The sequence below is a fragment of the Mesoplodon mirus genome, assembly GCF_964341445.2.
Source record: "Mesoplodon mirus genome assembly, chromosome: 4".
Lineage (NCBI taxonomy): Eukaryota > Metazoa > Chordata > Mammalia > Artiodactyla > Ziphiidae > Mesoplodon > Mesoplodon mirus.
The window spans coordinates 63,016,317-63,304,674 of NC_138979.1; the positions used below are offsets into that span (position 1 = coordinate 63,016,317).

The 288,358-nt window shown below is 43.1% G+C and overlaps 6 protein-coding genes and 1 pseudogene across 10 annotated transcripts; 2 read left to right on the plus strand and 5 right to left on the minus strand.

Moving 5' to 3' along the window:
* Nucleotides 1-5,848: 5,848 nt before the first annotated feature.
* On the plus strand, nt 5,849-118,564 carry REC114 (REC114 meiotic recombination protein; the record flags this gene model as incomplete). The annotated part of the gene is made up of 6 exons (XM_082619136.1): nt 5,849-6,007; nt 35,788-35,877; nt 95,904-95,987; nt 103,217-103,429; nt 115,832-115,918; nt 118,387-118,564. The coding sequence occupies 6 exons, from the start codon at nt 5,849-5,851 to the stop codon at nt 118,549-118,551; spliced, it is 798 nt and encodes a 265-aa protein (XP_082475262.1). The 3' UTR covers nt 118,552-118,564.
* LOC309803554 (small ubiquitin-related modifier 1-like) lies at nt 30,438-31,331 on the minus strand. The gene has a single exon (XM_082619943.1). It carries the CDS (start codon nt 31,323-31,325, stop codon nt 31,020-31,022), a length of 306 nt encoding a protein of 101 aa, XP_082476069.1. The 5' UTR covers nt 31,326-31,331; the 3' UTR covers nt 30,438-31,019.
* Nucleotides 40,887-49,546, minus strand: LOC309803199 (eukaryotic translation initiation factor 5-like; annotated as a pseudogene). The gene is made up of 2 exons: nt 49,100-49,546; nt 40,887-42,342 (listed from the first exon to the last, which is right to left on the minus strand). The product of its transcript is annotated as a eukaryotic translation initiation factor 5-like (transcript).
* Nucleotides 118,565-118,641: 77 nt separating the features above from the next.
* Nucleotides 118,642-174,037, minus strand: NPTN (neuroplastin). Its single transcript, XM_082619135.1, has 8 exons — nt 173,768-174,037; nt 144,822-144,993; nt 141,253-141,347; nt 130,536-130,669; nt 128,141-128,414; nt 121,129-121,150; nt 120,213-120,287; nt 118,642-119,658 (listed from the first exon to the last, which is right to left on the minus strand). The coding sequence occupies exons 1-7, from the start codon at nt 173,856-173,858 to the stop codon at nt 120,227-120,229; spliced, it is 849 nt and encodes a 282-aa protein (XP_082475261.1). The 5' UTR covers nt 173,859-174,037; the 3' UTR covers nt 118,642-119,658; nt 120,213-120,226.
* On the minus strand, nt 150,078-150,978 carry LOC309802249 (neuroplastin-like; the record flags this gene model as incomplete). Its single annotated transcript, XM_082617681.1, has 1 exon — nt 150,078-150,978. Exon 1 carries the CDS (start codon nt 150,426-150,428, stop codon nt 150,078-150,080), a length of 351 nt encoding a protein of 116 aa, XP_082473807.1. The 5' UTR covers nt 150,429-150,978.
* A 37,909-nt stretch (nt 174,038-211,946) lies between the features above and the next one.
* On the plus strand, nt 211,947-242,637 carry CD276 (CD276 molecule). Of its 4 annotated transcripts, none has more exons than XM_082619843.1 (11): nt 211,947-212,060; nt 227,529-227,639; nt 228,275-228,401; nt 230,615-230,962; nt 231,167-231,481; nt 232,088-232,426; nt 232,621-232,917; nt 236,571-236,705; nt 237,759-237,800; nt 239,214-239,249; nt 241,235-242,637. In XM_082619843.1, exons 3-11 carry the CDS (start codon nt 228,329-228,331, stop codon nt 241,255-241,257), a joined length of 1,608 nt encoding a protein of 535 aa, XP_082475969.1. In that variant the 5' UTR covers nt 211,947-212,060; nt 227,529-227,639; nt 228,275-228,328; the 3' UTR covers nt 241,258-242,637. The 4 variants fall into 4 exon arrangements, with proteins under 4 accessions (XP_082475969.1, XP_082475968.1, XP_082475966.1 ...); XM_082619842.1 differs by lacking the exon at nt 227,529-227,639 and adding an exon at nt 227,127-227,227 and having other exon boundaries at nt 211,959-212,060; XM_082619841.1 differs by having other exon boundaries at nt 211,963-212,060; nt 227,529-227,598.
* A 22,788-nt stretch (nt 242,638-265,425) lies between these two features.
* INSYN1 (inhibitory synaptic factor 1) lies at nt 265,426-277,476 on the minus strand. The gene is made up of 3 exons (XM_082616697.1): nt 276,394-277,476; nt 275,263-275,970; nt 265,426-266,182 (listed from the first exon to the last, which is right to left on the minus strand). The coding sequence occupies exons 2-3, from the start codon at nt 275,416-275,418 to the stop codon at nt 265,475-265,477; spliced, it is 864 nt and encodes a 287-aa protein (XP_082472823.1). The 5' UTR covers nt 275,419-275,970; nt 276,394-277,476; the 3' UTR covers nt 265,426-265,474.
* Between the last annotated feature and the right edge of the window lie 10,882 nt (nt 277,477-288,358).

Sequence of the window (288,358 nt, forward strand, 5' to 3'; positions counted from 1 at the left end):
TCACTCTTTCTCCTGGTCTCTCAATTTATTGTTAGAATGATCCCCTGGGGAAAGGATTTTCATTTGGAAACATATTGTGATGCACTCAGGGCTGCAGTCTTTGGCATGAGAAAACAGTGCAAGCAGCCCTGACCATTCCCTGGGGTCCCCCTAAAATTTTGACCTCCCAGCTTCTGCCAGTCCTAACCTACCATCTGCTGGAGGTACAGTTGCAATGGCTGCAGGCTCATATATTCAAAATATTCTCAACAACTAAGCTCAAAAATGCTTCTGCTGAGTCACCCTCAGGCACAAAGCGTTTTCTTTACGATGCTCTCATCTGTCCTCTGAGGGGTAAATTGTAAATATCGCAGCCTCACTCTACAGAGGTGGGTTAAATGACTTCTCCTGGGTCAGGCAACAAATGATGGAATAAGTGATGCATCAAATTGGAAGAGACTTCAAGGGGGTCTTCCTGTCTATGCTCTGGTATTTGACTATATATTTGTAGGCTTCAGGGTTGTAAATTTCCTGAATATACAGCTCTGAGATTAAGATTTTGAGATACAAAAATTTCTTCCTCAGCTTTAGCTTCAGTTCTTTATGATATGGCTGAAGATGTTTCTTCTTGTTCTAACTTGTGTGGAGATAAAGATAAGAAAGGGTTATTAACCACCTCCCCGTGTCAGCCATTTATACCCTCAAAATGATTTTTAAGTTATCCATTTCACTCTTCCATATTAAAATTTGCAATCTTTTTTTTAAAAATAATTGAGGACCTACCATGTGCCAGGAACTCTGGATTCCAACATAAGTAAAATATAACCCCTCCCTTGAAGGTATGAGTTCATGGTCTTTCTTTAGCGTTTGCTTAAAGTTCCTATTTCTGACTCTAATCCACCTTGGTAAAATGTGCCCCCAAATCTACCAGAAGGCAAACATTTTACTAGCTGATTAGTATTCTCTGTGTGTTTAACAAGTGGAAAAAGTCTGTATTAATCTCTCTTCATGTTGTGCCAGTGACCAGCAGCCTGTGGACAGGTTGGAATTGTCTGTGCTCAGTCACATGGAAATCCCTTCAATTACCTGAAATGGAGCAGTTAGTTTTTGCCTGCGAAAGAAACAGAGCAGAAACTTGAAAATAATTGCTTTCTAGAAGTGAGTGTAGAGTTCCATGGAAACATCCCTTTCTTACACAGCATCCCCAGGTCTGACATCATGGAGACACCTCACCTGGCTTGACTTATGCAAACAGGGCTTTTCTGGGAAACCCCACAGCCGCCAGCAGTGCCCTGCAGTTTCCAATCACTGTGTGGTCCCCAGAGCTGTTGCTGAGGGACATGGCAGGCGAAGTAAGGGTGCATATTTCTCTATCATCTAGGAGACCCAAGGAGACTGAAGCGATCATTTCCTTTGCTAACTCAACATCCTACGGAGAGGGGTTGGATGGGGTCCCTGGCCTGCTTTGAAAGAGACGTGTGAGGATTCCAAAACCAGCCCTGCAACCTGCCTCCAACAATTATGCTGACTACTCATGAAACCAGCATCTCTCTGTCATTTGTGCCACCTGCAAAATAGAGTTACACAGTAAAAGGATTTGGGATCAAAAAATGTTCAGTGAAATAAATGACCATTTTTTTATACTTTGGGGCTAGGTTTTAAAAAGCTGGTAACAGTCTCCTAAGAGGGGGATGGAGTAGCTCATAGTCACCTGTTATTCATTAGTCCTGATCACAAATGCTGTTGTCCTACTGCTGCTGGTCAGCAAGGCATTGGAGGGTCTGCTTTGGATGTGAGAGTGACTTTTCCCTCCTCTTACTGCCTTTTGTACCATCTTCTTGCATGTGACTATATTATAGCTAAATATATGAAGGCAGGGAACTGTCTGCCTTGTTTGTCCCTGTCTTAGTTTGGGTTCCCCCAGAAGCAGACCCTGAGACAAAAATTCAAGTGCACGTAATTTATTTGAGAAGTGATCTCAGGCAACACTGGTAGGGGAGGGAGAGAGGGAAGAGAAGTTAGCCAAAAAAGAATCATCACCAAGCAAGTTACATCATGGGTAACTAGAGCCTGATCCCACGGGTGAACTCTGGGGAATGGGGTATTACACAAATCTCAGAGTTGTCCACTTGAGGAGTGAGGAAATTGGGGTATGTATATGCCAATTTCCATCAGCCATTGGTTGAGGGCTGTTCCTGTGTAATATTAATTTTATATCCATATAAGAAAATGAACCTTAATTCGTACTTCACTTTATACAAACAATTTAATGCAAGGAGGATCATATGTAAAAGATAGAACTATAAAGTTTCTAGAAGAAAGCATAGTAGAATATGTGTACAACCTTAGAGTATGCAGGGATTTCTTAGGTAGGACAAAAAAAAGCGCTAAAAGAAACCCTGAAAAATTAATAAATTGGACTTCATTCAGAATTAAATACTTCTGCTCTTTGGAAAACATTATTAAAGAAATGAAAAGGCAATAGAATGGGAAGAATATTTTCAATACATATATCTGACAAAAAACTTGTATTTAGAATATGTAAAGAACTCCTACAAATCAGTAATGGCAAAAGTTTTGAACAGAAGCTTCATGAAATAAAATACACAAATGGCCAGTAAGCCATTTGAAATGGGGCTCAACATTATTCATTATCAGGGAAATGCAAATTAAAACCACAATGAGATACCACTATATATCCACTAGAGTTGCTAAAACTGAAAGGACTGGACAATACAAATGTCAGCAAGGACAGCTGGAACTCTCATATTTTGCTGGTACAAAATGGTACAACCACTATGGAGAACTCTCTGGCAGTTTTTATAGTGTTAAACATATCTAGCTCTAGAAACTAGCAATTTCACTCAATATTTATTGAAGATAAATGACAGTACATCTCTACAAAAAAGACTGGTACAGAAAAATGTTCATAACAGCTTAAAAAGCCAAACAAACAGAAAACAACTCAAATGCCCATCAACAGGTGAGGAACAAATCGTGATATAATCACACAATAGAATGCTTATTCATCACTAAAAAGGAATGAACTACTGGTACATACAACAACATGGATGAAGCTAAAAGACAAAATAACACTGAACAAAAAGAAGCAGATATAAAAGAGCATATTCTGTATGGTTTTATATATATATATATTAAGTCCAGAAAAAGGAAAGCTAATCTACCTTGGTTAAAATCAGACAAATGGTTGCCCTTGGGAGTTGGAGACTGACTGGAAGGAGGCAATCCTAAGGGAACTTGGGGCTTTTGGAAATGTTCTGTATCTTGTTTGGATGGTGGTTACATGAATGTATACAGGGTCAAAACTTGTCTAATCGAACATATAAGATCCGTGCTTTTTATTGTATAAAACTACACCTTAATATTACAGATTTCTCTTTAACAAAGAAAACACAATGGCCATTAAAAACATGGAGTAATTTGCTCAATGTTCTGTCTACCTCCCCATCTCGCCCCCAGACACTAGATCATATGCTTCAGGAGGGCAGTAGCCACATCTGTTTTGTCATCTACTATATCCCCGGCACCTCGTACAGTGTCTGGGACCTCTTGAACGCTCAAGTCACATTTGTTAATATCATAGGTTTTTAAGAGCCTCTGTGCACTGAGCTGTGGCTTTAATCTCCCTTTGCAGACATGATCTGTTCTTGGCAGACGTTGGTGGCCCCAGAAGCTTGAGCACTGTCTAGGAAGGGAGCTTGCAGGTGGGAGCCCAGCAGGACCCTGGGTGTCCTTGGGCACTGACAGGGTCCCAACTGTGAGCACCATCTGCTCCTGTGAAGGGTTCTGACAGCATCCGCAGCCCTGGACCTGGAAGGTGAGCGCCTCTGAGACCGAATGTCAGGCTCCCATTCCCATCCTCCTGCCGATAGGGAGCCCACGGAAAGTCACTTTAACCCTGCAAATAGAAAGTACCCACAGTGTACCGCTTTGTAATTTACCAAGAATTTTCCCACATATGATCTTATTTTATCCTCCCTAGGACCCTGTAAGGTGGGTATTTGCTAACCCTGTTTCACAGAGAAGTTAAGTGACATCCCAAGGTCACACAGCTGGCAAGTGCTGGAATTGGGATTCAAACCAAGTTTCTAACCATTTACTACTATATTAAATACAGTACTACTGTGTCATTTAAGGACCTTCAGAAGTCATTTCTAAAATCTGACCCCTTCAAGCTCTACTGGACTAATGGAAAGATAACTAAAATATATCCCTTGTCTCGAATGCAATTTATTCTACATGTCCCTCAAAGATTAGTCTGCCTGGACCACCATTATGATAGTGTCACTCCCCTATGCCAATTTTCCATGCTCCCCACCATCTACCAAGTAAAATTCACTCTCCTTAGCTGCTGTTCAGTGCTCTTCTGCCTAACTCACCTTTGTAGCCTCATCTTCCTTAAAATCCCTTGCATTCTGGCTGGTTATGTCACTATCCTCATCTCTGCAACTCTCCTCCTCAACTTGCCCTCCATTTGGAATACCAATTTCTTCCATCTTCCCTTTGGATGCTTTTTCTCACCTTTCATGTTAGGACTGAAATGTCACTGCCATTCCTGTTTGTGGACTTTTACCCTATCTGGATCCTTAGAGCACCTTTCCCTTGGCATTAACTGTCGGGTATCATAGGTACCTCTCTTTATCTTTTTTATTAGATCCTGAGGTCCTAGAAGGATAGATGCTGCCTTACCCATTTCCATAACCCCTGTGGTGACTAACATAGTTATATACTGTAGATATTTAATGGTGCTTTGTTGAGTGAAAAATTACCACTTCTCCAACCATCGTCTATACATTTAGTACCCTTTGAAATGCATGGTTTTAAAAATTGTTTACATTTTAACTCTATTAGTTTGGTTAACATAGCTTCCATACACAATGCTTCTGATCTGACACAAACTGGACAGATACCCAAATTCTTTGCAAGTGGGGTGGACACATGGAGAGATTGCAGAGTCCACAGTTCTACTCTGGCTGTGTAACCTTATACAAATTGCTTCTACTCTCAGGACATTATTTTGCCTCCATCTATTCAACGGGGGTAATAATCTCTGTTTTGCTTCTTTAATTTACCACAAGGTTATTGAGAGGACAAATGAAATAACAGATGTAGAAGTGCTTTGTTGATTATAAATCACTCAGGCCTGTCACTGAGTTGCACCTGCTTTTGATTGAGGCACACCTTTCACTGTCGGCAACATCCCACCCATTCTCTACCTTCTTTAAGAGAACTTGCCCATCTGGAGGGAATATGTCTAGTGGGCTGCAGGATGATGAGGAAAAACCCTAATTCCTGAATGGTGGGTGGAACTGGGGTTGTGCTGCGGTGGGGTTCAGGTGAGCAGCGCCACTGTCACCTGAAAGTCTTCTGTGAGGAAGGAAAACACACTTGTGTTTTCGACAGCCTCGAAGAGCCAGCCTAGTCCCAGCACGGAGAAGTCACAGGGAGTCGGCCAGTTTTCTCAAAGGTCTCAGAGCGGCCGGACAATGACCCGGGCTGCCTGAGGGAAGGGGAGGGCCCGAACGAAGCAAAGGCAAGACCAACTACCATTTATAAGCGTCACAGCCCCACTTCAAGATGGAAGTTACCATCCTCACTTTGTCCACCACGAGAAAACGCCCTAGGTCCACAGCTACGCCTTTAACGCGAAAAGCACCGCCCCCAACCCCTACTCCCCTCCAACTCCCCCACCCCGCTCCTCCTCACCCCGCTTCCCGTTCTAGTCTCTGGGGCTTGTCCATTGGCTTGTACTCTTGGGGAGGGTGGGCCTTGGGTCACCTCGCTTCCTGATTGGTTAGTTGGGCCGATTGGCAGGCACCAGCGAGCTGCGCTAGCCAGGAAGTCGAACATGGCGGAGGCGGGAAAAGAGCACGCGGGCTTCGGGCTCCCGGGAGAAGGTGCGGCACAGTGGCCTCTGCAGCGGTATGGCCGCTTCATGCCCGTGGGCACTGGAGAGCTGCCTGGGCTTGTCCAGGAAGCTGGCACAGCCTCTTCCACAACATGGAAGGTGAGGCCTGAGGGCGGGAAGGGCCGGGAGGCTCTCACCCCCCGCGGGGAGGGAGGGGAGGCTGTGGCCTGGTACCGGAGTTCCGGCCGAGAGCCACGCCGACAGAAGGAGAGGACTGATAGGGGCGGTTAGCCGACAGCTAACGTAGGAAATACGTATAATGATTGGAACCCAGTGCATTCTCAAAGTAGTTATGCAAGGGAGTGGTAAACATTCATACATTCGACAGATATTTACTGAGCGTCAGTTATGTGTTAGATTTTATTCAGGGTGCTCGGGGATGTATATCAGTGAACAAGGTATAAATGATCCCTACCCTCGTTTGTTTTTAGTCTAGTGGAGGACATAGTATTTATGCAGATGCTGTATAATTATGTAAACTAGTTTCACATCCCTTATGTGGACGGGAGGGTTGAATAGTCTTTAATCAAGTTGTTTTTCTTCAGGCAGCCAAGAGTCACACAGAAGAAGGACTAAATTTGAATCCTAGCTTTGCCACTGAATTTCTGTGACCTTGGTTAAGTTACTTATTCTCTCTGTACCTTATTTACCTTATCTTAAAATAGGGATAATAATAGTATCTACTTGGTAAGATTGTTGTGAGCACTGATTAAGTTAATATATATAAATCACCTGAAACAGTGCCTCATATAAAGTTATGTAAGGGTTTACTGATATTATCCTCTTTTTTTGTCCTGGTGGTATGTTTTATTGCCATGGGTCGCTGATCATTCAGTTCCTTTTGGTCTGGCTTGACTATTGGATGTGGACCCTGGGGTTTTGGATTGTGCATGTGTGTATATGTTGGTGTGGTTTGGGCAGCAGCGGGTAGGAGAAAAGTAAAAGAAAGAGAACAATTATTCCAGGTAGAGGATGCAACGTGTGCAGAGGCCCTGCACCTGGAAAACCTCAGCATGTGTAATGTGCAGACAGAAAGAGTAAGGCTGGTGCTTAGAGAACAAGGAGACTGATAACATGGAATGAGGTTGTCTAGAGAGGTAGGCAGATGCCTTGTGAACAGTGTCCTAAAACCAATAGGAAGCCACTGAAGGATTTTAAGTTGGAGCATTTTCATCTTTGAAAGTTCACTCTGGTTGAAGTGTGGAGATAGAATTGGAGAGGAATATGAGTAGAGTCAGGAAGATCACATAGAACGCTTTTTTAGTGTGGCAGGCAAGAGATGGTAATACTTAGACGGGAGGGCAGCGGTGGGAGGATGGGGAGGGAGGATGGCAGTAGAGATGGGGAGACCGGGCATGTTAAAGCTATATTTTGGAGGCCAAAATGACAGGACTTGGAGATTGATTAGGTATAAGTGGTGATAGTAAAGAACTTTTGTGTTTCTGGCAGGATCAACTGGGTTGGGAAACGTTGGAGGAGGAACAGTGAAGGAAAGATCCAAGACTTCAGTTTCAGATGTATTGGGTTTCAGTGTGTTTATGCAGCATCCAAGTGGGGATATTGAATGGGTAGTTGGGTATGCTGGTCTAGACTCAGAAGAAACATCTGGGCTGGAGATGTAAATGTGTCATCAACACGAAGGTGACATTTATAGTTATGAGATGATATGAGATTCCAGGACCAAGCCCCAAGGTAGATCAGGAGGGGACCGACTTCCTAAAGAAGATTGGCAAGGGACAGAGAATTGGGAGGTACCCAGGAGAAAGCAGGTCCATCAAAGCTACAAAAAGTTACTTCAAGAGGGAGAGAACAATTAACTTTGTTGAATAATGCCTCAGAGTGAAGGATAATGACGACTAAGGGGTGTCCATTGGATTTAGCAACATGAAGGTCCTTAATGGTCTTTACCAAGAGAAGTTTCAGTGGAGTGAAGGGGGTGGAAGTCAGATAGGGGTGGGCTGAAGAGTGACTAGTAGGTGAGGAAGTGTGGCCAATGTGCGTGGACACCTCTTCTGAGAGACTTGGCTGTGAATGTGAGTAGAGATGGGGCATAATGAATTGTTCACCAAATCTAGACTATTAGAGCTAAGACCATTAAAAAAGGCATTAAATACTTAGTTGTACTCTTGTGGAACACGGTATCCTGAGAAATTATATAGGCTGCAGATGCAAAATGGGGTGAATAAAGAGTTAAATCGAAGAATGACTAATCTATAATAGGATCTTGTAAAAAAAAAACTGGGAACGTTTGAGGACATAATTAATTTTTGAAACTGCCCAACAGGTTCCTTGATACCTTCTCTTAACACCCTTTAAACCCTTTCACCTCAGGCATCTTTGTTGGATGCATGGCCTCAGATGCAACTGGGTAACTATTAGATTCCTGTATTGCAACCCAGAGGCCAGGGACATTGACCATCCTAAGGAACTGTTATTACTTTTTTTCCCTTTTCTTTGCAAAGCTCTTCATAATTGCTTATAAGGAGCGGCACTTTTCAACAGTTTTCTGATGTTTGGCATAAAGCCACAGCTACAGTGACAAGGGATGAGGTTTGGCTTTTGCAGTGCTTTTGAAAACTGAACATTTGTACCTTCCTTTGAATCTGTGCCGAACCATCCTACCTGCTGTGATCAGTTTCAGCCCAGGTCTGTCATTTTGGGAGGGAAAAACGAAAGAGAAAACAAGATTTGTTCTATTTTATGAGTTCTGTGACTATTGTGCAATAGTAATGATAAAAGATGAGCCATCTAAAGAGCTTCACTAAGTCCCATGTGAATTTCTCATTTTAAAAATATGTGGTACCTGCAGTAAAAAAAATATGTGTTAGGTAAAGCATAAAAATATATTATTGTGGAGAATAGAGTCATTCTGGCTTTTTTTTTCCTCTAGGGGCCTTTTAAGTTCAACCTTGAAATCTATTTTGAGTTTTTTCATTTTTTCCTGAAATTGTGGGGAGAATCTGATTTCCTGGTACTGTTCTATATAGTTGTTTAATTACAGAGAAGACTTTCATCACAGTGGCTACATGCTAAGGCAAAAATGTTGACTTAAGAGAAAAAATGAATGGTACAACAAGTCTAGTACTTCTAAGACTTGAAGTCCTAGTTGAGAGGTAAGGTCAAGTCTAAGACATCTTGTATATAGACTATGGAATGTATATATTGATTTATTTGTCTGAATTGAATTATTATGAAAAGTTACTATTTGTAGATAAGTTAACCACAATTTGGAAGCAAATACACTTTTTGTAATACTGTAAGAAAAAAAAAGTGTGAAAAAAAATCAACAGTTTAGAACTGTGCTACTCAGATGTCAATGTGCATGGAAATCACTTGGGGATATTTTTGAAAAATGCAAATTCTGACTTAGTAGATCTGGTACCGGCAGTGAAATTCTGTAGCTCTAACCAGCTTCCAGGTGATGCTGATGCTGTTGGTCCAAGGACCAGACTTTGCGAGGCGTAAGTGTAGAAGACCTTGAATGAAATGGGCAGCCCTATAGTAAAATTAATAAAATGAATTTGTGGAGTCATGAGGTAAGGCAATCAGATTCATAATGAATATTCAAACATTTTATTAATAGGGTTAATATTTAAACCATCTGTCATTTAAGTGGAATGAGCAAATGAAATACATCTTGAACTTGATTTTAATTCCTTACATCTGTTAGCCCAGCCTTTCTGAAAGGATTATCATAATAACAGATTGGTCCATTTTATGTATTTTATGGCTGCATGTAATTTAGTTTACTAATTTGAGAATAATTTTGAAAGGTGATGTTAATTTCAGGTTGTTTTTATTTTATTTATTTATTTTTTAAACATCTTTATGAGAGTATAATAGCTTTACAATAGTGTGTTAGTTTCTGCTGTATAACAAAGTGAATCAGCTATATATACATACATCCCCATAATCTCCTCCCTCTTGCATCTCCCTCCCACCCTCCCTATCCCACCCCTCTAGGTGGACACAGAACACCGAGCTGATCTCCCTGTGCCATATGGCTGCTTCCCACTAGCTATCTACTTTACATTTGGTAGTGTATATATGTCCATGCCACTCTCTCACTTCATCCCAGCTTAACCTTCCCCCTCCCCGTGTCATCAAGTCCATTCTCAACGTCTGCGTTTTTATTCCGGTCCTGCCCCTACATTCTTCAGAACTTTTTTTTTTTTTAGATTCCATATATATGTGTTAGCATACGGTATTTGTTTTTCTCTTTCTGACTTACTTCACTCTATATGACAGACTCTAGGTCCATCCACCTCACTACAAATAACTCAGTTTTGTTTCTTTTTATGGCTGAGTAATATTCCATTGTATATATGTGCCACATCTTCTTTATCCATTCATCTGTCAGTGGACACTTAGGTTGCTCCCATGTCCTGGATATTGTAAATAGAGCTGCAGGGGCTTCCCTGGTGGCGCGGTGGTTGAGAGTCTGCCTGCCGATGCAGGGGGCACGGGTTCACGCCCCGGTCCAGGAAGATCCCACATGCTGCGGAGCGGCTAGGCCTGTGAGCCATGGCCGCTGAGCCTGCGCGTCTGGAGCCTGTGCTCAGCAACGGGAGAGGCCACAACAGTGAGAGGTCCGCACAGCAGGAGAGGCCACAACAGTGAGAGGCCCGCGCAGCAGGAGAGGCCACAACAGTGAGAGGCCCGCGTACTGCAAAAAAAAAAAAAAAAAAATAGAGCTGCAATGAACATTGTGGTACATGCCTCTTTCTGAATTATGGTTTTCTCAGGGTATATGCCCAGTAGTGGGATTGCTGGGTTGTATGGTAGTTCTATTTGTAGTTTTTTAAGGAACCTCCATACTGTTCTCCATAGTGGCTGTATCAGTTTACATTCCCACCAACAGTGCAGGAGGGTTCCCTTTTCTTCACACCCTCTTCAGCATTTATTGTTTGTAGATTTTTTGATGATGGCCATTCTGACTGGTGTGAGGTGATACCTCATTGTAGTTTTGATTTGCATTTCTCTATTGATTAGTGATGTTGAGCATCCTTTCATGTGTTTGTTAGCAGTCTGTATATTTTCTTTGGAGAAATATTTATTTAGGTCTTTGGCCCATTTTTGGATTGGGCTCTTTGTTTTTTTGATATTGAGCTGCATGAGCTGCTTGTATATTTTGGAGATTAATCCTTTGTCAGTTGCTTAATTTGCAAATATTTTCCCCCATTCTGAGGGTTGTCTTTTCGTCTTGTTTATGGTTTCCTTTGCTGTGCAAAAGCTTTTAAGTTTCATTAGGTCCCACTTGTTTATTTTTGTTTTTATTTCCATTTCTCTAGGAGGTGGGTCAAAAAGGATCTTGCTGTGATTTATGCCATAGAGTGTTCTGCCTGTGTTTTCCTCTAAGAGTTTGATAGTGTCTGGCCTTACATTTAGGTCTTTAATCCATTTTGAGTTTATTTTTGTGTATGGTGTTAGCAGGTGTTCTAATTTCATTCTTTTACATGTAGCTGTCCAGTTTTCCCAGCACGACTTATTGAAGAGACTGTCTTTTCTCCATTGTGTATTCTTGCCTGCTTTATCAAAGATAAGGTGAACCTTTTTTTGTGCATGGGTTTATCTCTGGGCCTTCTATCCTGTTCCACTGATCTATATTTCTGTTTTTGTGCCAGTACCATATTGTCTTGATTACTGTAGCTTTGTAGTATAGTCTGAAGTCCGGGAGCCTGATTCCTCCAGCTCTGTTTTTCTTCCTCAGAATTGCTTTGACTATTCGGGGTCTTTTGTGTGTCTATACAAATTGTGAAATTTTTTGTTCTAGTTTTGTGAAAAATGCCATTGGTGGTTTGATAGGGATTGCATTGAATCTGTAGATTGCTTTGGGTAGTATAGTCATTTTCACAATGTTGATTCTTCCAATCCAAGAACATGGTATATCTCTCCATCTGTTTGTATCATCTTTAATTTATTTTCATCAGTGTCTTATAGTTTTCTGCACACAGGTCTTCTGTCTCCTTAGGTAGGTTTATTCCTAGGTATTTTATTCTTTTTGTTGCAGTGGTAAATGGGAGTGTTTCCTTAATTTCTCTTTCAGATTTTTCATCATTAGGAAAAATAATGTATAAGAATGCAAGAGATTTCTGTGCATTAATTTTGTATCCTGCTACTTTACCAAATTCATTGATTAGCTATAGTAGCTTTCTGGTAGCATCTTTAGGATTCACTATGTATAGTATCATGTCGTCTGCAAACAGTGACAACTTTACTTCTTCTTTTCCGATTTGGATTCCTTCTATTTCTTTTTATTCTCTGATTGCTGTGGCTAAAAGTTCCAAAACTATGTTGAATAAGTGGTGAGAGTGGACAACCTTGTCTTCTTCCTGACCTTAGAGGTAATGGTTTCAGTTTTTCACCATTGAAAACGATGTTGGCTGTGGGTTTATCATATATGGCCTTTATTATATTGAGGTAAGTTCCCTCTATGCCTACTTTCTGGAGCGTTTTTATCATAAAAGGTTTTTATCATTGTTGAATTTTGTCGAAAGCTTTTTCTGCATCTATTGAGATGATCATGGATTTTCTCCTTCAATTTGTTAATATGGTTTAGCACATTGATTGATTTGCATATATTGAAAAATCCTTGCATTCCTGGGATAAACCCCACTGGGGTAATTGATAATTGATCATGGAGTATGATCCTTGATCATGGTGTATGATCCTTTTAATGTGCTGTTGGATTCTGTTTGCTAGTATTTTGTTGAGGATTTTTGCATCTATGCTCATCAGTGATATTGGCCTGTAGTTTTCTTTCTTTTTGACATCTTTGTCTGGTTTTGGTATCAGGGTGATGGTGGCCTCATAGAATGAGTTTGGGAGTATTCCTCCCTCCGCTATATTTTGGAAGAGTTTGAGAAAGATAGGTGTTAGCCCCTCTCTAAATGTTTGATAGAATTTGCCTGTGAAGCCATCTGGTCCTGGGCTTTTGTTTGTTGGAAGATTTTTACTCACAGTCTTAATTTCAGTGCTTGTGATTGGTCTGTTTATATTTTCTGTTTCTTCCTGGATCAGTCTCAGAAAGTTGTGCTTTTCTAAGAATTTGTCCATTTCTTCCAGGTTGTCCATTTTATTGGCATATAGTTGCTTGTAGTAATCTCTCATGATCCTTTGTGTTTCTGCAGTGTCAGTTGTTACTTCTTCTTTTTCACTTCTAATTCTACTGATTTGAGTCTTCTCCCTTTTTTTCTTGATGAGTCTGGCTAATGGTTTATCAGTTTTGTTTCTCTTCTGAAAGAACCAGCTTTTAGTTTTATTGATCTTTGCTGTTGTTTTCTTTCATTTCTTTTTCATTGATTTCTGATCTGATCTTTATGATTTCTTTCCTTCTGCTAACTTTGGGGTCTTTTTGTTCTTCTTTCTCTAATTGCTTTAGGTGTAAGGTTAGGTTGTTTATTTGAGATGTTTGTTTCTTGAGGTAGGATTGTATTGCTATAAACTTCCCTCTTAGAACTGCTTTTGCTGCATTCCATAGGTTTTGTGTCATTGTGTTTTCATTGTCATTTATTTCTAAGTATTTTTTGATTTCCTCTTTGAGTTCTTCAGTGATCTCTTGGTTATTTAGTTGTGTATTGTTTAGCCTCCGTGTGTTTGTATTTTTTACAGATTTTTTCATGTAATTGATATCTAGTCTCATAGCATTGTGGTCAGAAAAGATACTTGATACGGTTTCAGTTTTCTTAAATTTACCAAGACTTGATTTGTGACCCAAGATATGATCTGTCCTGGAGAATGTTCCATGAGCACTTGAAAAGAAAGTATAATCTCCTGTTTTTGGATGGAATGTCCTATAAATATCAATTAAGTCCGTTTTGTTTAATGTATCATTTAAAGCTTGTGTTTCCTTACTTATTTTCATTTTGGATGATCTGTCCATAGGTGAAAGTGGGGTGTTAAAGTCCCCAACTATTACTGTGTTACTGTCAGTTCCCCCTTTTATGGCATTTGCCTTATGTATTGAGGTGCTCCTTTGTTGGGTACATAAATATTTACAGTTGTTATATCTTTTTCTTGGATTGATCCCTTGATCATTATATAGTGTCCTTCTTTGTCTCCTGTAGCAGTGTTTAATTTAAAGTCTATTTTGTCTGATATGAGAATTGCTAGTCCAGCTTTCTTTTGATTTCCATTTGCCTGGAATATCTTTTTCCATCCCTTCACTTTCAGTCTGTATGTATCCCTAAGTCTGAAGTGGGTCTCTTGTAGACAACGTATGTACACGTCTTGTTTTTGTATCCATTCAGCCAGTCTATGTCTTTTGGTTGGAGCATTTAATCCAGTTACATTTAAGGTAGTTATCGATACGTATGTTCCTATTACCATTTTCTTAATTGTTTTGGGTTTGTTATTGTAAGTCTTTTCCTTCTCTTGTGTTTCCTGCCTAGAGAAGTTCCTTTAGCATTTGTTGTAGAGCTGGTTTGGTGGTGCTGAATTCTCTTAGCTTTTGCTTGTCTGTAAAGGTTTTAATTTCTCTGTTGAATCTGAATGAGATCCTTGCTTGGTAGAGTAATATTGGTTGTAGCTTTTTCCCTTTCATCACTTTAAATATGTCATGCCACTCCCTTCTGGCTTGCAGAGTTTCTGCTGAAAGATCAGCTGTTAACCTTATGGGAATTCCCTTGTATGTTAATTGTTGCTTTTCCCTTATTGCTTTTAATATTTTTCCTTTGTATTTAATTTTTGATAGTTTGATTAATATGTGTCTTGACGTGTTTCTCCTTGGATTTATCCTGTATGGGACTCTGTGTGCTTCCTGGACGTGACTATTTCCTTACCCATTTTAGGGAAGTTTTCAACTATAATCTCTTAATATTTTCTCAGTCCCTTTCTTTTCTTCTTCTGGGACCCCTATAATTCGAATGTTGGTGTGTTTAATGTTGTCCCAGAGGTCTCTGAGATTGTCCTCAGTTCTTTTCATTCTTTTTTCTTTATTCTGCTCTATGGTAGTTATTTCCACTATTTTATCTTCCAGGTCACTTATCCGTTCTTCTGCCTCAGTTATTCTGCTACTGATTCCTTCTAGAGAATTTTTAATTTCATTTATTGTGTTGTTCATCATTGTTTGTTTGCTCTTTGGTTCTTCTAGGTCCTTGTTAAATGTTTCTTGTATTTTCTCCATTCTATTTCAAGATTTTGGATCATCTTTACTATCATTACTCTGAATTCTTTTTCAGGTAGACTGCCTATTTACTCTTCATTTGTTTGGTCTTGTGGGTTTTTACCTTGCTCCTTCATCTGCTGTGTGTTTCTGTGTCTTCTCATTTTGCTTAACTTACTGTGTTTGGGGTCTCCTTTTTGCAGGCTCCAGGTTCGTAGTTCCTGTTGTTTTTGGTGTCTGCTCCCCAGTGGCTAAGGTTGGTTCAGTGGGTTGTGTAGGCTTCCTGGTGGAGGGGACTGGTGCCTGTGTTCTGGTGGATGAGGCTGGATCTTGTCTTTCTGGTGGACAGGACGACGTCTGGTGGTGTGTTTTGGGGTGTCTGTGAACTTATTATGATTTTAGGCAGTTTCTCTGCTAATGGGTGGGTTTGTGTTCCTGTCTTGCTAGTTGTTTGGCATAGGGTGTCCAGCACTGTAGCTTGCTGGTCATTGAGTGGAGCTGGGTCTTAGCATTGAGATGGAGATCTCTGGGAGAGCTTTCGCCGTTTGATATTGTGTGGGGCCGGGAGGTCTGTGGTGGACCAGTGTCCTGAACTCGGTTCTTCCACCTCAGAGGCTGAGGCCTGATACCCAGGCAGAGCACCAAGACCCTGTCAGCCACGTGGCTCAGAAGAAAATGGAGAAAAAGAGAGAAACAGAGAGAGAGAGAGAGAGAGAGGGAGAGAGAGAAGGAGAGAGAGAGAGGGAGGGAGGGAGGGAATAAAATAAAGTTATTAAAATAGAAAAACTTATTAAAAATAGAAAAGTAATAAATAAAAAGAAAGAGAAAGAAGAGAGCAACCAAACCAAAAAACAAATCCACGAATGATAAAAGCGCTAAAAACTATACTAAACAAAAAACAAAAACAAAAGCAAAAAAACAGACAGTAAGAACCCTAGGTTAAATGGCAAAAGCAAAGCTATACAGACAAAATCACACAAAGAAGCATACACATACACACTCACAAAAAGAGAAAAAAGAAAAAAAAATATATATGTAAAAACAATTAAAAAAGGAAGAGAGCAACCAAATCAATAAACAAATCTACCAATGATAATAAGCTCTAGATACTAAACTAAGATAAACATAAAACCAGAAACAAGTTAGATACAGAAAGCAAACCCCAAGTCTACAGTTGCTCCCAAAGTCCACCGCCTCAATTTTGGGATGATTAGTTGTCTGTTGAGGTATTTCAGAGATGCAGGGTACATCAAGTTGATTGTGGAGAATTAATGCGCTGCTCCTGAGGCTGCTGGGAGAAATTTCCCTTTCTCTTCTTGTTCACACAGTTCCTGGGGTTTAGCTTTGGATTTAGCCCCACCTCTGCGTGTAGATCGCCTGAGGGCATCTTTTGGGAAGTCTGAGGTCTTCTGCCAGCGTTCAGTAGTTGTTCTGTAGGAGTTGTTCCACATGTAGATGTAGTTTGTTTTTTTTTTTTTTTTTGCGGTAGGCGGGCCTCTCACTGTTGTGGCCTCTCCCATTGCGGAGCACAGGCTCCGGACGCGCAGGCCCAGCGGCCATGGCTCATGGGCCCAGCCGCTCCGCGGCATGTGGGATTTTCCCAGACCGGGGCACGAACCCGTATCCCCTGCATCGGCAGGTGGACTCTCAACCACTGCGCCACCAGGGAAGCCCTGTAGATGTAGTTTTGATGTATTTGTGGGGAGGAAGGTGATCTCCACGTCTTACTCCTCCGCCATCTTGAAGGTACCCCTGCAGATTGCTTTTCAATTAAAGTTTTACCACGTTTTTCAGATTCCAAGGATTTCTCAGACATGCCCTAATTGGTTGAACCTGACAACTTCTTACTTTTTTCCTTTCAAAGGGAAAAAAGTCCTTTAATTTTTGTAGAAGGAACTTAAAATAATTGCCCTACTTAGAAATTAAGAAATACAAAATGAAGTTTGTACTTGAACTGTTAAATGCAGATTCAACATAAGATATACTTTGGGTCCCCTTAACAGTGTCCTTTTTTTTCCTTATATTCCTTGTGCCTACATATTATCTAGCATATGATAGGTGCTCAGTAAATGTCTGAGTGTGTGGTAACTTTTCTGAACTTTTCTTATGATAGTGTGCTAATTATGATGTGATAGCTACTATTTATTGTTTACTTCAGGATATTTCTTATAGCAGCCCTATGAAGTAAATATTATTATCCCCTTTTATAGATAAGGGAACTAAAACTCAGAGAGGTTCAGTGGCTTGCCCAGGAACACAGATAAGTTAAGAGAGAATTCAGACCCTGTTTTTCATGCCTCTAAAGCTTATTCCTTTAACCACTATGCTGTTTGTCTTAGAAGTGTTAATATTTCATTTGGGGAATAGCAGTTCAGTTATGTAGATGAGGACTTTTGCGATTAACACACAGGGTGAAAATGATAAAAATGATTGTAGGGTTTTTTTTAAGGAAAATTTAAGATTCAGTAAAAGCCCAAGAAAATTATTTTTGAGAATAGTGAAGTAGTAGTTCTTTTTTGCATACCTGGTAATTTTTGATTGGATGCCTGATGTGAATTTTACCCTGTTGGGTGCAGGATATTTTTGGATTCCTATAAATATTCTTGAGCTTTTTGCTGGGATAAGTTATTTGGAAACAGTTTAATCCTTTCAAGTCTTGCTTGAGCTTTGTCAGGTGGGACCAGAGCAGCATTTGATCTAGGGATCATTTTTTCCCACTCCTGAGGCAAAATTCTTCAACATACTTACTCTATCCAGTGTCCTTAAATTATGAGGTTTCTCACTCTTGCTGATAAGAACAGACCCTATTCCCTGCCCTGTGTAAGCGCTCAGGATTGTTCCTTTAAGTCCTTTCAGGTGTTTTTTTGCCCAGCCTCTGGTCATTTGCTCGCACATGTGTGTATGCTGAAGATTTGAGGAGGGGTCTCCCTTGGTACAGCTCTCTCTTCTCCAGTATTCTGGCTTGCAAACTCTAGCCACTCTGACGTACCTGGACTTGGCAGCTCTCTCCCCTCTACTCAGGGACAGCTCACCAGGTTCTATGCTCCTTCTCCTTGTACTTTGGCCTGGAAACGTTCCCCAAGAAGTAACTAGGGCAACGGTAAAGCTCACCTCCATTGTTTCTTGTTATTTCTCAGGAATCATGTCCTTTATTACTTGATATCCAGTGTCTTGAAAACTGTTGTTTCCTCTAATTTGTCAAGTTTTTAGCTGTTTCAGGCAGGAAGGCAAGTTTGGTCCCTGTTACATTATGTTGGCCAGAAGTGGAAATCTATAGTGGGTCATTTAATTCAGTCCCATTTTGTCATTTTCCACTTCAGTTCATCAATTCAACAAAAATTATTAAATTATCTATTCGGTACTTGGCATTTAGTTAGGCACTGGAGAAGCTATGGAACTGTCCTTGTGTTTCATCACAGTCTTAAAATATTGGGACACTTGAGCACAGGATTACAAAAATATGTAGGGTCTGATAACTAGAGTGGTGTTTCTCAAAGTGTAGTAGGCAGGCTACTTTCAACAGTCCCTTGGGGGTGCTTGTTGAAGATGCAGATTCATGGTTCTTGTGCTAGACCTAATGAATCGGGATCTCTGAGGGTGACTGCCTAGGTGATTCTTATGTACTGCAATCTGTCTTCATGCCCCAATTCTGAAGGAAAGGTGGGGAGAGGGAACAATTGACAAAGTAATACTGATACTATTTAATGATTTATAATTTATGAAGTATTTTCATAAACCTTTTCACACTAATTCTCACATTTAATAGCTCTATTTAGATCTAATTACCATTTTATATACAAGAAGCTTATGCCTGGATAGGTTAAATAGCTTGCCAAAGGTTTACATAGGAGTGGAAGAACTGATTCTAAAAGTGTTGTCTTTCTCAAGCCATTCTGCTGTACACTGCTGCTCCCAACAGTGGTATCTTCTCTTATGAAGATGTACAGGTATCCAGAGTTACTATTCTTTCATGCAGCTTGCTTTTTTAAAGAGTTAACAGGTTATGTTGCTCTATTTATTAGGATTAAGATTGACTCTGAATAATAGAAAATGCAAAATAACAGTGGATTAAATAAGACGCAAGTTTATTATTCACATAACAGTACAGGGCTGGTATGACACTCCACAGTGTCAGGAAATGAGGAGCCTTCTGTTTTGTTCCTCTGCCATGCGCGGCCATGGTCTCATAGTCCAAGATAGAACTGATATTCTAGACAGCCTGGTGGAGGAAAGGATGAAGAAGTAGACAAAAGATTCACACCTGCTGTCCCCTAAGGAAGTTTCTGGTAAGTTGCCCCATGATACCTCCTCCTGTAGTCAGAACTTAGAGCTGTGGTCATCTTAACTGTATGGACAGCTGGCATATGTAGTCTGAATTCCACGAGATCATGTGTCCAGCTAAAAATCAGGGGTTCTATTACCATATAAGAAAGAAAATGGTTATTGGAGAACAAGAGAACAAGTCTCTTCTGAATCTGGAGACTGCTAAGAAATGAAGGCTTATTCCTGGGGGCCCTGGTTGGAACTCAAAAGGCATTTCTAATAACAATAGCAACAAACAAAAAAACTTATTTAGTACATAATTACTGTATGTCAGTACCTAGAATGGTGATTGGCAGATATCCCCCAAATATTTATTGAATGAATGAATCAAGGTCAGGTATTCTGGTAAGTATCTGATTTTGCATTATGTCATTTAATCTTTCTGATGACCCTATAAGGTAGTTATTACTATTTTTTATTTTTAAGTATACTTCCAAGTTGCAAAACAAGGATTTGATCCTAAATCCATCTGATTCCAGATAATGTCTTTTTTAAAGTAGTAGTCATTGGTGTTCACCAGATATACTAAGATTGCATATCCCTGGCCTCTTTGAAGTTGTGTGTCATGTGACTGGTTTTGGCCAGTGAAATGTGAGCAGAAATGACCTATGTGATGGACAGGAGCTTTAGGAGCCAGTGTATGATTCATTGTCATCTTTCTCTTTGCTACAGTGTTGCAGGTATCTGCTGCTCTGTCAGCTTAGGTCCTATTGTGAGAAAGATGGGCAGTGTGAGGTAGAGTGGGAAGACAGGTAGAAGGAGGATGCATAGGTAGTGTGAGTGAGAAATAAAACCTTTGCTTTGGGGGGTTGTTAATTTCTACAGCATACTCTAGCCTACACCTGACTGATATAGAAATAATTTTTATAATTGTGGTTATGTTTAATTGAATTATATGTCACATACAGTGACATATTGTAGATTGCTTAGGCTTTTGAGGAAGAACCTTCTAACAGATGTTCTAACATTTTTTTTCCTATGACAAAATTTTTTTTCCAAAGCACCAGATTATAAATACACATTTCCAACTCTTTTCTCCTTCAGTAAACAAAAGGTTCATTTTATTGTGTAACAGACATAGTTTTCATAGAGGCTATGCGTTGTTTGCATAACATGATTTAAGGTAGAATTTCTCTAGACAAATATAGTGAAGTTTTTGTTTTCAGTTTAGTTGTTGAAGGAGTCTAAGAAGTTATATTTTAAAATGAGGCCTTAGAAAATTAAAATTCATTCATGTTTAAGATTTGTTCCCTGCCTACCGTGTGCTGGACACTATTCAGGGCTCTGTTTAGAGATGATTAAGGCATCACCATTGGAAGATCTAGCCAATTAAGCTCAAGTACCTGCTCATTTGGAATCTAGGGTGCTTTTCACCTAAAAAATGACTACATGGCATCCGAGAAATAAATTAGAGTGTTTCTTGAACTCAGATTTAGAAATACAGTTTGGATATTGGAACTGTTAGGGGCGTAAGTGAACCTTGTTTGTGAATAAATAGAAGAGAGTGACTATGAAGATAGCAAGGCAGGTGGCAGGTATGAGAGTTGCAGTGACCTAGAGTAGGTGTGCCGATGGGAGGTACCACTTTCTGGTATACTTGGTGATTTTCATAGGATTTATTAGTTTGGGAGATTTTTAAACGTATTGGAGAAATGTCCTAGGACTGTGTTTTATAGAAAGAACAATAACCAGAGGGGCCTTGATTGGTAATCAGGGCATAAAGAACTTATTCCTCTGTTGCATGGGAGGTATTTTGAGTAAATATATTTTGCTTATGGCTACTAATCAAGGTGATAAGTTAACTCCAATAGCTAGGTTTAAAAGGATTAGATAATTTCACGATTATTAATCTTATTTGGGTATATGTGGTAAAAGAAGGAGAATCACATCTCATGCTCTGATGCATGAGATGATATTTTTAGATTCTAAAGAAAGAACAGATTCCCCAGGTATATATAATTACTTTTTTTTTCTGCTTTGGGTGTTATGCTCTTATAATTGTGTTTATTATTATTGTTACTGTTAACACTTTGCATTTCTGTGAAACATCAAAAGCAAAATACTGAATTTTACAGTTTGGTAGTGGGTATGTAGCAGGGCCACTTTCATTAGCATAATATGTCCTACAAGTTTGTTGAAATAATTTGTGAGGCTCTTTAGCTACCAGGAGTAAGTGAGGAGGCAGCTAATAGCCTACTTAACAATTTTGCACATTTTTCATATTTTATGATGCATAAATCAGCAATTTGGGCCAATATATAGAGTGCTGACACTTTCTGAGGTGTCTTAAAAGCAGGAAAAAAACTCAAGTTTTGACATAATTTGTCATATCTGACAAGTAACACTATTTTAGCCTTTCATGTAGGTATAAGTTACTTTAAGGTAAGTACATTTGAAATACTTTTCTATATTTTCATATATTTCTTTTAACCTTTTTCCTAATTAATTTTAGATTAGTCCTATAGTACATACAGTCTTGCACAAATACATGAATATAAAATAGAAGGCTCTCTGATCATTTAACCAGTGTATAAGCTGTGCCTGAAAAGCTGTGCTTGTATAAGCTTGTGATAGGCAGGCTCTGTATCTCAGTGTGTGCTACTGTGTTGATGGCAAAATACTACAATAGCCAGAGCTCAGGTTGATGTAAATCTTTCCCCAGTTTTATTGAGGTATAATTGATGTTTGACATTATATAAGTTTAAAACGTACAACATAATGATTTGATAAATGTATATATTGCAAAATGATTACCACAATTAGTTAACCATCCGTCACCTCACATAGTTACAAATTTTTTTTCCCTTGTGATAACTTTTTTTTTTTTTTTTTTTTTTTTGCTGTACGCGGGCCTCTCACTGCTGTGGCCTCTCCCGTTGCGGAGCACAGGCTCTGGACACACAGGCTCCGCGGCCATGGCTCGCGGGCCCAGCCGCTCCGCGGCATGTGGGATCTTCCGGGATCGGGGCACGAACCCGTGTCCCCTGCATCGGCAGGCGGACTCTCAACCACTGCGCCACCAGGGAAGCCCTCCCTTGTGATAACTTTTAAAATCTACTGTCAGCAACTTTCAAATATACAATACAATATTGTTAGCTATAGTCATGATGTTGTACATTACATCTCCAGAACTTATTTATCATATAACTGGAAGTTTGTACCTTTTGACCACCTCTACCCATTTTGCCCACCCCTGCCTCTGTTTTCCACCAATCTGTCCTGTTGCTATGAATTTGTTTTTTCTTAATTCCACATATGAGTGAGATCATCCAGTATTTGTTTTTCTCTGACTTATTTCGCTTAGCATAATGCTCTCAGGGTTCATTCATGTTGTCACAAATGGCAAGATTTCCTTGTTTTTTTTTAGTGGCCCAATAATATTCCATTGTGTGTTTGTGTGTGTGTGTGTGTATACATACCATATTTTCTTTATTCATTCATCTGTTGATGGACACTTAGATTATTTCCCTGTCTTGGCTATTGTAAATAATGCTGCGGTGAACATGGGGGTACAGGTATCTCTTTGAAATAGTGATTTTATTTCCTTCTGATGTATACCCAGAAGTGGAATTGCTGGGCCATATGGTAGTTCTACTTTTAAGTCTTTTTTAGGAAACTCAATACTGTTTTCCATAGTGGCTGTACCAGTTTACATTCCACCAGCAGTGCACAAGGGTTCCCTTTTCTCTACATCCTTACTGGCACTTGCTACCTCTTGTCTTTTTGTTAGTAGCCATTCTGACAAACGTGAGATATCTCATTGTGGTTTAGATTTGTATTTCTCTGATGATTAGTGATGTTGAGCACCATTTCATGTACCTGTTGGCCATTTGAACATGTTCTTTAGAAATATGTCTTCTTAGGTCCTTTGCCCATTTTTAAATTGGATTATTTGATTTTTGCTGTTGATTTGTATGAGTTCCTTATATTTTTTGAATATTAACCCCATATAAGATAGGTAGTTTGCAAATACTTTTATCCATTCCATAGCTTGGCTTTTCATTTTGTTGATCATTTCCTTTGATGTGCAGAAGCTTGCTGGTTTGATGTAGTCTGCTTGTTTATTTTTGCTTTTGTTGCTTGTGCTTTAGGTGTTATATCCAAAAAAAAATCATTGCTGAGACCATTGTCAGGGAGCTCTTTCCCTTTGTTTTCTTCTAGAAGTTTTATGGTATCAAGTCTTACATTTAAGTCTTTCATTCATTTTGAGTTAAATTTGTGAGTGATGTAAGATAGGGATCTAGTTTCATTCTTTTGCATGTGAATATCCAATTTTCCCAGTACCATTTATTGAAGAGACTGTCTCTTCTCCATTGAATATTCTTGGCTCCCTTGTCAAATATTAGTTGATTTGTATATACATGGGTTTATTTCTGGGTTCTCTATTCTGTTCCATTGGTTTATGTGTCTATTCTTTTGCCAGTACCATAGTACTGTTTTGATGACTTAAATCTTAAGCAACATTTAGGTTAGCAACTAGAAAGAAGATATGAACGTGGTATATGTTATGACACCTTAAAATAATCTTTTTCTTTGAAGACTTTGTCGTTAAAAATAACTTTTTTTGAGTTTTTTATATTGTGCTAATGTGAACACTCCAGTAAAATGCTAAATTATCACCCATTACATATATTTCCCGGGCTTCCCTGGTGGCACAGTGGTTGAGAGTCCGCCTGCCAATGCAGGGGACGCGGGTTCGTGCCCCGGTCTGGGAAGATCCCGCATGCCATGGAGCGGCTGGGCCCCTGAGCCATGGCCACTGAGCCTGAGCGTCCGGAGCCTGTGCTCCGCGGCGGGAGAGGCCACATTGGTGAGAGGCCCGCGTACGGCAAAAAAAAAAAAAAAATTAAAAAAAAAGAAAAAATATATATATATATTTCCCAAGAGCCAGAAATAAGTAATTTTTTTCTCAGCTTCTTGGATTATATTAGGCATTATGATGTTTGGAATTTCTCAGAAGAGTTAGGATATTTCATGTAGCATCCTTTGTAGTAAGCTGAATGCTTTTTTTACCCTTGCTTCTACTTAGTCAACAAAAAAGCCTCATGTAAAACTTTTTGATTATGCTTGAATTTCTATATAATAAAGGTAGACGGAACATACGGTAAACCCACATGTACATATCAGCAGCTTCAACAATTACCAACTCATGGCCAATCTGGCTTTGTTGCTACCCTATCCATGTCCATCATGTTATTTTGAAGCAAATCACAGCCATCATACCATTTCATCAGCTGTTTCAGTTGGTATCTCTAAAAGATAAGAACTTAAAAAAACAATCGTAATATCATTTTCACCCTAAAATATTCCTTAATATCATCAAATAGTCAGTGCTCAAATTTCTAATAGTCTCATAAGTTTCATAATTCTTCGAAACAGGACCACACGTGGATGATTGATTAGTATTTCTTTTATTCTTTAAGGTTTCTTCTATGTGATCCACCTCTCTTCCTTCCTTGCAGTTTATTCGCTGAAGAAACCGAGTTCTGAAGAATTTCTGACAGTATGATTTTGCTGACTGCATCTCTGTGGTGCAGTTAATGTGATCCTTTGTCCTCTGTATTTCTTGTGAACTGATAACTGAATCTAGAGACTTGATCAAGTTCAGGCTGAGTTTTTTGTTTTTGTTTTTGGGGATTTTTGGCCAGACTACTTAGTAGGTGGTTTAGTCTTCTTCCCATTGGAAGTGTGTAATGCCTATTTATCTTTCCGGGGAGTTGCCGCTATTGAAGCACAATGCCTAGAGCCATTAATTAATTAGGAGTTGCAAAAATGTTGATATTCTAATTTTATCATTTTTCTTAATTTATTATCTGGAATATAAAATATTTTATATTCTTCACAAAAGTAAAGAAAGATTTCCTCATATCCACTAGAGTTTACCTGGAGGTCAGTTTGTATAGGAGAGGTAAGATGAATGCTTGATTCTTTGCCTTCATTTACTAAAAAAAAAAAATGAGTTTGTTCTCCAGAATCTTCTGGTGTTGGAGAGTGACTTTTTTTTAAGACTGGAAGCTTTTAATATCTTTATTCTTTAAATTTAGAAATTTTATTAGGGTGTGTCTAGTTGTTGATTCCCTCCTCCCCCCCATCAAAGCCTGGAACTCGAATCTTTCCATCTTCTGTCTCATCTCTGCAGTTGTGGAATAGTTGTTCTGCTATCTGTTTAATCATTGCCTTTGCTCTGTTTCTCCCCTTCCACTTTAGCTCCTGTTAACATTTGTTCTCCTGGGGCTGAGTCTTTGCTTCACATTATCTTGTACACATGATTTCTTCTTTGTAGTTATGCTCTGTGTTTCTGAATATTTCTCCTACGTGATCTTTCAGACCATTAATATGGTCTCCAGTTCTTCAGTTAAGCTATTGAATTTTTATATGTTTTTAGCTCCAAGTCTCCTTAAATGTTCTAATAATAATTATTATTGGGACTTCCTTGGTGGTCCAGTGGTAAAGAGTCTGCCTTCCAATGCAGGGGACGCGGGTTCCATCCCTGGTTGGGGAACTAAGATCCCACATGCCGCGAGGCAACTAAGCCCACGTGCCACAACTACTTAGCTCGCGTGCCTCGAACGAGAGAGCCCACGTGCCACAAACTACAGAGCCCACGTGTCCTGGAGCCTGTGCGCCACAACTAGAGAGAGAAAACTCGCATGCCACAACTGGAGAGAAGCTGGTGCCCCGCAACTAGAGAGAAACCCCAACAGACCACACCGTAACGAGAAAGATCCCGCGTGCCTCAACAAAGATCCCGTATGCCGCAACTAAGACCCAACGCAGCCAAAAAAAAAAAGGAACATAAATAAATAAATATTTAAAAAAGAACTAAAATAATAACAATAATTATTATTATTGTTATTATTTTTTGGCTCAAGCTGATGTTGATCTCATCTGGCAGTTTTGTTCAGCTAGGAGCCACCTGTTCTGGGTTTTCTGTTTGTTCTTTATCACTTTAGCCTATTTGGTATGTTGTCATTTTCCTTTATCTAACTTAGGCCTCTTCTTTTGGGGTTCAAGTCCAACATACCTTAAGTGTTAAGTGTTGGGAGGTGCATGAGTCTCAGGCTTCTACGTCTTCTGTAGAGGAATAGAAAGGACTTAGCTAAGTAAGTTTCCCAGCTCCACTATGACTCCTTAGAGGCTGGGAGTCCAGTAGGAATTTCAGAATACACAGGCTGGTCTTCTTGGGGGTTGGGGGGGATGACCAGTTTCTACAGGTTAGGCTCTCTCCCAAGAACTGGGGCATTCCTGCCTTTGCCCTAGGGCTACTTGCTTAGGCCAGGGCCTCCATTCTCATCCAAGGGGAAAACTCAGCTCTTTTCATCTGGATCCTGAGACTTCAACCCACCCTTCTGGCCCACTTGGACGCTGATTTTAATAACTGCTCAAGGAAAGGTAATTGGTATTTGGATTGGATTTAGGAAGGGAAGACTGCAGGGATGCAATCAAATTACATTTTTTCTTGAACCTCTTGGAAGTCTTAAATTAGACATTTTCAAACTGAGCATACCATAAAGATCTTTTAGATGAAATATTGCAACAAATATATGAAAAATAGTAACTGTGGAATTCCCAGGTACCTGGTATCCTTCCCATGAGATACCTAGTAACCTTCCCATGCCATCAAGTCTTTGCTCAAGCCTCACCTCAGTGATGCCCATGCTGACCACCCTATTTATATTTTAACATTCATGTCCTGTCTTTACACTCCCATTCCCCTTACCCTGCTTTGTTTTTTCTCTAGCTCCTAGCACTTTCTTATATACTAGATAATTTACTTATTTATTATGTTCAGTGATGTGCCTAGAACATATGAAACCCAAAATGGATAATTTTTAACACTTTACTCCCCTAAATGATGGAATATTTTCATAAAAATTTCATAAATGAAATTAGTTATTATGCAGACAGTGAAATTTATTGAGATTCATTATTATAAGCATGGCAGTAAGATAAATAAGAAAAAGGAAATGCACACTATAGTATAAGGCAGGAAAAAAAGCACAAATGTTTAGCCAGTTTTTTATATCTAGGTAAATGTCTGAACTTTGCTTCTTTGGTTAGAGGCTGATATTTTATGGAATTGATTTCTCTTTAACTAATAAGTGATTTTAAAAAATAATACTGAAAATCTCCAAACATACAATCTAGGCAACTAATGATAAAATTGCTGATATGTTTTATTCTCTTTTTTGCTATTTAGTTTGGAAACATTTAACAGTTTAAAAGAATAATATTTTAATATTAAAGGTATTATTCAAATTCAGTAACATATTTTGAGTGTGAACTAAAATTTGCATTTGCCAAACAAAAATGTTCCATCCCGTTGCTTGCACTTTCGTTGTTTTAAAATTTTCAGCACAAATATAAATGCCAAAAAGAAGGTCCCATAAAATGACAGCATTGTAATAACTCATGTCCTGTTTCTTGGTCTTTACAGTCCCTGTGCTATCATTGTTTATTTTGAATCTATGGTTTAAATGCAGAAGAGTGTCGTACCACAGGGTTGAAGTGAAGTGCATCCTAAGAAAGGGTTTGAGACAAGAACTTTGCATTAGGCAAGCTTGAAGTATGTCAAAGCCTTATAAGCTTCTCTTGAAACAGATGTATGTGGCTAAGTCTGCATGTATGTGGGCCAGCTTTATAACTGGGAGTTTTCCAAATGAATGTCTATGTAGAAAACAACATTTATTAAAGAATAAATAATAAAAATCTGATAATTTGAAACTTACATGTGTATTATTTAAACTCAGCAGCAACTGTAGCAATTGTTTAAAACTTAGATCAACAAAAGATTTTTTTCAGGGAGGGGTATTTCATCAGTGACATTGATTAGAGTTGCTAGCTCATGGTAGTAATAAAAAGCAGCGCTTTTTAGTCAGTTTGACTATTGTTTATAAATTCTCAACAAAGCATTCCCTTATTGCCTGTACTAGGGTTGACTGCTCCCACCATTTCACCCTTAGTGTGCCACTAATTATATTTATTTTTTACTGTTTTCTGTACCCTTGCCCTGCATCGCATCCCACATTAGCTCCGTGAAGGCAGCTAATGTTTTGTTCAGTGATGTGTCCCATCTAAGAAAATGCTTGGCATCTGTTAGGTGCTCAATAAATATTTGTTGAATGAACAAATGAATCAATGAAGCTCATGGTCAGGGACATTCCCTTCTATGTTTTTTTTTTTTCTTTCCCTAACATTTATAAGAGAGATCAGTACATAGTGAGTAGTTTGTTAATGTTAAATGACTTAAATGCTCAGGATATGGTCTCTTTTCATGAATTTCACATGAATTTTAGAATCAGCTTGTTAATTTCTACAAAAGAATTTAGAATTTTTGATTATTACTGCTGTAACAAATTGCCACAAACTTAGTGGCCTACAAAAACCCAAACTTAGTTTGTTTATGCTTTGCACACAGTTCTGGAGGTCAGAAGTCTAAAATAGGTCTTATGAGGCTAAAATGAAGGTGTCAGCAGGGCTGCATTCCTTCTGGAGGCTTTAGGGGAGAATCCGTTTCTTGCCTGTTCCAGTTTCTAGAGGCTGCCTGAATTCCTTGCCTTGTACCACCCTTCCATCTTCAAAGCCAGCAGTCACATTTCCTTCTCTGACTCTGACTCTTCTGCCTCCTTCTTTCCCTTGTAGGGACCCTTCGGATTCCATTGGGACCATCTAGATAATCCAGCTCTCCTAGTCTCAAGATCCTTAACTTAATCACATCTGCAAAGTCCCCTTTGCCATGTAAGATAAGATATTTGTACATTCCAGGGATAAGGACAGGAACCTTTGGGTGGGGATTATTATTCTGCCTACCTCAGCATCTTAACAATATTAAATCTTCCTATCCATGAACAAAGTATAACTCTCCATATATTTATTATGTATTAAATTTCTGTCAGTTTTCAGTGTGCAGATCTTTCACTTCGTCATATTTATCTCTAAATATTTCATATTTTTCATGCTATTATAAATTTTGATGTTTCTAAAATTCCAAATTCCAGTTGTTCTTTACTAGTTTGTATAAATTTAGTTTTCATTTATTGATCTTGTATCCTGCAATCTTTCTAAAATTCATTTATTAGTTCTAGGGAAATAAATTGGATTTTCTATATAAATGATTGTGTTGTCTGAATTAAGACAGTTTTTCTTCTACCTTTCCAGTCTGGAAAGGAAAGGCTTTTTACTTCTTTTTCTTGCCTAATTACAGTGTTTAGAACCTCCAGTACAGTGTCGAATAGAAGTGGTGATATTCTTGTCTTGTTCCTTATCTTAGAGAGAAAGCCTTCAGTCTTTCACTATTAAATATGATGTTAACTATAGTTTTTTCATAGATGCCCTTCATCAGCTTGAAGTTCCTTCAATTCCTGGTTTGCTGATTTTTTTTTTTTTTTACTCAGGAATGGATGTTGAATTTTGTCAAATGCCTTTTGTATATTCTTTCATCTAGTGAGGTGATCCTGTGATTTTTCTCTTTTATTTTGTTGACATGGTGAATTATATTCAGTTCAAAATACTTCCTGATTTATCTCTTAATTTCTTATTTACCCATGGGTTATTTAGAAGTACATGATTTAGTTTTAAAATGTTTGGGGACTTTTTCAGAGATATTTCTGTTATTGATTTCTAATTTAATCTGTGCTCAGAGAACATACTTTAAAATTTACTAACACTTGTTTTATGGCCCAGAATTTGGTCTCTCTCAGTAAGTGCTCTGTGTACACTTGAGAAGAATATATATTTTGCTGATATTGAGTGGAGTGTTGTATAAATGTCAATCAGGTCATGTTGGTTGATAGTGTTGTTCACATCTACTATATGCTTGCTGATTTTCTGTTTATCAATTATTGAGAGAGGGGTGTTGAAATCTGACTATAATTGTGGATTTGCCTATTTTTCCTTACAGTGCTATCAATTATTGCTTCATGTATTTTTTATGGTTTTTACAAATATTTTGTTTATTTTAATGAAGCTGGTACTGACGATGTCCATTTAAAACCTATATCCCAGGCCAAAAAGTACAAATAAAGTCAAAAAGAGCAGTGTTCTGTTGTATACACTTCTGCATGAATAACTTTAACTGCTAAGGAAAATTAGAACTTTTCTGGGATCTTCTGACAAGGTTTGTCCTTCATCTTACAATGCTTTCTCTTCAGTGAAGCCATCTTTGGAGCTAGTCATTTATTCTCACCACCTTTGTCATCTTGACTCCAACCTGATATTCCTCTTCTTTTGGTCCAGACCCTCAGATTTTAAAAGTAGCTTCAAGTTAAGGAAAGGTCATTTTTCCACAGTTCAGTTCTCTGAAAAACTTCCATCTCCCACTGAAAGTCATAGTCCAAGAGTGAAGCAGTCACATGCTAAAACTTCAGGGCCAGCTGCAAAGTCATTATGATTACTTGCATTAGTCGATATTATCACAAGCCTGAAAGTGGACAGTCCTGGAAGGCGGCCTCACTGTGCACATATGTAATTTTTAAAAAGGAGACGGCAATATGAAGGGGGCTGAGGCTTGATCACCAAAAATCAGCGCAGTGAAAACAAACAATAATGAATAATAGACACTAGAATGCAAATTACCAGATGTTTTAAAGGGATGCCAGTTTTCAATTCTGTTTTGAACATCACATTACAAAAGAACTATTTTTAAAAATAAAGGATTAGGGAAAATAAAAAAAATAAAAAGAATATCTAAACTGTTGAATGACCCCCTGTTTGTTCCTGATAAACTTCAATCACATCTTCTCCCTCTATTCCCAGTTCTTTTGGAGTATGATTATCAGCAATTCTCTGACCTTCAAAGAGAAACCTGGGTGAATTCATGGGAACTTCCTGTCTTTGACAGTATGATTCTTTGAGTTTCTTGAGATGTGTTGTCATTTTCACTTTGAAGTAAATCTCACTGCTCTCCTGTCCTGTGACTTTGAGTTTAATATATTCTCCTTCCTTCTTATCCCCCAAATCCTCAGTTGAAGGTTTTGCCTCCCGGTCAGACATGGTGACGGTGGCTTCCCCCGGGGTCTCTGCACAGCAGCGGCCTTGGGTAGGCAGAACCTTGCCTGCTTCATGTATTTTTCAGCTCTTATTGGGGGCGTGAATGTTTAGGATAATTATGTCTCTTGATTAACGCCTTGTCATTATGAAGTGACCTTTATACCTTTTGGTAGTCTTGCCTAAAATTAATAGCTATTCCAGCTTTCTTTTGACTAGTATTAGCATGGTATATGTTTTTCTCACCCTTTTGTTTTCACCTCTTCATATTTTTATATTTATGTATAGTTGTGCCTTGTCTCCTCATCCTGTTGTCAGATTGCCTTTCATTGGGATGTTTAAGCCATTTACATTTTAAAAAAATAAAATAAATAAATTTATTTAAATAAATAAATTTTTAAATAAAATAAATAAATTTATTTTAAAAAATCTCTTTAGAGGGCGAAAAAAAGCGCGGGAAGTGTGTAAAGAATAAATAAGGAAAGAGAAAAGGATTCTTAGTAATTTTTCATGTATTCTTACTGAAAAATAATGAAGAGAAAATGGGTAGCTGAGAAGCAAAATTAATCCTGATTAAGGCCATTTACATTTAATGTGATCATTGAAAGGGTTAGGTGTAAGTGTGTAATCTTGCTATTTGTCTTGTGTTTGTCCCACCTTTTCTTCCCTTTATATTCTTATTCTTGCTTCATTTGGATTCATTGAGTGTTGTTTTTAACCCCTTACATCAATCTTCTTTTAAAGAAGATATGTAGACAGATAAATAAGTAAATATAAAGAAACAAAATTGGAAAAGGGAATGGGAACTATCTGGTTTGGGTAATGGGGCAGGGAGCTGGTGGCCGTTTTCACTAGGATGGTCAGGAAGGGTGACATTTAAGCATATGACATTTAAGCAAAGACCTGAAAAAGATCAAGGAGTGAGTCATTGTAGATCTAAGAGAAGACAATTTCAGATAGAGAAGCCCTGAGTTTTATAATCATGAATGTGCCTTGTAGGTTCAAGGAGCAGCAGAGGCCAGTGCGGCTGGAGCAGAGTGGCCAAAAGGGGCGATGAGAGCAGAGAGGTAATGGATTGTGGAACACCTTGCATGAGTCTGAATGAGATGGAAAGCTGCTCTAGGGCTTTGAACGGGAAATGACATGACGTGACTTAGGTTTTAAAAGGATCACTCTGGTTACTGTATTGAGAATAAAATGTGTTGGAAAAGGGGAGCAAGAACAGAAACTAGAAAGCCAGTTAGGAGGTTATTATAATAATCCCACTAGAGATGATGCCAACTCAGACCAGACCTGTGAGAAGTGGTTAGATCCTGCATATTTTGAAGGATTTGCTGATGGGTATGTGTATGCAAAAAGTAGAGGATTCAAGAATGATTCCACAGTTTGGCCTAACGAAATGGAAAGATAGAATTATATTCTGAGATGGGAAAACTGTGGAAGTCAAAAGCCTACAACAGCCTGGTTCATGGTAGGTGCTTTGTGTTGTGAAAGACAGTCTTGGGCATGCAGTCTTGCAAACCCCTCTCTCGGCTGTAAGAATGGGCCTTGGGCCTGGAACACTTACTTAGCAAGAAATAGAGTCCTCACAGCCTGTGCTCCTGTGTTCTGCTTAAGCATCATATGGCACCTGACCAGCCTCATTGTTGTATCTGTCCCCTGGCGGGAGAAGGAGGAGTCATTGTGCTGTAGCCATGAGGGGTGAGTGCAGGCCAGCTGCCCTGCATGGCTACCTAGGTTCCCCCTGCTGGCCATGGGGGAACCAACCCCCAGTACTGATAATGATCTTGCTCTATTTCTTCTGTGTGAGTCAAGTGCTGTTCCCTCCACTGCTTGACTGTGTTGTTTTCCATGGTGACTCCAGTACCAAGATGTGAGCAGAAGTTCTTGGACTTCTACACCTGGTGACAGGCAACAGATGCCACTTGCTCGACACTTCGTAAATATTCAATGAATGAATGAATGGGAAGGTTTGGACTTCAAGTTAGGGGCTGTTAATTTTGAGATGACTATTAGACCTTTAAGTAGAGATGTTGAGTGGTCAATTAGATGTAAAAGTTTGGGGACTTCCCTGGTGGTCCATTGGCTAAGACTCTGCACTTCCACCTGCTCAAGGAGCTAAGATTCCACATGCCACGTGCACAGTGCGGCCAAAAAAAAAAAAAAAAAAGATGTAAAAGTTTGGAGGACAGGGGAGAAAAAACAATAAAATTATTTGGAAAGAATTGGCATCTTCGTAATGAGTGTCTCTACCCAACAAGAGACATATATAAGAATGTTCATAACAGCATTATTTGCAGTAGATTTAAACTGGAAAACAATATTCATCAACAAAAGAATGAAAAAATAAATTGTGGTATAATCATAGAATGGTATTCTACCGTAATGATACCGAATGAACTGAGGTATATGCAACAACATTGATGAAGCCAGACATAAAAGAATTCTGTATGATTCCATTCATATAAATAAAACTAAACTATGGTGTTAGGGGCTTCCCTGGTGGTACAGTGGTTGAGAGTCCGCCTGCCGATGCAGGGGACACGGGTTCGTGCCCCGGTTTGGGAAGATCCCACATGCCACAGAGCGGCTGGGCCCGTGAGCCATGGCCGCTGAGCCTGTGCGTTCGGAGCCTGTGCTCCGCAACGGGAGAGGCCACAACAGTGAGAGGCCCGCGTACCGCAAAAAAAAAAAAAAAAAAAAACAAAAAACAAAAAACTATGGTGTTAGAAGTCAGGATGGATATTAGAGGGAGGAGGGAGCAGATAGTGATTGGGAGATAGCACTAGGGTACCTTCTGGAAGGCTACTGTTTTTTTATCTGAATGGTGATTGTGTGTTTACTTTGTCATCACTCATTGAACTGTTCATTTGAGTGTTGGACACTTTTGGGGATATATGTTATATTTCTAAAAAAAAAATAGTTAAACTGTTATGTTAGAATATTGCCTCCCAAAGAATTTGCTTAACAGACTCCAGTTTCTATAGTTTCTATGCTTCATTCCTAGCTATTCTTGAGGTTTTAAATGGTCATGAAACATACAAGATAATCTGTTTAAACTATAATGGGAAGAGTGTTGTACAAATAACTGAATTCCTAATATTGGGAAAGAGGATGAATAATAACCACTGAAAGAAATAATGCAGGGTTTAGCATACCCACCTTGACATCTAAAATGTTATTCGATTTTTAAGTTTGGAATTTAAAGTGAATTAGAGAAAACTCAGTAGGAAATCTTGAGTTTAAATATAGCAATGAAGCTTCAAACCCCACATATGGAGCTATAAGATAGAACATTATTTCTCAATAGAATGCAGTAACCTTATAACGGTATACTTGAGTAATTATTTTGAGCTTTGAGCATTAAGGTGAATCTACAATTTCATCCTAGTTATACAAGGATGTTTACCTTAACAGTGTTTATCAATGATATTAAAGATACCTATACAGTGTAGTCACTTAAGACCCAAATCCCACTCTTAAATATCTATGAGTCATGACCTCCTTGACATTTTGCTTTAATTGCCTCAACTCCCCACCACAACTGTAGACCAAATCTAACAAGATAAAATATAATGGGGGTAAGTGCAAGGTCTTATGTTTAGGTTCAGATGCAGAAAGTAAAAGTATGATTTACCAACATAGGTGATGAATTATCCGGGGGTTTTATTGATGTAAGATCACTCTTCAATGGGACTACCCCCTCAAAAGATAAATGTAGTTGTAGGCTTCATTACTGCAAGTAATGGAGATAATTAGATCACACCAAGAATATTATGGTCAGTTTGGGGCACCCTATTTTTTTTTTTTTTTGCGGTACGTGGGCCTCTCCCTGCTGTGGCCTCTCCCGTTGCGGAGCACAGGCTCCGGACGCTCAGGCTCAGCGGCCATGGCTCATGGGCCCAGCCGCTCCGCGGCATGTGGGATCTTCCTGGACCGGGGCACGAACCCGTGTCCCCTGCATCGGCAGGCGGACTCTCAACCACTGCGCCACCAGGGAAGCCCGGGGCACCCTATTTTTAAGAGTGACATTACAAATTAAAGCTCATCCAAAGGAAACACCAAGTTTTGAGGGGTTTTGAAAAATGGATTATGTGGCAAAGAAACTGACTCTGTAGTCTGATGACAACCTGTAAAGCATTATCCCCATTTTACAGAAAGGAAACTGAGGCTCACAGATAATTCATGATTTATTAAAATGTAATTCAAAAGTGGTTGGCTCAGGCCCCATGTCTCTTGATTCTTCATTTACTATTGTTGTTTCAAAATATTGGTTTTAGTTATATTTTATAAAAGCCTGGCTGTTAACCCTTATATGAGGAAAACTTGAAACTATAGGGGACTGATTACCGATTAAATGAGGGAAAGGGAACATTCAGAGTGGGAAGATCAGTGTGAGAAGATAGTTTGGTTATAAGTTTATTAGTATTACAGAAATGTCTTATACACATTTCTCTCTTTTTTCAAGGTTTTTGACTCCAGTGAAGAATCTGGGCATCTTGTTCTCACCATAGTTATATCGGGTCATTTCTTCATTTCCCAAGGACAGACACTGTTGGTAGGTTTTATGCGTATAGTTTAATATGTAGATATATTTATCTTTGTAGCTTTACATTAATTTTGTATCGTCAAGGTTCTTCAGTCTCATTGAAATTCATCAGGTTCAACTAATTAAGCATTTATTGAATGTTCTATAACAGTGGGAAATAAAAAAACATAATGAATATTTCCTGCCCTAAAGGGGTTTAGGGTTTTATTGGGAGTCAAAGTGGATCAAAGGATTGAGATTAATCGGTGTTATAAAGGATTCTTCATTGGGGAGATTGGGTTGAAGACAGGTTAGATTTATAAAGAGATGGGTGTGGGTTTTCCGGATAGAATAAAGAGCATGTGCAGAGGGATAGATTTGAGAAAATAGCTAAAAGAAAACTTGAAGCATGCTATTATCAATTGATAGAGTCCTCTATAAAACTCTTAATTTTATTTTTTATTAAAGTGAAGTTGATTTACAAGGTTGTGTTAGTTTCTGGTGTACAGCAGAGTGATTCAGTTGCACATATATATACATATTCTTTTTCATATTCTTTTCCATTATAGGTTATTATAAGATATTGAATATAATTCCCTGTGCTGTACAGTAAATCCTTATTGTTTATTTTATATACAGTAGTTTGTATCTACTAATCCCAAACTCCTTATTTATCCCCTCACATTTCCTCTTTGGTAACCATGAGTTTGTTTTCTATGTCTGTGAGTCTGTTTCTGTTTTGTAAATAAGTTCATTTGTATCATATTTTAGATTCCACATATAAGTGATCATATGATATTTGTCTGATTTACTTCACTTAGTATGGTAATCTCTAGGTTCATCCATGTTGCTGCAAATGGCAAAATTTCATTCTTTTTTATGGCTGAGTAGTATTCCGTTTTTGTGTGTGTGTGTGTGTGTGTGTGTGTGTACATCTTCTTTATCCATTCAACTGTCGATGGACATTTAGGTTGTTTCCATGTCTTGGCTGTTGTGAATAGTGCTGCTATGAACATAGGGGTACATGCATCCTTTTCAATTAGAGTTTTGTCCAGGTGTATGCCCAGGAGTGGGATTGCTAGATCATACGGTAGTTCTAGTTTTAGTTTTCTGAGGAACCTCCACACTGTTTTCCATAGTGGCTGCACCAACTTACATTCCCACCAGCAGTGTAGGAGGGTTCCCTTTTGTCCACACCCTCTCCAGCATTTTTCATTTGTAAACTTTTTAATGATGGCCATTCTGACTGGTGTGAGGTACCTTACTGTAGTTTTGACTTGCATTTCTCTAATAATTAGTGATGTTGAGCATCTTTTCATGTGTCTACTGGCCATCTGTATATCTTCTTTGGAGAAATGTCTATTAACGTGTTCTGCCCATTTTTCAACTGGGTTTGTTTTTTTTTGTCGTTGAGTTGTATTAGCTGTTTGTATATTTTGGAGATTAAGCCCTTGTCAATTGCATCATTTGCAAATATTTTCTCCCATTCCATAGGTTGTCTTTTTGGGTTTTTTTATCATTTCCTTTGCTGTGCAAAAGCTTATAAGTTTGATTAGGTCCCATTTGTTTATTTTTGTTTTTATTTCTATTGCCTTGGGAGACTAACCTAATAAAGTATTGCTACAATTTATGTCAGAGAATGTTTTGCCTATGCTCTCTTCTAGGAGTTTTATGGTGTCATGTCTTATGTTTAAGTCTTTAAACAAACGGCCTTTGTTTTAAAGTCTGTTTTGTCTGATATGAGTATTGCTAACCTTGCTTTCTTGTCATTTCCATTTGCATGAAATATCTTTCTCCATCCCCTCACTTTCAATCTGTGTGTTTCCTTCGCCCTAAAGTGGGTCTCTTGTAGGCAGCATATTGTAGGCTCTTGTTTTATTATCCAACCTGCCACTCTATGTCTTTTGATTGGAACACATAGTCCATTGACATTTAAGATAATTATTGATAGATATGCATTTATTATATTAACATTTTAAACCTTGTTTTCCAAAAGCTCTAATTTTATAAAAATGCATACATTCTTTATTCTGAATACACATAAACACACACATATTGTAGGAAACTTTTGGAATGAAGAAATATATAAAGGAGAAATAAGAATCTCCTTGCTTGAAAGTTCATTTTTTTAATTGAAGTATAGTTGATTTACAGTATTGTGTTAATTTCAGGTGTACGGCAAAGTGATTCAGTTTTATATATATATAAATAAATATATATAATAAATATATATATACACATACATATTTTCAGATTATTTTCCATTATAGGTTATTACAAGATATTGAATATAATTCCCTGTGCTATACAGTAAATCCTTATTGCTTATCTGTTTTAAATATGGTAGTGTGTTTATGTTAATCTCATACTCCTAATTTATCCTCCCCTCCCCCTTCACCTTTGGTAACCTTAAGTTTGTTTTCTCTGTCCGTTAGTCTGTTTCTGTTTTGTGAATAAATTCATTTGTATTATTTTTTAGATTCCATGTATAAGTGATATCATATAATATTTGTTTTTCTCTGTCTGACTTCACTTAGTATGATATTCTCTAGTTCTATTCATGTTGCTGCAAGTGGCAAAATTTCATTCTTTTTATGGCCGAGTAATAAAATATTCCATTGTACATACCACCTCTTCTTTATCCATTCATCTGTCGATGGACATTTAGATTGCTTCCATGTCTTGGTTATTGTGAATAGTGCTGCTGTGAACATTGGGGTGCATGTATCTTTTCAAATTAGAATTTTTGTCTTTTCTGGATATATGCCCAGGAGTGGGATTGCTGGATAATAATGGTAACTCTATTTTTAGTTTTTTAAGGAAGCTCCATACTGTTTTCCGTAGTGGCTGCACCAGTTTATATTCTCACCAACAGTGTAGGAGGGTTCCCTTTTCTCCACATCCTCTATAGCATTTATATTTGTAGATTGAAAGTTTATGTTTAAATTGGTATTTAGAAACAAAATGAATAAAGAAACAAGACAATTACTAACTTCCAGTCAGAGAAATTGTCCAAGAAAGGAAATGTGAGAGAAGGTTATTACATCATTTACATTGACATAATGAATGTGTACAAATACTTACTGAATATCTACGTAGGCATAATTTATTCACTTAACAATCGCTGTATGCTTAGCATTGTACCAGGTGCTAGGGATATAGCAGTGAACAGCAAAGACAAAACTCCCTGTCATCATGGAGTGTCACCCTTCTAGTGGGGAGAAACAGTAGTAAACAAGTGGGTCAAATATATTTACAAGACATGAATGTTTGGTGAATCCCCTACACTTTCTGTGATAATATGGCAGCACCCCACAGGTGTGTACTGTGATGATTCACCTTTCCACTCTAGTGGAAGATAGCCTCATCTTTGAATGTGAGATGACCTGCACAGTCGTCTTTGCACCTACTTGTGCAGTTGTGCCTCACCTGCCGCCGTTAGGGCTTGTGTCAGCTGCCGGGGGTAAGACTTGTTGTCCCACTTTGAACGTAGAATCCCAGATGGTGGACTGGCGGATGCCTAGCGCACAGTTAATTCTCCTTGTCAGTATCATGGGTCTTTGCCGAATGGTGACATTAATGCAGTTTGGCTTCCTCAGACATCGGGGCCCACCCTGTTCCTTATCTCTGCTCCATTCTTCTGCACCAATGGTAGATGTTGTTACAAACTTGGTATCATACATGGAATGAGTGTTTGCACTGCACTAACAAAACCAAGTTTATTCAACTCTAAGGCGTCACTATTGAGAAATATTGTAGCTCTACAATTTGGTGCGTGTTGTATATACATACATAACCGGAGTAATATTTTTTTAAATCTTCTTTAAACTCTTTTTATTTATTTTTTATTATACCAAATGTTTATATAATTTCAATGTGAAAAAAACTCACATACATTTGTTAAGGTTTCATTGTAATCTGTGAGATGGATCACAAAGAAAGAGGTGAATGATATAAGCCATGCTCCCCCCAAAATTCACTCCATGCATTTTGATTCCCACAGTGTACTTTTTGTGTAAATTTGTATCTTCAAGATGATTTCTCAGATGTAGTCATAAGCCCGTCTGTCAAGGGAGTTTACATCAGCAGATTGGGCAAGCACATCACAAGGAAGTTATTTCCAAATCTAAAGCCCAGGATGGGCTGGGTCAGGCCCTAGGCACCTGCTTTCCATTGCCATCATCACAGACTTCCTGGGTATCTCACAAGATTCAGTGTCAAAATAAAAAACACCCCAAGTCTTACACCAAAATATAGGCTCTTAGAAGTATGCTTTTAGCTTTTTTAAAAAATAAGACATTTTGGGGGGTGTGGGGGGGAATTTGAGACATAGTTAACACTTGTTTTGGCAAGATAGCAATGAAAACCTGAAAAGCATAAGCTATGTGTCCAAATGCAAAAGTCATCAAAGAACCATAGTTTATCAGGGGAAAAATCCACACTGAACAAAAGATACAGTATGTCTAAATATTTTGAAATTGTAATTTGAATCAAGAGTAAATGCTGAAAAATTATGCTCAGTGTTTGCTAGAGATTAAGTGTGCCTTTTCCTGCTTCCCCCAAATAAAATCGTAGAGCTTACTATTTAATCACTCCCCAGAGTTTCAGTTTTCTCTCAGTATAAAGCAAGAGCTACATACACATAATAAAATGCTTATATGTTAATGTAATAATTCCCCTGGCTCATCCAACGTGCAAGTGCACATGACTTCAAAGACTACAATTTGGGGCAAGTATAGAAGAGATGAAAAAAACACAATTCAAGTTTCAAAACCTGTTCTTAAAATTTTATTTATAGGACCCTCAGGTCATTTTAACTTCTCAGTAAGGTAAAGGTATTGCACTGTCATTTGATTATCAGTCCACCTTGGCATGGGAAGAATGTACATTACCACATGCCAATCTGAGGAACTAGAAATAAGACTTAAAAGTACTACATTTCTTAATGACTACGTAAGGTATTTATAAGTAAATTTATGTTCACATTCTGCTGAGACCTCTTTATAGTCTCAGCACCTGACAATATCTAACGGGCTCCAATAATCCTATCAGGTTAAATGATGATGCAGCATTTTTTAAAGGGGCCAATTATTTCAGCTTACTTAAGTCATTCAGAGCCAAAAATCTGAAGAACAAGCAAAATCAAATCTTTATTTTTATAACTATATAAATGTGATCCAAATGTGTCCACCACTAATTTTTCAAAAAGAAACATGCTGTAAATAAGCACACTGCATCTGCTCACTGATATGTGTATGGACTCCCTAGATGTCTTGTTGGGTTTAAATACAGACCACTCACAGAAATACATTTTTAGTAGAAAGTGTAGCATGATGTTAAGCCATTTTAGCTTTTGCACATACATGTTGCACTTCTGGCTGATGATGCAGAAAGATTCTCAGCATTAAGCTGTTAAGCTGGGCTGCATCCACCCCTTTAAATGGCATCAATATCAATGTCATCGTCCTTGTTGTCAGACTTTACAGCTTCAACTTTCAGTACACTGGCGGTCTTTGAATACATCACCTCAATATTCTCATCTTCATCATCTTCTTCACCAGCACAAGATTCTTCCTCTGCTTCCTTCAACCATTTTATAAAAGGTTCCGCTTTGACACGAATCTCTTTGGCAAGTTCTTTTGAGACATATTTCTTAGAGGCCTTTTCTGACCAGCTAATGATGACTTCTTCCTCCAAAAGGTCTGCATAGTACATCTCCTTCCAGATATGTGGAATCTTGGAGCAGAGCTGAGCTTGGTGCATTGCTACCACACACTCCAAACAATGAAGAAGGTTCCGTTGAGCTTTTTTGTTGTTGTGACAAAATCGTAAGAAATGGTGCCTGTATTTCTTAATTTGTTCTCTAATCTTCTTATTAAAAAGAACTTCAGTCAAAATAAGAGGGCCCATGGCTTTTACATTCAGTCTTTCTGCTTCAGCTATAATCTGTCAGATGAGTCAATACTACCCTCTTCTTTCTTTTTCTTAACAAAATCAAACAGGATATTGACACGCTCTTCAACAGTCCTTTCCAAATCATCACTGAGAGTTAAAACTTTTGCGTGGTCACTGATTTCATCCATTCTTCACCTTTGAGCTTCCTCTGTTGTATCCTCCCCCCAGTCATCATCTTCCTCTTCTTCCACAGCATGTGGAGGAGGACAGATTTCATTGGGTGGTGGTGGTGGTGGTGTCTCACTGCTGGACACGGAGCCATTTTCCTTGCCTTTGCCCTTTCTAGTTTTCTTTTCCTTTTCTTTCTTTCCCGAACCATTGTCACTATTCTCAGGTGGGATTTTGAGAATGAACGTGCAGAGTTTATGAGGTGTGTCAAGCATGCCTCGGTAGCCCAAGGCTTTACAAGAATTACCTATTGTTTGCTTCTTTGGATTGACATGCACATCCATTTCGGGATTCTCACACTCAAGACAGAGAACAAATTTTTTAAGGAATCCATCCAACATGCCTTGCAGCTTATTCGCCTCATGAGGTCCACTGACAATGTAACGGTCATTCTTTTTTTTTTACATCTTTATTGGAGTATAATTGCTTAACAATGGTGTGTTAGTTTCTGCTTTATAACAAAATGAATCAGTTATACATATACATACGTTCCCATATCCCCTCCCTCTTACGTCTCCCTCCCACCCTCCCTATCCCACCCCTCCAGGCGGTCACAAAGCACTGAGCTGATCTCCCTGTGCTATGCGGCTGCTTCCCACTAGCTATCTACCTTACGTTTGGTAGTGTATATATGTCCATGCCTCTCTTTCGCTTTGTCACAGTTTACCCTTCCCCCTCCCCATATCCTCAAGTCCATTCTCTAGTAGGGCTGTGTCTTTATTCCTGTCTTACCCCTAGGTTCTTCATGACATTTTTTTTCTTCTTAAATTCCATATATATGTGTTAGCATACGGTATTTGTCTTTCTCTTTCTGACTTACTTCACTCTGTATGACAGACTCTAGGTCTATCCACCTCATTACAAATAGCTCAATTTCGTTTCTTTTTATGGCTGAGTAATATTCCATTGTATATATGTGCCACATCTTCTTTATCCATTCATCTGATGATGGACACTTAGGTTGTTTCCATCTCCGGGCTATTGTAAATAGGGCTGCTATGAACATTTTGGTACATGACTCTTTTTGAATTATGGTTTTCTCAGGATATATGCCCAGTAGTGGGATTGCTGGGTCATATGGTGGTTCTATTTGTAGTTTTTTAAGGAACCTCCATACTGTTCTCCATAGTGGCTGTACCAATTCACATTCCCACCAGCAGTGCAAGAGTGTTCCCTTTTCTCCACACCCTCTCCAGCATTTATTGTTTCTAGATTTTTTGATGATGGCCATTCTGACTGGTGTGAGATGATATCTCATTGTAGTTTTGATTTGCATTTCTCTAATGATTAAAGATGTTGAGCATTCTTTCATGTGTTTGTTGGCAGTCTGTATATCTTCTGTGGAAAAGTGTCTGTTTAGGTCTTCTGCCCATTTTTGGATTGGGTTGTTTGTTTTTTTGTTATTGAGCTGCATGAGCTGCTTATAAATTTTGGAGATTAATCCTTTGTCAGTTGCTTCATTTGCAAATATTTTCTCCCATTCTGAGGGTTGTCTTTTGGTCTTGTTTATGGTTTCCTTTGCTGTGCAAAAGCTTTTAAGTTTCGTTAGGTCCCATGTATTTATTTTTGTCTTTATTTCCATTTCTCTAGGAGATGGGTCAAAAAGGATCTTGCTGTGATTTATGCCATAGAGTGTTCTGCCTATGTTTTCCTCTAAGAGTTTGATAGTTTCTGGCCTTACATTTAGGTCTTTAATCCATTTTGAGCTTATTTTTGTGTATGGTGTTAGGGAGTGATCTAATCTCATACTTTTACGTGTCCCTGTCCAGTTTTCCCAGCACCATTTATTGAAGAGGCTGTCCTTTCTCCACTGTACATTCCTGCCTCCTTTATCAAAGATAAGGTGACCATATGTGTGTGGGTTTATCTCTGGGCTTTCTATCCTGTTCCATTGATCTATCTTTCTGTTTTTGTGCCAGTACCACACTGTCCTGATTACTGTAGCTTTGTAGTATAGTCTGAAGTCAGGGAGCCTGATTCCTCCAGCTCCATTTTTCGTTCTCAAGATTGCTTTGGCTATTCGGGGTCTTTTGTGTTCCATACAAATTGTGAAATTTTTTGTTCTAGTTCTATGAAAAATGCCAGTGGTAGTTTGATAGGGATTGCATTGAATCTGTAGATTGCTTTGGGTAGTAGAGTCATTTTCACAATGTTGATTCTTCCAATCCAAGAACATGGTATATATCTCTCCATTTATTTGTATCATCTTTAATTTCTTTCATCAGCGTCTTACAATTTTCTGCATACAGGTCTTTTGTCTCCTTAGGTAGGTTTATTCCTAGATATTTTATCCTTTTTGTTGCAATGGTAAATGGGAGTGTTTTCTTGATTTCACTTTCAGATTTTTCATCATTAGTGTATAGGAATGCCAGAGATTTCTGTGCATTAATTTTGTATCCTGCAACTTTACGAAATTCATTGATTAGCTCTAGTAGTTTTCTGGTAGCATCTTTCGGATTCTCTATGTAGAGTATCATGTCATCTGCAAACAATGACAGCTTTACTTCTTCTTTTCTGATTTGGATTCCTTTTATTTCCTTTTCTTCTCTGATTGCTGTGGCTAAAACTTCCAAAGCTATGTTGAATAAGAATGGTGAGAGTGGGCAACCTTGTCTTGTTCCTGATCTTAGTGGAAATGGTTTCAGTTATTCACCATTGAGGACGATGTTGGCTGTCGGTTTGTCATATATGGCCTTTATTATGTTGAGGAAAGTTCCCTCTATGCCTACTTTCTGCAGGGTTTTTATCATAAATGGGTGTTGAATTTTGTTGAAAGCTTTCTTTGCATCTATTGAGATGATCATATGGTTTTTATCCTTCAGTTTGTTAATATGGTGTATCACGTTGATTGATTTGTGTATATTGAAGAATCCTTGCATTCCTGGAATAAACCCCACTTGATCATGGTGTATGATCCTTTTAATGTGCTGTTGGATTCTGTTTGCTAGTATTTTGTTGAGGATTTTTGCATCTATGTTCATCAGTGATATTGGCCTGTAGTTTTCTTTCTTTGTGACATCCTTGCCTGGTTTTGGTATCAAGGTGATGGTGGCCTCGTAGAATGAGTTTGGGAGTGTTCCTCCCTCTGCTATATTTTGGAAGAGTTTGAGAAGGATAGGTGTTAGCTCTTCTCTAAATGTTTGATAGAATTTGCCTGTGAAGCCATCTGGTCCTGGGCTTTTGTTTGTTGGAAGATTTTTTATCACAGTTTCAATTTCAGTGTTTGTGATTGGTCTGTTCATATTTTCCATTTCTTCCTGATCCAGTCTTGGCAGATTGTGCATTTCTAAGAATTTGTCCATTTCTTCCAGGTTGTCCATTTTATGGGCATAGAGTTGCTTGTAGTAATCTCTCATGATCCTTTGTATTTCTGCAGTGTCAGTTGTTACTTCTCCTTTTTTATTTCTAATTCTATTGATTTGAGTCTTCTCCCTTTTTTTTTCGATGAGTCTGGCTAATGGTTTATCAATTTTGTTTATCTTCTCAAAGAGCCAGCTTTTAGTTTTATTGATCTTTGCTATCGTTTCCTTCATTGCTTTTTCATTTATTTCTGATCTGATTTTTATGATTTCTTTCCTTCTGCTAATTTTGGGGTGTTTTTGTTCTTCTTTCTCTAATTGCTTTAGGTGCAAGGTTAGGTTGTTTATTCGAGATGTTTCCTGTTTCTTAAGTTGGGATTGTATTGCTATAAACTTCCCTCTTAGAACTACTTTTGCTGCATCCCATAGGTTTTGGGTCGTTGTGTCTCCATTGTCATTTGTTTCTAGGTATTTTTTTATTTCCTCTTTGATTTCTTCAGTGATCACTTCGTTATTAAGTAGTGTATTGTTTAGCCTCCATGTGTTTGTATTTTTTACAGATCTTTTCCTGTAATTGATGTCTAGTCTAATAGCATTGTGGTTGGAAAAGATACTTGATACAATTTCAGTTTTCTTAAATTTACCAGGCTTGATTTGTGACCCAAGATATGATCTATCCTGGAGAATGTTCCATGAGCACTTGAGAAAAATGTGTATTCTGTTGTTTTTGGATGGAACGTCCTATAAATATCAATTAAGTCCATCATGTTTAATGTATCATTTAAAGCTTGTGTTTCCTTATTTATTTTCATTTTGGATGATCTGTCCATTGGTGAAAGTGGGGTGTTAAAGTTCCCTACTATGAATGTGTTACTGTTGATTTCCCCTTTTATGGCTGTTAGCATTTGCCTTATGTATTGAGGTGCTCCTATGTTGGGTGCATAAACATTTACAATTGTTATATCTTCTTCTTGGATTGATCCCTTGATCATTATGTAGTGTCTTTCTTTGTCTCTTCTAGTAGTCTTTATTGTAACGTCTATTTTGTCTGATATGAGAATTGCTACTCCAGCTTTCTTTTGGTTTCCATTTGCATGGAATATCTTTTTCCATCCCCTTACTTTCAGTCTGTATGTGTCTCTAGGTCTGAAGTGGGTCTCTTGTAGACAGCATATATATGGGTCTTGTTTTTGTATCCATTCAGCCAATCTGTGTCTTTTGGTGGGAGCATTTAGTCCATTTACATTTAAGGTAATTATCGATATGTATGTTCCTATTCCCAGTTCCTTAATTGTTTTGGGTTCGTTATTGTAGGTCTTTTCCTTCGTTGTGTTTCTTGCCTAGAGAAGTTCCTTTAGCATTTGTTGTAAAGCTGGTTTTGTGATGCTGAACTCTCTCAGCTTTTGCTTGTCTGTAAACGTTTTAATTTCTCCATCAAATCTGAATGAGATCCTTGCTGGGTAGAGTAATCTTGGTTGCAGGTTTTTCTCCTTCATCACTTTAAATATGTCCTGCCACTCCCTTCTGGCTTGCAGAGTTTCTGCTGAAAGATCAGCTGTTAACCTTATGGGGATTCCCTTGTGTGTTATTTGTTGTTTTTCCCTTGCTGCTTTTAATATGTTTTCTTTGTATTTAATTTTTGACAGTTTGATTAATATGTGTCTTGGCATATTTCTCCTTGGATTTATCCTGTATGGGACTCTCTGTGCCTCCTGGACTTGACTGACTATTTCCTTTCCCATATTAGGGAAGTTTTCAACTATAATCTCTTCAAATATTTTCTCAGTCCCTTTCTTTTTCTCTTCTTCTTCTTCTAGAGCCCCTATAATTCGAATGTTGGTGTGTTTAATGTTGTCCCAGAGGTCTCAGAGACTGTCCTCAGTTCTTTTCATTCTTTTTTCTTTCTTCTGCTCTGCAGTAGTTATTTCCACTATTTTATCTTCCACGTCACTTATCCATTCTTCTGCCTCAGTTATTCTGCTATTGATCCCGTCTAGAGTATTTTTTATTTCATTTATTGTGTTTCTAATCATTGCTTGATTCATCTTTAGTTCTTCTAGGTCCTTGTTAACTGTTTCTTGCATTTTGTCTACTCTATTTCCAAGATTTTGTATCATCTTTACTATCATTATTCTGAATTCTTTTTCAGGTAGACTGCCTATTTCCTCTTGAAGCATTTGTTAGTTCTGGTGGGTTTTTATCTTGCTCCTTCTCCTGCTGTGTGTTTTTCTGTCTTATCATATTGCTTATCTTACTGTGTTTGGGGTCTCCTTTTTGCAGGCTGCAGGTTCGTAGTTTCCGTTGTTTTTGGTGTCTGTCCCCAGTGGCTAAGGTTGGTTCAGTGGGTTATGTAGTCTTCCTGGTGGAGGGGACTAGTGCCTGTGTTCTGGTGGGTGAGGCTCGATCTTGTCTTTCTGGTGGGCAGGTCCACGTCTGGTGGTGTGTTTTCGGGTGTCTGTGGACTTTTTATGATTTTAGGCAGCCTCTCTGCTAATGGGTGGCGTTGTGTTCCTGTCTTGCTAGTTGTTTGGCATAGGGTGTCCAGCACTGTAGCTTGCTGGTCATTGAGTGAAGCTGGGTGCTGGTGTTGAGATGGAGATCTCTGGAAGATTTTTGCCATTTGATATTATGTGGAGCTGGGAGGTCTCTTGTGGACCAGTGTCCTGAAGTTGGCTCTCCCCCCTCAGAGGCACAGCACTGACTCCTGGCTGCAGCACCAAGAACCTACTCAATTTGGGATGATTCGTTGTCTATTCATGTATTCCACAGATGCAGGGTACATCAAGTTGATTGTGGAGCTTTAATCCGCTGCTTCTGAGGCTGCTGGGAGAGATTTCCCTTTCTCTTCTTTGTTCTCACAGCTCCCGGGTCTCAGCTTTGGATTTGGCCCCGCCTCTGCGTGTCAGTCGCTGGAGGGCGTCTGTTCTTCGCTCAGACAGGACAGGGTTAAAGGAGCAGCCGCTTCGGGGACTCTGGCTCACTCAGGCCGGGGGGGGAGGGAGGGGCACGGAGTGCGGGGCGAGCCTGAGGTGGCAGAGGCTAGCAGTGACGGGCTGCACAGGCTCCCCGGAAGGGGGGCGTGGACAGTGACCTGCGCTGGCACACAGGCCTCTTGGCGGCGGCAGCAGCAGCCCCAGCGTCCCACGCCGGTCTCTGGCGTCCGCGTTTTCAGCTGCGGCTCGCGCCCATCTCTGGAGCTCCTTTAAGCAGCACTCTTAATCCCCTCTCCTCGCGCACCAGGAAACAAAGAGGGAAGAAAAAGTCTCTTGCCTCTTCGGCAGGTCCAGACTTTTTCCCGGACTCCCTCCCGGCTAGCTGTGGCGCATTAGCCCCTTCAGGCTGTGTTCACGCCGCCAGCCCCAGTCCTCTCCCTGCGCTCTGACCGAAGCCCGAGCATCAGCTCCCAGCCCCTCCCACCCCGGCGGGCGAGCAGACAAGCCGCTCTGGCTGGTGAGTGCTGGTCGGCACCGACACTCTGTGCGGGAATCTCTCTGCTTTGCCCTCCGCACCCTTGTTGCTGTGCTCTCTTCCACGACTCGGAAGCTTTCCCCCTCCGCCACCCGCCGTCTCCTCCCGCGAAGGGGCTTCCTAGTGTATGGAAACCTTTCCTCCTTCACGGCTCCCTCCCACTGGTGCAGGTCCCATCCCTATCCTTTTGTCTCTGTTTTTTTCTTTTTTCTTTTGCCCTACCCAGGTACGTGGGGAGTTTCTTGCCTTTTGGGAGGTCTGAGGTCTTCTGCCAGCGTTCAGTAGGTGTTCTGTAGGAGTTGTTCCACGTGTAGCTGTATTTCTGGTGTATCTGTGGGGGGTGGGTGATCTCTGCGTGTTACTCTTCCGCCATCTTCCCTGGAAGTCCGTAACGGTTATTCTTAACATCAAACTGGGTCTGTGCTCCCAGTTCACAACGAAAATACTTGGTGGGATACGTTGGACGCTGATTAAGCGCTTTGGTTGCGTCAACCATGTTGACTGTAACTGTCTTGATTCCATTTCCTTTGCCCTCAACCTTGGCAATCAGACGAGGCATCTTGCAGCGATAGAACTGGTCTGACACGCTGTAGTTGACGTTGACAGACATTTTGGCTCATTAGTGGCTTTATCAATAAGATGAAGAGATCTTTGATTGCAGCTTTTTGGTATCCCCTGTCTGGAGAAGAAGGGATGACATAAACGACTGCAAGAGTTCTCGGTCTCTGACATGAAAAATTTTTCGCCACTGAGGCTGTAAGCTTCTTGCTTGTATGCTGTGTTTGCCCAATACGGTACCAGTGGCTGCGCAACAGCTCATTTTCATCAAATAAAGACATAAACCCAACGTTGCTCTCCTGGGACTGGGATGAAGTGAGACACGCGCGAACCCGAGCCCGAGGAGCGCGGCGGAGGCATTACAGCGAGCAGCGGCCAGGCCAGGCGCCACCAAGCAGCGGGGACAGGCTGTCCCAGCGACGTCTGGGGTCCACACCCTTCAGCGCCTGGGGTCTGGCAACCTCTGGAATGTTCTCGCTGTCTGGAATATGGTTGTTTTCTTACTGCGGTTTCCCTAGAAAGGAAAACCTGAAAGCAAGCTTGCGTGCTGACGTTTTATTGGAAAGAAGTATAACCCCAGGGCAGTAAGAGTGAGAGCAGGAGAAAAGAAAGTAAAGAAGAAAGCTGTACTAGGTTGAATAGGGTCCCCCAAAACTCATGTCCATCCAGAACCTCCAGATGTGACAGCAGGGGGAACCTGGCCTTACGGACACTTTGATTTCAGACTTCTGACCTCCAGATCTGTGAGAGCATAAAGTTCTGTTGCTTTAGGCCACCCTGTTTGTGGTCCATAATTATGGCAGCCCTTTCGCACCCATAGGACTGAACTGATGATGGATCAGGGCCAACCACAGTCACCTGGGAAAGGAATGCTCGAAATCACTGCTGGGCAGGGCACGTCTTGGTCCAGCACTGTATGCTCAGAGCAGTGGTCCTCGGTCCTGGGTGCACCAGAGTCACCTGGAGAGTCTGCAGAAAATGCATGAGTTCTGGTCTCATCCCAAGGGATTCAAATTCAATATGTCTGGGCAGGTTCTGGTCCTCAGACAGGTCCCTCCATGCTTGCAAGATGGCTGCTACAGCTCCAAGTGGTGAGAGGTGTCCTGTACAGTTCTTGGGGTCTCAGAACACTCTGGGCTGTGTCCAGAGGCAGGAAGCAAGAAGTCCCTTCTCGGCATAGCTTTTTACAAGCAAGGGATCCATTTCCAGAAGCCCCCACAGAGCCTCTGCCTTCTGGCCAGAACTGCATCACGGGGCCCCTTCTTGCCCACCACTGGCGGTGGACTTGAACAAAGCTCTCTTTACTCTTTGGGCCAGAGAGGGACCCACACCACCCCTTAGGGCAGATGCCCCCACTTGGCTCTGCCAGCAAGGAGGGAGCAGAAGGGATGGGTACTGGATAGGCCACTGGTGGGTCAGCCCCTGGCCTCTGTGCTGCGATGTGGGAGAGCGTGTGACTGTCTAAACTCTTTTTAAAAAGATACCTTTATTGAGGTATAATTTACACAAAATAAAATTCACTAATTTTAAGTGTTTGGTTTGATGGGCTTTGATAAATGTGTATAGTTGTATAACTGCCACACAGTCATGGTATAGAACATTTCAATTAACCCAGAAAGTTTCCTTGTGCTCTTTTGCAGTCCATCTTCTCTGTTCACCCTTGGCACCTAGCAAAACCACTGATCTGCTTTTTGCCACCATAGTTTTGCCTTTTCTAGAATTTCACATAAATAAAATCATACAATATGTAGCCCTTTTGTGTCTAGCTTCTTCCACTTAGCATAATACTTTTGAGATTCATCCATACTGTTCATTTCTTTTCATTACTGAATAATATTCTGTTGTGTGGATAAACCTAATTTGCTTATACATTCAATTTTTTGATAGACATTGGGTTGTTTCCATTTTTTGGCTGTTATGAATGATGCTGGTATAAACATTTGTATACAGCCTTTTGTATGGACATATAGTTTCATTTTTCTCTGGTAAATTCCCAAAGGAGGAACTGTTGCTGGGTCATATAGTACATCTATGTTTAACTTTATAAGAAACTGCGAAACTGTTTTCCAAAGTTGCATTCCTACAAGCAGTGTGTGAGGGTCCAGTTGTTCCATGTCCTCACCAACACTTGGCATTGTCAGTCTTTTTATTTATTATTATTATTATTTTTTTTTTGCGGTAAGCGGGCCTCTCACTGTTGTGGCCTCTCCCGTTGCGGAGCACAGGCTCCAGACGCGCAGGCTCAGCGGCCATGGCTTACGGGCCCAGCTGCTCCACGGCATGTGGGATCTTCCTAGACCAGGGCACGAACCCGTGTCCCCTGCATTGGCAGGCGGACTCTCAACCACTGCGCCACCAGGGAAGCCCGGCATTGTCAGTCTTTTTAAGTTTAACTATCCTTGTGCATGTGTAGTGGTATCTCATGGTGGTTTTAATTTGAATTTTCTTAATGGCTAATGATATTGACCATCTTTTTGTGTGTTTATTTGCCATTTGTGTATCTTATTGAAGTGTCTGTTTATATCTTATAACCTTGTTTAACTGAGTTATCTGTCTTTTTATATTTGAATTATGAGTTCTTTTTCTTTTTTTTGCATTAAAACATTTTTATTTTATATTGGAGCATAGTTGATTAACAGTGTTGTGTTAGTTTCAGGTGTACAGCAAAGTGATTCAGTTATACATATACTTGTATCTATTCTTTTTCAAATTCTTTTCCCATTTAGTTTATTACAGAATATTGAGCAGCATTCCCTGTGCTATACAGTAGGTCCCTGTTGGTTATCTGTTCTAAATATAGCACTGTGTACATGTCAATCCCCAATCCCAATCTGTCTCTTCCCCCTCCACCCTTCCCCCCTGGTAACCATAAGTTCATCCCCTAAGCCTGTGAGTCTGTTTCTGCTTCGTAAACAAGTTCACCTGTATCATTTTTTTTTAGATTCCACATATAAGCGGTATCACATGATATTTGTCTTTCTCTGACTTACTTCACTTTAGTGTAATAATCTCCAGGTCCATCCATGTTGCTGCAGATGGCATTATTTCATTCTTTTTAATGGCTGAGTAATATTCCATTGTATATATGTATCACATCCTCTTCATCCATTCATCTGTCAGTGGACGTTTAGGTTGCTTCCATGTCTTGGCTATTGTCAACAATGCTGCAGTGAACACTGGGGTGCATGTATCCTTTCAAACCATGTTTTTCTCCAGATATATGTCCAGGAGTGGGATTGCTGGATCATATGGTGGCTCTATTTTTAGGTTCCCAGGGAACTACCATACTGTTCTCCATAGTGGCTGTACCAGTTTACATTCCCACCAACAGTGTAGGAGGGTTCCCTTTTCTCCACACCCTCTCCAGCATTTATTGTTTGTAGATTTTTTGATGATGGCCATTCTAACCGGTATGAGGTGATAACTCATTGTTGTTTTGATTTGCATTTCTAAGAGTTCTTATTCTGATTACAGCTCTTTTATCAGAAATGGGTTCTGCAAATATTTCACTCAGTCTCTGGCTTACCTTTTCATTTTTTATAACTGTCTTTTGAAGAGCCAAAGCCTAAAATTTTAATGAATTCCTGTTTTTTCTCTTTGTATGCTATTTAAGAAATTTTCATCTACTCTAAGATTGTAATGATATTTTTCTGTGTTTTCTTCTGGAAATTTTATAATTTTAGCTCTTACATTTAGCCCTGTGGTTCATTATGAATTTTTAGTAGTATTTAATAACATTAATGTTTATTATTATTATTTGGTATAGAATCCCTTCTTGTCTTCTACTAAGGCAATGTGGTATTGAAAAAATTACTATGTTATGGACATAATCATGGACCTTAGAGAATCTACTTCTGGAACCATTGAATTAATTTTTCATATATAGTGAGGGTTAAGGGTCTGGGTTAATTTTTTTGCACATACATAACAATTGTTCCAGCATCATTTATTGAAAAGACTAACTTTTTGTCATTGAATTACCTTGGCACCTTTGTTAAAAATCAGTTTGCTGTGTGTGTGTGTGTGTCTGTTTCTAGACTCACTTTTCTGTTCTGTTGACCTATATGTCTATTCTTAATCCAATAACATACTGTCTTGATTACTTTAGCTTTGCTGTAATTTTTGAAATTGGTAGTGTAATTCCTCCGTGTTCTTTTTCTAAGTTGTTCTGTCATTTGCATTTTAGAGTCAGCTTTCCTGAAAAAAAAAAACAAAAACAAAAACAAAAACAAAAACCTGCTGGGGTTTTGATTGGGATTCCTTTGAATCTATAAATCATCTTGGGGAGAATTGACATCTTATTAGAATCTTCTGACCCATGAACATGTTATAAGTCTCCATTTATTTATATCTTTTATTTATTCCATGTATTTATAAACTTTCAGCAGTGTTTTGTAGTTTTCACAATAGGTCTTATACGTATTTAGCTAAATTTATCCACAAATACTTTATGGTTAAGTTATTGTAAATAGAATTTTAGAAATCCCAATACCTAATAATTTGTTGCTAAGGTATAGAAATACAATTGACTTTTTTTTCATGTTGACCTCGTGTCCTGTGATCTTGCTGAACTCATTTATTAGTTCTACAGCTTTTTTTAGATGTTTTGTAGTTTTTTCTACACAGGTGATCTGTTGTCTGTGAATAGACAGTTACACATTCCTCCTTTCATTCAGTCTGTGTACTCTGTCCAGCTCCCTGTTCTTTTTTCCCCAGATTGCACCAGCTAATAAATCCTTTAGTGAGAGTCGACATCCTTACCTTGTTCCTGATCTTGGGGGAAAAGCATTCAATCTTTTTACCAATAAGTATAGTGTTAGCTATAGGGTTTTTGTCAATACCCTTTATGAGATTGAGGAAGTTACCTTCTATTCTAGTTTGCTGAGAGTTTTCAGTCATGAATAGGAGTTTAATTTTGTTGAATGCTGTTTCTGCATCTACTGAGATGGTTTTTCCTTTTTTTAGTACTGTTCATGTAATAAACTTTAAAAATATTTAGTTCTTATGAATCAATGTTTATTATACAAATATTTGGTTTTTTAAATTATGTGTATATGTAAGTGTGATAAAAATAAGAATACATATTTAAAAAACATTTTACCCCCTAAATCAAAGAACAGTTCTGTCAGTTTATGGAATGTATTCGCAGTATTTTCTGGGTTCCACAAGAACCAACACATAGAAGAGGAAACATATTTAGATTATAGCACATTTCAATTGCAATTTTCTGTTGGTATTACATTTACACACCCTCTCTCTTCATACTAATCTGGGTTGTGATATATTTTTAGAATTTTTCCCATAAAAGGGAGGGACAGGATAGCCATGGAAAGTTTTAGCCTCTTCTGTTTTAGTATGAGAGGCTAATTATTGGCATGGATTTAAGTGTGCTGTATTTGTACTATCAAATTTTGTAGAAGCTGCACAACCAAAAAAACCAAAAGTACAGCATCATTTCTTTCAGAGAAACTGATTGCTGGGGCCCAGTAACAGCTCCCTCTGTGATGTTTTTGTTGAAATCCAAACAAGCTTTGGGCTCTCTGCTTGGACCCGGGCAGCTATTTAAACTTGACTTCCCTTAAACTTCATAATTCTCTGCCACTTCCTGTGAGGTCCACGGGAGTTTAATGCTTCAGATTAAACTGTAGCTTGGTGTACAGTAGTATCATAGGTTTCCATTTTGCTTGTTAAATTAGCACCTGCATCCAGATGAGGACATTAGTGTCGAAAGCCTCCATGCAAAACCACCACTAGGTCATTCTGTTGTTATTTCTTTCAAAGGGTTGGTATAGCCAAAGGGCCCGGAGACCTTGACTCCACCTTCAGTCTACCTTGGCCCAAGTTCAGCTGGCTTCCCCTTTCCAGTCTTGGCATTTTGAACAGATTCTCTCTTACCGTATGGTGGGCTGTCAAAATTTGTTTTTAATTGTGGTAAAACACACCTAACATAAAACTTAACATCTTCACCATTTTTAAGTGCACATTTCAGTGGTATTAAGTACGTTTACATTGTTGTGCAGCCATCACCACTGTCCATCTCCAGAATTCATTTCATCTTGAAAAACTGAAACTCTATACTCGTTAAACAACAACTCCTTATTCCCCCTCTCCCAGCTCAGCCCCTGGCAACAATCAGTCTACTTTCTGTATCTATGACTGTGACTACTCTATTTACCTCGTGTAAGTAGAATCATACAGTATTTGTCTTTTTGTGTCTGGCTTATTTCACTGACCACAGTGTCTTCAAGATTCATCCGGTTACAGCCTGTGTCAGAATTTCCTTCCTTTTTAAGGCTGAATAATATTCCATTGCATGTATATACCACATTTTATTTGTTCTTCTGTCAGTGGACACTAAGGTTGTTTCTACCTTTTGCCTATTGTGAATAATGCTGCTATGAACATGGGTATATAAACATCCCTTTGAGACCCTGCTTTCAGTTCTTTTGGGTGTATACCCAGAAGGGTTGTTGGAATATATGGTAATTCTATTTTTAATTTTTTGAGGAACTACCATGCTTTTTTTCCACAGTGGCTGTCCCATTTTACACTCCCATCAACAGTGCACAAAGATTCCAGTATCTCCACATCCTCACTAATGGTTGTTATTTTCTTGTTTTTTTAAATTGAGGTGTAATTGACATATAACATTATTAGTTTCAGGTATACAATGGTTTGATATTTGTATACATTGAAAAATGATCACCACAATAAACTAGTTAACATCTATCACCTTACATAGTTACAAAATTTTTTTCTTGTGATGAGAACTTTTAAGATCTATTCTCTTAGCATCTTTCAAATATGCAATATAGTGCAGATCTTCCTTAATATGGGATTATGTCTCGATAAACCCATCATAAATTGAAAATACTAAGTCAAAATTCATTTAATACACCTAACCTCCTGAACATTATAACTTAGCCTAGCCTACCTGAAATGTGCTCAGAACATTTACATTAGCCTACAGCTGGGCAAAATCATCTAACACAAAGTGTATTTTATAAAGTGTTGAATATCTCATGTAATTTATTGAATAGTGCACTGAAAATGAAAAACAGAATTGTTTTAAGTGTATTGGTTGTTAATCCTCGTGATCCACTCGGTAGCTGGGGGAGCTGCAGCTCACTGCCACTGCCAGGCATCACGATAGAGTACTATACAGCATATTGATAGCCCAGGGGAAAAGATCAAAATTCAAAGTATACTTTTACTGAATTTTATCGCTTTTGTACCATCATAAAGTTGAAAAATTGTTAAGTTGAACCATCATAAGTTGGCAACTGTATGTATTATTAACTATGGTCACCATGGTGTACATTACATCCCCATGACTTATTTATTTTATAACTGGAAGTTTGTGTCTTTTGACCCCTTTCACCATTTCTCCCACTCCCCACCCCTACCCTGGCAACTTCTAATCTGGTTTCTATATCTATAAGCTTGTTCTTTTGTTTTTGGATTCCACATGTAAGTAAGATCATACAGTATTTGTCTTTCTCTGTCTAACTTATTTCATGTAGCATGATGTCCATTGCGTATGTATACCACATCTTCTTTATCTGTTCATCCATTGATGGACACATAGGTTGTTTCCATACCTTGGCTATTGTAAATAATGCTGCAGTGAACATGGGGTGCAAATGTCTTTTCAAGATAGTGTTTTAATTTTTCAAATAAGTACCCTGTAGAATTGCTGGAGCATATGGTAGTTTTATTTTGAATTTTTTTGAGGAACCTCCATGGTGTTTTCCATAGTGGCCGCATCAATTTACATTTTCACCAACAGTGCACAAAGGTTCCCTTTTCTTCACATCATCGCCAACACATGTTATTTCTTATCTTTTTTTTTTTGCTGTACGCGGGCCTCTCACTGTTGTGGCCTTCCCGTTGCGGAGCACAGGCTCCGGACGCGCAGGCCCAGCGGCCATGGCTCACAGGCCCAGCTGCTCCGCGGCATATGGGACCCTCCCGGACCGGGGCACGAACCGGCGTCCCCTGCATCGGCCGGCGGACTCTCAACCACTGCGCCACCAGGGAAGCCCTCTTATCTTTTTGATAATAGACATTCTAACAGGTGTGAGTTGATATCTCATTGTGGTTTTGATTTGCATTTCTCTAATGATTAGTGATGTTCAGCATCTTTCCATGTACTGTTGGCCATCTGTATGTCCTCTTGGGAAAAATTTCTATTCAGATCTCTGCTCATTTCTTAATTGGATTGTTTGGGGTTTTTTGCTATTGAATTGCAGGAGTTCTTTATATATTTGGATATTAACTGTTATCAGATATATGATTTGCAAATATTTTCTCCCATTCAGTAGGTTGCCTTTTCATTTTGTTGATGGTTTCCTTTGCTGTGAAGAAGCTTTTTAGTTTGTTGATATAGCCCCACTTGTTTATTTTTACTTTTGTTGCTTTTGCTTTTGGTGTCACGTTCAAAAATTCATCACCAAGATCTATGTCAAGGAGCTTACTATCTATGTTTTCTTCTTGGAGTTTTATGGTATCAGGTCTTATATTCAAGTCTTTAATCCACTGTAAGTTAATTTTTGTTTATGGTGTAAGATAGTGGTCCAGTTTCATTCTTTTGTATGTGGCTGTCCAGTTTTCCCAACACCATTTATTGAAGAGACCGTCCTTTCCGCATTGTGTATTCTTGGCTCTTTTGTGGTAAATTAAATGACCATGTATGCCTGGGTTTATTTCTGAGCTTTCTGTTCTGTTCCATTGATCTATGTATTTTTTTATGCCAATACCATACTGTTTAATTACTATAACTTTGTAATATAGTTTGAATTCAGGGTGCATGGTATCTCTAAATTTGACCTTCTTTCTCAAGCTTGCTTTGGCTATTCACGGTATTTTGTGGTTCCATTTAAATTTGGGGATTGTTTGTTCTACTTCAGTGAAAAATGCCATTGGAATTTTGATAGGGATTGCATTGAATCTGTAGATTGCTTTGGGTACTGTGGACATTTTAACACTATTAATTCTTCTAGTCCATGAGCATGGACTATCTTTCCATTTATTTGTGACTTCATTTTTTTATTCATTAATGTCTTACAGTTTTCAATGTACATGTCTTTCACCTCTTTGGTTAAATTTATTCCTAGGTGTTTTATTCTTTCTGATGCAATTGTAAATGTGATTGTTTTGTAATTTCTCTTCCTGGTAGTTCGTTATTAGTATATAAAAATGCAACAGATTTTTGTATGCTGATTTTTGTATCCTCCAACTGTATTGAATTCATTTATGAGTCCTAACAGTTTTTTGGTGGAGTCTTGAGGGTTTTCTGTATAATATCATATCATCTGCAAACAGAGATAATTTTACTTCTTCCTTTCCAATATGGATGCCTTTTTCTTTTTGTTGCCTAGTTGATCTGGCTAGGACTTCCAGTACAGTAAGTCCCCTACATGCAAACCTTCAAGTTGTGAACTTTCAAAGATGCAAACGTGTGTTCCATCAGTGTCAGGTGTGAGTGAAATTGCAGCTTGCCCTCTGTCTCCTATTGCTGATGATCCTTCAGCTCTACCATTTCCCACCTCCTCTCCCTCCTCCAGTCAGTAACTCTTCTTGCCTGTTCACTCAATGCCACTGTACTACTGTACTTTTCAAGGTACTGCACTGTAAGATTAAAAATGTTTTATTTTTTCTTTGTTTTTTATGTATTATTTGTGTAAAAAGTATTATAAACCTATCACAGTACAGTACTATATAGCTGATTGTGTATAGGCTAACTTTGTTGGACTTACAAACAAATTGGACTTATGAATGCACTCTTGGAACAGAACTCATTCGTATGTAGGGGATTTACTGTACTATGCTGAATAAAAGTGGCTATAGATTGGGCACCCTTGTGTTGTTCCTAATCTTAGAGGAAAAGTTTTCAGCTTTTCACCATTGAGTATGATGTTAGCTGTGGGCTTGTCATGTATGCCCTTTATTATGTTGAAGTATATTCCCTCTATACCCACTTTGTTGAGAGGTTTTGGTTTTGTTTTTTTTTTTTTGCAGTACGCGGGCCTCTCACTGTTGTGGCCTCTCCCGTTGCGGAGCACAGGCTGGCTCCGGATCCGCAGGCTCAGCGGCCATGGCTCACGGGCCCAGCCGCTCTGCGGCACGTGGGATCTTCCCGGACCGGGGCACGAACCCGTGTCCCCTGCATCGGCAGGTGGACTCTCAACCACTGTGTCACCAGGGAAGCCTGTTGAGAGTTTTTATCATAAATGGATATCGAATTTGTCAAATGCTTTCTCTGCATCTATTGAGATGATCTTATGATTTTTATCCTTCATTTTGTTAATGTGATGTATCACATTGATTTGCAGATGTTGAACCATCCTTGCATTCCTGGAACAAGTCTCACTTGATCATGACGTATGATCCTTTTAATGTATTATTGAATTCAGCTTGCTAATATTTTGTTGAGGATTTTTGCATCTCTGTTCATCAGGGATATTGGCCTGTGATTTTCTTTTCTTGTGGCATCCTTGTCTGGTTTTGGTATCAAGGTAATGCTGGCTTCATAAAATGAGTTTGGAAACATTCCCTCTTCTATTTTTGGAACCTCTTCTATTTTTTGGAAGAGTTTGAGAAGGATTGGTGTTAATTCTTTGAATGTTTGATAGAATTCACCAGTGAAGCCATCTGAGTCTTGTTTTTTGGGAGGTTTTTAATTACTGATTTGATCTCCTCACTAGTAGCTGATTTGTTCAGATTTTCAGTTTTTTCACGACTCAGTTTTGGTAGGTTGTCTAGGAATTTAACTGTCTCTTCTAGGTTGTCCAATTTGTTGGCATATAATTGTTCATTATATTGTTCAAATGTAGTGTTTATAGTCCTTTGTATTTCTGTGGTGTCAGTTGTAAGTCTCTTCCTTCACTCATATTCTTCGAGTCCTCTTTTTTTCCTGTTTGAGTGTTGAGTCTAGCTAAAGGTTTGTCGATTTTGTTTATCTTTTCAAAGAACCAGCTCTTAGTTTCATTGATTTATTTCTATTGTCTTCTTAGTCTCTGTTTTCCCGTTTTTTTTTATAGTAGCCATCATAATGGGTGTGAGGTCATATCTCATTGCGTTTCCATAATGGTTAGTGATGTTGAACATCTTTTCATGTGCTAGTTGGCAATTGTTTATCTTCTTGGGAGAAATACCTATTCAGGTCTTTGTGTATTTTCTGATTGGGTTTTTGGGTTTTTGTTGTTGTTGAACTAACTGTAGGATTGAGTGTGTGTGTGTGTTCTCTTAAAACTATAACACATCTCCAAACATACACCACAAACACACGCACACATCCCAGCTAGTGAATGCGTTTTGTTTTGTTTTGTTTTTGCTAGGTTTTACATGATTTTCATCTTCCTTTAGCTTGTGCTGAGTGTAGGATGAGCACTGTGAGACTTTTTTTAGTCTGGGGACATGGAGGCGTGGCTTTTCTGGGCCACAGGGTTCTGTACCTTGCTGTGCCCTCATGCAGTCACCCTTAAGTATAAGATTGCTCTCGCCACCTGTTTCTTTGCTGCCTGCCCAGTCCTGCTTGTTTCCTCCCCTCCAGGTGCTGGAGCTCCTGATCATAGTGAACTTATCCTTCAGTGAGCTGCCATCCATTTCCTTTCACTCAAACCCCTTTTTTAAAATGTGGAATTCATAACTCCTTTTGGAATATTTCTCTAAATTAAAAACATATTCTGTTTACAATTATAAATCTGTAAAGATCTACCTTTTATCAGTATCTCCCTTCTTGACTCACAAGTAGTTGCAGAATCCAGAGTCTTAAGCCAAGATTCTTAAAGATAGCCAAATGGGGGAAATTATTTCCTAAGACTTTAGCTTCTATTTCCAGGTACTCCTTTTTATCTCAGTTGGTTCTGATCCAGCACAAGTGTCTTCACCTAAATAAAATTATGTCTGAAACACAGAAGTTAAATGGCCTTGAGACAATTTTAATTCTATTTTCTTGGGAAATACGGGTCATCCTGGAAATGGGGTTTATAGTTTTTGGGTTGTTTTACTTTTCACACTCAGCCCAAATATTCTTCCAAAAGAAATAGTATGTTTACCAGTGAAAATGTTATATTCCTATTTAAATGAGCTCTGGAATCTTCCAACACTAATTTTAACCCAGTTAGTTTAAAGATATTTGTCCAAATCATAGTCTCAATTTCAGAATTTTCTGAGAGGAAAGATTTAGCACAAACTTTTAAAATCGAGTTATTCACACAGTTAAATTCTTTAAATTAGAACCAGCCTTTGGTCACTTTTGCAGGAAGGATCAAGGAAGACAAAGCTCTTCATAACTTTATTATTACCCCCTTCCCACATTTAAAACCACTGGCATCAATTAATATCACTTTTTTTGTGTTTTGTTATCCTCCTACAGAGAGAGTTGGGTTAGCAAGAGTTAAAGCATTTTGCTGCTCTATTTTTATACTTTCCCACATCTAAATAAATTTCAGCTCTTACGTATTCCTGGCCTGAAAAGCTGCTGTCTACCCACCTGAGAGGCATGTGAGGGGGGTCCTCTATCGTATCTCTTCTATCTCCCCTGGCTTTTCAGCCCTTTGGGAATCTGTGATCATCCTCCCCACCTTAGTGAGATGGCAGTGAGTTATGCCTTAGACTGTCTTGTCTTTCCTCTTTTGAATTATCCCTTGGGCTCAAGTTTTCAGAGGTAAAGAGAACAGTTTGTGAACTCCACTCTACGACTGCTCCAGGGGAAAAACTCACATAACTGCTCTCGTCTCTCTCGTCTCCATCCATATTTCCTCAGGCAGCGTTCCCTCACTTGTCTTCCCCAACACTCCTTCCAAACTCTTTAACAAGGGTGGTGGTGTGTCTGTGCCAGTCTCACTTCTGATGCCAACTGATGAATTTCAGGTGGGTGGAAGGAGAAAGCACATTCATACACAGTGGAGTTAGAGTAATTTCCTTGCTTAATTGGCAAAGGCAATAGAATCTTATCAGAAGTGAGGTGACCACTCCTGGCAGCAATAGATACAATGAATCTCAGCAGAGCTTTCCCTGACTGTGTTGTCTGATGACACTGTTTTTACCAGGCTCTGGAAAAACTCACTTGTTCCTAAGCCATAACCCATTTATACTTGGGATTTATGTTACCATTCCAGAAAAATTTATCCATTAGCTTCTGACTAAGGGAATGTTTATAAGCATTGGATTCACATCTAAGTCTTTTTCTAAAGTTGAAAGCTGTCAGTCCTCAGGTGTTTCTGTAAGTTTTTTCAGCGTTCTGGAAATCCACAGCGTCCTTCACATTTTTTATTGAGTTACTGGGCTTTTGTTGTTGGTATTATTGGCATTATCTCTCTAGAGTAAGAATATTACATCTTTAAACGTATGTTGAAATATTTTTTCTTGATTTGTTGTTGGCTTTTTTGAAAATGAGTTTTATTGGAGTATAACTTACACACATTAAATGTACTCAATTGAGTTCACTTGTGAGTTTTGATAAATATATACAACTGTATAAACTGCCATCACAATCATGATATGAAACATTTATCGCCGAAAGTTTCTTCATGCCCACTCACCCCCATCCCCAGGCAATTGCTTTGTCTTTTTACTCTGCTTTCTATCACTACAGATTAGTTTTGCCTTTGCTAACAATTGATATAAATGGAATTATATAGTACATACTCTTTTGTGTCTGGCTTCTTTTACACAGCATAATGTTTCTGAGACTTGTCCATGTTGTTGTGTGTATCATGTTCTCTTTTATTGCTGATTAGAATGTCATTGTATGGGTGGTATCACATTTGTTTACCTATTCACCTGTTGATGGATATTTGGGTTATTTCTAGCTTGGGGCAATTATGAATAAAGCTGCAATGAACATTTATATACAAGTCTTTGTGGGGGCATATGTTTTAATTTCCCTTGGGAAAAACCTGGGAATGGAATTGCTGGGTTGCATGGTAAGTGAATATTTGACTTTATAAGAAACTGCTGTACTCTTTTTCAAAGTGGCTGTATGATTTTGCTTTCCCACCAGCTCTGTTAGATAGTCCATGTTGTTCTGCATTCTCGTATTGTCAGTTTTTTATAACTTTAGATATTCTAGTGTCTGGGTAATGGTATGTCATTGTGGTTTAATTCTCATTTCCTAGATAACTAATGAGGCACATCTTTCATATGCTTATTGGCCAGGTTAAGAAGCAACATTTTTTTGGCTTCCCTGGTGGTGCAGTGGTTGAGAGTCTGCCTGCCGATGCAGGGGACGTGGGTTCATGCCCCGGTCTGGGAAGATCCCACATGCCACGGAGCGGCTGGGCCCGTGGGCCATGGCCGCTGGGCCTGCGTGTCCGGAGCCTGTGCTCCGCAACGGGAGAGGCCACAACAGTGAGAGGCCCGCGTACCGCAAAAAAAAAGAAACAACATTTTATTGAGGTATAGTTGACATTGTAACATTATATCAGTTTCAGGTATACAACATAATGATTTGATATTTGTATATATTGTGAAATAATCACCTTAATTAGTCTAGTTAACATCACTCACTATACATAGTTATAAATTTTTTTTTCTTGTGATGAGAACTTTTAAGATCTACTCTCTTAGCGACTTTCACATATGCAATACAGTATTATTAACTACAGTCATCATGCTGTATATTACATCGCCATGACTTATTTATTTTATAACCGGAAATTTGTACCTAAGAAACAGAACATTTTGAGTACACCAGAAACCTCTCTCATATTCCCTTCCAGTCACTACCATAGACCACCACTCTCCCAAAGACTAACCACCATTATGACTTCTAACAGTTCAGATTAGTTTTGCCTGTTTCTGGACTTTGTGTAAAATGAATAATACAGGACTCTCCTCTGTCTGGCTTTTTTCACTCATTATTATATGTATGAGACTTGTCCTTATTGTTGTGTGCAGTTATAGATTGTCTATTCTCGTTTTGGAATATATCACAATTTGCTTATCCATTGTATTGTTGATGGGTGTTTGGGTAATTACCAATCTTTAGCTATTAGAAATAGTACTGCTGTGGACATCCTGGTATATACATCTTTTGGTGAACACTTGTATGTGTTTTTCCAGGAGTGGAGTGGGTGAGTTTGAAGCAAAATGGATGAGTTGTAGAACAACACTTCTCAAACTTTAATGTGCATATGAATTACCTGGACTCTTAGGAAAATGCTGAATGTGAATCAGCAGGTTTGGGGTGTGGTCTGAGATTTTGCATTTCTAACAAACTCCTAGGTGATGTGTTGCTCCTAATCCATGGACATACTCTGAGGGACAAGTCAGAGAGTATGCCTACATTAAGCTTTGGTAGATACTGCCAAAGAGTTTTCCAAAGCGATTATGCCCAGTTTACACTCCCACTAATAATATATGAGAGCACTCCACATTCTTTACAAAACTTGGTATTTTCTTTTTATTTTGGCAATTTGGGTAGGTGTGTAGGGATATCTCATTTTGGATTTAATTTATATTTTTCTTATTACTAATGAAATTGTATACTTTTTCTTATGTTTATTGGCCATCTGGATATCCTCCCATTTTTCTATTGAAAATCCTCCCATTTTTCTATTAGGTTCTCATCGATATAGTTTTTACTTCTGTTATTACATTTTTTTATCCTGTTGAAATCCTCCCATTTTTCTATTAGGTTCTCATCGATATAGTTTTTACTTCTGTTATTACATTTTTTTAATTCTTTTATGTTTTTTATTCTGCTATCACTTTTTTTTTTTTTTTTTTTTTTGGCGGTACTTGGGCCTCTCACTGTTGTGGCCTCTCCTGTTGCGGAGCACAGGCTCCAGACGTGCAGGCTCAGCGGCCATGGCTCACGGGCCCAGCCGCTCTGCGGCATGTGGGATCTTCCCGGACCAGGACACGAACCCACGTTCCCTGCATCGGCAGGCTGACTCTCAACCACTGTGCCACCAGGGAAGCCCTCTGCTATCACATTTTTATTTTTCTTATTTCTCATTTCTTCCAACTCCCACTTATTTCTGTCTTACTCTTAGCCAAACCTCAGTCTGTTACCTGATACTGGATCTTTCATCTCTTGTTTCAAAAAACCTGTTTTTAAAAATTTTATTAAATTTCACACAGTAGTTTTAATTAAAAATTTACTTCTGTTTCTAGGTTATTTTCAAAATGATATGCCATTTTTAATCTTGAGTGTTATATTTCCCTCTTTCATTTTTTTTGCAGAATGATTTCATAGGTGTGATGGTGTCTTTTTTTCTCCTCCTCCTCCTCCTCCTCCTCCCCCCTCCCCATCTTCTTTCTCCTTTTAAGCCCTCCTTCTCCTCTTCTTCCTTTGCCCCCTCCTTCTCCTCCTCCTCTTTCTCCTCATTTTTTCCATTTTATTAATCATTATGCTTGGGGAAGTCTCATCAAGAGACCTGTGGGTAGAGTCATCTATAATAACCTCATTGTCCTTGGATACTCGTAGATTTCCCTTTCAAATATTGTATAACAGACCTGGCTAATAGAAATCTACATTTCTGTTCCTCCACCCAGAAGCCTGAGAGGAGTGCGATAGGAGCCTGTCCGAGCAGGAGAGTCATGTCTCTAATTTCTCCTATGAGGGATGGGTATTTTGCTAGCCACAGGCCAGTTGTATGCTGTAGTTACTCATCCACCTTCCTGCTATATCTGCCCACTGTTTATGTGAGAATTTCTTAGATTTCCTAGATCATCATTTGGTATACTGCAGTACATGTCCGGGGCAGTTGTTTCCAGTGCTCTTGGTTGGTAGTGGTAAAACAGATTCCAGTTGGAGGGTTTCTTATTTTTTCCTATGGCCCACCTATTCCGTAGCTCTTGTCCTCCTTATTAATGGTGTTTTTGCAGTATCTCCTCTGCTTTCTCTCTGAGTCACAGCACTTCTTTCTCAGTAAGATAAGTCACTAGTTGACTCTTGACATCTTTCTTCCATCCAGATCTATCTAACATGTCTTGCAGAAATTCTTCAACAGTTTTGTCATGTGAATGGCATCCATTCCTAACTTCTATACTGATGTAGTTCTCTCCTATTTTAGACTTGCCTTGGCATTTTAATTGTGATGGGATGAAGGTGTGAGTTACATGCCTATATTCAAGAGGTTCTCATCCCCGGAAGTATAAAACCTTTTAGATTATTTTCCTAATGTTTTTTCCACAAAAACCCTTTTAGTATTCTACCAAAATGTACCTTTTCTCCCCATTGGGTAACAAACAGTTAATGTTTTGAAATTTTCTGTGAGATTTGGTTGTTCATGGTATCTCAGATGAGGTTATGTCTTAGTAGTTGGGTGATCTGCTGTCAGTGGGCTAGAATATCCAAATACAAATCAAGAACATTTATGTAGATGAAAGTAATTCACTTATTATAGTGGATCAGACAAATGGTGTACTCTAATTGGGTGATCTTTGACCTAAGCCTGAGCTACTTTGTTATACTAAGTGTTTTGTGGAAAGTGAGTATATATCTCTAGCTTCACTGATATGGTAATGGCTCTGATAGGGAATTTAAGGCCTTATCTAGCCTGCTTTGCTTTTAAAACTATAATTATATCTTTGTTCTGTTGCACATCGTTGTGGCCTTTCTATGTATTCCTTATCCTTTCTTCAGGGACTAATTATTGACAATAATTTTAAAAAGAGCTTCTATTTTATATTTAGTATGAAAATCTTAAGCATATGAAGCCACTAATATTGACCATTTCATTTCTTCTTTTTCTCATCTTTTCTCTTTTCTCTAAAGTGAGTCATAATTTGGGAATAAAGCTTTTGAAAGAATATTAGCTACTCACAAAGAGAGTTATTTTGGCACTTAAAACCCAAGTGCCTTTCCCCCCCCTCCTTTTTTCATTTCCTAACATCCCAGAGTCAAACATATTTGCCAGATTTTGTAGATTGTGTCTTTATTTTTAGAGCTCCCATTTAGTTTACAAGATTTGTAGTTTGGAAGAAAAAGTGCCTCTTGGGGGTTAAATTCTGGTTGATTCTTATTGTGTGATGTTGAAAGTTTGCACCAATATGTAGCTCACCAGTTATCTGTGATATGTTTTACCATCAATGTCATAACTTCAAACAAAACATTGTAAATACCACAGTCTTAAAATTTCTTTTACAGTACTAAAAGAAAGTCTTCAAACAAAAGTTTTCTTCTCATCATTTTTGAATGCAACAAAATAATTCTTGGTTTAATTTATGTCCCTGTTACCCTCTTGTCAAATTACATGGCATGAGTTTAGTCATAGTTCTCAGCCAGGCTTCTAGATTCCCTTCTCTTGTTAAGAGGTTATAGAATTTAGCCTTTCCGAAAACACATCTTTGGTATAAGATTTTTTCCCACAGTGTTCAAGTCTACGCTAGTTTCAGTTGAATCAGCTTTACTTAGATTCCTTTAAAATAGAAAATCTTTCATTATTATTGGAGACCAGTTGTCATTTTTTAGATCACTAATATTAACAAAGAGGAAATGAGCAGATTTTACTTTGACTGTTACTACTTAAGCTCTTCTTTTTAAACCTTTAAAGTAATTTACTACTTGTGAATGTTTAATACTTTGGTGGAGCTTATTGAGGAGACAAAATTTATATCCTTGAAGCAAAGAAAATGCAGTTCCAAATGATGAGGTTTAGATTATAAGCACCAGCACCACAATCTTAAAAAAAAATCTTTTTATTTGGAAATAATTTCAGACTTACAAAAAAGTTGCAAAAATAGTACAAGGAATTCCCATATACCCTTCACCCAGCTTCCCCAAATGTTAACACAGGACAATGATCAAAAGCAGGAAGTTGACCTTGACACAATACTGTTAATCGACAGACCTCATTCTTATTTTGCCAGTTGTCCCACTGTCCTTTTGTTAGCCCATGATCTAACCCAGGATTCCCAAATTACACTTAGTTGTCATGTCTCCTTGAGCTCCTCCAGTCTGGGACAGTTCTTCAGTCTTTGTCATTTATGGCTTCTACCGGCCAGTTATTTTGTAGAATGTCTCTGAAAGAAAGAGATGTTTGACCTTTCTCAGTTCATCATCCTAGGGAGTACATGATGTTGATATGTCTCATTACTGGTGATGATAACCTTGATTACTTGGTTAAGGCGGTATCTACCAGCTTTCTCCATTGTAATGTAATTGTAACATTATTGTTTTTCCCTTTGTAATTAATAAGTCTCTTGTGGGGAGATATTCTGAGGTATGCAAGTTTCCTCTTTCTCATCATACTTTTGCCTACTCATTTTAGCATATGTTGATGATTCTTTTTTTTTTTTTTAGTTTCTGCTTTATAACAAAGTGAATCAGTCATACATATACATCTGTTCCCACATCCCTTCCCTCTTTCATCTCCCTCCCTCCCACCCTCCCTATCCCACCCCTCCAGGCGGTCACAAAGCACTGAGCTGATCTCCCTGTGCTATGCAGCTGCTTCCCACTATCTATCTACCTTACGTTTGGTAGTGTATATATGTCCATGCCTCTCTCTCGCTTTGTCACAGCTTACCCTTCCCCCTCCCCATATCCTCAAGTCCATTCTCAAGTAGGTCTGTGTCTTTATTCCTGTTTTACCCCTAGGTTCTTCATGACATTTTTTTTTCTTAAATTCCATATATATGTGTTAGCATACGGTATTTGTCTTTCTATTTCTGACTTACTTCACTCTGTATGACAGACACTAGGTCTATCCACCTCATTACAAATAGCTCAGTTTCGTTTCTTTTTATGGCTGAGTAATATTCTATTGTATATATGTGCCACATCTTCTTTATCCATTCATCTGCTGATGGACACTTAGGTTGTTTCCATCTCCAGGCTATTGTGAATAGAGCTGCAATGAACATTTTGGTACATGTCTCTTTTTGAATTATGGTTTTCTCAGGGTATATGCCTAGTAGTGGGATTGCTGGGTCATATGGTAGTTCTATTTGTAGTTTTTTAAGGAACCTCCGTACTGTTCTCCATAGTGGCTGTACCAATTCACATTCCCACCAGCAGTGCAAGAGTGTTCCCTTTTTTCCACACCCTCTCCAGCATTTGTTGTTTCTAGATTTTTTGATGATGGCCATTCTGACTGGTGTGAGATGATATCTCATTGTAGTTTTGATTTGCATTTCTCTGATGATTAATGATGTTGAGCATTCTTTCATGTGTTTGTTGGCAGTCTGTATATCTTCTTTGGAGAAATGCCTATTTAAGTCTTCTGCCCATTTTTGGATTGGGTTGTTTGTTTTTTTGCTGTTGAGCTGCATGAGCTGCTTATAAATTTTGGAGATTAATCCTTTGTCAGTTGCTTCATTTGCAAATATTTTCTTCCATTCTGAGGGTTGTCTTTTGGTCTTGTTTATGGTTTCCTTTGCTGTGCAAAAGCTTTGAAGTTTCATTAGGTCCCATTTGTTTATCTTTGTTTTTATTTCCATTTCTCTAGGAGGTGGGTCCAAAAGGATCTTGCTGTGATTTATGTCATAGAGTGTTCTGCCTATGTTTTCCTCTAAGAGTTTGATAGTTTCTGGCCTTACATTTAGGTCTTTAATCCATTTTGAGCTTATTTTTGTGTGTGGTGTTAGGGAATGATCTAAGCTCATACTTTTACATGTCCCTGTCCAGTTTTCCCAGCACCACTTATTGAAGAGGCTGTCCTTTCTCCACTGTACATTCCTGCCTCCTTTATCAAAGATAAGGTGACCATATGTGTGTGGGTTTATCTCTGGGCTTTCTATCCTGTTCCATTGATCTATCTTTCTGTTTTTGTGCCAGTACCACACTGTCTTGATTACTGTAGCTTTGTAGTATAGTCTGAAGTCAGGGACCCTGATTCCTCCAGCTCCGTTTTTCATTCTCAAGATTGCTTTGGCTATTCGGGGTTTTTCGTTTTTCCAAACAAATTTTGAAATTTTTTGTTCTAGTTCTGTGAAAAATGCCAGTGGTAGTTTGATAGGGATTGCATTGAATCTGTAGATTGCTTTGGGTAGTAGAGTCATTTTCACAATATTGATTCTTCCAATCCAGGAACATGGTATATCTCTCCATCTATTTGTATCATCTTTAATTTCTTTCATCAGTGTCTTATAATTTTCTGCATACAGGTCTTTTGTCTCCTTAGGTAGGTTTATTCCTAGATATTTTATTCTTTTTGTTGCAATGGTAAATGGGAGTGTTTTCTTGATTTCACTTTCAGATTTTTCATCATTAGTGTACAGGAATGCCAGAGATTTCTGTGCATTAATTTTGTATCCTGCTACTTTACCAATCACTGATGAACATAGTTGCAAAAATCCTCAACAAAATACTAGCAAACAGAATCCAACAGCACATTAAAAGGATTATACACCATGATCATGTGGGGTTTATTCCAGGAATGCAAGGATTCTTCAATATACGCAAATCAATCAGTGTGATACACCATATTAACAAATTGAAGGAGAAAAACCATATGATCATCTCAATAGATGCAGAGAAAGCTTTCGACAAAATTCAACACCCATTTATGATAAAAACCCTGCAGAAAGTAGGCATAGAGGGGACTTTCTTCAACATAATAAAGGCCATATATGACAAACCCATAGCCAACATCATCCTCAATGGTGAAAAACTGAAACCATTTCCACTAAGATCAGGAACAAGACAAGGCTGTCCACTCTCACCACTCTTATTCAACATAGTTTTGGAAGTTTTAGCCACAGCAATCAGAGAAGAAAAGGAAATAAAAGGAATCCAAATTGGAAAAGAAGAAGTAAAGCTGTCACTGTTTGCAGATGACATGATACTATACATAGAGAATCCTAAAGATGCTACCAGAAAACTACTAGAGCTAATCAGTGTTGATGATTCTTGCCTGCAACAGTTATTGCTCTGATGTTTGTCAAATGGTAATTTTCTACTTCTATGATTCTTTCTACATTTATTAATTGGAATTCTGTTATTTAAAAAAGGGTTTTCCCTTATTTATTCATTTATTTGATTATATCTGTATGGACTCATGGATATTCACTTTATGCTATAGATTGCCATTCATTAATATTATTATTTATTTTGCCACTAACACCATTTTATGAATTAGAATATCAGGGTTTTAAAATTTCCTCGTGTACCATGAAATTCAACTTCAGGCAAAATATCTAACTATTCTTACCCTCAGTGCAGTCAGTCGTAAAATGGAAATAATACCTGCTCTTTTGTACATAAAATAGATTTCCAAACTATAAAATGTGATACAAATGGTAACAATGTCAGTTATTTTGTTGTCAAATGCTGATGAGTGTTTATTTATTTTTTTAACATAAATTTATTTATTTATTTTTGGCTGCATTGGGTCTTCATTGCTGCGTGCAGGCTTTCTTTAGTTGCGGTGAGCGGGGGCTGCTCTTCGTTGCGCTGCGTGGGGCTCCTCATTGCAGTGGCTTCTCTCGCTGCGGAGCACAGGCTCTAGGTGCACAGGCTTCAGTAATTGTGGCACGTGGTCTCAGTAGTTGTGGCTCGAGGGCTCTGGAGCGCTGGCTCAGTAGTTGTGGCTAAGGGCTTAGTTGCTCCACAGCATGTGGGATCCTCCTGGACCAGGGTTCGAACCCGTGTCCCCTGCATTGGCAGGTGGATTCTTAACCACTGCACCACCAGGGAAGCCCCTGATGGGTGTTTAGAGATCCAAGTTTGTTTTCAGGGACAGACTTGAGAGTTAATTCTTTTAGAATGTTGACTTATTTCTATAGGGAGGGCCAAGAATGGAAATGGCCAGAAGAAAGCCAAAAATAAATCATAGAAATACAGAGCAGCATGTATTCTCACATTCTGCTGTACATTAAATACCTTCTGAATTCCCTAGAATATTATGCAATAGTAAATATATTTCTTTGACTATTAGTTTTGAAAACTCCCTTGTTTCATATAACAAAATATATTACCAAATGAAACATGGCTTATAAAAACAACATTAACTTAATTTTTTCCTGTACCTAAAACTGTTGTTTGGCTTGGAAATGTTATCTCTGGTGTATGTTATTAATGGATGTGTGAAGCACACAGAGCCATAAGGTGTTGTGAATGTTATTACTCTTGGCTTTTTTTTTTTTTTTCCAATTTGCCTTGTGAGTCTTTTTAGGTTACTAATGACAATACTGTGTGCAGAAGTCCTTGATGTGACTTTCTTTTATTTAGCTTCTGAGTCAGTATATATGTCCAATGCTCAGGATCATTTATTCTGCCATCCTGTTTGCTCTAGGTTTGGAGGATCTATTGAGGAGGATCTAATGAGTGCTAAATTTGTGATTTAAGATTTTATTTTTGTCTTTGGGGATGAAGGTTTTATTTCTTCCTGTCACAACAATCAGGCAAAAAATAGTAGACTAAGCTGCTAAATAAGTAGGTCAACTTGCCCGAGCATGGTGAGGTGGCAAATTCAAATGAGATTTCCTGACTTCAGCAGTTATTAGTGCTGGGAACAGGGAGTAGAAATAGCAGTATTTGAACTGCAGATAGTCAAGGAAGAATAAATGTTTCTGCTTTGTTCAACATTTGTAACTGAGGAAACAGAAGATTTCACACCATGGAGTGTTTTTTCTATTTCATGTTAATAAATATGGCCAAATAAAAGCGTGAAACCAGAATGAAATAAAGAAGAGATTACAGTAAATGATTATATTAACGGGTGTAGGCTATTTCAGTTGGCATCTTCTGTGTTATGGTGCAGTAAAAGACTAGACTTGCCACATTGTTGTATGTATATGTTTATAAGAGCTAAAAAGAGTACTGAAGGTATCAAAGATTGCTGTTTTGTGCCAGTTATTTGGGGGATGGATGTTTTGTAAAATCCACAGAGACCTCAAAATCAACAATAAACGCTATGAACTTCAAACTCTGTGGTTTAGCTTAGCTTTAGGTTTTAGTTTGGAATTTCATCTCTTTTTATTGGTCTTTGGCTATTGACTTGTTTGCACAGTGGCACTCAGCTGAACTCTCCCTATTGTCACTGCTATCCTACTCTGGTCTACCAAGTACCTAAAATTCTGCTGTTTACAGTGAGGACGTCGGGCTCTCTAATGGAACACCTGCCAAGGTGTTAGCACTTCTAAGTCAACTTACTCTGATTCCTTTTATTTAGTGGAACTGAAACCCCTTATAAGGGGGAAGTACTGTGGGAAAATATTGTTAATTGCTGCACGGCCAAGTGGAGAATTTTTAAATAGAAAAATGTTCACCAGAATTCAGTTTGACCATTGCTATGGAATGCAGTCCTTTATGCTAAATCATTCAGCTTGATGAAGAATCACAGGCTAATTTTTAATAAATTATATTTAAAAACAAAATATCTTTAACAGTCATGTTCCCTTCATCTTAATTACCATCACCTCAATTTAGGCCCTCATATTTCTCTTCTTTTTTTAATTAAAATTTTATTTTGAAATAATTACAGATTTTAGGCCCTCTTTATCTCCTGCCAGAGTTATTTAAGTAACCACCCACCAATCATTTCTCTTATTTTCTTATTTTCTTCTCTTATCTGTACTGGTATCTGAGTGATCATTCTAAAACACAAATCTGATCAGATCATTCTCTTGCTTATGGTTGCTTCAGTGGCTTCCAGTTGCCTTAGGATAAAGCCAAACTTTCTTAGGTAGAATGCAAGGACTTTAATGATCTGGCCCCTGCCTGGCTTTTCTGTCTTTAACTCCTACACTCCCTCAATGACTTGTGATTCCATGAAAACTGTAGTTTTCCTTCTCACCTTTGCTTTTAAAATTTCTCCGCCCGGCATGCTCTTGTCTCATTGTCATATTGATTAGCTCCTATTCATGCTTCAAGACACAACTTAAACTTTTTATTATAGATATTGTCAAACATACGCAAAAGTAGAGAGGATAATATAATGAACCCCTGTGCATCCATCACCCAACTGCAGATTATCAACAGCAAATCTTTCAGCTTTTTTTTTTTCCAACTCAGTCTTTATTGTAGTCTTACATGACCTCCCTAGGCAAAGAGAGCCACTCCTGTCCTGTGTTCCCCTTGGCACCATGACCATCCTGCTCTTAGAATGCTTGTAAGTTGATGTAATTACTCATTTACCTGTCTCCTTCTCTAGATCTTAAGTCCCTTAGGATAGGTACCAAGCCCTCTTTACCTGGTTCTCTGTGCTTAATGTAGATACTAACACATATTAGGTGTTTAATAAATATGAAAAATAATCAACCAACTTTATATCTTCCTCATCCCCACTTAATATCACCCCAACCTCCCGTGCTTCCCAGAAATACATACATAAAAATACTTTCCCACCAAAGAAGCCAGATACAAAAGAGTACTTAAATTCAAGAGGAGGCAAAACTAATCTATGGTGACAGAAATCAGAGTAGTATTTACCTTTGGCAGTGGGTAAGGTGGGGACATTATTGACTAAGAGAGATCATGTTCGAGGGAGACTTCTAGATCCTGGATGTGTTCTATCTTGATCTGGATGATGGTGTGTGTGTGTGTGTGTGTGTGTAAAATGTATCAAACTGTAAACTTGTGTGCTTTGCTATATGTAAGTTTCACATCAATTTTTTAAAACCTGCTCTCCAATTATTTCTTTTCTTTTTGTACCACCATTTTCTTGATTACTCAAATTGGAAAACTAGGAGTTGCTCTGGATTCCTCCTACCCTCTCCTCTGAGCAAGTAACATTTGAATCCTTCCCTTTCTATTCATCCCCAGCACCTAGAATGTCCCTAGAATGCAGACCAGCCTGTGGATGGGCCCACTTTGTGTTAGGTGTCCCCTGGTCTAATGGGTTGAGGGACAGAGTCATTGGATTTAACTACCCATTTAACAGTAGTTGTAGTTCGGGAAGATGATGCTTTACTAACCAGTCTGGATTATGTGTGAATTTAAGGCATGTCTGTGAAGCCATTTTCAGTACCTAGATAGGAGGTACTGAAATGAGGTATGATATTTGAAGTGGAAAAAAAAAGCCCCCAAAACTACTTAGGCTTATTGCAGCACATCTTCAAGGGTGTAATATTCAGTGTAGTTGAGTAAATGTTAATTGAAGTTTCTAAAATAGTTTTTATTACATGTAGTGTGGAAGTATATAGTAGAGTTTAAGGCAAGATACATTTTACACAAGTATTCCTTCTCATTTTTCCTCCATTGGAGGAAGGGTAGTAAGAGTAAAAATCTATAGGAAGGTCCAGGATAAATGGTGAGAGTTTATCCTGTGGGTCTTTGCCAGTCTTATTATTGAGGAGGGACAGAATTGATTCACTTTTAAACAAGCTGATTTCATGTTTTATTTTTCAGAATAAATGTTTCATTAGGTAGAGAGTAGATACAAAGATGCAGTATAACCATTGGAGCAGTAAATACTTAAATATATACAGTTCAGGAATAGAGTTAATTTTCTTCTGAAATGAGTTTTATTAAGATCATATTCTGTAAACAAGCTCAGGACTTAAGAGAGTTCTGTTGTGAAAAGTACAACACTAAGAGTGATGTTAGTAAGGAGAGAAAGCAGTTTTGGTTTATACAGAATGCAACACTTTGTATACTTCGTGGTCTCCATGTCATCATTAAATAACAAATATTATGGAAAAAATGAAAATAAAATATCAAGCTGAAGACTAAATTTCCATAGTAACATTTTATCACACTAATTAAGGTTAGATTCTATTTAAGGAAGTTTTAGTACTGAACATTAGTTAGTACATAAAAAAATTGAAAAATTTGTGTTGATTTTGTGACATTCTGGCCCATTCTGTAGATTACCAGTTACCTCTCCCAAAAGACTATTTGCCGGCTATTATTTGAAAAAGGATGATCTCTTCAAGGCACGTATTGGTAGTGAAGTTAAATAATCTTGTTTTTGCCATTTATAAGGAATTATAAAGGAAGATTTAAGGGTTATTTAAAGATACTTTATTATGAAAATATTTCAAATAGAAAAACGTAGGGAAAAAAATAAAATACCTTGCACCCAGCTTTAACCAGTCTTTAATGTTTCTCTACGTTTGTGTCAATTCTTACTGAAATCAATTGCATTGATTAGAGAAATACAAATTTAAACTCCAGTGAGATACCACTATATGTCTATTAGAATGGCCAAGATTAAACAAACAAAAGCTGCAATACAAACTGTTTGCAAGGATGCAGCGTAGATGGAGTTCTCACACTTTGCTGTTGGGAATGCAAAATCATACAGGCACGAGGCAAAGAATTTGGCAGTTTCTTGTAAAGTTAAATATATGCTTACCATATGACCTAGCAATAAAGACCCTTAGATATTTACTCAAGTGGAATAAAAACCTACTTTCACATGAAAATTGGTTCATAAATGCTTATAGCAGCTTTATTTATCACCCCAAACTGGAAAGAACCCAAAGTCTTTCAATCAGTGAATGTATAAACAAAACCGTGGTACATCCAGGCAGTGCTCTCAGCAATACAAATATATGACTGCTGATACACACAGCAACATGGATGAATCTTAAATGCATTTTGCAAGTAAAAGAAGCCAACTCAAGAGGGCCTACTGTATCATTCCCTCTACCTGATGTTCTGCTGTGTTTGTTTGTCAAGCTCATAGAACTGTACATTACAAAAATGTAGATTTTACTGTATGTGAACTATACTTCAATAAATGTGACTTAAAAATTTCCTCCATCTTTTAAGGATATAACAAAAATATTTACAGAAAAAAGTGCTGTGATGCCTGGGATTCACTTCAGAATTATTTGGCAGTTGAACTACAGATGAAATAAGATTGGCTATGAATGAATGGCTGTTGGATTGGGGGATGAGTCCACAGTGTTCGTTTTACTGTTCTCTCTATTTTCATATGTGCTTGAAACGCCCTATAATAAAAGTTTTTCAGTGTTGCTAATCTGATGGATGTGGAATGGGATCTCATGTTTTAAATTTTTATTTTTCTGATTATAATGAGCTTTCGCATTTTTTCATATTGGCAACTCAGGTTTCCTCATCTGTGAGTTGCTTTTTATGTCCCATGCCCATTTTCCCATTAGCTTGTTTGTCTTTTACTTATCAATGTTAGACCTTTATGTATTCCGGATACTAGTCCTTTACCATGGACTAGTATGTGGGTTGCAAATCTCTTCTCCCAGTGTGTGGTTGGCATATTCTAATTAGTTTATGGTGGCTTTAGCTGTATGTAAGTTTCTAGTTTTTATGTAGATGGATTTATCAATGTATTTATTTGTGTTTTGTGCTATTATCTTGTTTCAGAAATGCTTCCACAGAAATATTTTCATATTCATTTGTTTTTCACATTTCTGTCTCTGATCCTTCTGGAATTTATCTTTGTGTATAGTGTGATGTAGGAACCCAATGTTTTTTTCCATATGGATGACCAGTTGTCCTAACACTATCCTTTTCTTACAGTTCATCCCTGGGCTGCCTGCTGATGTTGGTTCCCTTCCTGGGCTACGGTCCTGTTTGGCAGGAAGAATCCTAGCCTTACCTTCCTGCTCACAACTAGCGGTTGTTTCCCCTTCCCTTGAGTTTCTTTAGATAACTTAGGATTTACGATCTTTAGCTTTGCTTCCCCTCCAAGTTTGGAAATTGGTCATTTAAAATTCTTCCTCAGAAGTGTACTTTTGGAGGAGGGCAGAGAGAAGAGCAGACTACTGCTGATTTTACATGTTGGGCTGCCCTGGAATGAGCTGTTTACATCGGGGTTTTTTTGTTATTTATTAAAGCATTAATTAATTGCACATATATGCTGCATAAAAATCTTATGAGTTTTGTTTTAATGGATTTTGTTAGAGGATATAAACCTTTTATTGTATTCTATTTTAATTTAGATTAAGAAACCCTGGACCTTGGGTTGTCTAAATTTCTACAACAAAATTTCATCCTTTTCTGTAGCCAAACTAGATTATATTACATTCCTTGTTCATGTCATAGTCCTCTACTGCTCTGTACATTTGTATTTGCTGTCCTCACTGTCTAGAAGGACTTTTTCCCCCTTCTCTGCTTCATGTTATTTTCCTCACTAGTACGTGAGTTCTCACAGTCATATTTATCTTTTAATCCCATTTACCTTGCACTGTTCTTACAATGTAGTAGAAGCACCTGTAAATGTTTGTGAATGACCCTGCCTTCACTGTGGTATTCTTCATGTATCAGACTTTTAAATTTCTCTGTAATTTTATTTGGCATTTGGTCAATCTAAGTTTACCAATTAAATATGTGTGTTTTGTTATTAGTCAGGTCCTACCATGTGTACTCAACCTGTTTGTCTCAAATTTGCTAAATCCACCAAGATTCTTATGAAAATAGCTTTTGTTCCTATTGCTGTATATGTAAATTTTCTGACCATCTCTTTGGTGCAGGGTAGTTGGGATCCTTTTATTACTATTATTTTTTAACCAATGCCCTTTGCCCTAAATAGAGCCTTTTCTTGTTAAGCTCTGGGTCTCCTTCTTATCCTGGTTATAGTTCATAGAAAATTCTGATTATAGCTTGCTTATCTTTAATGTTGTACTCTTAATTTGAAAAGGCTTTCTTTTTATTTTTATTCCTGCTGATGGAGCATTTGAGGAGGGCATGCCTGAGAAATGTGGTTTATGCAGAGAACATCCTTTCCAAACTGACAAAGAATTAACGTCCCACTGCATTTTTTTTTCTTTTTATAAATAAATGTTTTCGGATTGATTTAGTCAGTTTATGCAGAAAACTTACAGTAGGCCCCATAAATTAAAGTTAAGGAAAGCTTTGTTATTTCTTAGAAGCTGAAAGCTTTCCTTTTTGCATTTGGGCTTTTGTCACACACATTTTTTAATAATGGAAGAGAGAGAACTGAGAAATAGGACTCTGAATTGTGACCCTTCTCTTTTTTTAAAAGCCTTGCCATGTTGTCTTGATTCTGCTTTTAATGTAACATAGTGTTGTCTAAGCTGTACTGAAATAGCAAGAGGTGGCATTATACCTAGCTCAGCTGGTTCACCGCACTGTTATAATTACTACTACTTGTGAAATCTAAAACCTATAAGTTTAAAAAGATGCCTGTGGTGCTGATATAACATGGCCGAAGTGCCACTAGGAATGAATGCAACGGAAGTGCTGTATTTAATACTTCAGGAACTAGATCAGAAATTAATGTCAACTGTGAACAGTGTGGATATACTTGGTTTGATAAGGATTATAGTTTAATTATTTCTTGATGAAAACTAAATTCAGTCATTTGTAGAATCATTGTTGTTACAACTGTAAATCTTTGGGGGGGATAAATGTAAATGAATGAAGAGGTTTTATAAATCCTGTCTTATATGCCTGAGAAACCAATGACCACGTCAAACTTAGGTACCCCTTAGGAGATCAAAAATCAAACAGGGTCTGAGCGAAGGTACTTATATAAATTTGTGTACTAACTTCATGAGTTAGAAACTTAGAAAGGATTTTCTAAATTACCAAGGAAAAGATCAAGAGATACTGACTATATAAAAGTGGAAAACTTTGGTATGTCCAATAAAATCCATAACCAAACTAGAAAATTTTTAAAGTGGAGTAGAAGTCCTTTCTAAATCAGATATAAAAACCCAGAAACCCAGAATTGATAATGTTTGCCACATTAAAAAATCAAAGTTTTCTGCATGGAGAAAATACCATAAAGGTTTTTTTAAAAAAGGAGAAAAAAAATGACAAACCAAAAAAATTCAAGTCAAGACAAAGTGTTCATTTCTTGGATTATATAAAGAATGTCTACAATTCAATTAGTAAATTATAACTCAACTTAAGATGGGCAAAAGATATAAAAAGATTATCCACAGAAATGGAAACTATGTATGTGTATAATTTAGATAAAATATATCATGTATGCATATCTGCTTGTTTATATAGAGGCTTTACAAGACCTTGGTTTCAGTGGTTGCTCAGGGAGGGTAACTGGGTGGCTGAAGGACAGAGAGAACAGGACTTACTCTTTTTTTTTTTTTTTTTAATTTACCATTAAAAAAAATTGGTTTTAAATGAGTGTTAGCATAGATAAGCACAACCCAACAGAAATATCTGTGATGATGGAAATCCTTACTGTCCAGTATGGTAGCAGTAGTCACATGTGCCTATGCCTGTTGAGCTTTTGGAACGTGGTTAGTTTAACTGAAGAGCTGAATTTTTAATCTCCTTAGATTTATTTATTTATTTATTTAAATTGAAATATAGTTGCTTACAATATTATATAAGTTAAAGGTGTACAATATAGTGATTCACAATTTTTAAAGGTTATACTCCATTTATAGTTATTATAAAATACTGGCTGTATTCTCTGTGCTGTACAGTATATACTTGTAGCTTATTTTATACCTAATTGTTTGTACCTCCCACTCCCCAACCGCTGTATAGCCCCCTCCCCCCTCCCCACTGGTAACCACTAGTTTGTTCTCTATATCTGAGTCTGCTTCTTTCTTGTTATATTCACTAGTTTGTTGTATTTTTTAGATTCCACATGTAAGTGGTATCATACAGTATTTGTCTTTCTCTGTCTGACTTTATTTCACTTAGCATAATACCCTCCAAGTCCATCCTTGTTGCTGCACATGGCAAAATTTCACTATTTTTTATGGCTGAGTAGTATTCCATTGTATGTATGTGTGTATATATATGTGTATATATATATATATATATATATATGTACACCACATCCTCTTTATCCATTCATTTTTTGATGGACACTTAGGTTGCTTCCATATCTTGGCAATTGTAAATAATGCTGCTATGAACATTGGGGTGCATGTTTCTTTTTGAATTAGTGTTTTTGTTTTTTTCAGATATACACCCAGGAGTAGAATTACTGGGTCATATGGTAGTTCTATTTATTTTTTTATTTTTTTGCGGTATGTGGGCCTCTCACTGTTGTGGCCTCTCCCATTGCAGAGCACAGGCTCCGGACGCGCAGACTCAGCGGTCATGGCTCACGGACCCAGCCGCTCCGCGGCATGTGGGATCTTCCTGGACGGGGGCACAAACCCGTGTCCCCTGCATTGTCAGGTGGACTCTCAACCACTGTGCCACCAGGGAAGCCTGGTAGTTCTATTTTTAGTGTTTTGAGGAACCTCCATACTGTTTTCTACAGTGGCTGCACCAACTTACGTTCCCACCAAGTGTACAAGGGTTCCCTTTTCTTCACATCTCGCCAACATTTGTTATTTGTGTTCTTTTAGATCATAGTAGTTCTGACAGGTGTGAGGTGATATAGTGGTTTTGATTTGCGTTTCCCTGATGATTAGTGGTGTTGAGCCTCTTTTCATGTGCCTGTTGGCCATCTGCATTTCAAAGAGGATCTACTCTTTACTTTGAAATAGTGTTTAATTTTTAGAGTATCTGTTTAATAGATACTCTAAAAATATGCATATGTGTATTTTTTATTTTCCATTACATATTAGATACTCTAAAAGTATGCATATGCGTATTTTTTATGTTAAAAGTAGAGATATGGAAAGGTTTCCCAGGGAGGTAAGATTGCTTTAAGGCTGAGTCCTGAGGAAAAGTAAATTAAGGTAGATCAGCAAAACTTTGTCACGCGAGATCTTCTTTGCCATGTGTGGGATCTTTTTTAGTTGCGGCATGCAGGATCTTTTAGTTACAGCATGCGGGCTCCTTTGGTTGCAGCATATGGGCTTCTAGTTGCAGCACACAGGATCTAGTTCCCTGACCAGGCTTCAAGCCCAGGCACCTTGCATTGGGAGCACAGAGCCTCAACCACTGGAGCACCAGGGAAGTCCCAGGGCCAGTTGTGTTTTTTAGATAAAAATGATCTTCTCACAGTAGTGTAGAGAAGAGGCGGGGTGGGCAAGAAGATACTTTAGGAGGCTAGTTAGTAAATCAAGAAAATGGTGGCTTGTACTAGGATAAAAAGAAATGGATTGATTGAAGAGATATTTAAAGCTAAAATCAGTAATTAGTGGCAGATTAGAAATGGGAGTAGGAGAGAGCAGTGTGAAGGGAAACTTCCAGGTTTCTGGCTAATGCAGCTCAACTGAAGGTAGCATCCTTCATTGTGGTTAGGGGACTCCAGAGAAGAGCCAGCCTGGCAGCTGGGTGTGTGTGATGACCACGGCTCTAGTTCTGAACAGTTGGAATTTGAGGTGTCTTTGAGACACTCAAGCAGAGATGTCAGTTCCACATGTCCTCTTTACTGTTTAACAGCCTCTGGTTCTTTGAAGGTCAGAGGGAGGTCTGCACTAGAGATATGATTTGGGAATCATAGGCATTTAAATAGTAATTGAGACTGTGGATGTGGTGAGGATAGCCTGGGGAGGGGATAAAAAATGAACAATAGAAAGAGGAGCTTGAGGAGAATAAGATAGCAAAGGAGGTGGCATAGAAGGAGCTGTCAGGGGTAGGAAGAAAGCTAGGAAGAGTGTGGGGTCATAGAAGCCAAAGCAATTGTGTTTCAAAAAGGAAAAAGGGGTCAGCTATGGTGAATACTGCTGAGACATTGAGTAAGAGTAAAATTTTAAAAATTAGTTAATTAGTATGTTGTTAAATGAGAATTGTAGAGTTTTGAAAATGGTGTGGCAGTTGGACAGGGAAATCTGGATAGATAATTGAACTCTTAAAAAGTAAATTATGTTTGCTTTAATCCACATATTAATTAAATTCTTTAGGTTGCAAATAACAGAAACCCAGTTTAGTTTCATTTAAACAAAATCACTTATTGCCTCGTAGAACTGTAATGTCCAGGGGTAGGAGTGGCCCCTGGGACCACTGAACCCAGGGGCTCAAACAGTATCATTAGCTATGTGTCTCTTTATCTCTGTCTTTATCTCTCAGCTTTGCTTTCCTCTAAGGGAGGATCTCTCCTCGTGGTCCCTGGCAACTTCAGGCTTTTTTTATCCTTACAATCCTAACGGAAAGAGTGTTCCTCCTTCCCATTTTTAGCAACAATCTCAGGACTTACTTGGATTTTTAAAATTTATATCACATGCTTATCCATAAACTAATCACCTTGGTCAGAAGCAATTAGATATGTTGACAGGCAAGGCCTGAGTCACCTCCTCTCCCCTGGTTCTGGGCCAGGCAAGAAAGTAGTCTTGTCTGAATCACATGGGCTGTGAATAAGGGAGAGGCGATTTCCCAAAGGAAAATCAAGATGTGTTCCCAGAAGAAGGAAAAATGTGTGCTGGGCAGGTACAAAACAACAGACATCTATTTCAACTGTAAAATAAGCCTTTGGCTCAATATATTTGAGTACCCGCTTCTGCAGTGTACTTTGTAGGCAATCTTTTGGCCTAAAGGATGACTGGATCTCTCTGTTACTGTAACTTATAGAAAGAGCCCCTGGGTCTGATTCTTATGGCTAGAGAAAGGTAATTATTCTTGCTGCATGTACTGCTACCGGTTTGGGAAGCTGAATAATAACTAATCTTCAACAAGTACTTGAAAAGATGCTCAACATCACCAGTCATTAGAGAAATGCAAATTAAAACCACAGGAGATATCATCTCACATCAGTTAGGATGACTACTATAAAACAACAAAAACAGAAAATACTAAATGTTTATGAGGATTTGGAGAAATTGGAACCCTTGTGCACTGTTAGTGGAGTTGTAAAATAGTGTAAATGCTATGGGAACTCTTATGAACTCTTATGTGTCTGGCTTTTTTCACTTAGTATGTTTCTGAGATTCACCCATGTTACAGTAGCTCATTATCTCTTATTGCAGAGTTGTATTCCAGCTTATGAATATTCCACAAGTTATTTATCCAGTTACATGCTCCTGGACATTTGAGTTGTTTCTAGTTTGAGACTTTTCTGATTAAAGCTATTATGAACATTAGTGTACAAGTTTTTTTTTTATTTTTTAAGTGTACTAATTTTTGGGCAGACATGTATTTTCATTTTCCCTGAGCAAATTCCTAAGCGTGAAATTGCTGGATAGTATGGTAGGTATGTTTTTAGCTTTATAAGAAACTGCCAAGACTTTCCTGGTGGTGCAGTGGTTAAGAATCCGCATGCCAACACAGGGGACATGGGTTCGAGCCCTGGTCCGGGAAGATCCCACATGCCACGGAGCAACTAAGCCCGTGTGCCACAACTACTGAGCCTGTGCTCTAGAGCCCGCAAACCACAACAACTGAAGCCTGCGTGCCTAGAGCCCATGCTCCGCAACAAGAGAAGCCACCACAACGAGAAGCCCACAAGCTGCAATGCAGTAGCCCCTGCTCGCCACAACTAGAGAAAGCCTGCACGCAGCAACAAAGAGCCAACGCAGCCATAAATAAATAAATAAATAAATTTATAAAAAAAAGAAACTGCCAAACTCTTTTCCAAAGTAGTTGTAGCGTTTTAAACTGACCAGCAATGCGTGAGTATTCCAGTTGCTTCATATCCTAGGCAACACTTGGTATTGATAGTCTTCTTAATTTTAGCCAATCTATTGGGTTTGTAAATGGTATGTCATTGTGATTTTAATTTACATTTCTGTGATAATGAACGTTGAGCATCTTTTAATGTGTTTATTCGCCATTAATATATTCTCCTTTGTGAAATATCTCTTTTGCCTATTGAGTTGTCTATCAGAGGTTTTTAAAAAATACATATTCTGAACTTTAGACCTTTGTCTGATGTATGTACTGCGAACATTTTCTCCCAAACTGTGGCTTACTTTTTCATCTTCTTAACATCATCTTTGGAAGAGCTTAAAGATTTAAAATTTTCAGAAGTTCTATTTATGAAATGTTTTCTTTATGGTTCATACTTTTTGTGTCCTATATAAGAAATCTTTCTTTGCCTACCCCAAGGTTGCCAAGATTCTCTGATTTTAGAAGTTTTATAGTTGTAGCTAGTATGTTTAGGTCTATGATTTATTTTCAGTTAATTTTTGTATATGGTGTGAGGTAAGGGCCAAGGTTTTTTTTTTCCCCACATGAATAATTCAGTTGTCCCAGCACCATTTGTTGAGTTATTGTAGCACTTTTATTGAAATCAATTGCCTATGTGTATTTGAGGGTCTGTTTCTGGAGTCTATTATGTGGCATGGATCTATATGCCTATTCTTATGCCAAAACCATACTGTCTTGATTACCCTAATTTTATAATGCTCTTGAAACTGGTGGTATACGTCTTCCAATTCTGCCATTTTCAAGCTTATTTTGGTTATTCTAGGTCCTTTGCATTTCCATATGAATTTTAGAGTCAGATCTGCAAATTTCTGCGAGATTTTAATTGGGATGTCCTTAAATCTGTATGTCAACTTGGAGAGAATTAAATCTTAACAGTATCATAATCCAGTCCATGAATATGTATATCCCTCCCTTTGTTTAGGGCTCACTTCATTTGTTACCCTTTTATCAAGTATCACAGTCTTGCACTACCTGCTTTCCATTGTCTGACAACAGTTGTTTCCAGTAGTTTGTCCAGGTTTCTAGTTGTTTATGACAGAAGTATAATTTTTGACCCTCTTATTCCTTCTTGGCCAGAAATGGCATCATAGCTTTGGAACTCCTCAAATCTCCCCCTAAAAATAGATAAAATAGGAATGCAAAGCCAAAGACCCATGGATAACATCTACAACAAAACTAGAAGACTAGGCATGTCTGTGACCCTCCGAATACAAGTGGGTGAGGCTAAGTCACTGACAGCTGAAGACCTGTGTGATCTCATCATCTGCACAGGAAGAAACAGGGAGGCAGCTGAGATTCTGATACCTTGAGATTACTAAAGGCATGTCAGAACTCAGGAGTCAACTTGAAAAGGTTCTCACTAGCCAAAGAGAGACAATTTTAGGATCAATAACTGCAGTGGATTGAAACAGCAAATATATTTAAATTTGTGAGTTTCAAATGATACTTCAAAAAAAAAAACACTCCTCATTGTCATCGTAGGAGTGTACTAGGGAACCACCTCATTATTTTGAAAGCTGGCAAATAAAAGAAGCAAGCATTTATCCTGCCTTTCCTATTTTTACCTAGGGTAACAAAGTATAATAGTTGATGAAGCAGTGTTTCTCTGTAGATGTATTTCAGCTCATAAATGAAGAATGAATGAAAAAAATAACACATCGTTTTGCAACCACTGATGAAATCAAATGAGTCTAGGCAGTGATGATCAATGGCTGCTAACTTCATGAAAAAAGGACAAGAAGACATTCCTGTGGAATCACATGCCACCACATAGGAAGTAGGTACAAAATCTGGGGGAAAAAAAATCAAACCTGAACTGATCAAGCTTCTTGATCTGATTACCAGTCTATAGGAATTGCAAGAGAAAGAGGTACCTAGTAAAAAAAACAGTAAGGATACAATAACAAAATTTAGCGAGGATAACTCTACAGTAGGAGTTGGCAGAGTATGGCCCATGGAACAGATCTGACCCATTGCCTGTTTTTTTGTAGCCTGTGAGCTAAGAATAGTTTTTACATTTTTAAATGGTTGGAAAAAAACTAAAAAGAATAATATTGTGCAAGATGTGAAAATTATATGAAATTCAAATTCCAGTGTCCACAAATAAAGTTTTGTTGGAACACAGTCATGCTCATTTGCTTATGGCTGCTCTTGTGCTACAGGGGCAGAGTTGAGTAGTTGTAACAGAGACTATAGAGTCTGCAAAGCCTAAAATATTTACTCACTGGCCCTTTACAGTAAAAAACAAAACAAAACAAAAAACCTGCCAGTCCTTCATCTAGAGAACTAATGACCCAGTTTCTTCAACCGAAAAAAAAAAGGAGGATGGGGGAAAGAGATGAAAGGAAGAACCAGTAGTTTAAAAGAGACTTACGAGACATATTACTTGTTGTAATATGTGGATCTTATTTGGCTCCCTATTCAAAAAAACGAAGCGGGCCTCCCTGGTGGCGCAGTGGTTGAGAGTCCGCCTGCCGATGCAGGGGATACGGGTTCGTGCCCCGGTCTGGGAGGATCCCATATGCCGCGGAGCGGCTGGGCCCGTGAGCCATGGCCGCTGGGCCTGCGCATCCGGAGCCTGTGCTCCGCAACGGGGGAGGCCACAACAGTGAGAGGCCCGCATACCGCAAAAAAAAAAAAAAAAAAAAAAAAAAAAAAAAAAAAAAAAAAAAAAAAAAAAAACGAAGCAACATAAAATAAAATCAGAAATGTGAACAGGCAAAGATATTTGATGATATTAAAGAATTGTGAAATAAGATTGGCTATATTATGAAAATTGTGACTGGAAGATGGATGCATGGTAGTTTATCATACTGTTTTACTGTTTTCTCTACCGTCATGTATGTTTGAAAATCTACATTGCAGAGTTAAAAATAAATAAATAATTTCAAAATAAAAGTTTCTTAAAAATCAGTTCAGGGGTCATTTCCTCTGGGCCTTGTAATCTAATGCCTCTTTTTTGTGCTTCTGCAGAAACATGGAACTTGCCACATTGATTGTTACTGCTAAATGGTTATTTGTTTGATTCCCCCAGACTATCAGTCCCTGAGCGTGGGGGCCGTGTGTTATTTGACTTTGAGTCATAGAATCTGGCACATAACCTGGTATATATTAGATCCTCAATAAATATTTTTGGAACAAATTGTGACTTTTCACAGCATATTGTGATTTCTAGATGTTAAACATTCTAAAACATAGTAATCTTTGTTTTGTTGACATTATTTATTAATTTTTATTTATCTTATGCCTTCTAAACAGCCTGTATTTCAGCATGAAGCCAAATTATTTATATAGCTCTTACAAATCAGGAAAAATATAACTCTAAAATGAAGCAAGTTATTGAATGGACATGTTAGTTTGAGCTGAGACAGGATGTTGTTTATCTTCTTGCTAAGTGTGATGAGGTTCCTTCCAAGTAAGACAGTTATTTCTTCTCCAAGCACAATATTGTGTGTTTCTGAGTATAGCAGAAATATCCATATTCAAATCTAAGGTCAAAATCTAACCCTCAAACCAACTATGAATTATTTTTTGTTATCTACCTTTTTGTTCTTTATTTGCTTAATAAACAACAATTAGTTATGATTGTTGACATTTTAAGTTTAAGAAATCCAATGCTTTGCTCACTTTCTTTTTTCTGCACGTTGTTACCTTCATATTCTGCAGGAGCACCTTTATCAGGGATGTTTTCTTTCCTGTTTTCATTGTAATTTGAACCTCACAAACCCTGAGCTCCAGGGAAAGTGAGTTAGAAACACAACCCTGAAGGTTAAACCAGGATCTACTTTTCAAATAAATCACCTGGCACCTAAATGCCTCACATTCATGGAGAAGCCTTTTTGGTACCCTGGGCTTGGGGACTTGGATTGTGGATTGTCAAATGGTTAGTCATCAAGTTATTTTTGTAACCATATTCTCCTATGCTGTTTTCCTCTCAATCAGGGTATTTGTAGCAGATGTAAGCATTTTTTCATTGTTATTTCCATAAAAGTAAAATGCTGTGTTTTCTTCAAGGCAATTATGATCATATCTAGCATGGTTTTAAAGCTAATTTATCTAGCTAAATGTCAATGACCACTACGATACCCTCTTGGCTTGCTTGCTCAAACTAGTAGGTGAAGTCAGACCTGAGAGGTATCTAAAGCACTAAAGAAACTGGCTCAATGATAGAATCAACAACAAGGGAAACAGGCTTGGTTAGGGTGAGAACACAGGTAGTTTTTTCCACCAGCCTTGGACATTAGATTGTCGATTGTCTACATCTAAGCTCTGCAATCGTTTATTTAGGTCCTTTTCTCTCTTATTTTGATGGCTTCCTTTTGGTTTATCTTTATAGTAACTCTTACTTATAACAACAGAGGGCAAGGAGAACATAGATAACTAAAATCTGGAAATGAAGTTCATAATTTATAATACTTGAAAATCAAAGCCTGAGGCTCTCTTTACATAAAAGTGCGGTGTGGCGCCCCACCTTGGAGTCATGTGGCATTCTGGCCACTGCACCTCAGGGAGACTGTGCAGAGCTGGACAGCATGAGGGGATGGGTCCAAGTATGACTGGAGGAAATGAGGGTGTGAGAGATTGGCATTCTTTTTTTATTCAACAGACATGCAAGATACAAAGATGAGTGAAACACAGTTCTTGCTCTCATGGAGTTTGCAATAAAGTGGGAACTAGAAAAGGAGGAATAGAAAGACAGACGTGTACATAGATATTACAGTGCACAGGACCTCCTGACTGCTGAATTCAGCGCAGGCTTTTAGCCTTTATTTTTTACTCCATCCTGGGCATCACCTGACACTGTTGACCATTCCCTACTAGAAAGTCTCAGTCCTCTAAGCTTCCATACTCCTCTATCCTAGACATGATTTCTTGGTATTGGCTTCTATTCTTTTTGTCTGATAGTAAATTTGGTATTTCCTAGAGTACTCCACTCGCTCCTTCTTCCTACCCTACACTATCAATTCCAAACCATTTTTCCACCCCAGTACCTCCAGGGCATGTGACAGACTCATCAGTTAACAGTGGCTTCTTAGGCAGTGATTTTTGGCCAGGTTGGGGAACAGTATCCCAGGCACTAGGGAGAGAAGCTCCTTCGGTGAGTGTGATTCATTCTCCCTTCCCCTTGGGCAGATTCCGTGTCTTTTTTAACCCCTAGCGCAGTGCCCGGCCATTAGTAGGAGCTTAGTGTTGGTGAGTGTTTCAGTAGCAGGTACAGTGTGCTGTGGGAGCACAGAGCAGGTCACTTAACTGTCTGAGAAAGTTAGAAAAGGCAGCACAGAAGAGCCATCAGTTGAGTTAAACTGAATTCACCAGAAGGACAAGCCTTAAAGGAGATTCTAAGAGGTGGATTTTCAAAGATAAGGAGCTCAATTATTAAAATGTAGGAATATATGAATGACAAGTGGTTAGGTACACAGAATTCTTTACTAAATCCCCAAATATTAGGACGAAAAAGTTCTTTCTGAATCTTGAATAAGATGAGTATAAGTAGGAGATACCCTGGTGGTCCAGTGGTTAGGACTCTGTGCTTTCACTGCTGAGGGCGTGGGTTTGATCCCTGGTCAGGGAGCTAAGATCCCTCAAGCCACATGGTGCAGCCAAAAAAAAAAAAAAAAAAAAAGTAAGGTGTTCTGCATCATTGGGCAGGTAATACATTTGTGGACCTCATTGTTCCCAAGAAATGATATTGGCATGAAGTATTCTGTTAATTTTCATAAAGTTTAATTCACTCAAAACTTACTGAAACATGTTCAGGTGTCAAAGACTATAATAGGTGTTGTATGTTTAATGGTAAGCAAAACAAACATAGCCCCTGCCTGTTATATGGGCTTATAGTCTAGTGAAAAAATAAACATGAAGTAAATAATCACTACACACACACACACAAACTGTGATAAATGCTATGAAAGAAAAAAGTACAGGGCTATGGGAAAGTGTAATAGTGTGTCCCAGTTGAGATTAGGGTGAAATGAACAGTGTTTAGAGGTGAATTAGGTAAAAAGTCAGAGGGGGAAGGCAGAGGGAAGAGATGTATGAAGTTCTAAAGAAAGATGGTTTGGACAAATTGAAGAGGAGGAGCCATAAAGTGGCTCACCTCAGAGGCGTTGCCAGGGAGGAAGGCCCATTCCTGGCATAGCCACTGCAGAGTCCTGAACTGAGGGGCTGCTGGAGCTGACCTAGTAGCCTTTGCTGAATACTGTGACAGTTGCTGAGGATTCAGCAACTGAAGACACATTCTAGAACCTGCCTTGCCCTGCCTAGGATTTCTTATTCTTATCAGGGACAAAGAAATGTAACTGCCCCTAGGTACAATAGTTACAATACAGCATGATAAGTACAATAAGATCCTGAGAGGGCATAGAATTCTGAGAGGTCAACCAGCTTTGCCTTGTGGGGAATGGTTGAGATAAAGCAGGGTTTTCAAAGATCAGTGAAAAAGGAAGGCCAATTTAGGAACAAGCTATACAACAAAATCAAGGTGTGAGGAGCAGCCAGATGCAGCAGTGACAGTGTAAGTGGAGAGGATGGTGAGATGGAAAAAGCTGGGGATTGGATCTCTAAGACCTGGGGTTTGATTGGTATTGAGGGAGAAGTGAGGAAAGGAGTCCACCAGGATACCGGGTTGATTACTTGGGGTGACTGGTGAATGATGCTGTTCACGGGGGTGGCAATGTGTGGGAATGGCAACGTGTGTGGAGAAGAACTGTCCCAATCTGGGCGAGTTTACATGGAGGGATCTGTGAACTAGCCAAGTGGAGATGTCTCATAAGACACAAAGTGGACTAGAGGTAGGAAGAGGTGAGGCCAGGCCAGGCCAGGGCCAAGAACTCATTTCTTTTCTAATAAACTTTTTATTCTAGAATAGCTTTGGATTTACAGAAAAGTTGTAAAGATAGTACAAAGTTCCCATAGACTTACCATTTATTTAGGTCCTGCTTTCACCTCTTCCTTGAGTTTATGCCATATTGGAATGGGAATCCTTGTTTGCCTAAATATTCCCACATGCATGCATATGGGGTTTAATGTGGTTCAAAAATCAAAACAATATAAAAAGATGTAAAAAATTTTACTTCAACCCCTGCCCCATCTGCACTGTTCACTCCCACTCCCTACAGATAACTGTTTTTATTAGTCTCTTGTGTACTAATCCTTCCAGTTTTTAAAACGTAAAATACAAGCAAATAATAAGAATATACATTGTATGTTCTCTCCCTTTCTTATACAAAGGTACCACATCATGGACATTGTTCTGCAGCTTGCTTTAGTATATCTTACAGATCAATACGTATAGACTTGCACTGTCAGGGAAGGGAGCTACAGGCCATATGTGGCTACTGAGCACTTGAAATATGGTTGGTGCAACTGAAAAACAGAATTTAAAAAAATTTTTTTAAACATCTTTATTGGAGTATAATTGCTTTACAATGGTGTGTTAGTTTCTGCTTTATAACAAAGTGAATCAGCTATACATATACATATGTCCCCATATCCCCTCCCTCTTGCGTCTCCCTCCCACCCTCCCTATCCCACCCCTCTAGGTGGTCACAGAGCACCAAGCTGATCTCCCTGTGCTATGTGGCTGCTTCCCACTAGCTATCAGTTTTACATTTGGTAGTGTATATATGTCCATGCCACTCTCTCACTTTGTCCCAGCTTACCCTTCCCCCTCCCCGTGTCCTCAAGTCCATTCTCAACGTCTGCGTCTTTGTTCCTGTCCTGCCCCTAGGTTTGTTTTTTTTTTTAGATTCCATATATATGTGTTAGCATACGGTATTTGTTTTTCTCTTTCTGATTTACTTCACTCTGTATGACAGACTCTAGGTCCATCCACCACACTACAAATAACTCAGTTTTGTTTCTTTTTATGGCTGAGTAATATTCCATTGTATATATGTGCCACATCTTCTTTATCCATTCATCTGTCAGTGGACACTTAGGTTGATTCCATGTCCTGGCTACTGTAAATAGAGCTGCAGTGAACATTTTGGTACATGACTCTTTTTGAATTATGGTTTTCTCAGGGTATATGTCCAGTAGTGGGATTGCTGGGTCGTATGGTAGTTCTATTTTTACTGTTTTAAGGAACCTCCATACTGTTCTCCATAGTGGCTGTATCAATTCACATTCCCACCAGCAGAGCAAGAGGGTTCCCTTTTCTCCACACCCTCTCCAGCATTTATTGTTTGTAGATTTTTTGATGATGGCCATTCTGACTGGTGTGAGGTGATACCTCATTGTAGTTTTGATTTGCATTTCTCTAATGATTAGTGATGTTGAGCATCCTTTCATGTGTTTGTTGGCAATCTGTATATCTTCTTTGGAGAAATGTCTATTTAGGTCTTCTGCCCATTTTTGGATTGGGTTGTTTGTTGTTTTGATATTGAGCTGCATGAGCTGCTTGTAAATTTTGGAGATTAATCCTTTGTCAGTTGCTTCATTTGCAAATATTTTCTCCCATTCTGAGGGTTGTCTTTTCATCTTGTTCATGGTTTCCTTTACTGTGCAAAAGCTTTTAAGTTTCGTTAGGTCCCATTTGTTTATTCTTGTTTTTATTTCCATTTCTCTAGGAGGTGGGTCAAAAAGGATCTTGCTGTGATTTATGTCAAAGAGTGTTCTTCCTACGTTTTCCTCTAAGAGTTTGATAGTGTCTGGCTGTACATTTAGGTCTTTAATCCATTTTGAGTTTATTTTTGTGTATGGTGTTAGGGAGTGTTCTAATTTCATTCTTTTACATGTAGCTGTCCAGTTTTCCCAGCACCACTTATTGAAGAGGCTGTCTTTTCTCCATTGTATATTCTTGCCTCCTTTGTCAAAAATAAGGTGACCATGGGCTTCCCTGGTGGCACAGTGGTTGAGAGTTCGCCTGCCTTTGCAGGGGACATGGGTTCGTGCCCTGGTCCGGGAAGATCCCACATGCCGTGGAGCGGCTGGGCCCATGAGCCATGGCCGCCGAGCCTGCACGTCCGGAGCCTGTGCTCCGCAGCGGGAGAGGCCACAGCAGTGAGAGGCCCGAGTACAGCCAAAAAAAATAAAAATAAAGAATAAGGTGACCATAGGTGCATGGGTTTATCTCTGGGCTTTCTATCCTGTTCCATTGATCTGTATTTCTGTTTTTGTGCCAGTACCATACTGTCTTGATTACTGTAGCTTTGTAGTATAGTCTGAAGTCTGGGAGCCAAGAACAGAATTTTAAATTTTATTTAATTTACATTTAGGTTTATAAATGGAAGCACTGTAAAATATTTTCCCATTAAACTCAACTCTGTTTTTTTGGTAGGATTGCATTTCACTTTAACCATTTAAAATACAGCATCTAAATTGAAATGTGGTATAAGTGTGAATCGTATACTGGATTTCAAAGACTTAGTACAAAAAAAACTTTCTTAATGTTTTACAATGTTTGCATGTTGAAATAATAATGTTTTTGATATATTAAGTATTAAAATGTTACCAATTTCTTTTTGCTTTTAAAATGTGGCTACTATTAAAATTACACATGTGACTCAAACTGTAATTTCTACTGGACATCACTGATACAGAGCTGTTATAGTATTGTTGTATAGTATAGTTGTATAGTATTCCATTGCATAGAGTATCATACTTTATTTAACCAGTCCACTGTTGATGTATACTTGTTTCCAATCTTTTACCATTAAAAATACAGAAATGCTTAACCTTGTCCATGCATCATTTCATATGTGCGCAGGTTGATCTGTGAAGTGAATCTCCCGTATTGAGGTTGCTGGGTTAAAGAGTAAAGGCATTCATAATTTTGATATTACCATATTGTCCTCCATAAGAGTTGTACCAGCCTGCACTCCTACTAGCTATGTGTGTATGTGCACTAGTTTCCCCACATACTGCCATTTTAAACCACAGAATCTACATGTTGGGGATGTAATAAGGAACATGTTTCTTTTTGCTAGTTCTGAGAATTTTAAGAAGAAATCACAAATGGTTTGCCTAATTTATTTTTTCATTAAACCTCCTATTGATGATAAAACTCTTAGAATCAACATTTTATTTATTTATTTATTTATTTTAATTTTATTTATTTATTTTTTTTTTTGCGGTACGTGGGCCTCTCACTGCTGTGGCCTCTCCCGTTGCGGAGCACAGGCTCCGGACGCGCAGACTCAGCGACCATGGCCCACGGGCCCAACCGCTCCGCGGCGTGTGGGATCCTCCCAGACCAGGGCTCGAACCCGTGTCCCCTGCATCGGCAGGCGGACTCCCAACCACTGCGCCACCAGGGAAGCCCAAATCAACATTTTAGAATGGACTCTTTTTTTCCTTTTGTTACTGAAAAATGTGAAAGAACCCAGTTTTCCTGGACTACAAATTTCTTTGGAAGTTGTAGCTTTTGCCATATTCAGATCTAGGAAGAGATTTTGTGAGAGTTCAAAAAACTTTTTCTCTTTTAAAGAGCTGTAGGCTTCTCACATCCCTCCAGCAGCCTCCCCTGGCTGTGGTGGACTAACAGTACAAGGCAGATGCAGTTGCATGGTTTGCATACTGTCTGTTTATCAGTTCCCTGGATGAGTTCTACTGAATTGTAAACACATTTAACTTAATGGGCTGCGTAACTGAGGGAATCTACTGACAACGTAACTGAGCTTATAAGTAGCCATAATCATTAGACAGTCCAGTCCATTTACTTTATCAGTAAACTACAGAAAAAGTTTATCTTTACACTTTTAGGATCCCGCAGTTGTCCCTCTTTTGAGACTTGTGTGCCCTCTACTGCCCTCTTAGCCTTTTTTGTTTTTTCAGATTGAAATGAAGAACTAAGCATTCAGCATCCAAAACCAAATTGCTTCAAGTTTTCCATTCATAGGAATCTGAAAATAAGATTCTCATGAAGAGAAATCTCACTATATAGTTGGGGATATGGCAGATAACTTAATAAATGAGTATAATGGAAACTCTTGGCTTCCAGAGATTATAAACTCACATTTTGGCAAATTCTAGAGGCATAGAAATGTATCTTATAGCAAATATGACTATGGGCATTTACTATCTTTAATAGTTTATTGATTTTCAATATGAAAAGGTTAAGAAAAGGAATAAAAGCTGAGACTATTAATGTTGATTGTGTTGTAGGAAGAACACTAAGGACACTGGGACTCACTGGAAGGGTCATCTTTGGTAATTGGTAATATTGAGTTATTTCTGTTGTGCTTAAGTTACAGAATAAATAAATAGACAACTCTCTAATAGGAAGCAGCTGCACCACAGCTATTCTTCATGTCCCTTTTTGCTTCTGTTGCTAATTTTGTTTAATTATTTTGTTTCAGGAAGGGTTTTCACTCATTGGTAGCAAGAACTGGTTGAAGATTGTAAGACGCATGGATTGTCTGTTGTTTGGAACAGCGATAAAGGCAAGATGCTTTGTGGCCAACTGTTTTTAAGCAACTGATCATACCCTTCTTATCTGCTAAGTGTGTATGGGAGTGGGTGCAGGAGCTTCTCTTTGCAGGTGAAATGGTACTGGGAAGAACACGTTTAAGAAAAGTTTGCATTATGAGCAAAACATGAAACAAGGAGTGTTGAGGCAGAAGCATTGTTAGTAAGAGGATGTTGCTGAAGAGCCAGGACTTTGATTGATCTGTCAGTACCTGTCTGACAGAGCTGTGCAGCCGTTTTCCATCCCCCAGCACAAAATGGGAGGAGATGGAGTTACATCATTATTTGTCTTGCTATTTAGATGTTTAAAAGGTGTGCATTTTCAAATACTTCGCTGAATATATCTTTTCATTTTTTCTCTTTAATACTAAATAATAAAATTCCCTTTTATTTGCTTCCTAGCTGTATTAAACGTAAAGAATGATCCTCATCAAAGCAACATGAAGACTAATCACCTGGATTATTTTCTTTCAGAAATAACTATAAAAACCAATCTGGTAACATTCACTGACTAGATAATATTGAAATTTAGGTAAAAGATCATAATTTTTAATGGGCTCATAGACTGAGAGTTGAAAGAGGTCTTCAAGAGCATCTAGTAGGAGGGTCTTTATCAGTCCCTCCAAAGGATCCTCAGAGAATTCAGAAGGTCCATGAACTGCATGGATTTTCACTGACTTTTTAAAAAAATTATTAATTTATTTATTTGTCTGCATTGGGTCTTCACTGCTGCACGTGGGCTTTCTCTAGCTGCAGCGAGTGGGGGCCACTCTTGGTTGTGGCATGCGGACTTCTCATCGCATGGCTTCTCTTGTTGCGGAGCACAGGCTCTAGGCCCACGGCTTCAGTAGATATGGCACGCCACGGGCTCTGTAGTTGTGGTGCATGGGCTTAGTTGCTCCGCAGCATGTGGGATCTTCCCGGACCAGGGCTCAAACCTGTGTCCCCTGCATTGGCAGGCGGATTCCCAGCCACTGCGCCACCAGGGAAGTCCCTTCACTGACCTTTAACTGAAATATATCATTTCCTTCAATTATGAATGTTGACATCAGACCACATTTGCACCAGTAGAAATCACATATCTTCATATCACGTTTCAGTTGTTTAAGATATCTTAAATGTCATTTATGCTTAATCACTACCCCAGTATTATGGTGGTTGTTAGTCCTGCTGCTAGATCTTTTTATTGAGTACATTAATAAGGAAGCATGTATATTATTAGTTTACAAATTAGTGTTTTAATATTGTAATTAATTATTTCAGTATACTTGGTTTCTTTTGTACTCTTATATATTTTATGTGATTAAAAGCATTGTTCTGAGAAGGGGTCCTCTGGCTTCACCAGACTGCCGAAGGGGTCTGGAGCACATACTCAAAACATTCAGGAGCCCCTGTTTTCATTTTACATGTGAGGAAACTGAATTCAACATAAGCCAATAGCCAACTAGCTATCAGAAAACTGGGCCACCCATTGGTCTTCTGACTTCCAGCCCAGGACTGTGTCATGCTGAATGAACGTAGGTGTCTTTTAAAAAGTTACACCATGCCATATGTCTGATATGTGAGTCTTAATTTTTTCCTGATTATGTTAAAATTTTAAATTAACTTTAAAGAGAAAAATAAAAAATAATTTGATCACTCAAAAATAATTAACATTTTGAAGTTTTTACTAGACATATATATTGTATCCATTAGCGTAGTGTTGAGATGCATGTGACAGAAAATCCACATATAATGGCCCCCCAAAATAGGGGGTTATTTTTTTGACTATATATGAAATCCAGAAGCAGGCAGTAGCTAGCAATTGGCTCAGCAACTCCACCCTGCTGAGGTCAACACCTTTGCAATTCCCTTGGCCTCTCCCTCGCATTTTCAAAATGGCTACTACAGCTCTGTTATATTTCCATTCATAGGAGACCAGCTTCATCTGTTCCTTTTATAAGGAAAGCATAAACTTTTCTGTAAGGCTCTCCACCTCCCACAACCCCTGACAGATGTCTGCTTCTGTCTCATGGACCAGAACAGTGTACTGTGGCCATCCCAATCTGCCACGATTAGCAAATGAGTGTTTGGCTTTTCCAGCCTCTGGTGTGGATTGGCTCATGGCAAATGAACAGTGTCTGCCATATAGATAATTTATAAATTTGGGATTGTGGTACACAGAGTGCTTTGTATCCTGCTTTCCTCATGTAACGTTATATCTGGAACATTATACCAAGTCATTTCTTAAGTCTTTGAAAACATGATTTTCCACGACTACCTAGTATTTTTACTGTTTGGATGCACCATGAATCAGTTAAGTAATTCCTGATTTTTCACTACTGTAAAAATGTTTTGATTTTCATAAGGATTTATTTACAGGGTTCTTGAGATAGAAGTACTAGAAGTATGAATGTTTGTTTTGTAAATGTGCCTTCCAGATAGGTTGTCCCTGTTTCTGCAGCACTAATGATATGTAAAAATGCTCATTTATCCACATCCTCTCCAACAGGATGATATAATTTAAATTTAAAAACAGGTTTCCAATTTGATAAGCAAAAATGAGCATCTTCGTTTAATTTGCATTTCTTTGGTAGCTAATGGGAATGAATATTTTTTGTTTCTTAGCCATCTGTATTTCTTCTGTGAATCACCTGTCTACTGCTTTTGCCTAATTTTCCTCTTCAAAATCTTTATATATAGAGATTACATATAAAATGCATGTATAGATATAGAAAAAACATGTATTTTGTGTAGTTATATAATTTTATATGTGTATATGTGATATTTGTGTATATGTCATATACTTCATATACAGATTTTTAAATATTTAAGTTTAGGATCCTTTTGTTATTGTGAATGGTATTCTTTATCCCAAACATATTTCTAGCTGCTATTACTAGATATTTTCTGAATTATTTTAAATTTAGCTTCCTTACTAAACTTTTATTAGCTCTGATAATTTAATTTTTAATTTCTAGGAAAGTAATTTTATAATCTGCAAACAATGGTAACTTACTTCCCATAGTTTGTACTTACTACTTTTCTCACCTTACTGAATTATCTAGACCTTCCCGACACTGTAATTAGACAATTATACAGCCATCCTTGACATCTTACTGACTTGAATGGGAACCAGTGTTTAGACATTAAGAATATTTCTGGCTGTTGATTGGATATTCTTTACCATGTTAGGGAGATAGTCTTTCAGATATAGTTTATTTACTAATACTTTAATCAGGATTACAAATTAAATTTTAACACCTATCAAGATCATGGGGGCCTCCCTGGTGGCGCAGTGGTTGAGAGTCCGCCTGCCGATGCAGGGGATACGGGTTCGTGCCCCGGTCTGGGAGGATCCCATATGCCGCAGAGCGGCTGGGCCCGTGAGCCACGGCCGCTGGGCCTGCCCATCCGGAGCCTGTGCTCCGCAACGGGAGAGGCCACAACAGTGAGAGGCCCGCATACCGCAAAAAGAAAAAAAAAAAAAAAAAAAAAAAAGATCATGATTTGTTTCATTTTTTAAAAATCCTTTGACCTATTGATATATTAATACTGAGCCAACAGATTCTTCTTTTTGCCTTACCTGGCAAAGGGTACACAACTTTAGTGCTTCTTGCCTTGGATAACTTTTAGTTAACCAAGTATTACATAACAAACATTCTTGTTTAAATTGACAAATAGAAGTATTTTGAAATAAAACTTTCATTCCTTTGACAGAAATTTAAAACTTAAATTCAGGGGGCAATAAAGATTATATTTCTTTTCTCTCTGGCCAAAATAAGTAGATTGTATAAGGGCTGCCTACTTGTAAGCTGGGCTTCCTTTTTTTCAGTAATTGTAATCAAAATGGTCTTGGCTGATTGGCTAACATATCTGAAGAGACTTTGGTTGAAAGGAGTAACCCTAAACCACTGTCCTCACCTCCAGTAACTCACTGAAGAATTTTTTCATGGTTTTGTCTAGCTTCAGCCTTGGGTATCACCTCTTTGTTTCAAAGCAAAGGATCAAAGAAAATGTTTGTCCCTTCTCTGGTGAAGTCCTTTTCCCATATACCCCCAATCCCAATTTCTACATAGAGGAATTCACTTCTAGTGGTGGGGAAAACTGCTCTGGTGGGCTCCTAGTGGTGATGGGAAATTTCTTATACATCTGGGTGATGAATCTAAAACCAGCAGGAAAACATGCCTATGTTTGTGAGGATTTTCATGTCTCCTTGGCTGTCTTCCTACATGGTGCTAACTGGGCCCTGCGTCTTCCTGCGTGCTATACCCTGTAACATTAGCTATAGAGCCTGCGGCTTAAGATCTCTGCATGGAGATGCCATTCACACTTGTGAGTCAGCATTTAATTGGCCCAGTGCTTCCCAGATTTCTTGTGTGTACGTGAAGATACATGTACAGAGACAAGCACTTACCCTTAACTTGTTTCCTCAAGGAGTTTTCTATTAGTTGTAAGAACTTGAAATTAAGTGTTTTGAAGCAGGGTGGGAACAACTTAAAATATAGTAATTTGGGGAATTCCCTGGTGGTCCAGGGGTTGGGACTCCATGCTTTCCCTGACAAGGGCCCGGGTAGGGGAACTGAGATCCCACAAGTCGTGTGGTGTGGCCTGTGTGTGTGTGTGTGTGTGTGTGTGTGTGTAAGGAGACTGTTTATTTGGGACAGTTCATGGCTGTTAGTATATACTTGAAAAACTTTCATTTCACAACAAGGAACTCTTTCTGACTTTTAATTATGGTATAAAAATAAGTCTCATCAAGATTTTCAACCTAGGAGTCCTTTTTGTTAACCATGTGGCAGGTTTTCTATTGTGGTACCTCATGACACTAAGGATGTGGGATGAAGATATAACTCATTTTCAGATTTTTCCTGATGTACCTTGGCTTTATCTTGGGTCCACATGTATTGAAGTGGTATTTCTGGTTTCTGATAATAAGCTCAAATTCTGTCCGAGAATTTCACAGAAGCAAACATGGAGCAAAACATCAGTTAGGCTATCAGACATAAAACCTTCCCTGTCATTTCTTGGAACTACATTTCAAAGAAACCCTTAACTGTCTGAACTCATTCTTATGTACACTCACACATATATGTATATAGATACCTCTAGACAAGTGGTCTGAGATTTCTGCCCTACTTATATACTTAATAATTGTGTTTCTACATATAGCTTCCACCTAGCTATGAGGCATAATTTTTTATGTGATTACTTCTCAAAAGGTTAGATAATTACAGAATCATCATGGAAATAGCTAATATAAAGGTATTTCATATAGATGTTCCCAGGTACAGTCTAAACTAGGGTGAGCTGGAAACAACTAATTAATTGTAAATAAGAAAGCTCAGTTTCACAGAAGATTCATAGAACTACCAAAAACTGAATTTAGAGTTCTCTTATCCATTCTTTCCCCCTCCTTAAGGAAAGTTAGCTTTCAGAGATGCTTTTTTTTTTTTTTGCAGTACGCGGGCCTCTCACTGTTGCGGCCTCTCCCGTTGCGGAGCACAGGCTCTGGACGCACAGGCCCAGTGGCCATGGCCCACGGGCCCGGCCGCTCCGTGGCATGCGGGATCCTCTCGGACCGGGACAAAGAACCCGTGGCCCCTGCATCCGCAGGCGGACTCCCAACCACTGTGCCACCAGGGAGGCCCTTCAGAGACTCTTGATAATTTGGGGATTATTCATCCAAGAGAAAAATGGCTGAGGAAATGAATAGGCAATACACGAAAGAAAAAATACAAATGACTAATACACATAAGAAAAATATTCATATTTTTTCATTGTTGGAGGGGGCAGTGATAATGGATTACTTTTATACTCAGGGGAAAAAAATTAAATGTATTAAAAAACGAAGAGAATCCAACAGAGGCAGTAAAGGGGCAGTGGTGTCTATTCTTCTAGACATTATACATTACCACTACTTAGCCATGCCAAGTTTTCTATATCCTAAAGATGTGGCTTTGCTTGATGGCTTTATCTAAAAATTTAAATAGGGTAAACTGTGAACAGGAAAATCAAGGATTTTCACTTACAGGAACTTTCAGGATTTTGTTAACTGTGGTTAGAAACATTTTCCAGTTAGCAGTGTGACTTGCGTATTTAATAAATGAAAAATGCAGTTACTATGTTAGCATCTGAATTTCTTCACAGAAGAAACTGAACAAAGGTACACAATACATACCACCCATTTGGGGTGGCTTTTGTGTAAGCTGAGTTCTCTAAAACTAGGCAGGATATCAGACTAGAAAAAGGAAACTACTTCTATTAAAATAATGGGTGGGCCTCCCTGGTGGCGCAGTGGTTGAGAGTCCGCCTGCCGATGCAGGGGATACGGGTTCGTGCCCCGGTCTGGGAGGATCCCATATGCCGCGGAGCAGCTGGGCCCGTGAGCCATGGCCGCTGGGCCTGCGCATCCGGAGCCTGTGCTCCGCAATGGGAGAGGCCACAACAGTGAGAGGCCCGCATACCGCAAAAAAAAGAAAAAAAAAAAATAATGGGTTTATTGTTATTGTTACAATTTAGTTCTATTTTTAAACTTACAATTAAATTTGATGTAGTTGCCACTTTTAAAATTTTTAATTGCATCTCTCCCGTATTTGCGGACTTGCCAGGGGATGTAACTCATACAGCAAATTAAAGGCAACAGGTGATTGATTTGTCTGTGTGATTTGTACCTTAAGTCTGGCCTCTTTAAGGATAATGGGCACTACAGATTATTAATATGAGATACATTAGCTCTCAGCATTTGCCTGTCCCCTGATCCCCAGTTTTGTGTTTCAAATTCACTGGCTTGTTTAATGTGGTATCTACCTGGTTAGCTCTTTTATATACTCAGGTTTGGAAAATTTTGTTGAGCCAGGACTATTAGCTTCACTGATTTTCCACCTGAGGAATTAGATGGTATGAAACCTTTGTTCCAAAGTAAGACAAAACATTGATCTTTTACTGCAGTCAGTATAGTGACCTTCCTGGTCTTTATGATATGGGCTTTTCCATTTTTGCTGATGTCTGCCAGTTCCTTGAGGGAAATGAATTTAGTATGAGGAGGAGCTCCCAAAAGGGAGAAGAAAACTAATGGCTTTTCTATACCCACATGAACAATCTAGGGTAACTACTCCCTATTCATACCTCTTCCCCTTCAAACAAAGGGAAGACCTCACAGTAAATAAAAGTAAAGGGATAGGACACGAGGGTCACTGAGGATATCTTTTGATTTGTCACACAGAACAAGAGTCGTATGTTCCGGGTGCAGTTTAGTGGAGTCTCAAAGGAGCAGGCGCTGGAACACTGCTGCAGCTGCGTGCAGAACCTGGCCCAGTACCTCACTGTCCAGGTGCCTGACGCAATCAGCCAGGAGCTCAGGCTGAGTCCTAGCCCACTGTGGACAGGTGAAAGCCAACAGAAGGGCTGTGTGCAGAGAATCCCACCACAGCATGATGTAAGTAGGCAAGGGTGTGGCTGTAGGAGAAACCTGACAAGTTAATGCTCTATGGGGGCCAAAATCACAGTGGAATTTGCTGAGTCCACCAGGTTTGTAACTTAAGGATATCTAATGTTGAGTGACTTATTATTATTGATGTATAATTAACTTACAGTATTAGTTTCAGGTGTACAGTATAGTGATTTGATAGTTTTATACATTACAAAACGATCACAGTAAGTCTAGTTACCATCTGTCACCAAAGTTATTAAAATATTATTGACTATATTCCCTATGCTGACATTAGATCCGTGACTCATTTATAACTGGAAGTTTGTGCCTCTTAATCCTTTTCACTTAGTTTGCCCATCGCCCCCCACTCTGCAACCACATTTGTTCTCTGTATTTATGAGTCTGTTTCATTTGTTCGTTTGCTTTGTTTTTTAGATTACACATATTTTAGTGTGTATATATACATCATTTGTGTATATATTCTGTTGTATATATGTGTGTGTGTATACATAAACTCACACAGACCTCATCTTACCCAGTCATTTATTGATGTACACGTAGGCTGCTTCTGTATCTTGGCTACTGTAAATAATGCTGCACTGAACACAGGGGTGCATATATCTTTTATTAGTGTTTTTGTTTTCTTCGGATAAATACCCAGAGTGGAATTACTAGATCATATGGTAGTTCCATTTTTAATTTTTTGTGGAACTCCCTTACTGTTTTGCATAGTAGCTACCAATTTACATTCCCACCAACTGTGCATGAGTTCTTTTCTCCACATCCTCACTGACACTTATTACTTCTTGTCTTTTTGATGACAGCCATTCTGACAGTTGTGAGGTAATATCTTGTGGTTTGATTTGCATTTCCCTGATGATGAGTGATGTTGAGCATCTTTCCATGCACCTCAGGCAAGGGCAACCAAAGCAAAAATAAATGGTCCACAAAGTCCACAGTATTTCTGTAATAATATTAAGATGTTATTTGCCCTTTTGCTCTATGGATATTTGTGTTAATGGGACAAAAGCATTGTGAGTAAACCTGCTGTCACCTTAGCACAGATCAAGGCAGTGGCATCCAACTGTACGCAGTCAGGTTTTTCACTGGTCACTGAAGTAAGAACCAACTAACAAAACCATCTGTATTCTGAAGCACAATGGCTTTCTCCTGGGAAAGCACCTGTATGAATGCATTGGGTGCTGAACCACCTCTTCCTTCATGGAACACCGTTATTACTTGAACAACGGACAAACTCTGGTTATTCAGATTTGGGTGTCTGGTGACATTTTCTCGAATGAAGTGAGCCTGTCATTTTAAGAAAACAACTGATAGTATTTATCGATAATGATGAAATAAGCTTTTCGAGTGAAAATTAGAATCCTGGAAAACTTCTATCTGCCACTTGAGCTTCACAGCTTCCTAACCCAGAAGACCTTCCTGATGGTACTACTAATGAACGTGATTTTTAAAATAATTGACAAAATGTTTCAACATTTGGGAGATCTGTATAGTCCAGCGAACCAGTATTTTTCAAGTGACAAATACATGATGCTACAAAATCATGCATGGATGAAAGACCCAAAGAGCAAAATAGGGACTTCCCTGGTGGTGCAGTGGTTAAGAATACACCTGCCGATGCAGGGGACATGGGTTCGATCCCAGGAAGATGCCACATGCCACGGAGCAGCTAAGCCCGTGCACCACAACTACTGAGCCTGCGTGCCCTGGAGCCCGCGCACCGCAACTACTGACCCCACGTGCTGCAACTACTGAAGCCTGCACGCTCTAGGGCCCATGTGCTGCGACTGCTGAAGCCCACGCGCCTAGAGCCTGTGCTGCACATTGAGAAGCCACCGCAATGAGAAGCCCACGCACTGCAACGAAGAGTAGCCCCTGCTCGCTGCAACCAGAGAAAGCCTGCACGCAGCAACAAAGGTGCAACGCAGCCAAAAATAAAAAAAGTAAAAAGATCACAACAAATTTTTCAAAGTGCAAAACAGACTAATGGATTCTATTTATTTATTTACTTTTGTACCCGTTAATCTCCCTCACCTATTTCACTCGTTCTCCTTCCCCATCTCCTCTGGTAACCATCTGTTTGTTCCCTGTATCTATGAATCTGTTCGTTTTTTTTGTTCATTTGTTTCTTAGATTCCACATGTAAGTGAAATCATAAAGTATTTGTCTTTCTCTGACTTACTTCTTTCAGCATAATATCCTCCGAGTCCATCCATGTTGTCACAGATGACAAGATTTCATTCTTTTTTATGGCTGAGTAATATTCGTTTGTATATATGCGTGTTTGTACCACATCCTCTTTGTCCACTCATCTATCAATAGACACTTAGGGTTACTTTTCTTCCATATCCTGGCTACTGTGAATAATGCTGCAGTGAACATAGGGGTGCATGTATCTTTTTGAATTAGTGTTTTTGTTTTCTTTGGAAAAATACCCAGAGTGGAATTGCTGTATCATACGCTAGTTCTGTTTTTAATTTCTCTTCAATAAATGGTGTTGGGAAAACTGGACTACTTTTTCATACCATATACAAAAATAAAATCAACATGCATTAAAGACTTATATGTAAGACCTGAAACCATAAAACTCCTAGAAGAAAACATAGGCAGTGCACTCTTTGACATCAGTTCTACCAATATTTTTATGGGTCTATCTCCTCAAGCAAGGGAAACAAAAGCAAAACTAAACAAATGGGACATCAAAGTAAAAAAGCTGTTGCACAGCAAGGGAAACTATTAACAAAATTAAAAGGCTGCGTACTGAATGGGAGAAGATATTTGCAAACGATATATCTGATAAGGGGTTAATATTCAAAATACACAAAGAGCTCATACAAATCAACATTAAAAAAATAATTACAAAATGAGCAGAGAACCTGAACAGATCTTCCAAAGATGTATGGATGGCCGACAGACACATGGAAAGATGCTTAGCATCACTCATCATCAGGGAAATGCAGATCAAAACCACAATTCAAGCTCAAGATGGTGGAGAAGGATGTGCTGTCACCCCTTCTTACGAGAACACCAGAATCACAACTAACAGCTGAACAACCAGACAAAAAAATGCTGGAACCTACCAAAAATGATACCCTATATCCAAAGACAAAGGAGAAGCCACAACAAGACGGTAGGAGGGGCCCAACTGCAATAAAATCAAATCCAATACCCACCAGGTGGGCAACCCACAAAGTGGAAAGCAATTATACCACAGAAGCTTGTCCACTGGAGCGAAAGTTCTGAGCCCCACTTCAGGCTTCCCAGCCTGGGGGTCCAGCAACGGGAGGAAGAGTCCCCAGAGAATCTGGCTTTGAAGGCCAGTGGGATTTGACTGCAGGACTTCCACAGGACTGAGGGAAACAGAAAATCCACTCTTGGAGGGCACACAAAGTCCTGTGCGCACCAGGACCCTGGCGGAAAAAGCAGTGACCCCACAAGAGACTGGGCCAGACCTACCTGCTACTATTGGAGGGTCTCCTGCAGAGGTGGGGGAGGGGTGGCTGTGGCTCACTGTGGGGACAAAGACACTGGCAGCAGCGGCTCTGGGAAGTACTCACTGCCATGAACCCTAACAGAGGCCACCATTAGCCCCATCAAACAGCCTGTAGGCGCCAGTGCTGGGCTGTCTCAGGCCAAACAACCAACAGGGAGAGAACACAGCCCCACCCATCAGCAGACAGACAGATTAAAGTTTTACTGAGCAGGCCCTGCCCACCAGAGCAAAAAGACCCAGCTCTACCCACCACCAGTCCCTCCCATCAGGATGCTTGCACAAGCCTCTTAGATAGCCTCACCCACCAGAGGGAAGACAGCAGAAGCAAGAAGAACTACAATCCTACACCTTGCAGAAAGAAAACCACAGTCATAGAAAGACGAAATGTAACAGCAGAGGATTATGTCCCAGATGAAGGAACAAGATAAAACCCCAGAAAAACAACTAAGTGAAGTGGAAACAGGCAACCTTCTGGAAAAAGAATTCAGAATGATAGGGAAGATGATCCAGGATCTCGGAAAAAGAATGGAGGCAAGGATTGAGAAGATGCAAGAAATGTTTAACAAAGACCTAGAAGAACTAAAGAAAAAACAAGCAGAGATGAACAATATAATAACTGAAATGAAAAATATACTAGAAGGAATCAATAGCAGAATAACTGAGGCAGAAGAACAGATAAATGATCTGGAAGACAGGATGGTGGAAATCACTGCTGTGGAACAGAGTAAAGAAAAAAGAATGAAAAGAAATGAAGATAGTCTAAGAGATCTCTGGGACAACATTAAATGCACCAACATTCACATTGTAGACGTCCCAGAAGGAGAAGAGTGAGAGAAAGGACTTGAGAAAATATTTGAAGAGATAATAGCTGGAAACTTGCCCAACAGGGGAAAGGAAACAGTCACACAAGTCCAGGAAGCACAGAGAGTCCCAGGCAGGATAAACCCAAGGAGAAACACGCCGAGACACAGAGTAATCAAATTGGCAAAAATTAAAGACAAAGAAAAATTATTGAAAGCAGGAAGGGAAAAACGACAAATAACATACAAGGAAACTCCCATAAGGTTAACAGCTGATTTCTCAGCAGAAATGCTACAAGCCAGAAGGGAGTGGCATGATATACTTAAAGTGATGAAAGGGAAGAACCTACAAACAAGATTACTCTACCTGGCAAGGATCTCATTCAGATTCCATGGAGAAATCAAAAGCTTTACAGACAAGCAAAAGCTAAGAGAATTTAGCACCACCAAACCAGCTCTACAACAAATGCTAAAGGAACTTCTCTAAGTGGGAAACACAAAGCAGAAAAGGATCTACAAAAAAAAAAAAAAAACCCAAAACAATTAAGAAAATGGTCACAGGAACATATCAATAATTACCTTAAATGTGAATGGATTAAATGCTCCAACCAAAAGACACAGGCTTGCTGAATGGATACAAAAATAAGACCCATATATACACGCTGTCTACAAGAGACCCACTTCAGACCTAGGGACACATACAGACTGAAAGTGAGGGGATGGAAAAAGATATTCCATGCAAATGGAAATCAAAAGAAAGCTGGAGTAGCTACACTCATATCAGATAAAATAGACTTTAAAATAAAGAATGTTACAAGAGACGAGGAAGGACACCACATAATGATCAAGGGATCAATCCAAGAAGAAGATACAACAATTATATATGCACCCAACACAGGAGCACCTCAATACATAAGGCAACTGCTAACAGCTATAAAAGAGGAAGTCGACAGTAACACAATAATAGTGGGGGACTTTAACACCTCACACCAATGGACAGATCATCCAAAATGAAAATAAATAAGGAAACAGAAGCTTTAAATGACACAATAGACGAGATAGGTTTAACTGATATTTATAGGATATTCCATCCCAAACCAGCAGAATACACTTCTCAAGTGTGCACGGAACATTCTCCAGGATAGATCACATCTTGGGTCACAAATGAAGCCTCAGTAAATTTAAGAAAACTGAAATCATTTGAAGCATCTTTTCTGACCACAACGCTATGAGTTTAGAAATGAATTACAGGGGAAAAAACGTAGAAAACACAAACACATGAAGGCTAAACAATACGTTACTAAATAACCAAGAGATCACTGACGAAATCAAAGAGGAAATAAAAAAATACCTAGAGACAAATGACAATGAAAACACAACAATCCAAAACCTATGGGATGCAGCAAAAGCAGTTCTAAGAGGGAAGTTTATAGCTATACAAGCCTACCTCAAGAAACAAGAAAAATCTCAAGTAAACAATCTAACCTTACACCTAAAGGAACTAGAAAAAGAAGAACAAACAAAACCCAAAGTTAGCAGAAGGAAAGAAATCATAAAGATCAGAGCAGAAATAAATGAAATAGAAACAAAGAAAACAATAGCAAATATTAATAAAACTATAAGCTGGTTCTTTCAGAAGAGAAACAAAATTGATAAACCATTAGCCAGACTCATCAAGAAAAAGGGAGAGGACTCAAATCAATAAAATTAGAAATGAAAAAGGAAAAGTTACAACAGACACTGCAGAAATACAAAGCATCCTAAGACACTACTACAAGCAACTCTATGCCAATAAAATGGACAACCTGGAAGAAATGGACAAATTCTTAGAAAGGTATCACCTTCCAAGACTGAACCAGGAAGAAACAGAAAATATGAACAGACCAATCACAAATAATGAAATTGAAACTGTGATTAAAAATCTTCCAACAAACAAAAGCCCAGGACCTGATGGCTTCACAGGTGAATTCTATCAAACATTTAGAAAAGAGCTAACACCCATCCTTCTCAAACTCTTCCAAAAAACTACAGAGGAAGGAACACTCCCAAACTCATTCTATGAGGCCACCATCACCCTGATAACCAAAACCAGACAAAGACACTCCAAAAAAGAAAATTACAGACCAATATCACTGATGAATATAGATGCAAAAACCCTCAACAAAATACTAGCAAACAGAATCCAACAACACATTAAAAGGGATTATACACCATGATCAAGTGGGATTTATCCCAGGGATGCAAGAGTTCTTCAATATACACAAATCAATCAATGTGATACACCATATTAACAAATTGAAGGAGAAAAACCATATGATCATCTCAATAGATGCAGAAAAAGCTTCTGACAAAATTCAACACCCAATTATGATAAAAGTCTCCAGAAAGTGGGCACAGAGGGAAGGTACCTCAACATAATAAAGGCCATATACAACAAACCCACAGCAAACATCATTCTCAACGGTGAAAAACTGAAAGCATTTCCTCTAAGATCAGGAACGAGACAAGGATGTCCACTCTCACCGCTATTCAACATAGTTTTGGAAGTCCTAGCCACAGCAAACAGAGAAGAAAAATAAATAAAAGGAATACAAATTGGAAAAGAAGAAGTAAAACTGTCACTGTTTGCAGATGACATGATACTATAGAGAATCCTAAAAATGCCACCAGAAAACTACTAGAGCTAATCAATGAATTTGGTAAAGTTGCAGGATGCAAAATTAATGCACAGAAATCTCTTGCATCCCTATACACTAATGATGAAAAATCTGAAAGAGAAATTATGGAAACACTCCCATTTACCTTTGCAACAAAAAGAATAAAATACCTAGGAATAAATCTACCTAGGGAGACAAAAGACCTGTATGCAGAAAACCATAAGATACTGATGAAAGAAATTAAAGATGATACCAACAGATGGAGAGATATACCATGTTCCTGGATTGGAAGAGTCAGTATTGTGAAAATGAGTCTACTACCCAAAGCAATCTACAGATTCAATGCAATCCCTATCAAATTACCAATGGCATTTTTTACGGAACTAGAACAAGTCATCTTAAAATTTGTATGGAGACATAAAAGACCCCGAATAGCCAAAGCAGCCTTGAAGGAAAAAAACGGAGCTGGAGAAATCAGACTCCCTGACTTCAGACTATACTACAAAGCTACAGTAATCAAGACAATATGGTACTGGCACAAAAACAGAAACACAGATCACTAGAACAAGATAGAAAGCCCAGAGATAAACCCATGCACCTATGGTCAACTAATCTATGACAAAGGAAGCAAAGATATACAATGGAGAAAAGACAGTGTCTTCAATAAGTGGTGCTGGGAAAACTGGACAGCTACATGTAAAAGAATGAAATTAGAACACTCCCTAACACCATACACAAAAATATACTCAAAATGGATTAGAGACCTAAATGTAAGACCAGACACTATAAAACTCTTAGAGGAAAACATAGGAAGAACATTCTTTGACATAAATCACAGCAAGATCTTTTTTGATCCACCTCCTAGAGTAATGGAAATAAAAACAAAAGTAAACAAGTGGGACCTAATGAAACTTCAAAGCTTTTGCACAGCAAAGTAAACCATAAACAAGACGAAAAGGCAACCCTCAGAATGGGAGAAAATATTTGCAAACGAATCAACGGACAAGGGATTAATCTCCAAAATATATAAACGGCTCATGCAGCTCTATATTATAAAAACAAACAACCCAATCCAAAAATGGGCAGAAGACCTAAATAGACATTTCTCCAAAGAAGACATACAGATGGCCAAGAAGCACATGAAAAGCTGCTCAACATCACTAATTATTAGAGAAATGCAAATCAAAACTACAATGAGGTATCAACTCACACCAGTTAGAATGGGCAACATCAGAGAATCTACAAGCAACAAATGCTGGAGAGGGTTGGAGAAAAGGGAGCCCTCTTGCACTGTTGGTGGGAATGTAAATTGATACAGCCACTGTGGAGAACCGTATGGAGGTTCCTTAAAAAACTAAAAATAGAGCTACCATATGATCCTCCAATCCCACTCCTGGGCATGTATCTGGAGACAAACATAGTCCTAAAGGATACATGCACCCCAGTGTTCACTGTAGCGCTGTTTACAATAGCCAAGACATGGAAGCAACCTAAATGTCCATCTACAGGGGAATGAATAAAGAAGATGTGGTCATATATACAATGAACTATTACTCAGCCATTAAAAAGAATGAAATAATGCCCTTTTGCAGCAACATGGATGGACCTAGAAATTGCCATACTGAGTGAAGTCAGAGAAAGACAAATATCATATATCGCTTCTCCAATATAAAATAAAAAGTTTAAAAAAACATTAATGAGAATGACTTCAAAGTTAATGCTGTTTTTTATTAAAATTAATAGTGGATACTCAAGTGATCAATGTATCATTTATGTCTTCATGTATTTTGTATTATTTTGTACTTATTCATGTTTGAATAAAAATAAAACGATAAAAAAAACACAATGAGATATCCTCACACCTGTCAGAATGGCTATTATGCAAAAGACAAGATGTGGAGAAAAGAGAACCCTTGGTGCACTCTTGGTGGGAATGTAAATTGGTACAACTGCTATGGAAAACAGTACAGAGATTGCTTAGACCAAAGGATTTTAATATAACAGAGTATAAAAAATTCCTTGCTGTGATTTCAGATTCTACCTTGAAACTAACCTTTAAGAAACTACCACTTGTTGAGTTTTGGTGTCATATCAAGGAATATCCACAATTACCTGAAAAACCCATTTTAAAAAAAAAACTTTCCATCTATATATCTGTGTGAAGCCGGATTTTCTTCATATACTTCAACCAGAACACCATGTGTCGGCAGATTGAGTGCAGAAGTGGATAGGAGAGTCTAGCTAGATATTAAAGAGATTTGCAAAAGTCATTATACTTTTGTTAGGAAATATAGTTTTCATTAAAATGTTTTTAATATATAATGGTTTTACAAGTTTTAAATGAATAAAATTTTTGTTTTAATTTCTAACAGATAAATATCACATGTAACTCAGAACAAAAGCTGTTTGTAAGAGTGTAAAGGAGTCTTGTGATAAAAGTTTGAGAATCTTAATTACAGAATTTCTCCTCGAGGTACATATTCTAGCATTTCTTTGGCATAGTCCCACATGCTGCTAGCATAAGCTACCTCTGCTCTTGGGATGAAATTCTAGTTTCAAGCTGGGTTTTCTTATTTTCTATTTTGAGTAATGATTTTCCAAACCTGGCTTTCCATCACTTCATCCTGGAAGTTCCCCTTAAACTCACTGGGCCAAGACAATTCACTTTTGCTGTTTTATCACCAACTTTCTTTTCATAGTTTATCTGGGGCAAACATAGATTTACAATATTTATCATAAAGTGTTTTTCTTTAAACAAGTACTGTATGATTTCTTCTTGACTGTTTAATTTGCCAAATCAGATTTTGATGTTTTAGAATTCTTCCCCTTCATTTGTTTCTGCATGACTTTTGTTGTGAACATGTCTTAACACTAAAGCTGGCGTTTTTACAAACCCTGGATCTAGTTTAAAACAGTTTTGCCTCATCAGCTGCTGCTGTATTCTTTAAGAATCTCCTCTCTACAAATGGGATGGAATGGCTTATTATAAGGTACTTTCTTGCTTATGACAAAACTTTGTTTTTTCTTGATTCTCTATTCAAGTCTTCCTCTGATCTGTAGTTTGGTGTTCTGAGTAGATGAGATGGCACAGTGTGGTGCAAAGACCACAGGCTTTGGAATCAAAATGATCTAGGTTTGAATCCTAGCCCTATGAGTAGCTACGTGATCTCATGCACGTCACGCATCTGTAAAATGGTGAGACTGAAATTCTTTCTATAGCAGCTAGGACAACACCTGGCAAACACCTAAAGAACATGATCCGTTATTACTGTCACTGCCAGTGCTGTTACCCTTTCAGATCTGCCTTCCCTTGCAAATGAACAAATGAGCATCCTGGTCAGTTATTACCGAGGGTAAGAACTCACGAGTCAATAGGGCCATGGTAAGACGGGAGTGTCTGATGCTGCAGAGCAGGAGACAAGATAAAGCTCCTGGGTTAATTCACCAGCATGCAGGCATTCTGAAGCACTACCTACCTACAACATTCTAGTCTTCCTAATGCCAAAAACTCCTAAGGCTTGCCCTTAGCTGCTGCTGTGCAGATTTGCTATCATGCTCCCTTTTTCAGAATCCAATTCAAGAGGTGCAAGCTCTGGCCTATATATTTTGTCTAAAACAGCTATTCTCTTCTTTGCAAATAGAGATAATTCCATGTCTTTCTATTTCAAGTTCTTGAGTCACTTCCTGGCTCTTATTTTGTTTTCCTCAGCCTTCTAATTTTTCTAATTGTGGCCTAACCAGGTATTTCTCAACCTGAGGGCTTCTAAGGCAACCCAGCCTACTCAGAGAGGGGGGCAGTTCCTAGGTGAACTCTTTCCTCTGTTAGCACAAGTAGTCCGGCAGAAAGCGGCCAGGGACTCGTTCCTGTGTGCACAGAACCTTCCATCTCTCTGCACTTGGGCAGAGGACTGTCCAATCCTTAGGGCCACCCCAGTAGCCTCAGCTGCTTCCATCACACTTGGCTATAGGTCAGTGTGTATGGCATATGAATTTTGGCTGGTGTCTTTCCCAGTTGTTTGAAGAACACAGTGTGAGCTGAACTGATGGGTCTCCTAGGAAAACATCAAATATCAGAGCTGGAAGAAACATTAGAGTCCGACTTTTCCAGATAAGGAAACTAAATAGAGAAATGGGGCTTGCCTAAGGAGTCTAGACTCATGAAGTCCCTTACCTTTTTGCTCATTTTTATTTTAGTATTCTTGACTAGTTTTCTTTTCTCTTTGTTCTTTCCTTCCTCTCTGCCACCCCATTTTTGATGCTTCCAGGTATGCATTTCTGCTAATGCACACTAACTAGCAACAGTCAGCTTCCACGTAGAACATTTACTTCTGGCAGTCAGAACATGCTGCTGATAGAGACCCCTTCCAGGGAGGGTCTTGGATTCTCCCTGAGTGACGCCACTAGCTCACAACTGTCTGGAGATTAGCACACTACAAGCACCACATGTATCCAACACATAACCAGGCTGCAGACACGTGGCTATAGGAAGGAGGAGTGGTGGGGCTCTTGGAAAGGTTTATGCTTTTAGGTAGAAGCAGCCCTCAGAGCCTCTTACGCCTCCAGGCCTCCTTCTATACCTTATTCACTCCGTTTGCCTAGAAAACATCCCCTGTGTTCTGCTAGAGAACAAACCTCCTATAACAGGTTCCTTTGAAGCAGCTGGACTCTAAAGCATTCCTACCCTTCATGCTTGGCGCGCACACCCCTCCTGTACTCCCTTCCACTCTAAGCCTTAGGTCTTATTTACCTCCATTCCAGCACTTCCTGGGTTGCATTCTAATTGTTGTTTTACTTGCTAAGTTCTTACTGGGCTGTAGGTTCTTGAGGGCCGGACCTCTACCTTGTTCTTTGTGGCTCCCTTCCCTTTATCACCCCAGTGTCTAGTACACAGTAGGCACAAAACATTGTTGAAGATATCTAGGAATTTTACTAACAGAAGAACTCATTCCCTCAGAATGTCTAAAATGAGATTTTTTAAAACTTTTATTAAAAATGTAAGATTATCTTGCAACTATAGGGTTTTTTCCCATTTTCCTTTTTCACGGTGAACATGTATTACTTGAGTAATAATTTTTAGAAGGTGACAAATCATGATTATCAGAAGCTGGGCAATGTCCACTGCCCTCCAGTCCCAACACATGGTCCTGGGCTGGGCCTCTGAAGACAGAAGTACACCACGGTGTCAGACAAGAAAAAGCACTGCCAGCCTATGAGACGTAAGGAACACCAGGCACAGGGCAGGCGGCTCAGATTTAAACTCTGTCTGTACCTCTACTGTGGTAAATCAAGTAACAGCCAAGCTTAAACCAGGACAGACTACACCAACAATCTTACCACTTTCACTGATGTTTTCTTTCTTTGAACATGAATGCATGTGTTTCCACTTCTTTAATGACCTGTTCAGCCATTCGCCTAATTGCACGTAGTTTCACTGCAGTCACACCAGAACCCGGAGCAGCAACAGTGGGTACCGGCTGGCACAGGCACTCCAAGAGGAAGGACCTCAGTGGCCTGGTTAGCTCAGGTAGGGCCTATTTCCATGTTCAGTTTTCATGTCAGGAAAAACAGTGATCCTGAAGAATTTGTATCCCTCTGTTCAATCCAGTTAAGAACAGTAACTTAAAATGTTGCTATAGAAGATGGTAAAGACAGAGACAGGCCATCTCCACCTACCCTTGTAAGATTAGACACGATGACACATACTGAAGAGCTATTCTCCTGAGGAAATAAAAGATGAAGAGTGGTCTATAGTGTTAGCCTTTAAATGTGTGAGATAAAGAATTTATTCACCACCTATCCCAGAAAGAGGAATACAGGTAAGAATTTCAATTTAATTTTGGAAATGAAATTTGGAAACTCTTCTAAGACAAATATCAATATGAATTTGGAGTCATATCAAGGATAGTTTCTGTGGGGGCTAAGGATGTGTGGAGACCCGGGAGGATTCAACTCTGTTACCACAGAACTGCTTTCGGACATGCCCTCTCCCTTTGCAGTTTGCTGTTACCACAGACTCCTGCAGAACTGTTCATTCAGGCTCGCTCAGGGTTCCTGAGGCCTGTTCTGCTGGGAGCTCCTGAAGATGGTCTCCTCCTCGCTGCATTCCCTGCTGTGCTCGACAGCAGGCTCTCAGCCTATGCTTTCCACACCACAGAATTCTGCAAGGAATTCATCAATATTCAAGGACGAATTTCCTTTTTAATTTATCTATTAAACTGTGCTAACAGTGGTGTAAGAAAGAAAATACAGGTGTTTTCTCCATCTGGCTCACCACTCACTCAAAATAAATGGACAGTCACGGGGCAGACGTTATAGTGCCCAGTTTGTAGCCTCATATCTGCACTGGGGTTACAGGTTAACTGATTCAGAGTGGCTGAGTCACAGAAAAAAACATGAGCAAGGCAGTGTGTGATGTCCTTATTCAGGAAGTATCAGTTGCTATAAAAGGTGTACTTCAGCCCAGTTTGTTTACATCATATAGAAGAACCATGTATAAAGAAAAAGCACCAGGCTGGGAGCTCAGGTATGTTACTTGTTTGCTCTAACCTTCTAGACAAGTTGTTCTTTGAATATAAGTTAGGTAAAACTCTTTGAGAGCAACTCAGCAATACAGATAAAATTTAACTGTGTATCTTATTACCTATAATACCATTTCATCTACACAAATATACATACAAGGATGTTTTTCAGTGTTTTTTATAGTAAAATTGGAAACGTAATTATTCACGAATAGGATACTGAGTGGTTAAAGAGTGCTGTAACCTGTAACCACAGGCGCGATAAAAATGTAGTCACTAAAAGTGATGTCTATATCTATTGACATGGAAAGATATTCATAGTACATTGTTTTTAAAAGGCTACAAAATAGCATGCATGATTTTTGTAGCAAAAACACAACGTAATTTGGAAGGAGATATACTAACATGTTAACAGTGGCTCTCACTGGAGAACAGGGCTCCATTTTACTTTCATTTTCTTCTTTCTACCTTTACATACAGTCTGGTTTGAATTTAGAAAAGTCAAGTTCTATTATAGATAGTTCCTAGAGAAATGTCAGTTGTATACATATATACCAAACCATGCCATCCATGGAAAGGGTAGAAAACCACCTACCTAAGTAGAATTAACATGAGGAGCGAATAAGAAGGCTGAATCAAAGGCCCAGACGTAATTGAACCACGCACAGAGCTGGAGCCATCTTCGTCACATGGGACTGTGGATCCACTGTCGCCTTATCTTCCGAATAGCCAAGCTCGGTTAGACTTTTATTTGAACTCTCCTAGTATTTAAATATTGGCAGCTTAGTCAAATGGTGTTAAAATACAAGTTACCAAAGAAGGCATACAAATGGCAAATAGCATGTGAAAAACACATTACATGACGTTCTGGAAAAGGCAAAACTATAAGGTATGGAAAACAGATCATGGTTGCCAAGGGTTGAGGGTCTGACAAGAGCAGGTAGCATGAGAAACTTCCTGAGGGTGGTGGAAATGTTCTGTCTTGATTGTGGTGATGGATACATGCCTCTACTTGTCAAGCCTCACGGATAGGACCAGAAAAAGCGAGATAATTGTGCCCTTGGGATGGTCAGTTTGTGACCTCTGTATTACATTTAGAACCCAGTTTCCGTATGATGAACTGCTCGCACCCATTCTTCCACCTATAAGGTGGAAAGGATGAACTAAGTTAGTGGCGTCCATTCATCAATAGGCTTTATCAATCCACAAACTTATCAGCACCATACTCTTCATTGAAGCAGGATCTTTGCAAATCGTTTCATTAATATACTTGAAATACCTAAGGATACAAGTTTATCTCACTTTGTACATTTAGAAACATTATGTAAAGGAACTCTGCAAAGCTAATTGACACTAATTTTTCGTGTCTGTTTCCCAGCTCTTTCCTTAAGGCAAAGTTTTTCTGTGTTCTATTATTCAGGCTGTTGTTTTCTCCTGTAATCTCTAATAAACTACTCTTCTGGAATCCCCACAGTCTCTCCTGGCATCAGAGAAGCTGCCCGTGGTCTATGAACAATCTGCATGGAACACAGAAGAGTTAGGTCCCTTTCTACGCTTGTGCCTCATGGATCAGAATTTCCCAGCATTTGTGGAAGAGGTGGAAAAGGAACTAAAAAAGCTGACAGAGCTGAGCAACTAACATTCTATGTACATACAGAACTGAAGAACTTCAGCGCAATGGAAAAAATGCTTCCTCCTAAGATTAGAGAAGATACTAGAATAAAGAGTATTATTCCAACACCTTTTATCAGTTTTATTTTTAAAAACAGGTGAATCCACGTTTTTATACATCATTGCACTTCAACAATTACACAAAACACAAGTACATGCATCTACCATTACGCACCGTGTGAGAACCCTGCCGGGTGTGAAAATCTACACTCAATCAATGAAAAAATACAGTGTCAACCTCAAAGTATAACTAGTTGCATAGTATACCATGCTGTAACATTTCAAGGTCATTGAAAACAAAAGGTAAATTATAAAAGTTTGCCTTAATTGAATGTACAATTAGGTTCAACACATCAGTGCAAAAGGATTTAAGAATTTACATGATTTAACAAAAGAAAAAATAATCACTTAAAAAGCAATCATACATATATACTGCAGTTCATTATATCCATTCAGTGGACTGTTCCAGCTTCTTATCAAAGTCATAGGTTAAGCCCTTAAAATTATAGATTTCAGTTTATATTACTCATCTTTATGTACCAGAACTGAAGTTTCCTCATCTGACAACATACAGTAAGGAATGAGTATCAGCAGCTTAAAAATGAAACAAGCATTTATTTTATTTTGGATTTCTCCCACCCCCAAAAATATAAATATATATATATATTTATATACTGTATATATCTGTAGGTTTTGCTGTACTTTACAAAAATGTGTCACTAGATGGCAGCAGTGCATTTTAGAGCTTTGCCAATTTAACAGCTGCATTAAGTAAAAAACGGTGCATGCATGATCTGATCCTCAGAGGACCTTTTTACTTCTATTTAAATATTCTACCAAAGGGGGGAAAAAAAAAGCAACATTCACAGCACATCAAGCCCAAAATAGTTTACACCTTCTACACTGAAGCATTGTTTAAAATGTACCTGGCTAGGTCACCCTTACAGGAGAGGCTAAATAAGGCATGCTTTAGACAGTCATCATGGTGCTGCTCACTTGAAAGGGAAAGAACCAAAGAGGTACAAGCAGAAAATTTAGCAGGTCATGTTGCCACCAGTTTCAGGAACCTAAGGATCTGTGAAGAAAGAGTATTTAGAAATATTTAGTATTAGAGTATTTAGAAAGAGAATATGCACTATTAAGACTACACCAAGTGCCTATAAAACAAAGCTTTGGTTCAAACAGCATGCATGCTCAGGGATGCGGTGTGGAATTCTGATCTCCATGTGCCTAACCGGAAGGTACTCCAGCCCAGCTGTGCCTGGCCACCATTCTTGCCTTGCCCTCAGAAGCAAAGTGGGACCAACTGGCCTCTGAGAATAATCCACCTAAGAAGGTGACAATTTCATTTTTACCTCTTTTTAAAGATGTAAGTAAAGTGGTGTTTTGAAACATCTTACATATTCTGAAAACCATTTATGTAAATAAGTGGAAGAGCTCAGCTGAAAATCTTCCTTTCCAGCTGCTACACTGGAGAGACAACTTGTTCCACCAGTACTGGCTGCTCTTGAAATCAACTAAAAGATCTTTCAACATAACACCAACTATTGAAGAATTTTTAATAAGGTCAACAGAGGCACATTCATGTGAATATAATTTTTTAAAATTTCTAAAGAAGGCCATACTTACATTACAAGTAGTACTTAATTTGTGTTTCTCTGGCGCAAGTTTTTATCTTTGTGATTGTTGGTAGAGTTGGTTTTCCTTTGGAGGAAAAATTGCATTTACAAGAGTTAAACTCAAGGTCAGTAGCAACTTTTGAAAGTATAACACACGGAAATACAGGGAGTCTTCCACTTACTGCCATCCCTGGTATAGTAAGAAGTTTTATTCCACAATATTAATACACAATCAATATTCCTGTGTAAAGTGCCTACATACCTTAAATTAATAGATCCTTTTGACTCCCAAGGCAGACAATATACCGGTAACTTTCCCTTTGATTTGTAAACTATAATTACTATCAAGGTGAAATAGCAGTTTTTTCTCTACTCAACACCACTGTCTCTTCTCAAATAATAAAAGATACTTAATTATATACAGGCAGTGCTGTGCCCTCTAGCACTTAATAATTTGGGCACTGTTTGCCTGCCTCTGGCTCCTTAGTCCCCATCTCTAGGAGATTCTGCTAATCTTGGATTGATTCAAAATTTGCAATTTTGTTTCTTGGATACACGCAATTTAATGGAGCCAGGCAGTTTATCCATGCTATAGTCGAGCTTGAAATTAACTTTAACAAAACCTGAAGTCTCAGATATACTGGTGATTTCCCCCACATTATCAATTTAAACATATGGGGTGTGCAAATTTTAAGCATTTTTTTTGCATGGTATTCCACTTTGTATTGCTACTAAAAAAACTGTACAGCCTGTCCTGGGAATCAAATGGCAATCAGTCAACTCCATGTCTGGCTAAGAAGTCTACACTGCAACACTGTTTCCACTCACTGTCTTCCCCTACAGTCTTAGCTAGCCCTTTGATTAAACGGCAAATACAAAATAACCCAACCAGAAACTACTGAATCAATGTCAAATAAACTACTTACATTGGCCCAGCTGGTTCATCGTCTACACAGGTGTTCAGTTTTTAATAATCCATTGAGAGACAGAAGAAGAAAGGAGAAAATTGTGAGACTCTGCATAAGGATTAACAGAACAGCAAACGGCAAGTGGCAAACATGGCTATTCATAGCATTTATTCAAGGCCATTCCATCTGGAGGTGCAAAACACTCATGGAGTTATTATTTCTAGATTCAGGTTTTTAATGGCAGGTATGTTGTTTCAATGGTTTTAGTTAACACTTTGAATGCTTGTCATGAAAAACTGCAACTGTAGCGGACAGATAGGCTGCAATATCATTATACTCATCTTGTCCCCAAGTTCCAGTGGTTCACTCTTAAATAGATGAGAAGACAAACCAACATTTCAGTTGTAAAATCCTGCTGTTTGTTTTCTTGTGGTGAATGCATGTATAGTTTTGGCTCAATCCTGCAACGTAGATGGATGTGTATGTTCTATATGTTTAACCACACATCCTCACTTCCCCAAAGGACACTGTTCTTGCTGTTTTGTAATCTTTAGGAGAGTCTTTAGTCTGGAGAATGAGATAGAGGAGGCCACAATGGTTCAACCTAATACTGGGTCAGCCAGGCTAGGCTATGCCAGCAACAAGTGTAGGTAGACCAGAGGATGTTCTGTGACAGACCAGGGAAAGCTGAATGGTGCTGACTTCCCTCTAGAAAAGACTTCAGATAGAAAAACTGGCTCACTCTTGTGCCCTGGCCAAAACCAGAGCCCAAACCCAGATGAGCCATGAGTTTTTTTTTTTTCTTTTTAATCGAAAAGCTTACATTATCTGAGTTTAGGTGCCTTCTTAAATTGGTATTTTTCTGATTCTGATTTGTAAGTTTTTCCTTCCTGTTTCAACTAAAGGCAACTTGGTCCCCTGTAATCAGGGATATATGTGTCTGTGTATGTGTGTGTGTGTGTGTGTCTGTACACACACACACAGATTTTTTTTTTTTTAAGGCCCACAAAGGTGGGGGAAACAAGTTAAGTGCTCTTAGTTTCTTTTTATTTTACAAACGTCAGGTAGACTAAATGATTCAGAACTGAAGGCTTCTAGAAAAACTCTCAGCAGGATTCCACAAGGGGGCTTGGTGCACATGAAGCAGTTATGGAGATTACAGTCTCAGTGTAGGCATCTGCAGGAGCACACGTCAGGAGTAATGTCTGTCAGAGGGAGACATTGCTCCACCTGTTCCTTTGAGGCAACGGAGAGGCAAAGCCACCGCCAGCACACACAGTGACTGGAGCAAAAAAAGATTTCAAAAAAAAGAAAAAACAACAAAACAAAACAGAAACAAAACTAACCACAAACCAGTGATTTAGCCAGAACAATAGGCTAGCAACACACCAGTGTCCACAGGATTCTACTACTAACAATAGTACACTATCGAACAGTACAGAGAACAAACTTAAGACTCAGACACCCAAGACATCTGTGTGCTGTGTATACAGTGGAGATATACAAAGACGTACCAGGTACTGAGACCCACGAGCCCAGCCTAGATCCTCCCTCACCACAACACCCTAACGCTCTCAGCATCCTGGCCAAGCCAGCTCAGCTACATGCTAGGAACTAAGCACTTCTGGGACTTACAGGAAAGGACACAGGAGCAAACTTAGAATATTTTTAGTGCTCTCTGGCTGTGCACCCGAAAACACAAAATTCTAAAGCAAGATAGCTGATTCAAGAATATCACCAATCTACTCCCAATTTTAAGAGAAAAAAAGGGGAGAGGGAATCGCGATAGCCAAGCTAATCTTTTCAAAGCGTGACACTTCAGCACTAACCCAAGCACTTCACACCATGAGCTTTTCTTTCTTCAGTAATGGGGATATATGTACGCCCTGGTGTCTGACTAATGACGTCATTTTCCAGCCCAACAAGCCGATAACGTGCAAAGGGCTGCATGAGGGGTTCTAGCAACAGTGGCTCTGGAGTAGCTGCCATGCCTGCAAGTGGCAGCAGTTGCTATTCACACTTGTGCCTACGTCTCACGAGCCCCTTCATCTCTCTCCCCAAATCCACTTCCACATTTATAAGGAACAAGGAAAAGAGCCTCAAGTCTCCCACTTTCCTGGACTGAATCACTATCTGCAGCATCACTCTCCCTTTACAGGTCAAACAAAAAAACAACTTGACCTCTAACAAGGAAATCAGGAGAGAGGGAAAGAACAGAACTACAGATAAAAGGTAAGAAAATGAAAGTAAATGAGGATTAAACAGCAAACTGAAATCCAAATTAGTTGTGAAAGTGAATGAAGTAAACTTGAAGAAAAGTGTTAACATTATGAACTGTGCATCGTATAGACTGAAGCGGAGATTAAACAAACTCCAAAAGCATGCATATCGCTCACTTACCACCATGTTTTAAGGGTTTGATGCAATTGAGGGGGGAAAAAAAAGAAGTCATAGTAACCGACAAATATCAACATACCCCCAAACCCTCAGGGCAAAAGACAGCCGCTTAAACAATGACTGTTCTCTCCAGCTGGGTATTACTCACAGCCACTGACTAGATGAGAGGAAGAGGGCTGGGGGAGAGTGGAAACAAGATGCTTCTGGAATCCATCTTATGAGTGAAGTTCCTGGCGGACCTGTTGCACACACTGATTCATTCAGCTGAATGTTGTCTTCCCAACCGAATGCATTAGAGCCCTCATTCCCCTACATCGCCTCAGAATCTGGAAGGGTGCTCTGCAATGCCTAGTAAATAACAGATTACCTGATACAATACCACCTCCAAAAAGATGGCTTTAATGTCAAAGTAAGTTGACTGGTCAAAGCTCCTTTTTCACTGCCTTCATCTCACTGAGGATGAGGTTTTGTGGTTTCTAAACCCACTTAAATTTTGCCTGCTCTCAGCAGAGCAGCATTAAACCCAGAAGAGAGTAACAATTATTTTCAATTTCCTTCCTTATTCAGTCCTATTGTATTTTCTTCATAAGGTAGCTTGTTACTGACCCAGATGACCCCTGGTTAAGAGACAACATGTGTGTTTTGCATATCATTTTTAAAAGTCACATTCCTTTTCCAACATTCCTGGCCTCTTGTAAAGCTTCATAGGCTACCAATGTTTTGACCATTTAACTGACTTTGGAACATTAGACTAGCTCTTAATTCTAAAGTGTTAAAAAGTTTGGATACATCACAGCCACTAAAAATGGTTCCCACAAAACCTCAAGGATCTTTTATACCAGTAACTTAAAGGAAGAGTGCCTATATTTGCTTATAAAATTATCTCCCTAACGTGATAATGGAAAACTCTTTTTGATGCCAGCACTTCTCTTAAATCAGCTCCTACTGTTTTCATTCAAGGTCAGTAAAATGTGCAGCAGAACTGAAGGCCCCAGCAACTAAGCAGGTTCACTCCCGATCTCACCAGGGTATTGGGAAAAGACTTAAAAGCACACTAATCACTCTCTGGGTTCAGTCAGCAGGGAACCAACACACAAGGTGAGCTCCAAACATATGTCCAGCTGTAAGGTGGATGGAAGGCTAGAGGGATGCTAGTTGTGTCTAGTCTTTTTAGAGAATTATCATTTAACATTTTCAGAGAATGTAGTCAGGAGGTGAGTAAACTGAAAAAACAAAGCCCTTACTTGGCTCCACAATTCACCTGTTACTAAAAACATTGAAGGTTAAAGGTGATATGCAGATAATCTACCTACAAGACAACCCACTGGGGCACCGATCCTCAAAGACACTGTAACAGTGACCAAAAGGGATTTAGATGTAAGTTTCACTTACAATATGTCCTGAGTATACTCCAGTAGACAAAAAGTCATGGGCCTTTTGTTTTTCCCCCCCTGGAAGCAGCTAAACCTTAACCCTAAGTATTTTCTATGTGAGAAATCTAAAGCAATATTTGCTCTTCTAGTGAAACATACTCAGGCTAAACTATATAAGTTTAACTTTGTGTGTTTTTATACTTTTGTATTGTTCCCTTAGTGCTTTTCTAGTACAGCGCCGAGTTACCAAAAACTCACAGACTGCCCAAATATGAATACTATGAGTTTTATATGAACTTTTTTCATATAAAAAACATCCAGTGAGTCAGAAATAAATCACTGCTATATCTTGATAATAGTGTATTCATTTGGCAGAGAAAAAGCATGTCAGCTTATTTTTTAAAAAAAGCAATTTTCACAATGGTATAAATAAGTCAACACAGAATTACAAACTGTTGTCTGATAGGTAAAAATTCATCACCTCTAAAACTCTAAATCTGTATCAGGTATAAGGTACCTCCTCATTCATTCCAAAAAGGAGTGTATGCATATATCTATATGTAAATTTGAAGAAGGGCATATGGGAGGAAAGCATATGAAGTGAGTTTGCTCTTGTGAATTACATAGGAGTTGAGGGGAAAATGGCTAAAGAAGAAAAAGACACGGCATAAGGAAAACTCAAGGAGGAACAATCAAATTTTCAAAAAAATTACTTCCAGGAGAGAAGAAAAAAGGGGAGGGCAGGACTAGGGAGGAGTCTGAGAAAAAGAGGCAGAAAGACAAAGAAGAAAACTATGGGATGGAAATGCTCGAGCAAGGGCATGTGATAGAGAATGGAGCCTGGACGGCGCTGGCTGTCAGGAGGGGAATGGAGAGAAGGCAAACACTGCAATAATTCCAGCATTCCAGATTTTTCGCTCCAATTCAATAACAACAACAAAGTAAAAGCTGCTTGCATTACAGTATTCTTCTAAGACACTAGAGCAAGAAGGTTTTACTTTGCACTTACCCTGCAGTCATCTCTTTCACATAGGATTCATTCACTGCCTATAATAATTTATCTTAAAAGAGGTATTTTCCCTCCAGGAAGCTGTTCAGATTTGCTGGCCACAGGTGTCTTGTATAACAAACTCGTCCCCATTTGTGTTCAACAGCCATGGAGCTCTTAAAAAAAAAAGATAGCTGCTTTCCCTGGGCAGGTGCCTGCACTTGTCAGATAGAACCAATACTAACCATTCCTCAAATCTAACCTGATGGTCTTTTCCACATATGCTGGGATAGCAACCTGGTAACTGAACCGGCTTCCTGCAAAGACAACGGGAACCTCTGACAGGACAGGCTAAGCCAATGTGTCACTCTGCCAAGAGAGGGGCAGCCAGCCTTGTCTGAAAGTAAAAAGTCAGGTTTTGAAGCCCATTTTTACCTTTTCCTACTGACTTTTTGCATCTCAATCTTTCCAAAGCAAAAGCTGAGAAAGGCGATATTTAGCAAAGCAAAAGCATTCAGCCCTTTTCAGGAGTGAGGCATAACTGCTTCTAATAAGCCAACGCTGAAAACACACTGACAGGCAACTCTCCCCCTTTACTTTCAGATCTAGACATAGGTACTCTGCCTTGGAAGTCCTAATTTGCAACAAGAAAGAGAAATTTAGAGAGAAAAGCATTATGCATATATGAAAATCCTAAGAAAGCACTTTTGCTTCATAGAATAGCAGTTCTATGGACCCAAGAGAAAGAAAGTAAAAATCCCAGGACACTCTTATGTTGCAGGGCACAAGCCCATGTATTTACAAAGGCCCATCTGCTTCCAACTGACGTCCATCCCATTCCTCTATCTAGTTCACTGGTGAATGTACATTTGGATGGAAGTCCACCAGGTCTCCCCACATACATCGCTAGTGTCACCAAATAACATTTTCACCAGCCTCACTACAACACTCGCTCTACCTAGTGCAGGCAGAGAGACTTAGGAGCTGCTGAGAAGGAAGGAAAAGAAGGGGAGGTGGCTGCTGCTCTCAAACATGTCCTTCCAGAGACTCTGGAGCCACTGGCATGCTTTCAGGGCTGCGCTCTTCCTGAGGAGCGCCAGACCTCCCTTAGCATTCTCTGCTGACACACACGGCTAGCACTGGGTCCTGGCCAGCCACAGGGACACAGACAGCTCTCTGGGGCAGGGTACAGCACCACAGTGCACAAGCACAGGCCCAGAACAGTCACACTGGAGTTGGCATCCTCCCCATCACCCAAGGCACCGAGTTTAGGTGCACACCCTTCCAGTCCAATCAGTGACAGGCAAGTGGTGGTGACGGTTGGCTGGCCAATTAATTTGTTTTCGCTGATGCTGTTATAGGGCAAGAGGATGGGGCTGGGGAGCTAGTGAGGAATCTGAAGTACTACTGGTGCGAGTCTCCATCAGGAGTGCCCCCCATTATAATCACAGGGTTAGAAATGGAACATCCATAACAAAAAAACGTAACTTCCAGGAACTTTTCTGACTCTAAGCATGTCTAACCATCTAAGATTCTTATTCTTTCCAATGCCTAACAATTGGCTGTGGTCTTGCTATTATCCACTCCCTTCTCGGACCCTGGGCCAGCTTGAGGGTGTTACTGCTTAGCTATCTGTCTTAAACTGGGGGTGGTAATGCATCAGATGCTCTCCACCATTCTTGTCTGTGAGACAGACAAAAAAGCCAAATGGCAGGGGCCTGCTTCACCACAAACCTTGAAAACCTTCTGAAGGGACCAACCAAGGGAACCAAAAAGTGGCTTGTTCCAATGGCTTTTCCCAATAACAGTCTGACTGGACTGGGGCAGTTACCTACAGGGGCTATACCAGGCAACCATGTGACAACCAATTAGATACCTTAAATCTGCCTGAAAGGCCAGGTGGCCTGCGATCTTGGGGTGGCTTCTAGGCTTGACTTGGATTCTCCTCAAGCTCAATCTGCCTGATGATCTGTATTGAAGGAGGACAGAGCTGAACAAAGAGACTGACAACTGCCCATTCCCCACAAGGGGCCTGAAGGGCAGATGGGACTGGGGTTGGAGAACACCCACATGGAGGAACAGAGCTAATAATTATAGCTCAAGGTGGCTAATCTTAGGGGTAGGGGGTGAGGAACCAGTATAAGAATTTTTCCTTCTCTCCTTTTGGGACTGAATCCCAACATTCTTATAGTCCTCTTTGGGTGCTTGGAAACCACCCCAAGGCTTGGAAACCAGCCCCAACAGTACAGCTATTTTGTAGGGATGTTCTTACCGTCAGGAACTTCATCTGGCCTCTTCCTCTTTTCATACACAACAATGATCACCACAAGGATGATGATTTCCGCCAGAATTCCCAGGAAGGGCCAGAGTGGGGCCAGGTGGCTCCGTACCCTGAGGACGGTGACAACGGAGGCAGAGCCAATGGAGTTGGTAGCATTACATTCATACTCGCCAGGATCTTCTGTGATCTGCAGGTTTGTGATGCTCAGCTCAGTGTAATTTTCCCTGTTGATGATGATGAAGCGGCCAGAGGTATTGACAATCTCCTGCTCAGGAGCAGATAAAGTGATAACACACAAAGATCAGAGTAGGTGAATTAGTGCCCAATACAGGGCAACACTAACATCCTTAGCAAGACACTGGACGGGATCAGGGAGCAGTGTCTAGTACCATCTTTGTCCAAGGGACTTTGAGTACTTGATCACTGACTGCCCTTCAATCTCAACAACAACCAGTCAACAATCTTCTAGCAGAGCCAGGGTAAAAGTCTCCCCTGTTGTTGGTCCTCTGGACTTCTCCAACTTGTATGAAGTGAAGGGAGGTCCTACCCTGTAGACCCAGAAAAGACCAACTCAATTTAGAAGATGCTGCTCCAAACACCAGGTAAGAAACCGTAACCAGGCAGAGGACGGAGAAGGGGTGTGAGCTCCATGGTCAGGCATGTATCTGGTAACATCAGGCCTATCTGATGCCTTCAGAGTCAGCATATCTACTTCACGCTTGGTGAATTCTGCAAAGTCTCCCTAAACTTCCTCTAGAAACAATGCTAAGAACTTGCTCCTAGTCAGAGTGGGGGAAATTCGTAACTTCCACTTCCTTTCAGAATTACAGGGTTAAAGGAAAGTTTATTCAATCAGTCAACAGATATTTACATTAGCATGTTACATGTTTTATATCCTACCTAAGGGGAAGGTGAGATAGAAATGGAAAAGCATGACACAAAAATGAACATGAAGATTGGCCTCAAGAGGAAACCAGACCGCCAAAAGGATGGTTAAAGGAACGTGTAAGAAGCCCCAACAGAGGGTATGAGCCCTCTGTTATAGAGCCACATTGCACTGAGGGAGTGGACACTGCTGGAAAGAGTCAGGGAAAGTTGGAGAAAAGCTAACATTTGAACTAGGCTGTGGGGGAGGAGAGCTGCTCACGCAAGACAGGAGTGCTCCAGGCACGTGTGGGAAGGCAGAGGTGAGAGTATGACCAGGGGTTTGGGTGGAGCTGGGACAGGTTTGCAGCACTGATCTCATGGGCTACTAGCAGGGGAAAAATCTGACTCATGTGTCAGTTCATATGCAGCAACTAAAGGATAATCAGAAATAGTAGAGAGGAAAGGCAAAGACAATCTCCAGAATGATGTCTAGCTATAGCATAAATCATGTCTACGTTTGAGTGTGGGTATGGCTGGAGTGGGAAACTCACAGCCTTGAAAATTAGTTATTCTGTGAAGCTTCAACCCTAGAACTTGAAAAGCTGCCAACTTCTCTAACTCCTGCTCTACTCACTCACTAATTCCATGTTTTTCACTTATGACCTGAGGTGATTAGTGAGTGTGACCTTTGGTCCACAAGCCTTCAAAGGGTATTTTAAAAATACTGTCATATGCAAGAAACTTCAGTGGTTTTGCCACTAATTTACCTTGGTTAATATGTATAACCTTCCCAAAGAAGCTGGATTAAATGATCTCTAGGGTCCCTTCTGATTCTGAAGACTGGCAGTCAAAGAGGATGCCTGAAAAGTAGAGTGCTAGGCATACAAAGCCTGGGGAGGAATGTATGACAGCCCCTCTGACAGAATAGGAGACTGGTCAAGCATTAATTAGAGAGAAAGTGAGAGTCTAAAGTTTTGACTCTCCCATAACATCAAGAATCATCCCACAGATTGGAAAAGATGTTTTCTTTGACCTTTTCTGGAGCAGATACTGTCAGATTTCCAATGTCTAAGGCTGCCCATGGGCCTCCTTAGATTGTCTCAGTTCCTAATCAGTATTTCATGTGTTCCAGGAATATGCCTTGCCTTCCCAAAAAAACAAGAAAAGTACATTAAGACCACTTTATGAGCAATATTTTCTTTAGGATAAAGGTACTAGAATAATAGTAAAATTTTAAGATTGGGGTTAGCTCTTCTTGGTGTCTTATCTTGAAGGTAAACAGCCAAATCCTTTACCAGACAGACAGCTTTAACAAGTCATGTACAGGGGTTCCATGCTGGTCAGAGACTGCCAATGACCTCCATGATGTAACCACCAAGACTCTAGAAAGGGTGACCCAAGCCACGGCAGCCAGTATGGCAGGTTGCAGAAACTAGTCCAGATGTCTAGAACTCCCCAGGAGAAACTCCAGCAACCACAGAGACCCACGTATAGAGAACCAGGGCTGCCTCCTACTCACCATAGGCATACCGTTCTCCTTCTTGCGCCAGATCCACTCTGGGTGGGGGTAGCCAACTGACTTGCAGTACATCATGGCATCCTGCCCTTCATTCTTGTTCTCACTCCGTTTATGGCCAGTGATGTCAGGAGCAGCTGTGAGAAAGAGTGTTGAATACAGTTACCATGGGAGATTATGCCGAACAGGATACAAAGGCCCCAACTATTGGCTCAGAGCCCTGCTTCTCCTTAGACCCACCCTCATATTCAGCTTTGATAACATGCATTTCAGGTCAGAACAGAGTAATGGAACCAATCCCTTGCCCTAACCTCCCACCCACCAAAGCAGACACCAGGATTATTATATGTGAAGTTCTACTAATAATACAGGTGGTTCTCCAAACTACTGGAAGACAGCACAGGTCCAACTGCATAAATTAAGCCATCCTTTAAAGAAAATGCAAACAGAAGCTATTACCTTCTCTGCCAGTCATGGTTTTTTCTTAATACACCCGCGTTAGCAATAATTATGTATTATATCAAATGCCATATATTCCCTTAAGGAAATGAGAGATCCCTGAGATCAAAACACCTAAAATCAAGTCCTACTGCAAGGTATATAAAAACAATGAATGCTTGGAGAAGCTACGTGATGAGTATCAATGGCCAAGACTCTCCCAGAAAAGAGGGAATGCAGCAAACTGGTATTCACAAGGGAAGAAAGAAATGAACAGGAAATTCAACCAGTGTCCCAAGAGATTTTATTAACAGCTTAAGAATCTGATTTATACACCTGATTTGCAGTTATCTCAATGAACCCAATCTTAGGGGAATTTCTAGACATGCCAGAAGCTGTTGATTTTCTCTGCTTTTAGGGATAACTTAGAAAGAAATAAACAGCACCTGTGGTTTAAATATTAGATAAGTTTCAAGGATCCAATTAGCCTGAGATAGGGGCTAATTCTTTGAACTTGGCCTTCTTTGATCCTAACTGTATTTTCCATCTTACCGCATCAGTTATACTAATCCGAAAGCAATAAAACTCAAAGTAGGCCAGACGTCACTTTGCTGGCAAAGATGGGAAAGAGAATCAATAGGCCTGGTCCAAATTCCAGTTTTGCGGGTTATTTAATTATTCTGTGCTTGAACTCTATACCCCATTATCAAATGGAGTTATTTCTAGCCGCTGCCTATATCCAGTGTCTTGCATAGATAGATGTCAAAATATTCATTTTGAGACTATAAAAGCCTGTACAATTGTATTCTATCATGGGCTGACCCCATGTTTCCCTTTTGACTGGCTTGGCTTTTCTTGGCTTAAAAATAATCCAACATCCTGCTACTCCCAGACTGTGCTTCCCAGACCACCTCCTGAGGCACCTGGATAGGAAAAGAATGAGCAAGGCCCCAAGCCATCTCCACAACCTGCCAAACTAAGGCCTGCAGTACTACTCAGCGTGACGTGTTTTCTAGATAGGACATTATAAAGGAAATATCTCTTTTTTCCAGGCACAGTTCCTCACTACAGAAGGGAATGAGTCAGGCTGGCTCAAATTCCCAACACACCAAATTTCTCCCACAGCCAGTCAGTCACTGTTCAACCTGGTCACCTTCCTCAGAGCTTCCTTTAGTCAGTAAATATTAAGGACCATCTTAAGCACTCCAAGGAAGGAACACACTCCACAGCCATACTTAAACACCATCATGGGGGAGTAGGGAGACACAACAAGCAGAAGAGCTACATTTTGCCTCTAGTTGTGTTTCATTCATTGGACAAACATCTGCTGAGCACTCGTTACATGCCAAATACGTCAGAGTGGTAGGGGAAGGCCATTCTGATGAGGTGAATTTTAGCACAGTCATGAAGAAAGTAAGGGCGTAGGCCACATATATCTGCGGGAAGAACACTCCAGGTAGAGGGAAAGGCAAAAGCTCTGAGGCAGAAGCGTGCTTGTTATGTACAAGGACAGCATGGAGGAATTTGGCTGAAACACAGGGGGACGATGGTAGGAGGCCAAATCAGAGAATGGAGCCCAGATTGGATAGGACTTTGTAGGACAATGAAATTACTTTGGCATTTACTCTAAGTCAGCTGGGAAGCCACTGGTGAATACTAAGTGCAGGTATGAAATTATCTGTATGCTTTAACAGGCTCCCTCTGGCTACTATGTGGACAAAAATTGTAGAGACGATAGTGGAAGCAATCCAGGCAAGGGGGAGAGGGTGGTATGGATGAAGGCAGTAGAAGTGAGGAGATTCTGGATATATTTTATAGGTTAAGTTAATATATTTGTTAATGGACTGAATGTGGAAAGTGAGAGAAAAAGAAGTCAAAGATGATCCCAAGGTTTCTGGCCTGAGTTAACTGCAAGAATGGAGTTGACAGTTACTGAGATGAGGAAGACTGCGAAGAATTAGCATTTTTGGTTTGCTTATTTTTATTTTGTTTTGTTTAGGGATGGAGCAATCATGGTAGTAAAAAACCAGGAGTTCAAAGTTTAGGACATGTTAAGACTTATTTAACATCCAAGTGAAGTTGTCAAGTAGGCAGCTGAATATCAAGTCTGGAGCTCAGGGAAATGGTAGAGACGTAATTTTCAGAAATCAGCTTACATGTGATGTATTTTTCCACTTTCATTCTCCTTTGCCCCACAGAGAATACTCACTCTATTTACTCTGGCCCAGTTATTTGACTAATTCCAATGTATTGTGAATTCACTAACATCAGCTTTTGCCTTGGAGACTCATCCCTAAGATTACACATAAGAACTACCTAGAAGGCTAAAAGCTGAGTTGGTTTATGGCTCCACAGTCTCTAAAAAGCTACTATTCTTGAAGGCCAAGACCTGGGGAGACAGGTGGGGATGGCCTTCACTCCTGCCTTGGTGCTCAGGAGAATACCAAGTCCTCCTTTCATTCATCTACTTCCAGATTCTACAGAGGCTTCTATTTACAGATGGGAAGACGCCTTAAAGGCTACTGTGTGCAGAGACTATACAGGAACTTAGTGTGCATACCCACTCCGCAATTTATTGGCCATGTTTACACAGTGAAGCCTGTTAAGAGTTTTCAATGGTTATTACATGTACTGCTGCTTTCTCCTAAACTCAGCAAAGAATACTGAGTGAAGCTTGGGAATAATGTCCTCAAAAGAATAATGCCCTGATTATTCACCCTTGAACTGGTGGACGTATCACTAGTGTACCAGGAAGACAGAAGATTAACCCAAGTAACATCACTCTAACCTTATAAGGAATGATTATAACAACTATCACTTTAGCCTCTGGGTCAATAAAGTTTTTTCACTTCTCTCTGTCCTTTATGGTTGCTGCTCAATCAGAAAGCCTGTTCCTGCCCCACCAGCTGAGCAAGACAGCAGACCCACAGCAAGAAAGGTAACTAGGCTCTCAGAGCACATGTCAGCAGTGGTCAGAGAGGAGGGGCCCCTTAGGGCTCAGAGTCCACCTCTTAAATAGTCCACAAATTCTTTGATATTCTTCCCTTTAAGAGGTAGAGCCTAATTTCCCTCCTCTTGAGTGTGGGCTGGACTTAGTGACTTGATTCTAAAGAATAAAATATAGCATACGTTTTATATATTTATAAAATATGTATTTTATATATTTTTTCCAATATAGAACATGAATCAATATATAGAAAAAATATATCTATATGTAAAAATAAAGGTGTGCAAATAGTTCACAAAATACAAAGTGGCTTCCCTTGCCCTCCTTCCCTCTCGCTCTCTCTCTGGCTCTTGCTCTCTCTCTCAGAACACATGCTCTGGGAGAGGGGAGCTGCCACGCTAGCAAGACACTCAAACAGCCTATGAAGAGGCCCACGTAGTGAGGAATTAAGGCCTCTGCCACAGCCCGAGGCAGCCATCTAGGAAACAGACCCTCCAGCCCCAGCCAACAACTGGAGAGACCCTGAGCCAGAACCACCCCACTGATCTGCTCCCAAATTCCTGACCCACAGACACTATGAGGTAATAAGTATTTGCTGTTTTAAGGCAACTTATTGTGCAGCAACAGGTAACAAATATAACCACCCAATGAGGCAGACATTACCGCATTTTTATAGATTAGAAAACTCAAGTTTGGTAAAGTTATTTAACATCTAAGATTATACCGCTAGTAAATTCTGGTATAGCCAGAATCCAAATTCAGGGCTATCTGACTCCAGAGGCCATGTTTTTTGTACTTTACCATATAGAAGGGGAAATAACCAAACTAGAACAGAGTCCATAAATAAAAATATACAATATGCATTACTGGTAACTGCACAGCAAACTGCCCAAATGTTATCTTTGCCTGTAGATGTACTAGAACGCTGTAGACCTAAGGTGGGACTGATTTATCTGTCAAGAGTTCAGCTACTTCATATACTATAATGTAAAGAGTTTTAGACTTAAGTCAGAGAAATTTGGCTCTACTGAGACTCTATTACTCACTGAGTAACCTAAGGTGGGTCATTTAAAATCCTTTGGGTTTCAATACTTACTTCTGTAAAATGGGAATAAAATACCCACACTTCATAGAGGTCTTATGAGGATTAATTTACATCTCTATATCAATCTAGCACAAGATTGGAGCCCAGGGTCAAAAATAAACATTTAAATTGCATTATTAGTTAGGGAAAGGAAAGGTTAGGCTAAGACAGGCATTATGAGTTCTAAGAAATCAAAAAGATGCTGATTATTATGTGTTTTCTCCCTATTTGCTAATATAAACAGGACTTTTGTTTGTGGCTCTAAGAAGGTTTACTCAGGTCAGATACTGACAAATTATACTGATTAATGGCCTAGTTATATTGATTATGGTGCCTCGCCTTATATGGGCTTGCCACTTAATAAGCACCTACTTAACTAGGTCCTGTTGGTTTGCAGGTAGGTCTGAGGAGTCGGACAGAGCAAATACTGCTTAATTCCCTTTACCTTCTCAGGGAGGCACAGACTGGGTAGCAAAGAAGTAACAAAGAGATCCTTAGAAGAGATCACACACCCATTCGGGAATTAACTCATGATCTGGCCTTGTTAGCTACATACTCTAATCCCATGAGTTAATGGATGGACCTTTCCAGTATGCTAATAAATGGCAACACTGGGGTTCCAAAACAGTCTTAGTTACCCACCAACACCTGACCCAATATCATTATCTAAGCCTTTGGCTGAGGACAAAGGCATGTGCCTCAGTACCCTCTGCTGCCTAACCTGCAGGCATTTAGAGAGAAGCATCCAGCTTCTCTGCCAGGCTGGTGGCTGTAGAAAGTGCCAGCTTAGGCAACTAAGGCATGTTCAGCTGAAGATGATGTTAAATAAAGTTAACACAACAGAGCTGAGACAGGATCAAGGTATGGGGCCTCTTACCTGGACTGCTTATTTAGTGCTCACTTTTCAAAGCAAATTCATAATCTTGCAACTCATTTTCAAAGAAACTCCATCCTTAAAGATATTGCACAACGTCTCATCATACAACACACTGATAATGTAGAGATGGTCTCTTTGCTTCCTTCATGCAACCTATCAAATCCCAGAGACACCTCATATTTTCTATAGGCAAAAATAGAGGCTTGGCTGAAGGCAGAGGGAGAGTTAAGATTTACTGCTAGCCAAGGGCCAAGCCCAAGAAACAATATGAGACTGGCTGAGATGGAAGCAAGAATGATGTTGGGGGACTTCCCTAGTGGTGCAGTGGTTAAGACTCTGTGCTCCCAATGCAGGGGGCCTGGGTTCCATCCCTGGTCGGGGAACTAGATTCCATATGCATGCTGTGACGAAGAGTTCTCTTGCCACAACTAAGGAGCCCGTGTGCCGCAACCAAATAAATAAATATTTTTTAGAAAAAGAAAGATGTTGGCCTTTTGGCTCAATAATTATACAGAACAGATTCATCAGTGGTTGTAAAGACTAGAGCGGTCTGGGACTTGTGATGCCTTCTGCAGACGAGGCTCTTCCCTTTCCTGCAGGTGAAACCACTGAGTAAGAGGCACTGAAGTCTCCATTAAGAATGATTCTAACCTTGGCTGTACACTATAATCATCTGGAGTGCTTTTAATAAGCCGGATGCCTAGGCCACATTTCATATACCTTAAATCAAGTTTGAGAACCACTGCTCTAACACTTTTCCTCGCATCAGTGTTTGACATCAGGGGACTACAAGGGAGTGTCTCATAAGACAGGGAGATGAACGCGTGGAGGTGTGGGGGGCACTGAGGTGACAGTCTCAAAGTTAAGAACCTGACAGTCACTACTACTAGGAAAAGAAGCTTAGAAATTGTTTCCTTCACTAACCCAACCTCTCATCTGTGTCTATATAAGGGAACCACAGACCTTTAGAGCCTTACAAAACCTTCAAGATCATCTTTCTCGTCTTACTTCATCACACACTTGGGGAATCTGAGGCCCAACGAAGGAAAGTGACTAGTCAGGGCCACAGCAAGTTTATAATGGCAGGGCCAGGATTAGAACCCATTTCTTCTGTCAGTCTAAGACCTTTTCATTGTTATATGCTGAACACAGGGGTGTGGCTTAGTGCTTAGGAACATGGGCTCTGGTACTAGGGTGCTTGGGTGAGAATTCTGGCCCCACTGGTTGACTATGTCACACTGAGCAAATCATTCAATTCCCTTGGAGCCTCAATTTTCTCACCTGGAAAGTGGAGATAATAATGGCATTTACCTCAGAGTTGTGAAGACTACAGGAGAGGAAAGGGACAAGTAATGTGCCTGGCACATAGTAATAAGCACACAGTAACGTTAGCTGTTCTTATTCTTATTAAGGTAGGTCAGGGTAGCACCCTGAAGAGAGGAAAAGAAGGAACAGGTATGGTTATTTGGGCTATGGTTCACGTTCAAAATGTTCAAGCAGCTTCAAGATATTATTGTTATGCTTTCAGAGACTTTTCAAGTCAGGGCAATTCTGAGACAGAACCAGCTTTGACAACAGCTCCAACTTAAACTATGTCACAACCTCTAAGCATTTCACCTGTCAAACTAGCTGCCTGTCAAACGAATAAATGAGCACAAAAACACTGCATGCTGAAAGTGCTGTACAAACGTGAGAGGTATATTATTACTCCTAATAATGATATCTGTCACCATCACCATACAGTCCGCCTCGGCCAGTTTGAACTTAGATATATCAGTTGTAAGGCCATGCAACAGAGTAGGAAACAGGGATGCAGGGCAAGGTCACTTCTAGAAATCCTAACATTTAGTCATAATATTCAAATAGCAAGAAAGCTAACAAGTAGGGAGAAGAAAAACAAGATCAATCTTGGCTCTCATAGCCACCAAAAGACTGAAATTCACTTGAAATGCCCAATGAGCAGGGAGACATAATGATGGCCCTAATAAAACACCAGACCCAAACCTTCCTGGGGCTGGGATGTACCTTTCACAAGTGGCAATGGCATGTCTGTTGCAGAGGACTTGTTGACCACCAAAATCCTTTTCTAAAAACAGCAATAAAACTCAAACTCCTTGTTTACTGGATTAATCAGAGGATAGGGTCTGGGAGTCATGAGAGGTATTTTCTCTTTTCAACTTTGTCAATTACATAGAAAACTTTAACTTGTTTTTGTGAGCACATTTTTTAATTTTAGAAGAGGAAGAGGGAGGGACTAAGGACTAGAAAAGTTGAATAATTACGGGGATAGAAAATTCAACACCTATTCTTTCACAAATGCTGTATGGTAAGGTCTGGAGTCTCCAGAACACACAACCTCTGAGGAGTCAAAAAGCTCAAAAAGGAAAGAGAAGCCTCCCCAGAGTTATCTAAGCAGATCCCTGGAGAAGCTGGTTATAGGACCGAGGTCCCACAAGGTCTAGTCATTGCTGTTTCCTCTCCCCCTGGCCAGCCCTGCTCCATCTTCCTCCCCCAGCATCTGCTCAGGTCACCTGCCAAATACCTAAGAAATGTAATCCTCAACAGTAATAGTATCTTCCTGTTTATACTGTGCCTCATTCTTGTCCTTTAAAAAAAAAAGAGAAAGAAAAAACAAACCAACCTTACTTCAGGTGCAAGGCCTTTCCTACTACATGTATATACGACCATCCTCAAAATTCCTTTCTTGACAGGGATCTACAGGCTAAGGTGGAAAAGCACTGCCACCTCAGGTCTGTTCCCAGATATGTGTCCCTCCCTCTGATCCCTTCAGCCTTCTTTTCTTTTGTATGTAACAAGTAACTCAAGATTTAGTCATGTAACATATAATGCCCAGTCTCTGGCTAGTCTAAGTCCTCCACTCCCCACAGTGCTGAGCCCAAACAACACCCCAGGGAAGTTTTCAACTGCACAGAAGGCCAGGTGGGGAAGAAAAGGGCTGAGTGTAGAATAAGTGCTAAAGAAATATGTAGGTATGGTCTGAATTATATTGCCCTGAAATGTCGATTTAGTTAAAACCACAAATGGAGATTCTCAGAGACTCCTTTTGGCAGAGGTCACTTATGTTCCCTGAACCCCTTGAATTTCTCTGTTCTTGAGTACAACCACCTCTTGCCTCTCTATTACTCAGCAGCGTTTTTAAATCATTATAGCTATAAAAAGATAACTGTCTCTTACCCCACCCTAGAGGAACTGAGGAAACAAGAGTTTGTATGAAAATGCTGTGGGAACAACACATATACCGCTGTAAATTCAAGGCAGTTTTCTACCCCAGCCATAATCGGGAGCTAGCTTAGAATGTGATCCTGGGCCTATGGCAAACCCTCCTGAACTTACACAAGAAAAGCCAAGTGTTCAGTCTTTACCAGACCAAACTATCTCTAACCTAAAAGACATTAAGTTTTCAGCTGTTCTCTATCCAGGTGTCAGGGGAGAGAAGGAAGAAAGACTAGAATTCCATATGAATTTTCTTGACAGACTAATGTATCTGCCCAAGCTAGTCACAGAATATGTTTTAGGATTATATAAAACAGAATTCTCTTAAGGTCTACTTCTTTAAAATGAGGATATTAATACCACCTGCCCAATCCACCTCACAGGGTTATTGTACAGTACAAATGCAACAGAGCACAGTACATGGTGAGATACTGTGCATGTTGTAACTTCCTCAGAAGACACTCCTGACTGCAGCCTCCAGACCACTTCTTATCTGCTAAAGAGAATGTGAGGCAAGATGTCTTTGGGGCCATCAGAACCTCACCTTCTTGAGCAGACAAACCAATGGAAAAATAACTCTTTCTATTCCTGAAAGTGCTGCTTAGAAATCATTAACACTTGATCAATATGATTAGAGTTAGTCAAAACTTCGAATTATATGTAATTATCCTTTAGGCTCGGAGACCTCGATTAACTAGACACTAGACACTCTCCCTCCCTCACCCATCCCATTCCCTCTGCACTTGAACTTTGTGCCAAAAGCTTAGCCTGGAATGTTGCAGGGCCTCAGATCTCATATGAAGGAGTGAAACGTCTCCCCACGTAGCTCAGCTCATCCAGGTGGGGAAGGGCCCTTGGCTGGCTTAAGACAAAACGCTTTATCACACCTTCATCCTCATGTTGAATAAATATGGCACTCTTCAAAAACAGAGATAAACCCAGATCTCTACAAGAAAAGCCACGGAGTTGATCAAATCCTAGGTTCTCTGGCTTGTGTGGACTGTAACCATGCCACTGTGACTCCACCCCTTCAGGCATTTAGAATCGAATCCGGCCACTAGGAGGCACTGGCCGTCCTTATGTCAACAAGGACACAAGTTAGGGCAAGTGTCACCAAGACACTACTTTCCTTTAGTAGCAACATATGATAGAAACTTTGACTGTGTCTAAGATTTTCTTGAGTCTGAATTTTTAGTCTTCCAAATATTTTAAGGAAAATCTGAATACCTGCTATATATGCCATTCCCACTTCCTAAATTTATCCTTCCAGCTTCTAGGGATCACCCTGTAGATTTAGAGAACGAGTTTGTCCTTCCTAAGCAAAATGAAAAGGACTAAAAAAGATCCTCATCTCTTCAGTCTGACCTCAAACAGTAGCCCTGCCTCCCCATGGTCATTTTATAAAATGGAAAAACATAGGGATGGGAGTCGAGACCTGGGTTCTATGCTAGCTCTGCCACAAACTCACTGTGTGACAGAGAGCTACTGGTTTCACTTTTCTGGGTCTCAGCTGCTTCTTTGAAATAACACAGGAAAGCTGGGTTAAACGTTAGTTAGCTCTGACTCTTACAGTTCTATTGGTCTTTCTTGCAACCTTCAGCTGCAATCTCATCTTTAAGATGCCATGCACCCAGAGTTTTTATTACAATTCTAATGAATTACCTACAAAGAGTTTATATTCACCCTGCACACTGTACTTTGCCAAATCTTGGCCCATTGGAGATACCTACATAATAATACTTCAAAGGCTCTACTCTAAGAGCTTTACCTAAGGATGAACCATATGAAGCTACCAAAATTGAAACATTTTTTGAACTACAAAAACAGCAATTTCATATGGTTCAACCTACTATATTAACTTATTTAATCCCTCTAACCTACCCATGTGCCACGTGTTAGGTTTTACAAATGAGGCAACAGAAGCACAGAGAAGTTAATAACTCACCACGGTCACACAGTGAATGATGGGATTTGGATTTAAACCCGGGCAGTTGAGCTCCTGACCCTTTAGTCCTATCCATAATATTATATTGCCTCCCATTATGAAAACAAGAAAAGCTCAAAGACTGGAAGCCCAGACCAAGTCAGTGTCTCAGAAGGAGAGTGAGAGGCTCACACCGCAGCCTCTGTTGGGTTGTACCTTTTACTTCAATGGTGGCATTTGCTTTAGGAGCACTGAGAAAGTGATATACACAGTGGTATTCGCCTGAATCCTCAGCTCTCGGCTTATTGATCCTGCAGAGATGAGAAGAAAAATCAAGTAAGGAAGCTGGGAACAGTCAAAATACACAACAAAAGGAGAATCAAAGGGGCAACCAGGGACCCTGCTCTCCAAGTCGTGCCCCGACATGCAACTCACCTCCTCCTAACTGAAAGCAAAAACCTCCCTCTGTGTATTAATAATTTACTTCTTATTGGGTGTCAGGAATACAGGTCCCTAACATTAAGATGCTCCAGTCTACTGGGAGAAATAAACTACAAAGCAAGTAATCAAAAGAGAGGGCTGTACAAACTACTATAATCTACACTTAGATACAGAAGATGGAGCCATGACCAGAAAGTTCTTGCTCACCTGGTGGTTCCAGTCAAATAAATAAGAGCAGAAAAAAAGCAAATCTTTTTCTGCGCTTCCCTGAAGACTTTTAGTAGTAGTATTCTTCCTACCCTGCATTTTAGTAGCGTGCCTTTCAATAAGTCTACTAACAGGACATAGGAATAATGGGGAAAAAAATCTGTCATCAGAGCATCAGCCACAGAGATGTAGCTCAATTCTTAAGACTTTTAGGTGCAGCTAGAACTCCAGGGCCCTGCATGATCTGGCCCCTCCCTAGTGTCATTTCAGCCACTTTCTAGCCCTACAGGTCTCTTCAGTTTTTCAATGTGCTGAACTTGTTCCTACCTCAAAACCCTGACACAAGATGCTCCTTTATATAGAATGCTCGTCCCATCACTCTTAGCCTCTTAGTCCTTTTCCATCAGTCTTGGCTTACATGTCACTTCCACCCCCCAATCTAAGTGACATCCCTCTCCCTGACATTCTCTCTCATACTACACTGTAATTCTTCACAGCACTTATCACAATGTGTAATCATTTATTAATGTGATTGCTTGATGAATGTTTGTTTTCCCTACAGACCAAGTTCTATGTAGATAGGCACTGTTTATTTGGTACACAATTCTATACACAGCACACACCCTGGTGCCTGGAATATAGTAGAAAAATGAATAAACACGTGAATGAACACAAACTTAAGAGTGAATAGCTATGCACAGATCCAGACCAAGTTAAGCAGAGTGATAGAAAGGACTGTAAGAAGTGTGTATGAAGAGAACAGTACTTCCTCTGAATCCTACAGGGTGATCCTAAACAAGCTTTCTTGGCCCTGAAGGTCAGCTTCGTATCAGCTCAGTTCGTGCTGGCCTAGACACATCCCCCCAAATGTGCAGAAAGGCTGGTGTGTAATTACAGAAAACAGAGAAACATCAGCTTCCAGATGAGAAAATAAACATTATTTCGCTCCTACTCTTTTGCTCAATGGTTAAAATATGATATTGCAATGGTCAAATCTCCACTGCACTAATGTCTGAGAAAAACGCCTGACCTCAAACACTGGCCAAATGCATTTATCCACCTTACTGTTCATCCCAAAAAAGACTTGAAGAGAGTATGGATGAGGAGAGACATAGCCCACCCACAGGACTGTCTCAGCATACCCATGGCAGCATAAGATTCTAAGAGGAGCCGTCAACAGTCTTCTCAATTTGACACAAATGCCTATTCTTATATCAATATGCTCCCAATAGGGAAACAGACACCAGTTAGCTGCTCTTAGCAATGTTCAGAGTTAGGAGGAGGAGGAGCAGCAGCAGCAATATCTTTAGGGCTTAGACTTGACTACAGTAAGTTCCTTGAGAGATGACTCCCAAACTTGAGGCCATGCCTACGGGCTCAAAATCTCCCCACAACATTTCCTTTGACTAGCTATTGGGAAGTAACTAAAGCAAATCAAACATGTCCCCTACAGGCTAAGCAGAAGCAGGGTCTGAGACTGGCTCCATGGCCGACTTATTACGTGGCCCAAGGGACTTATCAGTCGTTACTCTACAAAATGTGAGTTGTTACTCTACAGATTCCCTGAAAAACTCTGACAATGCAGAACACCCCCCGGAGACCTTCAAACAGGCTGAGGAAAAATACACTACCATGTATAAAACACACAGCTAGTGGGAACCTGTGGTATAGCACAGGGAGCTCAGCTCAGTGCTCTGTGATGACCTAGATGGGTAGGAACTGGGGGGTGGGAGGAGGAGGTCCAAGATGGGAGGGGATATATGTATACATATAACTGATTCACTTTGTTGTACAGCAGAAACTAACACAACATTGTAAAGCAATTATACTCCAATTAAAAAAAAAAAGAAGAGTCATTCTATAAAGTTAGGTTCAAACTTTACATAAAGTTACAGTTCAAAGCTTTGGGGGGTAACATAGTACAAGACCCAAGAGAAACATGATTGGACGTGTGGTACCTTGAAATAGGTATTATAAAAAAACAAACTTGTAAAACTAATGGACACACCAAGAATAGATGCCTTTTATTCCACTCAGCATCTCTATTTGATTAACCTTTTCCAAACTACGAGGATATAGCTGAGGCTGTATTTCCAATTTTATATCAGAAGAAACTACAGTGGAGTGAGATTAACTACCTTGCCACGAAATGGTATAATACAGCAGAAGAACAAACAAACAAACAATAAAAAACGAAAAAAAAACTATGACCTAGATTCTAGAAAGTCAGAAGACCTGGAACCTAGCCTTGGTTCTGCAACTTATTAGGTACAGTATGTGGCCTTGAAAGCAGTCAAGCATTATTACTCTTTGAGTCTCAGTTTTCTTACCCGAAAAAAAGGAGGATCCACAAATTAACGTGGGTCAATTAAATAAGGGGTATGAAATGATTTCAATTCTGCAAAATACTGCAGAATGTCCTTGCTACTACTAAGTACACAGGTTTTCCTGGTCTCACTCCAGTGCACTCTTTCTTTGCACTGCATCATCCTGCCAAATAGGATTAGCTGATCCTTTTCAACTAGGAACAAACTATTCTGAAAGGTGAGGTACCAGGTGTTCTAGATATTCCAAAAAAGGACCAAATCTTCAGGTGCTGGGTAACTCCTGCCAGCAAATATCCCCCTTTCATCAAAGGGTATTTCCAGGCTACCATCCTTTTCCAGATCAGTAATGAGCTCTGTATCCACTGGTCCTGATCAGGTTATGGTCATAATAAACACTCCTAAAAGGTAATTCACTAGGAAATCTACTCAGCGGAAATATCACTTAGGGTGATATTGCTCTAAGAGTCCTAGATCAGATTTCAGTCTGATTCCTCAAACCACTGGATTTAGTCAAGAGACCTGCATTCTAATTGTGGCTTTTTTATTGACTAGCATTGTTACCCTAAGCAAATCACTCCCGATGCCCTCAGCTGCTCTATCATCATAGTGAAGGGATCTTTTATGGCTCTCAAACCTGGCCACTCATTAGAAATCCTTTCTAGATTCCTGGGCCTCACCCCAGATATACTGGATTAGAGTCTCCAGGGGAGGACCATGTCTCTCCCACATAGCATAATTACAGATTATGAATATCAAGTAAACTCAACCATGTTCCCTCCCATCTTCCCAGGAGCTGCTAGCCCCTCTCACCTGTATTCCATGTTGCTGGCATTCTTACGAGTGGCAGTCAGTTCTACCCCATTCTTTGTCCAGTAGCTGTATGTAAGGGTGTGAGAGTTGGAGGTGAGGTTACACTGCAGGGTGACAGAGGGCGCAGGGCTTTCTCGAATAATGACTTCTTCACTGGTGACAATCCTTGGCTCTGTAATAAGAGTGCACAATGATAGGGAGCCACAGTTCCATGCTCTGCAGCCCTGGCCTGAGAGTTGGATAGGGTAGGTTGGGGAGACTAGAAGAGGGAGGGCAGACAGGACCACATGAGGAATTTCACTTTGCCACTTTGGAGGAAGTCAAGAAAGGAAAAACAATGATTATAAGCAAATGACCACTAGCGCAGACAACAGCCTGAAGACCAGTTGGCCTAGACGTGAAAAGAATGGGAGTATTATGGATGCTTGCACTGGCAACAATCCACTTACGCTTTTGAATACCACCATTTTATGAGATAAGAACCACCAACCAATTCAGCTTCAATTAGAAAATCAGGCTCCACTTTGCAGTTCTGAAGACAAAGGCAATATCATTTAGATAACTAATAAACTTCCTGCCTTGAAACAGTAATAGTTATAATTAGGCATGTATGGCTTTTCCCACATTTAAATCTGATAAATCTAAGGCAAAACAGCCTGGCCATTAATTATGCAGAAAAAGACAATGTAGATCCTAAAAGCAAATTTCCTATTGAAAGTCTATTGCATTTTCCAAATTTTGCCGAGAGAAAACTGTTAAGGAACCATAAGTTCTTCTCTCCAGCCCATATTTTACTCCAAAGACAAAATTTTTTCAGAATTGCACTTTAAGACACTTTCCATTCTAAGATAATCACAACTAGAATGTGGTATATGTTGGTATGATGGGCTCCTAGAATTTTAGAGCTGAAAGGCCCTTAAGAGTTCAATGAATCCCACTCTTTAAGAGCTAGAAAGGTACAATGACTTGTGCAAGGCCATAATTATTATTAGTGACAAAGCTGGGCCTAGAAAACACATCTTACCGAATTCTTTATCCCTCCTCCTCCAACCCCAAAACACCCCCATACACCTTCCACCCTAGGGCAAGTTATATACTTCATCTTCTGGTTCTACCTCGGCTTAGATAACCTGGGATCACTCGTTTAGTATCTACAAAAATAACCTATTTGAGTCAAATATCATAACACATTGAGCAGAAATTTTTTAAGGCACACTATATCAATACCGTTACTGGAAAGTTCATAAAGCACTTTGAATTCCATCACTATATTAAAGTCTTGAAGTTTGTTTATTGTCTTTTGTCGTTATTTATCTTTAATCATTTCCCATGGTTAGTTCTTTTTCTACTTTTGGTCAAACCTTTTCAGGTAAAGTCAAAACTAGCCATCTTTTCCAATCCACAATCAGAGGTATTTGCTCTTTTACTTTTTTTCCAATTCTTTCTCAGAAATCCTTGACTAACTTCCCATTTCCCTGCACCTGGCTACTTCCTGTCTACAACTCTGTAGCAGCTCCCTGACAACATTTCATAAAGTATAGTGCTGACTCTTAACTCTTTAAGACAAAACTCTCTCCCTTCACTGGAACTAAGCTTGTTCATTGTGCAGGAAGCAGGAGAGGACGGAGACGTCATGGGACACTTGAAAAATGTAATGCCCAAGCACCTCCTAATCAATGTAACATTTCTGATTGTAGAGCTCATATCATCAAAGAAACTTGTGATAAATAAAGCAAATCCTCAAGTTTGCTCAACTAAATTGGTTCTAATTATTTTCCAACTCTGGCAAAAGGATAGTGGTTATCTTTCATTCAGCACTGGTCCTTATCTGTAACATCAAACAGGGTCTCTATGTACAGATAATGGAGGCATAGCAGCCACTAAGACAGAAGCAGATGCATGTAAACATTAGTGCAGTGGTGTCCCATGGTTTCCAAAACACACTGGACAGAAGCCAAATCCCTGGGCCTTAAGTCGAGCAGAACAGCTGCAAACCCTGCAATGGAAGGCGCACACACACACCATCAGCAGAAAGCACCACAATTTCAGGAAAATCAAAACCAAGCAAAAACAAAAGTGATAAAAAGAGAGAACCAGTACTCCACAGAAATTAAAAAAATATAAAGGCAACATTAAAACCCAAACACACTTTTAGGTTTTTACTGAATTTTTATTATTCAATTTTATTTTCTGTCCCATTTGGGACTCGCCTTCTGGTTCTTCCTCTCAGACTGCACTGAGAAGGGGTAAACTCTGAGGCCAAGAGCTTCCAGATGCTTAAATTACAAGGAGGCCAAAGCAAATGCTACTCTTACCTGTGGTGATGCAAATGACCACTGCAGCTCAGTGAGATTAAGAAGGTGATGAAAGCAACCTGGTAGACTTTCTGCCAAGAATTCTCAGAAGGCAAAGGAAAGCACTTTTTCCCTTAAGTGTTTAAGATCCAGGAGAGAGTCAGCTGCGAGCAAGTCGATAATTTTAATAGGTTTAAATATGATTCTGCACCATAGGAGGGTTGTGGGGTGGGGTAACCTCCCTCCTGTAATTGCTATATACGGAAACCAGTGCTAGACCAAGCTCCTTGGCCTCGGTGGCACATCTGCATTCTGCACCAGGATGAAGGTGGGGGGCTCTTATTTCTGAGCGAACACTGGTGGTCAAGCATTGCCCATGACAGTCCAAGAGAGATGAACATTTAGGAGAAGCTCAAAAATTCTTACCTGCCACTTACTCCTATTTAGAAGCACTGGTTAGGAGACCCTTACTTACCCTAGCCATCATTCATATGTAGAACATGCTATGGACAGAGAGAGAACCTAAAAACTGGGCACGCTTCTCTTCCTGCCTTACATTACTGCCAGGAGGTCATTCTTTTTTTTGTTTGTTTGTTTGTTTTGCGGTACGCGGGCCTCTCACTGCTGTGGCCTCTCCCGTTGCGGAGCACAGGCTCCGGACGCGCAGGCTCAGCGGCCATGGCTCACGGGCCCAGCCGCTCCGCGGCATGTGGGATCTTCCCGGACCGGGGCACGAACCCGTGTCCCCTGCATCGGCAGGCGGACTCTCAACCACTGCGCCACCAGGGAAGCCCAGGAGGTCATTCTTAGATAGAAAATTTCAACTTCCCCTTGGAGACAAATGTCCTTGAGGGTGCTGAAATCATAAAAAAATCCAATTAGAGTGGAGTTCAGGGTGTTGGAAAAAAAAAAAAGAAGCCTGGCTCTCTAAAACAGTTAACTAGCGTCAACTGATTGACGGGGAGGTCTGGGGAGAGTCTGAACTAGCCAGGGTTTGCTTCAACCACATGCAGACACCCCAAAGTTAGGAAGCTTATTTCTAAGTAAACTGGGAGACTGCTGTATACTCTCGAGATTGAGAGGTAGGTACCCCAAAGCCGCATCTTCTTCTAGCCCCAAGGCATGACCTTTTAACTATGAGTCTACCTGAGTCAGGCTCCTCCAAGTACAAGTACCAAATGCCCAGCCCAGTCCATGCCTACAAACTTCTGCAGAGCTTTGTGGCCGTTTGGGTAATTCTGCTTTTACAAGGAAAGGAGCAAGGGGGCAGGAGAAGGAGGCGTGCAAGGGAAAAAATTGTTAAATAAAAGAAAAATAACTGGGTTAATGTTCCCCATTTTCACATAGACAAGGTTTTCTTTTTCCCTTTCCAGAAGCAGGTTCTCTAATTCAACAGTGCCAACTGCAGCAGCCTCTAACTCTACTCTAAGTCCTCTTCATAGGCATCTTCTGAGTTGCTATAAAGAACAGACAAGTAACTTGCTATTTTCCATAGAAGTATATAGATTCAAGGCCCATGTCAGATTACCTCCTGTGTTATTACCAATATCCTCATAAATGTAATTTACTATTTTTATTTACTCTCTCTAAATCAATCAGTTCTTTAAGCCTGAACTGGCTCTAGGGACTCCTACTGAGTCCTTGACAAGAAGGTGAAAAACCCAGAAGATCTTTCCATTAAATGGAGAATGCTTCCTCAACTATAATAAGGACAGATGTGGGCCAGAACTCTTTCTGGCCAGAAGCACTGGCTCTGTGGTGGCTTCTCCTTCCCTCTCCTTCCCACCATACAAGCAGCAAGACACTATCCAGAAAGAGGTGGCCACAAAAGCTCCTGTGTCTGATGTCTTACTTGTACCTGCTACTACAGATGAAGGGAAGGATTCTGAGCCAACTGCTCAGCTCACTGTTACCACACAGAGGAACAGGGTTGGAATTTAGTTTCCTTTTTTAAGACACAAGAAAGGCCAGTGTGAGTGGCTTCCAAACTATTTCTGGGGTTGCCAGCCTCTGGAATGATAGTGTGGCAGTGAATGCTGTGCCAACAGTCAGTCATCAGAGTCAAACTATCTGTCAACAGATCCAACTCTGACTTTGAAACAGCATGATGGGGTTTTAAAAAATACTTTGCAGCTTAGTCACCTGGCTCCTAACAGCAAGACATAAGGAGGAAATCTCAGGCTGCTGCTTTTAAGAGAATAGGAGACTAGCTAGGCAGGACCAGTGAGGAGTATACTGCTGCAGTGGAGGGCTGTTATCAGAGAAGCACATGCCACTGTTTTAGAAAAGAAAAAGAGCTAGAACTATGGAAATATCCAAGCTTACATGCCACCCAACAACCAAAACACATCACCACACCACACTCAGGGCAACATTCCCATCACAGAACAGGATGACACTAAGTCACAGTGAGGGAAGAGGCTGGGCAGACACAAACTTAAAACCATAGAAGTGAAGGTAGCTACTCAGAGAGCTTCAAACAGATGCACAGAAGAAATAAAAAGTAGTGAGACTGGGGAGAGAAATAAAAATAGAAAGGCACCAGAGAATAAATCAGCAAAAGGATAGCAGAAAACCTACTACAAAATTAAAGTAGAGGGAAAGAAACAATTGAATTGTTTTTGTGAGTTTTAAGTGTTTTTTTTTTTTCTTGTGGTTAGCCTCCCCAGTTCTCCCTCCCCACCTCTTCCCAATGCAGATGATTTTGGACAATCACAAATTTCCCCAAGTTCTTTGTTCCTGAGGAGAAAGACACAGAGAAGGGTTGGGGGATAAGGGAGGTAAAGAGGACAGCAAAGAAAAAAAAAAAAAGTTGCCACAAATATTTTCATACACTACAACCAGAAGGATCGTGGGTTTGAAAAAACGAAGACAAGGGGTGGGGTGAGTGATCATACTGGGGAAGAGGGAAAGGAAGCGGAAGGGAAGGGTCATCGGGCCACCTCTAGTGACTACAGTACTACTACTGTAGGGTGCTGGACTCACTCTGAAGGACGCTTATGGTGGCCTGGGCTCGAATCCATGTTATGGAAGGGTTTTGCCTCAAGTCATTCCTCTTGGGGTCGTTGCTGGCCCTGCACTCGTAAGTCCCAGAGTCCTCCAAGGTGAGCCGGGTTATTCTCAGCACACTCACGCCGTTTGACCCGTAGGCGGTGTTTACGGTGACACGGCGCTTCCGAGCGCCGTCCCACAGCTGTCTGAAAGACTCTGCCCGGTTGACTTCTGCGTACCACCACTGGATCTCTGGCGTGGGGCTCCCGACCACGTCACAGTACAGCTCAAAGGCGTCCCCAGTGAGCTTAGTTTCTGACATGGGCGACTTGACAAACCCAGCTAGAGGGAGGGGGAGCAGGAATGCAGTGACAGGCCAATCAGAAAAAAAAAAAAAGAATCAACAGGTGTTAATAGTAATTTAAAGAAAAGGAAAAAAAAGAAAAGAAAAAAGCAAATGAGCTGCAAAGAACAAAAAGGATTCATTTTTAAACTATAAAGAGACAGTAAACAGCATTTCATACAAGCTTTTAGAAGAAGAACCACCCTGGGAAGCTTATGAAGCAAAGGCAGGCTAATTACAAGCTGGGGCAGCCCAGGTGCTGGCCAGGCAGAAGCAAGCCCACTGGAAAGCGTTTTAGCAATGGGCCCAGCCAGTAGGAATGAGAAAGCCTCGGGTCTCGGGAAATCTCTTTCCTTAGAGCACAAACCATTACCTTTCCAAACTCAGGCAAGTGATGAAAGATAACCGGAAGTGGCAACAGGTTATATGCAAGTCAGGATCTCTCTTTTGGATGGGTGAACACTTCGTTAGAGATGCAATGTCTTTTATAGGTCACAACAAGAAGTGTTAACTGACCTAGTGACACCTTCTTTTGGGAGTCAGAGTCCAAATTTCAACTGAAAGGCTAGCAAATTTCTCTCTCATGCAGGATCCTATCCTGAATTCAGGTTAGACTTTCCCCACATCCTCTTCTTCTCTGGGCCCAGGGCAAACAACCCAATTGTCTGTGAAGCAGCCGCTACCTTAATGCAGACCCTCAGGAACAGGAGAGCAGAACAATCTGTACTTCAGAGTAAGAAATACTATGGGGGTCAGCTCAGGAATAGAACCAACAGTAACAGTAACTCAACTCACTGCCAGTGTCTGGAGGAACTATGCCCTCCATAATCCCATAAATTTATACAAATAGAAAAATCTCCTGAAAAGTCAGTCTTAAAAATAACCATGGGATAAAAACAAAAATAAAAACAAAACAAAACAAAAAAATAACCATGGCATGTGACAGGCTCTCTTCACATAATATAGTTGCCTGGCTCCTAGAGGCCAGATCAGAAAGAATGAGAACCGTGCAATGATGAATTAAACTAAACTCTATGGTGAAGGCTAGGCCTCAACAACATTGCCAGGCACTGCCCAGGAACTAAAAGTTGATGCCTACTTCCAATGGCCCATAATTTGCTTGAGGTTACACTTCCATAAGACAAGGTGGCAATGGCAAAAAGAGAGTGAAAAAAAATCCAGACTTACTGGAAGAACTTGGAGTGGGGTCCATATCACAGTGCAAGCATACTCTCTCTCACCCATTTACTCCACCACCAAGGGTTCATTCAGCATTTTTACCAATTCAGGCTAAGGTAATTCAGTATCTAAAGTACAGGTGAGAAGCTAAAGAGGGTACTCTGAGTCACTCTTGGGACCAAGCCAGATCCTCTGCAATGAGCAGAGTGGGGCCAGTATCTACCAACATCAGGTTGAGAATATTTCACAGGAGGGGTATGAATTCAATGGAAGTTTTCCTACAGACCAAAAGCCAAGGATATAATGGGGCTGGCTGAAAATGCAGGTTGCTAAGTGGAAATTTTTCTGTTTACATCCATAGAAGTATTTGCCTTTGGAGATAAACTCTACACCAGGGACCTCAGAACCCTAAGGGAGGTACTACACTTACTCAAGTAGAGGTCAAGAACTCCACAAATTCATACTAGTCTTTCAATTCATAAAAGATTCAGAGTCTGGTAAGGACAGGAAGCAGTAATTAACAGCCTTAGATTAACTGTTCTGCCTTCAAATGCCACTCTAAACTATCTTTTGAGATGCAATGTCAGTTCCTTGAAAGGAACTAGCTATGAGAGGCCCCAAGAAGCCAAAAAGATATCATTCTCAGATGCAGGGGAAGTTTTAGAACTCCAGAAGGGAGACACAAAGCCCCTGCAAGAAAAGCTGAGCTCACTTCCAGATAAAGGGGTACCCAAGCAGCTATGTTTTAGTCTTACAAACTGCCACCTGCCCACCTGTCAAAGTCAATGCCAACTAACATACAGAGAGAAGGAAGCTGGTTTTGTTCATTTTACTACTGGTTCAATCACTAAAGAAAACTGGTTATCAGTAAATCCCTAGAGAGCAGTAAAAAGTATTACTGTTTTCATCATATTCTTGATCATTAAGTGGAAATCACAAATGCTTATTCTCACATTCTCTGTGAACTGGGGGAGTTTATGTCCTCTAGAATGCTGTGATTGATTATGCTCTAGAAATATGTTGCTAGTGGATTTGTTCTGTATTTTTTCTCCCTTCTTCTGAATTGCACTTCAAATCAAGCTTAGATTTAAGTCTGTTCATCCAATCTACTAACCACGCTAACATAAAAGGAATGCCTGCAAGTATGTCCAGAAACACCAAGAACCCATCCGATTCCAATATAATCACAAATCCCAACACACCACAATTCAAAGGTAGCTGAGACACAGTTTGAACACAATTCCCCACTGCAGAGAACCAAGAAAGTCACTCAAACTGACACTGCAACCCCTGGACAAGACACTCCTAAGGAAGAAGGAATGCTGATCTGATTTAATTCAGTTTTCTACTTGCACACAGGACAAGAGGACCAAGCTGAAAATGTTCTTTGAATTAGTAAATTATATGATATATATTTAAGCAAACTTATCTAAAAACCAAAGTAAAAATCCCTTAAACACTAACAGACATCTATCTGTGCTCTCTTTGACAGCTATTACTAGTATTACTTATCATTAGACATGTATATCAACAGGTAACATTTTCTAAGTATGTGTTATGTGTTAGAGGATGTGCTAAGCACTTTTACATGATCTCATTTAATCCTCACAACATGACATAGGTGCCATTATAATCCCCTTAAAGATGTGGAAACTAAGGCCCAAAAAAGTTGAGTACTTTTCCCACAGTTATAAGCTAATAGTGAAAGAGTCTGGACTGGAATCCAGGTGTGTCCAAAGCCAAAGCATGGTCTCCTAACACTTTTCACAATTGCAGTCAATGCGCCTCACTGGGCCAGGAAAGTTTTTTGTAGTTAAAGTTACAGATATTTTTGTCACCACTTAAATGTATTTAATTGTATGTAATTTCTGGCTATGAAAAGTCAGGACCCCTCCATTGGAATGTGTAGCACACTAACAATCATGAACTCCTTAAAATTATAATTCTATTAAAGAATGGAGATAGGACAGCACAGAATCAAAGAGGTCCTAAAGCAATTCTGTTTGTGTGTGTGTGTGTGTGTTGGGGAAGGGGGAGAGAAGAGTGAGAAAACAAAAGATGGTTCAGAAGCAAGACTTCCCCATAGTGCTGATGATTCCACCACTCTTCTCTTTAAAACCCTGGCTTCATAGGAAAGAATTTAAAAAAGACATTACAGACAATTCTCTGGTGGTGTGGTCAGTGGCCAAATTAATAAAGGGCAGCACCTGAAATTTTTATAAAACTTAACAGTTTAACATATTCAATCTGTTGTTAAAAAGAACTAAGATCCTTCTTGTGGTAAATTTAGTAAGCCTATCTAGAAACAGCCTATCAATAACACTTTCTTAAAATTAAATATACTTCCAGACAATGGAATATTATTCAGTGCTAAAAAGAAATGGGCTATCAAGCCAGGGAAAGACATGGAGGAACCTTAAATGCACAAAGCAAATCTAAAAAAGGCTACATACTATATGATTCCAACTATATGACATTCTGGGAAAAGCAAAACTATGGAAACGGCAAAAAGATCACTGGTTGCCAGGGGCTAAGGGGGAGGTGGGATGAATAGGTGGACCTCAAAGAATGTCTAGGGCAGTGAAACTATTCTCTAGTAATAATGGTGGATATATGGCATTATACATTTGTCAAAACCTGTAGAAGGTACAACACCAAGAATGAACTCTAACGTAAACTACGGACTTTGGGTGATAATGATGTGTCCACGTAGGTTCATCAACCGTAACTAATGTACCACTCTGGTAGGGATGGTGTTAGTGGAGGAGGCTGTAAGTGTGCGTGTGGGCAGGGGATATGTGGGAACTCTACTTTCTGCTCAATTTTGTTGAAAACCTAAAAGCACTCTAAAAAATAAAGTCTATTAAAAAAATTAAATATACTAACTGAAAATACTTATAATTATGTACTGAGATTTATTTGCCATTGGGATTGAGTGTATCTGACTGCAGATAAAATTTTTAATGATACATAAGTGCACAACTACCTTTGAGCAATGAGAATTCAGTTTTGCCCAGACAAGCTAAGTAACATCCACCTATGCTGTGTTTCTGATGCAACCACAGAAAACACAGGGCTCTTTTCTAGCCTATAAATCGTCTTAAACCTTGAGATCACCCTGATCTCCACTAGGCTATCTTTATTAATGCCCTCCTAACTCCACTGAACAGAAATCTCCCAGCTTAAGGAAAAGAATCTTACCCAGTACAGGAGGAAGTTTCATATGTGTTCATCACATTAAGTACTCGAAGGCAGATATTACATTTATGGGTAAAGTAACCGGATAATTTATCATCAAAATGAGAACACTTTTAAGAAGGAAAGGGATGTTATGAATAATTTTGTTACAATAGGCACAAACAGAATTATGATCACCCTACTTCGGGAAACCTGGAGGTTGTGTTGTATAAGATCAAGCAATTAGAGTGGAGTTACCCCAGAGTAAAACTCTAGGTCAATTAACTTCCAATTCTAAACACAGTATATTTGTGATTTACAAACTTTTCCCAAGAACGTTGAGCAATAATTTTCTAAGAACCCCTTTGATTGTTAAATAGCTATGCCTCAAATTTAAATGTATCTAGTCCTACAAAAGCTCCTCCAAATTCCTTAGTTTTTTTTTTTCCTCTATCAAAACTGATAAATCCTCAACCCCATTCTCCAACCATTATTTGGTAGCTATGCCACCCTTGGTTCAGATAATTTTCCCATTAACCAGAATCTCTCGCCTTACTGTAAAGTATGCAGTATATAATCAAACCCTACTGCCTTGATTTCAAAAGAGAGTATACAAAGATTAATGAATCCTAGTATTTGAAAAAGGTAGCTCTCTACTTACTAGTCTGAAAGTATTATCTTATCTAGCAAAATTATAAACCCTGCTACAGAATAGGCCAAGATTGACTCTCTAGAATGTTTTATCGGGTACTCTCTGATAGTGTTTCAAAAATGAATGCCAAACTGCATGGTAATAAAATGCTAGACATATCAATTTAAATTGTGACTTTAAAAAAAGTATAAGAATGTGTAGAGGGTCTTCCCTGGTGGCGCAGTGGTTAAGAATCTGCCTGCCAATGCAGGGGACACGGGTTCGAGCCCTGGTCCAAGAATATGCAACATGACACAGAGCAACTAAGCCTGTGAGCCACAACTAGTGAGCCTGCGCTCTAGAGCCCACGAGCCACAACTACTGAGCCCGCACGCCTAGAGCCCATGCTCCACAAGAGAAGCCCACACACCACAACGAAGACCCAACGCAGCAATAAATAAATAAATAAATGAATGAATGAATGAATGAATAAATAAATAAATAGATGTTTTAAAATGAAATATTGTATAGAAAACGTTCCATTTAATAACATGGGTTATATGTAACACTCTATATAACATATATATTAAAACATGAAACCTCAGTTCCCTTGTGTGTATAATTAGAAGATTGGAACAGATGATTTCTAAGGTCCTTTCAGCTCTAATATTCTGTAAATCTATATATTATAAATGCTCAATTAATTGAAATACAGTATTCTATAAATCCATGACGATGCACGAGGCAATAATGTGTTTGTGAGAAAGAGTATATTTTAACAAATTATAAATCATCTAGAAACCAGGATATGTCTCTAATTTTGTATCCCCACAATTCCTTGCTATACATATTATACTCAATAATATTTGTTAAAAGAGTGCTGAGAAACACAATTCTCATTAACCAAGGATTAAGCTTAAAACCCTTTCATTAAATTTCATCCTATTAACAACTTAAAATGTACTAGTAATTATGAGTACTTTAATGAACAGTATAATAAATAAAACCATCTTTCTTTGACTAGGGGAGTTTTTCATATCAGAGCCATGTTTCTGAATATCAAGAGAATCATAAATTCTAGGACACTAGACTACGGCATATTTGAATTTACCAGAGATTTCGTAGAAGTTACTTTTTATTTAAAAAAAAATCAAATCCCTAATGTCTGTTTTCTTGCTATGCACCCATTAATACTAATAGGCAAAGAAATAAAAATTGAGTGTAAAACAGATTTCTGATTTGAAATTTTACTTTACAGTTAGAATGCAACTTTCCCATTCTTTTTCAAATTAGGTAATGATGCTACCCATCATCAATTCTAAAAAAGAAGGAAGTTCAGATTCCCTGTAAACCTCCTAGAATCAAAAAATAAACAGCCTAAAAATCTCTTTCTTTGAGAAGATAACCTTTAAGAAAAACATCTGTGGGGAAGGGGCAGGAAGTAGGACATTTTCTAACTTTTTTTTTTTAAAAGAACATTCCAAAAAGATTACCAAACGCATAACTGAACGTCTCTGAAACCAAATTATTATAACAGCAGCTAAGCTTTATTGATCATTCATATATGTCAGGCATAGTGCAAAGTATATTATATAATTTAATTCACTACCCCTTAAGGTTGTACTGTCACTCTACAGATGTGCAGAGGCAGGATGCACACCCTGGCAGTTATAATTCCAGAGCTCAAAACACTATACTATACTACCTAATAGCAATATTTTGTTTACTATGGACAATTAGAACTAAATAATATCTTACATACATTATTTAATTCAAAAACATTTTATCTTAGAATGACTGTCACACAGCATGTTCTATTATACTTCTTTCTCATCACCGTTACCAGTTCAGGCTTTTATCACTACACCACCAACCCCAATTATCTAACTTACCTCTATGGAACTTCTATGTGGGCCTGTGAGTTTAAAAAGTATTTGACATTATTAACTGTGACTTACTGTTTTAAGCTGGCATTCCTAACTAGTAAACTGGAACTTAATAGTAGATCTCCAGTTCTTACTGGCAGATCTTCAAGGTGGTTGCTACCCCTAAGATTTTCTTCCCACCAAGCGATGAAACGTAATAGTACTTTCAATCCTTTTCCAAGCAGGGTCTCAATAGCACATCTCTGTTTTTTCCTATCGAGTGCATATTCCTGGATTTCAAAACTCAGGACAAATGACAGGTAGCTCTTTCTCACAAAGAAGCTGACAAACATTGCAATAAAAATTAGTTTACCAAGTCCATCTTGCATAGGATATTATCTTTGTGCTATTTGATAGATTCTGCCTTAAAGGGATCATCTTTCTTTTGGTCTTATTTTCAACCGTGGACACATGTATTAGTATAAATATTTTAATCATCTACCTTGCAAAGTATCCACAAGACCTTTTTCAAGCAGATATCAAGACTGCCCAAGTGGACTGTAAACCAAAAACATCCTTGTGCAAAAACTTCATTAGTAGGTTTACAAAGGGGTCATCCATTTCATTAATTTTAAAACCCTGCTCCTTAAGCCCTAAGGATTCTTTGGAACAATCAGAGGATTCCCTCTCCCCCAAACAGCTCTACATTTATCTAATTAACAAATTAAGATTTGACTTATTTTTTAAATAAAAAGAAAAAAAACTTTCTACTGCTATAGGTTGAAAGTTCCTAAATCTAATTCTTGCCCCAATCTAACACTTAGATATACCATGGTCCAAAGAGGCTGTAATGTAGTTTCCAACCCTCACCAGAATCCAAAATTCCTGATTCCTGTTCACTAATGTTCCATCTACTAAAATCTCTTCCTTCCTCAATTCCTCAGGAAATCCCAATATTCAGTCAACAATCTAAATCTTTTCTCTTCTTTCATAATTACTTCTCATTTGTACTCTTATCTTGTTTCGGGTCTTCATTATCTCATAATTCCACAATTAGGTAGTACCTCCACCTCCACAATGAGGTGGAGGATCAGGCTATATTACTTACCTACTGCCCCAAACACCAGCAAAAATTATTGCTGCTTCTGTTGAAAAGGGATAGCAAAACTGTATACAGAATGCTTCTATTAAAAATTAGTGGAGTGGTCCCAGGAATTATTTACATGGCTAAATAGTAAATGTATAAACATTTAAGATTTCCACCAAAAAAATACGACTGATGATAAAAATACAGCAATATATTGTTCTTTTTCCATTTAATGAAGCTTCTCCCTGTTTGGAATGAGAAAGGTCCTCTCAGTGTGCCAATTTCTATATCAAGAATTCAGTCATCAACATAATTCCCTTCAGTGACAGTAACAACAGATGTATCCTAGAGGCTCCATACACTTATATAAATGAAAATATCTGTCACTCCAATTACTATACTCAAAAAATGAAGGCTATAAATATCACGATGAATTATAACAATTAATACTACTAGAGCATTACAGCCTGTAAATGACATATCTACAAAGAACAAGCTTTGAAAAGATACACAACTACTGACAGTGTTTATTCCTAAGGAGTGGGGATTGAGGGGTAAAAGGGGGAACTTTAATATTTTACTTAAAACACCTAAGTATAATTTGAAATTATCATGTTAAGCAAGTCCTTTCCTAATTTTTTAAAATCCAATAACTTTCCTTCTTTTTCAAAATTTTAAATTAAATAATTCCATGTCAAAATGTTGTTTAATCACTATCCAAGGTAGGAAGAGTCATCCCCTCTGCCTGCTAATAATGCCTCCTGTAGTTAGCTATATTTATTCTTTTAAAGTTCAACCTGATGAAAACTTCATTGAATTCTAGGCAGAGACAGCTGACAAGCTTATATATCTGGTTACCTCAGGCTCACCTGGTACTACTGGGCCTTGTCAAGTTTTTCCAATGGTGTATTTTGAGAGTTTAAGACTTGATACAATTCTTGAGCTTTTTCAGTGACAAATGGATAGTGTTGCAGAATGGTAAGGTGACACTCTTAAGACACTACTAAAAACACATTCCACTTAAATTCTTTCCCATTCTGACTTTAAATAGCTGGTAAAATATACATACCTGTTACTGAAATACAAATGCCAACAAGCTCGTACTTCTGGCTATTTCTGAGCAGTTTTCACTACAGTTTAATGCTGTTTCTAGAGTTAAGAACTACTACTCTGTATACTCTAATGATTTTTTTTTCTTTAATGCTTATCAAAGTTTGCCCTTTCATCCTACAGCTGTAAAATCTGATTACCCCTAACACTACCCCCACCCCATAAGTGAATTTTAATGTCTACCTGCCACAGAGTAGCAAATTATATGCTCCCTGGGCATACATTCCAGAATGTTTCATGTGCACTCCACAGTAAGAGGTAGCCTTGCAGGGTTGCCTCTAAAGCACTAAAATTTACCAGCCCACACCAAGTACACCTCACAGTTCACAATCAATATTCATTACTAGCTGCCTGCCTGGAATTCTTTCTGCCTTGATGTCCTCAGTTCCTTCAAGAATTAACTTCCTTTGTAACTAGGCCTCGAAGCCTAGCTAAGCTGTTTCTGAGAAATGTGGACATTATGACCCTGTGGGGATTAAAAGATTTAAAAAGCATGTTAGAAAAATCTCCATATAAAGAAAACCATTAAACAGCTACTAGGAAAAGCAAAAATACCCAGAAGTCACAATATGCAAACACACAAGCTCAAAAATATCAGTCAATTAAGCTAAATTTTGTCTATTAGAAGTATAATAGAATTTGCTACCTCTCTGCCCCTCAAAAGGATTCAAATAAAACAGGACAAAGAATTTAAAAGTGCCAAATGTTTATCTAGAAACAACTGAAGATACCAGAAAGGACAGGACCAAGCAGATATGGGTAAGAAGACACTAAAGTTGAGATAGGAGAAACTGGGGGTGGGGGCTAGACCTTACAAAAATAATATATACATATCAGTAAAACATAGGGCTCAAAATCATATTGTGGAGGAAAACAAAGGTGAACAAAAGAATCTGAGGACAGGAACAAAGAAATAAAGCACAGGTATTGCTTTAACATTTAGATCAATTGTGTTAATTACTAAAGAAAAATGAAAGTTAAAAAAAACAGTTTCTGCTGCTAAAGTATGAAAACAAGATGTACAATAAGATGTATATGCTTCTAAAACATTTTACACGAACCAAGAAAATGTAAAGCTTTCAAAACATTCACTGGGCAATTGAAAGAAAATCATACACCAGAGTTTCCTAGTAAAAATCATGTTGCTAAATTTCTAACTCAAGTAACAACTATAAAAATATATCACTTCTATAGCATAATCTAATTTTGAAGGTGCAATAAAGTACTGCAGTACTAGCAAAATTACCTGCTCCAACGTTACTTCAAAAATAAATAACTATGCTAAATAAAGATCGTTGCTCTGCTAAGATTGAAAGCTAACCTCAAAGACTAAGGAGGCTATTCTACTGAAATAGTTTGGAATCCGTAAGTTTAGTATTACAAGCGTCAGGCTCCAAATAGCTTAAAATGATCAGGCTCCAAACACCTTAAGTGGTAGGGAGGTTGTGTATTAACCTAAAATTTTCATTTTAATTACTTCCTTGTTTCTGTTAAAATTAAGAAGCAACTAATATCCCCCATATTAGAGATTTCAAATTTCATAACCATTTCACTATAAAGCATAGCTAGCTTTCAAACAGATTAAAAAGTAAACCAAGATAACTGAAAGGATATTAGTGGCAGAGAGAAAATCTTATCAAACATTCATCTTGTGTCAGCTATCATGCTAGTTCATTTATGCATGCAGTCTCATTCTAACCTGTGAAGGTGTGTATTATTCCAAATAAACAGATGAGGAAACAGAGTAAGAGGCTTGGCAAAAATCAAGACTCCAATCCAATCTCTTAGGCTTCAAAATCCATATCATAATTCTTTGGTAAAGAGGACACAAAATGCGGGCCCATTGACAGTTTTATTTGACCAGCACAGTATTTTTAAAAGCCCAGCTTTCAGTGTTTTCAGTCAAAGCATGCATTATATTCTCCACTTTAGCAAACAGTACTTGCCTAGCTCCTATGGTAAACGAGTTTGCAATCCCTGCTTTAATGCATGTCAACAAAAAGAATAAAAACAAGTGAACAGCTGCTCTCCTTGCCTGTCCATTCCTAGAAGAGGTGTGACTTTGACCAGGGGTTGTCCCGGGAACTAGGTGCTGTAATCTTTTACCAGGATACTTACAAGTGCAGACACAAAATGGAGATATTCTCAACAGGGGCTGCTCTGACTTTTATGGAGCATTCTGAAAATCTGTGGGTATATTTTTGGTTAACACAATGATTGGGACAGCATTACCAGCCTTTAGTGGGCTGGGACCAGGGATCTTCAATATCCCACAAAGTAGGAAAAGTCTTGCACAACGAAGAATTGTCCCTCTTCCTACACAACTTTCAAATGACATTCAAGATGAAAACTTGGTCTGAACCTAGAACCTAAGTCTGTTTTAAATACACCACAAAGTATTCTTGCATGGTTTTAATCATCATTCAACTTTCCAGGAATGCAGTTACTGTGTAAAGTGAGGATAGATTGTACTTTTGCTTCATTTGGAACTTTACCAAGAGTTGTTCACCTTTTCAGAAAATCATTATCAACAGCAATGCCACCTGTGATATTTGAGTCACTATTACAGCACAACTAAGTCTCACTTGTAGCTGTCACATTCCTGGTTTTTCTACATATGGACAAAACAGCAGACTACTTCATTGTCTTCCTGTGTAGTCATGCCTGAGCATTTAGACTGAACTACTGAATAAATATTTTACCAAGTTGTTTTCTCCTTTATATTACATTCAAGGGATTACATATATATTTTTTCTTAATAGTGTGTATGTAGGTTAAAACACCTATGAATTTCACTTCAGGATAGCAAAGGTGAGTTACAAAAATGTGTTATAAAGAGAGGATACAAGAAAGATACCTGACATTGCTTTCTGTCACATACCTGGGGGAGGGAGAGAAGGAGGAAGAAGGGTAACACGGTGTCCCTGTAACTAGGTTTAACTTGAGAACAGTACTGGGAGGTACATAACAAAGATTATAAAAAATTAATATTCACCTTCCCTAGTAGAGGGAGATAATTCAGTGAAAAGGCTAGTCTGGTAACAACCATCTAAAATGCACATGTTATGATATGATACAGTCATAAAACCAACCCTGAAATAATCTGGCCCTTCTCACTAGTTTATTTTCCTCTTCACTTTCCTATGAACTACCAGAGTTGTAGTTAACCTATTAAAAGTAAACACTTTATAAGTACCAGGCCCTATAATTCAAAGCTATACATACATGCCACTGTACAGTAAAGCAGTTTATAAAGCACTTTCCATACATTATCATCTAATCTCATAAAACCCTACAGATTAAGTATTATACTAATTTTAAAAGTAGAAACCACTGAAACTGAAATAGAAATAGAATTCAAGGCTACTACCAAATCCAGCGTTCTTTCCATGCAACTACATTGCCCCACAAAACGACCTTTTGAACATAGTTTTTATTTACATTTTACATTTACAAGGGTGACAGACTGTATCAATTTACTTATCCAGTACTACTGTCTCCAACTCGGTTTAGGCATCAAAGTTAAACTATATTAATTTTCTAGTTTCATAAAAACCATGAGTTATTTTTAATACTTCTTAAAACTGCCTTAAATATATTTCAAATAAATGTTTAAGTATAGTTATGATTATGCTTTATGTTACTTAATATCATTCACCCTTGAGCCTATTACACTGTTCAATTCTTATTATTCTTAGAGCTACCTCACCCCAGTCCACACCAAAAGAAAAGGTAGATCTCATACTGAATGACTGACACAGTGACATACCTCTGATCAAAGACCTTACAATAAATCTCATGAAACCATGATTTTTTCTTAGTACTGAAATTTAGCAATAAAGAAATTACATCCCTCATTCACTTCCCCTGACTCTCTAAATCGGGTGGTTATAATTAATCAAGTTAAAATTATCCTGAACCCACTAGGAAGAAAAGGGTGTGGTCAGTCACATCTTCATTCATTCCTTTTCTTCTTTCAAGACAAAAATGCAAATATGTTCCAAGTCCCTAAGCAAAAACTGAAAAAGGACAATCCTTGAACCAATAGCCCCAGAAACATCTCTATCATATACCCTCAGACAATAGTGCCCTAAGTTTTTAAATATTTTAGGTAAGGAGAGAAAAGGGGAATTGCTAAAAACAAAACAAAACAAACAAAAAAAAACAGCCTGAGGCCCTCTCCTCACACCCTTCTTGAAAATAGCTTTAATTTTTAGAGAATAAATGAAAAACTTACTCTGTCAAATGTAAGGTAGCAGAATTGGAAAAAAAAAACATATAGAAATGTGATGTAACCAGAATAAAATAATACTACCCTAAACTACACTTACTCATACAAAATTTGCAATGTAACATGATTTTGCTCATATTAAATCTACTTTTTAAAGGTTTCTTTTAATACACAAAAACTCACCAAATTACAAGACTCTTTGTTAAGTTCTAAATGGAAGGTCAAAACAGCAAAAAAGACATTCTTCTAGGATCACCAGATGTACGAAATAAAAATTCTTAGTTGTTTATCTGAAATTCAAATATATATGGGTGTCCTGCATTTTACCTAGCAACCCTACAGTCTTCGAGCTAATTAAAGTGAGCTCCCATCTCTACCAAAGTACTGCAGCACCAGCTCCACTCATAAAACAGGCTGGGGCTTCTGTCACAGCAGTATTTTGACTGAGAAGCCTTAAGAGTTAGTCTGGAAGTGCTCATTTCCTGATAAGCCTTTCTTAATAGCTAAATTTACCACACAAAAGAAAAGTCTAATTTCTAAGAGCCAAAGGTTAAACTTTTACTAGGTTCCATCCAGTCTAGTGAATGAACTCTTACAAAGCTTATGCTTCTGTGTGTGAAACAGAGATTGGAAAAATTTCAGTGTAGATTTTTGATAACTAAACAAAAAAGCTGCTTATGAAGGTTACAATAAACAGAATCCTGTTTAAAGTATTACAGGCAGATCTTAAAAGCTACTTTAATGGATTCCAAAGTTAATCTACCATTTTTCTTGAATTCATAATCATAGAAATTTAGAGTTAGAAACTAATTTCTGACCCTTAAAAACTTCTGGAAAGGGAATTCCCTGGCAGTCCAGTGGTTAGGACTCTGGGCTTTCACTGCTGAAGGCCTTGGTTCAATCCCTGGTCAGGGAACTAAGATCCTACAAGCTGAGTGGCATAGCCAAAAAAAAAAAAAAAAAAAAAAAAAAACTCCTGGAAAGCCCATCTCATTTCTTATCATTCCCATAAAGGTTTTTTTCTCCTCTTGAACTCCTCAACGAGTAACAGATATAACAGAAAGAGATACTCTCTTGTTTTATGAAGTCCCTGTCAACCAGCTCTTTGCCCTACTTATAATGGCTCTAACTATGAGTGACTGCAAATAACTCTATTCTTCTGCTAGTTTCATTTAAATCACCTTTTTAATACTAAACCTATGCTTTTCTTCCCAGTGGTCTAGGCCACTGCTCTTTGATACAGCCCATCCATCTTTGGAGACTGCCTAATTCCCTTACTTCATTTACACTGCTACCTTGAAGGTATTAATAGATAATCACATCCCCCTAGTGCTCCCTTTTCCTAATTTTAGCTCCTTCAGGCTTTTCTCCTAAGTCTCATGCTACCATCAATGTAGAACTATCTGCATCTTTTCCTAAATGTGGTTGGAAAGTGTTCGTAATTACTTGGAGTTCAATCCTAGTAAGAAAATAGAAACCATAATTTTGATATGTGATCACTATCTTCTTTGTCTAAGGATAATTCAATGACAGTTCACTGCAAGTTATTTGAAACCTCTTTATACTTGCTCTTTTCCAGCTTCCTGGTTTGCATTAAGGCCATTTATTTCATCTTCCTTGATGAATTATTTGAGATTCAGCATAAACAATATTAATTTCCATGCTGGAGCTGCTTAGCTATTTTTTCCAGGTGCTCCACAATGGTTTCCAACCTGTTAAACTTGTATAATCAAAAAATTCTAAATTAAATTTAACATATTCATTCAATCTATGGGTTGAAAATTATTTCACAGATAGTTGCCAACACAGTACAGGACATCTTGCCTTTTTTTCCTTCAAGAAGCAATGTCTAAAAATAAGAAAATAAACTTGCTACTCTAGGATCTTAAACAGGAAAGGCAAATGACTCTTCAGTGATGGTTCTGCTTTCTGTCTCTTCCCTTGGCCAGTGTTCAAGTCATTCTGTACTCACCAGAAAAGTGTAAGCATTCAGCTCAGAATAAATTGTAGTGCTCCCAGTCCTGTACTCAAGCAATAACTCAAAGGTAAGGCCAGGGAATAATCACTATAAGCGCTAATTTAAAAGAAAGGACAACTAAACATACTGGGAAACTTGTGCTTTGTTTATGATATTCAAATTACTGCAGCTTTCCCTTTTTCTGAAATTCAAATGGAGAGGGGGAATCAATATTATATAAGTAATGGGTAACATATTAATTAAACAATGCTATATTTTCTTTACTAATGATGACTAATAACAGTACATGCTGATATTACTGATAAATGCCTCGTGAAAGTCCTTATGTTTACGAAAATCATCATATTGCTTCAGACTACATAGTATATAAAAATAAAACAAACCTATTCCATACTTGAAAATGCTCTGTTTTTCAAACATGAGTCTCATAGCCTGTTAATGAACTACGAAATCAATTTAGAAGGTCACAATGGTTTCCTTCAAATACATTAGAGTAAGAAAAGATATTATTTCACAAAACGTTACACATTTCTGCATATACTTAGTCACAAATAAAGTCTATTTCTTTATCTGGGTCAAGACAAAAGTTTGAAAGCCTTTTGCTAATGGGCTTTTATACTTTTAAAGTCATTACAACATAGTTACATATGAACCAAATTATTTCTATTTTACTTACATAAGTTAATCCCTAACTAACTACATTTCAGCACCTAGAAAATTTTAGTTTGTAATGTTAATTTTTCAGGTTATTTTTAAATTAATAAGCAGCAAGGTTGTGGCTAATAACTGTTGACACTACATGACGATTATATGGGAGTTTACTACATTATTCATTCTACTTTCTAATGTTTGAAATTCTAACAAAATGTAAAAAAGAAAAAATAGGAAATGGACCTACCCAATAAGGTAGTATAACCAATAAATTTATAAACTGAGACTTTTTGACACTCTGTTTCTAAGGAATATCAGTCTACAAACTTGCTTAGATTTAATTCAGGTAACGCTTGGGTTGCCCCGTTCAACTATAATGGACAGGTTTAAAGGTCTTTAACAAATGCATAGGGACAGGAGAAATTAATTCATAAACAGAAAGCAAAACGTCTCAAAGGATAACATAAAAATACCATTAGTTAAGTGTGCTTCACTGCCTCTTCAACAGTCAACTACTTTTCAACCAACAAAGAGAACACAAAATATCTACCTACCTGGCAGTGATTTTCACTTCTTAATTGTTTAATTCACACTGGCAATTTTCCTAGCAAGCTTAATATGCAATCTCTATAACAGACACCATTCTGCCTTCTTTGAAACATGAACTACAAGTGTTGTCTGAAGTAGGTTTACAGGCAGTTGGATTTCAAAACAGTGCATGGCCTCAAATCAATCTTCCTTAATTCCAAAAAGTTAGTTTCAAAAAATTTACTAAAACAAAGTATTCTCTCTCTAGGCCTTTTAACCATTAGAAGCAGTACCTAAACTGTAAGGTCCATAGCACTGTGTAATTTTAGAACTGGAAGGGAATTTACACATCATGTAGTCTAGTGGTTTACAAATACTATCATCAGGAAGAGAAGAAAAATCGATGACATAATTTACATATGCAAGCACACTCACTTTTTTTTTTAATGTATCTTACTGCATATGGAACATTTTGCCTTGTTAGTATTCTGTCGGAAAGGACATTTTGTCTTGTATTTTATATTTAATCACTTTTAGAATTTGAGTATACATTTGGATAGGATTAAAACTATGGGTGCAATTTGGAACTTTATGTTTTCTAATAATAGAGCCTTACATAATATACAGAATCCTGACACCTTCAGAGTGATCTCAAATCATCTCATTATATTTAACTGTCTAGTCAATTTGAAGCAATAGTTGGGTGTAACAATGATATACATCAAGACAAAGCAAAGGGAAGCAAAGCATATCCAAACTGACATACTTCTGGGAAAAAACCATAAAGCATACCATAAGGTTCCAGTAAATAAGATTATTTAGAAAGAAGGTTAGTCTTAAAACATTCCATAATTGTTTCCAGAAATGCAAAAGAATACCATTCAGTACTTTTTAGTACAAGGAACTTAACACAACATGTTTCCATCAAAGCCAGCCACAGCTTTAATGAAGAGATAAGACTAGGTTTTTTTAATTTGAAACACAACGAAAACAAGAAACAAAACAAAAAAAACAGTAGATGTGTGAGGAACATCAAATAAATCTACCACGGACTTACTGTATGCAAATAAATGTAGATAACCAGGGGAATTCTTTAAGTATTTAGTAAACCCCCGTTTCCACACAGACCAATTAAAAGTTCCCAACAATAACGAAAAAGTAACCTCAAGTTAATTCAGTTTGATTAATAAACGTCTATTTTTGCATATACACAAAAGCAAGCAACAACAACAAAAAAAATTAGGCCTACTTTCAGTTTTAGACAACATAGTAAACTGGAATTGTACAAATCCTGACTCTTGAATAAACCTGAAAACCATACAATTTACTTGTGTATTCAATTTTTTAATGTAAACATCAATACCTTTGGAATAATGTTTTTACATAGGATCAGTACAGTATTTTACTTTAAATTCAGTGAGAAGTTTACTTCTATATATATAAGTCTATAAAATGCAACAGTTTGTATTCAACTAGTTTTACTGGAGAAGTTTCCTGCTTTCACAAAGCTAATCCTTACCAACTAAAATTAGGAATTCCGGGGGGGAAAAAATCCACAAGAACCTCACAATTTAAAAATGCATTATCTAAGGTGCTTAAAATTAAGCTCCATATCACCAATGGCATTTATAAAAATTCATGTAAAATGATAGTGTTTTGTTTAAAGAGGAACACTGAAAGGAAGGCCAACTGTTCACAGGCGGTGATTTTGCATCATTACATATTTTAATTTTGATGTTCGGATATACTTTAGAGGACCCTGGTCTATTTATTCTTTCTAACAGATTCTATTTTTCCAGATGCTTGTCAAAGGAAGATTCATTCCTCATTCTTGCTTCCTGTTTTTCTCCTTGTACTATTAACTATAGCCTTTCTTCTGTCTTTTCTCTTAGAACTTCATTCTCTACTTCTGATCCTGTCCAGACTGTGCTCACTGTAAACAAACTGAATAGACTGCCTCAGAAATTTTTTCACACAATTCACTTCTTCCAAAATTTCTTTGCATAATTTTATTCAAGCTTTTATTGAACATCTCCTGTGTGATATCCAAAACAGTCTCATTATTTTCCTACATGCTTCATTTGTATAGATATTAACACCTTATCTCCTTCCCAAATTGTCTTGAAAAAACACCTTTACATAGAGCCAGCAAAATTTCAGATTTTAAATATGAAACATCTTAGTTTGAAAAAGTAGCTCAAACTAAATAAATGAAAAACAATGTCCAAATTGACAGAGTACTTTTCTAGTCATATCTGGTCATCTCTGCAGGCCCAGTTAAATATTTACTTTTATTAAAAAAATTAAAATACAGACAATACAATTACATTTTGTCTTTTATTAATGTCTAAAGGTATACTCCACAGGAGGAGAACATGCTTCACATTAAAATTGTATTAATGAGAAAAATCAAGGGATTCCTTCAAGACAAAACAGTCTAATTTTTCATGAGGATCTGTATAACTCACACAAAGTCAGACCTGTAATGAACTTCAATCTTAATTTATGGTAAATGTTTGGACTGTAGGTTACATTTACATATAAATGCTTTTATTGCCTTTTATTGTTTTAAACCTTGGTATACTAACACGTTAAACTCTGTTATGTCTGACAACACAAAAACCTACCTGCATCTTTCCCTAATTTGGATCCAGGAATCTTGAAAAACAAAGACTAGAGCCCAGGAACTGATCCTGATGTTGTAACATGGCCTTAGCACCCTCGTCCCCTGACCAGTTTCTCATGCCTGGGTGCTTCATTACATCAGTAGTGACACTGCTGTCAGTTGCCTGAGAGTCTGGAGGCTTATGATCTCCTTAGGAAATGCTAATAAATTCCAAGGCAAATAGTTTCTTCCGGTCATTTAAAATCTTATTTGGACTAATTATGTTAAGATTTGTTGCTTGATATTTGGCATGTCATTTGTGCCACAGCTGCTATAGATAACACGTCTTCCATTGCTCATTTTAGTTCACCCAAAGCAGAGATGCACTATCAATAGCAAACGTCTAAAAACATACTCAGGGAGAGAAACTGCCAAACCACTGAAGCAAACAGCACTTGACAGAAAAGAAAAAGATTCATGAATCATCTAATGCAAATACTGGCACTGTTACAAAGCACAATGTTCACAACTATCTAGTATCACCCAAGCAAAATGGTGTCTTAAAATTTAGATCATTAATAAACTCATTTTAGATCATTCGACTCATCTTCTCCCCCTAAACAGTGTTAATTGTCTATTTTTATATTTTCAGTATGAATATATTACATTTTTACACTTCACATTCATTCATCAGTTAACATCTCCAACACTTCACTGTGTGCCAGGCACTACATTCTATTTCTCTTATTCACAACAATGAGATGCTATGAAAAGGTGCTACCTAGCCATGAAAAGATATTTAGTTCACTGAAAGAGAAAGAAAACCATGAAATCTCCCAGACAATGAAATGAAAGTATGAACTTCCTCACCAGAATCTACAATTGCAGAGGCAGCACAGCTGGTCACTTTTATAAAAAAGTTACATAAGCAAAAAGCACAAATCTGGGGCCTTCAAATGGCCTACTTAACTTTTTTCAAGATGACAGTGAGCAGCATTAACAATTAAATGCTTGATATATACATGAAGAAAAATAATTAATAATGGTATTTTTAAAGGATAATAATAGTAATAGGTAACATTTACTCACTATAGTAAGCAAACATTTAGTACATATAGTATTTTTATGCTACATATAGTAATGTAGCATATGTTACATATAGTAACATATGTTACATAGAGTAACAAGTGTTACATATAGTAAAAATTTACTCCCTACTGAGACTCACTATATGCCAGGCAGAAACCTAAGTGCTTTATGGTCATTGTCTCATTTAATTCTCACATCATCTCTAGGGGATTGGCATTATTATAAACCCCATTTTACAGATGATAAAACTGAGACTTGGAAGTATTAAGCATCTTACTCAAGGTCACTCAGCTACCAAGAGATGGGACTCAAACCCAGGTCTATCAGGATCCAAAGTCTGTGCTCTTGATCATCATACAATACTGTCTGGTTTACACTTATTCAATTTTAATTTCACTCTAAAGCTTTCAAAGTCTTACCAGGAAGGTTATATTTTAGGACAGGTTTCTTCCTTTAAAATGACACATTAAATAGGATTTTACTTGAAACTATGGTCCTACAAGTCTAACTATTTGGATGGGAAAAAAATTCTATCTGAATGAAAAACCCTGAATCTCTACGGTAATGGGTCACAGCTAGAAGAGACCTTGAGAGTCATCTAGTCCAAATTCTTCATTTTAGGAATAAAGAAAAACATCTATACTCAGTCTAAACTACCACATAATCCAGAAATACTTCGGTTTGGGGACGTTTTTTAAAAAGTCATAATTTTAAATAGATAATCCAACTTTTCACCATCATCCAGAGCATAGTATCCATTTCTGAAAAACATTATAAGAAAATACAAACTCCATGACATGAGGTCAGACGATTGTAGAGCTATTACCAATTGAAAGCTTTAATCTTACAGACATGCTATAAAAAGGCATCCTTACCTACATGGACTCAAACTCAAAAAAATAGCCATTTCTTCCTTGAATTAAATTTACATTCATTTGGGTCAACTACAAGCTCAGCTTCACTTCACCAGTCATGTCATGTGACTGAATTCAAGCTCATTTCAAGGAAAAGGCTGCACTATGCTGTATTTAGAACACATATCACTGAGAATAGCCAGATGAGTCTTTGTAGGCCCATCCAAAAACCTTGCTTTAGTTGCTAAGAAACTACAATTTCACCGTATTATAAATTTTTGAAGAAGCTATGCCAGCACAGAGATTGAACATGTTAAGATCAAAAATCTCTCACCTATTGTGCCAAATGAAACCTTGCTTTTTACACAAATTGAATAGCTGAAATTAGTATTAGGCTTAAGTCATATTGTTAACACAGACTAAAAACTGATAAGACAAATCAAACTAACTCTACCTTGCCTTCCTTAGTGGCCTCATGCTTTGGAGGAAAATAGGGAAAATACCCAATATGCTTCGTATATTCAATGCTAGAGACAGAAAAATGTTTCCTTCCTGACCCCTGCAGTGATAATTCAAGGCCATGAAGCATACATAAGATTTTACTTACACAATTTGGTATGACAAACACTTACATTTAACTGATGCTTTTTCGATCTTTACTGATATATTTTCACTGTAATCTTCAGCATTTTAAGCCTAGATTCTCCTTAGAATGCTTAACTCCATTCGCTTTTTTCTTTAATGAAAGCCATTTTAATTTCAGCTATTCCAACAAGAGTAATTTTAAATTGTTCTAGCATAACAACAAAGAAACACCGAAGAATTAACAAAAGAATTTATAGTTCACTCTTCAGTACAGTCATGTATGACTGTAAACTTTTTTTACAGAAATTTTTTCATAAATTTTTTCCTATAAAAATATTTTTTAAACCTCTTAAAGGTTGTTTCCACAAGAGCAGAAACGGGTTCACAATACTTCTAATCTCATCTCTGAAAGATCAATTCAGCAGCTGAACTGCAACACATACCTTTAACAATCGGAATCTTTTTTGTCTAGATCCCCCCTCACCATACTTCCCCACCATTTCTCCATCTTCTCTAAAGAGCTTCAGTTCAAAACCCAATTCTCTCCTTTCCACTGTACCCTGCACACATCCCAGGGACTACTTTTATGTTCCTCAGAAATATTGTCTCTTCTGTCTTGAAACTTTTCGATCTTAAAAACCCACTTCCTCCATCTCTCTCTCTCTCTCTCTCTCTCTCTCTCTCTCTCTCTCTAGTGACTGCTCTCAATCCCACCACTGCAGTTTCAGCTGTGGGTCCCTGCCTTCCCAAAGGCCCCAACCAATATCAAACAGCACTTGCCAAAACTCAGCTCCTCCCTTTCCTAATATATCCTCCACACTGCAAACCAACATTACACCCCCGGCTTCCTGCATTTTACTCCCTTCCCTTATTTTCTGTCTTCCCCCAACCCCATCTCTACAGCCAGAAACCCTTATTTCTATAATAAATAATTCCTCTCAGTTTCAACCCTTTCTCCCCATCCTCTTCTCCTTTTTACTCTCCTTATTTAGAAACTCCTTTTTGCTCTCCCAACCACTACCCTAGAATGCCCAACACTGCACCCTCCTTAGTAAACCCAGTTCTCTTCCCCCATCTCGTTTAGAGCCACTGCTGCTCCTCTTTCCAAATTCCCTACTGCAGTCAACCCACTATCTTGGCTTTCCACCCACCTTCCCTCCACCTCCACAGCCAAGGCTCCCTGATTCTTCACCCCCTCCTTAAGGCTCTAGTACTCTGCTCAGTATTCTTCAGTACTCCCTTCCCCCCACGTCTCTCTTATTTTTTAAGGATATCACCAGTCTTACGGGGCCCCAGGAGAACCCTGGACGACCCCAGTGACCCCAGTGTTCTCTTCGGGAGCCTGACACCACTCTCCGTCACCTTAAACACAAATGCCTATCTTGTGCCGCCTTTAAACGCTGCGCCCCCTCCTCGCCGCCCCCGCTACGCCAGCTCCTCACGTCGGCTTCCTCGGGGTCCCCTCCCCGACTCGGAGCGACAAGCCCCACGACGTGGAGCCTCTAAGTCAACAACACCTCAGGCTCTTATCGGACGCCCCCACCTCTCGGATAGGCGCCTCCGGTTCTCACACCAGCGCCTCTTCGAACTCCCGACAGGCATCTGCTCCTCTCGGGCCCGCAGCCCCCAAGACTCCGAATGCCGGCCCCCCTCCCCTGGCTCCACCACCTCCTCGGGCCCCGAACGGCCCTCTCCGGCCGCCAGCTTCCCTCAGCCCCCGCCCGGCCCGCCCCCGGCGCCCCGCTTACCGTTCTGAGCGGCGCCTGGCCCTGGGAGGAGGGAGCCAGAGACCAGCAACAGCGAGAGGGCCAGGGCGCTGGGGAGCGACGAGCCCGACATTCTCCCTGCAGAAGACCGAACACCGAACGGGCCGAGGCCGGAGCCGGGGCCGGGGAAGGGAGGGGAGGGAGGGAGGGGGCGGGCGAGCGCGCGAGGGAGAGAGCGAGGGAGGCAGCCGTGGCTCGGCTCCGTCCTTCCCCGTCCTCCTCCTACCGCCGCAGCGCCCAAGCCTCGCGAGACCTTCGCTCCCGGCCGTGGGCGGCTGAGGAGCAACGGCGTCAAGGCTCGCGAGAAGAGGAGGTCTCAATCGATCCTCCTGCCCCTCGGACTCCGCGTTCCCGCCCCTGCAGAGGCTGATTGGCCTAGCGCGAGATAGGTCACGTGCCAGGGGCGCTTCTGGCCACGTGACGGGGAGGGGCGGAGCTCCTGTTTTCGGCCCTGGGGAAGGGAGAAGTCTGCGTTCTGCTTATTCCTCTGTGAATGCGGGGAGCGCACATAAATTAGAGGAAGCTTTGGGAATATATTTCTTCGCCCATCCTGCCTTTCAGTTGTTGGAGCTCTTGGAGCTCTTTTAAGCCTTCCTCTCATTGTTCCCTATCAAAGTCCTGCTGTTTCTACCTTCTGGACTTTGACCTTAGACCCTCTACTGGCATCTGGCTTCAGCCTCCCATTTTAACCCCGTGTATTAACCTTCTAGGCTAAATGATGCACTCCTCGTGCCCGGTATTACCTTGTGCTTTACTGCCTCTACATCTGCTCCCTCAGCGTGGAATGTCCTCCTTTTCCTCGCCCTTCTATTCCCCCTCCCCCATTTTGGCCTTATTTTAGCTACTTAGAATCTCAGGCCTGAAGTTCAACTAGACTAATTGTTAGTTAGACAATTTAGGCACTAAATTCTACAAGGAAGTAATCTTGTATTATATGAAGAATCTTCAGAAGCATTTTTGTGCAGCGAACATTCATTGAGTATCTACTGTGTACCAGGTTTTCACATCCGATGTGAAACCTGCATGAAAAAGTGGTCCCCACTCTCACGAAGTTCACAGCCTAGTTTATCAGAGGAGGAAGGAAGAGGATGCATAGCAAAACGACCCATAGGAAAGGAGCCAGCTGAGTGCTCTGGCAATGTGGTCACAACTGTTTGCATGGAAGTTTGGGAAATGCCCTTTTTCAGGGTATTTTTGGTACTACCCTGAGCGCCGTCAATCCTTGGTTGGCAAAGGATTTCTGTGGCTTAGCTCATCGCTGACTCAGAACAGACATCTTGGGGAGTGTCTGTAGAGTGAAACAGAGGAATCAAGTAAGCAGTCCTGGTGACCTGACTCAATTCGAGGAGAAAACTTGAAGAACCTAGAAGAAGGAGCATTCACCATGACCCTCACACTCTCAAGCCAAAGTGGACTCAAGCTTTCAACATGAACCAGATAGCTGATGGTTCCAGACTGAGCTTTCTAGCAAGCTACAGCTATGGCATGTTGTTGATTGAAATGAAACTATATCCTTCAAGACTTCAGGTGTGTGAGTGACAAAAAGGTCGGCATATATCTTTGGACAAAAGTCATTCTGCAGACAGCTCTGTATGGAGGGCTACAGGGCTGCCTGTGGTGGGACCAAGATTTTCAGCTGATGGAAGCTTCAGTCGGATGCAGCCATCCTGCCTCATCATCAAAATCCCCATTTGATTAGGGGTCCTTACAACAAGGAATCCTTACAAAATGATTGTGCTCATTTAGTGGGTAGGGAAACTGAGGCTGAGAGAGTCATAAATTACCCAGGGTCTGAATGGTTTTGATAATCATTAATACCAAAAAATTTGGTTTGCCTCCTTCTAGGCTCATGGCAGGAGTGCCTTTACTTGTCCTCTTGAAGTTGGGAGTGGCATGTGACTTGCTTCCACCAGGCCAGTGAAAAGTGACATGCATCATTTTCAAGCAGAAGCATTTCATTTCAGTTGCAGAAACCATAGCATACTCTTTTCCCTGCATGGTGATCAGTCATCATGATCACTGGCATGCGTCAAAATGAAGCTTATGTCAGCCTGGGTCCCTAAGTTAGCACGATAAGCCCAGGCCTCCAGCCAACCCATGTACAATAGGTAGTGTCTGTTGACTTAAGCTACTGATATTCAGAGGTGTTTTCTCCTGCATAACTTGTACTAGTCTGGTTAGGGGAAAGATGAAATTCAACTCCATCCCACTACTACCACCACCATCTACTAGCTGTGGCTTGGACAAGTGACCTGTCTCTCTGGATCCTATTTATCTGTCAAATGATGCTAATGACAGTACATACTCAACTCATAAGATTATCAGAGCAATAAATGAGTAAATTTATGTACAATGTTTAGATCAGTTTCTGTTTCATGTAGACACTCAAATGCTGATGATAATGATAATAAATACTATTGCTGCTGCTGCAACTTTAACTCCAGCACTGTGCTCTTCCCACTATGTCATGCTTCTTACAAAAAGTGATTCAGGAAGAAAATTTTAAGTACAATGTTACCATCAACTCTGAAAACCTGCAGTTATGAGGAATCTTTTTACCTAGAAGAAAACGTCCTCAAATCCCACGTGCTAGTAGCTGTACTTTTAGACCCCCTTTTAGGGGAAAACCAAAACCTCCAATAACTCAGTAACTTCTTTAAAGGAACCTAGGAATTTAAATTTTTTAAGGTTTACATGCACTTAAAAATCTCTCTACAGGTAAGTGCAGCTGTGTGGGAGAATGGCTTAGCTCCTTGTAATATCTCATAAGAGCCCTTAGGGGTCCTCAGTGGTCAGGCTGAGACACATTTTCCTGGCCTCCAGGGACTGCTTGGAGGTCTGGCTTTCCAGTATTGATAGTGCCTCCTGGTGGCAAGACCTGTAATAAAGGTCTTCATTCCCAATTGAGAGGCTTTCCTGTGTGGGTTGGTTGGTTGGTTGGTTGGTTGATTTGTTTGTTTTGGTGTGGTTCATTGTCTTTGGAAGGATGCCAGTGAAGATGATAGTAGTGTTAATAGAGTTGACTTTGAACTTCCTTATGGTTTCCCTACTCCCTCCTCTGTAAAGATCTGCTCCTTTGAAGTTCTTTCCATTCAGATATACCACCCTACCCATCTTGATTGCTGTCATCTGACCCACCAACATAATTTTTTCCCCTGCTCCTTCCAACTCTTAGCACCATCCTTGAACTCTATGGGTGAGTTCAGCATCCATGTTGATGATCTAGTCAATATCCTAGTCTCTCATCTCCAAAAACCTACTCAACTGAGCCACCCTTTCCAAGGTTACACTCTCAACACCTTAATCACCCATAAAAGGCTCCGTCTTAGGAATATGAAAATATAATACCTCACTGTCCATTTACCCTCCTATCCTTTCAGTTCCATGTGCTAGGACCCCATTTGCTGTGATTCTTCAACCTCATTGAGACCTCTAATCCATTAATCCCACAAATTCTCATTGTCCATTCCTCATTTCCTTTCTGGTCCAGTTTAGAGCCCAAGATTCATCATTATAATTGTTTCCTTACCCACCTCAATCTCCAATATACTTTCCTGGAAAAACCACAACCTGGCTAAGCACTACACTCTGAGATGAAGTTTCATGCCCTGCACCTGAGCAGCTGAATGTTGCCCGAGAAAAAAGTCACACAGACAGGCTGAATGACATCATTTTAAATTCATGGTCTCAAACCTCAAATCTCAAACCTCAAAACTCAGCACCACCCAGCAACCCTACTCTTTCATGTGAGGTAAGCATGAATTTGCAATTGCGATGGTCATATGCAAGAAATGCTCATTTCTTTCACTTCTTTAAATCAAATTTAATCCATTCTGAGCACCTTTCAGCCAAGATGACAAGAAATTCAATTTTGGTCATTATGAGCCTCCCTCCCTACTTCCCAGAGTAATATTAAATTCCTAGGGTTTTATGCAGTCCAGGACATTACTGGTTTTTTTGGTCTGGACTTTTTTTTTTTTTAAGTTCACTCTGGTTGCTGCTGGTGTGTGCATGGCCCAGACCCTCATGATCCCTTGAAGGTGAATGGTTTGGTGCTTCCCACCACTTCCCTCACCAGCCTCACCCTACACGCCACTCCGTTTCTGCTCTTTGTGATTGCTGTGCTCCTTCTCACCTTGGAGCCTTTGCACATTCTGTTCTCTTTGCCTAGAATGCTCAACCCCCGTCCTCTTTACCTGGTCTACTTCTCATCCTTCAGATGTCAGCTTCAAATCGTCCCTCCTTAATATGAAAATTAAAACCATAATGAGATACCACTTCACGAACACATTCAATTTAATAATTTTTTAAAAAACCTGACAATACCAAATGTTGGTGGGGATGTAAAGCAGCTGCAACCCCCATACACTGCTGGTATGTGTATAGAAATGGCAGAACTACTTTGGAGAACTATTTGACAGTTTCTCATAAAGTATACGTATATAATCTGTGACCAGGAATTCTACTCTTGTATCCCCACTGCCCAAGAGAAATGAAAACATATTTCCACAAAATAATTTATACAGGAGTGTTCATAGCAGCTTTATTCATAATACCCAGAACAGGAAACAATCCAAATATTCATCAACAGGTGAATGGATAAACAAACTACGGTATATTCATACAAGGGAGTACCACTCAGCAATAAATAAAAATGAACTACTGATACATGCAATAATACGGATGAATTCAGAAGCGTAATGCTGGGAGAAAGAAGAGAGATACCCCCAAAAATGTATGTACTATATGATTCTACTTATATAAACTTTTACAATAGGCAAAACTAATATATGTTGATAGAAATCAGATCAGTTTCAGTGTTTCCCTGGGAGACTGACTAGAAAGGGTCATGTAGGAATTTTCTAGTTATGGAAACTTTCTATGTCTTGATCTGGGTGATGGTTAACATTGGGTGTACATTTGTCAAAATTCATTGAAATTATACCTCAATTAAAAATGTGCAAAACAAAACCGTCCCATTGTCAAGGAAGACTTTTCTGGGCTCCATAACTCAATTAAGCCTTGCTATTGTATACACTCATTGCTCCATTTCCCTTTTTTTGATATCACTTGTCACAGTTGGGATTTTACTTTTATTTATGTGGTTATCTGACTCACATCTGGCTCCTTTTCTAAACCTCCAGGAGGAGGAAACCATGACCGACTTGTTCACCACTGAATCTCCAGTGCCTAACACAGTATTTGGCATGCAGGGGGTATTTAGTGAATAGCTCCTGAGGGAATAAATGAGTCACACAGCTGGACCCAGACTCTGAGACTCCTGACTCTCAGCCCAGTGCTCCTTCCACTCTACCATCCCAAGGAGACTCTAGCAATTGCCAATGATAGATCACCAGCCCTCAGTGCTTCCTTTCTCTGTACCATGAAAAATTGTTATCAAGCCTTGTATGATGGGTTAATTTAACATATCTCCATATCCAGTCTCCCCATCTAGAATAACCTCATTATAACAACCTCTCCTCATTATAACAACCTCTTATATTTCACAGCTTTTCACAACTTACAAAGCGTTTCCACATTAGATATCCCATTATTTCACTTGATCACCAAAACTCCATTTCATAAACAAGATAATGGAGGCTCAGAAAGGAGAATGACTTATTCAAGATCCTCACTTGGCAGGTAATGAAACCAAATAGAATTTGAACCCAAGTTCTTTGGACTGCAAAGGGAAAATGCTGAGGGTGGCTGTCATCATCTTGAGGAAGACAGTCTCCTAAGATGACCCTCTTCAAACAGCATGAATCATATCTGAGGATGAAGCAATCTCCTTGGGCAAGGTCTGCTGAGGTTGGTATAAGAATGCCTCATCCCCTGGTCAGGAATTTGGGGTGCTCATCATTTCTTCAGAAAGCGCTTTGGGTACCATCTCTACTATGACAGCCAGTGCAGGGATAGGACAGGGCAACTTAACAGCCAAGTAAGGCTTGTGTTAGAGTCAGGCTTGTGGGCTTTTAGGGGCTAATATCAATATATAACCACCTTTTAATCCCTGCTCAAGCATAGACACAACTGAGACAGACATAGGAGTCTGTATCCCCCTTTATTTTATGTATATAAAATATATGTGTACATATTTATATATAATTATGTATATAATATATATGTATATAAAATCTCTGGGGCTGTATAATAGTCTATATATATCTCCAGGACCCATCTTCAGAGATTTCGACTTAATTGATCTGTGGAGAGGCCCAGCATGTGTAGCAGTGTAATGCACTCTAATGTGCTGTAATGCCCTGCTTCTCAAACTTTGATGCACATTAGGTCACCTGGGAACTTAAAAAAAATCCCAATCCCTAGACTGCACCAATTAATTCAGTATCTCTGGAGGGGAGACCCAAGCATCAGTATAGTTTTAAGACTCCCCAGGTGATTACAATATGCAGGTAAAATTAAGAACAGGTGCTCAAATGCAATCAAAAAATTTTTTGAGTATGCAGCAGAATGATAAAGAAGACTGTTAAAACATAGATTTCTGGGCCCTACTGTGTTGGGGGGGCTGTAGCTGGCTTATTAAATTAAGAAATGCAGATTATGACCTGTGACTGAGGAAGCACAAGCCACCCACACAGGGGCAGCAGGCAGCTCCCTCAGCATCCAAGCTCCCACCACCCCGGGTAGTTTTGATTGAAGGCATAGTTTCAACATACTGATGCAAAGGAAGTAAAGTTACAAGGCTTAATACTCATAAATTCCAGAAACAGGGGGTGGGGGGCACGATGAGCTGGAGGAAGGGCAGTTCTCCATCTCAGGTCATAAGGGAGCAGGAGATAGAGAGCACGGCAGCAAGCACCTATTACATATAAGGTAATTGGGGTAGAGGTCGCTAACTTTTCTTGGGCTCATATCTAAGTGGTTATTTTTTTTCTTATTAGTTATTTATTTTATACCTATTAGTGTATATATGTCAGTCCCAATCTCCCAATTCATCCCACCGCCACCACCTCCCCCCTGCCACTTTCCCCCCTTGGAGTCCATATGTTTGTTCTCTACATCTGTGTCTCTATTTCTGCCTTGCAAACCTGTTCATCCGTACCATTTTTCTAGACTCCACATACATGCTTTAATATACAATATTTGTTTTTCCCTTTGACTTACTTCACTCTGTATGACAGTCTCTAGGTCTATCCACATCTCTACAAATGACCCAATTTCATTCCTTTTTATGGCTGAGTAATATTCCATTGTATATATGTACCACATTATTATTATTATTTTTTTTTTGTGGTACGCGGGCCTCTCACTGTTGTGGCCTCTCCCGTTGCGGAGCGCAGGCTCCGGATGCGCAGGCTCAGCGGCCATGGCTCACGGGCCCAGCCGCTCCGCGGCACGTGGGATCCTCCCAGACTGGGGCACGAACCCGTATCCCCTGCATCGGCAGGCGGACTCTCAACCACTGCGCCACCAGGGAAGCCCCGTACCACATTATTTTAAAAGGTGCCCTGGGAAAAGCAAAGTGGGAACTTGTGGCGGGCATCCTAAACTCAAGTCCTTATCTAAATGTCCAGACTCTGGGTGTGAGCACAGTTGTTATACTGTAAAATGCTTAGATGACAGTTCAAAATAGCTGTTTTCTCATCACACCCACCCTCAGAGTCAGTAGCAGGGTTGGGGCACTGACAATTTGCATTTCTAACAAACTCACAGGTGATGATGACTGATGCTCTTGGTTTGGAGATCACACTTTGAGACCAGTCCCTCCACAAGGCAAGGCAAAGAAATATTTCCTCCATCAGTTGACAGAGCAATGAGGAAGGCCTGATGTGGTAACTTTCATCCCTGAGGGTCCATGGGAAAATAATTAGCTCAAATCAGCCCAATTAGCCTACATGGTGTTTTAAAGAGGGTTAATAGGGCTTCCCTGGTGGTGCAGTGGTTAAGAATCCGCCTACCTAATGCAGGGGACACAGGTTCGTGCCCTGGTCTGGGAAGATCCCACATGCCATGGAGCAGCTAAGCCTGTGAGCCACAACTACTGAGCCTGTGAGCCACAATTACTGAGCCCACATGCTACAACTACTGAAGCCCGTGTGCCTAGAGCCCGTGCTCCGCAACAAGAGACGGCACTGCAATGAGAAGCTCACGCACCGTAACGAAGAGTAGCCCCTGCTCACCGCAACTAGAGAAATCCCGCGCGCAGCAGCAAAGACCCAATGCAGCCAAAAATAATAAAATAAATAAATTTATTAAAAATATAGAGGGTTAATAGGTTCTGATTTTAAAAGGGATAGAGTCTGCAACACTGTAGCTAGCATCAGAATGCCCAAGTTGCTTCTAGGTCGGTGATCTTCCCACCGTAGGGAATGAGTTGGGAAACTCATTTCTGGTGTTTCCATGTTAATGATTAATTATAGTTGTAACAGCGGTGTCTTCTTGGTATTGTCCCTTTCTCCTGAGAAATGTTCTGATCCGCATGGCTCTAATCAGACCACTTTATTCTTGCGAGACCCTTTTCCCCTGTTTTGTTCAAGGGATGTCACCAGATTCCAGCCAGGCCACTCAGAAGCCGTGGGAAATCTTTTGGATTAAAATTTAGGAAGGTCAGTCTCTCTCTCTTCAGTGATCTAAACTATGAGATATGAGACTTGAGGTGTCAGTGGCCAGAAGTCCTGCCATGTGCAAGAAACCAGTCTGCAGAGAGAGGATGAAGCTGACAAACAAGAAGACATTACCTTTCCACTGTGAGCTCCTCAAGGAGGGACATTATTTACTGTTTTATTCCCCAATGTCTGGCATAGTATAAATGGCACAAATAAGTGTGTCAGTAAATGTTGTAGATGGTTTTATTAAGGTATAATTAACAGACAACAAATTGCACATATTTAAACTGTACAATTTGATAACTTTTGACATTTTTATACACCGGTGAAATCACCACCATTCGTCACCCCCGGAAGTTTCCACGTGCCCCTTTATAGTCCCTCCTCCCACCTCTCCCTACCTGCCCCCCAGCAACCACTGACCTCCTCTCTGTCACCGTAAGTTTGCTTCTTCTAGAGTTTTATATAAATGGAACCATATAATATGTATTATTTTTTTGACAGCTACATAATTATTTCGAGATTCACCCATGTTGCTGTTGTGTGTCAATACTTCATTTTTTATTGTGAGTAGTATTTCATTGTATAGATAAATCACAATTGGTTTATCCATTCACCTGTGGATGAACTTTTGGGTTGTTACCAGGTAATGCCTATTACAAATAAAGCTGCATGAACATTCATGCAAGACTTTGTATGGACATAAGCTTTCATTTCTCTTGGGTAAATGCCTACGCGTGGAATGATTGGGTCATATGGTAGGCATGTGATTAACTTTTAAGAAACTGCCAAACTGCTTTCCAAAGTTGGTTATACCACTACGTTCCCTGTGACATTTGGAACTTCTGGTTCTTTCACACCAACACGTGGCAAGGCCAGTCTTTTACATTTTAGTCATTCTAATAGGTATGTGATAAACCATGTGGTTTTAATTTGCATTTCCCTCATGATTAATGATAATGAACATCTTTTTATGTACTTATTGACAACCCATACATCTTCTTTGGTGAAATGTCTATTAACATCTTTTTTTTTTTTTTTTTTTTGTGGTACACGGGCCTCTCACTGTTGTGGCCTCTCCCGTTGCAGAGCACAGGCTCCGGATGCGCAGGTTCAGCGGCCATGGCTCACGGGCCCAGCTGCTCCGCGGCATGTGGGATCTTCCCAGACCAGGGCACGAACCCGTGTCCCCCGCATTGGCAGGCGGACTCTCAACCACTGTGCCACCAGGGAAGCCCTATTAACATCTTTTACCCATTTTTTATTTTTCATTTTTGGCTGCATTGGGTATTCATTGCAGTGTGCAGGCTTTCTCTTGTTGCGGCGAGCGGGGGCTCCTCTTCGTTGCGGTGGCTTCTCTTGTTGTGGAACACGGGCTCTAGGCACGTGGGCTTCAGTAGTTGTGGCACGCGAGCTCAGTAGTTGTGGCTCGCGGGTCCTAGAGCACATGCTCAGTAGTTGTGGCTCACAGGCTTAGTTGCTCTGCGGCACGTGGGATCTTCCTGGACCAGGGCTCGAACCCATGCCCCCTGCATTGGCAGGCGGATTCTTAACCACTGCACTACCAGGGAAGCCCCTTTTGCCCATTTTTAATTGAGTTGTCTTATTATTGAGTGGTAAGAGTCCTTTATATATTCTAAATATAAATCTTTATCAGATATATGTTTTACAAGTATTTTCTTCCATTCTGTGCCTTGCTTTTCATTTTCACAATAGTGCCTGTTAAAGAGTAAAAATTTTAATTTTGATCAAATCCATTTATCAACTTATTCTTTTAATGTTTGTTTTTGTGCCCTGTCTAAGAAATCTTTGCCTAACCCAAAGTCATAAAGATTTTCTCCTATGTTTTGTTCTGGAAGCTTTAAGTTTTATCTCTTGCATTTATGTCTATGATCCATTCAGAGTTAATTTTTGTATATAGTAGGAAGTAAGGGTCAAGATTTCTTCTTTTTTTTTTATGCCAGTTGTAGAAAATACTATTCTATCCCCATTGAATTACCTTGGCAATTTTGTTGTGAATCAGTTGTCCATATATGTTGTCTATTTCTGGATTCTATTCTGTTCCATTGATCTATGTGTCTAGCCTTCTACCAAACCACGTCTCAACTACTATAAATGTATTCCCCAAGTCTTAAAATAAGATAGAGAAGGTCCTTTGGAAATAATAAATATGTGAGTAAATATTTTTTAAAAACTTTTTCTCATTTTAACTCTCTTTAAAACGTAATTGGACTGCCCTGGTGTGCAGTGGTTAAGAATCCATCTGCCAGTGCAGGGGACACGGGTTCAAGCCCTGGACAGGGAAGATCCCACATGCCACAGAGCAACTAAGCCCATGTGCCACAACTATGGAGCCTGTGCTCTAGAACCCGTGAGCCACAGCTACTGAGCCCATGTGCCACAGCTACTGAAGCCTGCGCGCCTAGAGCCCATGCTCCACAACAAAGACAAGCCACCACAATGAGAAGCCTGCGCAACGCAACGAAGAGTAACTCCACTCGCTGCAACTAGAGAAAGCTCACGTGCAGAAATGGAGACCAAACACAGCCATAACTAAATAAATAAATGAACCACAACTGACTGTTTAAAGCAAAAATAATAATGTATTACAGGGTTTATTACCTATGAAGAAGTGAAATGTATGACAACAATAGTATAAAGGGCGTGAGTTGGGAATGAGGAGTATACTGATTTAAGGTTCTTACACTTTATATGTGAAGTGATATAATATTGTTTGGAGGAAATATGTGGTCAATTAAAGATTTCATGGAGCAATTACTAAAAGCAAAGAAGTAGAGTTAATAAACGAGAGTGAAAATAAAATGGAATCTTAAAATATACTCAATTAATTCAAAAGAAGTCAAGAAAGAGGGAAAATTAACAAAATAATGAGTCAAGGATAAAACAAATAGTAATATGATAGATTAAAATGCAATCAAATATTAAAGGTAGATAGGTTATGCACTCCAATCAGAAGACAGAGATTATCAGATCAGATAAAACAAAAGACAAGACCCAACTATATGCTGTCCATAAGAAAGCCACTTCAAATATAAAGACACAGATAGGTTTAAAGTAAAAGAATTGAAAAAGTATACAATACAAACATGAATTAAAGGAAAACTAGAACGGCTATATTAATATCAGACAAAATAGCTTTCAGAAGAATAAATATTATCAGGGAACAATGGCAACAGTGCATAATGATAATGGGATCAGTTCACCAAGAGCACATAATTTGAAATGGTATGTATGTGAAAACAGAGCTTTATAATACATGAAACAAAATCTGATAAAACTGAAAAGTGAAAGTCCACAATTATAGTTAGAGATTTTAACACTTCTCTTTCAGTGATTGATAGAACAATAGACAGAAAAATCTGTAAGGATATAGAAGACTTGCATAACCCTATCCATCTACTGGACCTAATGGTTTTCGTAGGACACTATACCTAATAATAGCAGAATATGCATTCTTTCCAAGTACACATGGAACATTCACTAAGATAGCCTATGTTTTGGGCTATAAAACACAACTCAACCAATTTTTTTTTTTTTTTTTTTTTTTGCGGTACGCAGGCCTCTCACTGCTGTGGCCTCTCCCGTTGCGGAGCACAGGCTCTGGACGCGTAGGCTCAGTGACCATGGCTCATGGGCCTAGCCGCTCTGCAGCATGTAGCAGGTGGACTCTCAACCACTGTGCCACCAGGGAAGCCCTCAACAAATTTAAAAATATTGAAATCATACAAAGTATGTTCTCTGACCACAAAGGAATATACTACAAATTGATGAAAGAAAGGTATCTGGAAAATTCTCCAAATAATTGCAAATTGAACACCATACTTCTAAAATAACACAAGAAGAAAGTATAATGGAAGTTTAAAATATTATGTTTGAGCAGTCTATTCCATTTTTAAAAGGTTTAAAAATAAGAAAAAAGTATTTATTATACTTATACTCACATATTTACCACTTCTAGAGAGCTTCATTCTTATGTATAAGTCCAAATTTCCATCTGGTATCATTTTCTTTCTGCCTAATAAATTTCTTTATCATTTGTTACAGTGCTGGTTTGCTGGTGATGAATTTTCTAGGCTTTTGTTTGTCTCCTTTGGAAGGTATTTTTGTCAGGTACAAAATTCCAAATTGACAGATTTATTTCCAATTAATGAAAGATGTCATTGCATATGTTCTAGTTTGCTTAGTTTCTGATGAGAAATCTGTAATTCTTGTTATTTTCCCTCTAAACATAATGTGTCTTTTTGTTTCTGGATGCTATTAAAATTTTCTGTTTATCACTATTATTTCCAGCAATTCAACTATAATCTGTGTTGCTGTTTGTGGCTTTGTTGCTTATACTTGGAGATCATTGAGCTTCTTGGATCTGTAGGTTTATATTTTCATCAAATTTGGAAAATAAGCCATTATTTCTTCTAATAAGTTTCTGTCCCTCCCCTCTGTGCAGCTCAAATTATACCTATTTTAGATCACTTATAGTGTCTCGTAGGATTACTAGGCTCTGTTTATTTTTTTCCCCAGTCTTTTCTTTTCTCTATATGCTTCATTTTGGATAGCTTTTGTTGCTTTCTCTTCACATTTGCTGATCTTTTTTTTTTTTCTGCAGTGTTTAATCTGCTCTTAATCCAATCCTGGACAGATTTCATTTCAGATCATTGTGTTTTTCATCTCCAGAAGTTTCATTTGGATCTTTTTTTATTTTTCATTTGTCTCTTTATTTTTATATTTTCCTTTCCATGTTGAACATATTTATAAGATTTAGAATAGCTATTTTAAGGTCCTTGCCTGCTAATTCCATCATCTCTGTCTTTTCTGGGTTTGTTTCCAGTGATCAATTTTTCTCCTGGCTTTGTGTCATGTTTTCCTGCTAATTTGCATGCTCGGTCATTTTCATTGCATGCTTTTACATGGTAACTTGTTGTATGTTGCATTTTGTTGTATTTCTTTTAAGAGTGTGAGCTTTGTTTTGCCATGCAGTTAAATTATTGTGGATCAGTTTGATCATTTTGAGGCTTGCTTTTCTGTGTCGTCATAGCATAAGAGCAGCTGTTTTCTCAGGTTTATATAAACCTTTTATTAAGGTGTTCTCCTTCTGAGTATGCCCCTCATATTACAGTCTTTTCACTCTGTCTGGTGGGAACAAGAACTAGTCCCAGCTGTGTGTGAGCTCCAGGAATTATTCAGCCTACTGTTTTCCAGTGGTTCTTTCCCCAGCCTCCTGGAGTTTCATCCCAATCATGTGCAGATTAGACTCAGCCAAAGACTAAATCCTTTTGCTGATCTCTAGAGCTTTCTGTTTGCACAGCTTCCTCCTTTCAGTATAGTGCCCCACAAATTCTAGCCATGACAGCCTCTCCAAATTTCAATCTCTGTCTCCTCAGTATAGCAATACAAATTCTGGTTGAGTTCTCCCTCCCTGCACCCAGAAAACTTCCTCAAGGCAGTAAGCTGGGGCAATTTTAGGACTCACAATGTTTGTTTCCCTTCTCTCAGTACTGTGCTGTGTGTTCAACTCACATTTCCTTCTTTACAAGATCAATGATATGACCCTGAGATGCTTGAAAGAGTCCAGGTTAAATAGATTCTCTTTTGCTTCCTATTTGGACCATGGCTTTCTTATACAGAGTCTTTCCTAGAATTTCTAATTACCTTCCTCTCTTGTTGAGAAAACAAATATGGCCATAGTACTAAGCTCTTCCAGCTCCTTATCTACCATTTTTGCTTGGAATCTATTCTACTTTTCTTGTGGAATACATTCTATCCTCTTGATCTGTTATTCTAATATGAAGTGGTTGGCTTCTAGGTCTGTCACTGTGTGGTCTAGTAAGACTCCTCTACTAAGGAGTTGAACACTGGTAGATTCCCACCCAGATAATCAGTCTAGGTCAACAATGATAATCCCATTCACTTTGCTAGTGATTGGCTCAGAAATGTGACTCAATTCTGGGTAATGAGACACAAGATAAATTAGCAAAGGGTTTCTGGTAAAGGTTTTCTTGTTCGTAAGAGGGAAGAAACACAGAAAACACAGCCCTTTTTCTTCTTTTGGACATTGTCATATGTAGATATTACACCTAAAATTGTAGGAGCCATATTGCTATCAGCTTGAGGCTGAAGCCAATGCTAAGAGGTGACAGAAAGAACCTGGGCTCCAGATGGTGTCACAGAGTTAATGAATCAACTAATTCTGGAACCCCTATATCTGGACTTCCCGTTTCCTTATTGCTTAAACCAGTTTCTGTTTCTTAGAGACAAAATAATATTTTATATCGAAAACACTGTTGGATGGCTGTCCAATATTTTTTCTCCTTTTATAAAAATGTCAATATTTGTTTTGTTCTCCTATTGCTACCTTTTCATAGCAGCATATTCTTACTTTATAGATGCAGTTTGCTTGATTATCTTCAGGAACGCTAATTCACGTAAGATTTTTTAAGTCCTGTTTCCTGAATTAATTTTGTTTCCTCTAGGATTGAATGTCCTATTTGTTCATCTTGGTTCTCTCATGCTGTTGGTTTTCCTAATGTCTGATGATTCTTAATTGCCCATTTATATTTTGTAATGCAAGACTAGGTTGATATGTAGCTTATATTCATTCTCTTAATACTTAAAGTTCCATTTCCAAGACTGATTTCTCTTCTTTATTGCAGGATTCATGAAAGTCTCCAGGTCAGGAACAGTCAGAAAAGCTCATACAGTGGCTAAAAAAAGGAAGACTTTAAAGGTGAGTCCTTTATTTTACTCATGAGTGGGCTGCATTTTAAATTTTCTTTCTTCTTTTCCTGCATTTACTTTGTGAATTTAAAGAATTGTCTTTGACCTAACCTGATTCTCTGATCCCAAGATCTGACTGAGAGTCCCCCTCAGGCAGATTTTCCAATTTGATTAGAGTGGTAATCATGGCTTTATCCTGGGGCCAAACATTGCAGCCAGCTGCTCTATATATAGAGGAGATGATGACTGGCTCAGTCCTCCAGGGCAGACCTTTAATTAGTTATCCATGGTCCACTCGTGCTCCCTGCCCTTGTTAACTCCTTGAAGCTCTTTGAGAAAAAACAACTCTAATATATGTTTCAAATCTCTGCTATATTTGTTTAGGATGCAATTTGCTCTGCTGTGCTTTCTCCATCAATTGCATGTCATCTTCATTAATTGATCTTTGCTTTTGTGGACCTCTGGTTCATTGGATTGAATTAGTCCTCAGTTCACAGTAATCAATTATCATCAGTCTACAATGCTCCATCATCATCATCATCATCATTATTGGTACTACTATTACTATTATTTATTTTGGTCTTCATGCACCATTTCAACTCTTATTCTTCTTTATAGGAAGAATGTATTTTTACTTGATGTATGTTTGTATTTTTAACTTATATAAATGGTACTAAAAGGTTTGTTTCTTTTTTTCAGTCAACATTGTGTTTTAAATATATATCCACGATATTCTATAAATATACAATTAATACTTTAGAATGGAATCTGGTAGTCCATTATAATCCTCCACTACATTTATTTATTTATTTATTTATTCTCTGGTGTTGGATACCTACCTTAACTCCAACTCTATACTCCCACAAACACTTCATAGGGATTCTTATTTCCCCATATATTTCAACACTTGCTGTTTTTCTACTTTCTAATTTTTGCCCATCTGACGGACATGAAGTAGTATTTCATTGTTGTTTTAATTTATATTTCCTGAGCATCTCTTCCTAGCTACATGTTAACCACTTGGATTTCCCCATCTGCAAATTGCCTGTTGGGATATATTAGATTATGCTACTTTAACAACCAAAAAATTTTGTTGCTTTAAAAAAAGAAATGTTTATCTTTTGTTCTTGCTACATGTCCATAGTGGCTTGTCAGAGGGGCTCTAGTCTTTAACCACTCAGGGACCCAGGATAATGAAGCAGCCATAATCTTGGACACTGCCAATCATTATCCCAGAGGAAAAAAGAACATGATGAATCATACATTGGCTCTGGAGCTTCCACCCAGAAATGACACAAATCATTTCCACTCACATTTCATTGCCATAGCTAGTTACATGGCCACATTTAACTTCAAGAATATGGGAAAGTACAATCCTACTGTCCAGAAGGAGGAGAGCTGAAAATATTTGGTGAACAACCATCATCTGTCCTTCTAGTCAATATATTCAGTTGGTATTTTCCCCTCATAAAAAAAATACACCCTGGGATTTCCCTGGTGGTCCAGTGGTAAAGAATCCGCCTTCCAACACAGGGGATGAGGGTTCGATCCCTGGTAGGGGAACTAAGATCCCGCATGCTGCAGGGCAACTAAACCCACGCACCACAACTGTTGAGCTTGTGCACCACAACTACAGAGCCCACGCACCCTGAAGCCTGCGTGTCACAACTAGAGAGAGAAAGCCCTCAGGCCACAGCTAGAGAGAAACCCAAGCAGACCGCATGCCTTAACAAAAATATCCCACATGCCTCAACAAAGGTCCCGTGTGCCACAACTAAGTCCCAATGCAGCCAAAAAAAAAAGGAAAATAAATAAATATTATTTTTATTTATTTTTTAAAATTTATTATTTATTTTATTTATTTATTAAGACAACTTCCTACCTAAGGGAGTTGTCTAAACATTGTAGGGGAAGGAAATTTTTTCCTTTTACTCTTCTAGGTTCTCTGCTGGGGCCCCTACAACAAAAGACAGATTAACAAGAGAAAAAAAACAGAAGGTTATTCACATGAATATTTCATATATACATGGAAGAAACTCAGGGAAGAGTAACTCAGGGAGGGTGCTTAGAACTCTGGTTTATATAGCATCTTCAACAAATGACAATAAATTCATAGAGAAATGACAGGACAAAGGAAATATTATTTTAGGCTTCCATTTTTTTAGGCTTCCATGGGCAAACTGTGGGAAGGTAAATATATAGGGAACCAATGGTAGATAGAGGCTAGTTAGTAAATTTATGTAGATTCTCTGGTGTTTTCAGGCTGATAGGGTCTAAAGTTACCTCTGGTGATTAACTTTTGTCCTTTCTAGTAGAGAAGGGAAGGGGGACACCTTTGAAAATTTATGTCCTGCTTTAAGGCAAATAGGAAGAGAGCAGGGAGCTTTTCTTGTATTTGCTTTTTCTGAATTGACTTCAGCTCAATATAGTCCTTATGCCAAAGTGTCACATTTTGGGGTAACATATTTTGGTTTTCTGTATATTCCATGAAGTCATCCCCACCTTCTATCCCGAGGATGCATATATTCCTTGCTTTGACACTGATTTCCTTCCCTGGGAGTAGCTACCTTGTCCTTTATCCTTTGCAACCCCTGGCTCTACTTTCTGGAAGATTGTTTACTCTCCATCATCCTCTTTGGCCTTATCTGATGTAGGCGTTACCATATTTCCTGCCCATTGATGGTTGGGGACTCTAGAGTCCTTTAAAAGCTCAAAGGGTCACAGACTTTTAAAGTTTACACTTAAAATTTCTTTGGCAACATAATGCTCTTCAAAAACTTACTAGTCTTATTTATTTGATTCCAGTCAGTTCCATATGACAGAGCTCATCCATAGTTATTTTCTAAATGAACTTCTTGGATTTGCTACATTTCTTTCTCATCCTATTCCCCACCCCTTCCCTTTCACTTAGTTGCAGGTAAGGTATTCAGCTTTTGTGGAAGAGCTGCACATTTAGACTCTATCCCAAGATCTCTTTTGTCAAATTAAAAGGAATTACTGAATACCTCACCTTCAGCTGGACCCTCACTTTGAGACAGCATAATCCATTCAAATGTTTTTATCACTGGATGAAATAGCCACAAACTTGACTTGATCCTTGAAAAAAGGCTGAGATTTTAATTGGCCTTTGATCTTTCAAGTCCTTCTCATTTTTCCTTTCACTTGTTAGGATCGAGGAGCAGTTATCACTTCTAACTGTGCAAGACCCCAGTTTTCTGATCCCTCTCAATTTCCTTCCATTCCCGCTTGGAAATGTGCCAGTTATTTTCTGAACTTATTTCAAATGCAGTCAAGAGAAACTAATGCTCGCTACTATCTTCTTCTCCCCTAGAGTTATTGCAGGTGGCAATTTTATCCAATATTTCGCCACTACATAACATGAATTGCTGTCCTTCCAACAACTGCTCACAGTTTTCTCACCACCTGATGACAAGCTCTTAATCACTGCCACAAATTTTAGATAATATTGTTTGGTAGGACCCCACTTCTCTATCAGTCAAGATAGAATAAATTATGCTAGGGTGACAGATGACCGTGACATCTTAATAGCTCAAACCTACAAAGGAGTATTTCTGGGTCACTGCGGGTCAGCAGGAGTCCCCACTTATCAGAGCCACTCAGAAACCCAGGCTAATGGAGTCACCACCATCCCTAACATTGCTTGTCACGACACCAAAGGGAAAAAAATGTGGTAAGCTACACAATGGCTCTGCTTCTGCAGAACCATTTAAGAACTTTAAGCTTCTGCTTAGAAGTGTCACTTGTCACTTCCACTGAAATTTCACCGACTAAGCAAGTTATATGGCACTTCTATCTTCATGGAGACAGGAAGGTGTAATGTAACCCTACCACATATCCAGGAGGAGAATCAGAGATATTGGGGGAATGGAACTAATGACTACCAGTCTCACATACTTTGTCCATTTTTATTGTGGCTCCATTTTTATTGTGGCTCCTGTCATTTTCTTGTTACTTGTTAGAGTTCCTTGTAGGGTCTAGAAGGTATTGCTCCCTCATCAGTTTTCAGTGTTGAAATTATCTTCTCTCTGCCACTGATCTGTTAACTTTGTCTATGGTGTCCTTCACTGAGCAGAAATTCTTTATGTTGATGTAGATCAAGTCATCAATTTTTTCCAGATGAAATTTTCTGCGTTGGGGGGGTCTTGTTTAAGAAATCCTTTCCCATCCCAAGGTCACAAGATGTGACCATATACTTTCTTCTGTTAACTCCATATTATACTTTTCACATTTAGATTTTATATATATCTAGAGTTCACATTTATTTATTTATTTATTTGTTTGTTTAATTTTTTTAGAAGATGTTGAGGGTAGGAGTTTATTAATTAATTAATTTATTTATGGCTGTATTGGGTCTTCATTGCGGTGTGCGGGCTTTCTCTAGTTGCCGCGAGCGGGGGCTACTCTTTGTTGCAGTGTGTGGGCTTCTCATTGCGGTGGCTTCTCTTGTTGCTAAGCACAGGCTCTAGGTGCATGGGCTTCAGTAGCTGTGGCACGTGGGCTCAGTAGTTGTGGCTCATGGGCTTTAGAGCTCAGGCTCAGTAGTTGTGGTGCAGGGGCTTAGTTGCTCTGCGGCATGTGGGATCTTCTCAGAATCAGGGCTTGAACCCATGTCCCCTTCGTTGGCAGGTGGATTCCCAACCACTGTGCCACCAGGGAAGTCCAAGTGTTCACTTTTTAAAAGGTGTAGAGATCTTTTATTGTAATCCTTACAATGAGCCAGTATTCTCAATATCATCAACTATAAAATTCATTATTTTTCCACTGATTTCTGATTCCATGTTTATCATATTTCAAGTTCATTAATATCTGTTTCTGTTCCATTGACCTATTTATTTGTTTCAGCTCCAGTTCTACACTAGTTTTAGCACTATGGTTTTGTAGAATGTGTTAATATATATTAGGGAGAATCTTTGCTTTTCTTCAAAGTTTTTTTAGTGATCAGTGATCTTCTATTCTTCCCTGTACATTTCAGAATCAATTTGTAAAGTTTCTAGATTACTTTTGATAGAAATTCTACTAAGAGTATCAATTAATTTGAAGGATAATTTACATCTTTGTGATGTTAAAATTTCCCATTCTTTAACATGGTATATCTTTCCATATATCCTGGTCTTCATTTATGTCTTTTATTAGATATTTAAAGCTTTTCTAGTATATTCTTTGATAGGTTAATTTCTATATATTATACAGTTTTTTATTGCTACTGTGAATGGTATCTGAGTTTATATTACATTTTCTGGTTGTTAATAAATGATGTAGAGGAAGGCTACTGATTTTTAAATTTTGTTAATATTGCAACTGGGCTTACTAATCTAAAAAATTATCTGATATTCTCTTGAGTTTTCTATTCATATGATCACATTTATCATTTGAAAATAATTACATTTTCTTCTCTTCTTCTCCAAACCTTAAATCTCTTTCCTCACTTTTTAATTTGTATTATTATAATGCTAAGGTTGAATAGTGGTGGGGATATTATTTATCCTTGGCTTGTTCATAATTTTAACACCTTCATTAAGCATGATGTTTTTCGAGGTGTAAATTATATTCAGCGAAAATCATAGATCTTCAGTGAACTATTTAATCAGTTTTGGTGGACACAGACATTTGCTTCACCTCAGAATGCCCCCTTGTGCTCCTTTACAACCTCTCCCCTCTCCAGAAGCAACCACTATTCTACTTTTTATAATTATGTTAATTTTGCCTATTCTAGAATTTCATGTGAATGGAATTATAGCAGAATGTATTTTTATATGCCTGGTTTCTTTCAATCAGGATAGTATTTTAGAGATTCATCTATGTTGTCACTTGTATTGGTAGTGTGTTCCTTTTTACTGCTTAGTAGTATTTCATTGTATGACTATACCACATTTTGTTTATTCTCCTTTTGATGGGCATCTGGGTTATTTCCAGTTTGGGACTATTATGAATAAAACTGCTATGAACATTCTTACACAAGGCTTTTTGTGGACATATGTTTTTATTTCTCTAGGAGTGGAATTGTTGAGTCATAGTGTAGTTGCATATATAACTTTTTAAGAAACCACCCGTTTTCCAATGTGATTGTTTCATTTTATACTTCCACCAGCAACATGTGAAAGATCCAGTTGCTCCACATCTTATACAACATTTAGTGTTGTAAATTGTTGTAAATCTATTCCATTTTACTTGCTGTCAGGTATGTATTGTCCTTATTGTAATAGTGCCTAATTGTTTTAATTAGCATTTCCATGATGACTAACCTTTTGAGCCCTTTTTTTAATCTATGTGTTGACCATTTGTATATCTTCTTTCGTGAAATGTTCGAGTTTTTTGCCCATTAAAATTTTTTGTTGTTGTTTTTATTTTTATCATTGTGTTGCAAGAGTTTTTTATATATTGTGGATACAAGCCCTTCATCAGATAGATGTGTTGTGAATATTACTCTCAATCTGGCTTGCCTATTTTCTTGATGGTGCTTTCTGATGAATAGAAATTTTTAATTTTGATGAAGTCCAACTAATTAGTCTTTTTTTTATGGTTTATACTTTCTGAATCCTCCCTGAGAAATCTTTGCCTACTCAGAGGTCACAAAAATATTCTCCTAGTACCTCTAATAGCTTTATTATTTTAGCTCTTGTGTTTCAGCCTGTGATCCTTCTCAGATTGGTTTTTGTGTATAGTGTGAGGTAGGGGTTGAGGTCCTTTATTTCTCATATGGATATTCAATTTTTCCAGCACCATTAATTGAGGATATTTTCCTTTCTCCATTGAATTTCTTTGACATTTTAATCAAAAAATCATTTGACTGTATATATGTGGGTCTATATCTGGACTCCCTGTTTGATTTTGTTGGTTTATTTGACTATCCTTCCTCCAATAGTACATTATCTTGGCTGCAGTTTTGGTTTGGATTTTTTTGATCTGAAAAATGTCATTACTTTGCTTTCATATCTTGAAGAGAAAGAATTATGATAGAATTATTTTTGCTGGAGATAGAATTATGTTTGCAGTTTTTTTTTCTTTCAGCACCTTAAAATGTCATTCAATTTCCACAGCTTCCAAAATTTTGATGCGAAATTATCAAATCTTATTGTTGCTCCTTTGAAAGTACATGTGTGTCCTTATTCTCAGGCTGCTTTTTGCTTCTTAGCTTTGGTGTTCAGCTATTTGATTATTAAGTGTTTAGGCATTATTTTCTTTATATCTATCCAATTTGTATCTATGCTTTCACCAAGCATCTTGAATTTGTACACTGATATCTTTGATCAGTTTTGGAAAGTTCTTAATCTTTCTCTTTTCCAACTTTGCTTCTGTCTCATTCTCTCTCTCCTCTTTGCTTGGACTCCAATTGCACATAAACCTTTGATCGTGTCTCACATGTCTTTTGTGCTCTCTTCTTTCCATTCTTTTTTCTCTGTGGGCTTCAGCTTGAATAATTTATTCTTTTATTTTTTTAAAAAAAAATTTATTTAGGGCTTCCCTGGTGGTGCAGTGGTTGAGAGTCTGCCTGCCGATGCAGGGGACACGGGTTCGTGCCCCGGTCCGGAAAGATCCCACATTCCGTGGAGCGGCTGGGCCCGTGAGCCATGGCCACTGAGCCTGTGCGTCCGGAGCCTGTGCTCCGCAACGGGAGAGGCCACAACAGTGAGAGGCCCGCGTACCACAAAAGAAAAAAAAAAATATATATATATATATATTTATTTATTTATTTATTTGGTTGGGCCAGGTCTTAGTTTCAGCATATGCGATCTTCACTGTGGCATGCGGGATCTTTAGTTGTGGCATGCAGGCTCTAGTTCCCTGACCAGGGTTCAAACCTGGGCCCCCTGCATTGGGAGCATGGAGTCTTAATCACTGGACCACCAGGGAAGTCCCAGTTTGGATAATTTATATTGACCTTTGGGTTTACCAATTCTGTCTGTTGCTTTTATTTATTTATTTTTTTTGCAGTACGCGGGCCTCTCACTGCTGTGGCCTCTCCCGCTGCGGAGACGCACAGGCTCAGCGGCCATGGCTCACAGGCCCAGCCGCTCCGCGGCATGTGGGATTCTCCCGGACTGGGGCACGAACCCGCGTCCCCTGCATCGGCAGGCGGACTCTCAACCACTGCGCCACCAGGGAAGCCCCTGTCTGTTGCTTTTAAACCCATCCAGTGAATTTGTAATTTCAGATATTGTACTTTGCAGTTCCAGAAAATCCATATGATATTTTTATAGATTACAATTATCTGCTCAAGTATTCTTTTCAACAATTTTGTCATATTTTCCATTTTCCTCTTTAACATACTTGTAATAGGTATTTAAAATGCCTTGTCTGAGGCAATAGAAATAAAAGCAAAAATAAGCAAATGGGGCCTAATCAAACTTACAAGCTTTTGCACAGCAAAGGAAACCATAAAAAAAAACAAAAACAAAAACAAAAAGACAACCTATGGAATGGGAGAAAATATTTACCAATGACGTGAGTGACAAGGGCTTAATCTCCAAAATATACAAACACCTCATACAACTCAATAACAAAAAAACAAACAACCCAATCAAAAAATGGGCAGAAGACCTAAATAGACGTTTCTCCAACAGGTACCTGAAAAGATGCTCAACATCACTAATTATTAGAGAAATGCAAATCAAAACTACAGTGAGGTAACACCTCACACTGGTCAGAATGACCATCATTAAAAATGTTTACAAATAATACATGCTGGAGAGGGTGTGGAGAAAAGGGAACCCTCCTACACTATTGGTGAGAATGTAAATTGGTAGAGCCACTATGGAAAACAGTATAGAGGTTCTTAAAAAAACTAAAAATAGAGTTGCCATATGATCCAACAATCCCACTCCTGGACATAAATCCAGACAAAACTATAATTCAAAAATATATATGCACCCCTATGTTCATAGCAGCACTATTCACAATAGCCAAGACATGGAAACAAGCTAAATGTCCATCAACAGATGAATGGATATATACAATAGAATATTACTCAGCCATAAAAAAGAATGAAATAATGCCATTTGCAGCAACATGGATGCAACTAGAGATTATTATACTAAGTGAAGTAAGGCAGAAAGAGAAAGACAAATACCATATATGATATCACTTATATGTGGAATCTGAAATATGACACAAATGAACTTATCTACAAAACAGACTTACAGACATACAGAACAGACTTGTGGTTGCCAAGGGGGAGAGAGGGTGGGGGAGGGATGGATTGGGAGTTTGGGATTAGCAGATGCAAACTATTACATATAGAATGGATAAACAACAAGGTCCTACTGTATAGCACAGGGAACTATATTCAATATCCTGTGAGAAACCATAATGGAAAAGAATATGAAAAAGAATAGACATATGTATAACTGAACCACTTTGCTGTACAGCAGAAATTAAGACAACATTGTAAATCTACTATATTTCAATAAAATAAACATTTTTTTTAATGTTAAAAAAAACACCTTGTCTGGCAAGATGGCAGCAGTGGTGACCTTCCTCCAGCTGCTGGCCCAGGGCAGCCTGGCGGTTTGGAGCCTGCCCGGGGCGCCAGGTGCTTCAGGGTGTGGTCCTTGCCAACTGGTGAGAAGGTCATGCACACTGGCCAGGCCTATGACCATAAAGACTACAGGAAAGTTCAATTTGTAGGTTGTCAGAAAGAGGTGAATGAAAACTTCACCATCGATCTGATAGCAGAGTAGCCTGTGAGTGAAGTCAGGAGTCAAGTGATATCATGTGACAGGGGTGGGGGGGGGTCCAAGGCCACCTCAAAGTATACGTAAACTAGGACAAAAAACAAAGATGGCGACATGTGGCTACTGTGGACTACAGTTCAGACAGCACCATCCCTAGGGGGATACATGGGAGCATTTCAGTGATGGAGTGAAAATCAGGAGACCCTGGTGCTGTACGTATTGCATCACTAGTGCTGAATAAAGGGTGTTCCCAAGGAAAAAAAGTAATAATAAAATAAAAATAATAAAATAAAAACCCCTGTCTGCTAAATGGAAAATATGGGTCAACTGTGGGCCTTCTTCTATTTTTTTCTGAGAACATATGATCACATTTTCCTGCCTTTTCACATGCCTTATAATTCTTTATTGTACACTGGAGATTGTATATACATGAACTGAGACTGAAGAATTTTCCCTAGATAGGTTTTACCCTTCCTATATTAGGCAGATAAAATACAGGGCCAGTCACAACCATGTGATTAGAAAATGATCTAGATTTAGGTTGGGTTGTAGTTCTTTTTGACTCAGTCTCCCTCTGGTTTGGTTGAGAGCTAGTCAAGTCTCTACTTCCTTAACCATAAGGCACCGTGGGAAACTCATTTATGCCTTTCAGATGTTTGAACTTAGCTCTTTAGCCTCCCAACCAATACAGCTTCAAAATTTGGCAAATATCATGAGAGGGAGACCAGCTATGTGTTTGACACAAACCTTCCTCCCTCTAGCAGGACTTTGTCTCCTAAGTACTGTGAGTCTGTGGGAAATTTCACTTTGTTATTCTGCACCCTCCCTATTACACACACCTCCCCCCAGCCTCCTGTGCCACTCAAGCACATAGCAAATGCTCTGTGAATGAAGACTGCCTATGCTTGAGGGTTCTTTTGGATCAAAGGCTCCGTATCTTTAACTATGGAAAATAATTGGACATTGTATTTTAAAATACTTTATCTTCTGTTTCTTTTTCTTTTTCTGAGACTCCAGTTAAATTCATGTCATCCACTCCACTTTTGTCATCCATACCTCTTAACTTTTCTTTGTCTTTTCCATCTCTATATCCTTCCTGATTTTTTTTTTTTTTGCAGTACGCGGGCCTCTCGCTGTTGTGGCCTCTCCTGTTGCAGAGCACAGGCTCTGGACGTGCAGGCTCAGCGGCCATGGCTCACGGGCCCAGCCACTCCACGGCACGTGGGATCTTCCCAGACCGGGGCATGAACCCGTGTCCCCTGCATCGGCAGACGGACTCTCAACCACTGCGCCACCAGGGAAGCCCCTGATATTTTTTATGTTGGTTTTTGTCCTCTGCCTAATCTTCCAACTCTCTCATCTGTTCTTGGACTGAATACATTCTGCTGTTTACCCCCATCTACCGAGTTACTTGTTTCAGTGATTATAGTTGTCATTCCCAACATTTATAGTTTTTTTTTATAGTTGCTTTTCTTGCTTTATATTTACAATGTCCTCCCTCATGTCTTGAAGGGAGACATGTATTGTCCTTAATGTAAATTCTTCTTCTGCCCAGTCTGTTCACTTCACTTCTGCTATAGTCATTCTTTTGTTGGTTATTTTTGGCTCTGAGCTCATGTTCCCTTGGAAGTGTCAGCTCTCTTGGCCAATAATGTGTACTTTGGGAGGAGGAGTGAGATTAAAGACCGGGTTCCAGCTTTGGCTCTTCCTGGTGAAGTTATGAGGGGAGTGCCTCAGGGTGTAGAGCCTCTGAGCATCTGTTCCCTGTTTGTCAATGACCACAGAGAAGCCAGAGAACCCTGCCTTCCAGGGAACATCTCTGAGCTTTGCCCTAGTCGCTCCTCTTTTCTAAGAGCTGCCTCGCTCTGTGTAGTCAGTTATCCCAATCAAGGTGTGGAAGGAGAGACTGCTCACTGGCTGGCTGCTTGCCTGCCTTTGTTTGTTGAATCTATTTCTCATCCTAGCTGGCTCCAAAACTGCCTTGAGGTTACCTTGCCATTTCTAGCTGGTGCTATGTTGATGTTTTCTGCCCACAGACGTGAAAGGGCAGACTACCATGAATCTGGAGAATTGTGGAGGAGAGAAAATCCACAACTAGAAAGCCTTCCCTCAGATTCTCATCCATCCATGATATCTGACTTTCTCCACCTCTGATCTGCAGTATTCTCCCAGACTGGGATCCGTCTGGCTTCTGTTTCTCCAGAGTTAGGTTCTGGGATACATCACCCATCTTTCACTAATACAGTGTCTTCGGGGTTGAGTTTGGGGGAGGGAATCTTCAGTCTACTTAGTTCAGTATCAAGATGGGACTCTGAAACCTCCATCTGCTTTTCATTATCTAGAAATTTCCCAGTATTTCTGGCCTGCCAATGGCTCTTCATCTTATTTCCTATTTCTGTTATGTATTGGTTATTTTAAAAGTTGATTATATATCTGTTCTGTCATTTCAAATGCAAGACCGTGTTCTAAAAGCCTTCCTCCTATTTTTTTTTTTTTTTTTCAGTACGCAGGCCTCTCACTGCTGTGGCCTCTCCCGTTGTGGAGCACAGGCTCCGGACGCGCAGGCTCAGCGGCCATGGCTCACAGGCCCAGCCGCTCCGCGGCATGTGGGATCTTCCCGGACCGGGGCACAAACCCGTGTCCCCTGCATCGGCAGGCAGACTCTCAACCACTGCGCCACCAGGGAAGCCCCCTCCTCTTCTTTTGAAGGATCTCCTACTTGGTAAGAAGCTGGGGTCTCATCTTCCTTCTCCCTAGCTTTTCCATCTGTAACGCGGGAGCAAACTGACTAGATGGTGTTTGAGGCCTTCCTCCTCTCATGTGCTATGACTCCAAAGATCAGGTCCAGCTGTTGTTTGGCTCATTTTCTTCTTTACATTCCACATTAGTTCAAAAATGTGGGTGGAGGTGCCACATTCTCCCTGACCTCATTCTGGTCATGAGTAGTCAGAGAACAAAATGGAGAGCCGAGAAATGAATAGTTTCCTGTTAGAAGAAAAGCATAAACCATCTACAAAAACAATTCTAAAAATGAGCAGCTGAGCTAGGTGAACAGAGGACTATCCTGAGAAATGTAAACCTGGTGGCAGGGGCTGGGGTGTATGGAGTGGGGGATAATTTAAGGATTTCTTATCATTCCCAAAGCAAAAGCAGACTTCCAAATTACTTTTATCTTGTCCTCTGGTCTTTCAAAGGCCCTGTTGCCCCCAGGAGCTGCTAATGACTAATGTGAGATCATAACCTCCTAGGAGATAGGGGTGTCTCTGTGTGGCCTATGATGCCAGAAAACAGGGTAGTAACCTGAATGATCTCCAAGTATCTCACCTATCAAATACTCTGTGGTGTCTCTTTGTAGGGGCAGAGACCATGAATACTTCTGGGAAGAGCTAAAATCCACTTTCACTCTGAGAAGGCTTGGGGGAGTGGGAAAGAGCACCAGGATGCTCACTGTCTCTTAAATCTAACCTTGGACTTGTATTTGATTATTCAGCCTGTGGTCCCTGCCCATAAAGACCTGAGTCTGACAGCTCTAGAAGTGAGAGGGATAGGGTGGTGGTATGGCCTTTGAAGTCCAAGAATGAGGCATAGGCACTGTGCCATCCAAGGCACTCCTTGCCATCCATGATTTTAGGCATCATAAGGCCATAGACTATTGATCAAGGACCTCAGCTCAAGCCTCATATACATATGGGAAACTCAGGCTAAGAGAGGTCAGAGACTTACCTGATATCACAGAGTGAGTCAACAGCTGACTTAGAATTAAAACCCAAGTCCTCTTATTCCCATGCAGGAGTCTAGTACCTGTACCCAGGTTCCTCAGGTAAGTTCCTGAAAGTTCTCAGGCCCCGCTGAGTTTGAGGGATACCCTGGGTCAGGCATAGAGCAAGGGCTAATTAAACATGTATTACTGGGCTTCCCTGGTGGCGCAGTGGTTGAGAGTCTGCCTGCCGATGCAGGGGACACGGGTTCGTGCCCCGGTCCGGGAAGATCCCACATGCTGCGGAGCAGCTAGGCCCACGAGCCATGGCCGCTGAGCCTGTGCGTCCGGAGCCTGTGGGTCTTCCCAGGAGACCCACATCCAATGATGGAACAGTTGTTGGGTACAAAAGGCCAGCCCTGACTCTAACACAGGACAATGCTAAAGAGGTCATCCCAGCTTCATAGTGCCCCGTGGGGTTGGCTCAGGCCACTCCTGCAACTGTATTGTGGCCCGAAGTCTCTCTGCCCATTTCTTTTCTTCCTAAGGCGTTGAGCCCAAGAGCATCCCTAATAAACTTCCTGCATGCTAATCTCCATCTTCGAGTCTGCTTCCCAGTAACCTGTCCTGCCATACTTGGGTTGAGTTACAGTCATGAGGAAGCTAGACCTTGGGAAGGAGCTGGGGTCAGGTGGCTTCAGTCATGGAGGGGAAGCCCTGAAAAGAGATGGCTCAGGAGGTAGGGCACAGACTCTGAACCTGGAGACCTAGATTCCTGCCTCCACAGAACAGCTATCTGCCCTACTGGGATCTTGCCTGCAACCCCCCAAACAGATGGGGGGAAGAAGACATATGATTATTGCTGTTCCAAACTGTGATCTTTCATGACTATTTAAAAACCATGCTGTGTGTCCCAGAGGATCAATCTCTCTCATTCTCATTGCCGCTAACTCAAATCTTTACCCTTTTCTCAGGCTCCATCCACTTACTTCCCTTGCTCTTAGCAGATGATCCTGCCTTCTACTTCACAGGAAAAAAAAAATGAAGCCTTTGGTGGGGCCTCCATTGATTTACCATCTCTCATCCTTATTACCCCATCATCAGCTCCTTCCCTCCAGCCCAAGGAAGGAGTGGGTCTCCTAGGCTCCGAATCCTGTGCCCTTCCGCCTTCTCAGATATCACTATGTGCCAAGTATCATACCTCTTCTCCCTCATGGGACTTCTTCTCTCTTGGTACCTTCCCACAGGCACATAAACATGCTCAGGTCTCTCATGCCTTGAAAAAACTGCAATCTTTTCTCATCCATGTGTTCTTCAACTACTGGTCCTTCCATTCACCCATCCATTCACTCAACAAACTTTAATTGAACACCTACTATGTGTCAGGCACTATTCTGGGTGCAGGAATACAGCAGCGAACAAAAGAAAATCCTGATTCTCATGGAAATTATATTCTATGGGGGGAGATTATAGAAAATAAATGTGTAAATGAGTATAGAAAATAAATGTGTAAATGAGTAATATTATAATATTGTCAGAAGGTAAATAAATGCTAAGTGGAAAAAATCAAGCAGAGTAAAGGAATTAAAGAATGACTGGGGATGGGGGATTGGTGGATATCATTTTATATAGGGTGGCCGAGGAAGGCCTCCCTGGTAAGGTAACATTTGAACAGAGACCTGGAGGAAGTAAGGGAATGAGTTATATGGACATCTGTGGGAAGAATGTCCCAGTCAGGGGGAATAGTAAATGCAAAGGTTCTGAGGCAAACATACCTTGTGTGTTCAAGGAACAGCAAGGAAAGGATGATGGAGTAAAGGAAACAACAGGGAACATGGTAGGAGATGAGATCAGAAGGATAGTAGGCAGCCAGGTTATGTAGGACTTTGTAGGCCAACATAAAGACTCAGCTTTTACCCTGGAGAATTCTAAGCGGAGGAATGACTTAATTTGCCTGTGCTTAAAAGGATTACTCTAGCTTCTGTACCGAAAATAAACTACAGAGAGAAAGATAGACGCAAAGAGACCAATTAGGAGGCTATTGCAATACAGGCAAGTGATGGAGATGGGTGGTAGCAGTGGAAATGGAGAGAGTTCATCTGGTCTGAAGGTAGATCCAGTAGGATTGGTGATATGGGGTGTGCAAGAAAGAGAAAAATTAAGGGTGACTGCAAGATTTTTAGCCTGAGCTACTGGAAGAATTGCCATCACCTGAGGTACAGACAGCTGTAGGAGAAATGGTTTGTTTTTGTTTTGTTTTCTTTTGTTTCATTGACAGTGGGGAGGGGGGGAATGGAAATCATGATTCTTATTGGAGGCAAATGGAGATGTCAAGTAGGCAGTTGGAAATATAGAATTCAAAACACAGTCCAAGCTGGAGATTTTCTTTGGAGAGTTATTGGCACATAGATGGTATTTAAAGTGATGAGATGACCAAGGGAGTGGCTGTAGACCCAGAAGAAGAGTTCTGAGTACCAAGTCCCGGGGTTCCCCAACATTCAGGGGTTGGGGACAAGAGAAGGACCCAGCATAGGAGACTAGAAGGAGGAACAAGTCAGGTGAGAAGAAAAGCAAGAGAGGGGAGTGTTCTAGAAGCTGGAAGTGTTACAAGAAAGAGAGGAAATGAATCAGGGGAGAGAGTGAACAGATTGATGATCAGGAGACAGGAAGAATGACTGGAGTGATGATGCCCTTGAGTAGGAGAGAGAGCACAAGAGGAGGGCCAGCCTCAACACCCACCTTTCACCCAGAGCACTGGAGGGGGGGGGCAGGGTGTGCGTCAGGCAGAGTATGTGGGCCCAGGTGCTCTGTCTCCCCTCCCAGCTCTGCTCTTCTCAAGGGTTTTCCCCCTTCTGCCTCTATCAGCTGACCCCTTTCCTCCTCTCAGACCCATGAGGCACACAACTGGGGTAATCAGATCAAGGTCTTCCCAACCTGTGCATTGTCTTAGAGAAGTGTTAGACCTGGGCAGGACCCTGATGCTGTTCACTTGTCAAATTAGTCCCTTCCCTCAAGGTCAGCTAGAAACCCACCTCCCCTGGGAACCCTTCCCTGACCTCCACAGCCCCAGTCCACTCTGCTTTCCCCTCTTCTCTCCTCCCCCTTTCTCCTCCAGCTCCAAGCATTGCAGAGCATCCTTGTGGCCCTAGGGTGAGGTGGGGATGGAAGCCCTATTCAGTTGCCTTTCCACTTATCACCAGGAGGGGGCTCAGGGCAGCAAGTGCTTATGTCAACCTTGGAAGGAAGGAACTTGGGGGAAAACAAGCATGGAAGTTGGAGGCAAATTTACTCCCTTCCTGGCTTTGCAGACCACTTGTCCATGGTGGTAGTTTGCTTCATTAGTCCTGCCCGCTACAGGGCCAAGGGGGAAATCCTTCTGGTGCTCTCAGTGAGAAATGGCCGGCTGCAGGAGAGCGTGGGGTGGATTCTTTTGGAGGAAAAGGAGGCAGAGACCCTGAACAGCTGACCCATTCCCCCCACCACATGGCCAGTCCTTGGCAGAGCTGGGAGGTGAGCCCTGGTGTCCTGGCTTCCAGCCTACTGTACTGTCTATACCGCAGTCCCGCCAGCCAAGGTTAAGGCGTTCCCTCCAGAGGTCAAGTTTTCTTTCAGTTACATGTGGGAAGCATGGGTGAGGAACCTGGAGGAGAATGAGCCTGGGTTCCTGCCCCAAGGGAGCTCTCAAAATGCTTATGGAGATAAGGCATGAGACAAGCAGAGAACACGGTTGACAGCACATGTCAGATCAGATCAGGGTTGAAGTAGGCACCTGCACCCTGAGGGGGACTTATGGAAGGAAGTAACCGATTTGTCCAGTTTGAGAGAACCACTTCTGATAGACTCCCTTTCCCTGAGGGGAGGGGATGGAGCTGTGTGAATATCTACTGAGGGTGGAGGGTGTGGAGTGATGGAGAGGAACCACATTTTGACAGCAATGCTGACCCCAACAGAATGGTGAAGGGCTGATGGGGAAATTTCTAGGGTGAGGGAAGAAACTTGGTGGCTGGGGTCATTCCTCAGAGGTGGCCACACATCTCTCTGAGTGGACAGTCATTGCTACTGCTAAGGTTCCCTCTCAGAAACCTGAGGCCCATCACCATTTGTCTGTGGAGGTGTTGGGTTTCCTCGGAAAGTCTGGTCGTAGAGATTTCTTTAGAAGTTGTGTTTGTGATGAGCTCATCATGGGAAATGACAAAAGGAGGAAAGGTGCCAAATATGTTATTGTGCTGAAAGTCCTGTTTTAAGAAAACAAATGCAAGATTGTATTCATTAGCAACTGCCAGCCACAAACATGGAAAAACAGTTAAGCCAATGAGGCATAATACCCCACATCTGATGCGGGAACCTTGGGTGAAGTGGGCCAGTGGGAAGAAAGCCTGGTTTCCAGCTGGTGGGAAGAAGCAGGGAGGGAGGTGCCCTGTAAGAGGACTGAGCCTTTGGTCACTGACTGGAGATGCTGCAGCTCACACAGCTTGTCTCGGGTCATCTTCCCCAGCAGCAGGGATCCAAGTGGAGACCTGGCAGTGGCCAAGACATGGTCTGAGAGAGCTCACTTCCATCACACACTGTATTTCTTCCAAAGAGAGGGACAGTGGCCTGAGAGAAGACAGGGAGGGAAAGGGGGCCAGGACTGGCAATCGGTGGTCCTGCCCCCAGAAATCAGAGATTGACATAAAGAACTGGCAGGTTAAGAATGACCCATAAGGGAGGACTGAATAAATTGTTCTCAGCACTGGGGCAGTGAAGCCTTCCCTTGTGTCCCTACCAGGACTGAGACTATGGTAAGATGTCCTGAAGATGCCCAGGCACACTTTCTCAAGCCCAACTAAAACCAAATGACCATACTGAGAACATGTGACTGAAAACAGCAGTTAAGTATTAGTACTTAAGATTTAGCACCTGGATTGAGATTGGGATTTCTGGATTTCAAGAGGTTTATCCACTGTCTTCCTTACAAGGATCTCCACTGCCAACTTCAGATGCTGGACCCCTTGTTCTCCGTGCCTTATTCTTCTAGCTGGAACTCTTTGTCATCCTGTTATGTGCTCTCTTCTCTGAGTCTGTCATAGGCCAAACCTAAGAGCAGGACTAGGGTGAGGGTGCCGTAAATGAGGCATCTATGATGCAAACTTGAAGGAGGTGCTTGCTCTCAGGGCCCTGCAAGTGCTAATAACCCAACTACTTTCACGTGATTAGAAGTCACTAGAAAAAACCCAACTCCCATTGTGATGACAGATTTCCCTTGGCATTATGGTGCAATTTTTACGTTCTCGTTTTGTTCTTTAATTCTGGCCCAACACTCCTATTGGGAGGACGACCCCGACCCTCAGCAGCAGGATACAGGCTCTGAGATGGATTACTAGGACTGGGAGCATTGTAAGCCTGGGTTATGGAGAAGGAGGAAGCAAGGGGGAGGAGGCTGAATGGCTCCACCTGGAACAGATAATGAAGAAGGGATGGTGGGTCGGATAGAGGTAGCTAGTTATACAAGCCTGGTTAGGGGTTAGGGGGTGTTTTGTTATTTTGTAGTGTGTGTGTGTGTGGGGGGGTGAAGTGTTCCCAGATGATCCCCCAGGAGGATTATTATTTTAATAATCATTTAATAATAAATATTATTATTTTATTTTGCCAGCCAGAAGCTTCCAGCTGGAAGTATTTGGATCTAGACACCTGAAGTTTACTCCAACACTCAAGTGCCAGAAATAAGAAACTTTCTAGCAGGAACCTGCAGTAGTCACTCTACACCATATTCAACTCTACACTGGATCCATTCATTCAGGGAAATGGAGTTGACATAGACCGTCTGGGCTGGCTGGCTGGATCCACATCGGCAGCCCTGGGAGCCCTAAATGAGCGAGTGGGGCAGGTTGGGGGATGTGGCCTTTGCCAAGACATCAAGGACTTGAGGCCTGAGAATGCAGACAACTCAGGAGGTGATTTGCAGCAACCAGCCTGAGTGGAGGTAGACCAATGCCAAGATACTGGTGTCACAGGGATCCTCGGAAAAAATGCTCAAATTGGGCCTTAAACCCCCAGTGCTACCAAGAATTGATTTTTCTTTCTTACAGACGTGAAAGATTTTGAGTATTGTCCTTAGGTGAGGCATGTCAATGTCTCTAAGCTGCTTTCTGAAAGATGGACTGCTTAGCTGCTCTATAGAGCCAAAAACATCTGTATAGCCCCCACTTTAAAGCTAGGTTAAGGAATCCAGTTGCTAGATTTAAGAGTATTCAAACACATGAGGGAGACACTTGTCCTTTTGTATGTCAAAGGAGGTCAGAGGAAATTGTCTTTGAATTTCACCATGAACTCAGAATTTCTGTCCTGGGGAGAGTAATAAGAGGGTCAGAACACCCCTTCCCTTTGCCAGAATGGTGGTCTGATGTTCCTTATAGGTAGCCTGGGGAGGACAAGACTATGAAGGGTCACCATTCCTCCCTCATCAATCCTGAGTGAGCAATGGCAATTCGAGGGCCAGGCCAAGGGCTGGAAGCAATCCAGGGCCAGGGTGGCAGCTCCACAATGCCTTCAGGAACCAGGCCTTTTCTGACTTTCTCGCCTGCCACCCTTACTTAGCTTTTGTCCTAATGGTTGCAAGATGGCTGCTTTACTGTCTGGTTTTGTGTCTGCACTTCAGGCACAAAGAGAAAAGGGAGTGAAAGGCAAAAGGCAAGGCTCATGCCAGCTAAGCCTGCTCTTTTCTATTTTTTTAATTGTGGAAAAATAAACACAACATAAAATTTATCTTCGGCACTTTTAAATGTATAGTTCAGTAGTAAGTGCATTCACATTGTTGTGCAATCAATCTCCAGTCTCTTTTCAGCAAAACTGAAACTCTGTACCCATTAAACAATAACTCTCCATTCTCCCTCTCCCAGTCCCTGGCAACCACCATTCTACTTTCTGTCTCTATGAATTTGACTACATTAGTACCTCATATAAGTGGAATCATACAATATTTGTCTTTCTGTGGTTGGCTTTTTTCACTTAGCATAATGGCCTCAAGGTTCATCCATGTTCTATCATGTGTCAGAATTTCCTTCCTTTTTAAGGCTGAATAATATTCCATTTTATTGATGGACACTTGCATTGCTTCCACCTTTTGGCTATTGTGAATAATGCTGCTATGAATATGGATGTACAAATATCTCTGAGACACTAATTTCAATTCTTTTGGATACACCCAGAAGTAGAATTGTTGGATCCTATGGTAGTTCTATCTTTAGTTTTTTGAGGAACCACCATGATGTTTTTGATAGTGTCAACAATCTCCTTTAACAAAGGGCTTTCCCTGAAGCCCCAACCAATGAATTTCACTTCCATCTCATTGGCCACATTAGATCATGTGACTGCCTCTAGCTACAAGGGAGTCTGAGGAAGACTGTATTTTCAACTAGGCATAGAACAAACATTCCCTGACCTGAGGAGATTCCTGTGTGCTGGGATGGTCTAGCTGTTTGTGTCCAGGGCCAAATGTCTGAGTCACAGCTGAGCCTGTCCTACAGACACTCTGCCTAACCCCTGCCCACAGTGTTTGCCCTTTCTGGGGGGTATCAGCACCCTATTAAGCCACTGCTTCCAGGAATGACAGCCAGTACTCATTTCCTTCCCTCCTGACTTGATCTCTCTAGCAATGATGATAAAAGTCTTCCCCCAGCCTCTGCCATAAACTATATACAATACAGTTTATGCTATAAACTACCCTGTGCTGTTCCTTCACTGTCCATCACGGCTGAACTGTGCCTTCCCTGCCAGACTGTAAGTCCTCTGGGACAGGACCTGTGTCACCACCTTGGGGCACAAAGCACAGGAGTGACTCCTGGTGGAGGAGAGGAAAGCAAATTCCTCTAGATTAGTTCTAAGTCCTGCTGCGGGGCTCCTGGATCTCTCAGCTCAGGGGCACCTCTCCCTGGGATGCTTCTCCCCCAGGTCTTGAGGCCTATTCGGGGCTACTCATACTGAGAACTGTGAGGCCAGGCCCGGGCTGGACAGAGCAGAGAGAAGCAGTGTGGATTGGAGGGGAGGCTGATGACCTTCAAGAACTCTGGACCAGATGGCCTGGCCTTGATCCCTCCACTCTCTGCCCCATCCCTAGGAGCAGTCACACAGACACAGCCGCTATCAAACTTACATTCAGAAACACATGTGCACCTAGATGCAGAGAGTTACTCACAGGTGTTCACAAATACAGACACCCATGCCTCACTGCCACACACAAACACACTACAATTAAGTTTGAATTCAGCACTTACATGCAAGGGGGCAAATCTTGGTTCCTTCACTTAATGGTTGGATATCCTTAAGTAAGTTACCTATCTCCTTGTGTCTTAATTTCCTTATTTGTGAAAATGAGGATAATAATAGCATTACCTCATTGCATTGCTGGAAAGATGAAATGAGATAAAATGGTAAAGAGCTTAAAACAGTGGCTGACACACAGAGATGAGCATGTATTCATGCATATTTCCTAAGCCCTCTCTCATATTGCTGCTGACACTTGGTGGTGGGTCTGGCCGTAAGACAAATTGGAGTCCCTTTAATCTCTCTGAGCCTCAGTTTTCTCACCTGTAAAATGGGGATAATATTATCTACATGGTCCAGCTGTTGTGAGGATTTAAAGAGGCCCCACATGGAAGGCTCTTAGCCTCTACCCTGGCCTACAAAAGCCTGCTACACTTTAGCTGTTGCTGTCTGTAACTAATGGAGAACAGGTCAGAGACTAGGTGCAGGGGCCGGATGTGCCAAGGCAGAGGCCCGACCCCCATCTCTCCCCAGGCTGGAGGTTCAAGCCTGACCCCCCCATCTCCTTCCAGGCTGGAACTGGTTCCTATAAAGACAGAGCCCCAGGTCATGGGGAGGGGGTTGGGGCGGTGTCAGAGCTGCTCCCCCTTTGGGGGCCTGGGGTAGCCATTAGCCTGGCATGGGGCTGGGGGCAGGGCTGGCCGGGTGGCCGGGGGCGGAAGGAAAAGGGGAAAACCAGCTAGGTGGAAATTACCCTGCGGTTGGCTCAGGCGCCCACGACACACTGTATTTATAGAGAGCTCCCAGCAGCTCTCAATGCCTCACAGTCGAATTAACCCTTTCCAGGCCACGGTACCAGCCTGGTGGCGGAGAACACTGGACTGGGGGTCAGACAGCCAGATCCGAGCTCCGGCTCTGCTGCCAGCGGCCTGGAGGGGGAGCCGGGGTGGTCAGTAACCATTCACCTGTCCCCCTAGCAGAAAATAAACTTCGGATCTTGGGAGGGTGGGACAGGGTGGGAGATGGGCAGAGATCAGACCAGCGCCCCTTTACTAGGGCCCCCGCGTGGGTCTGGACCCGGGTCAGGGGCGGGTCCTGGCTGGGTGCCCTGCCCAGCGGGCGGGCTCAGGCCTCTGCCCCAAACCTTCGCCGCGGGGCCAATCCCGCCTCTGGGGCGCACCCGGGCCGCCTTTCCGGGCCTGCAGCTTCCTCCAGCCCGCCCCGCCCCTCGGACTCCCGGGGCCGCCCCCGGACCCCTTTCGCGCCCGGCCTCGCGGCGGCGGCGGCGGCGGCGACTCGGCAGCGCTCCGCCGCGTCCCCGAGTCGCGGGAGTCAGGCGCGGCGCGGTGAGTGCTTGCGTGGCGGGCTCGGCGCGCGTCCGGGCGGCCTTTGTTTGCGGCCGAGCCCTGCCCCGGGCTGCCGGGCTGCGTGCCTGCTGCTGGGCTGCTAGAGCGGGCGGTGAGCCCCATCTCTCGCAGGGCGCCCCCCACCCCAGCCCTCTCCCCGGGCCCGGGCTGGCCTCCGCGCGGGGAGCACGGTGGACCCCGGCTCTGGGTCCCGGAGGCTGCAGGGGGGCTACCAGAGTCCAGCCCCGCCCCCAGCCTTGCCTCCCCTCCCTGGCCGGCGGGGCCTGGGGCAGTGTGGGACCTGCCCTCCCCCGGGAAGGCGCTGGAGGAGGCTGGGCGGGTAGCTGTGATCGCGGAGGCCCTGGGTGTGCAGGGGGAATAGAGGCAGATCTGTCATTGTGTTGATGATTCTGGAAAGCTTCACGAAGCCACTAAGGGGGAAGTAGAGTCTCCCGGAGTCCCTGCAGAGGAAAACACCCTGACGTGACCACTAGTTCTGAGGAGGGGGGTGTGCCAGGGAGAGGAGGGCGAGGGGCTGGATCGGGGAGGGGGGGTCGATTCTGCCTGGCCCAGAAGGATGAAGGAGTGGGCGACTGGAGGGCTTCCACGGGCAGCAGTGGGCACGAGGGGACAGATTCTGAGAAGGACGGGCAGGGACAGCTGGCCTGGGTGAAGGGATGCATAGTTGTTGGGGGGTGGGAGGCAGAGCACGAGGAAGCAGGGGTGGGGCCATTCGGGCTTGGGAGGTCTCAGGGAGATAGATGGTGGGTGGGGTAGAATGGAGAGGGGGTGGAGGAAAGGTAGGGACCCAGGGTGGGGACACACTAGAGGGGAGGGGATTGGATTGAATCCCAGTGTCCCAGGTCCTCTATTGCTGCTTAGCTATCGAATTGGCAGGTTTGGGGCCCTAAGGCAGTGAAACGCCAGAAAAGGGGATTTCTTTCTCAGCCAAACCTGCCCTAATGAGAAATGCGTGATGGATGACTCAGATACGGGATCTATCATCGAGGAAAACGTTAAGCAAATAGGAAGGCAAAAACCATTGGGGAGTTGGGAGGGTTTGTTTGACTTAATTGAGAAAAACTATTTACCTTCAAATTGGATGTGGATAATTGTAAATGAGTCTGATTTCATCATTAAATGAAGGCCCTAGATCCTTTTCTTACATGCTTGTCTTTAGCAGTTAGCTTCTATGTTAGAAAGTAATGAAGCTGTTCTGTTTTTAAGAGAGTTCTTTATTTAGTTCAGCCTCCTCTCTGACTCCCTCTCGCCTCCCAGAAGTCCCTAGGAAATCTGATGCTGTGCAGCCTTCCTTGTAGTTTGGGGCCCTGTACACAGGTGGGTGCTTTTGGAGGCTGAGAAATTGAAGTCTAAACTTGAATTTTAACTCTAAACATGTCCAGTGGGTTGGGCTGATCTGAGTGGCAGGGCTCTGAGGCTGTGGGTATGAGTGGTGGCTCATATTTCCAGCTCTTTTGGAAATGGGAATATTTTGGGTGAGTATATTCCCTGATATCTGGAGTTCCTGAGATTAAGCATTAACACTTAGGTTAACCATTAACCATGGAAATCTTTCTCCGCTGTATTACACATATCACAGTCTGACATCAGGACACTCCTAATGTCAGGGAAATTTTCCTTCATGACTTCAGATCAGCACTATGAACATCCGTTTTTGCACTAAGGACTTTTGTATAGCAAGGGGACTCTTGAGGGAGTGAGCTTTGCACTAAGTGGCTTCAGTGATGCTTGTATTGGTCCCATGACTGACTTTGGAATTCTTTTCTCTCTTCAATGACATCACTGGTGGTTTCTCCTGCTTGCTTTCAGTGAGCTTTCCAATTCATTCCAGACTCCTATGTTCCAAGAAATCAGGAAATCCAGCTTGTTAGAGATGGGAAGCCTACATTAAAGCAAGCTCAAGGATGAAAAGGGGTTCTGGGATTTGAGGACCGCTTTTCCTTCCTGTCCTCAGCCCTCTGCACCTCTGTCTGGGCACCCAATGGAAGCAGGTTGGCTGAATGTCTGAGATACTCAGATGACTGATAGCTGGGTCAGGTGCTTGAATGTTTGTGGAAAGGACAGTTATAGAAGTGTTGTCCCTTCTGTAGAGCCTGTGTCCTTATTCTGCTGAGGTGGACTTCTGAAAGTTCCGGTGGGAATTCCTCTATCCTTAAACTGTAACCTTCTATGGAGTCGTCAATCTTCATTCTTTGGAGTAGGATTTGGGTTTGATGCTGAGCTGAGCAATACTGTTTGGGGTCAGAGACTGAGTGTGATCATAGAGCCGTAAGTTGGGATTCCACAGCACCCAAAGAGACTCCTAGAAAGTGTTGTAGAACAAGCGTCTGGCTTATTGCAGGCTGCTTCTTGGTTGGACATACAGGGCTTGTGCTATGTGAAGAAAAATGACCCAAATCCAAGCAGCCTCTGAGATTAACAGAGCCTGAACCCGTGGCCTTGAGTCACAGGGTCAGAGGAGGAGGAAGAAGGGCAGGCAGGATGATGTCACTGCCCATGAGCTTATCCTCTGAGTGGGTGGCCACTTCCATTGCTGTCCTTTTCCCACACCCCCAGGGCAGGAATGACAGGGAGGTCCACTGGCAAAAGAGGAAAGGCATAGTCAGGGCCTGGGGGAGGAGGGCAAAGAGGGTGGGAACCGGTCCATGTGATCTTTGAGAAATTTCTTTTCCTCTCGTTGGCTCAGAATGGATCAAACATCTGGGGGAGGGCCACGTGTGCTTTATGTAACCCTTGCCTGCCAACTCCAGTTCTGCCACCCCTGCAGTAAGAGATTCCAGATAGGTGCATTGAGTTTTCAGGTTGGGGGGGTGGGGCTGTGATGGATGCAGTCCTATGAGGTACGGTATCATTAGCTCCATTGTATAGATGGGTAAACTGAGGCCCAGAAAGAAGTCCCCTGCCCAAAGACATGCAGTTGGCAAATTCTGGGGCTGGGATGCTGTCTCCCTCCAGAACTGGCTCTTTCTGCCACTCTGGAGGCAGGCACAGTCTTTACCCCTCATTCTAGAGCCTGGTAAGATGTGCTAAGGGTCCCCACAACAAGGCAGAGGATTCATCTGGGGAGCTGAGGAGAGGGCAGGCCTGACCTGGGTATCCCAGACTAGTTGTCCTTGCAGCCCAGTTGGAACCATTGCTGAGAGTTCTTACTCTTCGAGAGGCCTGGTCCTCAGCACACTCGTGCCTCTCAGGAGTCCCTCTTACACCCTCCAGTTCTGACCAGTGCTCCCAGCCAGCTGCCCCCATTCTTCCTCATTCTCTTTGTGGTCCAGAGAATGTCTGCCTCCTCCACACCCCTAATGCCTTTGGGCCTTTGGCCTTCCTGAGGCTTAGGGAGGGTATGTTGGAGGGAACCCGCTGGGAGTGGGGTTTGAGACACATCTTTTATTGCGAGCCTTGGAGCAGGGAGAGATACTACCTCTGGGAGGCAGGGCTCCCAGGTCACCCTAAATCAGCGTAGGCTCCTGGGAACTGGGCCTCCCATGGGGGAGACACTGGAATGTGTGCTTATGGAGATGGCCCTGTACTGGGGGATGTGGTGGCAGCAGGGGCAGTAGGGGCTTGAGCCCACTGGGAGGAGGAAGGGAGAGAGCACCACCAGGGATGAGCCAGACACAGAGATGGAGCTGAATTGTGATTTGCTGCTTTGGAGCTTGGGTGCTGGTGGGGTCCTAGGAGCAAAGGGGGTCAGAGAAAGAGTACTGTTCCCAGGGACCTAGATGTATAGATGTATAGCCTGACAGAGGAGGCTCGGTGCAGAGGATCCCAGGAGGACTTTTCCCCATGCCCATGGCAATAATAACAAAAGTAGTAATAATCGTTACCACTGTTTGAGTGCTAGGGGCTTTAAGTCCTCTCTGTATGTTATTTTATTCTTACAGCAGTTCTGTGGGGTAGGGATTGTTACCCGCTTTTTAGGGATGTGGAATCAAATCTCAAAGCGGTTAAGTCATTTAAACTTGATCATGTGTCTAGCAAGGCTTCCGAGTTAGAATCTGAACCTAGGCCTGCCTGCTGTACCTGAGCTCAAACTGTACCCTGGGGCAGGCAAGGCAGTCTGATGATGCCATTTAACAGGTGAGGAATTGAGGCCCAGGGCCACTTGTGAGCAGGCTCTTAGTCACCTCTCATGGTGATTGGTGACTGAGCATGGCAGCCTACACTCGTTTCTCTAGGCTCAGATTCCCATCTCCATGATGGGCATGGAAGTGGGCACTGGACAGGTGAACTCCAAGGAGCCTTCAAGCTCTGAGGACTAGTGGCGCCTGCTACACTCATGAGGAGGAATCCCTGGAGATCCAGAGGGGCTGGTGCTTAGGTGGAGAGGGATCTGCAGCATTGTTTTGCCAGGGTGAACCTCTTTCAGGGTAGAAACCTAAAGAATGTGAAGGCAGGGAGGTGTTTAGGTAGAACACATCTGGAGTAAGTGGACCCTTCCTTGAGTGAAGTCTGGAAAGGCTTCTGGAAGGGATGGGGTTTCCAGACATATCTAGGTAGGCACTTAACAGGACTCAGCAGAAGTTGAGTGAATGCAGATATATGTGTCACAGGCCTGCCAGGGCTTGACCTGGGATCCGCCCTCTGATTTGGTCTTATGCTCTCTCATGCCTTCCCTTCCTCTCTCCACTCCCCTCCTTTGAATCCTTTTTTTCTGGCCAGACCTCTTCTGAGCTAAGTGTAGCTTTCACTTTTTTTCAGGGTTCTGTGTTTCTGATGGTGTGTGTGTGTGTGTACCTCCCGTGTGCACCCATGTGCATGTATAGCCTCTGCACACACTTCCAGTTCTGAGATGGTGTCACACTGCCTTGTCAAGTGGCTGTTGAACCCTGGAAGATGCAAACTCATTTTGTGGTGGCTCCTTAGCCAGAAGAGGGCGTGAGAGGCAGGCCAGCTGCTGTAGCAAAAGTCACCATGTTCTCAGATCTACTGAGATGTCTACATTCTCTCTGGTTTTGCCTCCTCCGGTTCTGATGCCCTGACGTCAGTGTGGAGAGGGTGCCTCGGTGGGGACGGTCTGGCTTGGGGAGGCCAGGGGCTCTGCTCTGTCCTGTTCTCCCTCTTCTTGTTCTTCCTATAAGCCATAAGGGAAGCAAGCTGCGGATGCCAGCCCCACTGTGCTGGGCTGGCGCTGATGACACACTGCTGTCTTGACTCACACAGAAATCACTTGGAGAGGAAGAATTGATTTCTTCTCTTGAGTGGGATCGCGGGGGTGGGGAGCAGTGCCCAGTGGACAGCCTTGAACCCCAAAGGCCCAAACTGACTCATTATCAGGAAAAAGGAAGGTGAACAGGATTCCCAGGGAACTCTGGAGATCCCCTCGACTCTTTCCCCAGACTCCATTTATAGAGCACCTGTACTAACTAGGACAGTTTAGATAATTTTGCTCAGTTGAGTCCTATAATCATCCTATGAGGGTAGAGTTTAAATTCCTATTGCCCAAATGAGCAAACAGAGACTCAGAAAGGATGTTTTCCCAAAGTCGCATGGCTAGGAAGTGGCAGAGTCTGGATTTATATCTCCGACTCCAGAGTCATCTTCTAAAACACCAGGGCTCACTCCTTCCATGAAGCTTCTCGTGACTACACCAGCCCAGCATGTGATCGTGGTCATAGCACAGGAAGGAGGCCAGGACCTTCCTTTGAGGGTTAAGGAGATGAAGACCCTGAGAGGCAATGGGCTTGCTCTAGGGAGCCTAGCAAGTCAGTGATAGAGCCTGGTCTAAAACCCACATAAATCTTTATGTTGCTGTTTTCCTTTTTCGTTTGTTAATACAAAAGAATTACATGCTCGTTGTCAAAGTTACAGAAGTACATCAACTAGAAGGTGGAAGTAGACCTTTACCTTCATCCCCATGCCCCAGAGTTGGGTTCACTATCACACTTCCAGACCCATTTTCTATATACAGACATTCATCCATCCATCTCTCTATCTATCTAAACACACAGGCATTCATTCATTCATTCATTCATTGAACAGTGCTTTGAACACTCATTATTTGCCAAGCCTTTGATAGAACTAAGGGTCCAATAGTAAATAAAGCAGACGTGGTTCCTGCTCAGGGAGGTCCCAGTATGACACGAGGTAAACAAACTGCAACGCAGAACAGGGACATCCTTAGAGTGGCAGACCTCCAACCCAGCTTTTCTGCCTAGGTGACCCTCAGGATGTCATCCAGGAAGAAGGAACTGTGTTTGCAAAAACCCTATGAGGTAGGGAAGAGGGTCTCATTGTAAGAGACCCTGATGGAGAGGTCAGTGGGCCAGGCAGGGCCCGGCATGCCATGGAGGAGCTGATTAGATATTGAAAGTGATGACATGATGCACTTTTGTTTTTACAGCAGTTTTTCTGGTTGCTGTGTAGAGTCTAGATGGGAGTAAAGAACTGGGTTGGGGGACAAGAGAGAAAGTGGGGGACCGGTGAGGAGGCTTTTGTAGTCATGCAGGCAAGAGATGATGGCGACTTGGCAGACCAGAGAGAGAAGCAGAGGTGGAGGGGAATAGAGAGAGTAAAGATATATCGGGTTGCCAAACTTTTTTCTGTAAAGGGCCGGAAAGTAAATAGTTTAGGCTTCGTGACTATTGCGACTACTCAGTTCTACTGTTGTAGTGGAAAAGCAGCCACAGACAATATGTGAATGAATGAAGTGTGGCTGTGCGCCAATGAAACTTTATTTACGGATACTGAAATTTGAATTTCATGTGATTTCCATGTGTCCTGAAATAGTCTTCTTCTTTTCTAACCATTTAAAAAGGTAAACCTTGTCTTAACTGGTGAACTGAACAAAAGCAGGTGGTGAGCTGGATTTGGTGCTGGGGCTGTAGTTTGCAGACCCTTGAGATATATTTTGGGGTCAGGGATGGCTGTTCTTGGTGATGGATTGTAAGGGTGTGAGAAATCAGGTCTCTGGCTTGATCAGAGGGGGTGGAAGATGGTGCCTTTATGAAGTGGGAAGGGCTGGGGAGGAACAGGTTTGGGGGAGAAATCAAGAGTTTGAAGAGGGACCTGTTAAGAGGGAGATGCCTGTGAGTCATTGGAACACAGATATTTAGGAGACAGTTGGGTTTAAGTTTGGAGCTCAGATGAGAGGTGTGGACTTGGAGAAGTAAATCTGGGAGTTGCCAGCATATAAATGGTATTTAAAGCCATGGGAGTGGATGAAATCATCTAGGAAAAAATAGTAGAGAGAATTAAGGAGAGGGCCTAGGAGCAAGTTCCAGGGGGTTCAGTGCCAGAGAAGGAAGGGCCTGCACTGAAATATAGGAGATGGAGCGAGAGGTAGGTGACTAGATCTGGGATCGTGGGACCATTTATTAATATAGAAATTAGGTCATATAACTCACAGTATTCTTTATTCACATGACCTATGTCATGGGCTTATTTCCATGTAAGTACACCTTCTTTTGAAAGGCGGTATGCTATTCCATTATATAGATGCACCATAATTAATGTACCAGTTCCCTGTTGTTTTCCATTTTTGCTGCTGCCTGGGTGTCTTTGAGAATGGAGCTAGTGTTTCTGTAAACCAGTCCCTGCCAACTATGGCCCCGGGGCCCAATCTTTTGCTGCTTGGTTTTGTATAGCCCAGAAGCTAAGAATGGTTTTTACATTTCTAATGGTTGAAAAAAAATCATGTGATTCATGAAAATTATATGCAATTCAGTTCCGAGTGTCCATAAATAAAGTTCTATTGGAACACAGCTCTGCTCATGCATTTATGCACTGTCTCTGGCTGCTTTCCTGCTGTAAGGGCAGAGTTGAGCACTTGTGACAGATATGGGAGGGCCTGCAAAGCCTAAAACATTTGCTATCTGGACCTTCACAGAAGAAATTTGCTGACCCCTGCCTGACTCGATTCTAGTAGGTCCACACACAGGCTGGGCAGGGTATTTTGAGCATCTCTGGGAGGACACGATCTAGAGAAAAAATTATTTGATGCCCCAAATTCTGCCATCAGCTCTTATTTTGAGTAAACCATTGCCCTTTTAAAACATCATCCTTTAAAATTCAAACCTCCTCTGCAAGGTTAACGTTACATATGCATCAATTAATCAAAGGTTGGGCCTACCTATGGCAACAATATTACTCCTCTACTTAAAACCCTTTCTTTCTTATCACCTACCAGCTAAATCCAAACATGACCTCCTGTTCCAGCCCTGGCTTGCCCTTTAGCTTCTCCTCCTCCTGTGACCACCATGTTACATCTCCTGTCCGCCCACATGGAAGGGCCTGCATTCCCCCAGCCTCCCATGCTGCTTCCTTCCTCACTGCCTTTGCCTGGGTTTCTCCCAGTGCCTGGAACGGCCTTTCCCAGCCTGACCACCTGGGGAGCTTCAGGTCAGTTTTAAGGGTTCACCTTTAGGGTTATCATGTCGCTGAGGTACCTTCAAGTGGCCCTCACTGTATCTTAAATAGTACACTGTACTGAACTGCAGTGATTTCTGTGCACTCCCCTATTGTAATGCAGGCTCCTTGAGGACAGAGACAGCTTAGCCCTCTCTCTGTCCCCATTGCCTGCCTAACAGGCACTCAGTGAAGAGTTAAGTGAATAGCTAAATACACGAATGAATGTATATTCAAGGACTCCTTCGGTTGTAGATAATAGAAACCTGGCTCAAACTGGCTTAAGGAAAAAAAAAAAGATTACTCATGTATCTGGACAGTCTAGTGCAGCTTGCTTCAGGAATAGGGGCTGAAATGTTGTTTTCGGGGCTCAGTATCCCTCCTGCCTTCACCTCTGCCTCTGTATTTGTTTGGATCAATTCTTTAGGTTATTGCTAGCTGATAGATTCATTGCCAACAGCCCCAGACCACATCCTTCTTAGCAACCTCAGCAAGAAAGAGTGTTTTCTGAGAGCGCTGGCAGCAAAGCCCTGGGAGGTCTCTGATTGGGTGTGGCTTGGCTCACAGGCTCATTCCCAAGCAAATCACTGAGTGGGGGCAGGGCAGGCATTCTCCAGCAAGCTGGGTCTGGTCATACGCTGAGGCCTGAGGCTGGGAATCAGCCCCACCAGCACCAAATGGACTGGGTTCCCTGCAGGAAAGTGGAGCCCTGTTATCACAAGGAGCCAGCCTAGAACGAGAGAGGGGCACTCTAGAAGAAAGGATGAGGAACAAAATAAGAGTATCAAGACTGACTAGTGAAGGCAGAGAAGGTCTGCGCAGCATCTATTTTGCTTCTGTATCAAGGAAAGAAGGGACAGAAGCTGTTAAGAAGGAACCGGAAGTTCAGTCCAGGAGGGGAGGTGATAATCTGCTTTAAATGGATTTGTCTTCTGGCCCCTAGGATTGCTGAGTGAATTTGGAGATAAGATCTCTGAGAAGCTATCAGGGATATTTCAGGACAACTGGGGTAGACAGTGGGGGCGGGGGGAGGGGGAAGGTGTGGGTCACAGCATTCCAGTTTCCCACTGTGTACAGAATCAATCCAGGGTCCCTAACCGACCCCTGAGCACCTCCCTTGCCTCATCTCCTGACTGCCTCTCCTCGGAGTCCCCGTCTTCCCAGAATATGCTGTGGGTGGTTGCTCCTCCGTGACTTTGCTGGTGCTGCCCCCTGTGCCAGAGAGCTGAAATGTCTCCTCCTCTCTGAGGTCCAACTAAACCTCCCCACTCCTTCATGAAGTGCTTGACTCTCCATTCCCGTAATACCTGCTATAAACCTGCATCATGCTTGTTGTGTGAATGGATAAATGAATGCTGGAAGACCTAAGATGGGCAAATAACCAGTTTTATGGGGAATAAGGTAGATTATGGGAAGAACAGATTGGTGACCTTAATCCCTGACAAAACCCTGGAACTAACTGTCAACTGAGCACTTGAGGAAGAGTCCAGCTTCTTCAAATGACCCTTTTTTCTGGTTCTTCTCCACTTGAGTGGTCCCCCTCCAGAAGCAGTGACACCTTGGGGATGAGATAGATGGGCAGCTGGGTGAGTGGCCGCACAAGTGGGAAAACTTGTAAACCCAAAGCCCTGAATAGTGGATGGACGTTGATCCTGGGGCAGACCCTAGTGCTGTAGGGCTTTCCTGTTCCTGTCCTCTCCCTGAGGACCTTGATGACACAAGAAACAAAGTGGGGAGAGGAGGGCAACCTTTTTAGATAAATTCATTTGTTCTCTTCTTCATCCACCAAAAAATTATTGAGCACCTTCTATGCACCAGGTACTGTCAAAACAGTACTTCAAAAATGGCATCGTTACATAACATTGTGGCATGGTTACATAACAGTGTGACTGCACTTAATGCCACCAAATTGTACACTTAAAAATGGTTAAAATGGGAATTCCCTGGGGGTCAAGTTGTTAAGACTGCACGCTTTCACTGCTGAGGGAGGGCCCAGGTTCGATCCCTGGTTGGGGAACTAAGATCCCACAAGCCATGGGGTGAGGCAAAAAAGAAGAAAAAGAGGTTCAAATGGTAAACTTCATGTTGTGTGTATTTTGCCATAATTAAAAAATATATATCACGGCAGTTGGAGTGAGGGACTCAGCTTAACTGAATGAAATGTAATAGTAGGGGGCTTCCCTGGTGGCGCAGTGGTTGGGAGTCCGCCTGCCGATGTGGGGGCCACGGGTTCGTGCCCCGGTCCGGGAGGATCCCATGTGCCGCGGAGCGGCTGGGCCCGTGGGCCATGGCCGCTGGGCCTGCGCGTCCGGACCCTGTGCTCCATGGCAGGAGAGGCTGCAGTGGTGAGAGGCCCACATACGGCAAAAAAAAAAAAAAAAAAAAAAAAAAAATGTAATAGTAACAAATGAAACATCCTATAAAGCTCCACCCCTTCCCTGAATTTTTCAGAAGAGGATGGCAGAGATGTGGATCTGCAGCAATGTGAGCAAATGACTTCTGGTTGTTGGCCACAGATTTGACAGTCTATTATTTTGGGTTGTTTTGGTGAAAAATGTGGCATGGCTGCCCAATATGACCTCTACCAGAGAGAGGAAGTTCCAATACTTGCAGGGCTGTTATAAGGGAGGGGCAGACTTGTTCTGCATGGTCCAAGGGGTCGCATGAGGAATGATATGGGCTGACAGACTTTGGCTCAGTAAAAGGTAGAGCTTTCCACCAATGAGAGCTGCTCAAAAGCCAGTGGATTTCTTTGGGAGGTAGTGGGTGCCTATCACTAAAGGGAGCAAACAGAAGTTGTGGGAGTGGCCAGAGAAAGGTTCCCCGTTCTGTGACCTGACCATTAACTTCTGCATCTTCTTCAGAATTTGTTGGGGGGGGGCTCTTCTCATTCCATGAGCTCCCTCAGTGATCCGAACTTTGGCTTCCATGAATAGCTCCCCCGTCCTGTTCTGAGTTCCAGCTCTGTGTGTCCAGGAATCCATCAGACATTTTGTCACGGATGATCCATTCCAAGCCCAATCAGAATTGTTCTTCCCCCTCATTTCCAGGTCTCCCCATCTTCTGTGTGTGACACACGCACCCATGGGTTGAAGCCTTCAGTACATCCTTGGCTCTTTCAGCCCCTCGCATACAAACAATCCCTAAGACCAGTCATGTCTACCCTTGAAATATCTCCTAAGCTGTGCCCAGGTATCATTAAGTGACTCTGATGAGATAGTGTTCAGTTCATGTTTTGAAACACCTATTCTAGATGTGGTTTCCTTTTGCTGCTCTGAGCAGTAGCAATTTTCACGGGGTGGGAAGAGGGGGAAGATAAGGCGGGAGAGGAAGGGAGGGATGAGTCCCTAAATTAGTCACTTCAGATGCTGTAAGAAAGACCCAAAATAACGGTGACGCTAGAATAGATGCTTATTCTAACCCAAGTGACAGTCCGGGTATGTCCAGTGCTGATACTGCAGCCACTCAGGGGCCCTCTGTCCTGCTGTTCTGCAGTCCCCAGGGTGTTGCCTTTGGCAGCATGGTCCTAGAGGGCTCACCACGTCTGTGTTCCAGCCAGTGGGAAGGGGAAGGAGAAGAGAGAGAGTGTGCTCCTTCTCTTTAAAGGCATGCCCCAGAAGTTGTACACATCAGTTCCTCCCACATCCTATTAACCAGAAAATGATCACATGGCCATACCCTGCTGCAAGGCAGGCTGGGCTCTGTAGTCTTTAGCCAAGAGGCCCTGTGCCTAACAAAATATTCTACAGAAGAGGAAGAGAATAGATGTAAGGGGAACACTAGTGGTTTCTACCACAGTCATTTTGTACATTTCATTGTGACCTGCATGGCAGTTAATTGGCTAGACCTTAAGGATAGAGTACATGAAGGCTTAAGGATAGAGTACATGAAGGCTTAACGTACTAATGAAGTTCCATTAGCATCCAGTAAAGCGTTTTTTCTTTTATAGATGGGAACATTGAGCTCAGAGAGGGGAAGTCACCTATTAAGACTGCACAGCAAAGTGTCAGAACTGGGACTAGAACCCAAACTTTGGGCTCACTTTTTACTGTTTCAAAGAGATCTGGCTGAGAGGCAGACAAGCAGTGCCAGGAGGACAGGTCTCTTGGGGCTGGGGAGAGACCACCTTTCCCAGCCTGTCTACCTGCAGAGCTGCTCATCATTTGTCAGCACTCACCTTTAGGGTTATCATATCTCTGAGGTGCCTCCAAATAGTCCTCACTGTATCTTTTTTTTTTTTTTTTTTCGGTGTGTGGGCCTCTCACTGTTGTGGCCTCTCCCGTTGCGGAGCACAGGCTCCAGACGTGCAGGCTCAGCGGCCACGGCTCACCGGCCCAGCCGCTCTGCGGCATGTGGGATCTTCCCAGACCGGGGCACAAACCCGTGTCCCCTGCATCGGCAGGCGGACTCTCAACCACTGCGCCACCAGGGAAGCCCAGCCCTCACTGTATCTTAAACAGCACTCTGTACGGAACTGCGGTGATTTCTGTGCACTTCCCTATTGATGCAAGACAGACGCAGCTTAGTCCTCTCTGTTCCCAGTGCCTGCCTACCAGGCACTTGGTGAATAGTTAAGTGAATAACTAAATACACAAATGAATGTATATTCAAGGACTCCTTCAATTGCAGGTAATAGAAACTTAGCTCAGACTGGCCTGAGGGGGGAAAAAAATGATTGGCTCAAGTATCTGGGCAGTCTAGGTATGCAGCTTGCTTCAGGCATAGCTGGATCCAGGGGCTTAACTGCTGTTTTCAGAAGCTATGCTTCTATCCTATGCTGGCTAGCAAAGATTGACACTGGTTATGTGGCTTGACCCTTCTTGCCCTCTCCGTGGGAAATGTTGTCCAAGCAGCCCCTGCAGGAATTGGGAAGAGGCAGGGGGTTAAGAGAATATGGGGTGCTATTGGTGGTCATGGTAGGGGCAAGGAGCTCCTCTTGGATATCCTCAGGTCCAGGGCATCTTGATAAAGAGCCCAGCCTCAGCCCTTGATTTCTGGTTTTGGCTTTATGGGGGTACATCTTGGGTCATCTCTTGGGAGCTTCCCTGTGGCTCCACCTCTGCTGAGGTTGGATGCACTTACTGTATCCTCAGGCCAAGGGTGGCCTGGCCCCCTCACTCCTGCTCCTCTGGGAAAGCCAAGGCACCCTGTGGTCTTTCCTGGCAAGGTTCCATGGAGTTCCTACATTTGGCTGGAACTGGGGTAGATGGGGACGGGGATGTGGTAGTGGCGGTGGCGGGGGAGGGTGGCGGGGGCAGGGAGGAGGAGGAAGAACCGTCTGCTGACTCACTGGGAGGGGCGGTACATGCTGACTCCAGGGCAGGTCCTGCCTGGGGATGACAATTCCCCTTTGTAGAAAAGGTGGGCAACGTGATATGAATGCAGCATGAGGTATGTGTGTCTCCATGGGGCTCTGCGTACTAGGCAGCCCATCTGTCCCACTGGTCACAGGCCATGCTCTCATTCCCTGGCAACATCTTGTCTCTGAGATGTGTTTCTCCCTCCTGCCTTCAGCTCTGGGAGCCCAGCTATTGGGGTGGGAGTCTCTCGGTGTCCTCGGTTCTGGTGTGTCAAGGGCTTCTCCCCAGGGAAAGCATGAGAGTGGGAACTTCCTGAGTCCAGAGTCTAGGAAAGGAGTTGAAGGGAGCAAATCCAATGCCCACCCCTGGGAACCTCTCATCCTCCCTCTGGAGGGAAGGACAGCTCGGCCCTTGGGGAACCTGATAGGTCTGGTCGGAAGAGAGGTGCTCCCTGAACTCCCACATTCGTGGAGGTGGCAGGCAGTCCCAAGTGACCCTGGCAAGTACAACCCAGTGGCAGGAATTAGCTTGATGGATGAAGGAGAAGTCATAAGAAAGGTCTTGAGTGCCAGGCAGAGGCGTGTGGGTTTACTCCCGCGGTAAATAGGGAACCATGAGAGGTGCCTGTGGGGGAAGGTGCCTGTGAGCAGATTCCTGCCTCAGCTCCTAAGAGGAGACATGTAAAATGTGGGGTTGTCAGGGACGGACTGGAGGGTCCCAGGAGGATCACAGGAACGCTGGTCGCACAGGTCGGGGTGGGAGACGGTGGGAAGGGTGAGGGAGGCCCAGGAAGGACAGGCCTTGGTTCTGTCTGGGGATGAAAGAAAGGAAGGGAGACTCGGAATCTGGGAGTTTCTTAACCTTAGTCCCTGTGATTCCTTCAGTGGGCAGGCAAGCATGGCAGGCCGCTGCCTGCCAGCACTTCCTCTGGGCCGTGGTGGCCCTTGGCAGGATGTGGTGCCTGCCAAGGGTGACATTATGAATGGAGTGCGAAGGCTGCTGACTCAGCAGGCGGCAAGGCTTTGAGGCCGCCAGGTTTGGACCGGAAGTGTCTGGGAAGGAAGTGGCGGCTCAGGGCTTCCCCGCTGCGGACAGCTGGGGGTGGAGGATGTGCTTGGCAGGATGCACCCGGCTTGGCTAAGGGACTCCCTCAGCTCAGCTGCTGGGTGTGTGTGTGGGGTGGGGAGTGGGGTGCTAGGCTGGGATTGGGAGGGTTGAGGCTGGGTGCCTGTGACTGGAATTGATGCTAATGGCTGTTGATGACATTTGCTCCCTGGAAGGGCAGAGAGGTGTGTCAGGAGGTGGGGAACTCGAACCCTTCTCATCTGTGCTCTCTGGCAAATTACATCACACTAATGAAGTCCCCTCCCTTATCTGGGCTTTAATATTTTTCTTCTTGCAGAATGGGACCAAGTCAGGCAGCCCGGCTCCCTGGGTGGTTTGGAGAATGTGAAACCTTTTGTATTTTTGTGAAATCACGTTGGGTAGCATGAATCGACCCTGGTGACGTGGTTTGGTCAGGAGGTGGCATGAACAATCAGGCAGCAGCTGTGGGACACAGGGAGAAGGCGGACAGCTTGGTGGGGCTGGGCGTGCACAGAAGGGCAGCCAGGACCAGGAGCAGGGCTGGACCCAGGGAGGTCTGGGTCTCCCTGGCTCAGGTCTGACGTGTAGTCACAGAAATGCCTCACTCTGTCCTGACTCCGCTTGGGGGGTCAGCCCTAGTCCAGGCCTCGTCCATTTCTGATCGGTCTTGGGCATTCAATACACACAGGTTGAACTAGCCAGTGTCCTTTCCCTTCAGCCCCGTACTCATATACCAGGCTGCCTTCTAGAAGTCTCACCTGGAAGTTCCTGCACAAACACTGCTCACTGTACGTGCCCTACACTGAACCCTTCCACATTCTCTGTCTCCGTGAGTGCCCCACCTGGTCACTGGGCTCAAACCATGGACACCCTGACTGCTCCCTCTCTCTCCCCGCTGTCCTACCATGCTGTCACTTTCCCCCAGACCTGCTTTGTCTCTTCTGTCCAGCTCTTCTCATTTATCCTGCACATGCTGTCAGAGTAATCTTTAGGAACCACAGCTCTGACCATATCCTTCCCTCTATTCCAGAACCTTCAGTGGCTCCCAGCTGCCTTTAGGATAAACTTCCAACCTCTTAGCCAATCTCTAAGTCTTATTCTTCCCTACCAGCTGTTGTCTTGAGCCCAAAAAATCCATGTACATCCTTGGCCTGAGCAGGCAGACTTGCCTTTACTAGCTGCCTTGCCTCTCCTTCCTTTTGTTTGCATCCCAACATCTTAGAAGGGGTGGGTCCCAGCTGCCCCCTGCCCTGCTCCCCTGATCCAGCCTCCCCAGTGACTCACTTCCCTCCTGCCAGCATCTCTCAAAATATCCCTCAGCAGGGAGCCTTGTGCGGGTATAGGAGGGAGGACCTCCCAGCGGGCAGTTGCAGCCTTCCACCAAGCTGGTCCAGGGGAGATGAGGTGAGAGAGGGCCTGGGGAGGACATTTTGAGACAAAGGCCTCACTTCCTCTTCCTCACAGGCAGGGGCAGCCTTCCACCACGGAGAGCCCAGCTGTCAGCTGCCTCACGGGAAGATGCTGTGTGGACCAGGCAGCACGGGTATGCGTGTGGCCACTGCCCTGGGAGTGCTGTGGTTCTGCCTCGCAGGTGAGGGGAGCAGAGTGGGGCCTGGAGGTGGAGGAGGAGGGGACCATTCCCACCAAGCCTCTCTGTCTAGCAGGGCTGGGGAGGTTTTGGCTAACCTCCCAATCTCCTCTCTGCCCTGTCCACCTCATTCCTACCTCTGGGATCCAACAGGCAACTTACTTTACATTTTTTAGACTCTGTTTTCTCTTCTGTAAAATGGTAATGTGAGCACTAAATGTGATAATGCTGTTTCTCGAACAGACTGTATGTGTGCTTCCTCCCCAGGGCCTTTGCACATACTGTTCCCTCTGCCTGAAACTTTCTGCCCCTGAATGTCTGCAGGACTTGATCCCTTGTTTCATTCAAGTCTTTGCTCAAATGCCACCTTCCCCAGGCTTTCCTGGCTACCTTGTATAAAATAGCTCATCTTCCCTTCCTTTCCCTGACCTTACTTCATGCTTCTTCTCAACATTTATCTCCACCTGACATATTATATGTTTGCTTGCTTATTGCCTGCTCTGCTCAAAGAGCAGGATGTATCTCCAGGGCCAAGATTGATGCCAGCCTCATACAGGTGTGTAAATCTTCCCACACAGTTCTTGGCACAGAGTTAGCATTCAATAGTGGCAGCTACTTTAATAACAACATCATCGTAATTCAAATCCTAATCAGTTTCTGCTCTAAGGGAGAGTTTGCCTTCTCCCGCCAAGGGGAAGACAAAGTTGAGTGTCTGGTGCCATCTGGTGGTCGGAAAGAGGAAGTACCGCTTTACCTAGAGCTATTGATCCTTTGATTTCTTCAGACAAAGGGCTTTGTCTGGGTGATTCCTCCGGTTTCATCCCCCAAATGCCCGATACAAGGGGCACCCTGTTGGTCTCCAACTGGAGAGCTGGCCTGTGGCACCTGGCATTGTGGCAAGAGATCCAATGCCCACTTAAGACCTTTAGAGATCACTACACACTGCAAAGATGATGATACCCACTCCCTGTATGTTATTCATGATGAAAATACTAAGTATAAAATGCTATTTTTCTAAGTGTGAGAAACCTTTAATGAGTGCAGTATTCAGTTAGCTTTGTTTCGAGACTGTTTGATCTTCACACTTTTTGAGTGTGCCTGCTTTGCTGGTGCCCAAAGCACACAATCTAAGCATTATGCAAGAATGGCAGTGCCAGGCTAGGGGACACATCTCACCAAAAGAAAAGCTATCAGGAACCCCTACTTAACTTTACAGGGCTCTAAAAGAAGAGCTGGACTGGAGGCAGAGGTGACTGGGTGGGAGGCTGCAGGGTAAATCGACAGGACAGAGGGCAGGGGTAGGAGCAGGGGAACCTGCCCCACCGGGCTTTTCTATGGTTATGTCATACTCTTTTTTCATTCCCTTTCAATCTCAGCTTAATATCTCTTTATGGAGAACGTGGCTCACCACCCTATTTAAATGCATGGGTATTCTTTCTTTCTTTTTTTTTTTTTTTTTTTTTGCTGTACGCGGGCCTCTCACTGTTGTGGCCTCTCCCCTTGCGGAGCACAGGCTCCGGACGCACAGGCTCAGCGGCCATGGCTCACGGGCCCAGCCGCTCCGCGGCATATGGGATCCTCCCAGACCGGGGCACGAACCCGTATCCCCTGCATCGGCAGGCGGACTCTCAACCACTGCGCCACCAGGGAGGCCCTTCTTTCTTTCTTGCATAAAAACTAATCATGTGTATTTAGGAAAAGAAAAATGAAAAAGCACTTGTGATTCTTTCTCATCCAGAGAAAACCACATGTTGGTGCATACTTTTTTAAGACCCTTTTTACAATTTATAAAGATAATATATATTTGGGAAATGCAACCAGCACAGGCAGGTGTAAAATACCTGCCAGAGTTTTGAAAAGCTACCTCCTTGCTTTCTATCCATTGGCTTGCTTTCTTCCTTCATACCCCTAATCACATACTAATAAGAATTTGTGGGCTAGTTTGTCCCTCTCTCCCACTAAAACGTAAGCTCTGTAGGGGTGTGGCCTTGGTGTTGTTCTCCGTGGCATTCCTAACTCTTACCCCTGGCATAGTGGGTGCTTACTATATTCCTGCTGACTGAATTAGAACCAAAGGTAATAAACTCTTAGGCCTTAAAAAAAAAGGGGGGGTGGTGGACAGGGCCTGAAGTTAACCTGGAAGGGGAGGGGGACTAGGGAGGCCCGGAGTGTCCCGGCCCCTCCTCACCGTCCCACCCCACCAACCGCATCCCCAGGCGCCGCAGTGGAAGTCCGGATCCCTGAAGACCCCGTGGTGGCCCTCCTGGGCACTGACGCCACCCTGCGCTGCTCCTTCTCACCCGAGCCCGGCCTCAGCCTGGCACAGCTCAACCTCATCTGGCAGCTGACAGACACCAAACAGCTGGTGCACAGCTTCGCCTGGGGCCGCGACCAGGGCAGCGCCTATGCCAATCGCACTGCGCTTTTCCCAGACCTGCTGGCTCAGGGCAACGCGTCCCTGAGGCTGCAGCGCGTGCGCGTGGCTGATGAGGGCAGCTTCACCTGCTTTCTGAACATCCGGGACTTTGGCAGCGGCAGCGCTGCGGTCAGCCTGCAGGTGGCAGGTGAGAGCCGCGAAGGGGGGCGGTGTGTGCCCTCCCTTTGGCAAACCCCTCATACTTCCCGCAGCCCCTTTACCCGCAGCCCCTTTACCCACTGCCCCAGCGCTGACCCGTGTCCTCACAGCCCCAGGCACCTTTCCCCTCCACTGTGTCCCGCTGCCCTTGCCTTACGTTGACCTCTGCCCTCTACCCTCTGCTCTCCTCCAGCCCCCTACTCCAAGCCCAGCATGACCCTGGAGCCCAACAAGGACCTGCGGCCCGGGGACACGGTGACCATCACGTGCTCCAGCTACCGGGGCTACCCCGAGGCCGAAGTGTTCTGGCGGGATGGGCAGGGTGCGCTCTTGACCGGCAACGTAACCACGTCGCAGATGGCTAAGGAGCAGGGCTTGTTCGACGTGCGCAGTGTCCTGAGAGTGGTGTTGGGCGCTAATGGCACCTACAGCTGCCTGGTGCGCAACCCCGTGCTGCAGCAGGACGCTCATGGCTCTGTCACCATCACACCGCATAGAAACCCCACAGGTTTTTGTTTTGTTTTCTTAAGTGTCCCCCTGGGGGGGGGGTCCTGTGTGCAGGGGTCACAGTATCTGAATCTAGCTCCATACCTTCAGTCTCCCGGAACAGTGAGACGCCTAATAATAATAACGGAAAAGATAAACATGGTGCGTAGGTGGCAATCTAATCGTGGTGGGAGTGGGTGAGGGTGATGATTACAGGTCCTCTCAGCTCTCTAGGTCCCCTGACTCCAGGGCTCTGGAAGCCTCTGGAGAGAATGGAGAAGCATTCAGATCTCAGAAGAGAGCGGAAGGATAGGAGAGGGAAATGGATCCTGGCGGAAAGGGGAGTTTTGCTAGGGCTGGAGGCTGCTCTAGGCCAGGTCCCCCCACCCCCCCGGGGACGGACCTTGTCAGGCCAAGGCCAAACTGCTGTGATTCTTGTCAGAAGATTAGGGAGACTCCACGCCTGGAAGTGCTGAGACTTAATCTGTTTTTAGGTCTGGGGAGAAAATGGGAAGATGGAACAGGACCTGGGGGTTGATGGAGGAGCAGGATGCTGGGGGTGGGTGGGGTGGTAGCCCAGAGTGTCAGCGCCCCTCCTCATTGCCTGCCGCTCCAACCTCGCCCTCAGGTGCTGTGGAAGTCCAGGTTCCCGAAGACCCCGTGGTAGCCCTCGTGGGCACTGACGCCACCCTGCGCTGCTCCTTCTCTCCCGAGCCCGGCTTCAGCCTGGCACAGCTCAACCTCATCTGGCAGCTGACAGACACCAAACAGCTGGTGCACAGCTTCGCTGAGGGCCGCGACCAGGGCAGCGCCTATGCCAATCGCACTGCACTCTTCCCAGACCTGCTGGCTCAGGGCAACGCGTCCCTGAGGCTGCAGCGCGTGCGCGTGGCTGATGAGGGCAGCTTCACCTGCTTCGTGAGCATCCGGGACTTCGGCAGCGCTGCGGTCAGCCTGCAGGTGGCAGGTGAGAGCCGCGAAGGCGGGGCGTGGGGGGGGTCCCCTCCCTTTGGCACACCCCTCATACTTCCCGCAGCCCCTTTACCCACTGCCCCAGTGCTAACCCGTGTCCTCACAGCCCCAGGCACCTTCCCCCTCCACTGTGTCCCGCTGCCCTTGCCTTACGTTGACCTCTGCCCTCTACCCTCTGCTCCCCTCCAGCCCCCTACTCCAAGCCCAGCATGACCCTGGAGCCCAACAAGGACCTGCGGCCCGGGGACACGGTGACCATCACGTGCTCCAGCTACCGGGGCTACCCCGAGGCCGAAGTGTTCTGGCGGGATGGGCAGGGTGCGCCCTTGACTGGCAACGTAACCACGTCGCAGATGGCTAACGAGCAGGGCTTGTTCGACGTGCGCAGTGTCCTGAGGGTGGTGTTGGGTGCTAATGGCACCTACAGCTGCCTGGTGCGCAACCCCGTGCTGCAGCAGGACGCTCATGGCTCTGTCACCATCACAGGTACGGGCAGACGAACAGCTGGGGAAGGATAGAGGGGGCCATTGCGTTTTATCTCGACCCTGAGCTGGAATTTAGGTAGGCTTGGGTGGTCAGAAGACTTAAAACATTTTCATACATTTCAGGTGTTTCAAACTCTCCCCCAAGAAGTCCTTAAGGGACTTGCTTTATCGAGCTGATAGGAATCATTTGTAGTGTTTGCCCTTCTAAGAGTGTCTTAGGTGGTATTTGTGCTTCTTGTACAGGGGACTGAGTACCTGCCTGGATCTGGAGGTGTGGGCGGGAGTTCTGGAGCAGCCACAAGGCATGGCTCTGGAGTGCTTTCCTACGGGAACCTCTCCAAGAGCTGGGAAGGTGTTGCTACATCACCATCTGATGCTGGGCACCATCTGACTGCGAGGCCCTGAGAGACAGCTGGGCCTCTCCAGGTGGCCATACCCCTCACCCCATCAATGTCAGCTCTCCTGATGGAGTTCAGCGGGACCCAGGCAGCCTTTGGAACAGCCGGGCTCTCTCTGCTGCCCCCATGTGGTCAAACACTAGATCAACGCCGCCCCTTTGGCAGTTGCCGCAATCTCTGGTTTTGGGGTCCTAGCCCAGACACACTTCCCTTCCTTTAGTGCCCACCTGAGTGGCACTCAGGTGAAGTGGGCTCAGGCCCACACTCAGGCCAGGGGAAGCCGTCTTCATCCTTGTTTGGACCTCATTCTGGCTCCTCTGTCCCTCCTCATGGGCCAACTAAGCTTTCCCAGGGGTCTCCCTGCATTCTCTGGGGTCAGGACAGCAGGTTCTGTCCATCTGGTTCTCCTGTTTTCTCTTCCATGACTTCCACCCAACCCACAGCCCATGCAAGTCCTGATCCCCCTGGTGGCCAGTTTCTGCATAAGCCTCTGGATTCACAGACTTATTCCTATCTTCCTGTTCCCCCCACTTACATGGATATTACGTGGCCTTCACTTCTGCGAGCTCAGAGGCAGTGCCCATCACACTTGCCTTCTAGGAATTCAGGCTCATTCCTCCTTCTCTTTTAGGGTTTTCCTTCTGGCAAGGCTGTGTTCCCTCTGCCCACCCCCTCCCCAAGATTGATCCCACCCTCTTTCTCGAGACCCTCAGGTCTGTACTTTCTGTGGAGGAGTCACTGCCCTGGGCTGTTGGATGTCCTGAGGGGTCTCTTTGACCTTTTAGAGAACAGTATATGGTCTGATGTATCCACAGGAGAGAATCAGAAATATTAGATAGAGCAGGATTGACAGAGAATGTGAAGCTTTCAGAGAAGGGGGGTGGTCAGAATGGGCTGGAGTTTCAGGAGAAGTCTCTAGGGACAGGTGGGAGTTGAGGGGACCTTGAAGGATTGGTGAACTCTGTGATAATTTGCACACTGAGCTGAACTGGATATCCGCCACACTGTGTAGAAAGGGCTTGTGAATATAAATGTGGTTATACTCATGTACCTGAAGATGCAGGTCTGAACCCTACTCTGTCCTTGACTGGTGGGATGAAGGCAAGGCTGACCTGTGCTCCAGGCACCAACAACAGCCTAGGGGTGGACATAGCAAGAGCCCCTCCTCCTGGGTACTTCTGTGGCTCTGCTCCATGCTTTGCTGCAGGAGCCCCACCCTGGGATCCCCAGGGGTTTTTTCAGTGTGCTTCATGGACCGGCCCCTCATGTCAGCTGCCAAACTCCTTTCCTGCTCCTGCTCACTGGGGACATTTACCCCACCTAAGAGAAAAATCTGTATTGAAAATTTTAGTAGCTGACATTTAAAGTGCTTTCATTTCACAGATGAGGAAACTGAAACCCAGAGAGAAGAGAGAACTTTCCCAAGGCCACAGGCTAGCACAGTGGCTCTGACTCTTTTGGTGATTAGACACCTCTCTGAAAATTGGATACATGATAAATGCAGTCACTTGCATTTAAGTTTTGAGGGTTTGTGGCCCTTCTAAACTCAAACACGGGGGTCTGTGGACCTTGGCTCCGGCAGCCTGCTGTGAGCAGATGAACTGGAACCAGAATCCAACTTTTAGCCTCTCAGCCTAATTTTCTTTCCTCCCCACCACCCAGCCTCCTGTTTTTGTGAGAGCAGGTCTGGCCTACTTTGGAGCCCTTGGCCTGTATTTTGCTTCAGGCAGCTTTGAGCCTTGTTAAACACTCTGGGATTGAGACTTTCAGTCCTCCAGCCTGGTCTCTCCCGCACCTGGGGGTGCTGTATGTGGAGGGGGCTTTATGGAGCAAACACTGGACATGGAGCCTGGAGATGCAGGTCTGAGCCCTGCTCTATCCTTGACTGGTGGGACGAGGGCAAGTCTGACCTGTGCTCTAGGCACCAACACCAGCCTGAGGGTGGACATAGCAAGAGCCCCTCCTCCTGGATATTTCCGTGGCTCTGCTTTCCTGCAGGAGCCCCACCCTGGGATTCCCAGAGGTCCCTTCCATGAGCTTCAGGGACTGACCCTCCAGGCCCCTCGTATCAGCTCCTGTCCTCCTCCCCTGCTCCTGCTCGCCAGGGTGATGGGTCCCTTTGCTGCCAATATCCAGAGCGGCAGCGTTGCCAGCCATGCCCGTTGAAAGTGACATTGGCTGCAAATCCCTGCATCTGTGTCACGGTCTCCACTGCCCAAGGGTTCATGGCACTGCTGTCTGCTCTGACAGCACCTTCTGCAGGAGCTGCCTTCCCCCTGGCTTTTGTTAGATTTGTTGTCTCCAGGGCCTCTGCTCAGGACCCCGCGTGGGTCCTGGGACTGGGCTGGAGGATGGTGTGCTCAGAACAGCTGCTGGCCCTGACCCAGTCAAGGGTGGTTCAACTCCTTCCCTCTGCCCTGAAATAGCTAAGAGGGGGGCCCTCAGCGTTTCACAGAAACATTCCCCTGGCAAGTCTCCTCCTCTTGGGTAAACCCAGAACCTTCACTCTGGCACCCTCAGTGTCCGCCCTCATCTTTACATGGGAATCTGCAAACATCTTCTGTCAAGGGCTGGATCATGTATATTTTAGGTTTTGTGGGCCACGTACCGACTTTGTTGCTGCTGCTGCTGCTGCTTCTCCTTTTGTTGGTAACCCTTTACAAATGTAAGACTATCATTAACTCAAGGGTTGTACAAAAACAGGCCAAGGCCAGATTTGGCCCACGGGCTGTAGTTTGCCAACTCCTGATCTATAAGATGGAGGGTATCACCAGGTGGGACTGGGGTAATCAGGGAGGGCCTCCCGAGGAGGCATCGTAAGCTAGATGGAGAGTTAGGGAGCAGTTTTTAGGTAGAGGAAACTGACAGCAGTGGTGAGGGGGCTGGAAGGAGCCTCTGCAGAGAATGGTTAGGATACCAGTTTGGCTGGAGCAGTGGAGTTACAAAGAAGAAGACTGAAGCACTATTCTCATGTCAGTAGGGAGCCATGGAAGGTTCTTGAGCATCATCAACCACAGACTCTTCAGCCCTCCCACATTGAGGCATGTCCCCACGGCAGCCACGGCCATCAGGGTTTAGAGGGTGTATGGATGGGCAGGGAAGGGGCACGGGAACTTAAGTAAGCTCTCTTCATGGTGTCGGGGCCCAGTGAGGGTAGGAGCCCCTGTTCACACCTTGGAGGCAGAGGGGCTGTCCTCAGGGCCACTGGGGGCCAGGCATGACAGTCTCTCTCCATTCTCCCCACCTCTCCTCCCAGGGCAGCCCATGACATTCCCCCCTGAGGCCCTGTGGGTGACCGTGGGGCTCTCTGTCTGTCTCGTTGCACTGTTGGTGGCCCTGGCCTTCGTGTGTTGGAGAAAGATCAAACAGAGCTGTGAGGAGGAGAATGCAGGTGAGTGAGAGAGGGGGGTGTGCGTGTGTGCGTGCGTGTGTCTCTGGGTATGTTAGTGTGTCTGTGACAACAACACGAGTGTCACTTTCCAGTGACAGAATGAGTGTGGGTGTGCAGATGCAGCTAGACTGTGTGTGTGTGTGTGTGATCTTGAGGCCGAACATGTGTTGTAAACAAGTGTGAGCCTGCCCGTGAGTGTGCAGACATGGCAGGACGAGTGTGGATATTAGTGTGACTGGGAGTGAGTGGTGGATGTGTGACAAGGGGATGGATGTGTCTGTGCAAACAAGCGTGACTGTGAGAGCCTATGTCACATGGGAGTGTCTGTGAGTGAAAGCACATGGAACTTGAGTAGCACGAGCGTGAATGCTTCGTGGGTTTGCGTGTCACCATGAGAGGGTGTGTCTGCCTCAAGTGGGGCAGAGTCTGAAGCAGCTGCTGTTTGCTTGGGCTGGGGGGTCAGTAGGAGTTGACTTTGGTGATTGGTAGGTGGTGAGTCGACATCGATAGGTAGGTGGTTTGACCTTGATAGGTAAGTTGACTCTAGTGAGTGGTGGGTGAGTTGACCCTGATGGGTGGTATGTGGGTGAACATGAAAGTAGATGGTGAGGGGTGGGAGATGACTGGGTGTCAGGAAGGAGAGCGTATGTGAATGGAGAGGAGACTGGTCAGTTGGAACAGGTGGGTGGCTGCCAGTGTGGCAGGTGGCTGGGCAGGCTGCGGAAGGATGAGGAACCATAGATGGGTGGGTATGCACATTGGAGGTGGTGGTTGACTCGGTTGGTGAGTGAGTGGATGGTGGGTGATGGGGCTGGTGGATGGTGGAGGGGCAAGTAGCTGGTCCTTGGCCAGGTGAGTGGTGGGCTCCAGCCTGGGGTCCCTTTCGTCCTGCCACAGCGCTCTGCTCTGTGCTGGTCTCAGGCTCTGACCCTGTGTCCAGCATTTGGACCATAGACCAGACCTGCTCAGCCCCATTTACCTGCTCTCACGCTCCCGGGAGCAGAAGTTCAGTGATGAAAGTGGGGCTGAGGAAGTTTTGGTTCACTCTTCTAGGCGCTGAGGACCAGGATGGGGATGGAGAAGGATCCAAGACGGGTAAGTCTGAGCTAAGAGCTGGCACTGAGCAGGGGAGAGGACTCCAGAGTCTGGAGGGGCCACGTTCACTTGAAGGTTTGAATGAAGTGTGTCCCGGGGACTGAGGCCTCCCAACCTAGGTGCGTCTGTCTTTGCTCAGCGTTAGACCTCAGGCAGGTCTCCCGGGTGCTGCTTCGTTTCTCCTGCCTCTGCCTTTACCCGCCTACCAGGCCACTCAACCCTGAGGGACCTGCACTGTGGAGTCTGGTGGCTTCCTAGGGGTGGAGTGAGGGTTCAGGAGACAGGGCAGCCTGGGTTTTAGTTCCAGCTTGAGCTCATATAAGCTGAGTGGCCTTGAGCAAGTCACTTTACCTCTCTGGGTCTCAGTTTCCTCCTAACTGCTCCCTTCATAGATTGTGTGGGTTAAATTAAATGAGATCATGTATCTAAAGGGCCTAGTATCATACCTGGCGCCTGTAAGGGCTCCATACTTTGCAGTCCTGTTATTAGGACTGTATTATCAGCCTGACACAGTCCCACTCTGGTTAGAGGCTGTGTGACTTTGGTCCAAGTGCTTTGTTCCTCTGGGCTTCAGTTTCTCATCTGTAAAATGTCATCCTGCCCTGATGGCACCAGAGGGCCATTTTGAAGCTATCTCGAGTGACTTTGCAAAGGGCATGGCACGAGCCTGGAGCCCAGCGGGGGCTGGGTGCCAAGGTACTGGTGCCCCACAGTCACTGGAGGCCTCACTGCCTTCTCTTCCCTGGGCTTCTTGGCTGGGGGAGGCAGGTTCCCACTGAGCCATTTGGGATGGTGCCAGTTGACACAGGTTTCCCCCAACACCTGCAGAAGGAAGGGCAGGAAATTGACCCCTGGGGACTGCTGTAAATTGTGTCAATTAATTCTCTGCCTTTGGTGTCCCCGGGTGTGGCCAGTGTGGAGACAGCCCTGGGATCAGGCCTCATTTTTCATGCTCGGAGGCAGGTATAATTGGCAGAAGGGAGGGAGTGGGAGAAGAGGGAGGCTTAGAGAGCACTGGGTCCCAGTTCTGCACGATCCCAGGCCCACCGGGGGACACTTGCAGCCTCCTTCAGTGCCTCACTTCACCCTATTTGTATAGCCGGCTCAGCGTACTCTCACATCTCCAGCTCATAGGAGGGCCGGGGAGTTGTTCCCATTATAGAGATGTAGAAAACCGAGGCCCGGGGGGAGGAGTGACAAGCCACAGAGTGGAGCTGGGACTTGGGATAGCAGCCGAGGGCCCCTTTTCTGGTGCTGTGATGTTGCCCTCACCCTCTCAACTCTCCCTCCTGCCTTCTCCCAGTTCTTCTAGCCTTTATTTCTTCCTTGGCTCCTGTGCCTCTCTGCCCAACACCCTACCCCACCACTTTTCACGGTGCCCCCCTCACTGTGTACTCCTTCCTTTTTTTGTAGCCCTGCGGCCTCTGAAACACTCTGAAAGCAAAGAAGGTAAAGACACGTGGTGTTTGAGATTGTGTATCTGTGTGTTTGTGCACCTGTGTGTAGGAGGCTGGGGAGGGTTGTTGTTGGTGGGGGTGATTATCACCCTTCACTGCTGCCCTGAGGCTCCCTCCCCAGAAGAGCAGCCTCGATTCCCCCCTGTTGAAATGGCAGAGAAACCAAGGTCCCCGCTGCTCTAACAGGACGCAAATATGATAGAGGCTTAACCAGGACAGGAGTCGAGGTTGTGTTAAGGCCACTGGTGCCCTGGAACCAACTTCCACTTACCTGGTTTCTGTCTTCTTCCACTCAAAGCTTCCAGCCCCAGGTCCAGAATAGCTGCTCCAGCTCCCACAGCCCCTCCAGAAGTAAGGGGGAAAGAGGAGAGGGAGGGGACATTTTCTTCTAGGGCTTGACTAGAAATAGCTCGCATCACTCCCGTTTATATCCATTTGTCAGAACCTAGTCACATGACTCCTAACTCAAGTGAGGCTAGGAAATGGGGTTTTCAGCTAGACAGCCACGTTCCTGGTCCATAGCCAGTGGTTAGTAAGTGTTAGCAATCATTATTATTTAGATTACTGTAACATCAGCAGTTACATTAGCAAGTGGTTGGTTGGAGGTTAGTTTAGTTTCAGATTCTTCCTTATTAAAAGTAACCAAGAGCCACACCTACATTATGTGTGTTTGTGTATAAATATGTGTATCTCTGTGTGTGTGTGTGTGCGTGTGAATTTTGAACAAACTATTCCTTGATGCATACTTGTCATTAAATATGAGTGGCTTCCAGCTAGAAAATCAAAGGTTTTGGGACCTTAATTTTTGGCCAGAGGTTATGGAGCCTTAAATAATTTTCAGGTTGCCTTGTTGTCCCTGTTAGGAAATAAACTTTCACCAAGTCCCTGGAGGCTCATCCCTGCATTTAGCTTTTCTTTGGGAAGAAAGGAAGGAAGGACATAGGCCCTGTGCTCAGGAAACTCCCAGAGGTGGGGGGCAGTGGGGCCCTCAGAGACCTGTGCAGAGTTCATGATAAAAGCTGGGTGAGGGGTCTTCAGAAAGGCAGCATCATGCAGAAGAAAGAGCCCCCAAGGGGAGACCTCGCTTTTAAGTCTCTGCCCATAACCTTCCAGGGGGGTTCCTCATCTGTGGAATAGAGTGAAATCCTGTCACACCTCCCTTATGAGATGCCAAGGTGCCAAATGCAGAAGTGCTCTGTAAAGCAAGTCCTTCAAAATGCTGTAGAACGTTCCATGGCAGGAGTGGAGGCCTGTGTTGGGGTCTGGAGGGATGGAGATAAATTATCCACCTCCCCGTTGTCCTGAACCAAAGGAGGCATAGAAGGATCGAGCAGATGGAGATCAAAACGTCAGCCTGGGTGTGTGGAGCAGGGGACCTCCTGACCCTGCTCCCCAGTGTGGCAGCCTGGCCCCCTGGTCTCTGGCCAGGCTGGACAAACACAGAGGCAGTCCCCGGAAGGGAGAGCTACTCTTCCAGGGACAGACGGAGCCCAAAGGATGGGAGAGGGAGGGGCAGGGTCACACATGACCCGGTCCATCTTCTAAACTCTCCGTGCAGGTCAGGGAGTGGAGTGAGGCCAGGGGTGTGAATCTATGGGGTGAAGAAGATGGATCAAAGGACAGGGAGGGTGTGGGGGCAGAGATGGGAAGGGAAGAGTGTGCCAGACAGAGGGGAGGGTTGTGTGCAGGGTGGGTGAACCCCTGAGGATTGAGAAAGAGGCTGGCGAGGATTGGGCAGTCTCCCCCAGGCACCCTCGTGGTCTGTCTGATGCCCAGCTGCTGTGTGTGTGTGTCTGTCTGAGCCTTGAGGGCAGTGCTTGATGCAGGGGGCTGCTAGTCAGACTGCTGGGCCCTGTCACACATACTCTTCCCCTTGAGTATGTGACCACATCCCTGGGGTTCTGGCACGCTTCCAACAGTAGAACTCCTGCATTTAATGCTCTCCCCCCTTTTTCTCCTTCCCATCATGAAATGCAGATGATGGACCAGAAATAGCCTGACCACGAGGACCAGGGAGCTGCTGCCCTGCCCTGGGGCTCCCACCTCTGGCTGCACTGGGGCCTCAGTGTGAGCCCTGGGCTGGGGGCTTCTCTGCCCTTAACAGATGGCTTCTGCTCTAGCGGGTCTACTCATTCTGCAAAGGACACGATACATAGACCACCCCGCAGCCTTATTTCTCCGATGGACACGATTCCCAAGTCATCCTGCTGCCTTATTTCTCCAGTGACACGATACATAAATCATCTTGCCGCCTTATTTCTCCAATGGATATGCCACATGGACTAGCTGGCTGCCTTTTTTCTTCAAAGATGTGATACACAGTCACCAATTATCACTTCTCAGCATTTTCTCCCACCTGCCCATAATTCTGTCTCCTCTGACAGGGCCACTGCAGCCTTAGCATTTCCTCGAGTCTAGAGGCTTCTCCTTCTGCTCTGTCCCTAAAGTTGGCCTTTCCCCTGTCCTACTGAGTGAAGACAGGGCCCCTCCCCCAGGCATGCAGACATGCAGGTGCACGTGCTGGAACACGTGAGGACCTCCTCTGGCCCCGTCTCTTCCGTGGCGCCCTGGGCTGTGCCCTGTGAGCCCCACCTTCTGCCCGCCCTCCCCACGGGAAGCACGTGCTGGTCACACTGGGTCTCTGGGCGGCTGTGTGGGCCCCCTTGGGGTCAGCTTCTGTCCCTCTGCTTTTCCTGACTTCCCTTTCGTTCATCCACTCAAGTAATGTTCACTGAGCATCTATGGGGTGTCAGCACTGTGTTAGGTGCTGGGGACCCCACGTGAGAAGACAAGCCCCTCCCTAAGGAGCTTGCCGTTCAGCTGGGAAACCCGTGAGGAAAGAGTGGCTGTGAGGGGCTCCTGCCTGGCTCGCTACTGTACTCCTCTTCTGTACCGCATTTCCCTGGATACCTCACTCCCATCACATCCCTAATCCTTACCCAGAACAGAGGGTGGGGGCAGAAACCTGGAGAGACGGACAAAGCCTCTCACCACGACTGGGGAATCTGATGGTTTCCAAAGTGTCTTTCCAGGCATGAGCAGGGGGGCAGGCAGCCAAGGCCTGACAGACCCCGGGAAGCTGAGAGCCACAGCATAGGGGAAGCCTGGGGCCTCTCCTCGCTGGCTGGAGCTTGAGGGCAGGGACAGCCCCCTCTCCCACCATGGTGCTATTCTGGGGCTGGGTAGCCACTTCCTGGCTTGTCTCGGGCCGGTCCCCAGCCTCTAGTGGAGTAAACTTCTGATGATCTGATGTCCTCCTGTTGACATCCCTCCCTTCACCAGGAATGAAAGATGTGGGGATTTCTAATTTAAATGTGGGACTCTGAGGAACTTTGTTAACTGGGGGTGTATTTTGGGAAAAATAAATGCCTTTGTAGAAAGCTTTTTCTCTGTAAACTGTGTGGCAGTAGGGCGGGCAGCAGGACTTGGCAGGAAGGGTTCCCTCCTGGACGTTTGAAGCCAGAGTGGGGATACCTGGATCTCCTTACTGTCACTGTCCTTAAGTCACGGGGTCTCCATGACCCCCTCTCTAGCCTCAGTTTCCCCCTTGGTAAAGTGATGTTGGCTGTGCAGAAAGCCAGGCCCTTTGGTCACTTTTTGGGGCTCCACCCTGAAATAGCTTTATCTGAGAAGACTAATAGCTTTGTCTCAGAAGACTCAGACCTCAGGCTTCTTTAAGGGCTAATGCCCCCATTTCATGGATGGGGAAGCTGAGACCCAATAAGAAGCTGACACAGGAAAGGAGCTCTGTGTGCTGTTCTTGGCTGACCCAGTGGAATGGGCACCAGGCCCGAGTCAGAGGTCCAGGTCCAGGACCTAGTTCTACCCTGTGATCCTGAGCTGGGCATTTCGCTTCTCTGGGCCTTAGTTTTCTTATATGAAAAATGGGCCTGAGGTTTTCACCACCTTCTGGCTCCAAAGACTGGGAAGAGGGGTTGAATGTGGCAGGCAAACAGCTTCCAGAGAACCGGGTTCAGGGACGTGGGAGCCTGCAGAGTGCACAGTGCTCCTTTGCCCCGGGTGCCAGGGTCTCAGAACTGGCCAGCCAGTCAGTCCCCGAGCTCTGCAGGCCCTGGGGCAGCTGGAGGAGACTGGGCTGGGGGTCAGGACACTTGACATTTTTTCCCCAGCTCTGCTACTATCTTGTGACCAAGTCCTTCATCCCTCTAAACCTTCATTTCCTTATCTATTAAGAAGGGGTGACGAGTCCTCTTCTGAAAAGTATGTGGCATTCTTTACAAACTGGGGTGCTTCTTCTAAAGTCGATGACCCTGGGAATGAGACCGGTCACCTTGCTAGAAGTCCCACCCCGGTCCTCTGGGTGGGTTTTAGAATCAAAAGCCTTGTGCTGAGGGTCTGCCTTTGCCCCTTATCTCCCCCTGTGCCCTTGAGCGTGTTCTCACCTCACCAGACATTAACCCCACTTGTACGGTGGAGACAATAGTAGTTCTTTTTTCATAGGAACGTTGCGAGGGTTGGACAAAGCAGGAAGAAGACACTACAAACTGTAAAGTGCTGGGCACGCGTGACAGCTTATCTTTCCCTCCCCGCAGTCGGGCTGCACACTCTTGCTCCCTCTGAGATTTTGTAGATGGAGCACAGTGACCCAGAGCAAGCTGTCTGAACCTCAGTTTGCCCATCAGTAAAACAGGCATGGTAACCGGTGCTTTTTCTCTCTGACAGGGCTGGGATATGGCTCAGACATGATGCTGTATCAAATGCTCAAGGGAGGGACCCGGCAGGTGTGGGACTTCCCTGGGGGCTGAAGAGTGAGGAAGGTGGCCACTAAGTCCCCTGGTGACTGGTGCCCCAGAGAGCAGTACTTTTAGCTGCCTTCCTGGGCAAAACTCCAACTCCTGCGTTTTAATGGAGAAATAATTCTCACAGTGTGACAAGCTGTAGCCTGCAGGTGTCACATCCATATTAAAGAGGGGACAGAGCAAGGGTTCATTTTCCTGGCTTGAGATGTGACCAGAATTCACCTCCAGGACCATATGTAACCAAGGCTGTGAAGACCAATTAGTGGCCCTGACTACTCAGGACAAGGGGACTGGGTGTGTGTGTGTGGGGTGCCCTACCTTTCTCTACCTGCTTGCTTCCTCTTCAGAGCCCTCTGCTTCCACTCACAGGCAGGGACGGCACCTTCCATGGGGCCTGTTCAGGGAGAGGCTCCTGACCTTGCTCATCCCGGGAGGTGGTTGCCAAGTGGGATGCTGCTGGTACATGTGGGCCAATGAGCAGAGACCCTGGCAGATTCTGAGCTGGGCAATGGCCAAAGATCTTGATGCAAAGCCCGAGTCTTAAACTGAGACATGAAGCCAAAGTTTACTCCGAGGAGTCCGAAACCCAGGCCTCCAAGTGCAGGGCATTCACAGAGGGGCAGGAGCGGAGCTGCCGTGAAGTGAGCAGCCGGAACGTAGAGAGTGTGGCGGGCAGAGGCTTCAAACACCACAAACGCAAACAGTACAGAAATGTATAGGTGGTTGTCTTCATCTCCAGTCCCTCCACTCAGAGGGAAGCACTGCTAAGGGTTTGATAGCCTTCCAGACTTTTCTCCAGGCTTACACATTTATAAAAACGCAATTGTACATACAGTTCTGCAACTATTTTTCTGTTTTCTTTACCATTTTCTCAAGTCAGTTCTCTTTCTTTACTTTTTATATGGAGGTGTATCATACATCTAGTGTGTAGAAGATGCTAGTCCTCAGGGTATGGCTCTGTGAGGTTTTTTTTTTTTTTTTTTTTTTTTGTGGTACGCGGGCCTCTCACTGTTGTGGCCTCTCCCGTTGTGGAGCATAGGCTCTGGACGCGCAGGCTCAGCGGCCATGGCTCACGGGCCCAGCCGCTCCGCGGCACGTGGGATCCTCCCGGACCGGGGCACGAACCCATGTCCCCTGCATTGGCAGGCGGACTCTCAACCACTGCGCCACCAGGGAAGCCCGCTCTGTGAATTTTTATAGAAGTATTTACCCATGTAAACATCACCCAGATCAAGATATAGAACATTTTCAGAATCCAGAAAGTTCCCTCCTGCCCCTGCCCAGTCAATGGCCCCACCCAGAGGTACTACTCTGGTTGCCCTCACCATGGATTGGTTTTGCTTGTTCCTGAACTTCATGTAAGTGGAGTCCTACTGTATATACTATTTTGTGTCTAGCTCCTAGCAAGAGACTTCCCTCATTCTTTTAAAATGGCTACATAGTATCTCATGGTACTGCTGTTCTAGTATATATTTTGCCACTATCTATAGTTTGGAAACAAATAATGCAGCCTCGTGCTCCAGTTTCTACACTATGGAGCCCCAGAAGTGGGATCATGGCGTCATAGGCCTGTGTTGGTAGAGCTGCCAGTTGTTTGGGCTGCCTTTTTTTAAAAAATAAATAAATTTATTTATTTATTTTTGGCTGCACTGGGTCTTCGTTGCTGTGCGTGGGCTTTCTCTAGTTGCAGCGAGCAGGGGCTACTCTTCCTTGCTGTGTGTGGGCTTCTCACTGCAGTGGGTTCTCTTGCTGCGGAGCACGGGCTCTAGGCACGCAGGCTCAGTAGTTGTGGTGCGCGGGCTTAGTTGCTCTGAGGCATGTGGGGTCTTCCCGGACCAGGGCTCAAACCCGTGTGCCCTGCATTGGCAGGCGGATTCTTAACCACTACACCACCAGGGAAGCCCCTGGGTTGCCTTTGTAGCCAATCCCTGTGGCAGCAAAAACTTGCAAATGAAGAACACTTAGGGCCACTAGCAAAATGGATTCTAGACAGGGCAAAAATGGTGCTGGGAACTGCCGCCCCAGCCAGGCTCTCAGGGACTCTGCCGCGGAGCCCGACTCAGCAGCAGACGGGGCCTGTGGGCCTCTCTTTCTCTCCCACCCACCCCACACCACCTTCCCCATCATCACCTACCTTGTGGTGGCCCCGCCTCAGTTCCCCAGGAGCTAGCGGTCTTCGTGGTTCTGGGACCCCAGTCTTGGAGGTGAGTGCGTCTGCCTCTTGCTGGGTGGGGTGGGAGCAGCCGTCTGAGTGTGTGAGCTGAGCCTTGGGCTGAGCCCTGCATCCTGTACCCACCACACCTGACCCCAGAAATGGGGCCACGTTCATCAGCATCTCACTGGATGCAGGTGCCTCAGGGCAAGTTAAATTCCCTGCACTTGTGTCTGAGGGTGTTCATGACCTGGCCATTTGGCTCCACCAGCTCCAGGTAATTATGGTGACACTATTTCACCACTAATGAGGTGGTGCTCGTTAGAGCACAGGAAGCACTGGGTCTCATGGGGCGTGCACATCCCGGCCCTCAGAGACAGAGTGTCTGCGACCTTTGTCCCCAGCCTTTCCCCAGCACCTGAGAAGCAAAAGAACTCCCTCCCCTCAACTTCCCTCAGCTGATATGATTTATTCACCCCTATTGCCCTCCTCTGGACATGTTTCATTATTGTCCCTTTCAGATGGAGGCCCTGCCATGGATCAAAATGTTTCAGCTCACGGTAGATCAGCCTCTCACCTCCTTGATCCTTGAGTACTATGCTCCTAGTGATACAGCTCCAGATCACATTCGTCCAGTGGTTCTCAACCCTGGCTGCACCTTAGAATCACTTAAGAAAGTTTTATTAAGAGTAGTGCCTGGGCCCCACCCCTAGAAGTTCTGATGCAGCTGGTTGAGATCATTGTTAAATATTTGATGTTCATACCCCAGGGGCTCCTGCCTAGCTTACAAGTTAATGTGAAATAGGATTCAGAGAGACAACCCTGAGCCGAGGCTTTGGAGACCAGGCACATGAGACAAGCCAGCTGTTCTCAGTGATGACTGAATCAGACCAAAGGGTATTTGTTTTCTCACTAAAGGAATCACAGACAATACAGGTGCAAGAAAGGTTAAAGGAAGTGATCTTGTTTAGTGTGGAGAAGAGGGGGGCCCTATTCCCTGTGTTGTGGGACCCAGAGGAGAGCAGGAACCCTGAGTTCCTACCCTTGGTCAGACCAGGCACCCATGCTCCAGGGAAGTGAGAAAAGATAGGGTGTCAGGGATGATGACTCAGCCCCCTTCACCTGAGGACAGGAGAAAGGGGGCTCCCTCCTTTTCCTCCCACTGCCTCCCCTTCTCCCTCTGTCTCTCTCCCTTGTCGCCCCCAGGCCTCCAGATGTGCACAGTCACATGGCAGGTTCTGGCTCCCTCCCTCCCTCCTTCCAGCACCACGAAGGGAAGGACCATCTGTCCTGCTTGCTGCAGCCCAGCAGTCTGTGCGCGTGTGCCAGGCTCAAGGAAGCACCCTTCACGCTCTTCCTGCTCTCTTTCCTCTCTGCCTCAAACTTGCTTCTGCCCCAGGATATTCTGTGGCCTCCATGGTTCTGCAGACCTGCTCTATCCAGAGTGACAAGAGTATAGCATCTTTCCCCATCCACTGCCTTCCACCACCCTCCTGCAAGGTCTTGGCCTCTAGTCCTTCCTCAGTCTCAAAACTTACCTATCTGGAGTCTACCTGTCTAGTCCCATGATTCACAGACTGTCAGGCTCCCAGGGTCCTAGTCTGCACCCTATCCCATTCCCTTCCTGCCTCTTGTGTTTCAATATCCTCTCCTAAGCAGTTCCTGCAGAATGGGACCCCATTCTCAGGGCGCTGGGAGTAAGGACCAACATGTGTCTCTGCCAGCCACTGAGCTGACATTTTGCCTTATTTGCTAAGATAATTTAGTGTAATTTGTTGCTAATGAATGAACGCATTACTTCTTGTTTCTATAGCCTTCATTAATTACTTTGAAGTCCATGTGCTCACTGGTGACAGCTTCAGCAAACATTCTGAGAACCTGAAGGTGGCCAGGTTGCAGAGCAAGCTCAGCCTCCTTGGGTGACCACGCTGAGGGCTTTGGTGACCGGGGCGTCATGGCCAGGGTGCTGATTTCCTTGGTATCTCCATCCAGGCTGCCCTTCTGAGTGTCCGCCCGTCCACTGCAGCTGGAAGGATCTGGGTCAGCCCTACAAGACAATGTGCTGGTGGCCAGGGACTCCGGACCTGGGGCATTTGTGGAGTGGGCTTGGCAATACTGGGAGAGGAGTCCATTTTGCTCTGTCTGCAGGATGGGTGATGAGGGAGAAGGGGACAGAGGTGACTGATGGAGCGGAAGAAGTTGTATGGATCATATTCAGTCCTGTTTATAAAAGCCTTTGCTCAAGCTCTTCCTCCACTGGGTCTGCCCTCTCTCCTCTCTGCCTATGGAAATCCTATGTACTCCCTCTTGTGTATCCCCCTGGATCCCTGACTGCATCTCGGTGTTTCACAGCCATAATAAAGCAATGGCTCCTTCGCTGCTCTCTGGGAGTTCATATCCTCCCTAGAGCAGGTCTGGATTTCCCCCACCCAGCCCAGGGCACAGAGCACCCCCTGTCCTCTGGTACATTGCAGGCAGGGAAGTACCCAAACCACATTAATCCAGTCTCTGAATGGAATTCAGACTGAGGCTGAAGTTTATTTCTGCACCATCCCCCGAAAAAAGGATTTCCCAGCAAATGAATAATGTAAATGAGGCTGCCAAAGGGTGCTTAACCTATTTAAAGGAATAATCTATTTAAAAAATCTCTTAGACAGCACCTATTTACCCAGAAACAATTGATATGGTAATTGCGAGTCATTCTCTTTTTTTATTTACCAGAGAATGTTCCCTAAGCTCCATGTTCACCCACTCCCACGCTCTATGTGGGGAATGCTACCTGCTAACCCTTGGGGTGCTAGGTACTCTGTGTCCTTGCAGGTCACAACTGCAAACTGAGGTCAAGAGCAGTTGACTGGTTGACTGGTTCCCTGGTTGACTGAGATGAAGAGAGATCGCCCAAAGGACAGAGGCTTCATGGCGTCACCTTACCTGCACTTATGTGATGTGAATGAATAGGTCTGAACAGATGGCCTCACGCTCAGCCTAGACCAACAGAGAGGGGATAGGCAGTCAGACAGGGTGTGGCAGGGGTGGAGGGGTGCGGGAGGACAGAGATGCGCAGGGGGAGGATTGCTCATTGCTCAGCTGAAGATGGCAGTAGAAGGAGCTCCAGGCTCGAGGGGGAGGCAGCCATGGCCCCCTGGGTACCAGCACTGCAGATCAATGTAATCCCTTGGCCTGCAGATCGATTCTGCTTTCTCAGGGTTTAATTGGCTTGTTGGCTTTGGCTTGGGGAAGAGAAAGAGGCTCTTACCCAAGGAGAGGAGCTGTGTCAGAGGCAGCCATGGCACCTCCATCCCTGCCCCACCCCCACAGAGGGATAATGGGGCAGGAGACACCATTCTTACCCCTTCCCCAGGTCCCTGAGCTGGGCTCTCCCTGCCCACTGGAGTGGGACAAGGCTAGGCTGAGATGCCTGGGCTGAGGGGCTCCTGGGGCTGGTTGTCTGGCTCTGTGCACCTGCTCTGGCTCTGTTGCTCCTGGTCTGATGTGGCTCTGGATGGGTATGTGCATGGAGAGAAGGGAGTAGATGAAAGAGTGTGGTGGGGAGGAGAGTGAAGGACAGCATCCACAAATCTGGGTACCTCAGCCTGCCCAGGAAGGGACCTCCCAGCTCTGTCCCCTGTACCACTGAGTCAGAGAAGGGGAGCAGTTGCCCAGCAACTCAGAGCAGCATTCAGAGGAGGGCTCTTGCCCCAGCTCAGTGCTGGGTCCATAGGACTCTGTTATATTGCCTTCTGGGGTTCAATCTGAGGACAGGAACATGGCATCAGAGCAGCCACCTTCACAAGGGGGGAAGGGCAGCCCAGCAAAGTGGGCTTCTCCTCTTTGCAGGCCCCACAGGGCCAGCCCCTCTGAGGGAGTAGATGTTTCATTGGTGGTGGTGGCAGTGGCGGCTGAGACCTCACAAGCCATCTCTCCTCCCAGCCTCAGCAGCCTCTTCTCTGATCCTGTGGTTTTCCTAACAAACATATTTAAAATATTTATGAAGGCAACTTCAATGAAGCAACACAACATTACTCTAAAATGATTTTCTTCTTCTAACAGGTAGCTTTGGCATGAGCGCTGATTGCTAAGCTCCTAAAGGCAGACCCTTCAGGGTGAAGCCCCAGGGTTGGCACTCACGGCTCTCCCTGAATGAGCTAAGCGGTGGTGGTCCCTTCCCTCTCTTGGGGGGCCAGGCCTGGTGGCAGGTGAGGAGGTAGGATGGTTTGATAGGGCTCAGGGACTGGACTCTGGAGGAAGAAGTTGACTGGATGAGGCTCTGGGACAACTCCTGATAGGGGAAGAGCCTGGAAACTGGAAGTTTCTCTGGAACCATGGACAGCCCCTCCAAGCTTTGCTCCTGGGGGGCTGAGAAGCCCAGGGGCTGGGAGCTAGGACTCCTGGGTCCATGCCCCACTTTGTTGATAGGAAGGGCTCTGCTCTAGAAGGAAGTGATGGATGCCATGGGTTGGTGGGGAGGGGCCTGGGATGCTTTGCCCACTGAAGAGTTGGTGGAGGAGCTCGGCTACTCTCCAGCAGTCCTGGGAAGACAGGATATGATAGCAATACCTTGTATACACAGGTTGGGGTGGCATTCAGGATTTGCAGCTAGCCCCAGATTCTTCTGTCTGGCCTTTGAAAGTCCAAGGAGTCCCCACCTGCCCTCCTTGCACAGACCCCTGCGCTGTCCTCTCATGTCAGCTAGATGCACCTTGTCCAACCCCCTCTGGTGCAGGCAGATGGGGAAATGGATGCTCCTTCTCACACCTCCACCCCTCCCCAGGCTGGAAGGAAAACCCCTGTCTATATCTATCTGGAATGCAGATGGAGGGAGGCAGTGATGGCAAAATCAGGGGAGGAGGGTTCTATCCTCACCCAGCTCATCCCCAGAAAAGCCTCTTTCTAACAAGAACTGTTTTCATCACCATCGCCTAAAGCCTGGAGCTGCTCTAATTATGTGTCAGGCTGGAATCTGACAGGAAGCATTTTAATTATTAATTTGAAGTGTGCCTAGTGTCAGAATGGAGGAGGGCTGGTTCCTTAAGCTCACTCATGCCCAGCCCTGTCTGCTGGGACCTCATTAGTGACACCCCAGGCCTCCCAGACCTCCCTCCTCAGGCAGAGCCTCTTTCCTGCCATGGTTCAGGATCTGCATCTCCCACTCCTCTGCCCTTCCTAACCCCCTGCTTTGCACGGTGCTCTCTTGTTTTCCTTATTTCCCTAAACCCTTTGGCATGGAGTCTACTGTTCCCACTGTACAGATGGAAGAGATTGAGGCCCAGGGAGGGCATGGGGTCTGCCTGATGTCGCAGCACACAACAGCCACAGGCAGGACAGAACCTCTGCATTTTCTAGTTTGGACTCTTTAGTACTTACCTGCCAGGAGAGGTGGTCTTCTGCAGGGCTGTCTTTCCCTATTGTCCCATCTTCATATTCACGTCATCTAAGGTGGCATGCAGAGTCTTCTTTGATGCGTTGCATGCATCTGACACTTTTTTTTTTTTTTTTTTTGTGGTACACGGGCCTCTCACTGTTGTGGCCTCTCCCATTGTGGAGCACGGGCTCCGGACGTGCAAGCTCAGCTGTCATGGCTCACGGGCCCAGCCGCTCCGTGGCATGTGGGATCTTCCCGGACCGGGGCACGAACCCGTGTCCCCTGCATCGGCAGGCAGACTCTCAACCACTGTGCCACCAGGGAAGCCCCATCTGACACTTTTAAGGAACAGTTTGCTTGCTCCATTTACACCCAGGCATGGGCATGCCCTTCTGGGTTCTGGGGCCAAACTGCTTGCCCTGTCCCAGGTGAGGTCGGGTAAGGGCCTGCCATAGACTGAGGATATCATTTGGCCTGTTTCCTTTTCTGCCTTGTCAAGGGAGATTCAGCTCCTGCTTATTGCTTGTTTTCTAGATTTGACCCTCCACATTCTCCTGTGGATCAGGGCCTGTCCCTTCTGTCACATGCCATTGTTTCTGGATTCAGGGCCATGCATTTCTGGATTCAGGGCCACGAAGCCCCAGACTGGACAGCAGCCCTGGAGCTGACAAATGTACTGTTTCACGTGTGTCCAGCTGCTGGCTTGCCTCCGTATCTGAAGATTCCTTTTGTTTTTCCTCTGAGCCCCGGGAGTTATGCAAGGTTGAGGTGGCGTTCCTATCCCAGGCTTCCCTCCTTGTGTTGCTAGATTCCCAGGTAGCCTGGCTCCACCCTGGCTGATCCCAGTCCTTCCCAGGCCATCCCTGCCTCAGTCCACATCCAAGGCTTAATGCTTAGGAAGTTGCTCTCAGCTGATGGCCTCTGGTTCACTTCTCTATGAAGCCTTCCTTTATGTTTGATCCCGTTCTGTAGCTGGATAGAGAGGCCATGATCTACTAGGGAGGTTTGATCTAGGAGGACCTGTGGGGTCCAGAGTAGGGAGAAGGAACCTTGGAGGAATTGTGGGAGGCTTACCAAAGATGGTGACATTTGAAATGAGACTTGAAGGATAATTGGTATTTTAGTCTTGGTTGGGTGTAGGAAACAGAAGCTACTGTATTTTAAGCAGAAAGAGGTTGAACTCAGGGTCCTGGGTGTTTACAAAATCATTGGAAGGGCTGAAGGAGCAGGCTTGAGGCTGGGTCTCCAGGAATGACTCCCAGAATACTACAGAACTGAACAGCCAGGAGGTTGCTACCTTGGCCACTTTAGAAAGGCATTGTGGTAGGCTGAATAATGCACCCCCCCAATATCCCTATCCTAATTTCTGGAACCTGTGAATATTATCTTACAATGGTAAAGGAGACTTTGCCGATGTAAGTTAAGAAACTTGATCTCACCAAAGTGGGTATAGAAGGCTCATATCTCAACATAATAAAAGCCATTTACAACAAACCCACAACCAACATAATACTCAACAGTGAAAAGCTGAAAGCCTTCCTACTAAATTCAGGAAAAAGACAAGGATGCCCACTCTCACCACTTCTATTCAACATAGTATTGGAAGTCCTAGCCAGAGCAATCAGACAGGATAAAGAAATAAAAGGTACCCAGAACAGAAGGGAAGAAGTAAAACTGTCACTATTTGCAGATGATATAATACTCTATATAGAGAACAGTTTTCACACAAAAACTATCAGAAATAATCAATGAATTCAGCAAGGTATCAGGATGTAAGATTAATATACAGAAATCTTTTGCATTTCTTTACACTAATGATGAAATATCAGAAAGGAAAAGTAAGGAAACAATCTCATTTAAAATTGCATAAAAAAATATCTAGGAATAAACCTAGGAATAAACTTAACCAAGGAGGTGAAAGACCTATGTACTGAAAACTATAAAACATTGATAAAGGAAATTGAAGATGACTCAAAGAAATGGAAAGATATCCATTTGCTCTTGGGTTGGAAGAATTAATATTAAAATGGCCATACTATCCAAAGCCATCTACAAATTTAATGCAAGCCCTATCAAAATACCCATGACATTTTTCACAGAACTACAACAAATAATCCTAAAATTTATATGAAACCACAAAAGGCCCAGAATTGCCAAAGTAATCCTGAAGGAAAAGAACAAAGCTGGAGGCACTGCTTCAGACTATGCTACAAAGCAATAGTAATCAAAACAGCATGGTACTGGCACAAAAACAGACATATAGCTCAGTGGAACAGAATAGAGAGCCAAGAAATAAGCACATGCACCTATGGTCAATTAACCTAAGGCAAACGAGGCAAGAATATACAATGGAGAAAAGACAGTCTCTTCAACAAGTGGTGTTGGGAAAGCCAGACAGCCTCATGTTAATCAGTGAAATTAGAACACTCCCTCACACTGTATACCAAAATAAACTCAAAATGGTCTAAAGACCTAAATATAAGACATGACACCTTAAAACTCCTAGAAGAGAATATAGGCCAAACATTCTCTGACATAAATGGTAGCAATATTTTCTTAGGTCAGTCTCCCGAGGCAAAAGAGATAAAATCAAAGATAAACCAACAGGGCCTAATCAAACTTAAAGGCTTTTGCACAGCAAAGGAAACCATCAACAAAATGAAAAAACAACCTACGGAATGGGAGAAAATATCTGCAAATAACGTGACTGATAAGGGGTTAATATCCAAAATATACAAACAGCTCATGCAACTTAATATTGAAAAAACAAACAACCCAATCAAAAAATGGACAGAAGACAAATAGACATTTTTCCAACGAAGACATATAGATGGCCAAGAGACACTTGACAAGATGCTCAACATCGCTAATTTTTAGAGAAATGCAAATCAATACCAAAAGGAGGCATCACCTCACACCTGTCAGAATGACTATCATCAAAAAATCTGCAAATAACAAATGTTGGCAAGGATGTGGAGAAAAGAGAACCCTCGTAAACTCTTGGTGGGAATGCAAATTGGTACAGCCAATGGGGAAAACAGTATGGAGTTTTCTTAAAAAACTAAAAATAGAGCTAACATATGATCCAGCAATCCTACTCCTGGCTATACATCTGGAAGAAAAACCCCTCTAATTTGAAAAGATACATGCACCCCAATGTTCATAGCAGCACTATTTACAATAGCCAAGACATGGAAACAACCCATGTGCCCATCAAAAGACAACTGGCTTAAGAATATGTGGTGTGTGTGTATATATATATATATATATATACGCACACATGTATATGTATATAGTGGAGTATTACTCAGCCATAAAAAGAATGAAATATTGCCATTTGCAGCAACATGGATAGACCTACAGAATATTATACTTAGTGAAGTAAGTCAGAGAAAGACAAATACTAGATGATATCACTTATATGTGGAATCTAAAAATACCAGTAATACAAATGAACCTATATACAAAACAGAAAGAGACTCACAGACATAGAAAACAAACTTATGGTTACCAAAGGGGAGAGGGAGGGAGGGAGGGAAAAATTAGGAGTATGGGATTAACAGATGCAAACAACTATACATGAAATAGTTAAGCAACAAAAATTTACTGTATAGCACAGGGAATTATATTCAACATCTTATAATAACCTGTAATGGAATACAATCTGAACAAAAAAAACACCTGAATCACTTTGCCATACACCTGAAACTAACACAATATTATAAATCCACTATACTTCGCTTATTTATTTATTTATTTATATTTGGCCTTGCCACACAGCTTGTGGGATCTTAGTTCCCTGACCAGGGATCAAACTCTTGCCCCCTGCAGTGGAAGCTTGGAGTCCTAACCACTGGACCGCCAGGGAATTCCCAACTATACTTCAATTAAAAAAAAAAAAGGAATCTTGAGATGGGGAGATTATCCTGGATTATCCAGGTGGGCCCAGTATAACCGGAAGGGAGTTTATATAAGAGGGAGGTGCGAGAGCAGAGCCAGAAAACAAAGAAAGAAAAAGAAAGAAATTGGATGACAGAAACAAGAGCTGACTTGAAAATGGAGGAAGGGTCCCTGACCCAAGGAATGCAAGCATCCTCTAGAAACTGGAAAAGGCAAGGAAATGGATTCTCCTCTAGAGCCTCCAGGTGGGACCCAGGCCTGCCGACCTTGATTTTAGTCCAGTGAGATTGATTTTGGATTTCTGGCCTCCAGCCTTCAGAGAACAGATTTGTGTTGTTTTAAGCCTCTAAGTTCGTGGCACCTGGTTATGGCAGCAAAAAGAATATGGAACGTAGGGGAGGAATCACTGCGTTCAGGACCTTGCTGCCGTAGCCGGGCCGGGGAGCAGGGATCGTGCTCTTGCCTCCCCACACCCATGAGTCGGAAGACTCAACCCTGAACTGCTGCTGCCTTTCCACACCCAGCCTTGCTGGCCTAAGACAGCCCAAAGCAGCCGTAGATAGCCTCCAAATCTGCCATCCCAGTCTTGTCAAAGTGCCTCTAACTTCTGGAATGCAGAGTTCACACACAGCTTCAGCTGTAAGAGGGCCTGGGAAGTGTCCTTTCTACCTTTCCAGTCACAGCAGTCTAGCAAGGCCACTAGGAAGGCGTAGGACTCGGATGCCAGGTGTTAATCAGACATAAACACAACGGAGGGGGGGAATAACGAATGATTAAAATGAGTCATATGTTGTTAAAACCCTGTCTGGGGACACACCCTGAAAGCCTCACCCTGGCTCATGCACGGCTGCCTCTGTGCTTGAATGAGGCTAAGCTATTTGCCCCAAGTCCCACAGCCAGCAGGTGATAAAGCAGGGATCAAACCCAACTTTGTTCAGTTCTACAGCTGGAGCTTCTAGGCCCTACAGAGGGGGAAGCAGAGTCAGTCCCACGAAGACAAATGGCCCTGAGAACACAGAGGCAAGAGGGAAGCAGGCACTTAAGGGACTTCGAGCAGCTCATCTGCCTTAAACGAAAGCTATGTGGATGGAAGTGGCAAGGAGGGCAGGGACCAGCAGACACCAAGCTAGGAGGGTCTTAAATGTCCTGCTTTGTTTTTTTGTTTGTTTGTTGTTGTTGTCATCTGGCCACGTGGCATCCAGGGATCGAACCAGTGCCCCCTGCAGTGGAAGCATGGAGTCTTAACCACTGAACCACCAGGGAAGTCCCTTAAATGTCCTGCTTTGTGATCCTAAAGGCCACGAGGAAGCACTGAAATTTTTTTCTTTTTTCTTTCTTTCATAGGAGGTTTTAAGGCAGGAGAGTGACAAGTTGTTTTGCATTTTGGATGTGAAGTACGGTTTACTCTGGAGATCAGGGAGCTGAGTCAGGGAGAGCAGACTGAGCCCTGACCCTGCTCACACACAGAGCCCCTCCCTTGCCCTGACTGATCCTATCCTTGGCCTCTCCCTGAGCCCTAATTCTTAATGTAGACTCAGCCTGTCCAGCGCCTGAGCCTTTATCTCACCCAACCATCCCAGGAATGCCACTGATCACAGGGGCAATCGTGAAAGAGTGATTCACTCAACCAACGCAGCCGTTCTCTATTGCTTTGTCTGCAGCCCAGAGCTCACATATTAAAAAAGCAGAGAAGCGTCAGCTTCCTCGTGAAGGATAACTGGACAGTGCTTGCCTTGCACCTGTGAATCGAGGAGGACCAGGAGGAGTAGGAGGTGGGGGAGGAGAGGAAGGTGTCCTAGAACATTGAACTCCCTTTTCCATAATGAAGGGGGCTCTCATTACAACCCTGGAGCCTCCTAGCAACCAGATGGGGGTGGGGGAGCACGTAATGATAACCTGGAGCTACGTGTGCTCTGCTGGGCCTCCAGGAGAGAGATCTGACCCCAGGACCTCCCACAGTCACATCCCAGCGGGGTCTTACTTAGGAGAGGGATAAGGAGACCTGGTAAGCAAGGCTAGCCAAGTCCATCCCTCACTGATATCCTCTGGGCTTTCAGAATGTACAAGCCTTATGGGGAAAAGGCACTTGATTAAGCAAAAATTCACTTAAGTGACATCTCACAGTGTCCCATCCAACACTCGAACGACGGCAATTACCTAGTGAATGAGTTGTCTCTGTGGCTGGTGCTCCAGTGGACTGATGGAATAGCTACAAGGGCTATTTGAAGATTCCTTTATTAAAAAGTATGAGTTCATCCCTCGGTCTTGCAATGATGCCTCTAAATTAAAAAAAACAAAGCAAAACAAAACTGAGTGGATGCTTCCGCACTTCCAGAAGAGGTCAGCGCCTTAAAAAGGAGCAGGGCCAGGCAAAGTGCGCTTCTTGCCCCTTCGCTACCCCGAGACCCAGAATGACATCCCCTGCTTCTGGGAAGACTTTGGGACTCATGGCCCCCACTGTGGATCTGGAGAGGGGTTTAAGTCCTGAGGGCAAAGAGGGCTATTGAGGGCCTGAGCGAGAGGCATGTTCATTCAACGTACATTCACTGAGAACCTACTATGTGCCAACCCTGTGCCAGCTCCTGGAAGCACAGCGATTGTTCCTGCCCTCAAGGGGCTTGTGATCCACTGGAGGAGAAGCTGTGTGGGGAAAATCAACCTCAGTTTAGTAATGAGGGTGGAAGGAAGGTATGTTTAAGACATGCAGGGGCAGAAGGTAGGCAATGGCCCAGTGAAAGATGAATTGGGGGCACGTCCTACCCACAGAGGAATCAGCCTGCCTGCAGGAGGCACTGTAAATGCATGAGGGCCACTGCTGATTGTTTCCGTGTGGAATACCAGCCCAGCATTGTCAGATCTACTGATTTTCTTTTCTTTTCTTTTCCTTTTTTGGCCACGCTGTGCAGCTTGTGGGACCTTAGTTCCCTGACCGAGTATAGCACCTGGGCCCCAGGTGGAAGCGTGGAGTCCTAACCCGTGGACCAACAGGTAATTCCCTACTAGTTTTTTTTAAAGACAATTTTTTAGAACAAAATTGAGGGGATTCTTTTCCCAAGAAGCCTGAAATCTGTTTTTATGTAACATCCTCTTTGAAACAAAACTATGTGTGGGAAGCAAACAAGTGTGCAGGCCACCAATTTGCAACCTCTGGATGCAACAGAGAAACACCCAGGGAACTGGAGGGTGGGTAGGGTCAGCGTGGCCTGAGAGGGATGTCACTGGGCTAGAGAAGTTCTCAACACGCCCCCCTGCCAGGGGCAGGAGGACCACCTGCAGCTTCCTGGACAAGCCCCCAGTCTCTGGCCTGAGCACAAAGAACCCTTCTATGAGGAAGCCAGAGGGAAGGGCCTGGATTCGACCTTCCTTTGAGAGATGCAGGACCCTGTGGGAGACCCACATGCTGAGTGGGCAAGACTGGACTCCATGTCTGGGGCCCACCCTGAATGGCCTCTCCTCTTGCCTTCATCAGGCCTGGAGTGAAATCCATCCTGAGAGAGTGGCACCCCATTCTCAGGCACCAGGGACACTGCAGCGTGCCCCGCCCATGAAAGGGGTGGTAGGCTGAGCGCCCTGGGCCTTGTCAGGCTGCCTCATGCTCCTGGCTCCTCTGCCAGGGACTTCCTGCCCACGCCCCCTTGGTGCCTCTGAGATCACAGGCTGCCCCCAGCCATCCTCACCCCAACACTGGGCTCATCGCTCCTGGGACTCATCCTCTCTTGTTGGTTTTATGGATTTAACTCTCCACACTTGCCCTGTGTCCCTGGGGCAAATGTGCCACCCCCCAACACTGTCCTCCCAGGGAGTGGCAGTCTTGGGGGCAAAGGGGAGAGATGGTGCCAGGGTTCTGCCCCTCTCCCTGCACTCCGGGGTCACCAGTGAACTCTTTTCCTTCCCCACCTCTCCAAAGTGGACGTAACCATCACTACCTCCTTTGGGAAGCCTCTCACAGTCTACTACTTGGCTCAGGGAAAATTCTCCATCCCTACCAAGGTCTCCTGGAAAAGTCCTACCACTGGCCACAAGGAAACCACACAAAAATCAGGGCCCCCAGGCCTTCCACAATTCCTCCACAGGCTGTGCCTTGTAGTGACCCCTGCCCTGTCCTACCTTCTTGGCGGTGGAGGCTGGGTCAGGTAGAGTGAAGGGCAGGTGAGCTGGTGTCTGCGGTGCTTCCAAGATGGCAGCAGCAGCGGTGGGAAGGGAAGGGTGCCCTGCTGGTACTGCACCACGGTATTGTTGTCCACAGGGGGAAGCTTCCACCCTCTGCAGGGATCAGGGAGGGAGCAGCCTGAATAGGGAACTGAGAGCCGCAGGCAGGTGTGTGAGCTTGAGCATTCCTGGCAGGGAGTCAGATATGATCAGGCACAGTGCCTGGGTGTGGACAGCATGGGCCTGAGGTCACCCACCTCGGTCTCCTTGGCTGACATGGCTGGGGACAGGAAAGTGGGAGAGCTGGGTGGTGATGGTGGCTTCGCAAACTTCTGTAGTCAGGGTTCAGGGCAGGAAGGTGGGCAGAGTCAGCTCTCATCAGGATCTTGGCTAGTTCACCTCTAATGGGGCCAGTGAGGTCCCAGCATCCCCCCACCCCACCCCCACCCCCTGCCCCATGGAGGAAAGAAAGGTTGAGTGAGAATGCGTTGCAGGAGGGGTGTTTAATCTAGTTGTGAGATACTTTGGGGAGTTAGCATATCTATTTTACTTACCATTGTGCTAATCATGTGATGTTCTTACCTATTCATTACAGTGGGTCCCTATCACGATAGTCTCTTCTGGATAATGCATTACCGAGCTCCCTTCTCCCAGTCTCAGACTAGACAGGAAACCTTGATTCCTCCTCTCACGGTCAAGAAAATGGAGTGGCTCTGAAGAGGCTGTGAGACTCTCAAGTCCCTCGCTGCAGGTGCTCTCGTCTTTCCCATCTTGCACCAACATGCACCCTCTGCTTCAGCAAGGTTTTTCTCTGCTGTCCCCCGAATGGCCATCCCAGCCCTCTTTGTGAAGTTCCACCTACCCCAGATGTCCTTCATTCCCACTTCCAAGTGTCCAAGTTCTACTCCATTGCAAATGAATTCCATTTCAAATCCTCCTCCTTCCAGCATCCTTTCCTAGATATTCCGCCCCCTAACTAATGCCAGCTCAGCCCAGACCAGAAAAGGGCTGGAAATTTCTTGGGCTGAGGACAGCCTAGTCTTCCTGGCTCTGCTGGAGACATGAGAAGGGGAAGAGGACAATTTGGACCTGGGGCTGTTTTCTGCTGATCCCTAGTCCATGCCCCAGACCCACGGGGAACCAAGGGCAGGTTCTAGGAGTCTCGTTCCCAAGGGCCTGAGCCCTGGTGAGCACTGGTTAGTTGTGCCGAGGGAAATCCATGCTCTGGCAACATCTCTACTTGCAGGGGTTCTTGGTACCCTGAAGCTAGGAGTGTGGGAAGCATGGGGAAGTCTAGATCCAGATCCTATTTCTGCATTTAGGAGCTGGCTGTTTTGGGAAAGATACTACACCTCTCTGGGTCTCAGTTTTCTCATTTGTAAAATGGCAAGAGTCTCAGTTACGCGCAGGGTTCCTGTAAAGTAGGTAAGATAATTTATGTAAAGCGACCAATGCATCAAATAATAGGTATTCCATAAATAGTAGCTCTTATATAGTGTAAATAATAACAGCAATGGTAAATCCCCAGCTCCACCAATTTCCCACTGTGCAACTTTGAACAAATTCCTTATTTGTTCATCAGCTCTCTCACCTGTAAAATAAGGATTGTGGTTCATCCGTTTATTTAATAAATAATTATTGAGTAACCTCTTATGTGCCAGGCACAACTAAATCTGTCATTTAGTGTTAGTTAAGAGATACAGCACAGCGCCCAGCATGTACTAGGTGGTTGATAAATGTCAGTTTTCTTATACAAGCCGCAGCTGGAGGATGGGAGGTAGGTGGGGGGAGGGAGGGGTTGGGACAGAGAAAGGGAACTCAGGAGGGGCAGAGGTGGAAGGCTGGGCCTGCCTTGAATTCCCAGCTTCCTCCCTGCCCTTTTTTCCTTCCCTTGACAGAGCCTCGCTTTGTCTCTAAGGGTGGGGGATGGTGCTGGGGCCTCTGAATAGTTTGCCCCTCTTTCTGCCCCTTGGTTTCATCAGACTACTTCTGTAGACTAGATCATCTGTCTCTTGCCTGTAAAATGGAGACAGTGTCTTATTCTCAGACACCCGGGCACTGCAATGTGCCCGCCCCATTAAAGTGGCATCAGGCTGAGGACCCCTGCCCCCACAAGGACATGTCCCAGAGCTGTCCCTTCACTATGCTGGTCTCCTGCCTCAAGCTTCAGGTTCCTTTCTCAGGGATCACAGGCTGGACCCAACGCCTGTGGGCTTCTCAGCACTGAAACCCCACACCTTTCCGTTTTGACATTGCCTAACCCCCAGCCACACCAGACCAGACCCTCACAGAGCGTTGTGTGTATGTGTGTGCACAAGCAACATGAGATCTGGTATGTAGGAAGTCTGCAATAAAAGCTGATTGAATGAATGCACAATGGATCCCCTCTGCAAATGGGGCTCATTCATTCATTCAACAAACATTTATTGAACTCATAATTCGTTTGGTTCCAGGCTCTGTGTCAAGGGCTGTGACATTCAGGTTAACAGTAGCCAAGCTCTCCAAAGACTGAATGGCATTCACAGGTTTCCTGCTCCTAACAGCCCCAGGCCCACCTGGCTCTTAGAGCACCAGGCCCCTCCCTCACCCCCAGAGACCAGAGCACTGGTCTACCACGGATTTCAAAATCTACCACGGATTTTGACTGCAGCAGATGTTCGAGTGCTGAGTCACTGATTTCGAGGTCGAATCCTGGTGCCATAACCCATCCTGTGCCCTTAGGCAAATTATTTAACTTCTCAGAGCCTCAGTTGCCTCATCTGGAAAACAGGCATAAATAAAAGTGCTTATCTCATATTTGCTGTGAGGAGTAAAGGAGATGAGGCACACGTTTAGAGCAACACCCAGTGCATAGCAAGTGCTCGATGAACGTGAGCTGTTACTACAACTCTTGTCTCACTCTTGTGTCACAAGAGCTTACCTTCATCTGTCTCCTCCACAGCACCGGCCAGCACAAGCCCGAGCACACAGGAGGTGGTCAGTGAAATAAGACCTTTTGGAAACAGGGAGATCTGATGGGACATTCTGGGTAAGGAAACCCAGAAACCAGCAAAGGCGTGGAGGTGGGGAAGAGCAGGGAGGGACTGTGTCCGGAGGAGTAGGAAGATGGAGGGGAAGGTCTCAGGGATGGCAGCGTCCGCTCAGGGATGGGAAGCTCACTACTCAGAAGCAGCAGGTTCAGTGGCTCAACAACTCTGACTGTCCTAGTTCTTTCCCTAGGTGGCCACGCTCTGCATTTCAAGTCATAAGAAAGCCACGGGGATCAAGCTCCACTGTCAGAGAGGCCTGGACTGGATGTGGCATAACTATGAAGGAAGACCAGTAATTTGGGGGGCCTTCCAGAACAAATACCCACTTTCCCCTCTTCCAGGACACCCTCACACCTCTGCCCTACTGGGGGCAAGTGGTCAGGTGGTGGACCAGGGAACAGCTCTGGCTAACTGATGGGTGTTAGCCACGACCACATGCAATCACAGAGAGCCAGAGTTGGGGGTGGAGAGGGGGCTACCAGGAAAGGACAATGCCTTACCCAGGGCTCTGTCAGAAATCCCTGGCTCTGGGTCTGTTTCTTCCTTGGTGAAATGGATACTATTCTGTAGGTTTCTTTCCCCTGTTGTAAAGATGAAAGACGGTAAGGCTAAAACCAATCTTGCCACTGGAAAAGAAAATCCAGGGTTGGAGGTAGAGCTGGACGTCTTCCTTCAGAGCTAGGTGTGCCCATATCTGGGGTGGGGTGGGGCTGCCCTGGATTGCTCCCTCCTCACTGTCAGATAGGGCAGAACCCAGCAGGCCCTGGGCCCCTGGCATTCATCCCGTGAGCCAGGGTCCCATCATTGATCAGCCCCAACTGCCTGAGAACTTCCTGGGGCTGATAAAGGAGCTCAGACCCCTGGCTCTCAGGCCTGGGCTGGGGAGAGCTAGCCACGGTCCACCACACCCCTGGATTTCCACCCTGGAGGCTGCACCTTGGCTCACATCTTTAGGGCTCTGACTTTAACCCTTAGCCCGAGGGGAGATTCCAACACTGCAAAGCATGCGCCCTAGGCCTGGCCCATCTCATCCTGATAGCATCCCCAGCATCTGCTCGACCGGCCTGCACAATCTCTAGCTCCTGCACTGCTGCAGCTGGACAGCACCTCCTCTGACCCCTCAGGCAGGGGCAGTAGGTGCTGCCAGGCTGCCGGTCAGGCCCCCCCATGTGCAGCAGGGGGGTCCCTAAGGAGTGGTGTCCTTACCTCCCTGATCTGAGCGAGGGGCAGTGAAGCAAGCTGCCGCGATCTCCGGAACTCAAGCTGCTGTGGGGGACAAAGTGAAGCAGTGACCCAGGGACAGCTCCCATTCGATGGGAGTGGCTTCTTTGCCCACTCCACTCAGGACTCCCCACCTGGAAAACACTGGAATCTGGGTTGGGTTGCACTGACCACAATGCATGTCCAGTGCCTTGGTGCTTACCAACTGCTTTCACATTCCCCATTTTGTCAAAGCCCCATAGCCCCCAATGAGGTAGGCGAAGACTATCAGACCTATTTTATAGATGAGGTAGATAGGCTCAGAGAGGCAAATGGATTTGCTCAAGGTCACACTGCTGCTAGGTAGCAGAGCCAGGTATAACCTGGAAACCACATGCTCATGGTGGGCAGAGTGGCACAGGCTCTGTGACTTTGGGCCAGTTACCTAACCTCTCTGAACCTCAGTCTTCTCATGTGAAAAATGGGGATAGTGATAGTTCCTATCTTGTTGGGTTACTGTGAAGATTAAATGAGATAATGCTGTAAAACGACCTCGGCATAGTAGTCGCATAGAGACCTGCTCAATAAATGTGAGCAATGATTGTGGTTATTATCCCAAGAATACTCAGATGCTGTCCCTGTGTAGGCCACGGCCCAGATGAAGCCCTGTTGGTACCTCTAGGCTCCCATCTTGTCTCTGTTGGTGTCATTCAAGACCTGCTAAGCTGGGCTCAGGGTCCCAGTGTGGAGAAGCAGGGACAGAGTAGGGCCACTGGACTCCTCTCCAGGGCTGCCTGCCTGGTGAAGGGGGCTGGGAGCCTGTCTATGGCTCTGGTTCACAGCCCCATGGCGGTGGCTGCCTGCTTTCTCATGTGGACCTCAGGTCTGCTCAGGGCCAAGCAGGGGCTGACTGAGATTCTGCCCTGAGTCTTTGATGCCTAGAGGTGAAGGCTGAACATGGGAGCTGAAAGGATCAGGAGTGGTCTAGGCTCTCCAAACAAATCTCGGCCCAGTCCAGCCTGGCCCTCCAGGGTCTGTGGAAGCCCAGTTTCCCAGCATGGAGGCCCGCACACGGGAAGAGCTTGTTCCTTCTCTATGTGCCGGGCAACCCTGAGACGGGAGGAGGGTGGGATTGTATATATCCAGGTAAGTTTGCCTTTGGGAAGCAGAGGCAAAAGTCAGCCTCAGAGTAAAAGGCACGGGGGTGTGACTCTGAGCCCAGCTGGAGTGATGCCACCCCCAGGACCTCAGTCCTGCATTCTCCTCCGAATTACACCAACTGTTAGCCCTGGGCTTGGACACTGCTGCTTGAGAGGCTGCCTCCTACTCATGAATCCCCTCCAGGACAAGGCCAAGGCCGGCAGCCAGACTCCATCACCGTGCTCTGGGGTCTGCAAGATGAGTCCCCCACCTCACCTACACACTTTTGGACACCCTCTTCAGGAGCCCTGCCGTGAGAAGGAAGGGAGGGTAGTTCCGGCCACACTTCCTGAGACCTAAGAGGTGAGTAGGCATCTCTGTGTCTAAGATGAGCTCTGTGAAAGCTTTGGGGCCTGTGGGGCCGGATCCTTAGCATTTTAAAATTTTATTATGACTGCATTTGTTTAAATATATATATATTTATAGCTCTGTGTGCCCACCGCCCCCCAGCTCCCTCCCCAGCCCCTAGTTTTTCCCCTTGGCTTTCTGTTTGGTGGCCATGTAGGGCAGCACCGTCTGAGTGCTCTTGTCTGACACCGTTTGGGTGCTGCTGTTTCTTGTGACCCTTCGGGTCTGCTCGGGGACCAAGGTGGGGTCTGGGCGGCGGCCAGTCAGTGGAGAGCGCCTCGGCTTGGAGGGAGCTGGGGAGGGCTTGAGGGGACCCGCGTGGGCCTCTGTGTGGGGAGGCTCCGGGGACAGGCCCACCTCCTCCTCGCCGTCCCCCTCCTCGTCGTCACAGCATAGAGCGTGGTAGAGCACTTTGTCGCTGAATCGCACCCTCTCCCGTGTGCCCGGGGTCCGCTGGGGCTGCTGGCCCTTCACAGAGCCAGCGCTGAAGGCCTCCTCACTGGAGGAGTCCGGGGTCTCCACCCGGGGCCCGTTGGGGATGGGCATGCCGCCATTCATGAGCCGGTAGTCAGGGCCAGCCCCCGGCCGGGTTGACTCGGGGCCGTCCACGGAGTCTGAGGGGGTGGAGATGTCCAGGAAGGAGCAGAACTCCCAGCTATCTGAGAGGATGTCAGCTGTCATAAAGTCCAGGTGGCCCAGGTCAAAGGGGCCGCCCACGCCCACCTTGTCGCTGCTGGAGGTGCTGCTCACGGTGGCCGTGGTCCAGTCATCTGGCTCCAGTTCGAAGTCGAAGTCCGAGGTTAGCTTATCGATCTGGCTCACCACCTGGCCGGGGAAGGGGAGAGGAGTGAGAGGGGCCAGGCAGCGGCCAGCATCACCTAGGTGTGAATGTGCCCCGTCCCATCCTACTACACTCCCCGGCTGATGACCCTACAGGACACGACTGGACTTGAGGTCACCGGTTTGTTTGCCCTGTTGAGGGCCCAAACTGGACCAGGGTGAACAGAGCTGGTTCCGGCCATCCCCCTGGTTCCACTCCTCAGTGCCTTTGGGGGAAGGGGGATGCTTTCCAGCCCTGCACCCCGTCCATTCACACGTCCCTCCGCCCCAAAGCCAGCTGCTCTTCTGGGGGGCAGCCCTGGTGCTCAGAGCTTGACCTTCCTTTGGTTGACAGGGGGCCATTTAAAAAGGGCTGAGAGACTCCAGCAAGGTCACCCAGTGGTCGGATGAGCAGCCCACCCACCCTTGGAGAGGAAATGATACATGGTAACTGCAAAGAAGGCTCTGGCCAGGCTTTCTGAAGCATCCTGGACCAGCCCCTGCAGTGGGTCAGCGAGTGCCCCTCATGGGTCTCCACCACCCCACCCCTATATAGCCCTGGAGCCTCCTCCATCCTCCCCTTCCCTGCCTCTTGATGAGTGAAGATCAACCCTGGTTTGATGGGGAAGGGATAAAGCAAGCATTATTTGGTAAGCAATAAGAAAACCATCCATCCTGGGCCCAGAACTGCTGGTTAAATGCCCTCAGGGGCTACAGAGGTCACTGCACCCACCTGCCCCGCAGGAGGTGAAGCCCTGTTTCATGCAGGAGGCCCTGCCTCACGACAACCCTTGCCTAGGCCCCTGTCAGCACAGACATCAGCAATGAAGACAGTGAGGGAGAAAGGGAGACCCAGTCAGACAGAGGGAGAGGACAGAGCAAGGGGAGGAGAGGAGATTCAGGCCCAGATCCAAACCAGTAGAACAACAACAACAAAAGCAAAGCGGAGGGACCAAGAGACCCAGAGACAAAGACGTAGGCAGTGAGTCATCAGGCCCAGGAGCTAGCTCCCAGCCCTCTCCAGTGCTCTTTCCCTGGGGTCAGAGAGGTCAGTTAATTCATTAACTAATGAAGTCCCTAATTCAACAAACGTTTACTGAAGATGACTGCTGTCCAGGGATGTGCTAGGTGTTCAGCAAGGAGTGGGGGTGGTGAGTGCCTCAAAGTGCAAGTGGAAAGCAAGGGCAAAGATGATGGGTCAGGAGGAGTCTGGCTCGGTGAGACGAATACTGCGTCAGGAGTCAGGAGGTCTGACGCTGGCAACCTGGTCAGTCGTTTTCCCTCTCTAGGTCTCAGTTTCTCAAACTGTAAATGGGGAGTTGGGTGACTAGTTTATCTCCAAGCTTCCTTCCATCTCTGAGATTCTAGGACTCTGTATTTAGAGGAGTGACTTGAGAAGCTGTTTTGGGGTGTCAATGCCTAGGGATGCCCACTTCCCACAGCCCCAGACCAGGGATGGAAGGAACACTTGGCTGAGGCCTACGGAAGAGCTGGGGGAGTCAAGACACCTGGGTTCCTGATTCGGCTTAGACATCAAATGTTCTGTGTGTCTTTGAGTAAGTCACATAACCTCTCTGGACTTCAACTTCACTCATCACCAAGTGGGTATGATAATCTCAGGCCTGCCAACTTCACCAGGGCTTCCTGAGGAACAATGAGAAGGCAGTAAAAAGGCTTCGTGGGGGCACTGGTGATAAGAGTGATAGCATCTCCCATATCTGAACACCTACTATGTGTCAGGCTTTCCACCCGCGAGATCATCATCTCCTGAGTTTATGGATGATGGGCCAGAGGCACCAGTCACCGGGGACCTGAGATTCCCGCCTCTGCCGGCCCTGCAACACTGCACACGGCTGAGGTGCTGCCATGATTTCTGGGCTTGGACAGGCAACGGGGATAGGGCTCTACCCTCCAGTCCCCCACCCTAGAATGACTCCCCCACTTCAGAGAAGCTCACATCCCCCTGAAACCCTTGCTTAACCCAAGCCCCACCTGAGAGCTGGTGGGAGCCCTGGCCTAGAGTAGGGGCTCTCACACCCGGGTGCGCATCAACTCCCCAGAGTTTCCGATTCAGTAGGTCCCAGTGGGGCTCAAGAGATGCACGTCTAACAAGCTTCCAGGGGATGCTGCTGCTGCCGCTGCTGGTGCAGGAACAGACTCTGAGGACCACTGGCCTAGGGGACTGGGGATTTAAGCTGGTGAAAAATAGCACCCCAGGGCACGGCCGCCCTGGGGAGAGGCCCTGTGCCCCTGGGACAGCCACACACTCTAATTAGACTCCGCCGATCAAGCAAAGTTGCCGAGAGTCTGCTGCTGTCTGAGGGTGGGAGGATGATGGTAGGAATCTGGAGTTAAATGACTCAGCTGTGAACTCACAGGGTTGCCTGTGGCCAGGCCAGGCCCCGAAGCTGGGCTCCTAATCCCCTGTGAGGAAGATGCAGGGTCCACAGGGCAGGAGCCCTAGAGCCTCAGGCCTGGACACTCTTCCCGCCCAAGAAGCCCTTGCCTGCCACCTGCTCAGGAGGCCTTCACGTTCAGGCCCTTCCCCTTCTCCATTAGAATGCCCCTCTCTGTTTCCATCCTGGGAGAGTGGAGGGAAGGAAGGGAGGGAGGTCTGGGCTCAAGTCCCAAGTCTGCCCCATCTTGGCTAAGAGGCTTGAGAGGCAGGTGATTTCCCTCTCCATGTCTCATTCCCTCCCCTGTAAAATAGGAGGACACACCTCTACTTGCCAGACGTTGGGGATTCAATAGGTAGGAATGTGCTTTAAACTGTAGAGTCTGCACAGCCAAGCACTTAAGAATCTGGGCTCTGCAACTGGGCCTGGGGACCCAGATTGTATGCAGGGCCCGGGTCAGTCCACAAACCCTGCTGCCTGTCCCTGGTGCCTCATTTCATGGGGCCAGTTAGGAGGGCAGGAATAGGGTAGGCCCCAGGCTACCTACCTCTCTGCTTTGGCTGTCTTGAAATCTATGATTTCTCTCTGAGATTTAATAATCATTTTGCCTACATGTAATTTGGGATTGTCTTGGAGTGCAGGCAAATAATTATATACACAAAAGGAAAGAGAGGGGGAGAGAGAGAATGGAACCACGGAAATCACAGAACCATAGAACCTTGAAGCCAGGAGGGACTGGAGACACCGCTGAGACCACCCTTCCCATTGTGCTTGCTGACGGGGACTAGAAGGGGCTGAGCTGAGACTGGAAGTCAGGGGTCAAGTACGGGAATCACCTGCTCTACAGGGAGCAAGAGTGAGCACTAGAGAGGAAGGGCAGGGCTAAGGGCTGTGACAAAACCTGCTGGGGGCCCCAGGCCCTGTCCCAAGGGTGTCTACAACCTCTGTCCTGGCCACAGCCTCAGCTGCCCACCACCCCCGAACACTGCACCCATCCAGTCTCCCCACTGACAGCAGCTTCCTGTCCAGCTCCTGCTGCATCCAGGGAACTTCCTAATCAGCCAGCAGGAACACATCACCTCTCTGCTTCCAGCACTTCGCTGCTCCCCAAACTCCTGAGCCTCCCAAACACAACCCCACAGCAAATCTGGTCACAGGTCCTGTTCTGTCCAGCAAGCAGCCTCCTCCCTGCCAGGCCTGCCCCCTCACCTGCCCAATTCACTCCACCGAGCTCACTTGTGCCTCTGGGCCTCACCTGGAATGTCTCCTTTCTTTCCCACTCATTCCCTCTCACTTCCATAAGGAAGTCTTCCCTGACCCCCAGTTGAGGACAGGTTCCCTGTGAAAGGCTCTGACAGTACCCTGCACCTCTCATTATTTTCCAGTAGTTATCACTGCTACCATTTTGTGTGCAGATGTTATAAGGAAGCCCCATGAAGGGCAGGACTGGATCTGTCTTGCCCACCATTGCATCCCAAGTTTGGCACAGGGACTGGCACATTCTTTACAAATATAGCTTTTGAATGAGTGGATGAGTTAAGACAGAGGGCTTAATAAAACCACTTGGGGCTTCTTTTTCGAGAAAAAGTTCCATGGGCCTGGACACCCCAACACTGCCCGCCCTAGCCTGCCCTCCAGCCGTGGGTGAGACACCTCTCCAAAGAAAGCACTTCTGTGTTCCCTAAGGCCCCAGGACTGAGGACCCGGGAGCCCCAGAACCTGTTTGTCTCCTCCCCCTTCACCTCTGGCTCCTTCAACTCCCTTGACCAGCTGCTACCTCCTCCCCTCCCTCCCAGCTCCCCAGGCAGCTGGTTACATAACTGGGGATTCTGCATTATTTATGACCACTGATTATTTTTTAATTCTTGATTACGTTATTTATTGTCTTCCTGGAGGGCTGTGGAGTTGGGGAAGGGGTGGTGGGGAGCGAGTTGACCATGCGTGATTCATGATTTTCATCCTGCAAGTTGGCATAATTGGCCGGGGAGCTTCTTGGATCTGTCTGGAGGAGGAGAACGCAAAGGGAAAAGGGAGGAAAGCAAGGCGAGAAAAAAAAAATAATAGGAAAAAATCCGCACAATTCTTGCTGAGCTGCAGGTGATGGAGCTGACCCACTTTGGCACAGCTCTGTGGTCCCCAGCCTCTCCTGCTCCAGCTGCTTCCTGGCTGGGACACATTTATCTCATGCCTGAACGGCCCTTGGCTTTCCTTGCCACCTCATACGCAGCGCCTTGCCGAGGTGACCGCACAGTCACCACCGGGCCTGCTCCCCGTGAAAATTGGGTGGGGGTATCCTCCACCGCCACCCCTGGCTGTGAAATGTTTGTGCCCACCCCTCCATCCTCCTGAGGTGTTCGGACCTAGGTGGGCAACTGTGACCTTAAGTTATGTCCTACCCAAGAGTCAGTGATGATGTGAGAGACACCGGCTGATCAACACAAGAGACAGTTTTGAGCCTCCATGCTGAGCGATATCTTGGGGAGGGGGCAACCAAGGAGGAAGAGGCCAAGTAACCTGCTCAAGGTAAGCTCAACATCCAAGAGGCCAAAGGCAAGCCCCTTATCCCTGGCCTTGGGGGCTCCCAGTTGATAGGAAACAGGGAGAGCAGCGGGGAGGCAGACTCCTATCCCGAAACACAACCAGGAGATTCCTGGAGAGCATGTGGGATTCTCACTGCGGACAAAATCCAAATTCCAAACCGTGGCCTGCAAGGGCTCTGTGTAATCTGACTCCCTGCTCCCTCTTTGACTTCCTGCTTTTCTCCTAGTTCACTCCACTTCAGCTGCACTGGCTTCCTTGCTGATCCTGAACACGCCGAGCCCATTTCTTCCCCAGGATCTTTGCACAGGCTGTTTCCACTGCCAGGAAGGCTCATCCCCTAAACACCACCCTCACTTCCTTTGGTTCTCTGTTCAAAAGCCATCTTATTGGAAACCCCCTTCATATCCCCATATCACTGTCACTCTCTATTCCCTTTCCTTGCTGCAAGAGGATGGGACTGCCTACTGTAGGAGGTACTAAATGGTGCCAGCCAGGAGGTCAGGGTCCTGGCTTTGACCTCCCTGATGATGGCTAAGAAGCTCATGTGACTCCAAAAGAACAAAGCCACACACAGAGTGAGGCGCTGGCCAGTGCTAGAATATTTCATTTATAATATCTAACAGATATGGAGTGAGTTTTGTGCCCATCACTGTGCTAAGTACTTGATATATAATATCACATTTAATTCTCACAACAACCCTGGGGCTGGGGGGTGGGGTGGGGAGTGTAAAATTTGTTATCCTCATTTACATGGGAAAACAGAAGCACAGAAAGGTAAAGAAATTTTTCCAAGTTCACACAGCTAGGTAGGGGGCAAATCTTGGATCTGAACCAGAGACATCTGGCTGTGGAGCCCATGCTCTCAGCCCGTAGGCTGTGCTGTGTCTCCAAATTACGATCCACAGAATTCTGAGGAGCTTAGAGAGCCTGCTGGGATTGGCCTGGCCTTCTGGAGTATTGGGGAACCTAGGAGAGATGAGGGCTAATTAATGATTGACCGTCATATCCCTCTGCAGCACAATTTTAGCTTTCAAAGCATTTACATTCCTTACCTCACTTAGTCCATTAAGCTACTTTTCCCATTCATGGGATAGAACTTGTTGCTCATCGCCTGGGAGGCCAATAGCAGAGCTACAGCAGGGGTTTGGAAGGGTAGGAGAGGTATGGACAGGAAACGCCAAATCCTTTAGGGGTGTGAGTAGGTGTTGGCCCCCTTACCGCATGCCAAACCCTGATGAAGCCCTAAGATCACACTGAGGTGAGAATGATCATCATCCCCATCTCAGAGGAGCAGACAGGCTCAGGGGCCTGGGAAGGGAGTGCATTGGTGTCCCTCGTCTTTCTACGAACTTCAGGCTGTATGCTCAAGAGGGTAAGGAGAGTCTGCCATGATCAGTGGTGTCTGGGGCTGGGGAAAGGAGCAGCAGAGAGAGGAGAATGACAGAAGGGGACACAGCTAAGCCCTTCCTCTCTGCTGGCCTTGCTCCTTCATCAAGCATCTTGTGCTACTCCCCAGCAGTCTTGCATGTGAATCTTGTCTTCACATCTAAGTGCTTTGCCCCCGTGGCATGAGAACCCCATTGGTGAGCCCTGAGCTGGTACTGCCCGGGGAGTGGGGTGTGATGAGGGAAAAGTGTCTGCCACCCTCTCGACCTTGGGTCCATCCATACCCCCAAGGGAAAATGCCATACTAAGCTACTGAGGAGCGCCTGAGAGATCCAGCTTTACGGCCCCCCGTGGAGGACCAAGATGCAGGTTCCAGGGAGCAGGGGGACTGAAACCCTTTACTCCAAACCAGAGCTTGGCGCCCCCCACTCAGTAACTGCATTCCTGACGAATTCCATCCAACAGGAAGTCAGTTATGGCATCTATTCTTCTGTCTGGGCTTCCCAGAGCCTCACCTGCCTTCTACAACACTTCCTCTGCCCATCACCCCATGTCCAGACACTGCCTGGGGGATGGGGGAGCTCTGAGGCCTGGTGCCCCCTCCCAGCTGGGTGCCATTGGCAGCAGGCAGGCTGTGGCATACGGGGTAGACTCGGGTTGCCGTAGCAACCTGCCAAAGTCTTGGGTGGAGGCACATGGCCTACAGGGTGTGTGGGGGGAGGGGACTCATCTCTCCCTGTCCTAGCTCAGGCCTCTAGGCTGCAAATCCTGGGAATCTGAAGCTCTGCTGTTTGAGACATGGGAGTAGGTGAGTGTGTGTGCTGGGAAGGGACATCTAAAAGATCTGCAAATGAATCCTAGCACTTCTGAGCTCCCTGCCTCACCCCTAAAGGGTGCTCCTCAGAGCATCACAGCATGAGCATAAGGTATCACCTCTAGAAGACCCTTGTGAAAATGCAAAGATATCAATTAGCCCACCTGCTGAAGCCCCAGAATAGGCAGCAGGAACCTGAGTTCTAGGCTTAGTTCTGCCACTGGTAGGCTGTGTGACCTTGGACAAGCCCCTATCCCTCTCTGGCCTCAGTTTCTTCAACAGCAAACAAACAGGGATGGTCTGGATGACCTGTGAGACGCCTTCAAGCTCTGGATGGCTATTCGGGGAGGGATGGCAGGTGCCGGGAAGATGCTCAGTTGGGAGTAGGCTCTGAGCTTATTGAAGCTGCCTCCCAGGCTTAGAGTCAATCCTGGCTCTTTCTGGGCAGGCTTGCTGGGGCATAGGTCCCATGCCCCTGCCCAAGACTGAGACTCTGGACAGTTCCCATGGTCCTGAGAGAACCACAGAGCATGTGAAATAAGATGGGGGTGGGGAGAGTCAAAGAGGGGACTGTGGTCCTCTGGACCAATGAGGTTGGGAGAAGAGGGGTTGCTCAGGGGCATCTGGCCTTTGACCTCCAAACTATATTCTCAAAGATGTTCAGTCCAGACTATGGCCAGCCCAGCCCATGGGAAGAAGCACCACACTTCTCTCTACCTGCAGCAATAGCCATTCCCACCTCCTGAGAAAGGACTTCCTAGTACGCTCCTCCATGAGGCTGCCTCTGGGCAGAGGGGCTGCCCTGCCCAACCCCTGCTTCTGTCCCAGCATTTCCACAACCCCCTCTACTCCGAACATGACTCCCTTCCAACACCCTCTGCTCCTTGGCTCTCAGGCCAGGCTAGAATGCCACTTTCCCAGTCAGGATTTGGTCCACCATCACCCCCTCTCCCCAGCCTTCCTAGCGCCCCCATCTTCCCCACACAGCTGGCTGGGGAGAGCTCAAGCCCGTAACTCCAGTTCAATCATGCTCCCTGTCATCTCTGCAGGGACCCTGGTTACAAGGAGTTGAAATTTGGCTAAAGCCCACCTGGCTGGTGTAATGGCACCCAGCAGGCAAATTTAGGCCAGCGGCTCAGAACGCTGGTCATGCATTTTGGGCTTGAACACAGCCCAGGGGGCAGGGCTGAGGACATGTGTACCTCATTACCCTGGTGATGTGGGAAGCAGTAATTAAACCGGACTCCGCTTAGAGAGACAAAGAGGGACACATATCCTCGGATCTCTCGCTGACTTTTCAGCCTTGGCAAAAAACATTCAGAACTGTGGGACGGGGATGCATACCTTCAGAGGAGATTCCTGCCCCTGCCAATGTACTGATACCCACTAGCAGGCCCCTAGACCCATTCCCACCTCAGGGCAGGGAAGACATAGCTGGCTTTAATTTTTCCAGGATCAAGGGTTCTAAGTATCTGTGTGATCTCTGGGGAATGCTCTGAGCTGGGCCTTGAGCAGCGGGGACTGCCTCAGTAGAGCCATCCACACTCTCCCAGGGCCTTTTATAAGCCAGTCAGAGTCTGGGAGGCAGATGGTGAGGTCAAAGGTCAGCTTGGGTCCCAGAAGAATGTCTTCCACTAAGAGGATGCTGTGGGATTCAGTCCTTACTGGCCACCGTGCAGCTCTGAACCATGGGCCCACAACATGCTGCCCAAGCAGTCTCAGGATCACTGAGGCCCCTCCAGCCCTGGGGTACAGTGAGATCTTCAGCGAAGCAGATTTGGGGAAAGAAGAACAAGGAGAAGGAGGTACCCAGCAGAGTGACCCAGGTGCGCACAGCTTTGAGCGCGCACACACACACACATACACACACTTAAACACATACGTGTGAGTACGTTTCCTGGGCCAGGCCCAGGAAAACCGGTCTAGGGGCTGCCTGGCCCCTCACTTACCTCCCTTAGCTCCTTGGCCACCTCCTTGAGCTCCCGCAGTATGTCCTCCAGCTGCCCAATGACCATCTTCATGCGCTGTCGAATCCGCTCTCGCTCTCCACCACTGCTGGGGTCGTCACTGGGCTGCCCGAGGTCCGGGGTGCCCCGAATGTTCATCCTTTACCACGTGGCCGCAGGCCTGCCCATACTCCCCCCAGCCGGGCACACGCTGCGTCTGCCTCCACGGAGCCCCCCTCAGCTGGGCAGAGCTCCACATCTTAACGGCCCCCTAGCCCACCCTGGCCCTGGGTGGCCCTCACCCAGCCCCTGCCCACTGCCACCCCGCCTCCTCTACCTCTGGGTGGGGAATGGGACACCCAGAGGGAGACAGAGTCTGACCAAGGGGGGTCAAGGTGAGGACACAGGAGAGCAGGGGGAGGGGCCTTGGGTCTCAGGAGTGGCCTCTAGGACTTGAAGTGCCTGTGGGTATGCTGAGCTGGACACAGAGGCAGGGGGATGACTCTGCAGGGACTAAGGGTAAGAGATGCCCTTGGGATGGGCGGAAGGCAGCAGTAATCCCCTCACAACTCCTAGGAAATTGCAAAAGCAGAGGTCTCGAGATGCAACTGACACCTCCAGAGGGATGGTGGCTGGGGTCTTCCAGATGTGAAGGGGGCTCCAGATGTGGGTGGCTCTGGGAAGGGAGCTGGATTGGAGGAGGGCAGCCCCCTGCAGAGAGAGCGAGCCTGGCGTCAGCCCTCCCAGGTTGCAGCACCCGCCGCTGGCAACGCTGCTGCCTTCCTCCTCACCCCAGCCTGCACCTTTCCTCGCTGGGGATTTGGTTTTATTTATTTATTTTTTTGTAGGAGGGATGATGGAGGCAGATGCTCTATAGCACAGCCCCTCCCCTAAAGGGAAAACAGGAGCCCCTGCTTTAGAAGCTGAAGTCCTCAGCCTGCGATGGGGCACCCTGCCCTGGCTCTCCCCAACGCTCCCCAACCCCAGTCAGGCCTGGCCCCGCTGGTTCACTGGAGGGCCTCTCCAGACATCCATCCTCCCTCCTAGTGCCCCCGGGGTGCCCTCGTTCCCCGCTGGACCTTCCCTTCCCCTGCCCCGCCTTCCGTGAGAACCCCGCTCCGCTCCCGGACTCACCAAGTTGGGGAGTGGGGGCACCGGCCTTCCTTCCGCGCAGCGTCGGGGGCCAAGTCCCAAGGCAAGGTTGGGGGGCCCCCAAGGCTCCCTAGGGCGGGCTTCTCTCTCTGGACCCTTCGGTCCTTGGCCTCAAAGAGGTCCTCAGAGCCGCCACTGGAGACATCTGGACGGTGGGAGGGGGCGGGGCCTCCACGCTCCAAGGAAGAGGCCAGGAAAAATCTCTCCCAACCCCCGCCAGGCTCTGGTGGGGAATGAGCAAGGGTCCGGTGGGTCCGGGGCTCTGAGGCCACAGGTGAACCGGGCACAGGGCGACCGAGGCGACGCCGGTCCGGTCTCAGCACGCAAGCCAAAGTCTGAGGGATCGGAGGGCGCCGGGATCCCTTCAGCCCACGCCCGGCATTCCCGGGGCTCGGCACCGTCCTGAATTCGCTCTGTCCAGTCCAGATCGGCCGGCTCTGGGCTCCGCCGGGGTCTGCCCTGCCCTGCCCGGAGTGAGCTGGCACCCGTGGGCGCCCGGGGCGCGCTCAGCCCGGACCCCGAATGACCGCGCTCCGGCACCTGCGGCGTCCGGAGCGGCCGCGAGGGTCCGCTCAGTCTAGCCCCGGGGTCCTCCGGGGGCGACAACGCTCCCGCGGCTCAGTCCACGGTCGGAAAGGTCCAGAATCGCCGGGCCCCGGGGGGAGGGGCGGTGTTGGCCGCGGGGACCAGGTCCCCGCCGGGCCGGGCCGAGGGACAGCGGGGCAGAGGGCCCGGCCGGGCTGGGTCTGGCGGCCGGGCGCGGGCGGGAGCGGCGCCGGGCGGAGGAGAGGAGGCGAGAAGAGCAAGAGGAGGCGAGGCGAGGCGAGACGAGGGGAGGGAGCGCGCGGCGGGCCCGGCGGGCCGGGGCGCACGGGGCTCGCAGCCTCCGCTCCGCTCCGCCGCCTCCCGCCCGCTGGCCCTCGGCTCGCAGCCTGGCCAGCCCCCGGGCGCCCGGTTGTGCCGGTGGGGCCACCGGGCGCCGGGTCGGGCTGGGCCTCCCTCGGCTGCCTCGCCCCGCCCTGCCCCGCCGGGCTCCGCGGGCCTGGGCCCGCTTCTCGAGCGCCGCGCCGCCCGCGTCCCGGCCGCCCCCGGCCCGCCCCGCCGCCCCGCCGCCCCGCCGCCCCGCCGCCCCCCGCCGGACTGGCCGCCCGGGCGGGCGCTGGCTCCCTCAACGGCCGCCCGGCTTGCTCGGCTCCTCTCGCCTCGGCGCTGTCAGGGAAGGGGCCGGCCCCGCGCGCCGGGAGGGAGCTTTTAAAGCGACACACACGCCTCCCAGCGCCGAGCGCCGAGCGCGCGAGCCGGGGGGTCTCGCCACCCCGGGGACTGGGAAACGTCCAGTGCTTGCGGGGCTGGAGGCGGGCTCGCCCGGGCGCACTCCTGTTGACCTCGGGGCGCGGAGGGGCAGCGGGTTAGGGGCTTACTCAATTCCTTCCTTTCCATAAGCCCCCAATGCCCCTTCCCCCACTGCGGTGCGCCCCGGGCTTCCCTTTTGGCTAAATTTCCCTCATCCAGGCCCTCCCCCTTCCCCCATCATACCTCAAACTACTCCCAAACGTTGCCTTAAGTCAGACGCATTAAGAAAATACAATACTGACAACCTTTACTGAGCACCTACTGTGTGCCAGGCTCTGGGCTGGATGGGGCTGGAGTTGGAGATTCTGCAGATGACAGGAATGCATTAGACACAGGTCACTTTGTTTCGTTATTCATCCATTTACTCAACATTTATTCAGCACCTTCCGTGTACCAGACCCCACGCTAGACTCTGGCGTCTCGGGAAGGAAAAGCAACACTTCAGGAAGCTCACAGCTTGTGAGGACACTGCTGAGTAAACTCAGGGGCGGTAAACGCAGGGCAAAGGCAAGTTCCAGAAGCAATGGTAGAGGAGGGGGAGGGTGGGAGCAACCCAGGCCAGGGGCTGGCAAGCTCTCCTTGAGACAAGCCCTGAGCTGAATCTCAAAGGATAAGTAGGAGTTACCCAGGTGACTGTCAGTGTGGGGGAAGTGTCGGTGAGCATTCCAGGCAGGGAGGAGGGTGAGAGCAGAGGATCAGAAGCAGAAGTGAAGGGGGGCGGGGGGGGGGGGTTGAACCAACTGTGGCCTTTTAGACATAACCATTTTGACAGCTCTGTGGAAAGTGGATTTGAGGAAGACCAGATCCTGAGAGAACCAGAGGCCATGGTTAGAAGCTTGGATTTTATCCTGAGGTAGAGGGAAGCTATGGTGTTAGGGAAGAACCCGGTCCTGCTCACCTCTCAGGAGATCCCTCTGGGGCTTTGAGGTTGATGGATCTGGGGGCAAGGACACTGGCAGGAGACCAGTTAGGAGGCTATTACAAGAATCGAGCTGAGAGAGGAGGGGCCTGCATGGCAGTAGGGATGGAGAGGAGGCGATGTTTTGAGAAATAATTTAGTAGAACATGGGAGGACTTGGAGACTGGTTGAACTTGGAGAGGGAGTGGGAGTCCAGGATGTCTCTGTTTATAGCTTGAGAGACTAGTAGATGGTTGTGCTACCCACTGACTTAGAAAAACAGGTCTGGGGTGAAGATGAGGCATCTAATTTGGGACAGGTGGAGATATTCTGAAGACAGTTGAGTATATGATCTATGCCTGGGCTTGAGAGTATTTTTTTTTTAATCATCATTAAAGGGGGCTGAAATTAACCAGGAAGCCTGTGTAGACCAGTAACAAAAGCAGTAGGTCAGGCTGGAGCCTTGGAAAATAGTCCCTGAGAAAGATGGAGCTGGAGTGGTCAGGGAAGTAGAAGAACCAGGAGAGTGGGCATCCTGCAGACGCAGGAGAGGATTTGGAGGAAGCAAGTGCTCCACAGTGTCAAAGGCTGCAGAGAGCAGCTGTGAGAGAAGGAATGGAAAGTATCTATTGTCCTGGTATTAGGAAGCCAGTGGTGGTGTGGCAGGGGCAGGGTTTTTTGTTTTTTGGGTTTTTTTTTGGTTTTGGGGGGTTTTTTTGGTGGGGAGAAGGTGGGAGGAGGCAGGTTGTTGGGCACTGAGGGCTGAGTCATTGGTGAGAAATAGGAATTAGTGAGTATAGGTGACATTGTCAAAAGTTCAGATGACATGGGAGTAAAGATCTTGAACTAGAGGCAGATGAAGGGTCAAGGGAGGTGGGGCTGGATGGTGGTTTGAGGCTGACCCGCAGGGGGCTTGAATTTCAGGGATGGTGGTGTGTCATGGGTACTAATGGTTTCACTGGTTCTCCTAGTTCTCTCAGAGGTATGTTTACAGGGGTCCTCTGGAGGCACTGGGTCCTCCCGAAGCTGTGAAGGTATGAATTCAGCTGCCTGGGATGGGGGAGATGTTCTCCTGGGAAGGTGGATCCAGAGGGCCCACAAATCACTTTTTAAAAAATTTGTGGTAAAATACATATTACAAAAAATTTACCATCTTAATGATTTTTAAGTGTACAGTTCAGTGGCATTAAGTGCATTCATGTTGTTAGGCAACCATCACCACCATCCATCTCCAGAACTCTTTTCATCGGGCAAAACTGAAATTCTGTACCCATTAAACATTAACTCTCCATCCCCCTCCCCCCACCCCCTGGCAACTAGTACCATTCTACTTTTCGTCTCTATGAGTTTGACCAGTGTAGATACCTCATATAAGTGGAATCATACAGTCCCACCAATCGCTTTCACGGAAGCTATGATGTTAATAGATTGCCAAAATAAAACATGGACTGTGCCTGAGAAAACAAAATGAGTTTCTTATCTTAGGTCCATGGAACCATCTGCCCACGTCCAGGATGGGGGAGGTATATTTCAGCTTGGGAGTGTTAGGAGACAGTGAACTCAGTTTGAAAGGATGGGATGTGACTACTTGATACCTAATTGATCTTGGGTTGCGTTAATAGAAGTATGGTGTTTAGAAGAAGAGAGGTGACATTTCTTCTGTCCTCTGTGTGGATCAAACTATGTCTAGGACCCCATTTCACTGGATATGTCCACAGGAGGGCAGCCACAATGGAGGAGGTATGTGTGGGGAAAGGGAGGACTGGTGTGTATGTCCTGTGAAGAAGAGTTAGGCTGGTCAGGGAAGGCTGGAGAAGAGGAGTCTCGGGAGAAGGGGTCTCTATCTGTAAATCCTCAAAGGCTGCCACAGGGAGAGGTGGTACTCGGGCTCACCTTCCTTAGTATTCGCAGATTGACCCATCCTCCCTTCCACCCAGCCTCCCTGGCCACCTGCCCAGATATCCCATCCTTCAGATCTCTGCTTAGATCTACCCCCCACCTCCAGTCAGCCTTCCCTAGCCCTTCAGTCGATAGGGAGGAACAGAAGTACTCTTTTGGACCTTAACCAAATGTTTCCCAGGGTATTCATTTAATGTGCTAGCTGTGTGACCTTGGGCAAGTCACTTAACCTCTCTGAACAGGGATAAGGAGCCCATAAACATTTTTATTTTTTCCTGTTTTGGCTGTTTTGCCAAAAAGGAAAAAAAAATTGTTTTCTACTGTCTCTTTGACTCAGAAAAATAGAGATGATAATAGTACCTACTTTCCAGGGTCACTGTGAGCACATGGAAGTACTTGGCCCAATGCCTGGGACCTGGTAGGTACTCCATAGATGGTAGCTGCTATAGACTCTTTTTAATGGCTTTGTGTCTGTAAGCCTTATTTCCTTGTGAGGCTGTGAACTCCCAGGATGGTGTCTGCCCTTGTCTCTCACATGGACCAGTGGAGTGGAGTGTGACAGCTAGTGACTTTTACTTTGGCCTGTTTTCCATCATCCCACTTCATGCATCCCTTTCCTTTGGGAAATTCCTCCCTGTTGTCACATAGTCCTGGTGGGCTGTCTGTTAAAGTGCCCACTGTTCCCACCCATCCCTATCCCATTGCCAGCAGGTAGGCATGTGACCCAGACTTCACCAATCACAGAACCCCATTTTCCAGCACCAGTGATTGGCCCAAGGGGTGAGCACATTCCCAAGCAGGGCCAATCAGACTCTTTCTCTGGGATTGATATGTGGATGCGGAGAAGGAAGCCTTCTTTCCACTGGGACACAAAGCTTGATGCTGTAGTCCCAAGGCTGCAAACAAGTCATCTTTCCCACTAAAAGTTGGATCCAGTCAAGGCAACAGAGGGGAGGGGAATTTAGAGAGCATGATAACAGCATTGCTGAGAGTCCCAATTTGGGCTCTCATGGCCTTTGTTCCTGCAGTCCTTCTTTTAGTCCTGGGAGCTGCAATAACATCCTATCCATCTGTAAGAGCCAATACGTTCCTTTATTGCTCCAGCTTGTTTGGTAGGGTTCTTGTCCCATGCAACAAATAGGAGCCTGACAAATACACTCAGGGAATACTAAATGAATGGATGATTGACTAAATGATTGGGTTCCCAGATGGGGTGGGATGTCCAAAGTTCCTGAAGCTAGAGTGTTGGGAGCTGCTGCCCTGTGGCCATGGAAGGGAGGTAGGGTATTTGGGAGGATACTGCATCAGGCAGGCTTGGATTTGTGTCCCAGCTCTGCCATTCACTAACTGTGTGATCTTGGGCAAGTTACTTGCCCTCTCTGAATTTGAGGTTGCTTATATGTAAAATAGGCAAAATAATAGTGGCTGCACAGGGTTGCCTTGAGGATGGAATGAGATAAGGAACAAGAAGCACCAAACATAGTCCCCAAAGTGAGGGTAGGGGAGGCAGGAGCTAGTAGCTGTTCTTATTAGCCTGCACTCGATTGTGGTGGATTGGGCGGGACTGAGATTGCCATGCATCTCAGGAGGGAACAAAGATTCAATCTGTAAGCTGGATTCTCAGAAGGAGTGGGTCCTGGCACCAGGGAGGCTGTGCCAGGGTCAGAGTGAGTGTGTTCAGGCTTGAGAGAGAGAGAAGACAGAGATAATAGAGCACGTAGCACTTAGGCAGTGGAGTTGGAAGGATCTGGCTCATAAGCTACCTTTTCTGCTAACCATGTGACTCACTAAATCTTCCAAGCCTCAGTTTCCCTTCTCTGTAAATCCCTTCCCGAGAGTTGTCTTGAAGACTAAATAAAGCAGTACGTGTACCATGTTCAGCGTGGGGCTTAGTAGGTGTTCAATAAAAATTAGCTATTATTATTATTATTTATTTATTTATTTATTTTGCGGTATGCGGGCCTCTCACCGCTGTGGCCTTTCCCAATGCGGAGCACAGGCTCCGGACACGCAGGCTCAGCGGCCGTGGCTCACGGGCCCAGCTGCTCCACGGCATGTGGGATCTTCCCGGACCGGGGCACGAACCCGTGTCCCCTGCATTGAGCAGGCGGACTCTCAACCACTGCGCCACCAGGGAAGCCCTAGCTATTATTTTTGATATTTGTGGCTTCAGGAAATTTTCTGAACACAAAGGTGGGATGAGTGTATAACTCTATAGACAAACTTTTCATGAGGAAGTCCCCAAATCAAGGAGAGTCCGTATCTGAGTCTCCCAGGAAAGGCCATTTCAGAACAACTAGGTGTCATATGTCCTTCTGTGTCTGGATAATGGTGGGGCTCACATTGAGGAAGCCATATCTGGGGACATTTCTACCATCATCCTGCCCACCGTAATCTCCTCAGCTCAGGAAAGGTTCTCAGAGCTTTCTACACTGGCTGCTTCCTCTTCCTCATGCCTCATCACCCTCAAACCTTGTAACCTGGTGGCGGTTGGCATTGCATGGCTGAAATCACCCTCACCGAGCAAGACCCTGATCTTGCTAAGACCAGCAGACACTTTTCCTCCCCTGCCAAAGGCGATGGCTTTGTGGTACTCGACCCTGTGGAGGCTCGTCCTACTTCCTGGCACCCTCCCCTCCATGGCATCATGTCTCATTTCTCCGGATTCTCTTCCTACTTCTCCGAGGCCTGCTTCTCAGTTGGCTTAGTGTCTTCTCCCTCTGGTCTCTTAAGTGTTGGTGATCCGTGGGATCCTCAGGCTCTCTTCTCACTCCATACACCTTCACCTAGGGAGCTCTTTCACGCTCCCTAGAAGTTCTTGCCTTCCAGTTTGCTATTTCCATATGAGACCTTTCCAAACCTTCAGCTCATATTACCAACTGCCCATTGGACATTTCCATGAGGCCGTCCTGCATGCACCTCAAACTCAGTGTGCCCAAGTCAGAACCCATTGTTTTTCCCCCAGAATGTGTCCCCTTTTATCTTTCCTATCTCAGAGAATGACTCCACCCTCCACCCGCGCCATGCAAGCCAGAGAGCTGAGATCACCATAGACTCTCACTCTCCCACATCCAGTTAGTCACTAAGTCCTGTGGATTCTACCCTCATGTAGATGGGTTTCTTTGTCTCTCTACTGATGACCAGGTCCTTTCTTGCACCCATTGGCCCCTGCATCAGCTGACGGCCAACTAATGGATATGCCAACCCTTAGACTTACCCTGCAGAGTCCAGTTGCTGGTACTGGCTTTTGGATCTACCTGTTTATGACCCTCCATGGCTCCTCATCCCTACAAGGCAAGTCCGGTCCCCTTAGTTTGGCATTCACGTCTTTTCACGAGCTTGCCCTTGTCTGTCTCTCCAGGCTCCTCTCTATCACCTCTTGTTCCCGATGCTTCTGCCAGCCTGAGCTACTTGCAGCTTTTGCCTCACTATCCCCCTAACACTTCCTCTCCTCTTTGCCTGGAATGCTTCCTTCCTCACCCTTCTCCTCCAGGCCAACTTCTACTCCCTCCTGAAATATTCTTTAGAGTGTGAGGTCCCCCCTCTGTGCCACCAAAGAGCCGTCATCCCCAGCAAGTCCAGCACTTGCCACATTACTTTGTCACTGTGAGCCTGCCTCCCTCCCACTAGACCATGAACTACTGGAGAGCAGACATCTCCATGCCCTTGGTGTCCAGCAGAGTCTGCTATAGTCAGTTCTCAAGGTACGCTTTTGAATTTAAATCTCTAAAGTACTTAGCTGTTTTACATTTTTATTAAACAAAATATTTTAAGGTGACCTGAGATGGGAAAAGCTGGAGGGAAGGGGCATGGCACATAGCTCAGGTGCCCCCCCAACACACATGCTGAGCCTTCACACCCCTCCCCTGAACCTCTAACACTCCATCCTGCTCTCCTCAGGAAAGACCTGTAAGCCAAGCCTGGCTGTGTGACTTAGACCAATCACGTACCCTCTCTGTGCCTCTTCTTCCTCTTCTAAAAATGGGATGTTGGAGTATTCCAGGAAAATGATATTTTTCAGAGTACTTTCGCACAAAAATCCCCAATTAGTCTGCCAACAGCATGGGAGAACGGTGGTGTTAGCACCCCTCCTGCCTTCTGGGGGTTCTTATGCTGCCTTTATCCTTTACTCTTCACTCTCTGGTCAGGTCAACCCCCACCCCCCGCCACCCTCCGGTTCCTTTCCATCAGTATTTGAACTTGCTCTCTAAACTCTCCCATCTTAAAAGTAAGGTCCCACTTCCCTCTCCAGGTGCTGTCTCATCTCTTCTCTTTCACAGCCAGACTGGCCCCAAGAGTTGCCCCCATTCCCTGCCTGTTGTCCTGTAGCTCTCACTCATTCCTCCTCCCTTTGCATTCTGGAGTCCACCTCTACTATTCCCCTAACAAAACTTGAAAAATGCGGAGGTCACCAGTGACCTCCAAGATGCTCAGTCTGCAATCCTGATCTGACTTGTCTTCCCACTGCACTGGTTCAGTCACAACCTCTTTTCTCTTTCCTGGGCTGCAGGGACGCCGTGCCTTCCTGGATCTCTGCTGGCTGCGTTTTCACCGCTAGCCCTCAGCTTCCTCTGCCTGCTTTCCACCCTGCCTGTCTTTGAACACTGGAGTTGCTCAGGGCTCAGTTCTGTGTCCTTTTCATTCTCACCCCTCTTTCTTCCCACTCTGTCGTACCCCCGTCTTGCGGTTGCAGTTACCACCTGTATAGCTCCCATTCCAAATAAGCATCTCCAGCTCCAAACTTGTAGATCCTCCTGGCTCCTGGGCCATCAGTTGGCCATCAAATTCAAAACTGAACTCGGGATGTTTCCTAAATAATTCTTCCCCCTGTGTCCACTATCTTAGCTCTTCTTACAGAAACTCTGGGAATTATCCTTCATAACTTCTCCTCACCCTCCATGTCGAATCCACCTCTATTTTCTCATTCTGCCTCCTGAATATTTTCTGATATCTGAATATTCTCTGCTGCTACCCTCTTTGTCTGAAGCACCATCATCCATCATCTTTCCATCAGACAATGAAATCCATCTTCTACCAAGTGCTCTCTGGTCCTCTCTAAGGTATTCGCTGCACAACAGCCACAAGGATCTTAAAAAAACTTTGAGTCTGACGTATCATTCCCCCGGCTTAAAATCCCTCACGTGTTTCACATTTTCCCAAAGTCCAAATTCTCACTACATCAGCAAGTCCCTGGGTGGTCTGGCCAGTAGCTCTCAGCTCCCCTCTCTCCCCACCTCCCATTACTCTCTTCCCTTCAGTCACATTGACCTCCTTTCAGTGTCTTGGATGCACAGTGCCTCTGGACTTTCACACATGCTGTTCCCTGTACCCTGGGGGTATTCTTACCCCTTCTTCACCCAGATAACTCCTGCTCACCCTCGAGGCCCTGGCTGCAATTTTACTCCTCAGGAGAGCCTTCCCAGAACCTTCCCTCAAACTAGCCCATACCCCCTGTTATTTGTAATTATGTCATACCTGCATTCCCTACTAGAATATAGGGAATGTCATTGACTACAATACAAATGCTCAGCAAATACTAACTGAGGAAGTTCAGGGTGGTTAAGCAACTTGCTTGAGGTCACGCAGCTTATCAGTAGCAGGTCTCATCTTAAACCCTTTTAGACTAGTTTTGGTGTCTCTGCCATGGGGCCCAAAACACACACACACACATTCCCTTTATCTAAGCAGTGATCACACCTTATCCTAGCTGCTTGTGCAATGGCCCCTCTCCCTGCTAAGCCTCTGAAGCAGAGGCCATGCTGTCTTACGTGTTCCTGTGCCCCTGCCTTCTCGCTCAGCTTCTGGCATGTGGTGGGGATGAAGTACTGTGTACACTTGTGGGTTTGATTCTCTGTTGATGAGTCCCCCAAATTCTTTTCTAGCTCTGCTTTTCTGCCAAGCACCAGTTTCATTCTTCAGCTCAGCTATGGATTGAGCCTCCTTTTAATTTTCATCCTAAGTTAAAGAAACCTAAACATTTAAAAGAAACATTTACTAAAAAAAAAAAAAGAATAAATGAGACAATAATTGAGGGAAGCACAAAAGGAAATAAGACAAAAAGTATAAAATACAAGAAAAAGAGCCTAGAAATAGTTGAGGCAAAGAGGTTTGACCACATATAGCCTGTGAGCTAAGCCATCCCAGATCACTGGCCCCCACATAATTCTGCCCTTTGGATCCTTGGGTCAGTTCCTCACCCACCCTCTTCTCCTCCCTTTTCTGGACTCAATCTTGGTTAAGGGGGCACTTTCCTGAGCAGGCTCAGACTGCTTATCCACACTCTGGCTGATAAATCTGGGGGAAACTCTTGTAAGGGGATTGGGGTCCCAGCAACAACGGGGAAACAAAGGCCCCGAGAGAGGTAGGAGAGGTGGACAGTGGGGTTCCATGTTCATCCCACAGACTCAGATGATGACCGTGCTGGCTGAGCCTCTCTGCAGTCTCCCCAAGAGAGTTATGCAGCCTTGACTTGGCTATTGACCCCATTCTGGATGGGCAAGGAGAGGAGCAGGGGCTTGGTGCTGGGCTGCTGGGGAATGAGGGCTGTGCGGGCAAAGCTGAGGCTGAACCCAGGAGGAAGGGCGGGGCCAACCAGGCCGGGGCAGGACAGAACAGCAGGTTCTTGTCAAACACACAGTTTAATTCTAAGGCTGTATTCCTTGTGCCTGGGAGATTTTCAGCTTGCAATAGTGTCATTTACAGATGGATTTGCTGTGGTGAATTACAAGTTTGTAAGCAACAGCTTCTCTGACGCCTCGAAGAAAAAAATGCCTTATCCCTGTGGAAATTATAAATTCATAACTAACAGTGTTATCCAACTGAATGTAAAACAAATTCATTACCAGCTGCATTATTGCATTGAATACCAAGTGAGTGAACCGCACAGGTTTTGTGAGGATCAGGGACATGTCAGGAAGTGGGGACAAAACGGACTTCCCCACTTTCTTCTTGTGTCCTTTCGGACTCACCTCAGGCTAACGCTCAGTGTAGGCAAAACTGGATGAATGTACACTGCTTGGATACAAAGGAGGCTGGAGGTTATGGTGGTGGTGGTGGTGAAGGTGACGATGACAGTGGTGGTGGTCATGTACCAAACCAGATGACCACCCTGCTATCGCGTGTGTGCATCTTTTCGTATCTTTGTTGGAATGGCTGTGTTGTCTTAAGATACTATCTCATGAAAACTCACACGTCTAAGTCCTTGTGAGTGGCAGGACAAACCCTGAAAAGGGAAATCATTTCTACTGTTAACCCTGCAGGAAGATGTGTGTCCTCTGAGCAGAGACCAGAATGAGAAATTGGGTCTTAGGCACTGGAGTGGGGCTTCCCTGTGTCTCCCCAGAAGGTTACTGCCATGGGACCAGGATTCAAGGTGCTGAGACCTCTGGATGGTTGTTCCTGAGTGGGGGTGTCAAGAACGTGCCCGCAGTGTGAAGGCAGCTCGGGGTCTGTGGTGGAAGGTTGTAGGCTGTAGTTTTTAACCCAGCTCATCTTGTTCCATCTGACTCTGGTGTATTCCCAATGTGTGGTTTCTGAAATGTACTTCTTTTATTTTTTCTTTAATGTTGACTGTAGAAAACCAGAAAATGCAAATAAACGAAAGTAAAAAGTACATATACCACCCATAATTTACTTTGGGTGTATGATCACTTTGGGGGTAGATCAGACCTGAAACTCGGCCCCTTCTTCAATTCCATTCAGAAACTCTGAGCACTTAGAAGTCTTGACTAAATATTTGGTGTGGGAGAGAAGAAGAAATGGCCCATACTGCAGCCCACAGGCAAAGGGCAGGGATCC

Bases quoted from the DNA above. Each gene is read 5' to 3' on its own strand.
- INSYN1 (XM_082616697.1), bottom strand. From the start codon at position 275,418: ATGAACATTCGGGGCACCCCGGACCTCGGGCAGCCCAGTGACGACCCC. The intron at 266,183-275,262 runs GTAAGTGAGGGG...TTCCCCGGCCAG, and splicing joins TGGCCAAGGAGCTAAGGGAG to GTGGTGAGCCAGATCGATAA.
- LOC309803554 (XM_082619943.1), bottom strand. From the start codon at position 31,325: ATGTCTGACCGGGAGGCAAAACCTTCAACTGAGGATTTGGGGGATAAG.
- NPTN (XM_082619135.1), bottom strand. From the start codon at position 173,858: ATGTCGGGCTCGTCGCTCCCCAGCGCCCTGGCCCTCTCGCTGTTGCTG. The intron at 130,670-141,252 runs GTACAACCCAAC...TCTTTCTCACAG, and splicing joins TGCCACCATTGAAGTAAAAG to CTGCTCCTGACATCACTGGC. The intron at 121,151-128,140 runs GTAAGAACATCC...ACACCTGTGTAG, and splicing joins GCCAGATGAAGTTCCTGACG to ACGATGAACCAGCTGGGCCA.
- CD276 (XM_082619843.1), top strand. From the start codon at position 228,329: ATGCTGTGTGGACCAGGCAGCACGGGTATGCGTGTGGCCACTGCCCTG. The intron at 231,482-232,087 runs GTTTTTGTTTTG...CCTCGCCCTCAG, and splicing joins ACCGCATAGAAACCCCACAG to GTGCTGTGGAAGTCCAGGTT. The intron at 239,250-241,234 runs GTAAAGACACGT...CATGAAATGCAG, and splicing joins ACACTCTGAAAGCAAAGAAG to ATGATGGACCAGAAATAGCC.